Raw genomic sequence first — 288,358 nt, 5'->3', positions numbered from 1 at the left:
TTATTTATTACTGGGGAACTGGAAGTGTGCTTCTTATCTTAATGTTAACTGGAGCTGTAGATGCTCCGAACCTTAAAAATAAGATCATTTCTTTTGATGCCTGAAGTGGCTATGAGGATTTTGGCCTTAGTGTCTATCTTTGAGTCGTACATTGAGTTACCGGCAGAAATGAAAAAACACCCACAACAAACTAACCAAAAAAAAAAACCGCACACCCCAGGCTCACCCTCAGCTCTGTGTTTTAGCTGCAAAACTTTCTTTACCCCTCAGCTTTGCATTGCAGGACTGTTTTCGTATACCTACTGAAAATACATGCAGAACTGTACGAGTAAGTACGTCCCGTTTCAAGAGCTCTGGGGGGTATGTTAGGAACTGAATTGTCCTAACACATCTTAATGACTTTAGAGCACAGCTTTGTATTTTCCTGTCATTGTCGCAAACTGACAGGCTCCACTCCTGGGAGGAAGGTGGAAGCCAAAGCAATGTCTGCCAGCTGGTTCACAAAGATGCTGCAGTGTCAGCTCATTAGGGAGCCAAAGGGCCAGATGGTGAGAGAGATCAGACCTTTGAGTAGATTCCCATTCTCATCGCTGCAACCGCCTGCAGCTGTAGTTGGCGCAAGCCAGTGCATTTTTCTCCATCTTTCTGCGTGCAATTACTCAGCCCGTTACTACTACTAGGACGCAAAAATGAATGACGAACTTCAAAGATTTATTAAATGAAATCTCAGTGTTTCTCCTTAGCATTGCTGAATCCAGCAACCTCCTGTATTGATCCCACTCAAACAATACTTCAGCTTGTTGTTCATAACGCTATTCTGTTTTCTCTTCTCTATTTCCTTTCCAAAGCAGCTGTATTCAGCCCTGCTTCTAATGAGCTTGGTATTCACCTGCTTTGCATTGAAGTAGACAATAAAACTTTGCTCTGGATGAGAGGGTAAGGAAAGATGCAATTACAGCTTTGTCCTATGTGAAACTCAAATTTTATCCCTTCCCCCCACCAATAATCTGCATACTCACCATAACAGCAGATGTGAATCACATCATCGGCCAACTCCGCCAAGAGTAGAACTCCAAAAAGCAGTAATAATAGGGAAAAATGGGGACATCAAATAGTTTAAATTGCCACCGACATACACGGAAAAGCTTCACCTTTTCCTCATGATAATCTTTCCCCGCTGCTGAGAACAACCCACATGAAATATTTTCACTTCTGACATTTCTTCTCCTGACACTGTTAGGTATCTGTAAGTGCACTATTTGCTGCATAAGCGTTATTATAATGTCCCTTTTTGAGGACTAATGGCAGCCTGGAGGATTACATAGACCCATTGCAACAGGACCAGAAGGCACTTCGCTTGCATTGGGCTCAGATGACTTCTGTCACAGGCAACCACTTCACATATTGCCTTTTGTAAATTTGCTTAACTCCTCCTTAGCAACAAATAGCCATTTTGACCTTCACTTCTCACATTTGGAACTATAGCTTCTCTCTCTGACAGTTAGAAACCTTCTGCAATTTTCAGCCTACACATATTTACCCGCATGATATGCTTATTTGCTATGATGTAGTCTTTGTTCCTTACCTTATATAGTTCTTTTCTCTCCATGGTGTATATCCATTTGCAGTAGTTACAGAAGCAATGATACCTCCCTTAGACTTCTGCAAACTCAGCTTTCCTTTACTTTGATTATCACCCTATAATCCAGACTGATTTTTTTTTCTTGCTTTCTTTCTTCTTAAGAAACGAATAGTACAGGGAAATTATTAATTCCATATTTAATAGGGGTAGTAGTCCCCAATCTTCAATGGAGATACTTCACATGTGATATGTCTTAGGGTCGTATTTGATTTTTGTCAGGCTAGATCAAATTGCTGACTTACAGTTACATTAAGAAAGTCAGGTATCTTTCCTTGTTAATGAGGAATTAAAAAAAATCTTCATTAAAATTTCATATTTTATCTTATATATAAGCTGTGAAATTTTATCCCATCAACATTCTTTTTCACATATTTCTCCTACAGTATATTCTGGTACTCCCATATAGCTAATATAAGAATATAATTACATACGGTATACAACATCCAAAAAAACCCCAACAACAAAACCCCAAACAAAAGAACAGAAAGGGAAGTTAAAACTGAGGCCTTTCTTCAAACAACTACACTGGTAGCACAACCTGTAGCTGGTTCCTTAGCTGTCGGTCTTATACTCATCCCTTCCCCTTCCAGCTGAATTAAGAATTTTCAAAATGGAATTATGGAATTATATCAAATATTGTACTCTCAAAAAAGCCTTATACCACTTTCTTGGTTGAAAAATCAAAAACTATCAGTGAGTTCTGGTATAAACTTTCTTGGATACATGGGCAGTGCAACAGTTAGAACATTTCCAATTTCTGACTTCTCAGATTGACACAGTAATCAGAAACCAGTTACTTTAATTCTTAATCTTTCAGTCTACCCATTAAGTTTCATTGCATGGCCTGGACTTCAGTTCAGATGAGAAACTGGTTAAAAATTTCTCTCATGTTTTGGCAAAACAGCATAGAAAAATCTTTCTTTATATTTTTTCTTTTACTGGTTGTTCATTACCTGCTAAAGCTGTCACACAGACTTTTGTTTTCAGAGATTTCTTAATTCCAAAATGACAACAAAAAGGTTAAAAGACACACCAGAGCTTTGCTGCTTGTTTTCTGTACTTAGGATGTGACATTTCTCCATCTAATATTGTATACTCTAGTTTTTATCCAGCACACACAGGTGTTCCATTATGTTTAGCATAAATTAAATCAGGTTTACTCAAGAGAAATGCAAAAGAGCTAACATTAGAGGGCTGTTTTATATTCAGAGAAGAATGAAGTCATTTGAAAAAACAACATTAGTTCCTAGAACTGTATTAAAAACATTTGCGTTCACCTGTTTCCAGAAGACGAAGTCCAGTGAAATATACTTTTCAATGCCTTTGAAATACAGAAATCAATTTCGAAAGATCACAGAGAGAAATAAGGAGCCCCCTGACTTACAGAGAGGCAAAGATTTTAAAACAAAAGGATTTTTACATGCTGATGCAAGATATCTGGGAAGAGCATAAGGGCAAACCAAAAGTTAGGAAGATGTTATTGGAAAAGAGAAGCTGGGAACACTTGGTAGACTCTGCGGCACATGAAGCCTGTCCCAGAGTCCTTTGCCTGTCACTGCCAAGATAACAGAAATGCAACTTTGAAATTTAATATTTCTATTTGAATATAAATGGCAAAAAACATGCAATTTTTTTCTGACCTTTCAGAGTTAAGGACGTAGCTTTAGTTCACAAATCCACTGTTCCAAAACACGTCAATTCTGCATGACAATGAGTGTGATCTGGTTGTTTGAAATACAGCATTCCAAAGAATTCCAATACATCATATAACAGGAAACTTCTAACAATAGTAAAACCTTGACTATTTACGTGCCCATACATTCCTGTCACCTCAGAATGGTACGTAAAAATAAGAAACCAAAAGGAATCTAATCTGAAAAGCAGTATTGTTAAAAATACAGGCCTGGATTTTCATATCTTTATACAGGCCTCCCTACTTGTAAAGTCAAGGAATTTCCATCTATTGGCATTAATAAGCAGTTATGTAAATTCATGAGGGATTATCTAAATGATGAACATTTAGGAAATGATTTCTCATTTCTTAAATCAATATATGTGAAAATAATCCCATTATTAAAAAAAAAGAAACTGAAACCCCATTCTTTTCACAAAACTGGAATACATGTAATTTCGAAAGATGTTCCTTTAAATGAAGTCTTTCTGATTATAATCTGAAAACCAACTAAAATGAAGTGATTGATCATCTATTAGAGAAGGAATCTAATTTTTGGCTATTTTGGCCAATTTTATTAACATACAGAATTGCCCAACATTCATCAGAAATCGAGCCATCCATGGCAATACAGATCTCTTTTCTTTCAAGAAAATTCCTGTGAACAAATCTCAAAGAAGGCTATCACATCTAAAAGCTGCTAGGTGACTGGTTTGGGTTTAGATGTTAGCTAGGGACCAGTTCATAATGTTAAATAACAGTTTAAAACCCTTTTTTTTTTCGTCTTCACAATGCATGTGGACACGAGGTTCTTCTGTCATGAGAATAATTTCTTACTAATGCTCAAACACAAATTTACCCCCAGGCTACTCAGCTCACTTGCACTAGGTAAAACTTCAAGTATTAGAACACCGGAGCCTAATGTCATGGAAATAATTATGCTGTCAGAAACCCAAGTATAGTAGAGATTTCCCTCCAGAGTTAAATACCTGTTAAGAGTTTAAATAATTCTATTACTTTAAAAGTTGCCAAGGATCAAAGAAATGAATAGAAAAATTTAACCTTACATGAGTGAATCCAAAAGACTTATTTTAGTGTTTTAGGAGGTGTGCTTTGACTGAAGAGTTAAGGTAAAAATCAAGAAGCTGAATCTTTCTCACACAGTTCGCAGGTGTTTAGGAATAAGTTTTGTCAGGGTCTAAAAAATGAAAACTTTCATAGCAAAAATACGCTAGAGCTTGCAGCATGGTGCAATAAGCCAGTCGGACGGGTAGCAGGGCAGGTCCTTTAATATGCAAAAAATTTCATGCCTGAAAAGTCTGTTTTTGTCAAAGAAAACAGGCCTGAACACAAAGTGCTAAGGTACTAAACTAACAACGATCTTCCAGGTGGCAGGAGCCTGTAAGCACAAACTGAAATTGCTCCCACGGAAAGTGTGAACCAACTGCCTCTGGTGGTCCTGGAGTTCCCAGAGGCACCAAAGTCCAGAGAAGTGCATTTCTCAGGCAATCACCATATTTTTCTTCGATAGCTAGATCTACCCTACATAAAGTTGTGAATATCCCCTAATAACTCTTTGGCACTGCTACCAAATGTGTCTACTTTGGTGGCACCCATTTGCTATTTTGACAGATTAGCTACGGGTACATGGTGGCAGGACCATAACCTTCCTGGCTTCTTCCCCCTCAAGGTCAGCAATATCCTTTCCCTCCAAAATTCAAAGTCTCTAAGAAGTAGAAAGTGAGATGTGCTATAAATGTTTTCATTTCCCCTGTTATTTCTTTATTCCTACCCTGCAAAATACGTTTCGAACCGATGTAAGTGCATTTGAATCCTTAAAATTCAAAAAATACGTATCTCAGAAATTTTGTCTATACAAATTTTATGCAGAGAAATATTAAATATAGTCATCTATCAGTTCGGTTCTCATAAATAAATGACTTTTCTCAGTGGGGAAGAGGAGAGAATTGTCACTGGATCAGTGTCAATATACCCATAAAACCTTTTCTTGTCTCCCCTTCCTTGGTGGAACAAAACTTTCCTGGGCAAGGGAAGATCACTGCACTGACTTTTTTTCTCTCAAGCATCACTAGTAAGAATACCCGGGAGAGGGAAATCATGTCATCTGTAACTTTGTATTCAAACCACCTGAATTAAAAATTCTACTTGAACAGTACTGTTGCTAGTTAGAAATAAGCAGGCTAAACAGACAGTTAATGTAATGTACTATAAGCTAATGAAAGGGGGTGGGGGGAGAGGGGGGAGAGAAAGGCAATAAAAGAAGGGAAATAAAATTTGGCTGTATTTACCAGATGGTCAAATAATTAATCTATCAATCAACTTATTTAATTACCTAGTTACAAATTTACAGTGCGCTGGAAGTACAGCACCTTAGAAATTAAGACCATATATCCAAGAATAAAGTCTTATTCAAATCCATTCATACTAAACCATGCTTCTACAGAACTATGCAAAATCAAAATCATTATTCCGGTGTCTGTGTTCTTTTGTTATCCTGTATTTTCAGCTGTATTACCAATTTTACGTTATTCTCCTATAGGCCCTGGTCCAAAACTCTTTGAAGTGAGAAAATCTTGAGAGGTCTACAGCTGCCATTTTTCCCCCTCAACATCTCCAACAGAACTGTTTCCATTAGCTAAGCAACAACAGAACTTATGTTTTGCCCAGGGATGTAAACATGTTTTTAAAAAGCTAAGATATGTACATAGGGAGATGAAAAAAGCACAACAAGAAAGAGTGCAAAACTGTGAAGGCAGAAGGGCCAGCTGAAGTTACAGAACAAGCAAAACCAAAGACAAAACCAAAAATGCAAACAAATGGAACGGAGCCAACAACAAACATTGTCCCTCCTGAACTAAGAGGGAAAAAAGCACGCATCGAAGAACAAGGCCCGGGACGACGTGCTTGGGCAACTGAAACAAAAGTCACCATTCTTGGAGTGAGAAAAGAACTTTAAAGTACTTAGGCCACGCTGCTTTTGGTTTTTTCTGTATCTCAAGGTTTGTTAAAAATGAAAGTCGTTTTGTGGGTACTTAGCAGTTTTTACGAGGTTTGCTTATTTTTTAGAAACTTTGCTACCAACTTGTATGCATATGGAATGAAGGGGAGGGGGAGGGAGAGGCAAGGAAGTCAGCTGAACCTTTCCAAGCAATTAGTTATGTATCAGATAAGTTGTTTTCTACAGCTGCACAACTGAACCTCTTTTTTGATTTGGGATTCAAATTGACTCATAAATATTGAAATTATAAGCTTAAGGAAACGGTACCATTTGATGCATGGCCTGTTTCTAGGAATTAGTCTGATGGAGAAATCACAGCTAAAGTGTTACCATTTCAGTACGGCAGTACTGCTATTCTACTAACACTTGGCTGACCCTTTTAATAAAAGGCCCGTGTAGCGATTATGGTGCTGCTGTGCACTATTGCCTTCATCCTACTACTTACTATACAGTTCCCAGCAGTTCATTAAGATGGATTTTCATTTGGAAGTGCTTTCCTCACTGTTAACTGTTGCAGTGCTGAAGCACCTAACACCAGTCTGTTTCACAGACCTGTAGCGCTTGTTTCTATACCGGTTTCTAGTATTTTAGGGTTTTTACCATCCTGGATATGAATCTAGCTGTTTAATTCAGTCTTCCTCCTACCGGGCACGTTTTTTTGTTGTTTTGTTGTTTTTTTTTTTAACCTCTGCAGCTACTTGGATACCCCTTTTCTGTACATCATCATTAATATTCCTCTTTCTGAGAGCACAGGGCACAGTGATTATAGCTTTAGAATGAAACCAAACCGTTTCAGCAGCCGCAATTCACATCCAAAGCACTGCAGAGACAAGTGAGTTACAGATGGGCCATCCACAACAGACTCTGTCCAGCCCCAGACTGAAAGTTCTGGTGTTTTGACTCTTCGTATCTATGACAGTAACAATAAAAATAATCAAAATTATTATTCTATTTCCTGACAACTTGTGAAAATTCAAAATTTGGTTTCATTTTGTTTTGGAAAAAATCCCATTAAATAATTTTAATAAACTCAAAACTGAATGTAATTTTTTTCCATTAAAGCAAGCTGGAATGCAGGGTTGATTAGCCTTCTTTAGGACTCTGCAATCTAAAGGTCAAAGCTCCATCTTATTCCTAGGATTGCTTTCCATGATACATAAAAAAGAGCAAGGACTTGAATTCCCATCTGTCATTTAAATCCCAATCCAGTTGTCATGCTGTCAAATCTCTTCATACCCTTACTAATTCCTACCAAGAACTCTATTAACCAGTAATATCACTGTGAAAATTCAGATAGAAACATTCTAACCTGTTTGCTGCTTTTTTTTTTTTTTTTTCTAACAAGCTAGCATTCCTCATACTTCTGCTGGGCCCCTTTGCCAACCAGATTCACAGTTTTGTGGCATTCATATGTATTTCCTAAACATCTTATTCGATGTGAATGATTCGCATGTTTTTAAGCTACCAAGCTACTTCATAGCCAGTGTTCATATCACCGTTACCTGTTGTAAAGCCCTTCAACAACGTTTTGTTGAGCCTCTGGCGTTCTGTAGCCGCGGTCTATCCCCTGCACCAAATTGAAGTGTGGATCAGGCTATAATACAGGGGTAGCTCTGCTTTTTAATGACCTGCTTCTAACAACTCTTGATTTCTTACTTCCATTTCAGATCACTTCTGCCTCTTCACCCTGAGAATGAAGGACTCTGGTAAGGTTTTTTCTGAAGACCTTTCTGGCACTGTTTCTATTAGTTGTTTTAATATCTGGGTGGTTTATTTCAGCATACCGAATTTTTTGCCCACAGTATGCAAGTCTAAATGTCAGTGTGTCCTTCTAACGGACCAAGTTTCACAGCCATCAAGGTTTTAAAACTCCCACCGCTCTTGAACATCCAGTTCTCAGGCACATTCATTCTTCTCACTGATCTTCGCGTATTCTTTGCTCTGTGCTGTCACCCAGCCTCAGTGAAGCCTGCTTATAGAGATGTGTCACAAATTATAACATAATTGAGAGTAGAATCTGTTTAACACCACTGTTTCCCCAACTGATCTCTTTATTCTGAACTGACTGATTTTTCTCCCTATCTTAAAAGTTTCACTGTATCTTTGACTCCCTCTTTTGATCAAATCTGCTCCTTAGCAAGTGTTTTATTTCACCGCTGTTGATAGCTGATACCAACAATGCATTGCAGCAGATGTGGGGGCTTGTTAAAATACATGCTTTACAATGTACCTGAAAAAATAACCTTTAGTATATTACAACTTGTAGTAAATATGACTACTACAAGAATTGTAACTAACATAAAACTAATTCAGTACATTCTTTCCTACCCAGAGAATATTGAACACCAACATCCTGTTAATCAACTGCTAAAAATATTACTTTAATGACTTCTAAGATGGTGTCTGTGCTGGAAACAGTATCTCAGCTGTCATATGCGATCATAAAAGTCAGTTGCATTAAGGTATATCATTAAATGTAGGCTTGTTCCCTGCAGTACTTTTTTGGGAGTTTGTTGGGTGTCTAATAATTACTGGGACAGTTTAGACTACCAAGAGTCTGATTATAGCACTGAGGGGTAACCAGCCAAACACTCTAGCTTAAATTCCTCCCCATGTTGAAATCACTTCCAGCAGCAGCCTATTTTCCTCAGTAATCTGTCATGTAAATCTAAGATAGGCGTAGCCCCATATTGGCTGAATACTCATGAGGCTCAGACCTCCTAGTATTAGGAGGTTGGGTCACATCACAAACCAATGAGGAATGAATATGATTTACCTTGATACGAACTATGTTAAAAGCATTACAGTCTTCAGCAATTATTTTCAGTTTCAACCGTGCTGTTATTTTCTCTAATAACTTCTGATTCATTTCTGAAAACCGCATTAGACAAGCATAGAGGAGAGAATTTGCAAAGACAAGCAAGAAAAAAGGGCATGTCTACGAACTATCTTCACACTGCAGGGCGATATTTTTATATTTTGTGTTCTGGAAGTCTGAACATTTTAGAAATCAACATGCAGTCAGTCAGGCGTGCATAAAAGTCACAAACTAAAATGAACCAGCTGGACATAGGACTTAGACATGGGGGTATAAACAACTGAATGAAGACACAACTCTACAGTCAAATATAGCCCTCTTACTCAGCTCAGAACAAATTCTTAGTTACTGACTATAGTAAATGCTGCTAAAAGATTTCCCAGAGATCTCAGGGACGAGAAGATACTTTAATCCAAAGTAGTTCATATTTGCTATGGGTCAAAAATAGAGGAGAATTCTAAAGTAAGCTGGGTTCAGAACAACCGAGCAATACCGTTAAGGTTGAGCCAAAATAAAACGCCTCTTGAAATAAGATGTGAAAATGAATTGAGATACAACTGCCGCACAGGCACAGTTAATATAATTGAAATTAACAAAAAGTAAATAGGAAGAAAAAACAAAAAAGTGCCCAGTGTGAAAAATAGGTTGCATTTGAGAACACAAGAATGAATACATATTAAACCCCTATTTTTTAAACTTCCGAGGCTGAGGGCCTAGACATCAGATCAATTCAAACCAGTCTTAGCACTTCTAAGAAAACATGATCTGGTTTCAGTAAAATTTTCATGTTATGTCTTACCTTTAGATTCACAGTTTTCTACTTGACGTTGTCTTACTATTATAAGAAATGAAGCTTAAATATGTTCTGATTACAGCTTCAGTCTAACAACTGACATGCTGTTTTTACCAAAGAACGGTTCTGATACTGAAAGAAAACATAAACAAAAAATAAAAAGGGGTATTTGATCTTCTCTAAAGTATTTTTGTGTGGTAAAGCTAGCACCTTTGAAAATAAAGGATTGTAGAGCTGAGATCATGAGTTACCTTTTCACTAGTGGACCATGTGAAATACTTCACAAAAATGAGAGTGGATATGCACTCTGAAAATGTGGATATGTCTCTGAAAGACAGGAGGAAATGATCCAAAGCTAAGCAGAACATTTCTCCCTAGAAATTATTCAGGCTGGACCTATACAAGTTAGTTTATTCAGAGTTTAAAGACCAGGTAGGCTCCGCAAATTTTTTCTTTTGTTTCAACAGCTTTTTTTCCTGTATCCAAGAAAATCTTTGCAAACGTAAATTTGTTGCAGCCTCTGCAATATAGAAAATCCTTAAGCAATTTCATGCAGACTTCAGAAGAAGGAGAAAGCACTGTCTATTGTGGTTATTGTTATAGAAAAAAAAGAGACATATTTAATATGTACTCATCATCCTCAGGCAAAAGGGTAATATAATAAAATGGCTTCTGCTAAAGTCTTCTGGTTGCCGGAGAAATGCCTGAAGCTTAAGGAAAAGAAGCAGGCTCCTGAAATGACCCTCCAAAACCCTCCCCAAAAGGTTACCATCCATTTTCAGATGTTGGCAGAAAGTTGGTAATTGGACTTTATTTTCCTGGCCAAAGTGCCAGCTGACTCATGTCTATCCTGTTCAAGTCTCAAAGCTGTGGAGTAGATATACACACTGCCTGTGGCAAATTTCTCCATGGTTGGAGCACGTTCGCATCTGGGCAACAACATACGTGAATCCCTCTATCACATTTACCTATCAAATATCTGTGATCATACCACCATGCCTTTATTAGGTTTTATAACTCTTTAGAGGTTTGATAAAATTGGTTGAGGAAGGGAAAGGAACAGGGAAGAGTGGGATGATAAGGAAAGTTTCCTCTGTCTCAAGGCACTGTGTCCCACCTAACTCCAGGCCACCATATCAGCTCACATACTCTACAGCCAACTTGCCTTCCCGTTTCACCTCCCTTTCTATCCCTACCAATACTTATAGTCACATTAAGACATCGTCCTTGCAAGTGTTGACCAAAGCAGAGTCTACTTTTCTGAACAAGTATTTTAATTCCATAAGGACACATGCAAATGAAACGTATCATATATCAACATATAATAGTGTGATACCACTCACAGTGAATTCAGAGCTTTGGGCCAGGGAAGAGTATGCAAAGCCATGAGACTTGGTGAAATGTCATCTGCATGGGCTACACGGACCAGAAAAGCCAGATATAGCTCAAGCCGTGTTTATACTGTAAGCAGTGGTGAAAGCACATGCTTTAGCATTTAGTCCATGCCGAGATTTCCCTTGGCAAGTGACCTACTTAATTCACCCTGGAACGCACACTACTAGCGTGAATTCACTATAGGTGATCAGGAGCCACAGTGTCCACCAAGAGACACACCAGCACAAACTTCCCAGTATTGATATTTTTGCTTGACATTCATCTCCTTGGAACCGGTATGGATTTCCAAGCCAAGCCAGACAGATGTTAGGAATATGGGTGAAGGAGTTTCTATCTAGTTGCTACAATGCTCCCACTTTCTCACAATAGGTGGAAAGAGAACTGGCGTACAGAACATTTGCTGCCTCAGGTTAGAAAGAATATGAAATAGTTCAGCAACTATTTTGAAAGGTAGGCTGGAAAGGATTAGGGCTTTACAAAAGGCTGTTAATTCTAAAATATCTGAATGCTTTAATGTGAATCTGAGTGCTTTCAAGCCTGCACGCCTGCATCATAAACTTTTGAAAATGGTTCATAACAGCAATAATACCTGAGAGATTTACCGTTACTGCAGTTCCTCCTTGCTTTAGAAGAATGTTCTCTACTATTAATCTTGCCTCAGGCTATTAAATAATAAACCAATAACTACCAGAAAATTCCTTGGGAACTGTTGCTTCATTTTTAAACCAGGACATGGTTAAAAGAAAAAAACAAAACAAAACAAAACAAAACAAAACAGTAGAATTTTCAGAAATTACTTCACATAAAAAAAATAAACAAAAGCTGATTTCTTTCCAATGCAAATTTTATGCTTGCAACTCAATCCGTGTGCTACAAAGGAGAAATAACCTAAAACCTAATGGGCCATATCAAAGTGAGGTTTGCAGTCTGAGGAAAAGAAATTTCAGCTGGAAGCAGCTTTCTAAATAAGCCAGGGATGACAGTGTGGCCGAAGCACCCAGCGGGCAGCCTGCAAATGGAGGCCCACAGTTGCTGAGTTTTAGCTAAGTACCACCTTACAGAGTCTCTTTCCCATTTTTCCCTTCAGCTGCTCTTTTACTTTCCTTGCCAGGAATTCTCTCACTGTGCATTTCACTAAGAGATGACATATGGGACTCAGCTACCCCCCGGGTAAGTAGAGGGGGGGGCCAGACGAGGCGCTGCGGTGTGCTCTGCTAGGCAGCCGCCCAGGTACAGGCGTCCGCTGCTCCTCTGCCTGTCTGCCCTTGCAAATTTCTCGGCTCTCCTGAGCAACCTCAATCACAGCAAATGTCTCTGCTTAGACCTCTGAACCCTGCCCGGGGTGTCTGACCCCCAGGTCCTCAGTGAGGCAAGAGACCCCAAAAGTGAATCAGCCAGCCAGGTAGCGGAAGAGCAGGCTGAACTGTAGTGACACCGGGTCACGAAAAACAACAGGGCTGCTTCGAGGTGACCGTTCCCAATATTACAGGTGATCTCAGGAACACTCCTGAAATGGCTGTTTGTCCATTCCAAGCTCAGCACAAGTGTGTGCGTAGTTCTAAATTTCCTTTAACCACTCCAAATCAAATATTCTTAAACGTAAAAAACATACAGAGACCTGCTAGATCACTCAAAATACAATCTCAGAGCTGAGGGTATGAGCACTTTGATATAAAGAGAAGCCTGTTGTAGATAATAGCCTCAAGTGCAACTTTGCAAATTAGGTAAGCTCTTGAAGTTTAAGATACAAATTAGGCACCGACTCTGAGTAAATGGAAGCCAGCTAAAGGTAAATAAAGTTGGCTGGCCATAAGTAACACAGGACCATTTTCTTTTAAAAGCTGCAAATGAAAAGAAGAAAGATGAAAGATAAGGTTTTCCACAGTGCTGCATCACGGCCCGGCTCTCTGCTCTGTTGAATTCTGCAAGTCTTACTGTTTACTTGGTGTACACAGTGTGCTGAGAACTATTAAGTTTTCAGAGATCACAGATTTGTTTCAAACTAAATGTAATATGAAGCAAAATAGTCATGATTTCTAATTGTATTACTACATTAGAATTGTTCAGTAACAAAATAAACAATTCTTTGACTTCCTTCTCATTAAGATCATAGCTTAAACCACACAGCATAAAGTGGTGCCAGTATAATAATCTGGACTTTATTGTGGATAACTACATTAAATGATCCACAATAGAATTATAAGGATTAAGCACCTACTGATGTTGCATTCTACCACACGTTCTTAATGTCCATGTGTATTTATAAACCCACTCTAAGGTAGGAAAAATGAAGTTACTAGAATCTTTTCAGTGTACATACAAAAATACCTTTGATCTCCTGCTCATCCTTAACCTGGTGAAAGTGCTCCTGAAAATACTGTAGCTAAGAAATATTGCCCCTGCACAAAAACTGCCCGGAAATAGCTTATTAGACAAATAACCATGTTCACCTGAGCTGTTTACCCAAGAATACTCACCCATGTAAGAAATTGTTCTAATGTGTTCCATAGTTTATGAATGAGCTCTCTCAATATAGCACTGCATTACGTAATTACAGCTTTTGCCGTAAAATGCAGGAAATTACATTCATGGTTAATTGCATAATTCATGAACTCAGGCAAAGCGTGAGCTTGGTAAATACGTAAAACTTTTCAATCAATTCAAGTAGAATGAAGGAGGAAAACACATTATTGCTGAAGCTTTATATAGCAAATAAATGTTGAGTGAAGGAATGCATTTTGTTTTACATTCTCGTTTAATATTATGGAGGAAAAAGTCATGAGCACTATAAAAACAAGCTGGATTTATCTTGATATTTCTGTTTTGTTTGTTTTTTTTTCTTATGGTGGGTATAGAAAGATTCAAAGATTTGAACTAGTTATTCAATCTAGTGTTGATTATCTTGACTTACAAAGCACCTAACTGAAAAAGTTGATAGCACTGTACACTTATTTACATTTTATTACTTTTGATAGAAGCAAAGGGTGAAACAGAAAGAGATAACTATCTCTGAGGTACAAATATCTTTGAAAGTTCAGAATTGAATATTAAATGGCATATACAAGTCTGAGCCTCTAAATTGCTTTTTGCAACAATCCCCATTTCTGTTAAATTTAAAGCCAGCTTACGCATAAACACAGAAAAAACTCTATTTGAAAGGTCATTAATACATTGCTAAAATTAATTTTTATCTTTTGAATTGAGACCTGTTTTAGCAATCTACTAATGATCTTTCCGATCTTGGGTACTCCGGCACTATGGTATAAGCTTATGGCTATTACTATAGGGCTTACTGGTACTCTTTGACCATGCTTAAAATTTTTATTATATATGGTGTTTGCTTTTTTAACTTTCCAGAGGGGAACTGAATAACATTATCATTCTTCAGAGCAAGGTTTTCAATCCAAGCAAATGGAAAATTTTCAGACAAAGAAAATGTTCTATTTTTATTTACATTTTGTGCACATTTTTGCTGTCCTTTCTCTTTCACATCTGGATTTGTCAGGAATGCATTAGTAGGCAGTCAAAATAGAGCATGACCGTGACTATTGTAAGGGGCTGATAACCTAGTGCCAGAGCTCAGCCACCATACTACACATATGAATGTCTGGAAATAACAGAACCTCTGCAGGTCAGCTGGGGAAGAGCTTTGGGGAGAGAGCTAGTGCTCATCCATCCCTCCATAATCACCTCCAGTACCTGTTCTGGGCTTATAGACCTTGGCTGTTTTGATATGTCTTTATCTAGTCATATAAAATACGGCTAGACATCCAGACCTCAAGAGCAGCGTACTGACCTCTTTGAAACAGAAATATTCTTGCTTCAGATGAAGTTGGACACGCTCTAGGAATAACCTAAGAACCAAAGAAGCTGCCCCTCAGGTATGATATCTACTTCAACCCTTTATTTCTATAAAAGTTGCTGATGCCTATTACCTTGAAATAACAGACCACAGACTGAGGTGATTAAACACGGAGTCAAGAGCTTACCTTGAAAACGGATCCTATAATCTCTGCAGAAAATCATGATCTAAAAAAGAAAACGTATGAAAGCTAAATGTTGTCAAGTTGCTAGTAGGCTGCAACTTTCTCTTAGATGTGTTGAGCAAATGTGTTGTTTGGGGCATTGTTTTATAAACATTGCCACTAATGAGCATAGCTGGGTTTTGCAGCAGATTGTTCTATGTCAATGCATTACACACATAAGCATCCTACATGGAGCCACTGGTAGGGTACAGTTTTTACAGCTGAGAAGAATTTGCCTTCTCTTGCTGCAGCAAGGCTAAGGAATTTACACAGAAAAACATTGACAGCTATGAATTAATATGTCATAGTTAATAGCTACTTGCAGTACTTTTACACAGAATCTGAAATGTTTACAAATTAGGAATCAAGAGTCAAAGACGTGGGTTTTCCAAACCCACACAATTATTTGTCCTGTGCTTGAAATTTAAAACACAATTCAAGCTCCGCAGAAGAACATAGGAGATTGTAGTAATCCACTGCTGAGCCACACAATAAAAGTGAATTACCAGTCATGTTATCTGTGACAGAGCTGCCACATAAAGAACACAGTAGTGTTTATTACTGCTAATGGTTCCAAGAATGTGTTCTAAGAATAGTTCAATATTCTGTAGCAGATGTAAAGACTTCAGTATCAACAAATTAGTCAAACAATTTCTTACCTTACAGTTTCCTAGTCTAGCAATATCAAATTCTGATTGCTGTCAGTATACCACAGCAAACAAGAGAATTGTTGGTTTTACCAGCTGTTCCGGTCAACTTTCAGGTTTTTAATTGCTTTGTAACCCTTAGCAGATCTCTCTCAGGAGCTGAAATCTGAGCACTTCATAAATACTGTAGCAGAATATCTAGCACAATAAAATATAAATGCAAAATACTGAAAATACTAAACCAAGAACAAATTTTGCTGTACAAATTACTATTCAGCAATATGTAAGCAGAAAAAAAATGTCATAGTGTGTTACTACTTCATTAAGTGGGCAAAGAATGCCTGCATTCTGTGAAAGAACAAACTTCACTAAAAATATATTGATGTCACTCTTCCAGTATAGCAGAAAACATTGTGTTTTCTGTGTCCAGCAAATGGCAAAAATACATTATGGTTACTGCCGATCTTACAATTAGGAATCCAATTTTTTTAGAATTGTCTTTAACCATTTGTTTCAGTAGATAAGAATTCCAATTAAAGCCCAAAATTTCCACTTGTAGGAACTATCCTTCTACAAAAAGACTTCACTACATTGCTTCTGGGTTGTTTTTTTTCTTAATGGACATAAAAAAAATAAAATCAAATTAAAGTTCCAATAAAATATAACAAGATTTTAAAGTCTGTCACGAGAGTAAATTTTTTAAACGCTAAAATGTAATCAACACAATTTTTCAACAATGAAACTAGTTACTGTGAAAAAAGAGACTAGTAGTTTTCAGCAACATTACAGCATCCATTAATAAAATGACGCACATCAAAAGCATTTGGAAAACTGGGTAGAAAAGAAAAAAAATTAATATCCAAATAAGTACCCATATAAAATTATCTCAAATGTGTACTGACTGGTTCAACATGTTACAGAAACTGGGCTTTTCCTTCCATTCAGTTTGAACCCAAGGTTCTGTCACACAATATCTTTGTCTGGACAAGAGAAAAAAAGCAATTTATCCTACCTGGAGAAAAAAAAAAGTCTCACAGGGGAAGCTGGGAAGGACAGTTTTCTGCTTCTTGAAATTTGTTTACCTGGATTTCCAGTGCTCAGGTTTGAAGTGATTTTTCTAGTTGATCTTTCACCACTGGAGGGCTTGTTTTGTTCTTTTCCTAATAGTAGTTCCAGTAGCTGCTCTTTGTGTGAAGTTGTACACAGCTTGGGTTACAACATGTTTGCTATTTTCTTATATATCCTTATTATTTACTGAAATGACCACCAGTTCAGTGCCACTGAAGATGTAAATGAAAACTGCCCTACTTCCTGCCTAAAGATTTTCCAGTCTAAAATCGTTAATGCAGTCCCAATACAGAATTATTCTGTAAATAATGCAGCAGTCTAACAGCGACCTCCAACCGTTCAATGAGCCTTAGGTATTCTACAGAAAATGTAATTAATTATAGGCAAGCTCATCAGAAGTTTAGAGTTGACATTGGCCTTCCTGCATAAATGTATTCTTCCACAGAGAAAGGATTAAGAGCCTTGGGCTTCACTGATTTGTAACAACATAGAATAGAATAAGGCACGATAGAAACAAGGTATTGGAAATATCATTTAAGGTAAATGGAAGAGATGAGATGTTCGGAGGTGAGAGAGGAAACAGTAGTAGCTAAGATGAAGACAACAAAAACTGACAGAGGTGTTGCCAGTAAAGTGAAGAACAATTTTTTAATAATTGTGCTTAGAGAGAAAGGGCTTACAGGACACTAAATGAAGGAGGACTGAATGAAGTCAACAGCTGGCCCTGACTTTAGATTAAAGGATGCAGAATATTTGTTGCATTAAATATGTAGTCTAAAATGTAGTCTATGGGTTGATATTGTTTTCAATGTTCCATTGTGTTATCAAAATTAATAATTCTTTAAAAAACTTTTTTTATTTTAGCATTCTCTCTTATTCATATAGCATGGTATAAACCCAACTAAAATCTGTATTCCAAAGCTCAAGGGAGTTGCACTGCATATATCCTTAACCCGCCTCACATAAAAACAGAAATGTAAATAATCTGAATACAATCTACAGACAAATGAACATCTGAAGCTAAAGTATTGAAAGAAATCAACAGTTTGGAAAACAGAACTGTGTCACTTACCAGGACATCAAATGGTAACCTTTCAAATGAAATGCAAATAAATGGTTATTTCAGATGCATTTTATATAAATGAAGCAAAGACTAAAGTTCACAGTGTTAATTGTTCAAATCCTGGAAACAGTTATGAAGCCAAAGTTCATCATATAAATGACAAGTCCTGCAATTTTTCTTTAAAAAGACATAATGAGTTTACATCTGGATGTTCCTCCAGGAATAGAAAACTCATCCTGTTTCGAAGTCTGGTATCTTATGTCTGATGAATCTACAATTAGTTCCTCCAAAAGTTAACCTTTCAGTGGAAATTTGTACTATGCTCTACTTTGTCTCTTTATATCGAACAGCTAGCCCACAAATTTTAAAACTGTATCTATTTTTGTAGTGAAAAAATTGTTATTCTCTGTGAAAATTCTTAACCATTTAGTTAGCTGGAAATTAAACCTTTTTTTTTTTGTACATGACCTATTAGACAACTCAGGATTCATCAGAATTTAAGCTTTTTTATTATTAAAAGACAGTAGAAACAAACAACGAAGACAATATCCATGTGCAGAAATAAACCTAAACAACATTCAAAGTTTTTAAATGAAGGGGTTATATGAAAAAACATGCAGAAGATACAACTGAGACACCCTGCTTACATACACATACAAGGTAGTTGAATAGTCTTAAAAATTCTGGGCCACAGTATATCTGGTAGGGTTATTTTGAGACCCATCATGACATTCTGGTCAGCGATTCTTTACCTTTCAGTGGCATTTATATGTGTTTATCAACCAACAGAAATTTTATCATTTATGAAAGAAAATTCTTATATTGACAAATGATCCATTCTCATTCCAAACCCAATAAAGATTCTTGGTAGAATCCTTGTACAGCAGATTTGAGAAATAACTTTTTTCTTTTTTACAATTTATATTTCCGCACAGCACTAAAAATATACCAAGGCTTTCTCCAACTCAAAGCAACAGGCCAACATGGAGCTGGCTGCTAAAGTACTTTTGAAACCCTGAATCAAGCTTTTGGGAAAAACATGCAAGTGAGAGATTGTAAAGGGCAAAGCATCTTGAAACAGAATAATGAAAATAAAATTCCTTCTTCCCACAGCAAACATCCACAATGCAAGTTGTTGCTCTATGTTATAATTACAGAAACTATGAAAATCAGAATTCAGGCTAAGCTATTGCCACTATTTCTGTGGAAATAGGACAATACACAAGTGTTTATTCTCAACTGATGTTTATTTTGGGGCAAAAATTCTATAATATGGAATGATCGTGACTTTTTTCTTTGCAAGGTGAAAATTATGACCATTGCCGTCTTTTGCCGTCTTTTCATTGTATTCTACCATCTGAAATTCTACATTTCCCAAACCACACTGTATATGCTAAACCATTAAAGAAATTGGCTTATTACTGTAGTAGTGGACATCAGCATGCTTAGACTCATGCCAGTGACACTGCTGTTTCCATAGTAACTAATGTACTTCAGATGGAATCGAGCAAAGGAAAACTGCAAAAGAAGAGACTGAAAAATAGTTAGAGTAAATCCACTTTCTACTGTATGATATGTTTCTGCAAACTGTTCATTTTGTCCCTGGCTCAGCATAAAGCTGCTTGCCTTACCTGTTTAATTGCCTTGTGAGAAAACTTGCTCTGGAGTGGAAAGCTGCTGCAATATGGTCCTGTCTCTTTTCTGCAACAGCGGCGCAACCAAAGTTTTGTAGTTAGTGTCCTCATGGCTTCACTTCCATACCTATATTTTGAGATAAGAAGGAATTCACTACTCTCTTGCAAACTGTTTCACTGCAGTCCATTACACAAGTTTGCCTGGGTACTCTGGCTCTCCAGGAGTGAGAAAGGGAAAAGGAAGGAAAAGGAAGGGGGAAGGAAAATGAGCATTGTAACACACCCGTTTATTTTACTGCTGAGGACTGCAAAGAGAATCTGCAACAGGGATCACGCAGAGTAGCCTGCTGAGAGTGCGTCGTAGTTTAGAAACATCCTGCATTGCCAATAGCTGGCCAATCCTGAGCAGAGATCTCTCTGGGGCAATTCAGAGCAGATGGAAAAAAATGCCAGACTGAGCATCTGGGCAAACCTAGCACCGGGCTTCTGGATTCCTATCTGGGGTCCAAAAACCAAGGCTCCTAAAACTCTTATTTGATTTAGTCCTACACTGCCAACAGCATCTAAAGCTAAATGGTTCCAGGCAGATGTAGTGCACAGCTGGTAGAAGGTAGGTAGGAGTCTACTGACAGGAGCTTAAGCACTGACACAGGATCTGAATATTAAACTCAGACAGCAGCGTCATGGAGATTATACAACTAACAGAAATGACTGAACAGTGGAAGAAAACCTGCAGAGATCCAGTTAAAAGCCATGTCCTGTTTCTAAATTTACGTTCAAAGTAGGTCTTAATTAGAGCTCATCTTAATGACTTGCATTGAGATGAACATCTTTTTAACATCAGAACTACATCCTTTAGAAGCTTTACCACAACAGTTTCTAAACCTTGCGGTAGGGGTGTCACAAAAACTGAGGACAGACCAGCGTTTATGGACTTTGACATTTTACCCAGTGATTTTAGAGGCTTGTGGTGAGGGCAAGATTATTTAAAGGTGATTAAGACAATGTAATAAGGAATGAAAAAAAAAATCCTAGAAGAGTTGGGAAAAGAAAAAAAAGAAATTAGCTTAATTCACATTTGAGAAAAACTTTTGGAATCTTATATTTGGAACAGATTCATCCATGCTTAATTTTTAATCCGGAGAACTTTGATTAAATTTCATACATGTTAAATGAGGGCTAGAAGGGGAGCTAGCAAATACAGATGTTACAGAGGAGCTGTACAGAATGTACTCCCTCTTAAGTAATTTCCATAAGTCATGTCAACTTTCCTTAGCTGAAGTAAACACTGTGAATGTTTCCAGTACTACTATCAGAGTAATAATATATTTTCTTCCCACACTCCAAGAAGCTCGGACAACAGAGCACAGTAGACTTAGATATTCTTTCTTGCCTTTTAGTGATATCCATTCAAAAGGAAAAGGAAACGCTGTGTTTACTGAGTTGAAAGTGAACGTAAGTTACAGTGCAGATTTAAGGGAAAAGGTAATAAATTAGAAACTTTTAGATTTGATACACAATGTTACTTACTGTCCTGAATCTTCCTGCTAGCCTTCCAGTGAAGACATGATATCTTTGACACAAATAATGCTACCACAATGACATTCTGTTTGCTGTCAATTTATGGTTTCTCTTTATCTACAAGGTGAATGAAGTTGGCTGAAAAATTTAATTCTATAAATACCACAAAAAGCACAACAGTACTTGCATACAAATAATAAATACTAATGTTTAAGGACATATATCCTTAATCTGCTTGTCCTGTGTGGTGAACACACCCGTGTATTTCAAGGTGCTTCAGAGATCCTCATCTGGCTATATGTCATTGAACTTCCTTAGCTAGTAGGCCACTTCATTCAGTGTGTTCAGTAAAGAATGATTACAAAAGAATTTCAGAAGTGTCCACTTTCTTCAATGATGTGATGAAACACATATGCATGGATAACCATATGGTTTCATATGCTGATCAGAGACTGTTAATGTCATACACATTACATACAACGACAGTGACTCTTTCAAGACTGATCAGAAATAGCTTAACAAATAACCTTTCTGCAGTTTTTACAGCACATTAACCACATCTTGAAGTAGCTACTTGACGTCCAGAAAGACGCACATAAGAAGCCTACCTTGCCTGATGATTGTGACAGGGCTTTTTTGAAAGAAAATGGTGTTAAATGCAAGCATGAGAGCTTGTCAAAAAATGAGCAAAGAATGAGCACTGGTACTGTTCATTAAATTCCAGTCTGCTATCAAGCAATAATGAGCACAGATCTACTAAGTTATTTTTATTTTATTTATCTAGAACCAGATGAGGTAATCAAATACTGTGCATTGAAGATGATTTCCTAAAGCAAAAGAATCTTTTGGGAAATGGATATCAAGTGAAATGTAAGATAGTCAACAGATATAGCTCATTTCCACGTGCAGTGAGTTTTACAAAAATGTATTGTAGAATTCTGACGTGCATATTTCTCTGGCCATAAGATTATCATGGCTTATGTCAATATCACTAAAATCAGGATTTGGCTTCTGTCACATGTATTTTTGAGAAACCTATTCACGGTTAAATCTAAGTGTCAGGGTACCAGAGTACCACTGTTAAGAGGCACAGTACTAAATCTTAAATAGTTTTCCTACAAAACTCTTTTCTTAGTGGTTTTATTTGTTAATTTTCTCGGTTTGGATAACCATCCCTCCAAAATGTTGTCTTTCTGAAAAATATATAACTATAGAAATTAACTTGCCATACAGAGAGAGAGAAATGTGAACTACATTTTCTTAAGTTCTTTCTGAGTGTATAATTAAACTGGTCCTTGATATAACTATTTCATATCTTTAATGTCAATAATGGAAACCTGCTTCATAGAGTAAAATTGGAAATGAAAGACTGGCTGTTCGTGATGAAAATGTTACTCTTATTCAACAGCTTGATAACTCACACATACTCTTCCTTGTTCTCATCAGCAAGGAGAGGTGGGGAAAGTGAAGCTCAGGGGCCGTGGCTGCAGTGACCACGAGATGGTGGAGTTTAAGATCCTTAGGGCAGCGATGAGGGTGCACAGCAAGCTCACTACCCTGGACTTCAGGAGAGAAGACTTTGGCCTTTTCAAGGATCTGTTTGGAAGAGTACCATGGGATAAAGCCCTGGATGGAAGAAGTGCCCAAGAAAGCTGGTTAATATTCAAGCTCAGGAGCGATGCATCCCAACAAAGAGGAAATCAGGTAAAAACACCAGAAGGCCTGCATGGATGAACAAGGAGCTCTTGGCAAACTCAAACACAAAAAAGAAGCTTATAGAGGATCAAAGCAAGGACAGGTAGCTTGGGAGGAATACAAAGAAATTGTCTGAGCAGCCGGGGATCAGGTTAGGAAAGGACATGATCCAGTTTGTAAGGAATCAGTGGGAATCTTTTTACTCTGATTTATCAGCTATAATAGAAGCTGAAAGAAGTCACTTGGCTCCTAGAAGATTTACCAGGTTATAGTAAATTCTGGCTCAAATTAAAATAATGCTGTCGCTGCTTTCTAACACCATAGCTTTCATGCTAGGTAGATCTTGGTCACAGGGATCTTGTCTTTTGTCTGAGCTTTCTAAAACTCAGGAGGAATGAATTCTCTTGACTGCTTGGTATTTTTTTTTTCTAATTTGAGGGGAAAGAAGAAAGAGAGAAAGGGAGAAAGGGAGTAAAGGGAGAAAGGGAGAAAGGGAGGGAGGGAGGAAGGAAGGAAGGAAGGAAGGAAGGAAGGAAGGAAGGAAGGAAGGAAGGAAGGAAGGAAGGAAGGAAGGAAGGAAGGAAGGAAGGAAGGAAGGAAGGAAGGAAGGAAGGAAGGAAGGAAGGAAGGAAGGAAAGAAATACTCTGTTGAAAAATGCATGCCTAGCTTCACTACAAAGCCAGATACTTTAGAATGAAATACTAAGTACAACTCTAGCCTTATTTTCTGCATAACATAATATAGCATTTATGTCCAATTTGAAATCAAGATGTACTGGTATTTAAGGCTATTATATCTGGATTTAGCTGGTTGTGTAATCTACTCCTGAAAGAGTTTTCACCTCCATTGTTACTTGAATAATTTGTTTTAGCACTACATGGAACTCAGAACTTGCTGCATTCAGCACAATTACTGCCTACATACGGCACATTGCTGAGCTATTCATCTGAAAAAGGGCATTTAAATATGTTCATTTTTCCCCTACTGTATTTCAACTATAATTATATGATCCACTAGCTTTTACAGTTTGTCTGTTTTACAGTAAGATGCAATGGTCTGGCACAAATACTGAAATAAAGGTTCATCATTTATTTTCTGTGTTAGGAACTGCATTTTCATTGTTCACGTACTTAACTACACAATGTCAGAATTCAATGTCTTTATGATATTTCAGTCAAAATAACGATGAGTACTTTAAGAAACGGAATGGGTGGTGGTTTTTCAACTTACCCATGTGCAAGACGAGTAATAGAAAAATGTGCAAAGCAATGTTTCAAGTAATAGGAATGTAGATAGAAACAAATATTGATGTGAATGTAAAATTGCAGTTTATTATTTGATCACTGGGGAAAGGTTGAAACATAGCGTTAGTTAATGGTTGTTACCATGCTATTTGTTAGTGGTTTTAGATGGCAATTTATGCCAAATATTAGTTAAGCTGTACCATAAATGATCATTATTAATACATGTTTAACATTATAGTAAGAACACTGGATTGCCATTACTCCTAAATGTACCTGGACTCTTTTTTAGAATGCAGCTTGTTTAACGTCTGAGTCCTGGTCCTGTATACTTGCCAATAGCAGTGGAGACAGCCTTAGGACCCAAAAGTCAATCAGAAAGTTAGAGAAGCCTGGAAAAGAAGGATTTTAAATAGTATCAATATTAAATAGTATCAGTATTAAGTGTGTGGAACAGCTTAGGTGAATAATAAGTAATTGTGCATCTTTGATCACCGCACTCAGATTTGCCTTCTAGAGAAAATCAGAAAAACCAGAGCACAGTTGGAGCAGTAGGAGGAATCTGATAAAAGAAGTGCAAATAACTTCCCTTCCTTTTGCACAGAGCAGCAAATTTTATTTAAAAACAAATTAACTCTTCAACAGCCCTTTCTTCCTCAAAACATTTCTTCCTTTTCTGTTTTTCGTTATTTAATGGCTGGTTTCACTGCTATTGACTGAAATCAAGTCTTTGCTCCAGAGATGAGACGTGATTAAATGCTCAGGAAAAATGCCAGAATAATATAGTCTCTAACAGATCTTTGAAACTGTTTCCAGAGAAGTTTTGTGTCACAGATACATTACTTTTATAAGACTCTGGTATGCATTTTTATCTGAAAACTGATACAGAAATGATGTGTTAAGACAGACATATAATTTCTGTCTTAATAATAGAAAATTGGTATCCAAAATAATTATGGTAATGATTTCTCACTAAGAATCTCCCTATTTCTAGACTGAAATAGTCCATCATGGTTACAGATTATTTCCAGAATGATCACGGGTTGGAACTGCAGTTCTCTGGTGATATTATTTACCAAGTTTCCCACTGAAATAGAGAGATTAAACCTTCTGAAAATCCTACGTCCCTTATTTCAGCAAACAAATAGTTTATACTCATTAATTAGGACTCACAATAATAACAATATTTTCAATTGGCCTTCCTAATAGAATTTGAGTTGGTCATGAATTAACTGCGGTGCTGAGTTGGTGTGAACAACAAATACTTTCACCCCAGCTAATCAATTTTAAAATTATCTGCCCACAAAACTCTTCATTTACTGAATAGTAACTGTGTTTAGGATGTGCATTCAGTTGTAAGCCACGGTCATAAGTCCATAATAGAGCTGAAAACGTATAAGGCTAAAGGAGCTCACTAGCCAAGGATAAACAGGAAGAACTGACATTGAAATGAGAAAATTAGAGCTGGCCAGATGGTCAAAGTTGGTAAATTATAGGCTTTATAATAATATTAATTGGGAAGTCAGTTATTTTCTGTGGATAAGCTTAATCTTATATTCTGTGACTCTGGACATCTCCCAAGAAGTCATGGCATATGTAAAAAAAGAAAATTTCTCCATCCATTAAAACTCATGTAACCATTGTCCTGCATATCAATGAGAATGTAGAGGAGAAGCCAATGGCACTCTTGCTCTCTGTAACTAACGTAACATGACTGGCTAGCCAAATGTGTAGTATTTCTGTTTTCTATGAATAACAAAAAAATATGCTCTATTAATATTACTCGTGCTTAAAACTCACAACTATTTGGCCAGTTTTTCAAACAGATAGTTCCACCTACATTTCTACCTCCTCAATTCAATTCCATAAATAAGAATGAGCAAGAAATTTTTTTATTCCTCTAGGAAAAAAAATTACAGCTTTTCATTTGCAAGATTCTCTTCATTCAATTAAAAAATAGCAATGTGTAGCACAATTTAGCAGTAACCTTTAAAGTTTTACACAGGTAAACAAACATCCTTTTAACAGATTCTACATATCTTAGCTTTAAAAGTATGGGTAAGCACATGAATGAAGTTTAAGAGTAGTTAAATGTCTACCTGAGCTAAAGATAAAAGAGAACAGAGAGAAATACCTTTGTAAAGCTGTTCCTATGATTCTTCATATCCTAGGTATGAAAGAAGTTTTCAAAACTATCTGAAAGGAAAAGAAAAAAATTAAGAAAATAGATTGCTTGAAAAGACTATTTAGCTGGGCAAAATGGTAACGGCTCACATATTATAATATAAGAGAACAGCAAGATGCTCTAATTTTCATTTCACCTTCCTCGGATAGAAGACATTTGTTTCTTTCCTAACAGAATAGTGCCCAATAAATAAAACTCATCTTCGATGTAAAGCTGAGAACCGGTCCCTTCTAACCAATATCACAGGAGAGCTGGACTGAAGATCAGATACAGATGCAGTGGTCAAGTGAGATTATCAGAGAAAAGCTTGTCCTCTACTGATAGGTCATGCTGCTTTAGTCCACATAATTGCCTTTCTGGATGACAGTAAGTACTCTAGCATTATTATGCCTGCATTTCAAAAAGTTGTATTTCCTTGGAAAGAATTGTTCTAGGTTGCTTAATGTAAAGATTTACCATTATAATATAAGACAATCCATCGATGCAAATATTTGCAATGATATTCTCAGTAGCCTTTAATTAGCACCAATGGGGAATTGCCATTTCATAAACGTTTCAGCTTTTCTGTCAAAATGATGACAACTACGGCTGAATTTGTTAGGAGGGGAAAAGTATTTCCGAGACAGGCACCACAGTTATCTTTCCATATGCAGAACTGGCACAAAGGGGCAGAGGATTTCAGCATCCTAAAGCGTACTTTGGGTGGCCTGCTTTCTGCAGCAATGTCTCTACAGCCAAGCCAAAGAGAATGACTGTACCACCACATCAACTGAGGAGGCAACATCACTCTGACATGGAAACGAGAAACTAGTCTGAGCCCTACATTGATGAATCTGAGGATAGGGACTCCTAACCCAATTTTTCTGTGTTTTTTAATTACTATAAATCTTAGCTGGAGAGTGGGGAAAGAAGTAACCCAAGGAAAACATAGGAAACGAGTGGTGATTCTCTTTCTTTTGCTCTCTTTCTTCTCTTTGAGCATTGTTTGTGTTTTCTGGGGTAGAGAGAGGAGGAGAGGATACAATGGAGGACCTTTCGTTGTATTTCCTTTACCTGATGCAGAATGAGTTACCTTCTAGATCCAGTTTTCCCAGAAGGCAATTTTAGTGTGGGGAAGCTCTTAACTGCAGAAATGTTAGCCAAAAGGTAAAGAGATTGGGGCATACCTTGTTCCACTTATTCAAGGCTGACAGACAGTCCTTTGGAAATGTTATCTGTTATCATCAACTTCAGAACATGTTATCATCAGCTTCAGAGCAAGCATGAAGAATATGTATTTTCCCCCTCAGCATCTGCACTACTGAGTTCACTTTAGTGCAACAGAAAATCCAGTTTTCAGGATATTTGGGGAGATATTCCAAAATGCCTGAAGTGTTAAAAATTAAAACTGGTGCAGAAAATATCCACTCTGGCATGTTAGTCACTTTTGACCAGTACCCACAGGCAAATGCTAATGAACAAAACTGTCAGAGCTACTGGTTTCTGCTCACACACCCTAAAGAACAGTCCTCTTTACAATACACAGCAGACACCTTCGTTTGCAAACACTGAAATTGGACAATTCAACTTTGTTGCTCAGATGGAACATAGTTGTATTTTTATGTAGGTACCAGAGAGAGTCCTACTTTTTCCACGCAGCAATGGTATCAAGGAAGGAATCTATAATATATTACTATCTCTTCATCCTTAGGTTTTCTAAGGCAAGAAAGGCTCTGTGTTGACCATTCTTTGTTGTCCCACCCACTGTAGTCTACTGACGTTTATAGTCTCTGCCATAATTTTTGTACAGATGTCGTGGGTCAGTGATAGTCTTTGTCTTGACATCAAAAACTCTCTGAGGAAGAGAATGCTTATATTTAATTTAATGATGACTGGGAATTTTGGTTGTTGCTGTAAGAGAAACCACAAGCAATAACAGACAGCACCAATAAACAAAGGGCTGATTCCACATTCAGACAAATGAACATGATAAGTGACCCAAAAATAGACTAACATAAAACTGGTCTGAGTATATACGTTGTGTTACAAAGGAATCTGCAGTTATTTTCTGAGAAGACTTTTATGGTTTTTCCTACCATTTGTGCTCTTGCACCGCTCTTGTTCTTTACTCTGTGGCAACCCAGTGCTGCCTCAACCATGAAATTCTTTCCAGAGATGAACAGATAACAGTCCTTCTAGCCATAATAATTCATGCCAGTTAATGATTTATTTTTTTCACCTCCTAAATTTCAAGGAAATTCTTTCAGAGGCACGCTCAAAGCACACTCAAATGTATTTTATACCTTTCCTTTCTCTTTGCACAAACCTACAGAAATGGGTACCCTCATACACAGTACAACTCCTCTCTGAGGGCTTGCAGGCCAAAGCCACCTGCCACGCTATGAAGATGACAGAAAATCGGCATCATGCACTGTTGGACAGGATACAACATTTCATTCCTTGCCCCAGAGCCCAGTTTCATCCATGCTGTGCTACTACATCCAAATACTATCATTGTGCCGGCTAATCATGAAAGTGTTCCTGATGCAATGAACAACTGAAAAACACTCAGATTTGCCTCTACCACCTAAAATATAAAATTAGATTTGCATTTCAAAGCTCAGGGTTCAAATCAGTCAGAAAAAAAGAACGTATTACTCCCCATTCGCAAATTGTTAAAGATCATTGTCCTAGAACAATACCAGATTTTAACTAAATTTGATCTTGTAGCTAATAAAAAAGCATTGAAAGTCTTTTTACATATATTTAAAACTCCAGGTAAATGGCTGTTTTCTAAAAGGTGGATGGGGTGGGAACAGAAAACATGTAACATACCCTGGGAACTTCCCAGTTTGAAATTATAACGTCTCAAAATAAGCATGTAGGAGACACTTCACCTAAATTAACGCTCTGTGTACTCTTTACAAGTATTAACAAAGAATGGAAGAGTATCCTAGGACAACAATCACCATGGTAAAACATAGACAAATTATAAACTGAACCACTGCTGATTGTGAAACTGAGGTTAGCTGTACTGAGGTATGATATAATGTTCAATTTATCACAGAAAAGGCTTTCAGGAGACCAACAGTGGCAGCGCATTCCTTATATATCATGATACCTACTATAAGGTATCTCAAAATACTCTGCTGTGCAAAAAAATGAATTACATTAACATAAGTCAGTGATAGATGTCGCAAAATGCAACCACACATAGTTAATATCATGCAGCCCAAGACATTACACCCAATTTCACGAGAATGTATTGACAATAACCCGGAAGTTATCTCCCTGTGGCGTAGTACAATTGTCCCTGGACAATAACCAGAAACAGAAGGAACTGAAGTTTATGATTATGACAAGACATCAATGTTCCTAAAAGTACAGAGCACTTCCTAGCAGAGCTTTCTGAAACACAGGTACGTTCTGAATAAATACAGTTTGGGTTTCTAAATGAATTGTTGGGGCATATGTAATATGAACCATGTGTAAAGTGCACTGTTCAGTGAATCACAGTATTCAGTACAGTGAGGAGTTAGTATATTTATTACTGCCCCCTGCTAGGTGGCATGCTAGATGTTTTCATACATGTTTCCTGTAGGCATGGCAGATAAAACCTTTTTTTTAACGTATAAATGTAAAAGCATGCTATCAAAGAAGTCATGGATGACAGCTGTCTGCTCAGCTAAAGCTATTCCTTCTCTTCAGCATTCCCTGTCCTCATGCTCCTGATGGCTCAGTGCTCAATAGGATGGTAGTTTGGGCATCATGTCCCTAGAGGCCCAGTCCTCAATGTGACACACTGCAACGTAAGTTCATACCGAACACAAGATTCTGGAAGATACTTCAAGGAGTAGGTGCCCAAGGAAGGCCTAAAGTTACTCTCTTAAATTAGACATTTTCCCCCTCAAAATCATATTTAAACTATATTTTAGTGGGCAGAGCTGAAATTTCACAACACCACTGAAAATGAAGCCATACATATGTGGTACCCTAAACACGGCAAACAAAATTTACCATTTCAATCAACACCAACTACTCTGCAAAACCTGCTTAGGGATTACCAAAATATAGATGAACTAAAGCAGAAGGAAACAGAAGAGGACGCCTGATACAAGACACAGGCCTGTAAAAGACAGAGGAATTACTCTCTTTCTTTGCATAAAATCTAATCCCGAACTTTCTAATATCTGCCGATCTAGTATTCATGAGCACTGAGTAGGTTCTTTACTCCGTCATCAACGTTTAGCTCTTGGTTTCTACTTTCTGAGTATGCCATAGTCATTGTAGCCTAGTCATTTCTGCATAATGGCGTGGGGGCAGTGACAGAACGAATATAGGCGTTCCACTTTGGAAGCTGAATGCGAGTGGGTAGATTTGGGGTTCAGTGCTCTATCAATACTATTTGAGATATTCGTGTTGCAATGGCTACCCAGAATGCCATCAGCTTCTGAAAAAACTGCTGTTACTAAACTGCAGACCCTGTGTTGAAAAGCTGCTCATGGCTCTGTTTTCCTGAATACCTGGCAGGTTATCAGGCAGAACTAAACCCACTTCATTCTGCACCTGAACTTGAGAGGTATCAGCCACTGGTTTCCTCACCCAGATTTATTACTATTCTAAAATGCAGGGAGAAGAAGGAAATCTGAATCCTATGTAACTACTAACTTTGTTTTGGATTATTTAATGAAGATAACGTTCTAACCTGCTGACACCTCCTTCTCAGGAAAGGACTTTGACAGAGATACCTAAAGACAGATAAACAGTTTTTTGCTTAAAATATTTAGCAGTCATAGCATCGTGTATACAAGTATGTCACACACAGAAATGTCCAGAGGACTCTTCAGTTGTTTAGTAATCTTTTAGAAAAAAGATTGAATTCTGCTCTGCTTACATGTGTATAATTCCTGAAAGCTCATCAAATGCCCTTAGTGTAATTTGACAATATTAGTCTTTCAAGGCCCTTTTTAAATAATATAGGTATTTCTGAATATAAATAGCTGATTGCAACTCATTTTAAAATAAGAGAATATAGAATCATAGAGCCACTTGGTTTGGAAAAGACCTTTAAGATCATGGAGTCCAACCATAAACCTAACCCTGCCAAGTCAACCAAACTCATTCCTGGAGTAACTTGGGGCAGAATACTTAGATACTTGGCATACAAGTATCTAAAGGGTGGGTTGAAGAAGGATGGAGCCAGGCTCTTTTCAATGGTTCCAAGTGACAGGACGAGGGGCAATGGGCACAAGTTAGAACACAGGAAGTTCCGTTCAAATACACGGAAACAGTTCTTTACGGTGAGGGTGACAGAGCACTGGCACAGGCTGCCCAGGGAGGTTGTGGAGTCCCCTTCCCTGGAGATTTTCAAGACCCGCCTGGATGCAGTCCTGAGTAATGTGCTCTGGGCAATCCTGCTTTAGCAGGAGAGTTGGACTAGATGATCTCTAGAGGTCCCTTCCAACTCTGATAATTCTGTGATTCTGTGATTCTGTGAATGCGTCCCTAGAGACATTTGCACGCTTGTCCGAAGTCTGAAGGCAGAAGGAGAGTTCAACATAAAAACAAAGCTATAAGACAACCATACAAACATAAGCATATGATCTACACCAATAGCACACCAACATCAAACCGCATCTGGAAATCCAAGGATCAATAATTCGTATTCCATACACAACCTTATATGAGCCTCAATCTAGTTAATACCCCGAAAGGCATCTGATAACCTCTGGGTACACACAGACTGCCTCTGTAAGCTCTTCGCATATACAGTGAAAATCTTAACTGAGAGCTGAAATAATTGCAGTTTTTCTAATAAAAAACTTCAGTACGCTCATTGTCTGAAGAGTTTAAAGGTTTGTGTTATCCGAGATTGGGTAAGATTTTGGTGAGAAATGGGAAAGAAAAAGGGAAATAAGGAGGACCAGCTAAGGTGAGATTCTGACTCTTTTAGCTGTACATGGAACATTAATGATTGCATAGCTTTTTTATACATAAAAATAGTCAAAAAATTAAAGCTATTTGGAATAGGAGCATCTTAGTCATATTTTAGTATGATTTACCTTGAAAGTATGCCTTTAAATGTCTCTGAATAATTCTAGGTGGGGATAGGGTCTCGGAGTTTCACACAAAAACAAATTTTCTTGTGAAGGAACTGGACAATGAATTAAATATTAGAATATTTCCATTAGCTGGATTTTGTATGCTTTCTTATCTCTGTGCTAAGGATGAGAAATTTCAAGCACAGACTAATGAGACACTGAATTTCAGGTAGCAAATTGCAAATAGTGGCAGAATCACAACTGAGGGATTTTTCGCTTCAAGCACTTATTTGACCTCATTGTCCCTCTCAAGTGCATTTACCTGTAAAATGGTAATTTGAAGCAGAGGAGGTAGAAATGGTTTATAATGGATTTCCTAAATGTCCTACATAGCAAAGCCTCGTTTGACTCATTAAAGTACGGCTATATACTCTCATTCCATTCAATAAAATGTTTCTCCTATGTATCCCATGAGTGGAAGTTGTACCTAAACCAAAACACCTCTTCTAAGATGTGGGTGGAGAACTTTATAAAACATCAGATCTCTGAAGGATTCTAACTGGCTTTAAAAACAGCAAAGCAGAGACATTAAAAAAGTAATTTTAGCGGAAGATGACAGAAAAGGAAACATGTGAATTGAGACATTGTTATTTACTTAAGCTAAAAAAATAAATCAAAGATCCCCTAAGTCTAATCATCCTCAGTGTTTAATTAGAAAACACTTACGGTACAAATAATAAAAGAAATAGTGGGATGGCACAAACCAGAAAAAACCTATGCTAAATGTTTTGTTCTAAGATTCAAATTTTTACTTTCTATAAAAAACCATAGTGTCCAGAGTATAAATTATTGTCATTGCTCTCTTGCTGTTATCTACCAGCCTGTTGTTGAAGATTACATCCCTACACTTGAGTACTTGTGGATTTGCTCAGGCAAAATCAGCTGGGTTAGTCTTCACAATTTAAATAAGTGTTTTATACTAATCCAGATTATTTTCCCTCAAATGGTTAAGGAAATGCTTATAAACACTCTTCTGCATATCAATATGTGGAGACCGTCAATTTAACAGATGGGCAGAAAGGAACAAGATCCCACCCATTACCTAAAATAAATGGATTTGCTACAGTGCAAATAGTGTCTTCATACAGGTGCTAGCCTACCAACCTCTATTATCAGGACAGTACCCTATCTTAGTCCCATATCTAAGTGAGAATTTTCATCGTTTCATTGGGTTATTTATTTGGTTTATAAAATTTTGATAAGAATGTTCAAAAATCCGGAACCAGCGCTAGAAAATGGAATAATGGAATTCAAACAAAATAAAAGGCAAAAGCAGAAAAAATAAGACCTTGCATTACCTCATCTCTTTCAGTAGGTCTTTAAATATATCTAAAGCTAAGTACTTTGGAAAAGAAAGCACAAATCAGAAGGCAGTTTCCCTCAAAGCCAGAACATTGTTAAACAAATTGTTAAAACAACATATTTGATGATACAGTAACACAGAATGCTTTTGACATCCATTAATTACATTATCTTAATTAAAATGAAGTATCATTAATTGTCAGCGTGCCACCGTTGCACAGAGGGAAAGAAGAAGGGAGAAAATTCTGTAGAAAATTTTATCAGGGAACCTTACAGAAAGGCTGTGCTCCCTCTGTAAGTAGCTATATTCTTCTGCCAATGTTACCAGACCAGACAGACTCGCTGCAAAGCTGATTGGTATAGGAAACCTGCACCCTTTTCACCTGCTGTGAATGGCAAAGTATACTCACATGCTGACCTAGTTGTAGCCAAGCATGTGGTGACATGTATGCTCTGAACCTTTACCACAATAGCACGTTCATTTTTTTAACACAGGAGCTAATAAAAATGCTGTGATCTCTTCTGATTTTTTTTTTTTTTTCAGTGTACCAACTTCATTGAAATGTACTGTGGGTAGAGCCTCAGGCAGTTAACCCTCACTCAGAGTTTGTTCCCATCCAGATACTGTCTCACTCTGCCAGTAAATTTAGCCGATGTCATCCATAATAAACATCATAGTGATTTCACAGTCATGTTGAACCAGCAAAGGTGGGACAGTTGTCCAGAAGTGCTTTCAGGGACAGTATTTCTTAACCTTTTTTATTCCAAAGTCCAGTTGACTTCCCTGAAAAAATCCACAACCCATACCCTGACATTAGTGTAAACCTAAAGCATTGTCATGATGATTTCCACTATTTTAACCAAATAAAGTTTAGGCTAAATTTGAAATAATTGCTTGATAATGTTCCTTTTGCTAGTGTGGGAGTAGATGTGTATATTGTGATGTTCCTTTCATGCACCTTCTGATGTCTGCGGGATCAGCAGCACTTCACTGATCTGGGGCACCTTTCTCTCACTTGGCAACTCTGTCTAGATTGCGTAAGCTGCTGACATACCAGTAATAACCACGGCACGTTAATAGGAGCTGTAGTTCTTCAGAATTGGATCTGAAGAGCAAGAGAAATGGTGCTAATGATCATTTCAGCTATGCACACTTGGGGTCTGGTTGGTGTCATGGATTGAATGCTCGTTAGCTTTCAGACTGGGCTGGGTTTGCCCTACAAGCACTTCAAGTGTGTTTTCCTCTGAAAGGAGTCAAATCTGTGCAGTCCACTACCTCTGTAACAGCAAAGCATGGATTGTGGGGAGCATGGATAGTCAGGAGACTAGCTTTAAGAACACAACCCTAATCTAAGCACAACTGCTACAGCAGGTACAATTAAGTGACTCTTTATCATCGATACAAAGGCAATTCATCTAGCAAAAGAGTAATCTAAGTCCTAAAACTGTGCTGCAGCCAGTACTGTCCTACCAGATGACTAACGTGGGCAGAATGGGAAAGCCATAGAAAATACCGACTAAAACAACAGTATCAATAAATCTAAGTAAAAGCTTCCACGGCAAAGATCAAATGTTCATTGTAGCTTCACATGAATATATGTCTTTTCAATGAGAAGTCAAACTGTTATGCAGACTAACAATTTCAACATCAAAAATGCCCATATTTCAGTTGGAAAAATTGCTATAAATTTTTTTCACTAGCTGTAGGAATTATAAACAAAAAAAAAACCAAAACCAGCTTTCTAGATGTCAAGGAAGGGACTCATGAGTCTATATTTCTTAACCCTGTTCCTGGATTTTCTAGTAGACAGCTGCATAAGCTTATATAGCCTACCTTTGTACTGCAGTTAATACATCAGGAAAACATAGATTACATTATCCTTTCCATTGATTAATATTCTAGGTTAATTTAAAAGCACCTATATCCTTGAAAGAAAATTATCAAATCTTAAACTCCTTATTCACTCTGGCAGTCCGGTAAGAGTTTAACCTTAGCGAAATTAAATGAAAATGAAGAACCTGGTATTTTTGCCTTAAGTTATCAAACATTATCAGTTTTGCATGCAGGCAGCTCTCAGAACTTTATGAAACTTGAAAGACAGAAAAAAAAAACAAAACCCAAACCACGTTCAGGATGATTAAGCAGTGATCAGACCGTAGTACCAGGCAAGGTGATGTTCCAGGAAACCCAGAGATAAATGAAGCGGGAACAGTTATTTCCTCTCCTATTGCTGCAGTCATGAGGAAGCTTCTCTGGTGTGTTGAGGACAAGGTGTTTTCTGCTTAATTTCTGTTAGGGATGATGTACAGATCTCTGAGAAGCAATGATCTGGTTTAAATACACACCACTCAGTACCCAAGTAACTGCTGGAGAAGATACTTCTTGTTAACAACCTGGATATCAGTTTTCCAACAAGAAAAGCTGTCAGGACAGGATTCTTCATCATCTAAATGTATTAACAACTCACTAAATGAAAGAGAACAGCGTCTTTATTAACAAGATAATATATGTGGAGTAAATCAATATGTCTGAGAAAACAGCTTTGGTTAAAAGCATTTTTAACATAATTCTTTAAAGTATCAGGTGTAAGTAAACTATAGACTCATTCTCTCACTTAAACACAGGGATTTTTCCCTCTTGGGGACTATATTTTCATTTTTGGAATAGTCTCTCTAACTGTTTTGGCATCATTGAAAGAGGTTTATAAAGGGAAAAATACTTTTTTCCCTCTCAAAATACAGTGAAGAAGCATACATGAGTGATTGCTATACTTTTCTAAGTCGAAATCCTTTTTATTGTACAATAAGGCAGTGAAACAAGGCAAAGACCTTGAGGAAGAAGCTCACTCAAATCCATACTTCAGTTAGCATCAATATTAAATAGGGCTTAATGTGCAGCTGTTTCTTTCAGCTTTAATTTAATTTTATTTTGGTTAGAACAGACACTCCACAGTTGTAACCCCAAAATGCCATCTTTAATTATTCTCCATTCATATTTTTTCCATTGTGGATGCCCATTTTCAACTCAGCACCTTTGCATTTTCAGAGTAGCCGTGGCACCCCCAAATTCCCCTCCCTTTTCTCTGTCTCTTTTCTCCAGTCCCAGAATTTAGGGCAGCTTTGGAATGAGCTGACATGCAAAAGAGTAATTATTTTTCAGACACAGTCTGCACGAGGAATTAAGACATCAGTTGAAGCCTGGAAATCTAGCACTAGCCTAACCATCAATTTGTGCCCGTGCACTTGACCCAGCTGTAGCGCGTGAAGATTAGACATGATCTCCATTAGTGGTTTAGTTGTGCTGATTGACAGCCAGGTCTTTTCTGCTTCAGTTGGTGTTTGGGTACTCACAGATAGAGAACAATTGCTTTGACATTCTTATTAATTGATTTAACGTTAGTTAAAATGTTAGTTTGTCAAAAATAAAAGAAATGAAGAAAAAAAGGCAGAAGAGGCAGAAAAGTCTCCTGCGTATTGTAAAACCTTTTGTGTGTCATTCAAAGTGACATATGTAGGTGTTGGGTTTGTTTTTTTTTTTACTTTTTCTAATTACTCTGTTCTTTCCTGAGTGACTGTATGTTTAAACCGCCTTCAAAGAATTAAACCCTTTATTTTACTGCTCTTAAGTCTTTCTGGCTCGTGGTGGCTGTTGACAATTGCCTTGCTTGAGACATTAGCCCCAAGACATCTTATAACAAGATACTCAGTGATGCCACAGATAGCAAGAGGAGCACTTACTGAAGTTGATTAATGATTGATGGAGTCATACTTAACTATTCTAACAGAAGGAAGGTGCAAATAGCTCTGCTGAAAAAGTGTGCTTCATTTCAACAGCCTCCAACCTTACACAAAAACACAGTATCATACATAATTATTATATTGTGTGAGCTGTTATTAGGATGGTGCATTCAGACTGCTTGTGCTAAGCCCCAGTGAAGAATTCTAATCAGACAGACAAATCAGTCTTATTCAGGAGCTTCTTTTCTTCAACAAAAGAAACCCCAGCAAGACCTCTTCATGCTAAGCACAGACTGCTGTAGATTCCTAAGTACTGAACATTATAAAACAAAGGGAATTGTCAAATGAAAAGAGAAGCAAATCTTAGTCCTGTCTTCCAAAAAAGTGCATTTAATTGATGTCAGTGGGTGAGGGTTTTATCCTAGATATTTTACCACTGAGCAGGTGGACAAAATGTCATAGCCGTGTGACAGCAAAGACCTTCTTCATAGTAATAAGTACTAACTAAAAGGCATACAGACTGCTTGAAAAAGAAACCAAACTCTTCAGCCAAGAAATAATTAATTATACATCCTTTAGCCAGCTATCTAATTTGGTTGGTATTCAGCAGAGGTAAATAACATTTTCTTGTGTGGAAAGAGCAACTAAAGAGAAGTTCAGGTAGCACAGGCCTTGTGGTAATACTCAAAAGGTTGAACTTCACCCTTTCAGTCTGACAGCTGAGGAAGAGAGTCACAAATTACTTTGAGTTTGCTACTTTAGGTATCAGCCAATATATCTTTATAGTACTTTGCTGGAAACTTTAAGACCTTACGCATCTTCTTGCAGTGCGGAGTTAACTACTTGTGAAAATATTTCTCTGGGTTTTCCTGGCTTTCTTTTTTTTTTCTTTTTTCTTTTTCTTTTTGATACTTCTGTGGCTTATTATCCTTTTGCTGACTTCCTCATATATAAAATTGCAGATTTTGCAGTTTTCTTGCTCTTTCTCATGTGTTAGCATTATCTAAAACTGATTGGGTATTAAAAGAGTTTTGTTTGCATTGTTTCCTCTGTTTTAATTTTTGAAATCAGACCTGCAGATGCAGCATTATGTTGCTTCACTACCAAAGGCATATATTTGCCTTTTAGTTGATATTTTAAGAGCTTCATAAGAAAAAAAAAAAAAAAAGAAAAGAAGTTTCACATTATCTATTCAGCTACCACACAGATACAGGGAAGCATTAACACATGGCTGCAGCACTTTATATATAGTAAAATAAAAAAATACAGCATTGCTGTTGTACAACACTTGCTAACAAGCTTTTTTTCAAGTTTTTGATGTTTATGCTGTAGAGTAAAGGAAGAGACCATAGTAATGAAAATGAAAGTGCTTACCCTGCACAGAAAGAAGCAATGTCCTGGACATACCTAATGCATTTTCAGGTATTTCCTTAGCAATAATAGCTAGAGGAAACACAATTATATAAAAGGTTCAATACATATTTGTCAGAAAGTCAGCATTCAGCAAATCTGATTCCAAGGAAATCCTGTATCTGCAGTCAGAGTAAAAGATATGTAGTTTCCTACCAGGGAAATTCTTAATCGTATATATGGCATAACATAAATACGATAACAGTTCAGAGCAGTTTCCCGAGAAGACTGAAAAAAAAGCCCCATGCGTTAATAAATTTATGGCATTGGTACTGTAGTGTAATCACCAGTGACTGTTCAGCCTAGGTCAGGACTTCTAATGACCTTGTGGTATGACATTAGGCAGCAGAGACTGCGTTTTGTTAGTTGGGAAACTGAAGAGCAGAAGAGGCATGGTTTGCCTCCTACACAAAGAAAAATGCACTCCCTATTAATTATGAACTGAATGAGTGACATTTTATTCCTTACTACAGAGTAACTTCTCCAAACTCTTAATCTGCAGAAAATTAATACCTGAGAACACTGTGTATTTTTATGTATGCATATAAAACACAAGATGCCATAGTGATGAAGAGGACATAAAAGACTAGGAATATAAATTTGCTCTATGTCCTGCATGTCCTAATAGTAAGCAGTCCTCATATTTTTCAAGACACAGCAAGCTGTATTTGTTGATCACTGTGTGGTTAATGGACACCTTCCAGTGAGATTTTTATCAGATTCTACCTAATTGATGAAATCTGGACAGTTTCAGCCTAAACTAACCAAAAGATTCCTAATTAAATGTACCACCCAAGAAGACTGATATCACCTAGTAATTGGTTAACACCCGAGGCCTTGGAAAAGACCTTGAAGGGCACTGTGAGCAGAAAAGAAAATAAAAAAAAGCCTAACCTAACTTCTAGTTCATGGGCTGACTGGGACTTAGGGACAGCTTCTCTTCTAAGAAACTCTTTACTATTTCCATGACTTTCTTTCACGAAGCGTCTTGTTTTCCCTTGTCACCCCAAGGTTAAAACTAAAGTGTGATAAACAGCATGTCGCAGGAGCTAAAACCAACGGCAGAGCAGAATGTCAAGTCAGTTATTTCATCTAACTGAGAGTATTAAAGTTTCCTGCTTAGGGGAAAAGGCTTTATTTCAGCGGGAGGGTCACGACTAGTGAGCATACCAGACAGTGCAGTGATGGCATATGGAGCATTTTAGTTCTGGGTCATTGGGTTCAAATCTGACCTAGCTTTTAGTAGGCAGTAGTAATTACCATCTGTTGACTATTAGTGGCTATATGAATTGGTCCTCTGTCTGAATCCTAGTGAAATTATTCCCTTGCACAGATAGACAGTATTCCAGACTTTGTTAGGTATCCCTCCACCTTTTTGTCCCCCACAGGATGGCCACCTCTGAAGAAATCATCCTCTTTTCCACAGAATTGAGCCCTACAGGAAGAATGCAGGCTTGTTAGGGAGGATATGTCCACTGGTGCTTATCGTGTGGTACCTGATGTGCAGATAAAGGGAAACATTCTTGCTCCGGGGCTGCCGGTCTGGCCACCTTTTATAAAGTCAGAAATTTTAAAGCTAGGGAGTAGCATTAAAATCATCTCATCAAACATCCTGCGTTTCATATGCCATACAACACGATAATCAAATAAGCTCTATGCTCTTCAATACTGTTTTGAGCTATAGCACTCCAATGTTGTGCTCTTCTACTCATTGATCCAAGTTAGTATGGATAGAACAGTACTTTCCTAAGTAAGTTGATAAATAAAATAGTGTTACCATTGAAAACCTGCACCTTATTTTGAGTCTGAATTTCTTCAACTGCCGCTTTGAAATAGGTGGTTTGCTATCAAGAGGCAAATATCACCAGAGATGTCTTATTCAGGTAAGTAGTGCATGCCATGACCAACTCCACTGAATTTTTAGCTCCTAAAGGCAAGTGTCTTTCAAATTTCAAAGCATTCTTGGATGCTTTGGAAAGTGTTTTAATGAAACAAAGAAAATTTTCAACTTCCGTTCTGGAGACAGCTGGGGTTTATATTGCTATCATCAGAGAAAATATCATCTCCTTACTTTATGTCTCCTGCCTTTCTTTTTAGGGCTGTTACGTAAGTATTTTAGTTACATCAGTGCACTAGAAATTCATTTCACGTAATCTTTAAAGCCTGCAAGATACTGTAATTCGTGTTGCAAGGGCATGTTATAGTCTTAATTCCTAGATACATTGATTTGCATTTGGCCTCTTTAACGTTCATCAAATCAGGTCCCTGTATGAAGAAATCCAAATATATTGACTTTTTTTCACCATTTCTTTGTCACCTGAAATCTTACTGGGATTACGGCTTTTCAAAACTTTCTTCCACTCCAATGAGTAAATATGCATCCATAACAGTATTCTTTGGGACAAAAAATATAGTAGTCTTATGTTTATTATTCTTTATGTTTTACTTTTAGCATTTCAGTACCTTATATCACAGTTATTTTCTGAGATGTATTGTTTAATCAGCTTTTCATCCATTTAACGTGAGTCTCTGTGGTTCTATCACAATATCTTCTGGGGTTATAAGAGATACCATTAAAAAGTCTAATTCTTCTATGTACAGATAATTGTGGCACAGCCAAATGGAGTCCTCAATTTACATCATGTTTCTGAGACTCTCCTATACTGAATTTTTTGTCAGGAGACAAAAGTGATTATCAGGACAATTGACACCCACCACTTGATATAAGGAACCTGAACAATTCTTGCTTTTACCCATAGTAGTAGAACTGTATGGAAAGATCCTGTTGCAAGGAGAAGGAAGGCTCACCTTCTGCCAGCAGGTTTGAGTCAGGTTCAGCAGTGGACACAGCCTGCTTTTCAACCCTCGTGTAGCAAAAGCCTGGAAGGTCCAGAGTACACTTAACGGCTGCTGCTCCTGAGGACAATAAACTGCTGTTTGCATGCCCACTGTGTGAGGGGGGGGGGGGGGGGGAGACATCCCAGAAAGCAGACACAGCCCTACAGTTGATGAGACCAGTGCCACGTATGATCCTTGATGGTTCTGTTCTACAAGTCAGTGTTCACGTGCTAGGCTCTTCTTTTGCTCCCTATCCTTCTAGAAAAAATACACCTACTTATTTAAAAATACTTATTTCAAAAATAACAGGCATGAGAATTATCCCACAAGGTTTTAGCAAAAAAAGGTCTACAAATTTATTTTCCGAAAGAAGCGTTTCTCGTTCCTCTTATTTCTCCATCTCTACAACTGGCAACTAAACAATAGCAACCGTTCTTATCATCTTCCTTAGTGTTTTAATTCTTTCCATTCAAGATAGTTATGAGCTACCTACAGGATACCTCAGACTCTCTTTTAGAATTCCTATTACTCACACTCCAGAAATACCCAATAACAGCCCAAAATCTTTCTATGTGGCCCAAAATCAGACTATTCCACTGTGAATGGCTCTCAACAGAATCTGTAGCTTATGGAGGCCCTGTTGGTGTAAGGTCTCCTCCAGCACCAGGGGAGTGGAGGGTAAGCGTCCAGGAACTGAGGTGACCAGAGCTATCAGCCCTCCAGAGCAGAGACCTCAGGCCCATAGAGATCTTCAGCTACCAATTCCAGGTCCTGCTGGCTCCCCTGGCCCGTCCTACAGATGCCTACAGAAACAAGAAGTATTTCTGTGTCTGTTCCAGAACCACCGTATCACTAAAGGTAGGGCAGCTTGTGCTGGCCTGTCCTCTCCTTCGAGGTATTTCATACCTTGCCGACCCTTCGCCTCGCAAGTCTCTGGGAATCTCTGACCTAGTGCACCACCCAGAAGAAAAGTCCATCCGGTATACACTTTTCTTCACCCACTCCCCTCCAGTCGCTCATCATGAAAGAGCATAACCATAGCTTGACATAAAAGCTTCCTTCCTCTTCCCTAGATTAAGGTCTATTTTTCCACATTCTTCTGGTACCACAGGCAGGTGAGAGCCCTAAGATTATCACAAGCATTTTCCTCCTCTTTATGTCCCTTTTGAAGCCCTTGATGATCTCTGAATCAAGGTAATTTGTGCCAGGGCTTCCAGTCATCAACAGGACTTTTACCACACTATTCAGACTCCTCTCAGCCCTGTCTGTGATGTATGTTTTTATTGCTTCAAGAAAACACTATGCAGACTTTATGTCCTTTTGCCCTCTGCTGAATGTCTTGTCTGCTGTTCTTAATGTCAGGAAGGCTGAATTCATGAAAGAAAAAAAAAAAAAAAGAAAAGAAGTCCCATGTCCTATGAATGCTGTTGCTGAGTGTTCCCCAAAAATGCTGATGTACTCTTCTAACGGATACCTTTTAACTATCAAATACCTTCACACATATTAAATTACCTCTGTACTTGCTTTCATGTTAGTTTGGAGAAAAAGTTGCTTTGAAGTGTTTTAAAAGGCATGCTTTCACTTGTTCCAGTATTAAATATGCGAAGCTTTACCTTTAAAGGATGAGGACAGCTTTCTGCAAACTGTCTGGGGGCTTTGAGGGTATTTGTGTTTATGGCAATTGTTCCTGTCAATGCATAATGACAGCTAAGTATTTTCTACAGTGACTTTCACAACCGGAATCAATCAGGTAGCAGCATGAATACACAGCAGTACATACTCAGCCATAAATTGATTTACAGGGTCATTACTTTTCTCACTAAGTTAAGGGAGCAGCTCCTGTTAGTGACACCAGGAGATGCTTGACATTCAACCGCTCATAAAATAATAAGACACAGAAACAAGACTGAATCTTTCAAACTGATCCTAGCAGCTATTGGGAAATTACATTTAAACCTAAGCTAATACAACAATTCAAGATTCCAGGGTGACCTTGATAAAATAGCACAAATAGTCTATCTGGAGCCTGTATTACAGAACTAACCTGTCAATGGCCTGGAATTACCATGGAATTACTTCATATTTATGCATATGTGAAAAAAAATCTTTAGCAATAAAAAAGCAATTTCTTACGGCAAACTTTCTTACTGTGCATAGCTTATATAAAAAAGCAAATTCCATTAAAATTTGCAGCCAGTTTTATAATACCGAGACTTTGTTTAATTCCTGTTTTAATTGTTGATAATTTTCAGGACAGACTTCCTTCTGATAAATATAAATAAAACTATCAATGCTATACCAACCCTGTGCTCTAAGACTTCTTTTAAGCCAAAATGTTTAAGTGATCTTTCACCGTTCAACAATGTTCGTGCTGCTTAATACCTGTCATCACCGCCCTCAGACTGCTGGTTTTCCATGTTCTACCACCAAGTCTACGTTCTGTACTTCAACTTGAAAGGTGAGTCTGTCTCCTGAGCATCAAAGGCTGACACTTCAGAGCTTTTGTGTTACTGCATGTGCTCCTCCTGACACAGCTGAATAAAGAGATTGCACTCAGAGCTCACCCGAATCAGCTTTAATATTGCAACTGTAACAGCAAATTTTTTCTCTTTTGCTAGCCCAGCCCCAGTATCTCCTCCCATTTTGCCATTCCTTACACTCCATTCAGGACTCGCCACTGTTATCAGAGCGATGTACTGGAAATTGTAGGGCTACATCAATGTGGCACGTTCTCTCTTGCTGGTTTAACTTTTTGCTCAGAAATTTCTCATGGTAAACAGGTAACTGGCATCATGTAGTCTGAATGCTCAGCTACCATTCCTGGCAATGCAAGGCTATTTCAAAAATCTATTTTTGAAAAAAAAAAAAAAAAAAATTAATCCTTTCCTTCTTCGGGAGTGAGTTGATTTAGGACTTGAATGAATTTTCCAAACAGATTGTCAATTAAGGTGCAAACCACAAACACTTAGTAAGACAAGGGGTCCTTCAGTTGGCATCTTTCTCACCACTGACACAGCACAAGTATGGGGAAAAACAGCAAGACAGTATAGTCTCACCAGTATTTACCTTCTCTAGTTTTCTGGATAAGTCCAGGTGCTTTATTAAAATCCTCATGGTAGTTTCTGTAGAAAAGAAGTACAAAAGGTTGCACAATTGATTTTGGTTTTTTAGATTTTCCTCTAAAATTTCAAGTTTAAAGCAGGACCACATATCAAACTCTATGTTTAGTTCAATTCCGTCTCAATAGAGAAAATAACTTGACTGAAGGAGTTGAAGGCTCCATCTGTTTACAGGTTTCATCCATAGCTCCTTTCATGCCGGAACCTTTTTTGCCATATTCTGTCTTCAGCTCCAACTCTCCTTGCTCTTTAGTCTGTGTTTAGATAACACCTTTATAGCTTGTGTTTTCTTTTCAAGAATAGGCACCTCCTCTACCTCAGTCACATTTACTGAAAGATCACAGAATCACAGAATTTTCAGAGTTGGAAGGGACCTCTAGAGATCATCTAGTCCAACTCCCCTGCCAAAGCAGGATTGCCCAGAGCACATTACTCAGGACTGCATCCAGGCGGGTCTTGAAAATCTCCAGAGAAGGGGACTCCACAACCTCCCTGGGCAGCCTGTGCCAGTGCTCTGTCACCCTCACCGTAAAGAAGTTTTTCTGTGTGTTTGAACGGAACTTCCTGTGTACTAACTTGTGCCCATTATCCCTCGTCCTGTCACTGGGAACCATTGAAAAGAGCCTGGCTCCATCCTCCTTCAACCCACCCTTTAGATACTTGTACGCCATAATAAGGTCTCCCCTCAGCCTTCTCTTCTCCAGGCTAAAGAGTCCCAGCTCTCTCAGCCTTTCCTCATAAGGCAGATGCTCCAAGCCCTTAATCATCTTAGTTGCCCTTCGCTGGACTCGCTCCAGCAGTTCCCTGTCCCTCTTGAACTGGGGAGCCCAAAACTGGACACAGTATTCCAGTTGTGGCCTCACCAGTGCAGAGTAGAGGGGGAGAATGACCTCCCTTGACCTACTGGCCACACTCTTCCCTATGCAGCCCAGGATTCCATTGGCCTTTTTGGCGACAAGGGCACATTGCTGGGCCATGGATAATTTACTGTCTACAAGATATTTTGATAATTCTGTAGGCATCAAAATCACTAAGATTTAGCTGTGTGAACTGTGAAATGAGAGTCTGTATGAGGTTGTACTGTGTATTAGAGTAGCATGGTGGTAGAAAGGTTAATGCAAAAAGCTAGAAAAACAGATTTTAAGTCCTGCTTTTGTTATTATTTTCCTGAATATACAAATGACTTTTTGTGCCTGTTTCTCTCTACTGGTAAAACAGGGGCAAAATATTTTCCAGGTTTATAAAGCCTTTGGGAGTTTTATGAAAGGCACTGTGGAAAGTAATTAAAGACTATCTAAGCGTCTCAGTTAATAGAGAGAAAACAAGAGCTGCCAGAATAAAGAAACATTATTATTTTCTTATTACCACTTATATTGTCTTTATGAATAAAATCCTTTGTCAAGAACCAACTCACTAATGTGTTAGATGCTGTGCAAACACAAACTAGAAAAACAGCTTCTGGCACAAAGATTCTGCAAGCTACCTATGAGACAAGAGACAACATGTGAATACTGACAGTGAAAAAGAATAGACGTTTCAAAAAACTGAACTTTCAGTTTCCCGCTTAGACATAGAAATGATTCCTGGATGAGACGGAAATGGAATTCTACTCATCGGGATTAACAACAATGGTTCTTTTATATCAGTAACACATTTTGTTCAGGGTTTTCTGTGAGTAACATAGCAGAGGGGAATTTTAAGGAAGATAATGAAGCAGCTTTGTGGCTATTTACGACACAATTCTCCAGTGTAGAAGAGGCATCATAGGTCAAGGCATAAGGGTAACTTTTGAAAACTTAACAAGTGGGCAGTGAAGGCTGTTGCCACAATATGGTTGACACTGATGAAAGAGAAGCCTCTTGTTTGCACTGAATGCTTCTGCTACAAGGAAAATATTATTTTCTTTGGGACTCTATTTTATGTCACAAAACAGAAGTTCCTGCTTGAGAAAATCTATCTCCCTGCTGTGTGTCATTCCTATTTCCACAAATAAACAAGAACATTTCTTAACCCAGCTAAATGCTCCTGCTACAAGATTACGTGTTCATAACAGCGTGTACTGCGTTACCAATTCACAAAAAAAATATGCCCATCTTCAATGTGAGTCATTTGTAGAGAACAGAATCGTTTTTCAGTTTAAAGCATACAGCCCAAGATTTTACTGTTTTCAGATTTTTAGTTCCCCATTTCTGCTACCTATTAAGGAAAATGCTGGCTCTCTTCTGTGAGACTCCTCCTTCTTCCACCCCATGCACAAGCTTAACAAACAGTATATTTCTACCGAGAATGCAGTTTAATGGGCAAAATGTACACAGTTCCACTTTTGAGCTCCCCCACGTGGACTGGACTGTGCTTAGACAATATTGCCGTTATCAATTAGCACTTTGACAATTAGCCAAGCACAAGACCTGGGCCTCCTACAGCAGGTGATGCAGAACTTTCAATTACATCTTTCTATTTCCCACAGCTCAGCCCTGAATTAATAATACATTTAGGGAACTCTGGTGGCAGGCTGATGGAAATGAAGATACAGATTAGCTGTAGTAACAAAAGCAGAAGAGAAAACTTTAGGCAAACAGTGAAAAAGCCTTATATATAGCCGTATATCCTGTGAGACAACATTAATGTATAGGTAGCCTTCATCAAACTAGAATACACTGGATCTTATTTACACATTTGCCTCACAAAGTCTCATAGCTACACTTTCAGAGCTTTCATGTAGCTCGTGAATTCCTGCGTGATTAGGTGTTGGTATGTACTCAAAGTAGGCACCATTTTTTCTAAATTTAGCACACAGCTGTTTCTCTGAGACCTCTGCCACAACCTCATTCTCTGCTACCATGGTAGAGTCAGCTTCGATCCCTGCGCCTTCAAGGCCTTGTGAACCTTCAAGATTTTTGCAGCTTCACCTGTAGGACATGAACGATTACCCAGAAGAGGGGCACTACTGAATTGTAGCTTTTAGATATTGGCCAGTTTGTGCACTAGGTGGGGAATTCACACAACACCCTTTCTTCCTACAGATAAGAGACTGCAGGTGTCCCGCGGCAAACTCTGCACAGGAATGGTCGATCTTACCGGGACACATTTGAGTTCACTCTTCTTCTTGTGGGATCTCTCCTGACGCTGCTGGCAGCCATTGCACAGTGTCTGCAACTGAGGACAGCAGAACTGCTGGATGGAGAAGCAGCAAGATCAGGAAAATATAATCAGAAATTGTGTCACAATGTTCTTGTTAAAAGGTCATTTAAAAGCAGTTTTTAAAGGCAAGAAGCACATTTAAGAAGGGTCAGGTGTGTGTTGTGAAGGACATGCCTTCCTAAAGGTACTTGAAGAGACTAACAGGTACAGGAGGAGAAAAAGAAAATAAACCCAAATAATTTATTGTTCTGGAGAGGGGGTGGGAAAAGAACAACTCAGATATTTTGGCTGTATTGCCCTCTCCATAATGCAAAATATCTAGGTTTGCTGGGCTTTTATGATAGTGACAGATGTAAACGTGATAGTACATTTCCTATCATCTGTAAGCTTGGTATCTACCACTGATAGACTGACTGGTCTAAATTTTCAGCTTCAAGAACCATTTTATTCATACTAAGATGTTTATTCCTCTACCGCAGTTGCTGTTAAGGAGCTGGAGAAGAGAGGAACGGGCCAAAAGTAGGGACATGTCTTTTGTGTATGTCTTAAATTTATATGTCTTGCATAGGCATTTGCAGTGGCATTTTTTTTTCCAAAATAGATAATATGAGGTTTTGATTATGCTCTGGGGTAAGACTGAAGCAATGTGGTCTATCTGAACCTCCTTATATAAATCTGGAGCTGGCCACCATTCCCGCAACTCTTACATCTATTTGTGAAGCGTGGATGTTTCTTCCATCCTCATCTTGTTTTCTTTGTCTATATAATCTCTATGACATTGGGGAAAGAGAGCGTCTTTAGTGATCCTTCAGTGACGCATTTTCGTATTAACAGTTGTGCATCTTGGCATCACTGAAATACAGCTGATTACTAGTGAATTCATACCTCTCTTCTTACACGGTCTCACCTCTTTCACAAGATACAGGTTTCATTCAGGTAACCGCAATTAGTTATATCAAGTAACCTCCTATCTTTGTCCTGTAATGTAAACCCTAGAGCAGCAGATGGCGTATGTGAAATGGAAACAAGGGGTAACTCCGTTAAAAAAAAAGAACGAACTAATTCTCCCTTTGCTTTTCGTTCTCTGCTCTCTCCACAGCTCCCTACTTCAGCTGCAAGACAGAAATGTGCTACCTTGTCGTTTCAAGTTTTCATACACTAGGCATGTGTTCTGTAACGTAACACCCATTTCTGCTCCTCAGTCTTCTGCCACAGGCATCAGTTCGTAAAAAAATCCTGCATGAAAAATGTGAAACATAACGAAAAAAAGTAAAAAGTGATCACTAAAGCTAAATCTGGGCACTGACATGTTTCTGGGTCCCATTTTCCTTTTCTTCTAAGGCAATTTTAGATCACCAGCCAAACCTGACTAAAAGCTGTAGACTTCTTTCCTGCCATGTATTGTTACTATTTCCCTCTCTAGGCAGATGGATCCTGCTAGAGGCAATAAGTATCTGTTACCCAGATAACAAAAACAAGCCAACAAAACATAAATCATTAAGTGCTAAAGAAGCTGCTCAAAAAATAAGAAACAGCAACAGATGTTGCTGTACTTCTCCCATTTCTAAATGCTTTCTGGTAGACGGATAGTTTAGGCAAACAGCTTTTCCCTCCAGAACAGATAGGAATTGTCCATGGGGAAAAAAAAAATAAAAAAAATCAGTCTCTTGCAGAGCTGGTAAAGTCTCATAAAGCTACTCCAAAAATATTATGCATTCAGGAAGAGACCTTTATCCTTCCAAGCACATCTATTCAGCCCTCAGCAATGTGACAAGTGGTTCTTGATTCTTGTCTCTTGTAGCTAATCCTGGCAAGTATTTATTTAACACGAAACTGAAGTTAAACTTCATGACTGCTAAGGAGTAGCTGAATTAAGTGCACTTCAGGACCTGGGGCATCCCTCCTTCTCAATCCGCCAGAGCTAAGCTCTGTGTGCTCTCAGACTCCGGAGGTTTCTCCCCTCCCAGCCCGATCGATGCAGCTGCTGCTCTTCGCCTCTGCAGGTCTGGCCAGCAGCAAGACGCAGACACACGCGCACACTCGATACGAACATTGCCCCTCACGCAGACTGACACAGGCAGAGCGGTACCTTTTCCAGCATCCACATAAACCCCAATCTTACCCAAATGCGAGCACAGACAGCCAAGGCTTGTTCCTCTTCTCTGGCTGATCAGGTTTGGAGTTCACTCGTGAAAACAGACACGCTCCTCCTCGCTCTCTACATTGACAAGCCTGCCACTTTTTTCACAGGTAGCACGGGCTTTAATTCCCTCTAATATCCATGCCTAAACCCTGGGCCCCTCACCAAGCTCAGAGCTTGGGTCTCTCCAGGTGCAGGTTGCCTCCTACTCGCCAACCAGTCCAAGTTGAAGCTCCCTACTGAATGATACGTACATACACACACACACAGAGGACTGACGTTCACTTGGAAAACACACACATGCCCAGTCTAATGGCACCTGTGGCCCTTTTTCCAGTTGCTGGCACTCGGACCACTTACACATTTCTTACACGTGCAATGCACACACAAAGTATAAAGAGGGAGAAAATATTTAATAATAGGACTCAATAGTAAGAAGAAAAGCCGGCAGTGATTAGGTGCCGGGCTCAGCCTGATGAGCATACTGACCGTCGGCTTGCTTGCAAGCGACTGGCCTCTTATTCCCCCTTCTCTCTATTTCTCCGTGTTTGTTCTTCCCCCACCAACCTTAATCCCTCTCTAGGTCACATCAGCCTTAATCAGTACTACTGACAAGGTTATACCTAGGTGCCATCAGCCTCGCAAGATTGCACTCTCCAAAATGTCCCCAGTGCTCCTCTAACATTGTGTGTGAAGTGTGGTAATCTCTCACACCGCTTCCACTTAAATAGTTGTGAAATCCTGTCCTTCCTCGAGGTGTTACGTGTAACTTTGTGAGCCTCTTGCTCTGTTATTTATGTTCAACAGTTTCTCATGCTGTGTCCAGCAGTTTCTTGTGGTCTGCTCAGCTAGCCAAACCCCATGCCAGGGCCTGCACACCTTAGCAATGACTACTTGGCAAAGTACTTGCCTAGGTGCATAGATTTAACTACATGCCTAAGTTTCACTGGGTTCCTCAGTGGCTACTTTCCATTTACAAAAGAAAAATCCAATGGGATATGTGCATTAACCTTTAGAGAAACATTGCAAGATGATTGCAATTAATCATAACTCCACAACAAACTCCTATGTTCCTGTTATCTCTCGCCATGTAGGGATACCACTCTTTTATCAGTGTTATGAAGAACATCTTTTCTATAATGTTTATGCACCTCTGATACAATGCAGACACAGCCTTAAAGTAAATTTTAATGACTACTGTACTCTCATACCTGAAAACGCTCAATCTAAGATCCCAGTAAGAAGACATCTACTTCTCATAGAAGTTCAAATGTACTTGAAGGCATAAATATATCTATATTATAGATATATTTATGTTTGCATGTATTTAGTTTAACCAGCATCTGTTCATAGCAGACATCATTCTTCCCAACAGTTTCCTAAGAGCTATTTTAAACATTATGTAAAAGCAATCCTGTACTACTTTAAAAGTATACTGTACGCTGACAGGAAGATTCTATCTACTCCTATAGAGGAATTTCAGTTAGGGTTTTGGCAACTTATGTCTTCTATTTTACATTTTGTCAGGCAGAGGGCTTTGTACGACAATCTGGAAATAATTTCACTATAACGTGCAATACATTTACTTCCCTTCATCAGCAATATTAAGCAGCATATTCTGTTTATTTTTGCCATCGTCTTCGATCTGTTTTAAATATGGCCAAGATTACTGAATTCCTTCAATTGCTTGTTGCATGAGCCATCTGGTATCTGGGCATAAGGAAAGAATAAACATACACAGGGACATACGCAGCATACAGCAGCACGCGCAACTTCCAGTGACAGCCAACTTTCTTCCCCTCAGTGGAAATGGGGCAAGACAGGACTTAATTAAGCAGGACATCTAGTTTGTATGAGATTTGGGGTGAAAACACACCTTCAAATCTGCACAACTTTACCCCATTTGCAAGATTGGTATAGATTTAGCAGTCTATAAAAACCAAATTATGGAGGGAGAAAATCAAATGTCTGAACACAGAGGCAAAGCCACCTACCAAAAAGGTTTCCTTTCTTACAGAAGAATATTGGAGCTACAACCCTACTGCGATTAATTATGGGTTTTAATACTGCTGGAGTAGCCTGGATCGAAATCTCCTACACGCCAACCGAGCTAGGAAATTTGTGAGTCATTTTAAGAATCCTCCTCCTTCTGTAAACACTGCATATGGTGGAGAGGAAATAAGTGACCTAGTCAAGGGAAAGTTTGCCCTCTGGCTCTGGCCTGTGCACTCAGCTGGCTGAGTAACAGACTGTCTGCGTGGAAGGGTTTGCCTTTTTTAAGTGGTTCAGACGTGCAGCTCAGAATCCACATAAGGAGGAAGCGGAGTTTAATTCTTTGCAGCCTGTTGTTGTTCAGGATAATTGCTATGATGGCATAACACCTGTGGGAGAAGTGTCTTTTTCTCACTAGGAATGTAGTTATTCTGCTGTACGTTGCACATAAAGACGGAAAATGCTCTTAGAAGACCATATCATGAAACCTTAACAGTAAAAGTCATTCCAATTTAAGGAAAGTCAAGCATAATTAAGCATAATCCCTTCTATAATTTTGATCAATATACTTCTTATAATAATAATAAGTGGGCTTTTTTAGCTGAAGAGCCTGCTTTGCCTTCTGATAGTGTTCAGGGATATTACAAATTCACTTATCCAACAGGTGGAAAAGACAGTGTCTTTGCATTTTCCTGCATGGTTTTGACTCTAAGGAAAGATCAAAGTCAAAAATGTCTCTGCTGTTGTTTAGCTGAAAGCAAGGCAAGTCTCTCTGAACATTTACACAAACAAATAAATGTTTCTGGCATTAATTTCTCCTATGTACAAACTTCTCTATAAATACTACAAACTGCTTTCTTTTCTTTCAAATGCACCAATTAAGTGAGCATGAAATAATTTAGTGGGATTTTGTCCTCTTTTTAAGTATTAAGTTCGGATATCTACTTAACGTTGGTACTGAAGATCGCTTTTCTCCACATGCAAACTGCTGAATTGTGAAGGGAAAGGAATTTCAAGGGAAAAGCCTAGTGCTCGTTAATAATACAGTTCATGAGTGAATGCTAATGAAGCAGCAGATGCAAAGGCTTCAGATAAATTTGAGCCAGACAGAAAAAATGATCAGAGGTCCTCATGTAAGGCATGTATACAAAGACAATGACAATTTTTGTGTGCAGGATCTCAAGCACATAAGAAATCTAAAAAGCAATTTGTGGCTATCTTTGCTGCAAGTGGGATATGAACAACTTGTTCTCCCTGATTTTCTGTCAGCGTAGAGTATAAACAGAAAGGGCAGGTTACTACCTATTTCAGACCTTGTTGAAAAAACTGACATCTTACTTTCATTAAATCCTTTCTCTCCCACACATAGGTAATGCATACACAAAGATACTCAGCTGTCTCTAAGTATAGGCAAGGTGGGCTGTTTTCTGGAATTGTACCCTGAGAGGTGAGAGAGTGGCTTTGCTATATACACTGCCAGTGCCAGAAATTTTGAGATAGCAAAGGCTGTGTGATGTGGCTGCACTTGTAGCTCCAAAATTCAGCCTGCAACCCCTTTTCATAGCTGGATCCAGCTCGTCCTATCTTATCTCACTTGGCATGGCAAAATTTGTTGATGTCTACCTGTTGATAAGTACGGAGACAGTTCAGCACACACACCCAAAACTGATGTACCGTTTGAACTACTTATCTAACATGCTGGAAAGAAAGAAGGAAAGAAGGAAGGAAAGAAGGAAAGAAGGAAGGAAAGAAGGAAGGAAAGAAAGAAGGAAGGAAAGAAAGAAAGAAAGAAAGAAAAAGAAAGAAGGAAAGAAAGAAAGAAGGAAAGAAAGAAAGAAGGAAAGAAAGAAAGAAGGAAAGAAAGAAAGAAGGAAAGAAAGAAAGAAGGAAAGAAAGAAAGAAGGAAAGAAAGAAAGAAGGAAAGAAAGAAAGAAGGAAAGAAAGAAAGAAGGAAAGAAAGAAAGAAGGAAAGAGAGAGAGGAGGCTGTTTGTATTGGGTTTAAACACTCAGGAGTGGTGGGTGATGGAGGCTGCATGAGCAGATAAATAAAGAACACCTGGAAAGAGCAAGAATTAAAAATCAAAAAGATACACCACTGACTAGAGGAGAAACAACCAGAAGGCAGATGGAAACAGGATCATTTCAGAGGCAAAAAAATCTATTTGAACTTCTGAGGGATGCACAGTTTGCCACGGTGTCAAGAGTATGTGGAAAAGGGGAAAAGCTAGACTAGAGAAGCAGGTAAGCCTCAGCAAATATGTTTGTTTCAGTCATAACTCTGGCGTGCACTTCCAGTTGAGAAGAACCCAAAGAGGGCGCACAGTAGGCAAAGGCAGATCTGTTTATGTCCTTGAAATTTTCTCTTTCTCAGAACAAATCTTCAACTTTAAGACAAATCAATCTTATCAATTACGGTGTATTATATAAATCTAATATTATGTCTTAGATAGTGGAAGCAACATTCACCCAGGATTGACATCTAGCAGGTTTTTACACCTTCAGGTAGAAGTTTAGTCAAAGAAAAAGCCAGGTATGAGTGTTCATCTGCTTGTGTATTAGTAGTTTCCATCAATATAATGGCTTTGCATTTCTTTTGGCTTATCTCTGTGCATGTAAAAAACAGAGACAAAGCTGAGCTTCTACTTTTCATCAGCCAACGTGACAATTGCTGTATTACTTCTCAGTATCATTCACTGCTACGAATCATCTTTTGGAGACTAAAAAGCATTTGCACTGAAATTGTTTGAAGAGCATTCACATCCACAGTGATTAGGATGTCTTTGGCTCTGAAGAGAAGAAATGTTTTCCATTCTCCATACAGAAGCGATGGCTTAGGCACAAACCAAAACAAAAGAATACTTTCAGGCAGCACTGTGCTATTAAAATGCTCTGCTGGTTACATCTTTTCATACACAACAGACTTTTAGAGCATGAGGTCGTATTGCAGTAAAATACGGCCACTGTATTTTAAGAGGAGGTATAACATTGACATCTAGCGGAATAAAATTGGATAGCAGGGCCCAGCAATGTCTTTGGTAGCCGATTTTCACTTCAAATACTGAGGCAAAAGTCAGGGCCAGCAAGTTTCTGCAAACTAAACTTACTAAATGATCTTTGATGCTATATTTTTTACAGATTGACATTAATTTCTTATGTCTTAGTCAGACAAACCAAGATAAACATTTATGACATGGGAAAGGAATAAACAGTAAAGGAGGAAATGCAACTTCTGTTTGCTTCTGACGTACTCATAAAAGAAAGAGAGATCCACCATGCTATCCTGGCAGGCATTTGCATATTACCAGTTGGGTCACTGATTTCAGGGGCCTCTTAGACCTCTTATGCAAAGGAAATGGAGGAAGTTAAATGGAAAGCTGTGTAGATGAAGGAGGGAATCAATACATTGTGCCATTCAAAGAAGATAAGAAAAATGAAAGCATCATAATGTAATCTAACATTAGTGTGGGAAAAAAACCCACACTAAAATAAATGGCAAATCTAATGACATGAGATAAAAAAAAAAAGAAGAAATAAATATGGAAGACAAAATTAAATAAATTTTGTTAATACCAAATGTTTCATACCAAAAACATCACCTTAAAATATTAAATATTCACACTTTTCATTTGTCATGACTCACTTAATGCTGCTTAAAAGGGCTGGGGGGAAAGTTAGGTGTATATCTCTGTTCCAGGCCTGGAAGAGATTTCAGAAGGATTTGCCACCGAGCACAGCAAAACCTAAAACTGTGCTGCTGAACCTGAATAGGAAACATTTGCCGAGATGTATTTAGCCATTCTGCTAGAGTGAGGAAAGCAGAGAATAACAACGCTTTATATTAACTGCTCTGAAGACGGCAGGGAAAGGGGAAGAATGGAGCTGACTTTGTTGGGACATTGTAATCCTAGTGGAGCAGAGGATTAAACGTTTTGATAACATTTTTTTAGTTCCTATTGACTAAAGAGCTAAAAAAAAAAAAACAACACAGTACTAAAATATTACCTGCACAAAGTAAAATTTCCACTGAATTTTCTGACAAAAACGATGCATTTTTTATCTTGGCAGCAGTGACAAGACACTTCAGTTTTACTTGAGATGAACCATGGGTGAAGTTGTAAAATAGATCTTGTTCTGTTACCCAGAGTAAATACTATAGCTACCTTTTCTCATTTGTGATTTTGCAGTGTCTTAGTCACTTCACATTTTGGGCACTTTGTCAGGGAAGGCCAGTCCTACCCAAAGTGCCTTACTCATGCTTGGAGAGATTTGCATTTGCTTGCAGTCTCCCTGGTGGTCTTCAACTGTTAGTTCTGATTGCTGAGGATCCTTTTGGATCCTTATGGCTCAAGAAAGGAGGAGACAGCCTATCTATTTAGAAAAAGAATGTTAAAACTGCTCAGTTTCTTTCAAGGAATTCCCAGATGGAAAATATGAATACCTGCTGCGTTGCATATGTGCGGTAAATCCAAAGCCTTCAGGATACGCTGCATGAGTGAACGCGCTGTGCAGTGTGTGCACAGTAAACCCCCAACGTTTTCCAGAATTATGGTACTTGCTCTCTGTGCACGTGTGCTATGGAAATTTCCAGGCTTTCCAGACTCACAGTTGATCTGTCAGACCTACTGTACAGTAACTCCAACAGCGTTGAATGATGGCCAGGAATCCTGGGGAAGCGTACCTAGCCTTGATTTCTGTTATATTATTCAGTTCTGGGGTCAAATTCTTCAAACCTGGTAAGCAAGACAGGAGAGTCTGATTTACCTCTTATTTGCCACTGTCTTTTTGACCACCTTATAACTTAAAGCAAAGCAGCCCATAAGACCTGTATGTCAACCACAAGGACTTTCTAAGGAGCAAAGGAGACAGGCTTCCTCCTCCTGAGCTAGTCACAAGTGAGGATTCAGCTGTCTACTTCCGGAGATCAACCTATGCCAGGGAAATGCAGCAAAACCAGAAGAGCCCAAGGGACAAAGACAAAATTATTCAGCAACATCAGGAGCTTTCTAGCGGAAAAATATTAGAAATGCTTAATTTAGAGAGGAAATTAATAAGGGGAGATCAGAGAAGTATATAGATAATACAAGCAAAGAGGAATCAAGTACTTCAATCCATCATCTCAGACTATAAAAGAGCTGCTACAAATACAAGCACAGATTAACAAGAGCAGCCTTGAAAAATCCCAGCTAAATACAATCAAGCAGATATTTTGACCGAAAGGATCACATTACACACTGACAAGTTTGCCACTCGAATTATTAAAATCCTGTGTCACGAGCCAAACCAAAACCAGATCTCACGTTTTCAATGAGGCAAGAAGTAGTAAATCACAGGGCAGTTACAAGAAGCCCGCGACACGCGTTCACTCCCGCAGACAGGATGGCAGGTCCTGCCCACACATGGTTGCCAGCTGGGCAGGAACCTCTCGCCCCAGCCAGAACTTTCCCCCCTCAGAAGAAATTTTAAATTAAACCCCGAGTGTCCTCTCCCTGAATTCACCACCGCGGCTGCCTTTCCCTGCTCGTGACTCATTAAAGCCGCGCTCAGCAGGAAGTGAGAAACCTTGCATGGGCCCCTCAATTTTTACTGTGTCTGAAGCTTTCACTTTTCTGCTTTTATAATTGATTGTTTAAAGCTTTCACTTTTGAGTCCTGCTGTGCCTGAAATTCTTACGATTTTTAAAAGGTAGACTGTCCCATCAAGTATGGTGTTTGTTAATGGTTAAGGCTACATACGTGACTGCCTTAAAAACAGAAAAAGCTGCTCTTCTCATCATCCTTTTCCCGTCTCTAATGTGGTCCTACAATGCAGCCACAATCTCTTTATTCCACTTCCACAATCTTAGTACATACAGTTTGATTTTTCAGCCAACGGTGCAACATTTCTCTGCCTGGCACAAATCTATTCTCTGCATCTTCCTCATCTCCTGCTGCAGTTACAGCCTCCTCAAGTCCTGTCACCGATTCATATTGGTCTCAGGGGAAAGTAACTATATGCAGGCTCCTCCTCCATCCTTCCTGGTATTGCCAGTGTCTCCCATGGACTGCTCACCTTCTAATTCAAATGAAACATTCTCCTCAAATCCCTGAAGGTCTGAAGAACCGCTTTTTCAACTACACTTATAGATATTCCTGTTTTCTTTATTTCTTGTACTCCTCTCATCCTCACATACTCTTTAAAGTTACCCTCCATCGCCGAATAGTCTTCATCTGGTTAGATACCCACTGACCTTCCTCCTCCCATCCAGTCTTTTCTTATAAAACGCACTTGTTTCGCTCTGTCTGCACAGGTTTGTGGCAAACGTGCTCCCCAAGGCTTCCTGCGCCCAGAAACCACACTGGGCCTCACGGAGCATCTCTGCACTGGCAATGGAAAAAATGGTGGCACGATCGAGGGATTTAAGGACACTTGATCAAAATTTTTGCCACATTTCTAAGCCAATCGAGAAAGTAAGGCTTTGGGGGAATTTTGCTTCCCTGAGGCATTACATGTTTTTCAAAGTAGTCCAGTTTTGCCCATGGTTCTCCTGCATAACGCTGGGCAATCGGTACCGCACTTTATGTGTGTTATTCATGGGCAATGTGAAAGGTTGTTTGCATATGAAGTGGCAGTGTACTTTCTCTGGCTGACCTGGAGCTGGAGCTGTTTTTGCAAGGGAAAAATATTACTTGAAAGTGGAGGGGCAACTGTGTTTTATGGTTCATGCTCCATGTTTGATCTTGGCCTACAGTTACCAGCTGGGACTTAAAACACCGTATGAAGTCTCAGAGAGATTGTTTGGCTTCCCTATCCTCGCAGAGGGTTACATGTCTTCAGATGCTTCAGACGCCTGGTTCTTCCATCTGCAGTCTGTTTCTGAAACAGAGTTTCATTTTTTCATGGCTGTTTTACAGACCATTAACTTAGAATAAGGAATTGTCTCTAAATTCAACCAAGCTGTCATTTAAAAATGTTTAGCGGTGTAGTCTCACCACTATGATCTCTAATAAAGCCTTTTAAAGGTTTTTCAGTACACGAAGTTCAGCCGAGCCCTTTGATTTGCAGCACAGGAGTACATAGAATATGCAGCTTACCATATTCACCTTCTTGTCCAGCCTCTCACGCAGAATATAGAAGTCGCAGGCACGTTAGATTTAAATTTTATACTACCCAATGGAACAGGGAACATAGGAGTTTGCAGTAAACCCAGCCGGTACGTTTAAATGATAAAACTGAACTCTGTATGAACAGCTTGGACCTAAAACCAGTAGCTAAGCCTGCATTCATAGCATCACTGCAGCATAACTAGTAAGTCCAGAGTATCTGGTTTTCTCGTCACCGATTTTCTAATGCTTCCAGTGCTAAGAAATGTCTTCCGCACATCTGCGTCGGCACGACTTTAGAGGTACAGTCTCACCAAATTCAAGGTAATAACATACAGAAACTTAGTGATTTCTGTGGCTACAATGAAGCAACTCACTTTAGGTAAAGGATAGTTAACAACAGCAATCTGAGAGTATGGAAGTCAATTTACTTTGCTCAGAAGTAGGTTAAATTAGCTCTCTTTGCCATACCTAGCCACTAGCCTTCATTTTTCACAGTGTCATTTTAGATTTTAATTTTTATAGGTTTTTTAACCAGAAAGCCTTGTGGGAGATGTTTAATTTGGGAATGTATTCCAGATACCTTACACTCAGGTGCTCTTGGAAGTTTGAAAACTGTGACGTCTCTTCCAGTACAAAAGCTGTAGAAATAAAATTCACCTTCTGCAGAAGTGTTCACACTTACCAAGTCTAGCGAGTGGTAATCTGCATTAGCTGTTTGCAGAGTGAGCTGAGGTGACTGTGCAGAATTCGTGCTTTCATGGCCATCCCTATGACACTTCACGGGCCAGTGGAAGACTTTTGCTCGTATAAGGCAATCCCATTCTGTCACATAAAAAAAAATAATAAATCTGCTGCTTTTTCACAGACAGCAGAACACTGAAAAGACATGAGGAGATGGGGAAAGACATGAAGAGTAACACAATTTTTCATGAACAATTTTGCACAGCTTTTCACATCTGACTACTCCTTGACATTGTACTGCGTGTACAAAGCACCAACCCCTGCTGTGAAATACGTCAACGTGCAATCATGAAAAATTTAAGAACAGAGTTTAAAGGTTGGTTTAAAACCGCAGCACAAGTTTGCCTGAAAAATGCATTGAAGGTGTACCTGCACCACATCAGTAACAAACCACGTACACTCCTGGTTTTAAACTACATTCATTTGTGACTTTACACTGACAGTAGGGCTATAACTCTAAACTTTCTGCTCCAGCAACTAAAGTTTCTGTGATCAGAAACCTAACAGTAGTTACAAGTAATAAAGATTATATGACACACAGCTGAGCAGCCTTATTCAACAGAGGTACCAAAACCACAGTCATGATTTTACTATTTTAGATTTATGCTGATTTCCCTTAGATAGCAAACCATTTTGGAAGCTTTCTTAAATTATTTTTCTCTCTTTATGGTTCAGTTGTTGCATTTGAAGTGATATCAAATAATGGGGGGTTTTAAAGATTTTTTTTTTAAAAAAAGTAATGTTTCTAAATGACTGTTAAAAAACCCATGGGCATTTATCTTAGGGCTATTTTAAATGATATGTTCATGGTTGCAGCATTCAGGAGTTATCATGTGTATACCGCAAGCCTGAAAATAATGAAGGTGGGGAAGAATAAAAGAAGATGATAGAACAATCTGAATAATGCCTCTGGTAACCAATAATTCTGACACGTGTGGTTCTGTGTTCTGTTGGCATCTAACCATAAGAAACTGCAGTACATTTCATTTATTTAGTCGAAGCAGATGGATGCAGTACTGTTGAGCATCATCTACAACAAGTAATTGTATCGCCATCCCACTGACGTACAGTCTGCATCACTATTATTTTTTTTGGCATGCATGTATTTTACAAAAAAATGCCCCAAAGATGCCACAGTGGCATATTAAGAGCTACTACAGGGAAAGATCAGGCATTCCCACCTGTTCTGCCTTTTATGGTTGTTCTCAATCTCGCAAAGCCTTTGGGCTGCCTTCCCGAAGCCTCGCAGAATAAACAAATGTTTCAGTGTGGCAAAGCTGAGAACATGCTTGGGTGCCTCAGTAATTTGCTCTGCTCCATTTGTTTTTAAATCAAATCAGGAAGGTCACTCTCAACACGAAAAATGTGAGCAAACTGTTACTTCCCAAACACACAATGAGCAACAAACCCCCAAAAGAATCAAAATTTGTGTCAGTTTCTAATATATTATTTAATTCAGTAGTCACAGAAGTAACACTTGTAAAGGGTGTCTTTTTGTTTCATTAACTTCTCTGTGTTTACTGGCTCTTATTGTAAAATAAAGTAACCCTAGTCATGAGATAAATGCACATCTCTCAAACCCATGAATTTGTTCTGAGCTGGAAACATAGAATGAAATTTTTGCTCCACTGAAGCCAAAGAAAAAGGGGGCAGTTTTTTTAAACACAGGCAGGAATTCAGCCCCAGGTCCTACGTGGCACCACAAGTCACGGGTGTTGCGAAGGGCTGAAACGGAGGGTCTCGACTGCACCCAGTGCAGGCTGCTAAAACCATGAACTGACCTGACGGCCTCTTCCCTTCTTTGGAAAATAAAGTACCTCTTTCAGTTTTTCCTGCTTCTCATCACAACCACCTATGCCTGCTCCTCTGGCCGGGAAGAACAGGAGGAGAGCGTAATTGCTGCCCCCGCCTATTTAGACCTGCTGAAGGACTGCTGGTTACCTTTAATCACTAACAGAAGTGTGATTCTTCAAGACAAGAGTGTGACACACACACCCACCCCTCAGTTTCTTACTTCCCTTCTGCAGCTAAATTTTGTTTCCTGTCAAAGGAGAATGCCTTAAGGCAGATCTGCCCAAAAGAAAGTCACCCTTACAAAAGCCCTTCCAAATACGAAAATGATGAAATGGAAAAAAGTAGATCACGAAGAAACCTGTTAAATCTTTTCAGAGAACAACTGAACAGTAAATAAGTGTTGTGGTGCTGTACAGGGGAAACAAAATAGTCATACACATGGTGTGAACACTTTATGTTCTTTGCACTGAATAGGAAGGGGTCTGTAATCATGATAATTACAGCCTTTAACAAAAAGCATATGCAAGTGGAGGAGGGAAAGTGGCAATCCAGTATTGTTAAATCAAATGTGAAGTCTAATGGTTTCTAACTTCCCATTGCACTTTCCTGCAGCAATCTTAATAGCATTCCTCTGATATATGCACTTGTACATATGTATGTTTTATACATACAGAAAGCATCTATAAATGTGTAGAACTACCTGGACACTTTTAAAAAGTGAGTTAAAATTTTTAATTACCTTTCTATCTCAAAAGTCAGGTTCGGATCACGTCTCAGATAGTTAGTCAACCATACAGCCAACCTTCAATAACATTATTAAGTTATTAATACAAGAGCTTCTTTATTATTTGTCCAATTACAGAATTTTCTGATGAATATACATTATCACTCCTGTCTTTTCAGCTGAGATCTGGAAGTATATGGAGGAATCTTTTAACAGGCTTGTATATGATTTACATATTATGTGCATGCATATGCTTGGATGAAGACTTATGGCATAAAATGTACATTCAAAAAAACCCCCAGTTTACAGTGATGTGAGCTGTTGCTCTACACAGAGCTGTCAAATGGCTATTAAATAATTTTTTAAAATGATCTGATGGCATTCCTTTTTAACTCTGCCATATATTATTTGTCACGGCAATACACATAACAAACAGAGATGCCTCCTTTATACCAAATAAAGAACCATAAAGAAATCAGTTTCATTCTATTTTTAAGAAAAAGAAAATATTCCAATTACTTTGTGGATACTGTTATTTTTTGACCACAGTTTAAATTAAAATTATATCATCCTAAATTACTACAACACTCATTTTGGGGTGCAAGTCTGTATCACTGGTATCAGTTTCACTAGAGCATAGCTCAGACCATACACAGCTCAAATAAAAGCTTTGCCTTAAGTGTCGACCAAAAGAGTCTTCATAGAGCTGTGACTGATAGATGAACTGTTTACAAAAGATGAAAGTGCTAACAAGGTCAGGAGAACGTTACAAGACACACAATCCTGTCAAAAGTAAGTGATTGAGACAAATTTATTAAGCACGGGATGGTGCATGGCCAACGATCGATAAGGGAGGAATGTGAACATGCAGATCAGGGGACAGGTCATGCGCAACACTCGAGGAGGGCAGCGGCGCAGGTGGAGTCTCCTGCGCAGGTTTAGGTCAGCATACACCCTTCTGATCCCAGAAGAAAGAAATCATGTAACTCTATCGACCAAAAGAGCACTGCTTTCTGCCAGGCGTGGGTACACTAGCACCTTGGCAGAACAACCACCCGAGGACCAGCCTTACGATAATACACCTTGCCAAGCCTTAGTCAAACTTGTGGTCATTCCATATAAGCGAAGAGCAAGACTGAAGGCTTTGGGCTAAAGACACGCTAACACTCAGGTCTTGTCAGACCACACAGCACTGAAGAAAAAAATACTACCAACAACGGACAGCAGCAGCTATTACAAAGCTTAAAAATAAACAAGCTATAAAACAAAAGAAATAAAAGATAGCCTTTTTAATGCATGTGTTTTCCATATAAAAGACATAAAAAATTAACTTAGAGCAAATCTTATAAAATTCCAAGTTTGCTGTCATGTATTAAAAAACATCTGTGTGCGACAACGCATTGTTACTGCTCTCAGGGAAGCAGAGCCACTCAGCTGGAGGAAGTCACTGACTAATTGTCTTAAAGCAGAATTTGTTGAAGTGTTAAACTAGCTTTTGTCTCCAGTAGTTCCTTCTGCTATCTGGTTATTTCAGTTCAGTAACTTGTTTGTTCAAAGTTGAAAAACTAACTGGGAGGTGAAAAAAAAGAGCAAGGCTTTTTTCTTCATATAATCTGTAGGGAAAAAAAAAATGTGGTAGCTGGTAAAGTCTCCTCCTTCTGAAACACTGGGTATGTACTAACCAGAAACAACCATCTCAGTTCATTAATTACAGATATCACTGCATTTTAGATACATTTTAAATTCTTCTCAAATATCAGGCATGTTTAAGGTAGATTTAAATGACTAATAAAAACAATATCTAACTTGAGAGAACTTTCTTTTAAATTCTGTCCAAATGTAGTCTCAAGTGAGATACCAAAATTAAGCTTTAAATAAATCACATTATTTACTTTCTAATAACTAAAAGACACAAAGGCAAAGCAAGATTGAAGTCACGACTGAAATAGTTGATGTATATCAATTCATTTCAGTAGAGATACTCACTGCTTTATTTCTAATCCATCAATGTCAGATTTTAAAAGTCAAAAAAACCCTAGCGAAATATATAAGAAGCCTTTTTTTTTCTTTAATCAGAGATACCGTTTTTATCTTTTCCTCAACATCCCTCCTATCCCTTCCATGCCTGCAGCAGCCGATCACAGTATTTAGTAATTCTTAATCCAGCCAACACTGTTAGCTCGTCTACCCGCCATCTAGTGTAAAACTCATGGAGCCACTGGCCTGGCTACTGGCTCCCCTTTCCTGAAATGCCCTCCGTCCCCACAGAAAACAATTAGACGTGAACAGCAGGACATCCAGGCCATTTGGAGCTCATCCAGTACAGCTTCACGTGGAGGAGGAGGAAGTCACTATATTCATTTTAATGCTGGCTACTTCAGAGGTGGCAACAAAATACTTATTATCTGAAAGCTGTCAGCATACATAATGAAGAGGAATAGGAAGCTGCAGCTCTGTGTGTGTTTTTTAAACTGTAGTCATTGCTAGGGAAGTAATAAATCCCTAAGTTATTTAAGCAGTGCATGCAGCTTAAGGCTGAAGTGATTATTTATGTATTTGTAATAGCATTACACACAGGATTATGAGTTAAGTGGTTAACAGACGGAGGGACAGAAATTTCCAAGTCCTTTTGTTAAAAATACCCAGGTTATTCCTTCTTCACTAACCAAAGAGGCATTTGTAAAACCAAAATGACTACCTCAGGCCAAGTTTTATAAACGTGCACTTCAATCTATTACCCTGTTTACAAAATACATGAGATAAATATTAGGAGACTGCAGTTATCTGAGGACTGCCTGCAAATGCGTTCTCACAGTTATGTTTATTCAGCACCTTGAGTTAAATCTTTTCCACAGATTCAATAGCAAAATTCATACTGCTTCCATTGAGAACAAGAGGGAGACCAGTATTACTACCATGGAGGGCCTAAATCCCACCTAAGATTTCCATTTAAATACAGTGCATTTATCTATTCTAGAATTAATCATTTACAGAAAGGTTTTCCTCTAACATCATGGATGATCTCTGGGAGTGACTCACAAATCACAAATTTGTGTCTACAGAACTAATAGTAAAGTCGCTTTATTAAAGTCTAGTTTAGACTTAACACACAAAATCCACACCACCACAAAACAATTTATGCAAGATTGGTGACCTCTCTTAACAACTGCATTTTATAAAACAATAAAAGTCTACCAGCAAAAAAAAAAAAAAAAAAAGGGTAAAAGTAAGTGTTTGGAAGATGTAAATATTATTTCTTGGAATGTAACTGTAAGTCAATAGTGAGTCTTTCTTCATCTATTTGGCTCATACAGCCTATGGTATTGAGATGCTGGCATACAATCCACTAAGTATGAATCCCTTCCTGAATTCCACTATTTTTGCACCCCAGTACAATTCTTCCTTAAACACAGAACAGAGTTGTGAAAAATCATTCCAAATTAAAGTTCAGAATAGACAGATAAGGTGAGGCCACACTGGTTAAAAAAAGTTGTATGTGCTAGGTGGTGTAACCCTTCTGCAATGATCTGGGCCAACACTTCACTACACTAGATCCGGAAGCCTGCAAGAAAAAGTTCAGTTTAGTACTCAGTTACTTGGAAAGTTTTTGAGCATCCTTCCCCTTTCTTGGAGAGAAGAGACAATCGAACAAAATTGATAGAAAGCAAAAAATAGAAACCCTTCCAGAATTAAAGTTTTAGTTACCTGTTCGTAGAAGGCATATTTTTGTTGACATTTCTTTGTCTTCTTCATGTAAATAGTATGGATGAAAAACTAACAGATAACCTCTCAAAAATAAGTGTGCTAAGGAAAAAGCAAACAAACGAGTTTTGAGATACACGCTTTTAAAAAGTGTGTAGCTGAGCGAGTATTGATGTATTTCTGCACTAATAGCCTCTTTCTTGAGACTATTTATTTTATATATATATATATATATATATGCTCAGGTGAAATTCTAACAGCAAGAGACAAATAAGGGCAGAAGGCGCAGTGGTGTGCAATTTGCTGGATGAGCTATTAACCCATACATGGAAAGTCCAGATTAGCAGTCCCAGTCATTGCAGCTGCCACTTTGCAAGGATGTCTTGTTTTGCTGGTTGACTTTACAATAGCATTGTGATGGGCAAGAAAATATGCCTGCAGTCACAGTAAGAGTGTCAGTCACAAGGTTCAGCCGCTGCTCAGGTATCTAACTGCAATATTGCAGGCCTAACAGAAAAATAGCCCGTTGTCAGGAAGAAAATCAAGGGCGTCAGAGCAACAAACCAAGGCCTACTGTCCTCCTGAAGCTTTCTCTCTCCCAGCCAGTTTGCTTTCTACCTCGTAGGCATGAGAAATGCAAATCATTAGTGGATATGATGGAGTCTGGGTCCTGACTGATGGCCACTTCTAGCTATAAAAGAGCAGCAAGCCTTGTGGCCTTCTGAACATGAATAAGGAGCACATTAGATGGTGGCATTGCTCTTTTGGTGGCTGTTGACCAACCTGATTTGTAGCCATGCTGTGTTTATGGCCATATTCTGTGAAGATGACCTAGCCGAAAATCTTTTGCTCAGCGGTTCTGAATTTCTTTGCCATACGTAGGTAACCAGAACATTTTCCTTAGATAGGCTTCCCAAAAACAATTTCCATGGAGATTGGAACGTGGTAATTTCATATATGGAGTCTGCTGATCAGCACACGTGAACTCATTTTACTTAGTTGCCTTCACTAATTCCTTGGGTATGGTCCACATGCAACAAATTTTTATTACTGTTTTAAGAACAGGTTTTCAAGGCACATATGGCATTTACATACAGAGGATGTCTCTTGTGCCTTGCATCAAAAAGCCACAAAATATGAGCCTCTCTACTAAATATATGCTCACTGACTTGAATCATCATGGGGAACACAATAAACGTTGTCTGATTGCCAAAGCACTGCATGTACGTTGCAGCCCCAGGAAGATGGGCTCCTGTGAAAGGGCTGATGCACAGTACTGCTGTCACAAAACAGAAGGAAAGACAGCCACTTCCAGAAACGTTGCCTCTTAAAGGTTGGTTTCATGAAGCAGGAGAGAAGATGAGAATGAAAAAGCTAAAGCAGAAATTTGGGGATTTCAGGATGACCTACCTTATTTGCAGGTCCCTGAACTAATCTGAGGAAGGATGCAGGAACTTACGGACACAAGTACAGCAGGCTGGCCACCTATTTTGAAGCATTGTACTGGAATTAGGGCTCATTAGATTACACTGCCCAGATGTTGCTGGTTGTGTTTTGGATTCCCTGGTCAAGAAGCACACAGTGATATTGCCTGTCATTATGTTGCAGAATGTGAAGGTGATATGAACACTTGTATTCACTTTGAGGGGCGGCACGTCAAAAGAGCAATTCTTGTTAGCAGAGTGCACTGGTAGGGAGAAGATTTGCATAGTCTGTCATTACAGAAGTTACTTGAGTGCTTTGTAAAAGCAAACAGTGAGTTTTTATACTCTGAGCACAGCCTACAGCTGAAACAAGAGCAACAGCTATTGGTGTATTAATATTTGCTCTTTATAACAGGTCTGCAATTGCGGTCATCAACCCATCCAGAGGAAAATAATCCTAATTAGACCTTAATAATCCTGTTTACCAATCTGATCAGTAAAAGATCTCTCTTCCTCATTTTCACCTTGCCTAGTAGTAAGGCCAAAAAACAAAAGCAGTTTCTGAAATGGATTTCCCTTTAATGAGTAGTAGTGTGGGATGCTTTGAGGCATTAAAGGAGGGAAGATACTAGAAAGAGTTGGAGAGTGCTTCACTAGGATGGCAGGAGCACTTTGCATAAGGACACAGTAACAGAGCAGGAAAGTTTATCTGCGCTGAAATTCTTGATTCTTTCAGAATGAGGAACACTCATGAACAGCTTAATCCTTGCTTTAAATAACTCTTTTCTTCCTGGCAAGACTTTTCCCCTCTCTCTCCCCACCTCCAAACAGAACATCTAGGCAGAACACTAGTTGTATTTGTTCATCTCATACTCCAGGAGAAAATCATCAACTGTCTTCCCACCCTGCCCCTGTATGAACATGAGTCAAGATTGCTGCTTTGTGTGTAGGTGTAAACAGATGTTTAGCTCAGTAACTGGTGTCCTTGAGTCTTGTAACTGATTTGCCTCTTCCTGTGGGGATGTGATCCACGATAGCCTCTCTCTCTTTCTTTCATATTCATCCAAATACATCAGAGCAGAAGCAGCCCCACAGGCTACCGACAAAAAGAGTTGGGGACCTCCTTCCTGCAGTCATTAGAGCCCAAAGGACAAGGGGAAAACGACATTAAAATGAGGGTTAATCCATTTGAGGTCTCACCATCTTCCTCACCAGAGGAAAAGGGAGTAATTTCTCCCAAGCAGGAATGTGGGGACAAAAATTCCTCTTTCCATACTGGGCACCAACCCCACAATGTATTCCTAAAGAAAAAAGGCTGTATTTTCACACTGGACTAACAATACCTGGAAAGCAGCAGACAATTCACTCCACCTACTACTTTACATGATAGAAAAATCACAATTCACTAGTACAAATTCATTATCCCGGCACGTTAAAGCAAATATAGGTAAGATACAATCATAAATCCCTCTAGATATTAAAATTCCTTACCTTGGAGCATCATGCTCAGGTCAGAGGCCTGGACCACAGAAGCAATGTTGGCTTTTACTTTCTTTTGGTAAAAGGTTTTGACTGAAGTTGATAATTCGCTACATGGGTTAAGCTGCACAGCTACTACCCCAGGTGGAAGATAAATACAATCTCCCTCAAACAGTTTTCTCTTGTGAGAAACAACCCTTTGGGTCCTTACCATACGGCCATTCAAATCCTTCCGTCACTGGGACATGACTTTCTCCTCCTTATTTCCAAATATGTTGCTATAAGTGTTGATTTAGAGAAAGGGTAGGGGTTTGTACCTTCTACTGCCTTCCCTGACATGTTGCTGAGACTAAAGAATAGATATAGTATAGGAATATATGATTTGTATATGTGCCAGGTGCAGAAAGGCAGCAAGAAACTGAAGCAATGCCCAGTAGCCAAATCACATCAAGTCTTGCTTCATTTTGCACTTTGTGTGGTCCCACAACAGTAACACAGAAAGAGAAGGGAAGCTCAAGGCTGCATCAACCCCATCCACTTATTGCATCCAACATGATATAAGCTCCACTCACTTCTCAGAAAAATAATTACAGCAAGGTAGCCAGTAGACAAAGGCGACATTTGAACAACTACGTCCAACCCGTTGCAACTATGTAATGACAACTTCTCACTTCCTCATTAATGATGGAGGACTTCAAACAATCCTACCCTGCTAACCCTTATTCTTCCGCATCCCAAAAGCCTCAAGACCACTTCAGCATACTGTCCACATGTAGTCAATAACACTCCTTTAAAAGCTTATTTAAGGAATTGAAGAGGGATGGGATACAGGAGAGGAACAGCTCCTTTAAACAAAAGAAAGATTATTGTCTCGGTTAAGAATATCTTTTACTTCGTGTCTACTAATGTATTTATAAGTGCTTCCTTTCAAATGACTTGCCATCTTTTTTCCTTTAGGACTTAAAGGTTATGCTAGATTTCAGAGATGTCTTATATTGGCTTTGATCTAGGTGTTAAAAATAAGTAGATAAATGGTGCTAAAGTCCTTTAATTCCGGAAGGATGTTGGGTGATAAACTGCAAGGGTCAAATTCTGACCTGCACAACCCCAGAGGAGAACTTCATTACTTCAGCTATACAGAGAACTAAAAAGACCTGATTTCTTAGTGGTCCCAAGAGACACGATGATTGACAGGCAGATAAATAAGGAACTAGAGTTCTAAGAAATATGGACTATCTTTGAATTTAGAGGAAATGAGAAAAACAGAAGGGCTTTTTGCAGTCCAAGTGAAGTGCAAGCTTAAGAATAAAAGGAATAATAGTAATAAATCTTCAGATTAAATAAATATTCAAGATAGGATAAAAGTAAATTACTAAATCACAACATGCTCCAAATTCAGATTAGAAAATACTTCAGATAAAAATATGTCATCTTTGAAAACTGTATTTAAATAAATTTGGAGAAAAGGTAGATTGACTGCCAGTAGAAGAAATATTTCATTTTTGCTTCTGTTGACACTAATGGATAAACAGTGTTTGGGGGAATTGAAGAAGTGAACTGATAGGCTTAAACACTGAAAATCAAAGGAAATATTCCTGAAAATTTGCTCACTCGGAAATAAAATGAAAAAAAACCCTACCCCTCCAAAAACACATGAATACTTGTTTATTCATTTAGATTTTTCTGCGTACATACGAGCATAATTCTTTTTTCTTCTGACAGCAGCTTGAAAGACAATGTGGAGTGGTAAGAAAGTGCATAAAGCAGTTTCAAGTTAGCTATTTCTCAAAGTAAATTCCAAAGGAAAGCTACTGTTGATTTCTTTTATAGTAGATATGGCAAATATGGAAATCCAATGGAAAGTATTGTTGCATTTCTTAGTGCCATAGATTTCCCAACGATCACATTGTCCCATTTGTATGCATGTCTGTCTATTTTTAGGCAAGATTTGTCCTACGGAGGAATGGCAAAAAGTTCAAAATTCCACATGATCCACATGATGATTGGGTTAATTGCATCACATAAAGAAGTAAAAGGTAATAATATTTCAGCATAAAATGCTGTATCTTTGTTATTTACATATTTGTGGCACACAGTAAGAAGTTATTTAAAATAATCATGACTTTACTTATGAGAACAATTCTTTTTCAGTTTTAATTAATGTCTTAATATTATCTCTTTTTTTGATTTTTTGTCACATTACAGGTATTTTGGATAGGGTTGTAGGACGAAAAACAGACCTTGGAAAAACAAAGGTTGACTGTGGATATGGCTATTAGGCCCTGCTATGGTATACAGTAAAAATCCCATGCTCATTAATAGCAATCATCAGTTATATAAATCAGACTAGAACTTAACCATGCTGATCACGTGCTCCCAAATGAATGACACATGGTCCTGGCACAGACCATGAGAAGAGTGCAGTAGTCTGTAGACTTCATAAAATAAGGTAGAAAGAACTAAATCCATCTGTACAGGAAGAAAAATGTGATGATAAAGTTTGTTTTAAATCTGGCAGGCTTTGCCATTCACCCACCCGTCTGAGCCAAAAGCAGTTACAGAAAGGTGATATACAATGACAGCCTCATCAGAAACAATGGGAAAAGAACAGAATTCCTGTCATTTAAAGAAACCTCAATGAAACGCTATTCCCGCTATAAATGGCACTGCAGTCTTTGTGAAGTGCCCAGCCACAACCACCATTTCCATCTCCAGTTTCCCTGGAACGCTCCCTTGGTGCAGAATTTCATAATTATTCCTCATAACCTGACTTTGTCAGTCCTCTGGCACTGGAGCTATTCCTTCCAGACTCTGGCAACAGCCAGGCTCTTCGACAGAGACAGAGGTACGCAGCATTTGAAGATGATGTACTCTGCTGTCTTTCTGGTCATGATTTAACTGTTCTGGTTCCTTGGTTGCATGTAGATCTAGTCAAAACAATAAAACATCTTCATACTTTTCTCAGCCTCAGTTATCCTACCATTCACGTGTTCTTTACAACTCAAAAGTGCCATATTATGAAACTATAGGTCCTTTATCTTCTCTTTCATTCTGGAATTGCTACAGTTCTCTCACTCCTGTAATAATTTTCTGTTTCTAGGTTTGGTATGATTCTCTTTTTCTTACAGAAACCCTGTGAAAGATCCTCTTTTTTAATCCTGTTCTTTATTTCCTTTTTGCTTCTTTCTAGTCACTCTCTGGAAATCGAATACTCTGCACATCAAGATATACAGTTTGATTCAGCAGTTTGCCCAGAAGAATGTTTGTCTCAGTAGAGATCCCCTTTGGCCCAAGCATGCTCTATTTAAGTGGGTAATGTTCAATATATACCCATTTTCTATCACTAGTCTGGAGGTAGGAACTCCAGACCAAAGAGCATGAAGGCAGAACTCAGTAGAGAAAGTGGACAATCTCCATGTTCAAAATACAGCCTATGTTGGCAGAAACATGAAAGAGTTCTCAGAATTAAACTGAAGTAAACAACCGACGAAGTACAAAGTTACCCCAGAAAAATTTATTTCTTAAAAAAAAGATAATACTGAGCTAGGCACAAACGAATATTGAAAGTGTACATCTAATTATATTCATATAGCTTTAGTCAGCTTAAATTACCCATTAAATTCCACAGGGGACAGATTGGCATGTTTATAACATGTTGTACTTGTTGAATGAGTTTAAAATAATATTTTTTTTTATATCTATTAACTTTAAGTGGATTTAAAATAGCAGTTAATATCACTTAATTTTAGCTTTAAAATAAAATGTTTCCTCATAAGAAATTTTCTCCTTCTTGCTAATATCAACTATTAGAAAAAGTCAAGCTAGGCAGTCAGGTCTTGTGCTATGATCCAAAGCCAAAGAAGTCTGAGTTCTTGAACTGAAAAGCCTAGTAAAAATTGTCCTCCCCCATCTTCAAGAAAAACAACAATCTCAGTTAATACTGACCCTCAAGGCAGGGCACGATGAAAGTGAGGAAGAAAACATTGAAAGTACATTGAGATAGATCATACAATGGCATTCTAGCATCTTCATATTATCTATCTGAGACTTTGTTCTACAAACAAGCTTGTGGGATTGCCCATTTGCAACCCATACTACTGTGTTTGCAAAGGCAGGGCCGTGCTAGAGAAAGAAATATTAGCTGGTGAGGTACCCTTGAACTGAAATATATTTCAGACCTGTATGAACAGAATGGAAATTTCTACATGTTAATGAAACATGAGAAGTCAGCTGACCAGCGTAAAACTCATTCATATTCAGTCAATCCAACATAACCTCTTCAAAGCACTCACAATTTATTTCAGTGTCCATCAGGGAATAATCAAAAGAAACAATGTCGATACCCATGCCATGCTACTCACTAAAATTCACCAGAAATGACTATAAACAAAGTCTCTCCATTCCTGATGTCTACTTAAGAGCAGTTAATTACAACTGTCTAGAAAAGATATTTTGCTCAAAACAAATTTCCAGCGGGAAAGATGAAACCAAGTTTTAAAAGCGTCACGATAAATAATTTTCTGGGAAGGGGTCTAATTCAGTCAAGAAATATGACAAAATACAAAGCAAGCAAGGTAACTGTAGCTCTCTTTCAGAACCCTACTATTCATGCCAGGGATCCGTTTCATTATGCAGTTCTGATGTTATTTTACCATAAATTTTGCTATGAACTCATGTCTGATTTCCAGTGTATTTCTTACAAATTTGAATAAATGAAGTAGGAAACTGAACAACACATTTCTGAAGTATTCCTCAGGTGACTTGTATCAGAACAAAATTTTTAATGAAGTGCCGTAACAGGCAACTATAGCCCTCCTTTTTGGAGAGAGATCAAGCACTGAGGATGTTGGCAATAGCGTACATTTTTCGTTTGAACACTATTTCCAGAGACTATTTTTTCTCTTGAAACAATCCATCTCACTTAGGATGCAAACAGCTGTTCTTCATTCAACAGCTTCACCCAGATGAAGGGATTTAAAAGGACACATTTGGGATATTTTCTGCAATCTTATAGACATTAAGATCACGAGCAAAAGTAAAAATAAAAAATAAAGGTTTCCTCTTGTCTGCAGAAGCAATAACACCACCATATTTAATCACGACCTTTCCATTTTTCTGTTCTCCCTCAGCAGTTCTGCTCCACAGTTTGAATTCTTATGTAGACATTTTCAGACTCAGGAATTCCTTATGAAGACACATGGTGAAAATTCCAAATAATTTTTAGCAGTGGAAGGTTAGAGACATAAAACTTGTTTTTTTCCAACTTGCTTTTGCAAGGCCATTTGTTTTCAGATTTTAGATTAAAATAGTGAATAAGTGGCTTCCCACAGTCAATGGAATATACGCTGTGCTCAGGAAAAGGAAGAGAAGCAATTTCACATGTATAATCTTACTTCTGCCAGGTCTTTTTGTTACCAGTTGATTTTGGTTCTGTAATCCCCAGTATAACGTAAACCAATTTAATCCAACTTAAATTTCTAAATATTTTCTTTATTGTTCTCAGTGATACCCACCAAATACACCAACCAATCTAAGTTCCTTGGGTAAAAACCAACGCACAGAGAAATTGCCAACTGTCTTTTCAGGGGGAGAACTAATCACGTTTCCTGTCTAATAGTCTGTTCAGGAAGGCCGAGGACACCCTAGGGCCAAGGACCTTCCCATACAAGGCGGGGAAGAGAAGGTGCCTGGATGGCTTAATGCACGGTGCACATCTAAGGCCCTTTGCCTTCCAGCCTGGCCCTAGGAGGTTCAGGCTCCCAGAGGGTGTTGCAGCTGCCTGCCATGGTACATCTGGCCCATCCTCCTTTTGTTCCCATCCCTACAGCCTGTAGCCACCACGGGCACAGCGTGGACCGCAGCACCCACCAGGCAGAGCACAGACCTGTGTTCTCACACTGCTATTCTTATTATATTATTTTTACTTGGAGTTTCTTTAGGGGTATAAACTCATGGTATGGACAAGTATAGCCTGGGTTTTTTTACAGATAAACAGACCTAAAAAGTACTCTGTAGTATTTCAAAGGAATATTCTCTTTTCTTTTCCTGGTGACTTGAGGAAATGGACACCTATAACACTAATCGGTACACATTATGTATTTGTTTTCTTGTGAATTCTGAACAGCTGTAATATGGATGAATTCCAGAGTAAAATCAGCGTATGGACAAGTTATTGACTGACCATTGAATCTCTGAATTGCCATTTTGTGATAAATCTACAAGCAAGAAGTAGGAAGTCCTTGTATCTTCCCTGATGTATATTCTAACTATATTTGCAAATATATATTCAGCATTCTGCACTTACCATGCCATTCATTTTGCTAATAATGTTTGTACTTCTGTCACTAATGACATGATTCCAAGTCTTTCTTGATATTGGTTTGACAGACCTATGAATGAGAGGCTACTGAGTTTGCCTTTCCAAAATTATTTAAAGCACAAATAATGCCCATCCTAAAATAAAACAAAATCAAAGTCTCTCAGTCTGGGTTTTATTCATAACGCTCTTCTTATTAGAATAAATATTTTCACTAGGTTCCCTGAAATGCTCCTCTAGGTATTACTGCACACCAGAAACTATCTTATCTGAAAATTGCCTCAGAGACCTGGCATTTAACATCACTCCCCGCCCCCTAGGATCTAGCATTCCTTCAGTTCTACTTGCAATTCCCATACACGTTCTTCGTTTAAATTAAAGATAACCCTAAAAACAAGTATTGAAAGTTTCCTTCACTTCCCAACAGCACTATATCTCAATAAAGGCTTGCAGCTTGCAACCACTTTGTTTAATGACTGATACCATGTATGCCTTGAAGTCTTTGCCATCTGTTTTACTAAATTGAAGTTAGCACCCGAGCTGTCCTCAAAGGTGAAATATTTGTTGTTTAGAAAAGTTTGCGATGTCTAAGTGCAAGATTCTACAGACAGCAAAATTAGCAAAATGTAAATTTAATGGCGCAGTAAAAATACAAAAAAAAAATTGTTAAAACATCAACAATTTTTAAATATTTTTTAAGATAAAAGTGCTGTGGAAAATTTTGTGTTCAAGTGAAGAATAGCAAATTCTTGATGGACATTTTGAATTGTGACTAGATAAAAGTATTCGATACCTTATGGCATTTAATTTATAACATTCAACTCAAAGATTTCATCACGTTGAACTACATTTTCACAGGCAAATGTGAGGAGGATAAAAGTATTGTAAGACATTCTCCACAAAGCTTCATTGTGCCTATATGTAAACATAACACAAACATGCCGTTAGCAATAGAGAATTTATGAGCCAGATTTTCTGCAAACAATACTAAGAGTTGCCCCTCCCTGCCTGCCTCCCTCATCATTAACAGACATTATGGTAGGTTACCACACACTAAGCTCATTTAGTACTTACTAAATTTCCCAGTTGTTAAGATCCTCCTTTATAGCATAAAAATTAAAATCCTTTTCACAATAAAACTGAAGAGCCCATCTTTAAACAGTTGTAAACTCAGTAAAAAACACTAAAATATTATTATGCTCCAAGTCAAACTGACCAAGAAAATTCAGGATTTGTCTTTTCTAAAATGCACATTAAAAAATATTGTGTCAATGATGCAGCAATCCCAAGGAAGATTCACATTGAAAAGTCAAAATTTATTTACTACTGTGATTATCTAGAAATATTCCAAAGATGTTTTATTCAGTGTCTTCCCAATATCACTGCCTTTGCTGACATCATAACAACGAGAAGTAACTAATTACATCAATGGCTAATATTGTCACCTCCATATGGGCTTCTTACACAGCATAGCCAAGCTTAAGGATTTTACTGATGAAAATTGTGTCGTGATCATCCAAAGAGAGGGCAAGAATATAAAAAAGGCAAGCATATTAATATCCCAAGATGTCTCAAAGAAATCAGCATGTAATTCTTCAGAACACCAGCTTAGTAAAGGCATCTCAACAACTGGCAGCACCACCTGTATTTTAATATTCTACTTTAGAATTTCGACTAGAAATATCCAGCTTGTAGATGTAGATCATTATTGTTTTCTAGCTATAGTACTAGAAGTGCTTTTGTCTTCACTAGCTTCAGTTCTTTCAATTACCAAAGTGTATCTTTATTACTATTAAATTCATTGATCAGGTAGCAAATGTTTTGCACAGATTTGAGCATGGAGTTTTGTAATTGAAAGACACCTTTAGGTATTGCTCCTGCTCCATTAGGCAACGTTCTATACAATATAGCTCCTGATATTTGAGAGATGGGGCTATCATCCCTGGGAGACTATTCCTTCTCTAACACTGAAAAGGTCTCCTGTCACTCAACTTAAATATTTTATTGTTCAGATTAATTCTTTTACTCCTACATATATTCGTGTAATGTGCTCTAAACAATTTCACTCTCCTTTGTAGGAATCATGCTGTGTGAGAGCCAAAATGTCCCTCATCCTATCACTACATGCCCTTGTAAAAAGTCCCTCTGCAGCTTTCTTGTAGGCTCCCCTTCGGATACTGGGGAGCTGCTATAAGGTCTCCCCGGAGTCTCTCTTCTCCAGGCTGAACTCTCTCTTCATATGAGAGGTGCTACAGCCCTCTGATTATCTTCGTGACCCTCCTCTGGACCCCCACTAACGTGTCCGTGTCCTTCTTACATTGAGGGCTCCAGAGCTGAACACAATACTCCAGCCGGGGTCTCACTAGAGCAGAGTAGAAGGTCAGAATCACATCCCTTGACCTGCTGGCCATGCTTCTTTTGATGCAGCCCAGGATATGGTTGGCTTTCTGGGCTGCGAGTGCACGTTGCCGGCTCATATTGAGTTTCTCATCAACCAACACCCCCATGTCCATCTCCTCAGAGCTGTTCTCAATCCATTCCCCACCCAGCCTGTATTTGTGCATGGGATTGCCCCAGCCCACATGCAGGACCTTGCACTTGACCTTGTTGAACTTCATGAGGTTTGCACAGGCTGGTCAAGCATGATTTTCCCTCAGTGAATCCATGTTAACCACTCCAAATAACCTTCTTTTCCTCTACAGGCTTAGAGATGACAACCAGAATGAGCTGTTCCATCACCTTTCCATGGATGGAGGTGAGGCTGACTGGCCTTTAGTTTCCCAGGTACTCCTTGCCCTTTATGAAGACTCGTGTGACATTGGCTTTCCTCCGGTCCTCAGGCACCTCTCCTGTTCTTGACCTTTCAAAGATGATGGAGAGTGGCTTTGCAATAACATCTGCCAGCTCCCTCAGCACTCGTGTGCATCCCATCAGGGCCCATGGATTTGTGTGTGTTGAGTTTGCCTAAATGATCTCTAACCCCATCCTCCTTGATCAAGGGAGAGTCTTCTTTCCTCCAGACTCTCTTTCTTACCTCCAGGGTCTGGGATTCCTGAGGGCCAGCCTTAGCAGTAAGGACTGTAGCAAAAGTTGCATTCAGTAACTTTGCCTTCTCTGCATCCTCTCTCACCCGGGTACTTACCACATTCAGCAGCGGGCCCACATTTTCCCTAGTTTTCCTTTTGCTACTGATGTACTTGAAGAAGCCCTTCTTATTGTTCTTGACATCCCTTGCCAGGTTTAATTCCAAGTGGGTCTTAGCCTTTCTCTTGCATCCCTGCATACTCTGACAACGTTCCTATATTCTTCCCAAGTGACCAGTCCCTTTTTCCACATTCTGTAAACTTTCTTCTTCCATTTGAATATTCGCAGAAGCTCCTTGCTCCCCCATGCAGATCTCCTGCCTCCTTTGCTTGATTTCTTGCTGCCTGGGACGCACAGATCTTGAGTTTGGAGGAAGCGGTGCTTGAATATGAACCAGATCTCTTGCACCCCCCTTCCTTCTAGAGCCTTTAACCCATAGGATTCCTCCAAGTAGATGTTCGAAGAGGCCAAAGTCAGCTCTCCTGAATTCCAGGGTTGTAATTCTACTTCTTGCCCTGCTTCTTCCAAGCAGGATCCTGAAATCCACCGTCTCATGGTCACTGCAGCCAAGGCTACCCCCAATATTCACATCCCCAATGCGTCCTTCTTTGTTTGTCAGCACAAGCTCCAGCGGCAACTTCCCTTCATTTTATTTCATTGTGTGGCCACTTACCTGACATGTGTCTAGAAAGCACCAATTCTAGCATTACCGTGGAGGGAGAGAAAGGTCATCAAGCATGCTCTAAAAGACTTTATATTCCTAATGGTTATTAGTATTACTCATATTTCAGAAGCTGCTACTGCATAGTAAACACTTTCTAACATATGTAAGTCAATGAACCTTTCCAGGAATCCCACCAACACAGGAAGAATTACTACATTGGAAGGTCATTGAAGGAAAAAAAAAACAAAACCAACCTTACTTTTATACATATATATGTCATATCACTTAATCTTGGATTAGGATGGGATTTGGTAGGTTACAAGTAAAAAACATGACAGAAAACAATTGCAGAAGTGGGATCAAAACAGAGACACCCAAACCTTGCTAATGTTTCCTCTTACTGATAACCCAATATATTTTTTGCAACTGCTACAGCTTGCTTACTTTGTGAACTTAGAATAATAAACCAGTGGAAATGAGAACATTTGCTAACAAGGAATAGCTTGCAAAATGCATTTTCCTTTGTTCTTTTTGTTATAATCTGACTTCATTCACCCCAATTCCATGAAACAATTTTATTAAGAAGCTGCCTGTTATTTATATTAGTTGATGAGATCATGAGGAATAACATAAAACATTGCCCCAAATATTGAGCTTAGAGCTGTAAAACTTGAGAGTGCTAGAGAGGAAAAAACCCAACCTGTAAAAGCTATAGACCAGTGTTACTCCCTCTCACAAACAGGTAGTTACTCAAGATATGCATCATTAGGAACCAAAAGCAAGTCATTCCTTAGGTTGTCTTCAGTTCTCTGCTTGAAAAATTCACTAACCAATGTAATTAATCATTTAACTCTTCCTTCAGGTAAGTGAAAGCAATACGGCATAAAGCATTTTTAATGAATATGAAGGATGCATTGAAAAATTAATATATCAGCAACAGTGCTGACTTTGGAGACTACATCTTTTTTTTTTTTTAATGTCAGGTAGTCGCATCTGCAATATCCCTTTTCTAGGCATTTTGTTTGTTCTTGCTCCTCTTTCTTTTTTTGACTGATCAATTTATAATTGAATCATAACAACCAATGATAAAATCAAAATAAGAGCAAGTCCTTAGATAAGTTTGTACCAATCTGTATGATCACATACGTTACTGCGATAAAATCTCTCTCTTCCTTTTTCTCATTTGAACCCAATTTAAGACCTGAATCACAGAAAAAATCACCTCTGTAACCACCTGGTTATTGGTATGGTTTATTTTAAGAATGAATACTTTCTTAAAATTTCATACACATGTCAGGTCCCTAAACTCCAAGTTCTGTAAATTTTGGCAGAGCAGAAACATTTAATTATAAAAGAAAGTTCCAGTGTGCCTGAGCAGCGCCCACGCTTCATGGTGGTGCAGCATATAGCTGTAGCCTAGTTAGTGCAGCACACAACCTGTGAGGTCAACAACAATTTCCTCCATTATAAAAAATTAGGTGTGCCACTTGCACCTCTGGCAACACAGCAAAATTGCAAAACTGATTCCCCAGGTGGATAAAGCTTCCACCCAATTAATCTAATTTTTCACAGTGGTTTAAAAGGAATCTGTTTTAAATGAAAAAAGTAATGCTGCAATACTATGTTAAGGATCTGATCTGGCTCTCACCCATATTTAGGTCCACTCGCTGTTTCATGAGTCTCAGAGCAAGGCAAGATTACTCAAATAAGTTGCAGATTATAACAAAGGGCCAGCAAAGAACAGAATATCTGCTGTGTATACACCTACCTTGCTTTGTTCACTTCAGCTAGACTTTCACAGCTATTGTGTCGGTCAGCCGTTTTAATTGACTTTCACTGATTATTTTTATTCTTTTTGTTTTCCTTTTTTTTTTTTTTAAATTGGGTCTACTACAGGCTTAAATTCTTCAAGAGCCAGTCAGCCACACAGATCCAGCATATTCCATCAGCTTAACACTTTATGCTGAATGTAACAACATTAAAGAATAATATTCAGCACACGTCAGAAGATATTTATGTAGATGCAAAGAAAACACTACAGGAAAATTCATTTGAATCCAGCAGCTTACCCACAGTCAAGAATGTTTGTATCAAATAGGATGCGGAATAAGGAAGTATCATCTTCACCTTGCTGGAAGTGTTGCCAGTAGATGCATTGTAACTAGCTCTCAAAGGCGGATCTCCAGCCCATTGGATTTTGTGTCTTGCTTTTTTGACAACTCAGTAGACAAGATCTTCAATCAATGTTGTGAACAAATTTCCCCATTTCAAAGATTTTTTGGGATAACCCACATTGCTATTCACAAATTCATCAGCATAAATGATTTTTTCAGTGTTTTCATATTGTTAGGCTATTTATAAGGCATAATTTCATTAAATGAGGAGTGCACCGAATATGTGATTTTCATTACATCAGGGAAAAGCACCTAGGACCTGGAAATAACTACATTTTTAATAGCACCTGAAAGCAGCATGAGGGATTGACTAGGATCGTGGCCAATGCAAAGATATGATCCATATGGTCTATTTATCATCAAGATAATAATTAAAAATACCTTCTTCATTTTCACCACTCTTAAGCATATGGGATCTACAAAGGAATAAGCAATTAGAGAAATAAAATTAAACTTTGTATTCAAAGTTATGGCAACTCTCTTCTGACTTCTACATATGCCACATGAAATAATCCAGATATACTGTGATCAAAAGTGATACTTTGATATGACTGCAAAGAAGCACCTTCCACAGGGTTTTGGAAATACACTATACGGTGGTTTTGCCCTCAGCTTGCCCAGTCTAAACTTCTTCCCCAACTACTCTGGTTGCACTATTTAACATAGGACAGTAGGATTTATACACAGTGGCCTGTATGAATCAACAACAATAAAAAAAACATTAAAACAAAAAATCTTGACTCAACCTTCTGGTTGAGGGGAATAAAAAAGCCAACTTTATGGAAAAGGAAGACTTAAAATATTTTGTTTAGCAAACAGAAGGGAAATAATATTAAGAGGAGACTGGAACAGAAAAGTGGAAAAAAAGATAAGATGAAAATTTGCTCCTGCTCCCAGCCTCAGACTTTCCCAACTCCTTTTTGACTACCCGTGCCAGGGAGACACTACTGCTATTAGCTTTTCCTCTCAGAATTCAAGCTCTGGCATTCCGCCTGGCTGATAAAGTATGTATGAAGGTTAAGAATACTTTTTCTTTCCTTTTAACTATAGTAATATTTCTGCCTGAATTTTGTGGTAAAAGACCTTGGAGAAAATCTTTGCAGTTAACTTCTTGTGCAAACACCCTGAAAAAGGAACCAAAAGGACAGCGGAGCAGCATTATAAAAATACAGAAATTGTGCAGGTTTCGAACGTCACACATATAAGCTGTCTGGAAAGGAAAACGGTAGTCTATGAGCAGCCATAGTACTGTTGAAACAACCAAAGACACCTATACAGACGTTTGGGTTTTATTTTTATAAAAAAAGATCAGATTTATTAGTGCCAACGTATGTTCATAGTAAGGTAACAGAAACTAAGCTAATCTGAGTAGCAACTTACATCAAAGGATATCAAAATAATATTTCTGTTAAGTGAAACATAATACTTCGTTTAAACTTGATTCTTGCCAACTAGAAGTCCTTGTTATCTGTCTATGAAGCCTTTAAAGAAAAGTTGCTACAGTCAAACAGGGTCCTGACAGAACTTGGCACATAAAGAAACAATTCAGTTTTCACCCACACAATACCTCTCACTCCCCTGGAGCACTCATTCATACAATACTTACATAATGCATATACATTATGACTAAAGCCATGTATGGCCTAAAGCACATAGAATATCTCAGTTCTAAACGTAACATATCTCTACATCGAAAGCAGGTCACTGTATTTACAGCAGATGATCTTGCTCTGCAGATGGGGCTTTCACTTGAAGATCCCTTTGTTAGCGTACGCTAAGATGTCCAAGTCGTCGAATCACTTATCAAATTAGAGGTGTATCTACAGGAAGATCTGTCTGACTGTGTGCGAGGATTCTAAGGCAATAGGAGTAGTTGTTCCACAGGACTAGCACTGCCGTTGCAACCCGCTCTCCCTTGGAGCAGTAAAGCCTTCCTTCTCCAGATGCAGCCAGGCGTAGTGAGACATTCATGATCTGCAAGCTGTTGGCTCAAAAGTCTAAAACTTCTCGGTTTGTTTTTGTTTTTAATGTTCATGGAATAGCACCATAGGAATTAACTCTTGATAATAAACAAATCCTGGGTCTGTTGTTTTGATTTGCTTTTTTTGCCATCACAGATACTCTTACTCCCAGGAAAGAAAAAAACTCTTTGGGATACTACTGCAGCTTCATTTCGGATTAGCTAAACCAGACATTAGCTAATTCACAAAGAGGTCCGAAGAAATAAAGCTTAGTAGTGGTTCCAAATGTACTGCTAAAAACAAATTCAGTAGGAGGAGTTTCCAATGATCGTTGACTATTTCTGTTTCTCATGGATACAGATTTTGATTGGGGACGGGTTTTCATCTCAGTCGGTTTCTATGTTCAGTGCAAAATAAGAGCACATCATCAGAGATAGCTTACTTAGCCAGTAAAACAAACATTTTCAGATGCTTACACTGTTTAAATTCAGTCAACTAGTGATTGGTCAACTAGTGAGGACCGATGTAACAGTTCAGACTTTTCAGTCATTAGTAAAACAAAATACTCTAAAGATCAGTTATGTTTCAGAAGGAGGATTTTCCAGTTTCAAAACACTGATAACCTGATATGACAGACGAATTTGTAAAAAATACAGAACAATGCAGGAAGACCTTCCCACTTCATATCTTCTTTCAAGTCCTTGTACACAACGTATGCAGGATACAAAGTCAAAGCGACTAGATATAAGGACAGTATTTTGAGAGTGTGACCTGAAAGAGGTTTTTTTTCCTCCTGGACACCATACAATCATCAGAAGGAAGAACAGTCTGCAGGGTCACTTCCCCTGAATGTAACTGATTGAATCTGCACACATCTATGACAAATGTCAAACCATGAACAAAAGCTTTTATATTCTCCCTGCATGCAAAGTCCTTTCACAAGCTTTGCAGAGACAGTCAAGTATGGATCCCGCACATCATCATCTTGTCTATTCCACTGCGAAAGGTGATTTTTTTTTTAAATTTTATTTCAGTCTCTGGTCTTACAAGTCGTCATTTCAACTGAACTCATATAAAACATTTGTGCTAATAACTTTAGTTTAAAAAAAAAGACATGCCTTCCTTCCCTTCCACTGTGTGTTCTTTCTTTCTCACTCTCCTTCTCTGGCATAGAGGTTCTTGTGTTATTTTTTGGTGCGCACACTATCTGGGTATTTTATACTTCTGTATCGTATATGAAATCCTTTCTTGTTGATCGTATCATCAGTGTGAAAGTGAAGTAAAAGAGCTTCCCCTGCTGAATAAATTTCTTCTGGTGGCTAAAATAAATGAATAAACAAACAAATTAGCTGTCCATTCTGCGCATTTATACCCTTCATTCACTTTTCTTTTTTTCTTACGGTATTTCTCTTTTATATTCAATTTGTACTGAGTATCTCTACAATCTTTTCTTATGAGACAAAGAGAACAAAGCTTCTTGTTCTTTTGTCCTTCCCAGATGTCTTCTGTAGTTCTTCTGGAGTCATGTAAGTTACTAGGCAGGACTATACACAATATTCTAAATTTGGATAAACAAATGATTCCACTACCTATTTTTCATCTTATTCCTCATAGCCCTTATGACAGCCTGTCTTATTACTGAAGCACATTGATCAGAAGAACCAGCTGAACTACCAAGTCCTTTTTCTGAAGTTGAGAAGGTGGTAATGTATACTAACAGTGCCCTTTTCCCACTTCAGCTTGGATTACTTTGCTTTCAATAGCTTTTCTATTTAATTCCGTCTCTCCTATGTGCTTGTTTGGAATGGCCTCTGAAGAGATTAATCCATATCTTACCAGAACCAGACCAAACCAACAACAAAAAACCCCAACCACCCTACCTACCGCCACCCCTCGACCCCTCCCTGCCCCCCAAAAAAAAGAAAAAAAAAAAAATCTGGGTGAGGTTGGGCCATTCTCCAGTTCACTGCCTTCCTACTTGTAGGAAATAGGGCAACTTATAAAGAAAAGTATTGTTTTGCGTAAATGAGTAGATGCTGGGCTCAGTTGCAGCATTTCCCTTAGAATATACTGCCTACAGTTCAGTGGTAACACCTTTCCTGCATCTGTAAGTGTTCATAAAATGCCCAAATGGGATTTAAGCCAGCTTACAGGTAACTTGTCCGAATGGCTAAGATGTTTGATCCACCACTGTGGCTGAAGCCAAAAAGTGTCACATGGTTAATTAAGAGCTCCTACTATCTCGTGTAGAACCTTTCAAACCCTTTATCTAGGCCAAGAGTGTATGTACGAAAGTGTGCTTGCATTTGCACACATATAAACAATTGACGAGGACTTGTGGAATCATTGCACCAGCTTTCTCAAGGCGGGCAGCCAACAGAACAATGCAAGTCTAAAAGGAGAAATAGGATACATCCTTTTCAGGATGTCACCTGGCCAATGTCCAGTTAAAATGTGTCAGAGATGCGTTTGGGGTGATGGGGCTTTCTTAAGGCCCATATTAATGACAGAGTTTAGGAGCATTTTTTCCTAAAATCAGACTTAAGTAGTAGATCAGCATATTATAAATGCTTCTCAAGCTCCCCTACCCTTGCAAAACGTGTCTTCTTCATTCAAATGGGAAGAATTTTGATGTGGTAATATTCAACACCAGTGCTGTAAGGGAAAATACTGTTAACTTTTTTTGAGGTGCTGTTAAACATTCCACTGTCTGCTACCTAAATCTTAACATAAGATTACAACACTTTCATCAAAAACTGGAGAAGAATATTTATTGTTGAAAATATGTCAAGGGAACGATTCTACTACAAGAATTCAAATTTATATTAAAAAAAAAAATCTAGCTCAGATAATCTAGTATCTGCATTATAAGGTGTAGTAACCGAACCTCATCCCTTCTTGTCCCTTCCCTTCCTCTGCCCTGTCTTTCTTTTTCTTTTTGTTGTGGAAATAAAAATAAAAACTTTAGTACTTGGTTACTTACCCCAGATCCACAAAATCGACCAAGTCTCACAGCTGTCTTATCATGACCATCAAAGAGCTCCACGTAATCGTAACCACAATCTGCCTCTTCTTCAACCTCAAAAGTCTGAAACATTAACTCGACTCGATAGCCGCGCTCTGCCACCAGGAGCCAGTCGCAGTCCGCCTGAACCGGATAGTTGTTATCGCCAAACTGAGCATGTGAGTACAGATCTTTGGGCTTGGTTTCAGCTTTCAGCCGACCGCCACACTCTAAAAAGAGGGGAAAAAAAAAAAAAAAAAGATGAAGAAGCTTATTCAGTGCAAATTAGCATTTTCTTTTTATAGATACACAGCCTTATTCAGGCTGAGTGCATTTTTATGCCGCAAGCAGGTCAATCAAACAAGGTGTAGAGTGAAGTACTACCCACTATGAATACAAATCCATCGTTCTGAATTTTCTCTATATAATAAACTCTGTTTTATAAACTACAGAAATTTGAGCATATTTCATAATTTTCAAGTGAAAGACCAAAAGGCAGGGAACACCAAAGTTGTAAGGAATGTGGTTTGAGAGGTAGGACATTCTTCAGGTAGTCACTTGAGAGAGGTGCCTGTGGCCATCAAGGCAAGTGCTGTAAGTGGGGCATCCACATTGCAGCGGTGACAGCCTTTCCACATGGGTTAACAACACTTTGCAAGTGGCACGGAAGGATCCGCTCTCGCATACATGTAGTCAGCGATCACATGCAAAAGTCTCGTGTTTCATCAGAGTGTCAGCTTTAACCATCATGCAGTGCCTTGAGAGCCAGCTCAATACTAAACACCACTGCCAAGCTCACTAGCTTGTTTGCTGCATAGTTCATGGACGGGAACAGGTCTTTCTCTGCAAAAGATCGCGGCCAGGAGAAAGCCGTTACTACCAGAGAAAGTCTTGTACCTGAAAGCCTGCTCTTGAAGCAAGTCCTGAGCTGAAGATCCTTGCCCTATGCCAAAGCAGGATTTTCAGTATAAGCCTCTATTTGTACACAGCAGTAAAATGTATTTGTTGCTTTAAAGCTTGTTTATAACTGCTCAAAAAGTTCGTAATTTAAATATAAATTAACTTTACTGTATAGTCCAATAAGCTGCTTATTAGCCAGTTTGCTGAAGGAGAACAGAAGTTGCTGAAAGTGAGCTGAACAAAAAAAAAAAAAACATGCCAAAACCCAACAAACCAGCAGCTAGTACTTTATCTTTTCTAAATATTTTCAGCAGCTATAATGAAAACTAATATTCTATCCTAAATAGCCAGTGAATTCAGCTTCTCCAGTAACTTAAACATATAGGTGTTATGCATTTGTCAATTAAAAGTTCTATGACAATGCAACTAACAACAGACGGAAAATTGTACTTAAAAGAAAAAATGCATTGTTTATTATGTTTCCAAGAAATGGGTGGAGGCTTTTTTCTTTACAGCTACAAAGATTTCAATGAAAACAGCATAATTTCGTTCTGGTTCCTCATCAAGAACGATCCATCCCTTACAGCACCCATAAAAACACCAAGTGCAAATGAGCTTGAACCAAAAACTCACGAGTCTAGACTCAATTTTTACAAACAAATGAACAGATAGTTCTACCTGCATTTTAATCAAATGTAGCTATTATAAATTGATCATTTTATAACAACCTGAAACAAATTGCAAGATTCAATCATTTCTAAGCTTTGGTGAACTGATAGTTTGAATTTGACTTCAGTGGACTCTGCCCACACTAAACATGACCAATTGCAATGTCATACTGTGAGGAGTCACATTTCAGCTGGGAATTAATGACTGTAACGAGCAAATCCTTATTTTTTAAAAAGCGGTGTTTATTTTTAATAAGAAAATGAAGGAATCAAAGGAGGAAATAAAAATTGTGTAAGTAGACTAATCCATTATGCATGATCTATTGTTCAATCTGAAATTTCAATTTTTTTTGCTTTCAAAGAACAGATAAGAGCACATGATAAAGAAAATTTGTCAAATGAGGTAGTTCAAACAGATATTTCTCATTGATATTTTAATTTACTGATTTTCCCCCCTTTTTTCCCCCTTTCTTGATTTCAATTACTACTTTTTTTTTTTTGACTAGACTGTTGCCAACAGTAAGAACATCTCCCTGCTGCAGGCACAGAACAGCTGCTAAGGAGGAAACATTTAATGGACTGTCTGCATTGTTTCCCGCTGCTTGCTAGAGTGGACAGGAGTTCAAAGGAAAGTTGTAGCCATACTAGCAACGGCAGAAAATGACAATTCCCTTTCCTCTGCCCTTCTCCCATGGTTTATAGCCTTATACGTTAGGGTAAGGTATTGATTTTAGAAATTACAAGTTCAAATTTTCAATTCCTTAAGGACTCAGCTGTAGTTTCAAAAGCCCTACATCCAGCCTGCAGGATGCAGCGCTGCATTAGGACGTGTGGGACGGGCTGTGATGGGTCTGCACAGAAGAGAGCAGCGCCGCGCAGCAGCGACTGCTTAGCCTTGGTACCAGACCGAACCGAGCTGCACCAACCATCGCGCTTCCACTGTGCTGGGTCTGCCCTGCGGTAGGTACGATGTACACATCTGACAGTAAAGAAATAGGTCTGACTTGTAAAATGCTGTTGATGTGACAGCTTTAGGTGAAAGATTTTTTTTCTAGACTGGGTAAGGAATAAAAAAATCCTTTCTTGTTTCCTGACCTCTCCAGGGGCTTTGAGGCTTCTTACGAACTTCTTACAAAAGAGCAACTCAAGCAGCAGTCTCCTGACTGCTTAACAGGCTGGACAGATGAGAAAAGTTGTGACCCACACTATCTGAACTAGTGAAACAAGATAATAAATTTGAATCAGCATTGCCATAATGAATTATTATAGTCATTTTGGAAGCGACACAGGATCCTAAACTGAGCGACACCTGAGATGCCCAGACCAGAGGTGCCCAGACCACCAGAAGACATCTGGAAATTTCCCAGACATTGTCTTGGTTTTTTTTCTTTTACTGCTCTTAAGAAAAAGGTTACCTATAGTTACATGGTTTTATTCCAGGCTTTCTTAAGTCCAATCATTGTGTCAATTCACTTTCACTTACACTGGAAGATTTTTACTTCCCAAGCTAAAACAAATAAATATGCACTCATACCAATATGGGATATACAATTCCTTTTAAATTGTACCATGAGTCAGAGCTACTTTTTTGCTTGCTACCTGAACCCTCTCCTTGCAAGTGTCATTACTCTGGAACATCTTCATGATGTACATTATGGATGTTGCTACTTCATTACTTGCTGCTAAGCAAGATTTGGGGGTAGGAGAGGAGATTAAGAAATGGAGGTTGACATTGATGTTAGAGACAACCTCCCAGGGTTGACAAATAGGAACAGGACGTACAGCAGACCTGCAACCTCCTGCAGCAGTGGCTGGAGGCCAGGCACCATAAATGAGGCCATCCAGAAGGGAACCAGATGCCTGTCTTAGGGCAGCAAAATCACTCTCTGACCAATGATGCTTAATGTTCTGTCACAAGCATTTCTGTAAGTTCTTTCTGAATGGGTTATGCCTTTTCTGAGAGGGAAAATATAACAGAATCTCTGTGTTGCACTTTAAACCCAGCATTTTATAAGTTTTGCTACACCTGGAGAAGTCTTTCTAGCCAATCTCTATTTTTTTTTAAACTATTTATTGCCCCTCCTGCTTCAATTTTATCCTGTTTTTCAAAATATTCAATAGAAATTTGGTATTTGGATAGTATTTCAAGCCAAAAAGTGTCACAGAAGGGAAATCAACATCATCGTCAGGATCAACTAGAATAAGAGGCCATTAAATCGTGAAGATGTCAGGAATACAGCAGTACAGACACCTTTGGGCATAGGACCCAGTTACTCTTTCCCTGCTGTTATAGCACACAGGTCCTTCCGCTGAGTGAGGTCTGCCCAGAGGTCAGAAATGAAGGGAAAAGGTTCCTCGTCTCTCCCCGTCTGTCTGCACAGCTCTGCGGGACTGAGCACAACCTTGCCTACTTCCATTGCATACTGCCAATTATTATTTGCTAGAAAAAAATAAAATAAGGAAGTACAGTCCACTGTCTATACATCTGTGAGATATCTATTCATTCACATGTGTGTCCAAAGCACAGAGGCAAAATTCCCACGGAGCATCCGAGTTTGGCTCAACACCGCGGGACAAGGCTGCAAAGGTCCAAGTTGTCTCGCACTCAAACGGTACCCCCAAAGCACGTGCCGCTGACGCGCTGTTCAACTGAGTGAGCAGTTTGTGCGACAGCAGTTGACAGAAAGAAACGTCCTCTCTTAGGGAGGCAAACTTTCTAATTTTTAAAACATTCTTAAAAAATGGGCAGATTCTATTCTTCAGATTTTCTCAGAAAAGCACCGTTACACACGCTAAGAAAGTTTTTACAGTTAAGGCACATAAAACTCAGCAGATATATATATTTATATATATTTATCTCTCCGTATGAGGTAAATTCCAACAAGGCATAACATAACTAGCACTCTCTTAAAATTAGGCAGTATACATTTGAACTTCTTTCACATAGTGGCTGCTCCAGTTCTGCAAACTGAAAATGAGAAGAATAAATGAGACAGTAGTTTTACCACACTGTTTCTAACAAGAATTCTGACCTTTAAGTATTTAGCCTGAGGTAATTTAAAAATGAGTAATTATTACCATTTCTACCTAATTTTCCATGTAAGGCAAGGGGTTACTGCAGTAGGGAAGGCAAACAATGGCATGTTTGTAAAAGAGGACTTTCCACAAGAAAAATAAATTGAATTACAGGTAGCTAAAGCTTTCACTCTCCAGGCTGAGATCATGAAGAGTGAATAGTTCATAAACTGTTGCCTACTGCCTTTCTCTGAAAGGGAAATTAAATTAATAAAGTTTTAGAATTACTCTTAACAAAGTAGAAAGAAAAAAAAAGAGAAAATGCTAATATTGCTATATGAGGAATTTTTAGCTGAGCACTATGCATCAACTTCATGAATTCTCTGGGTAATATCAAAGGATATTAACAGTGACTAATCACCTTGATTATGATCTTCTATTAATAACTGTTACCTGTCAGTAAACCTTATCTACTAGCACAGGCATTTATAAATATTTTCTGCATTAATGTTTATTGCCAAATACTGGATGAATAAGAACGAACTTTGGAAAGTAAAGACAGACATTATGGCTGAAGAAGAAAAGCAAAAAAACCCAAACCCCCTCATCTTACAGTAGGCACTGGAAGTTCAGAGATTCAGCGCTAGGGGCCACTGTAAGCCAAGCAACGTTGGAAAAATAATGTACACACTATGAAAATGTCCCAATTGCAAAACACTGTTTTCAATTTCAGTGATTTCTGCCAAAAAAAAAAAAAAAAAAAAAAGGTAAATACGAAGGAGATTATATTCTTAAGGTGCTAAGAAAGTCTTCAATATTTTTTTTTCTTATTCTTCTTTGGCTCGTCTTTCCTTCTTAGCTCTACAGGAAAGTAATAGCTGTTTATACAAAACTCAGACTTTTGTTTAAGTTAGAACCGAAAAGTAATGGAGGTACATCACATGCCCCAGTGAAGTATTGCTATTACAAATGCAATGAAAAGCTATTGAATCTTTTACAAACTAATGGCATGAATCCTAAGAAATGTCTCTTTGATTGTCTGTGCCAATATCTTCTTTTTATCTGATTTTATTTCAAAATATTTTAATCGCTTACTTATGAGAGAGAGAGAGAGAAGGATAAAGAAATGTCTAAAATATTAGAGAATACTTTCTGCAATCTCAGACTTTTCCTACTGTTCTTAAGGTTTCATTAGATTTAGTTGTAACATTGTCTTATCTGTTAACTCGTCCCATTCCTATAAAAGAAATGCCTGAATATCTTCCACTAAAGAACAACGGGGAAACTACTAGTAAAGCACATCCTGATTTTCTGACCTGTAGAGTGTGTTGCTTGGAAGCCTTTTCTTTGAACCGATGCATCAGAAATAAAGCGGAGAAACATTTTGTTTCCAGTAGCAATAAGAGGATCTGGTATCTTATTGCCACATAAGCGTCCCAGAATTGGTGATTTTTCACTTTCACCATCAAACACTTCCAAATGGTCATAAGCACATTCTTGATGTTGTTCTATCTCAAATTCATTGAAGGCCTGGAGGGGAAAAAAGGCAAAATGACACAATGTAGTACTGTGTTTACTGTACTTATGTGGTACATATGAACTGTTAGTACATCGCAGAATACAAAGCAGATGTAGTTGACAGATTTAACATTACTGCCCCTACGTAGCTTTGAATAACATACTGATTTTGAGAAAGTGGAGTAACAGTTAAGACAGTGAATTTTAAGACAGCATCATCTTTCATATAGAAAGAGATTGGAAAGGGATTTTATAGGCAACTAATATCCATAAGAGAATATTAAATCTAGAATACGGTGGCCTTTCTGTTGAATTTGCACTGTTCGTAGCATTCCAAATTTTTATTCAGAACAGAAATAAGACAGAAATTATTGGTTCCTCAGATAGTCGAGGATTGATTGAAACACCTGCCAAACATAATGCACCAGCCCCCCTTTTTTTTTTTTTAAACCTACCTCACACTGCAACTGGAGCCTTTGAAAATGACCTTTCCCCATGAATGGTTATGCGTGAAAGTTATATTTTCTAATCTATTATCTAGAGACATTTTTATTATTATTACAATATTTCAGGCTTCACCTTTCACGCTAAGATCACATTTTTGCTAGTAAAATCATTGTGAAAAATAACAAAATCATGTTATTTATTAAAAAAACTTCAGCATACTTTTGCTGTCCTCAGCTCTCCCAAGAAAATTCAAATTGCTGCCATAGTTTGAACACAAACTGGGGCTCACAAACTTTATTTCATTTTAAATCTGTGATGTTTCTTCTACATTTCAAAACATTTGTCTTAGTTTCTGAGCTCTAGGGATTCTCAGTCTCAGTGCTAGTGGCAGCTTGTAAGAACAAATTGGGGTCTATTAAAAATCGTAATCTTCAAGTCCTTTGGAGCAGAGCCTGGCCAACTTACTCTTAAAAACTTTTGGAATTTAGATTTCTCAAACTCAGAGTGTCCAACCAAAGGCATTTCCGAAAGGTGTATGCCATACCCTACAGAAAATATTAAAATACATACAACTGATATATACTTTTCAAATATGGAGGAGTGTGTTCCAAGACTGGAGTGGTACCAACAAATTTATTTCATGGGAATATGTAAGAGATTTCAGATAAGACTTTTTGACCAGGGCTAAATTTCAACAAGAAATCTAAAGCTTAATATCCAGTAATGTCCTCTCATGTAAACACTGAGAAGGCAATATATAGATGCATCTTTGTGAATTTTCCGAAATAAACTACAATTTAAGGTGAAATTCAAAATCTGTTTTGTTCAACAAAGTAGCATAAAAACACTAAGTATAAATGCTCCCATAAGTGGTGATATAGCTGACCATTCATGAAAAAAAAAAAAAAAAGGATTAAGAAGCAATAATTTAAATGAATAAAACTGAGCAAGTATCACAACTATGCATTCTATCTGGTATACCAAAGCAAATCTGACCTACTGAATCCCTTATGGAATCCAGCCCGTATGAAATGTGATGGCAATTTATATTAACAGCTGACCTAAAGGAAATATAAAGAGCTAACACAAAGCCTTTTGCTCAAAAAACTGGAATATTCAGAATAACGCTTTTCTGAAAAGTGAAGAGTTGCATGATGCAGTGGATGTAGGTTCATTTCACAGGACAGTTTGGGGGTTTATACGAAGGGATTGAAACTGCAGAAGCAGTGAAAACAGCTGTACAGCAGTCTCTCCTTCTGCTCTTAAATTATATTCAGCCATCTTACTTTTATGATGCCAAGTACGTGTTGTCATTTATACCCAAATAAAATCTGATGGATTAAAAAAAAAGAAAATGCAGAAAGCTGAGAGACTAACTGTAAGGGAGTTAGTTAAATATAGAATTGAGTCAAGCCAACTTGGAATCAACAGGAGCAAGAGATGTGATCCAAGAGCAGCCTGCAGGACCACATTTTCTTTTAGAGGAAAATTTTATCAGTTCTGTTCACTTCTCATCAGTACAAAAAGATCACTCTCTAGGAAGCACTTCTCACCATGAACTGTAAGACACGCCTATTATTTTTAATATTTGACTTATGACTGGGATTCCTAAGCCTGCAGGGGGACAGTACATGTTATATTTGGTCGCACAAAGAAGAACAGAAAAAAAGTCCTAAATCTGTCGTGAGTCTATCAATTGATTCTAGCAATGACAAAGAGAACCAAAGGAATTTCCTTTTTAAAGGAAAATAGAACTTAATATTAAGTCTTTTAAAAGCTCAAAATGCCTGATATTTCAAAACACCCAGAAATGATCTCCATTTTTTTAACAAAGCAGCCAGTTCCCAGCAGTGAACTGAGAGAAGGCTTGAAAGAGAAGAACTGACACAAACTTTCCTTGAAGTTGAACATAACCGAATAGTTGCTGCCAACAGAGTTCACAGATGATTTAATAAAGTTGGTAGTATAATTAAATCACACTCCATCCTGGGACAAATACTTTTGAATACCTACCGCGCCATGACTACAGTCCCCATTTTGATTGTCTCATTGGTGGGAATGGTATTCAGAAACGTTACATATAGCTTCTGAACACCCAGCCCTGTCTATCTATAGCACTCAGTTGAGTAGATATGTTGGTGGCACTTATGGATAGCTGCCTGAATGGGACACTTAAGTCTGTCTCTTATAAACATCCGGCTGATTAGCTTATGAAAATCGCTCTCTCTTCTACATACATTTTCAAAGCCGTCTTTATCTACACATTTCATTTAAAAATTCTGAAGTGCTTATCCATTTTTTCATAATCTTCTTAATTACACCAAATGCTTAACTTCAGCCTTGTCAGGAAGAGAATTTCCAATGATTATCAGAGTGAGAGCAATCACAACAAAAGATTAGTTTCTGTACATACACCCCTCCCACAAAATGAAGCACAGCCTCACAATTCATGTGGTCTGTCACCACGAAGAAATCAATTCTTTCCTTGTTAAATTTGACTAAGTAAACCGTGGGGAGTAACCTTAAATGTGGTATGAAAATCTGGGAAGCGAAGTTACTGAACAAAATTGGTTCTGTTTTACCTCAAACCAGGACAAAGTCCAAGAAAAAATATTTGCCCATAGTGGAAGTATGGTATTAATTTTATTGATGTGGCATCTTGCCCTACTAGACAGATTTTAAAGATATTATACCCATAGAATTTAGTAGATTGAGCCTACTGGCTCGCACAGAAAAGTGGATTTCATACTCTGAGCCATGGAGGTATTTTTGAAAATTCTATCTAGTAAAATTCCGTCTGATTTTTCCAATTTCATTGGCAAAAGCCAATTTAAAAACCTTTTATTTTATAACAGACCACGTGATATTTCACTGAAAAAACCTGAATGCTGGAATTATGCCTGCTGAGGTTAAAAGTACTGAACAAGCCTTTACAGTAGCATGCCCACACCTGGCTGGCTTTGGTTTATTCAGCCAGGATGAAGGCGGCTTGCTCAGAAGTGGTAGCAGGAAGGCCGCCTGAATCAAAAATCTGTTTTTCACACTCTGAACGGCCAGAGCACGCACACCGCTGATTTTCTGCAAGCCCCGCACCTCCCAGAACAATGTAACCATTTTACTTCTGGCGATCAGCACCAGTAACAGGAGTTACAGTTTCGGCTAAGGTCAGAAGTTATGAGATATCAATAGCCCTTTCACCCCGGCATCAATATTGGCTATTGCTTCTACCTCTCTGAAGCAGACACATCTCTCAAGTTTATTTGCTCCAAAACTCTTGTTAAATCAATTTATCAGATTTTAAAATACGTAAGGCCAGCTTTGGTTGTGGCTGTCCCCTGAGTACGCTGGCTGAAGGAACGCTGGGGCTGATCTCACAGCAGAAAAGCCCCCCGGGCAGGTCCGTGCCTTCAGCTTCCTACAGAGTCTAGGTAACCTCAGTAGATCTGCAAAGCTCCCTAAGCTCTGCTAGCCTCTCTTCCACCACCGGCACCGTCCTCAGCCAGCTGGACACAAAGGTCACTTAACTCTACTTAGGCTGCTCTTCTACTTATGTTAAGATTTGGATCCACTTCTAATGAGAAGTCCAGATTCTTGGGGTTTGCCTCTTCTTTTCCTCCTTGAAAATTGCAGAAGAGAAATGCAAAAGGTGTGTGGAGAGCATTGTGCATAATTTCCGATTTTTCTTATTCTATATATTGGAGTTTGTGTACATGGCTTCTGCCATTATTTGTCAAAAAATTGCGTAAATTTTATAACTTGCAACAATGACTTAGTGAAGTCTGACAGGAGGAAAGTGTTCCTCCTGCCCTTTGCTGTCCAGAGTATTTACAATCACCACAAACTTAAATTCACAGCTCGGTGATACTGAGTAGCCCCAGTTGGCCAGGAAAAGACAGGAATCAGCAGGTTTTTAAAACAGTTTACCTCTGGGCTGCAAACTGATAGTAAAGTTTAGTAACAGTTTCGTATCATTGTGTAGTCATTTGAGAAGCAAGTTTGGTGAAACAATACAGAAAAAGGAAGGGTAGGCAGAAACTCACCAATTTGACCCTCTGTCCAGGGGTGGCACTGATTTCCCATGTGCACTCCTTTCTGCTGGGATACTTGTCAGGCCAGTTGGGACTCGTGATGATGCCATTGGGACTGTGGATCTTCTGTTCACACTCAGCTGTGCCAACAATGATAGCATCAGTTAGTCTGGGGGTCTGCATTCAAAGGTAGCCAGAAAAGTAGTCGTTTTTTTTTGTCAGGGGAACCACTGAATGGAAAGGATTTCTAGGAAGGCAGCTTAGCACGCTCCTCAGAGTGCACAATCATGTTCTTCCCCTTTGGCAAACACTTTATGGCAATTAACCCAGCATGCTTGTTTATTGATCGTTGTGAAACATACACTGTTGTTTGCAATGGGTGGCTTTTTTTTTAGGAAAAAAAAAATATTATAAAGGAATATACGTAAGATAAATATCAAAATTTAATTGAATATTTTGCTATTCCCCCCATTCTACATACAAATAGATATGAAAATCCATATGAGAAATCTTACTACTCCAACTTCAAATGATATTTCTCAATTTATTTTTCCTCTCTTCTTGCTAATTTTCATACTGCAGCTACAGAGCAATCATTTTGATTTCTAAACCACAGTTTCTAGGGACATATATACAAATAGAGAACAGCTAAGACTAAACTGTGAGTATGTACAAAGAACAGCTTTGTCATTCACATTGTAACTGAATCACTAGAAGTGCAACTTATTCTCTGTAAATAAATACAAAGAACTAAAACTTAAAGGCAAGAAAAATTAGTTTAATTTTGCCATTAGTTTTTTAACAATCTCAAATTGCTTTATAAATATCGGAATTATTCAACAAGAATCTTTTAGAGCAGGCAAGTATCATTCCAACACCAGTGAAAATGCAAGTGATTCACAAAGGGCATATCTTTACTCGCAAATTAAATCCATGCTAGAGCAAACCCTTGAAAAGTTACAGTAGCTCCCACGATACTGCGCACTTGAGGTTCATTTGCAGATAATCTAAATTCCAGTTAAGCCCCAAAGCCTACTGTTTTCTTGGAGGTAGCCACGCCTTGAGACAGCAAACAGGAAGAAAGATGCATATGGACTTGACAAGAATTTAGATTGTCTGAATATGTCCCCTAAAATAAACCCCAGAAAGGGCACATACAGTTTCAACCTGACTGCGAGGAGACTAACTGCTACTGCTAGGAACAAATGACAACCTTACCAGGCTTCTCTCCAGAAACTCTATCCCTGTGTTTAGTACAGTATTAGATAAATACTCTATCGCAGCTTTAAATGTTCTCCACTTCACAGCACTATTAAAAGTAGCGCTTCCTGCCAACGTTTCCAGGTTTTCCAAGCTGCATTCCTGTGGACCTCAAACCCAGCCACGCACAACTGCTGGGGATGGAGGGGACAGGAAAGGGGGGTGGGGGAGTGTTTAAGCCCAAATTACCAAGTTTTTTTTCTTTCCTTGCTTCCCTTTGGAAGGGGAGCTGCAGAGAGCTTTCTGCAAGACAGTTGTATAATCAGCCACTCAAATACCTTACTACTTACCCTCCTTGCAGTCATGTTTGTTTTCGTGTAGCACAAATCCATTTCGGCACTGGCAAACATAGCTTCCTACCGTGTTGATGCACTCGTGCTGGCAGCCACCGTTGTCCTTCGAACACTCGTCCTTGTCTAAGAAATACACAGCAAGGTCGGGTGAGCAACACGGCTAGCTGTAGTCCTCATTACCAAATAGAAAAAGGTTTAGCACAGTGTTTGAGCCCAGAAAAGGATAAGCTAAGACACAGTCACTCTTCTCAGTGGGGCAGTTTCGCGGTACCTTCGTTCTAGCCACTCGCTGCTCAGCCTGCAACCTTGCACCATGGCACAAATAGTCTGTCTCATCTTTCTGGGAGATGAGGGGGAGTTCCTAGGGCAGAGGAACGCTAGTAAAACAAAGAAGCTAAATCAAAGGAGATAAGACAGTTACCAGCGTTTACTCTCTCAAGTGGTCTAGCTGGTAAAAATTTCATAAATACCTCGTCCAAAGCTTTACTTCAGTAAACAATGGTAGTGTGATTTATGGACAACACAAAGTATTCCAACTTTATGCAAATTCCACAATTTAATGGTGGTACGTTGCAAGGAACGTGTAGGCCAAACAAGGTTTCAAGCTCTGCACATTAAACATGTTAGAAAAGAAGGATTTAACATAAACTTTTTCAATAAGTTGATTTTTTTCCCCCAGCAGAGTGACCATGTGCTTTACTTTTAACGAATCTGGACATTACAGAACATCACAAAAAGAAAAACATTTCATTGGAAAACATACAAAAGAAACTGGCATTAGTTATTTCAAGGAGATCTACAATACAGCATGCAGTTCTGTTTATTAACATATAATCCTTCAAAAGAGCTTTTAGTGTGTTAGAAGTAAAGCAGAGAGTAGGGAAGGAAATTTGACCTGCATTAAACAGCTACAAATTCATTGCATGGAAAAAAGCCAAACTAGATTAACAGGCTGTCATTCTAGCAAGAGGCCTCAGCTGCCACCCTTCTATGTCAATTCGGCTGTTGTCGTTTTAGGTGAAGCTGGTCCAGTTAAGAGGCAGGCTGCTCCTGACATATACATATATATACACATATGTGTATATAACTATGCGCATCTATATACCTATATATGTATGGACACATATATATAAATCCTGAGACATAAAAATATACACCCATATAAATATATATATATATATATATGAACACGCGCACATTAAAAAAGTGTATCTTACAAAATGTGTCATTTCAACATGCAAAAGAGAGGAGGAAGACGAGCAAAGAAATTGTGCTCATTCCAGTTGTTGCAGGGCTGGAATGCAGAGCATTCACCCCCTCCAGCCTCATGTGCCTTGGAAAGCAGCAGTGAGTGTTATCTCCAAACAAGGTAACATGCGATGTTTCAGACTTTTGTAGGCACAGTAAGATTACAAGCCACTGTGGATAATTTCGGTCTCTTTTCGTTGTCTTCCTTATGCTTTTTTTCCCTGCCTTTACTGATGCTTAAATTCAGTAACACAACAAAGGAAGTCTGCACTGTAATTGCATACACATCAACTTTATCTACCAAAATGTATGCAACACTTGACTCGTTGACTTCCAGGTCTTTCTATAAAAATCAGCTTCTACTTATAATACATGATAACAATGTACATGTATAGATAAATTCTGCAAGTCAGCACCAAGCATCCACTGCATTTTGTCCTTAGGTTTCCAATTTGTTTGCACTGAAAGTTTTTGGAAGCTTTCTGCAGATATGAACAGATTTGAAGGTTAAGAAACAGTCGAAAACATAGGTAGCTCCCAGAATCATACATCCAAAGACTAGCTGTCGTTTTGATGATGAAAGAAGCATAAAAGCTCCACAATACACTGTTTATGCACCTTGTCCCAAAATGCAAGTCCCAAACTGAGGTAGTAAGTCTATTTAATTTCAAAATAAATCTATAATCTTTCATCTTTGCAAAAGCAAGCACTCTCATAAACTAATTCCTTGTTGCAAGTGAAGAATAGTAACAAGCAAATCAAAAATTAAATAAAGTATGAACAAAACTCTTCAATACTTGCCCTCCTAAGTATTAGTTTGTAGTTTTCTACCAAAATAACAAAACAAATGGAAGGCAAGCTCAAAATGCATTCAAGTTAGGCTTTCAAATACAGAGCAGGTACACAAATTCTAAATAAAAGCCCTGTCCATTTTCATCTTCCACCAAACTGTGTGAAAATACTGAAAAGTATTTTAACATTAAATATGCTTATATTCTGTAAAGTAATCTCTTAAGACACAAGTACATAAGTAAACAGTCCCATGTTGGACCTCCTCAGAGATAAAACAATGGGCACAAGGTAGAAAGGAGCAGCTTTAGAACATTTTTGAACCACAATAATCACTTGTACGTGGTTAATCATGGATGCAACTGTTGAACGAGCCTTCCTCACACTTCCTAATTCAGAGCAGACTTTCTGTCAAATTGATTACCCAGTTTCAAAATTCATGAAAAAACAATTAGTCTGTATTAGTTATAGGAACAAATGTTTTGCCGTGTAAAAACAAAGCCATTTGTTATGCTGACAGATGGAAATGAGTCTCCCCGCTTCGAATGGATACTTTCTTTCTTTTCTCATTTCAGTACTCAGAACAGGGAAAGATCCATTCTCAACAAAATGTTAGACTGAATCATTCAGAGGACAAACGGTCGTACCTCTGAGACCCTCAGAGGCCACCAGTCTGTGAATAATACGTACTCGGCCTGAAGGGACCTGTATCAAGTCCTTGCAAGATTCAAAAACAAAAATTTTCTCTTTGCAGGCAGCTTTCTTGTCTGTGGAAAAAAATGTACCAGGATGGCACCAGAGATGAGTTTCTGCTCCACAACAAATTTGCTCAAGGCTAGAAACATTCTAGCTTTCTCTTTTTAACTGCTCAATGAATCATCACCCAAGAAAAAATGTCCCAAACCACCTCATTTCTATATTACATCAAACACTCTGTATGTTTTAAATGATCATGCAAAGAATCATATTTATTTAAAACACTGAAATAACTCTAAAACTTACGATAAATGGAAGCAGTTTAGTGACGAATTAAGCATACCACTACACAAAGACTGATTTAAAGAAGCAATTAGACTATCTTCTTGGAAACATCACAGAAAAAAATATGTATGTATTATTGTTATCTTTTTCCCTCCCTAGAGTAAATTCCTGGAGTTATTTTACACTCCTCTCGTCTTATGGGCCCAACAGACTGCAATAGGTCTTCTGACAAGAGCAGAAGAGAGAGAGAGGAGGGACAGAAGAAAGAGAGAGGGAGAAAGAATAAAAACCTAATTACTGGGAGCTTTTCATTTAGAAGCCTAATATCCAATTCCAAAAAGTTTTAAGAAAAGTTTTTAAAAATTAATGTATCATTACTCCCTAGTGTCTTCTCTTCATTCAAGAAACTCAGTTATAAATGTACAAGAGTGTCTCTGGAGATTAGCTGCGATGGCTCCCAACCGAGCTTTCTTCAGAACTGTCCTATCAAATGTAAATTTTACAGAATGTTGAAAAAAAGTTTTTCTCACTTTCCAGTAGCACCTGTCTGGCTGTTAACACCATTTTGCAGCCAAAAATGTAGTTACATGTTGTCTTATATCAACATAAATACCTTCCTAATGCAGGTCATCTGTTGCCCTATGTCACTGTTTGCTTTCACAGTTTATCACAGCGGGTTCCAACTACCCAAAAACTGCTTTCTGTCGTCTGAGCTGGAGCTGGGCCATGCCTTCTCAACTGTAGCTGTGGCTGCACAATTCACCACCATAAAAGTTGCAAGAAAAGTTCTTTATCTGCGCTTTGTGGAACACGTTACGGTTTCTAATCTTCAAACTAATCTGACTCACCCACCTGTCTCGCGGACCATTGCACGTGTCCTTTACTGGTGAATCGACTGCAAGATACAGTGTTTTACTCATTACTGATATTTTTCATTATATATGTCTTTACAGCTAAATGCTTACAAATACTTCTATTGTGATTTAATTAATAAAACTGTTAAATGCCTCCCAGCAAGTATCCTAGACATTAGCACTAAGTATTTCTCCACAGATGTAATTCTCAAAGTGGTGTATTCTGAAGACAAGTATATAAATAGGCAAAAACCCCACTTCATCAGCTGAACTGTGATCAGCTATCAACTCCCAAAGGCGAAATACTTGAAGTTTTAAGTTTGTTCTTCATTGGCAGATCAATAGCATATTATGCCCATACTAAGGAATTCAGGGGTAAGCAAGTTATAATGTTTTCTGACAGCCATGCGAGTTTTGTCTGATGAATTATTGAGATGACAACTTCTGTTTAGATACTTAAAGTTCAGAAGTTTGATTTGTCACAAGCGTTACAAAGTTTCTGTTTTAATCGGGAAATACTGTAAAAAGAGAAAATCCAGCTAAGACAGAAGAGTAGAATCTGCCAGAAATTATAACAAACTGGAAGAGAATTGAGAAAGAATACAAATAAAATACGAAATATCTGAACTCGTATGTAAATGAGAGAAGAGATTATGAAAGAAATGCATTATGAAGCAATCACTAAATTTATACACTTACAGACTCAAAGACTACTTATATCAAACTTTCTTTCTTTGAAGGGGATTATATATATACTGTATCCAGGACACATCACACATTTCTATTCATTAAAAAACACATTAGTCCAGATTTATCCCTGGTTAATTAATTTTAGTGATCAATGATATCATTTAAAACTTGTATTTTTTAAATTACCAGGAAAAAACTGTTTTCACCTGGGGGAAGAAGGGGAAGAACATTTCATTCAGAAGTGAAAAAGACAAGGGAAATAATGGTTCCGAAGGATTATGAGCTCATGCTTTGAACTCCATGAATATAGTCTAGTCTCCCCAACATAGACCATTGGCCTGATTTCTTCCTAGAACCCACTCATAATATTAATAGATCATGTAAACAATCACTAAAATAAATAAATAAATAAATACGTGAAAATGAACTATCACTTTAAAGAAAACCAAAATTTTACTATAAATGTATATATGCTCAGCAAGCCGACAAAATACAACTTCTGAACAACAAACCTTACACAAATTATGAAGCTATTATTGCCAATCTTATCTGGCATATTTGTATAGATCCTGAAAACATGTAACAAACTTCATTTGCATTTTTAGGACTGGAACACGTCAATAATTTTTCTTGTAAAAAGTCAAAATATGTGACAATTCCTGCTGGCTCCACTAGGCCTATATGAAATGACTAGCTGTGTAACTGTTCCTAGGAAGAAGCCCTGTTGTGTTCATATACATATTTACTACAAATAATGAGTAAACCTTGAAAGCTTCTTGCTAATGTAAAAGACCAATTTTAAAGTAAAAACTGCTACTATATGTAAAGATGGATCTGAAAGACTATGAACAGAGAAATGTGATAACGAGAAGAAAAATAATATGTTTTAGGGAAGGTAAAATGGTTGTTAACTTCCTTGTATGAGATGAAACACTTATTTTATCTTTCATAATTGCTTAAGAAAAACATCAAAGTAGTCATAATGAGAAAACATTGAATGTCTAAACTGTTTGTCTTGACAGGTGTTTTCCTCGCTTTCCAAACTACGTCACTTACACAATATACCAATTCTTATTACTTGCTCATAGTTAAGTTATCAAAGATAACCAATACCATTTTCATTTCAGCTTTGATAAAATATTTTAACAAAGAAACGCTAATAACAGTGCCTGGTAATACATTTTACTACAGGCTAAACATAATCCGATTCAGATTTTTAACTGCTATCAAAAAACTTGGGGCAGAATTCAAATCCCAAATGCTTCTGGATGACTTCCAGTTTGGGGAGGTGGGCAGACGGGACTGTTTTGTTGTGGTGTTTTACACAACGTAACACACCTACGTGCATGTGTGTGTGTAAACACACAAGGAAATCACTAGGCAACATTCCACTACTAACACCAGGTGGTATCCTGCAACAGCTGAACTATTATAATCTAACCTCAATGGATAATTGCAGAGACCACTGTTGTGCAAATATCTCCTCACATCTTCAGCTTCACTCACGTCTAACGTTTTTCAATTATACATGTTCTCAGATAATATAAAATTCCATCGCTCTGACCTGCCTCAGTGAAATTACACTCATAACAATCGACACGCACTTTTGCAAGAGCAAGGTCTTAAACTCTTCTTCTGCAAAACATTAAGAAGTGCAAAGTTTGGCAAGAAAGTACCCATAATGTTAAACAAATATCGTAGCACAAAGTGGTAATTTCATAACTAATGTGTTATATTAAGAGACCTGAGTGAAAAAAACCACAAGTGTGCATGGTATGTAATTCATATCACGTTACAACTGGGATTTGAAAAAACAGCAACAAAACTTGGGATAAAAGAAATCCAATAGAAATTTAAAAACACTTAGTAAATTAGCTTTTTCCCTCTGTATCTCACAAAGTTCATTTGCCTCTGCTGTTGTTTAAAAATATATATATACACATGCATTCCATATATTTTCACTATACACAGCCATTACAGTTCAGAACAGTATTTTAGGACAGGAGAGGGGTTTGTGCTTGTATAAATAAAACAAAGTCAATGCTACCAGAAAAATGATAAGGCAAAAGGCCACTCGTTCTCATACCAAAATACAGCATTGGCTCCACCTAGTCAGTGTGTGCTCAGAGACACTCACAGATACGCAGGAGTGATTTTCTATACCTGAGAAGAAGTGTGCCTTGAAGCCTTTTTTTGACACCGTGTTGTCAGATCTGAACTCAACTCGCATGTTGTTGTACTGAGAGGTGATAACTTCAGGCACTTCTGTACCACAGAATTTACCATGTAGTTTAGAATCAGAGGAAAGGCCACTACGAATCTCCACATAATCATATTTGCAAACCTGAGAAAAGAAAGAAAAGAATTTTTTTGGCTAATCAAGAGAAAGGCATGAAGTTTATTTACACATGCAAGAACTCTGATTGGTATATGCTGCTTAATAATAGGATAATAATACCTTTTTTTAACTTTTCCCTGACTCTGAAAACATTTGTAAATGCTTACAAATGTTTACTGATTTTGTGGAAGAATACTTTAAGGTTGCTAAAGCATAGCTACACTATGCATTACATTCAAAACTATATTTTGATCGATACTAATCTGTGTTTGGTAGCTAAACTTCAAGATGCTTAGTAACGTTTCCATTTAATCTAAAAAGTAAAAATTCCAGTTACGTTGGACTAAAATCTAGAAATATTCACCCTGAAAATTACACCTATCTTTGTGCTATAAATCACAAACCCAGAACCTACAAAACTTCTACTGCTTGCACTTCATAGATTGTTAAAAATATATTAATTTTCACTAGGAAACTTACAAGATAGGTTTTTACCATAATGTATTTAAGACATATTCTTTTATTTACACATGTATAAATTTGCATAATTAAAACTATAGATCTTTAACAGTAGCGTAGCTATAATTTGGAGGGCTGATGCACGTAATTTTCAATAAAAGGTTAAAAATAAAATAAAGTAAAATAATTTAACAAAACAGCCTTATGCAAGGCCTACTACTCATGATAATACTTTCAACTCATAATCCCTTTGTCAACCTAAAGCCTTCCACCCAAAAACTTCTAAGCTTCTTAGGCTCAACTATCAATCATTTAATCAAAAATGTCCCAGTTGTCTGCAATTAATAGCTTAAGAGAAACCAGTGGCCAGGAGGATTCATACAGAGCTTAGATTGTCCTTTAAATCCAAGTTGTATTTGAAAAATCGGAATTTCTAGTCAGAAAAGAAATGTCGGGGGAGCTGGAGGAGAAATATAACAAAAGGATATTTTGGCCTTTTTTGCTCTCTTTCTGCATGAAATATTAAGTGATTGTCAACATTTCCAATTTTTTTGAATATAATACATTTAGGTTGTAGATTAAATTTTCGTTGTTACTGGAACAATTTTCATATGTTGCGGAGTTGGAAAGTGACTAATTCACTTGAAACTACTTTTATGCAATATAAAGACCAGAAAGGTGTATAAAACTTGAGTTGCTGTATAAAGAACAGAAAGATGTATAAAACTTGAGTTGCTGCCACATGCTCATTTATATTAATTGTAAGATAAATTCAAGGTAACGCGTGTGATTTTCAAATATAGCTCACAATTTTAATAAACAGCAATTTCAGCAATACATCAGTGGGGGGTTTTGAAGGTTTCGTAACTTTAGATTAGAAATGAAATGTAACTTCAGATAGGTCTAACTTCCTTCATAGTACACTATATTTCAAAAATATTTACAAGTTACACATAAAACTAAAATTGTAAGTGTAAAATATTAAAATTGTAATATTGGAAAAGACATGTTAAATCTTGTCTTAAATGGAGTTTCTATTAAAAAAAATAGAGCATTTGCTAAATATATACAATTTATGTCTGCACTCAGACAATATATTAGAATGTTCCAGGTATTATATAAGTTTCTTCTGATTTTCACAGGTATCATTCTTAGTACTACAATTTAATAATATAAAGCTGAAGCTGATTTAGTAGCACAGGAGAGAATCAAACCAAAGTTCTAAATGTTGAAAACCATTATGTATATATTTTTCATATCTGCTGAAGTTATACGTCTTGCGTGACCTTAGAAAACCGATTTAACTTCATTATAGCTCAGGTGTCTTCCTTGCAAATCTGGCTTAAGTACCAAGAAAGTACAGGAAAAATGTTTTATGATTTGTTCAAATGGTAATTCAATTTTAATTTTGGCGGATTTGTAAGATTTTGTTCTACATTTTACAGGTCTTCTAATGATGATAACAGAACGCGAATGTAACATATTATAAATCATTAAAAGTAAGGTGGAATTTCATGGACTTTAGAACCCACCTCAAATTATTAACTAAAAAAAAAAACCAAAAACCAAAGCACCTCACATTGTCACCTCTTCAAATAATTTTGAGATATTTTGGAGGAGCCATGGCTGAGTTGTTTCTTAGTTATAAATTAAACTTCAGATCTCATGCCCACAACACATCCTCACATCAAATAAGTTGCGACAAATTTGTTTAGTCAGAAATAATGTCATGGGTTTTGAGTTCTTAACACCACATGAAGAATATCCAGATAAAATTGATGGCGACAGCACATTATGGCTAGAGCCTAGCAAGGGAACTCAATGGTATGACAGAGTGGTGCCTAGGAAACAGAACAGAGGCTGTAAAGTTGACGTTGAAACTCATGTCTTGGCGATTCGCACCCAAAAAACTGCTGCGACCTCCACCATTTTGTTTAGAGCTACAGGGACCAGCCCTTGCCACCTGGAGAGCTCTGCCCAACCCCCTTCTTCCCCACCTGGGGGTGAGATTCCCCATGCCTCCAGGGGCCGCCCAGCTCAAACATTGCTGCTGTTCTGTTGTGCATTATTTCTGGTATTGCTCCTTTTAAAATATTCCCCCCTCAGATACTTGCAAATGATTTAAATGCTCCCTCGCTCCGTCACTAACCAGAGCTCATGTGTATTCTTTGTAGTCATAGTCTGTAAAGATGATTTGGTTTCTCCAGATTTTCTTCTCTTGAATTCTTTCCAATATGCCTCAGCCATTTGCTCTGTTTTACTTTGTTGATAAAAAAAAGTCAGCTGAGACTCAGCAGAGAACATTTCTTTTAAATTTCATGTAATACATATACATTGAGACGATATGTAAAAGAGCTATTCTCTCCATATTTGTTTTGAAAGAACCCAGAAACAGTCTCAAAACGAAAACAAGAATATCTATGGTTATTGTCAGCACATGAACAGTCAGCAAGGGCTTTCTAAGACAATATCTATTTTTGAATGCTCATGAAACTGTTTAGTGTGAGACAGATTGCGCAGCTTTTTGTTCACGGTTACTTACTTCATTCCCTTCTAACTCAAAAAACTCAAACTTCATTGAAATTCGGTATTGCGTCGGGGCAACCACCTGCCACACACAGTTTTTGTTTGGAGGATACTCTTTGGGCCACCCCGGTGTGGTTATAGTCCCATTTAGCTTTGTCAGGAGTCCTCCGCAAGCGGCTGTAAAATTAAAAGGGAGAGCATCGTTTCTTGACTGAAACCGTGTTTTACTATAAACAGAAGCACCCTGAGAAGATTCAGTCCTCTCATTACTTATACTGCTGTAATGCCCAGACAGATTAATCAGAATCTCGTTTTATCATGCTTGGTGCAAACAAAGAGAAAGAGACAGCCCCTATCTTGAACAGCTTGCAGGTTTGCGGACAGAGATAAGTTTCAGGACTACACAAGGCGTTATCATATTCATTCTTTTCCCTTCCCTCCAGAGACTCTGGTTATTCTCTGACAGCCTTTCCCATGCAAGTCCTCTGACCTCACCGCCCTCCCCAGGACCTTGACCACTCCTCTTCTGACAGACGGACTACTTAAGATGCGCTTTGCATTTCTCCAGCTTCTGTCCTTCCTTATTGATCCAGAATCAGCCCTACCTGTCTCAGCTCATATAGCTGTATACGCCTCCCCTAACCTACTAGATAGGGTCACTACTTTGGGATAGCAGTCACGTACTCTTCAGTCACAATTCTTTTTGTTAAAGTATGGATGTTCAAGTAATAGAGAAAATACCTATTATTTCCAAATGCATGCTGAATAGTCACCTCCATACAACAGAACAATACTGTACTATGTTTGTGAATGCAGTTCAGATAGCAAAGGATAAACACATTAATCTTTTCCATCTGTGGAATTTTTTTTATTTTATTTTTTTTAAAAAGGAAAGTAATGAGATTTTCAGGGGTTCTCTATCACACTCTGCTCCATTGATACCATTCCAGCACTGTGACAGCACTGGAAATCATCCACAAATCTCTTTATAACGAGCTGGTCGGGAGAAGCTCCACCTTCTTCCAACTGCTTTGTGCTAACACTGAATGCTTGAAAAACTGGCTATTCCTGTCTAGCTGATGGGCTCAAACACTACATCTACTTCACCTAACATGCCTGGGAGAACTCTCCAGTTTCTGTGTCGGGGCACACTTGGCCAACCCAGACACGGATCAGTCTTCCTCCTGGCACCTGGCTTTCCATGAAAAGGACTTCTTGGTATACCCATAAAGGTAATCTGACTGGAGAGGGGTGCAAAGACCCTGTGTCACATCACTGTGTGTCAAATAAAGTTTAGAGACCACAGTCAGATGACACAAGTTGTACCCCTAAATGATCCAGTCCGGGTCAGGGTGAGAACTGAGCACCAGTTTTCAGTTTCTGCTTTTCAGCATCACTCCATTTTTCCTTGAGGCAGTGATGGGAAACGCGGAAATACTGAAAAAAAACCCCAACTCTTAAAGCCTTGTAATCTGCTGCCAGCAGGGGAGACTTGGATTAGACCAGCATGAAGCAATTTTCTGTGCATGTCAACACTGCAGTGAAGCACTGGGCAGAGTTTCTGAGTTAGAGGCTTCTACTCTGGCATCATGTGTGAATTAATACAGCCGGGTCACCCCTTAAATTCCGAAACTATAAATAGGGTATAATGCTCACTGTGACTACACAGTGATTTTAATTCAGCAGTCGCAAGCAGCATCTGCATACAGTGAGTGCTACCTTGCATGGAACAAACGCATTTACACTTTTAGGGATAGCTCAGGGATTTTACTCCACGCTGCGCTGCACTGCGCCACTTCAAACTTCAAACTTATCTGTTTGAGTGCCAGGCAGGTATTCCTTCTCTACGTTTCAGAGGAAGAAGGAAGAGTTTTCTGAAAGACCAGTAATCTTCCCTAATATTCTGACTCAGATCAGCAGGCAGACTAAACGAAATTCCTTACATAAATTTGGGCTGATGATCAAAGGCCCAGAGATCAAACTTGTCTTCGTGGCCTCCATTAAGTTAACCTTACTTTCTGCATACTGCCTAATATGCGGACATCTTAATACAATAGGCTTTTTTTTTCTCCAATGTGCTCACTATTAAAGTTGAGGGGGGAGAAATCCCCAACCAAAAAAACCAACTGGCTTGATGAGAGCTGCAGTCTAACAAACATGACTGTAGTCTAAGGCAATCACTACCTTACACACACGCACACACATCCCCCAAATGAACAGAAAAACCCAACTCGACAGAACCAAAAGCAAAAGAAGAAAAAGTGCAAGGAAACTAAACAAAACTACCCCAAATTGTGACAAATCATGAATTAAAGCCAGGGAACTGGAAAAAAGAGAGAGACCACTGAACCACATCTGCAGAAAACGATAAAACCAAACACTCCAATTTTAAAACTCCATTCACTACTGAAAAAAAAACCAGATGAAATAAGGTAAGAATACTTTGTGCTATCCCTGAATTTATTGGTGTTTATGAATAAAAAAATCAAACAATAATTGGTGTGTAATGATCAAGAGCTTTTGCTTCTTTCCTTCGATACGAAATATGTATAGAATGCAAAAGCTTATCTCAGTCCAATCTTATCTTTATACAGACTTCCATTTATCAGGTGTTTATTTCTCCAAATGATTACTTGAACAGGCTTTGCTCACCCTGAAATGTAGAATTTGTTTCCAGCAAGAAAAGTCCACAACCTGATGGGGAGTGGGGAGGATTTCTCTGAGTTTTGAGCTACAATAAAGGATCCCGCTCTTCAAACCAGCCACCTTCCCAGTCACACCCCAGTCAGAGGTGGTCAGAGGGATCATTAAATATTCTGATACTCGGACAACAGCACATTGCTCTGCCGATAATTTTCGCCTTATGCATGGTGGGAGACTTGGCTTTAATGAGTTTGAATATTATAATAAGTGGTTTGGGAAGGTACGAAGTTCTGCTTTGCATCGGCCCCAACTGACTAACAGCAAAACCTGTGAAGCTAAATCAGTGACAGACAGCGGGTGAAGATGACTGCCACGGACAGACATCACTGCGGCACCACAACTTAAAAGGGAGCACTGGTTTTCCAGACTGGGTCCCACAGATCTCGCGCTGCTCGGACAGAGCGTACGAAAGGTGTGGCATTTCACTCAAGCGATGGCACTCTGCGAGCTTTAAGAGCCCATAACACAGCAACGCACTGTACCTTCACAGCTCTTTTTGTCAGGACCGAGTTCATAGCCAGGATCACAGGCGCACTGGTAACTGCCCAGAGTGTTTACACAGCGCTGCTCACAGCCACCATTGTCAGGTTTGGCACATTCATCTTCCTCTGCCAAGACAGGGAAGAATGCAAAAACATGTTAAATAATTACCTTCCTCAGCTGTAATTGCTGGATCGATACTAACCCAGAAAGCCATACGCATGCCATTATAAGGTGCACTACATAACACGCCACGGTTGCTGACTAGAGCGTTTTCAAATACTAAGAAGTCCTGCAATGGAGAAAATAAAAATTTGTCCTTTGTGGGGTTTGGGTGGGTTTTTTTACAACAATACCTACTGACAGCTGCAGACCTAATTTATAAGCACTTTGTGGGCAACATACAATAATTCAGGCAGCTGTAATCTAAAGGTTGTATAAAGTATTGAAAGTAAGATTGAAAATCCACAGCAGGGTCACTTGAAGGGCACTTTATCTCCCACAGAATCAATTTGTGCATTATCCTGAATTCATACTCAAAAACAGATTAACAGAATCCTCAAATCCCAGGTTTTCATTCTACTGATATTAAAGGGAACAAGATGCATTAGGGATGGGGGAGGGAAAGGAATAATGTATTATCTCTACTAGCTCTGAAGTATACCCATGAGATTCATTGTTAAAATATTCCTCAGACGTTGAAATACTGTTTCCTTACACCAGGACGAATAATTTCTTCAGAATAAAACAGAGCTCCCACGCTCATGTCTACAGCCTTCAAGGTTATAATTCTCTAGAGTAAAAACTAACAGTTAGTGGAGAAAAAAGCCCCAGCTTGTGGCTTTTCAAAAGAGCAAAAAGGTCCTCCTGGTGCTGTGACCTGTATTTTGGGTGTCACCATGGCCACACTACTGATGGTGGCTTTCACTGTGCCACGGGCAGCACAGGGTAGGAATTACAGACTCCCCGTGCACCAACTGCTGCAGGTATAGCTGCAATTGTATTGCGCACACACACCCACAAAACTGGAGGAAGACTGGGAGGCCATTGGTCACTATATGATTTCTCGGTTGTATTTTTTTTTCTTGCTCACAGCAAGTAATAAATTGATAAAGATGCCTAACGCAGCGACAAGATTAGAAAAAAGACCAACACATTTAGACCAAAAAAAAAAAGAAATAACAAAAAAGACCACGTTGTCTCTATTGTGATTATACTATTTACATTTATATTTGATAAAGCAATATGACCAACCCCCCCCCATTTTTACAAGGTAAGGTATGTTTCAAAGCTGTTTCAAAACTTAGCTGATTATTTGACCTGAAGAGAGTAGGAAGTCGCACTGGATATGTTCCTTAATTCTTCAAATATATTTTACAAGGAGATAGAAATACCTCAACTCTTCTGATTAGATAAAATTTCATGCCCAGTTAAAAAATATACTGGAGACAGTACAGAACTGATTTTAGAGAAATTAGGTTGAAAATTTTTTTTCATATCCTATCATATGTTTTTCTAGTACAAAATCAAGTGATAAGCAGTTCACAGCTCCCAAAATATTCTTTAACATTTACCTTTAAAAAAGTTAGCTGCAAACCCTGCTTTATTAACGGTTCCATCGGAAACGAACTTCATCCACAGGGTATTAGAGGTAGATCTAATGTCTTCTGGCTTGTCATAGCCACAAAAGTGACCAATTAAAGGACTGTTTTCATTTGTTCCATCTCGAATTTCCAAGTAGTCATATGCACAGTTATCATGTCTTTCAATCTGTAAAAAATCATTTTTAAAGTGACCTCTTTGAACTTGACCATAAATATCAAATATCAATCAGCTAATAAACAGGACAGAAATTTTTCAAAGTTAAGGTTAGGTTTTTCTGTTTAGGATTCAAACACTGGGAAGATGAGGAAAAGAACAAGCATCACTGGACTTTTTTTAACTATACTTGTTTTCTACAAGAAGAAATAATTTCGAGATTGTTACACAGGATACAAAAGTCTAACTGGAAAAAAAAGTAGCTAAAAAGACACTCTCACCTCTAAGCTTTCCAACGTTCTGTCATATTGCTACTCTGAGTTCAAGTTAAGTCCTCTTTTCTCATGTACACTCAAGTATAAAGATGAATGGTTCAACAACTAACCAGGTCAGAAATATTAATTGGTTTTGAAATATTAAAAAGCTGAATTTTTATTAAGATGCGTAAGATTTTTAGACTTTATCAAACTGTGCTATTTCAGGTGATGATCAATATTTTATTTTCTTCCTTTATCTTCGACACAGTGCAAAATTTTGCATTTGTCACTACCCACTGATGTTGCAGGGTAAGTGTAAAAAATTACAGTGCATTAAGAGTTTGGGGCATCTGTAGAATTACATCCAAACACACCTCCAAAATTATCAGCTTTTAAGTAGCCAATAGAACAGATGACAAAAGCTATCATCATTATGTGTCTGGTTTCTGCTGCACGATTCCTTATTTCAGGTGTCATCTTTTGACTTTCCAAGTCAATGGAGTGAATCTTTGCCATATTGATGGAGAAACCTACTGAAACCAGAATAACTAAAAATGTGCCTCATTTAAACCTCCTGCCAGATATCATGCAAACATAGACTAGCGTATGAGTGGACACGTGTGCGTTTCTACCTGGGTAGCAAGTCTTGTGCTCTTTACATAATAGTATTTGCAGAGTCAGTCAGAGTGGAAATTGCCCCCCAAAAGAAAGCAGTAGCAGCCCGAACATGATCCTATGCAGCGCCTAGAAAATTTTTTATGCCGATCTTTATTGAGAGTATCTTTCACAACAGAATTAAGAAACCCTCTTGATCTGGGTCATTTTTTTTGCAGGATTACTTCACGTTACTCAAGTAATATAGCATCTTAGCTAGAAAAGAATTAACAAAATCCAAGCATTCAAAAATAAATCCTCTAAGAAAACTATTGTTCAACTAAGTGGCTGAATCTTAAGGTAGGTTAAGGGGGGGGAGTGGGGAGACCACAGTCAGGGAAAAGGGGTTGGAGAAACCTCAAATGTAATTCAGCACATCCAAATTCTGTTAAAATGACAAAGAAGTCAAAACCACACCAAAGCCAGAAAAATCCGCATCTTATCTCCAGACAGAGTTTTTCTTGCATGTAAGCTGCAGAGTTAGTACAAGTGGCTGCTGATACTCTGCTCTGATTATGCATCATGACCAACACTAAGCTCAGTAACCACCACAGAGTAAGGAGCTTTCATTTAGCACATTAGGATTTCTGCTTTTTTTATGTAAGAGGGAAAACTGGGGGAAGGAGCCGTTTGATTTTATTTCATTTTAATGGCATCAAAATATGGCACGCACTTACACACAAAATTTGCCTGTCTTCTTTCCAAGTTTCCAATTCTTCAAGCATTTAAATACGTAATTTTCTCCCACTCAGTTATCTGGCACAATCCATATTGCCATTTACTCTGATTTCTTAGCTGTTTGCTCAGGAACTTCTTTGGGCCAGAGTTTGGGAAATGAGTAAGAAAAGTCAAGAAGACCTGGGATGCAACCACCCATTGCTGACTTCAACAGCAATTGTATGTTTGCAAATAATGCAGTCAGGCCTGTGTCTACCTGAGCACTGATAAGTTTTTGACACAGTAATACCGATTCCAAATTTGTATTAATCTAAAAAATAAATTTTAAACACATGACATCATATTCCATTTTGAAACAAAGTCTGCCTTGTTATCTCAGTAAAAATTATATTGCACTCTGATGCAGAAAGAAGTGACCTGGTCCAAAGCCCACTAATATCAATGAAGGAATTGTGTATTTTCCTCACACGTCTGTGGTCATTTCACTACTTAAGACTTTTAATTAACACCCGTCTTTCTCCATGTTTCCATGTTCTATGGGGTAATATGGAAAATCTGATTTTTCACAGGCCAGTTGCAACTCGGTTACACATACCAAATTCCCAATGAGGTGAATTGTTAGTTTCTTTTCTGAGAATCACTCTATTTTTGGCAGAAGACAGGAGCTAAAAATACATTTTGTGTAGCAGTAAGTTGCTAAACTTCCTAAGACTATAAAAATCAACCAACTTAGAAAGTGCTATTGATTTTCAATAAAATAACTTGAAAAGCGGCCATTCTACCATATTCATTTATTTTTAGTACACTACAAGTGATGCCATTATTATTATTATCAATATTATTATATTAAGGGATTAAACCATTACACCTATATATAAACTAAAGGATAAGTATTGTGGCTTTGAGAAATGACAACTGATGTTAAGGCACTTGGTAATCAACGAAAAAGAACTAGTATAAAATGTTCTTTGCTTATCCGTACCTCAGGTTTTAAGATGTCATGGTACTGTCATCTGGGACCACTGCCACACAGATCTATTACACTTGCAATAGTCTCTTATTCTTCCCACTACAAGGGCAGAAAATCTCCTCAAGTTAATAAAAGGACTCCCAGGGAGTTTAGTTGTAACTGGACTGGTCCTGTAAATCTTATTTACTGGAGCATTAAAACTTCACAAGGTTGATATTACTCGTGGATGAGAATACACAAAATGTGTAAAAAACATGCAAATGCAGAAAAGCATAAATAAGTTTTGCAGAAAATTGCATTGCTTATAGAAGAATGAAAGATACCATTGGCTCCTGAAGACCTTAGAGGAAACCCAGAATTTGGATGGCGTTAGAGAACTAAGCTGAGAAAATGCCAGAAATATTCCTAAGACAGGAGCACAAGAAACCACTAAGAAATCTGGTGAAATGGAAAGCCAGATATGTTCTCAACATGCATTCTCAAAAGGAAAGAAAATTCCTTGTACATAGTTTCAGTTTTGAAAAAAACAATTACTTTAGTCTAAAACATATCTGGTTAAAAATTCCAGGCTACCTTTGTTTTGTAGTTTTGTACTACAAACTACTACTTTGTTCTGTACCCAACAGAAAAAAAAATGTATATAGCACCAAAAAAAAAAAAAAAAGAGGGTTTGAAGAGCAAATCCAGGAGCAATCACATTTCAGGAGAAGTCTTCCAATTACTTTTTGTCATTGTTAATTTATTTGTTGATAAGAGTCAAATTCCAGTACAGGTAAGCATATCTGATTCAAGTCATAGACTTTAGTCATAAAAGGTATAAAAGGTGGGATATATGCCTAGTGGAATCAGAAGATGAGATAAACTTTATTCCTTGACTTATGTAAAAATAATTTAAATGAGCACTATCTTCACAAAGATTAACGCGGCTACTCAAATGAGGAAGATTAAAATGGCTCAGCTCTACACACCCTCAGGATTGCCTTACCTGGTGAAACTGTGTGCAAACAAAAGTTCTTTAAAAAAAAATACTCAAGGACCGCTAATTTTCAAAGAACAGTGTAATAAAGGTGACTATAACAGTGAAGCAAAAAGATGAAGTTACTAGTCCCAACATCTCTGCTGTCATCTAGATACTGGAAAGTGTAGCTGCCCATCAGGCAGCCAAATAAGAAAGGGTAATCCCACACTCAGTGGAAAACGAGTTGCCCACAGCAGGCAAAACAAGATGACTCACTGATACAGTTTGAAGTGCTCAGCTTCCCTAGTGCTTTCATTTCAGAGTGAAGGTTATTTATACAGTTAATTTTTTCTAGCATTACATATGGATAATGAGAATTCCTCTTACTTAACTGTACCTTTCAAAGGACAGAGAAGTAATTTTCTCACAAACATGCTGCAATAACTCTTTGGCCTGACATTTACTTTTTTTGATCTCAGCTGGCACGAAGAACTGTGATGTTTAAACAACTTTTTTGTTTTACTGGGCAGTGCACCAAGGATTCGGTCCAGAGAGGGACTTAGGAGCAAAAAACAGAACACCTACGTTCAGGCGCTTGGACCTGAAACGGAAATCAGACCCAGTGGTGAATGTCTAGGCAAGGCACTTCAGAGCAGTTTCCAAAGCAACTTTCTCCCTCAGCGGGGAGCCCCGTGGACGAGCCAGTAAGAAACACCATGAAGACAGATATAACAGAAGTCTTGTGCCTTTCTGGGGCACCTCATTTGGCGTTCGAGGGCATCTTGCCACTCTGGAATCACAGCTCAGACTCTCCCTGGAAAAGTATGTGCTTTTTAAGTCCCTCCTGTTGGATTTATTTTTTTTCTTTCAAAACACCTCTAGCAGAGGCACTAACTTGAGACTACCACTCAACTATACTTCTGCTCAATTTCCTCTTTCTTCTTATGAGGTGTCAGTCCACATGTTTCACCTCTAGAGAGTGCCATAATACTAAATAGTCTGGGCGAAAAACTGGACGTTTCTTCTTACAGCCTTAACCACTAGTCTACTAAATTGTGTTCTCATTTGCTGGTCCTTTGCTTCTAATTATTTTCTATACGGTGAGGCAGGAATATGCCATCTCCACACTTGCGAATACACCGTAATTTGGTGATTAGAAAAAGGTCCTGAAAGATAAGAAGAGATGGAAGTTTGATGCTCCCAGAAGTGATATTGAACTGAGGTCAGTTCAAGCGATTATGCATTGTGCGTGTAGACCTACGCTGAGCACCTGCACAGAGATCAAATACTGTGGCAAGTCTCATGTGAAGAGGCATAGTGCCATGTCTCTTGGGATCACACTAAAAAATACTGAGCACCAACGGCAGACTAGAAAAGCTCCATATCTAGTAAGTAAATTATATAAAGTTACTGAAATCACTGTGCATTTTCAACGGTGCTTAAAAAGAGACTGACTATGTTACGCAATCTTGAGCCAGGCCATGCAGAGTCTGAATGGCATCTGGAAAACTCTTAGGGCAGGGAGAGCTGATCTTGTCTGCAATAGACCCAACATTAATTCAGGATATTAAAAAGGGCAAACAAAATAGATTTTGTGAAATTATTACGATTTCCATTGTTTATGTTCATAATTGCGGATAAAGTCCCAAACCCTTGTTATCTTATGCTTACACCTTTATGTCATAGCAAAAAAGTGCCATACCCCTGAAGTCTGTCTGTAAAACTAAAATCACAGGTTGGAAATTATGCCTATATTTATGATACCTGTGTTTATATCTATGCACACCATAAAGCCAGAAAGTTTAAATTTTTAAAAAAAGTGTTCTTCCTGTAATTACTGCTGAGGCATATTCAAATAAAAGAAGTGAACTCAAAGTATGTTACTAAATTTATCTACAAACTTCAAGCCAGTGTATAGCGTATGTATAAAAAAGACCTATGAAATATTATTTTTCTTTGTTATACAACAGTTTACCACTGGTTAGCAAGGTTATACACAGAGAGATGTACACTAAAGACACGCAAGTATGATTCACTGTGGCTTTTTTCTTCCCTCTCTAAATATAGGTTTGCAAACTGAATTTAAGTAGGCTTTCTTTTTTTTTCTTTCTTCTCAAAACAGAAGCCAGAAAATACAGTGGTTTCTATCCAAATAGACATTCCTTTTTAACAATAAGATTTAGCAAAGATAAAAACTGTCTATTATTTAACAGAATATTAAAACAGCCTTGCTGAACTGGATTATGTACTTGCTAAGCTGTGACTATTGTCAGTACTTTAAACATTCCAATTCAAATAGCATAGAAAACATGAAGAACCTTTAATCTTGAAAAATTGTGCAGAAAGGAAGGTTTCACGGAGAGTAGAATTGGATTCTGGAGCTTATTCTTCATAAATAATTCTTAAATTCATTCACAGGTTTAATAAGGTTTCCCTGAAATGTCACTGTCACTTAGCCACTAGATGCTTTTCTGAGATCAGTTAAAAGGCTTTACCTCAAATGCTTGAAAGGTTAATCCTACATTGTAGTTTTCTGACACTGTTATTTTCCACACACATTCCTTCATTGGTCTGTAGTCATCAGGATAATTGGGAGACTGGATCTGGCCTTCGTTTTTGTGGATTTCACCTCCACATATAGCTGATAAAAGCATAAAATTCTTATTGTCAATAATGATGTTCTCTGTTCCCCATGCCCAAACTGACATTTTATGCTCTGCTTTTTAAAACTAATGATAAGATTATTCTGGAGAAGACTTAAAGAGTCTACCAAGGACAAATTTTTGAAAACACAAACATTTAAACCACTATATGTATTTCAGCTAGCAAATACAATTCAGCATTTGTAATAGCTCTAACCAGGTCTATAGTGTTCAGGAAGACTTTAGAAACACGGATAATCTGGATCTATACATTCTACAGGTTATATTTAAAAGGTCAAAATAATTAGATTTTACTTTTTGATCACCTTTGAAATATTCTTCATTAATATTGAGTAACCTTCACAAAGAGACAAATAAGACGGAAATCTCATTTTATAATGATCTATGCATTTTGACCTACAGTTTCTCACTTCAAGCGTACACTGAATTCGAAGAAACAGCTAATATAAACAAAAAATATTTTCATGAAAGCAAATGCACTTTTCAGGGTCCATACTGATAACCATGTACAGATCTGTGAATATCAACTAAATCATACAGTTTACTACCACAGATTCAATATTTAAGAAAACAGGCTCTATTTTAAACAGGTGAACATTGACTTGCTAATAAACTTAGTGTGTGGGAGTGTCTCTGTTAAGTAATCCCAAAGCATATGGAAAACTTAAGTCAGATTTTTCTGAAGAATAAACAGAAAGTATTCAAAGAAAGCTTTCCACACACTAAGCACAAGAACATGCACATTTAGTTAATTAAACGACTGGTAAAAAATGCTTATGAATATTAGATATTAGGAAGAAATTCTAGACTGTGAGGGTGGTGAGGCACTGGAACAGGTTGCCCAGGGAAGCTGTGGAGGCCCCGTCCCTGGGAGTGTCCACGGCCAGGCTGGATGGGGCTTTGAGCAACCTGGTCTAGTGGGAAGTGTCCCTGTCCATGGCAGGGGGGTTGGGACTAGATGATCTTTCAGGTCCCTTCCAACCTAAACCAGACTATGATTCTATGATTAGCAGTGGTGTCAGTGGAAAAGAGGTCATCTGAAATCTGATCACAGGAAGAGTTTCAAAATCTAGTAAGTTAATACCTACTGTCTCTTTTAGTAATAAAATATTGATTTCATATTAGGTTATTTCTGACACTTTTCTTTTTTTTTTTATAGCCAAAGGTATCCATTTAATATTTTTCCTCCATAATCAAGTCATTTTTAATGCTGTAAGAGGCTTACCTTCATAAATTGCTGCAAAACCTTTCCCAACCCAGTTGCTGCTGCTACGGAACTCAATCCACATTCTGCTGTCAGAGGATGCGAGGACTTCTGGCAGTTTGTCACCACAAAACCTGCCTAAAAACATGCAACCAGTAACTGCATTTTCTGCCGTCTCTGAAGCCAAACGCTGCAAACATTTATACAAGTGTTTAACATATAAACAGAAGGAGCATAATCAACTCAGTGGAACTATTCACACGCTTATGGTTAAGCACATGGGTTTCTGCAGATCAGGACCTAGTACACAAAGATTTTATTATAAAGCTTTCAGTACTTCTTTTCATTGCGGTCAGACTCACCAGTCTAAGTACAAAACCTTAGAGGAATTAAGTGGAAAAATTATTGTTATAGACTGTTTCTATAAACACAAACCTGGGTGTTTTGGAAGGGGAAACTGAATACAAATCATAAGAGAGGAACGTAACCTAGGTCACAGTAATACCGGTCATTGTGCCTAAGAACCAAAGAGATTTAAAAACTAACATCCAAATGACCCTAGACTATATTATCCTCTTAAATTCAGCCTAGGTAGGTGAAATTTCTGTTTGCCTAGGTGACAGAGAAGGGAACAGGAGAAAAGAGTAATTACTGTCTGGTCTTAATTCTTTCTTGTTTCTTTTCTTTTTATGCCAAGAAAACAGGCACTACTTTTAAAAAGCTGCCCTCCCTATCTGCTTCCTTTTCTTTCTTTTTTAAATTGTGGCTGTTAGGACACTAACAAATAGTTTTAGTCTTCATTCTAAAAACAACAACAAAATTGACCCCAAGAAATTGGAGACGTTCATGTTTCCTATGGTGTGAAATCCCTAGCTTCAATCCTGGAAGATCACAGGATATCAAACCGAGCCTCTGGATTAGGCAGTGGCATTACAGGGTGTGAAATCTCCCCACCAGCCCTCCGAATTAAGAAAAGCATGGCTGCAGCTTCCTGCATATTAGTTGCGATTCTAAGACTTAATTCATTATCGCTTTGCATGTCTTTTCTCGGCAAGAGCAGGGAAGGACATGTGAAGAAGAAATAGAAGTAACCTTCTATTCATAATTTTAAAATTACAGGAACAGAGCTGATAAATACAACTCTACAGTGGGCATGTGCTCATCACATGCTCTATGGATTTCCCATCGCATGCCCTACAGATTTGTCTGGATACTATTTCCCCGTTTCTGTGAACGAAACTGGCATCTTCATATTCTAATACCCACATGCAAAGCAAAAAGTTGCACATTTTGTAGTTTTCATCTTTCCACACACCAAGCTGGGTAACAGCTAGCTGCAATCAAAAGAAGGCTTGAAGTCAGATTAACGACTTATTTGAGACCATTTAGAGTTTTTTTTCCCATCCCTAAGTTTAGAATCATTCTAGACACCTAAAAACCAAGAGGTCTGTTGTGAGTTCAACAGCACACAAGGCCACTGAACTAAGTGAGTGTGAGAACTACGGACAGTGCAGCATTCGACAGTTGCATACCAAGCAGAGGTGATTTTCTCCAGTAGCCATCTCTTACTTCAATATAGTCATACCAACAGAGACTGCTCTTGTAAAGGTCCATGGTGGTGAAGTTTAAAACAATCTGCAATCAGAGGAGAATACCTAATTAAATCATGTGTGGTTGATACTAGAAAACGATCACAACAACATTCTGCAGAACAGAAGCCAGAGTGGTTGCCTGTAACAGGATTCCAACTGCTTAGACACTTAATTAACCTTTCCTCAATTATTTCTTATAGTAAGCAGAAGTTGTTCGGGAACATTAAAAGTTTTCTATTTAATCTTACACATCTGTGCAAATTCAAGACAGACTATTCACATTTAATTGCTTACAGGCAGCTTTTCACAGAAAATTGAGAATGCTAAGGTAAAATAATGTGCTAATATAATTTTAAGTATGTTGTTTTGATAATTCTCCTGCCAATTCCTCTTCCATTCTGACTATAATCAGCACTGACAGCTGTAAAAAAAAAGTAATTGTGGTTTTATTTTGGTTTGCATTTCCTTCTACTATTGTTTCGACAAGATAATTTACTTTCAGAAAAGTTAAATATTGACAATGGTGGACAGTAATGCTGAAAGTAATATCACTAAAACAAATGTTACACAATCCCTTAATGACTCTTTATAAAACTATAATAAAGCTTTTTATACAGAAATCTGCGTTCCATGCTTTTCTGGAACTTTTGAACTTCGACTCCCAATTTTGCTGAGCACATCTGTAAATAGGGATATTTCCAACACATAATATCAGGACTACCCTAGACTATTATATTATCCCATTTTGGTTTAGAAATACTAATCATAAGCTGTCATAAACTTATACTTTTAACACAGGAGTAGGATTCATCCTGGATCACGGGTTAACACAATAGCTACAGTTTGGAGCCTGACTGACTGGGACAGTCAGTTGCATCATGTCCTGCAATTTCAGGACCAAACAAGAAGATTAAGAATCCTTCATATTTTTTATTATAAAATCATTTCCAATTCATAACCTTTCATTGGATTTAGGTGTATTTGGAAAAAGAATTCATATTCTTCCAAATCAGCTCCTCAGTGTAGATTAATAAATATTCCAACCTAACTAAAAATCTTTATGCACATATGAGCATAGAAATGGTTTCATTTTTAGCTTTGATCCTAGGAATTCACAATCGAAACCTCCTATTATATAGCAAACATGAACTGCTGCACAGTAGCAAATACCTCACACTGCAAAAATATATCTCCATGGCAGCCTATGAAGCAGCTGTGAGTGTCAGTTGAAAGGAGAGGAATTTACCCTTAGTCCAGCTGCAAGAAGGCAATATAACACCATAGCTGGAACAATGGGCCCAGACAGTCAGACGGGATGGTTTACTTCCATCTCCTCTGAAGGCACCATGTGTCTCTAACCACAACAGAGTACAATATTAAACCAAAAAGGCAGAAATTATTCAGCCTGTTTAATTTTAAGATGATAAAAAAACTACTTTAAGAAGATAAAAACTAATTTAAAGATAATACAACGCTCGGTGGTTTGAGTGCGGAGGTGGTAGAGAGTCACGGTAAGGCTCTCATCCAAAGAATGCAAAATGCACATAATCTTTCATAGCAAAACACTATGTGACTTCACATGAGGCTAGCAGGAGTTTTGCTTTCACTTATGTTCCACAAAAAATAACTAAGTACATCCATATGAGCAATTACATTCTCAAAAATCTTTTTTGTTTTCAGCGGAGAGTGAGAAAATTTTTGACTTAATCTCAAAAGCTGTATCTTCCCCTATCGCCTCGTTCTGATACTACTGACTGGGCAGAAGACCAGGCTCTCAGGTCACAGGCTTCTATTCAGCTTTTGCCTTCACTACCATGATGGCATGGGAAACAGAAAACATCTGTAAGGCTACACATAAAGCCCAACAGCCAGAAGTCCTGTACAGTGAGGGGCATTATGCTGGCAGCCACAGCCTTGTGGGATGAAGGTATGGGACACGAAGCCTGCCAAGGACCATCAGGACAGCACTGAATAAATGAATACCTGTTCTGATGGTTGGGTATGGCCAAACATTTATACCCACAAGCTGCTACCACATCCACAAAACCTGCAAAAGGGTTGCTTAAACAGCAGTCTGCCTCTAGCAGTGTGTTCTCCGTAGGAACACCCTGCAAGCAGCTTTGGTACATTTTTAGTGTAGCAGATGCAACAAATATAGCCTGCCCTCTCCCTTTTGGCCCCTTCCTTCTGTCATTTTAGAGCCACAAAGGAAGGCAATAATTTAGTCTCCAATCTATATGCAAAGAACATCTGCTTCCATGTTAGTTTGATACTTCAGAAATATATTTAGATAATATTAACTCATGTCAAGGCTGCCATTGGCACTCTGAATCATCTGACCTATAACAATGAATAGTCATCAAATTATATTGTAGGTTTCTTTCCTGAGCTTAGAAAATGGACAAATGTGAAATCAGACACAATATCCGTGCAGTCCCTTCTCTTTGTTGCAACAGAAATTACAGTAGAAATGAATATAGTTAAGGAAAACATGTTTCTTATACTGAAAAGCTTGCAGTAATAGTATATATTCTAGTATATTGAACTATTTTTCAATATAGATACCCTTTCCCCGGACTTTGAAAAACAAAACAAATTAAGTCCTAATGAAACAAAACAGTTTAAATTAATGTCTTGTATTATGTAGGTAGGGTATGTGTTCATAAGGACGGAATTTAAGAAGATAATGAAATGCTCACCCAGTTAATCATTCATTGAATTAGAACAATAAAGAGTTTTTATATAGAAAATACATCAAATCAGTACTTTTAAAGCTAGAGCAAGTAGGGAATTGGGGGGAGAGGAGTGTTGCTTGTGTCTTTTGGGAGGAGTTTTTTTTTGGTGAAGCCAGTAAACAAATCATCCAAACAGCTCACTGTTGAACTCCAAGGATTTGAGCTTCCAACTTTGAGACATTCAAGATTTGATTCCAGATCTGCTATATCTCTGTAAGTTCTGTGAGCCAGACTTTAAGACTCCTTTCCCATTTCAGATGTGGCTAGTCAGGTTAAGCAGAACAAATTTCAACAGCAGAGGGACAACTGGAAAGATTCAGGTAAGTGCAGCACGTGCTTTGGACACACCCTCAGCAGAGCAAGCACTACAATCCAGTTTTCTACCTAACAACCTCTGTCTTCAACCCAACTATTAAGTTACATCTCTCCTCAGATGGCTCTCACTTTCCCCTTGCCAGTTTTTCATCAGGGCCTTGGTGGAGAATTTGGTTTTTGTTTTGTTTTGTTTTGTTTTCAATTTTGCAAAATAAAAAGAATGTTTTTCTTTCCAGTGTTACTGCGAAAATCGACAGAAATCCTTCAATGATTAAGGGCTTGGAGCATCTCCCTTATGAGGAAAGGCTGAGAGAGCTGGAACTCTTTAGCCTGGAGAAGAGATGGCTGAGGGGAGACCTTATTAATGCTTACAAGTACCTAAATGGTGGGTTGAAGGAGGATGGAGCCAGGCTCTTTCCAATGGTTCCAAGTGACAGGACGAGGGGCAATGGGCACAAGTTAGAACATAGGAAGTTCCATTCAAATACACGGAAACAGTTCTTTACGGTGAGGGTGACAGAGCACTGGCACAGGCTGCCCAGGGAGGTGGTGGAGTCCCCTTCTCTGGAGATTTTCAAGACCCGCCTGGATGCAGTCCTGAGTAACGTGCTCTAGTCAATCCTGCTTTGGCAGGGGAGTTGTACTAGATGATCTCTAGAGGTCCCTTCCAACTCTAAAACTCCGTGATTCCATGATTCAATGCCATGCCACTCAGTTTCCAGACTATTGCACTGTTTACCCAAAAATGGTATGCATCAAAGCATTAGTTGATCTTCTCAGCTGGCATTCACTAGGTTACTGTGGTTGTGTCCATCCACATACTTTCATGCTTCTTTTAGTCTAACTGCAGCATCCCTGTTTCAACTTCCCTGTCTTATTTCCTGGACACAGACTTACTGTGCCATTCCTTCCTGGAAAGGAAACCTCACAACTCCCGTCTTTGCTTTTGCCTACTGCTACATCTCTCAAACTTCTTCTAGCTTATTTGCACCCTTTCCCAGATGTCTAACCCACGGGGCATTTTGCCTTTGCTATTCAGGCTCTCCTTCAGGGACATGTACTGAAGAAATAAATGCACAAATATTATCACAATTCCAAAACCACCTACTTAACATCTTATTCTCCATGAGAAACATGCAGATCTGGCTAAAAGTACAATCATTCACATGCTTTCCTCTGCTTCAGTTTTCTGTTACATTTCCAAGCACTATTTGAATCTGCCTCTGAGGATGGCAGAGAGGTCCTGTTCATTCAGACAGCAATTCTGTCTGTCCTTTGCAGACTGTTTCTTCTTCAGCCTTCAAATAAAGAGGCCTCACCAACTACAAAATTTTTGTTCTTCCCCTCATCTCAATCACTTTGCAGTTCAGATTCCTTCTAAACTCTTACCTTTCATTTTTTTCCCAAGTTTCTCAGACCATAGGTAGGTATCTCTGTTTGTATCTAGCCCTACTACTTGAAAACCCTACTGCCCTCAACAGTCTCCTCCTCCTTTTCCACCCATACCCACCTCACCCCAGCTGTGCAGGCAGAGGGGTTCACAAGGGGGAGCCTTTTTCTCTACCCAGATGAGATGGGTTAGGCTGGGTTAGGGAAGGTCAGGCTACCTTCCACAGCTGCCTAAGCTAACCCAGCTGGCTCTGTTGGAAGCAAGTTATGGAAGCCACATCCTATACCTCCTCCACTGGCTCAGCTGTGTGGAGCCTGGAGGTCTCTAACCAGTCTAGCCACAAGTTTTCCATTTTCCATGACACAGCTGAAACATCAGGTTTCTCCAATTTCTGTTTGGAAATCTGTGTTTTTGCAAACCTTAGTTGCCAGGATAGAGTTGGGAAGAGAATGGTTTTACTTAAGTGTGATCATGTCATTGTCTCAAAGTGCTGCTATCTAAATGGAAACCACTAAAATTTAATAAGCCTCCTCAATGCCCCCCTCCTCTGAAACTATATGAAATAACCTTTACAGCCTTTTCTCACTCTGACATGCCAAGCTATTTGATGATGCAGCACTTCCTTAACATTGACCAGAATTCATTAGCTGTACATAGGCAGAACCCCCAATCTGTCACAGTATGATTTCTGGTCAGGAACGAAACAAGTATAAATAAATTGAAGATTCTTATTTGCAATTCTGCAAAGTATTAAACAGAGGTACAGACAAGGCAGAGCTTGTTCAAGGGGACAGGATGGCTGAAAGTCTTCACAGGAAAAACAATCAATGGGTATTTGTCAGCACAGTTACGGAATTATTGATTACACAGTAGATTCAATTGTGCTACTGCAGACAGAATATATCATACCTCCTACTGCCTGGGATAAGAAAACACAAAATACATAGCAAACACCAAGTAGTACTAAGCTTTCTGCAGATGGTATTTTCCCCCGTATCCTATTTTATCATTCATGTGAAATATTAAGGAAAATTGGAAAGTAATGTAACTTATTCAAAAAGGCAGATAAAAAAACAAACAAACAAACAAAAAACAACACTTGCACAGTTGCAACTCCCTATGCCAACAAAATTTCTACACACCAGAAGGCAGGATTCGACCTGGCAGAGGGCATAACAGTATTACAAACACCATCCGCCCCCGGAGATTTTTCTGTGTATAGATATACTGCATACAACTGTTTACCACATAGTCTTAAATCTTGAGAGAAATTAAAAGGTAACTGCCTTGTTTTAGTAATAGGGACACATACATGTTAGGTTGGGCTGGCAATTTATGCTGCCTGACAATAAAAGGAATACTGCAGCTAGTGCATGCCACTGCAATCCCGTCCTTCATTGAATTTCCTGCCGTCAAAGATCGGAAGTGTCTGTACTTGCAGAAAGCACTACTGATAGAATAGAAGTCCTTTAAACTATGCTAAAACAGCGCAATGTTAAATCTCAATAAATAAGAGACGAGAGTTAGACAATCTGGACTGATGCTTTTTCAGTTTATTTTTAGGTGACTAAAGTGCTCACTGACATTTCAGAACAAGATGTGATGTACTTATACATACTCTAACCTCCACACAACATTCCTGAGATCTATCAGGGTCAAAGCAGCAAACAAAGAAACAAAAATTTAAATATAAGTTTATTTTCCCCTCATAATATGAATATGTTATCATCATTTACTGAGAACATTCGGGATCAAGCATAATGTGTGTCCAAGGTACTGTGATATATGCATTAGTTAAGATTTAGACCACATTTCTGCTATTCATATCCAAGTACTTGCTGCAAATAGGGACCTTTATCTCAAAACCGACAGTAACCTATGGGAATAGCCCTGACAAAACAGACTTTTTGACATTAGCACAACTATAATTTACTTTGTTCTTGCTGAACTATATGGAGACTACGAGAGCTGGAGGCCAGAACAGCGCTCTACAGACACAACTTGTCATGTCAAATTTGAATTAGAAAATTCTTTCCAGTCTTTTTCTCCATTTGAAGCAGGGGTAAGATGGGAAGGGAGTTGGTCTTCTTACATTGCTCACTTCAAGACAGGGGCTTTCCCCCATTAAGCTTTTGTCCAGCATAATACAGCTACAGTGGTGGTTACAACCTCAAGACATAATGGTATCACAAATACATTACAACTACACTAACCTCCACAGATAGGCTTACACAAAGTCAGAGTATGTTATGAATACTTAAGCACGATCACTTTCTAACTCATATACTGACATTTTTTTCAAAAGCCAATAATAATTTTAGATGAACTAGAATTTTTTAATTTTTTAACTGAGGAATAGAAAAGAAACCTAAACCATTTTTGTTATTATCACCGCAGTGTCTAAGAAGCGCAACAAATAGTGGCGACATAAAATTACCTATCTAGATTGATTTGCATCTTTTGCACAAACCTTCTCCTATTCATCTGTTTTCATTTGTTTTTCCCTGCCAACCTGCAGAGCCACCCACGCCCTCCCAGCACAGAGCGTGTTTATTTTTTATCCTGTCTCTGGCTCTTGCCCAGAGGAGGGCGAACGCTTTCCAAACGACTCTGCTTTCATCCCCCACAGTGGCAAATGCTCTTATAGCTCCTCGGGATCTATTAGCACATCAAGAACTTACGTTCTTGGTGTCTACCAGGACCCTGACCTGAAAGAAACATGGAATAAAGTAATCCAATCAGGAGAAAACTGTGTCCAATGGGGGGTGGGGGGAGAATACCACTGACAAAATAAACTGAAATAATTGAGTTTTCCTCTTTGGACTCTCCAGTACCGAGTCTGGGTCTAAGGTTCTATATTTCAGCCTTTAGGCTGTATTTGCTTAATATTGGCCACTGCTTGTTGTAAAGAAACTTCCATCCTTTTTTTTTTCCTGCACATTTTGTCCCAGCTGAAACTTCCCATTACTCCCTCTATCCTTATTTATTTTGAGACAGGCTAATATTTGAGCCAATAATTTAAAACAAGATTCAGCTAGCACATTTTGAAAGCGTGCACAAGAAGAACAGGATTTGCTTTCCCTAGGATGGCACGCTTCTCTCCCCAAACTGCTCTCATTGAGCCAATTCCTCCCCGCCCCAGCCTTTTTCCTCTAAAATTGATGCTCAGAAAGCAAAGCTGTATGCACTAGAACCGATACCAGGGAACACCTACAATGACACTTTCTTCACCCCACGTTATTAGCGTTTCATTGTAGAAACACCTCATTCAACATACTAAGACCTTTCTTAGGCCGAGCCCAGCTGTCAGGCCCACACAGCTCAGCCAGCTCGCCCGGGCCCGTGCTGGAGAAGAGACCATGCAGGAGCCTGAATTACCTCTTCCACCTTTACACTGAACCACCAACTGAATTGGAAGCCAGTTTTGAAGGGATTTCACGATGAAAACATATAGCAGATTGACACCGTGCCTTCATTCGCCATGGACAGCCACCAAATAGATGATGTGGTTCTAATGCCACAGACCAAAGTCAAGTCAATAGCACGTAGTCAGATCATGGTCCCATTTTTATGGCATACCATTGTTTTCAATTATTATGAAAGCTTTAAACTTAAATGAAAAGCTAAAGAAATGCAATGTTTTATTTTGAAAACAGTATCTGTGTTTTGCCAAGGAAATTTTAAAGTACCTTCTCCCCTGGGGTCACAGAGATTCTCCATATGCAGTGTGTGTAGGAAGGATAACCATTTGGAAATCCTGGAGAAGAAAAGTTGCCTGTAGATTCCTGCAGTGTTTCTCCACAGGCTGAAAGAAACAAAATAGAGTAAAAATATAAAATTGAATGCACCTAACAAGGAAAAATGCATTTTTCCAATATCTATTCACAGTACTTTTAACTCACTGCAGATGCAGAATGTAAAACAGACTAGTTATTTTATGATTTATTCAAAACGATGATTTTAAGCCAGTCTGACATTCGTTCCATTTTACACAGGATGTTTTTATTCCATGAACTGTTTCACTTGTGTGCTGTCTGCTGACATAACCAAAATTACAGCAGTCTTAAAAATGTCATTGCTGTCAATCAAGTGCAAAATTATACATATTATTTTTTTCACCAAAGTACAGTTGTTAGCCACACCCTTAGACACATCCTTTAAGAACTAAAACAAAACTAAAACAAAAGCTGGCAAGGCATGATTGGCACCACATTGGAATTTCATGAGTGGTTTCATTTAATTCAGTACTTTGCCCACATGAGAGTCACTTCCAGCCCAAACTATTCTATGCTTCTATGAGAGACTGATCTGACCTAAACGCACTCATTTATATTGGTGTAGAAAACCAAATCATATATTCAACAAAATCTCTTGTAACAGTGATTTGTAGACATGTGACTAATAGAGCAAAGCAAATGGAAAGTCCTAAAATACCAAAGGCTTTTATATTCTTTATTATTGAAGCTTTTAGCACCCATATCTCACCTGTCAATCACGCTACTAGCTGCTGGTGGACTGGTTAATAATTCTTCACACTAAAATACAGCATTGGAAGCTCCTGCCATTCTCCAACACTAAAACTGATTTGGGTAGGGCGTCACACCTCAGTCAGTCATCTGTTTTGACCTTATTCAAGTTGTTTCACCCACCAATTTTGCAGGTGTGATACGGGAGATGTGAATTTGAGAATATTATCCCATGACTGACAGCGTAATCAGATCTGCAGTGCTTTCAAATTACAGTGCTACCACTGCCAGCAGGTGAACTACTGTATCATCAAAATCTCAATGAATTATAAATGATCCGGAAAATCTTTAAATAAAAGGGGATAAAGGAAGAGATTGTTTATGACAAGGACAGACAACACAGCTGTACAGGCTGTCTTGTTAAAATGCGTCTAAGATGCAATCTGACAACTACACTGTAATATCAGGCATAAGCTACATTCAAGGCATCAAATATACTCTCTGACACTGAAATGGTTACTGTGATGAGGAGAGAAAAGAAAGATTGGTGCGGTCCCCAAAAAATGTAATGGCTAAAGTCACTGTCACTGTGTCTTTTGGGAATGAAACAGAAACAAAAAAAATCTTTTACTCCCCTCATTTAAAAAATATGGTTTTAATTTTAAAAAATTGCAGACAGCCACAGCAAATGACACATACAAAAAGGGTATTCTGTGCTAAATAATTATTTCTGTACAAAGCCTTTTCAGTGAAAAGGCTATATCCATAGTTAATCGCAGAATGGTTACAGTTGGAAGGGACCTCTGGAGATCATCCAGTCCAATGCCCCCGCCAGAGCAGGTTCACCCACAGCAGGTTGCACAGGATGGCGTCCAGGCAGGTTTTGAATGTCTCCAGAGAAGGAGACTCCACAACCTCTCTGGGCAGCCTGTTCCAATGCTCTGTCACCCTCAAAGTTAACCACAATTTATTTTTAACACAGCAATGAATGCAAACTTAAATAAACTGCAGAGTACTGTACTGGGTTCCCCCAGCATTAGTGAACTGTATCATAGCTCACAACGCATACTTAAGAGAAGGCCAAGAGTAAAGTCATAGTCTTGTACCAGAGTAGAGGAAAGCAGAGCCCAAAGAGGAGATACCCTGCGCAGCAGGTGCATGCACAACTCGGGAGATCCGTGAGCCCTCTCTTGTTCTTCCCCCCATGCATGGCTTTGTTGAGACTACACTGCATCAGCGTACTCTCACAAGGCACACAACCATATTTGAAGCTTTAGCATATCTTCTGTTTGCTCTAGCTATAACTATTTCACCAACACTACAGTTACTATGGAAGTGTTGAGAAGATGACACCATGAGAGATGGGGAATGCTGTTTGTCCCATCTTTTCTGCTCACATTGCATTTTTTTCAACTAACTGTAACTTTGACTCGCAAATATTGATTATGAAGTCATGCAATGCACACACCCACAGGTAGATTATATACTTATACAAAGCAATTCCTTCCAGTGAACTCTGCGGCAGTGTTTAATTACATGGCCTGTGTATAACACCTCTCTGGGCTGGCCTACGCACACGGTCAAGTTCCATTAAGGATCATAGTGAAATCGGCAAATGACAAAGCCCAGATCCTCCAAGACATTTAGGGATCCAATGCTCATTCCGTTGTCCCTAGCACTAGCAAATACACACTGCCGTATACGGTCAATTTAAGCTTACCCTTTTCCAAAGAAACTAAAGATCTTTAATACTTTTTACTTAGACCCAAGTCTGTACATCTGTACATATACGACCTATATAGCTGCCACAGAGTCCCAAAAATATCTGGTGCTGATAATGTTCTTGTTAAATCAAAACCTCAAATCAGTTTAGTACAACTCGGTGTCTTACTGTTGACTCGATTCCCCACTATAGTTATAGGGAAACGGTCTTAATCTGAAAACCTTAATCCTTCTTATGTAGTGAATAAAGGCTGACTTTTGAACTTGAACACTCCTTTTTAATCTAATACAGATGGGAGCAAGTTAAGCCTCAGGAACAGCGATGACAGCACAAAAATGAGCCAGGCTAGGTATCCTTCACCTGCTCTCTTCCACACATGCTGCCACAGACCCTGGCAATTTGTAAATTTGCTGAACTTCTTCCATCCACTGTCTCTTCCTCTGAACAGCCTTCTCCTGCCAGTCTGAGCCTCCTTTCCCATCCGTTATCCAACCCCACTCTACCCACTTATTTCTTGTCCTCTTTTTCTGCCTAACAGCATCCTTCTCCATCATCTCCCTTTCCTATTCTCTTGCTCCTATAAAACTACACATACATTTTAAATCAACTACTATTTCTATACAGAACTATAAAGGTAGACCTGTGTTGAAATTTTAGTAGGTACACCAGAAAAAAACATATTCTATTACTCTGTTAGACAGTCTGAAAACCACTGTAATACATCCAGCCGTGAAGTTCAAAATCTGTTCTCAAATGCCAAGACACTCCCAAAACAGGATTGGCAGAGGAAGGACCCTCAACTTAGTTGCTTACTTTCTCCTTATTCTGTTGTGTAACAATGTAACTCGGTATTAAAACGTAACAGATCCCTATCAGCAATTAAGTTTTCCTTTGACAAAAATCCTAAGAAAAAGTTAAAAACAAACCGGGATTACTGTTGCTAGGCTGTTCAGTCCTGGCACTTACTCAGCTGATGAAAGACAGGTTATCAAATCTCATGCCTTGGCTTCACCAAGCTCAAAACTGTCTCTTGGTCACTAAGCCCTTTCCTGAAGAATGACCCTGAATATCCCGACTGGCTAAAACAACCTGGGAGGCTCAGCTGCCTCACCGTTGTGAGGATCAGCTGGATTCTCCAGCAGCCCTGAGCTCAGCTTCACGTTCACAGGCCCCAGAAAACGCACCAAGCTTCTTGGACCAGAAACTCTTAGCAGGAATAACGAGAACTCCAAACAAAACATGGACAATACCACAAACTCCTTTATCAAAGAAGTGTGTATCTCTGGAAAACACTGATTTAAGGCACTGTTTTCTGTATTTTCATTGCATTACATTTAAGGCCACACAAACAAACACATGAAACAATGCAGATGTTATTAATGTTTGAAATATGCACTGCTGTTTTATCATAAGCAGACATCACGATTAACATCTTTTGTCTGAAACAGGAAATACAGCAAACCTCCAAAAACAACAGTGTCAGGGATTTTATTGCCATATTCTACGATGATCACATGATTCTTTTCATAAAACCAGAAGTTTAATGTCTGAATTTTCAGTCTCACTATTAGCTGAAAAAATTTATTAGATCACAGGGACCGTGCAACTTTCAGAGAGTTGCTATCTTTATTGGATGTTTAAACTTGTGTTATTCACTTATGCAGCTTATATGAAAAATATTAACTGAAAAAAATAGCGTGTTAAATAGTATGCTATTTAAAATTTGTAGCAAAACTTTCTGCCTTTTTCTCTCTCTTAAAACTTACTTTCTTTTACGGACTGGCTCATCTAAGTAAGGCTAGAAAACCAACGTCTTTTATCCCAAGTTTGCTGAAGCAAAGCGCCAGCAAAGGAGCATGATCCTACAACCACCATTCATTTTTATTATTCCTCCGAAGTGCGTTCACCAGTGCCACAAAAGATAACTTACTTCTACAGTGCACACTACTACTGAACAGCCATGGTTTTACAACACCGTGAAACTAACTTTCTACAAGACTTTCAAGACATTGAAAGAAGCAATAACTTTTCATTACACATTTTCATGAATTATATGAAAAGGACATTTTCTCGAACATCAGCTCAAAAAGCACATTGCGCCTTTTTCAGTGAACTGAAAGTACACGTTAGAGTATTGTATACACACTTAGCAGCCTAGGTTGTAATTTTCTAAATTTTTCTTTCTTTCTTTCTTAAGTCAATGTGATGATAAAATACTAGCTACTTTCACAGTGGTTTTGATTCTATAGTCTATTTCTGTTTCCAAAATTTGTCTTTTATCAAAATATATACGTATTCTCTGTGTTTATGAAATTGGTGCTCTTTGTATACTCTTATTAGAAATAATGCTGCCAAGAAGAATGCTATTATTCAAGCACTTGCTGTACCCAAAGGAAAGAACAAAAATTATTCCACAAGGAACAGTTGTTAAAGAAAATATGTTAAAGTGGTTTCTCTTCTGGTAGACCCAGAAACACTGTGCATGTTCTCAGTATATAGAAGATTATGATTCAATGTACTTACAGCACAAAGGAAAAGCATATTTCAGCTGTACAGTGTACATCAACTGCACATCAGATCCCCCAGTTCTTCAGTAGATCCCACTGCTGCTGATACAAATCTGAAGCAGCTCCATCACTTCAGTCCCGATCCCTCTTTTTAGTCCTTCTGTACTGATCAGGTTGTAAAAAGTAGCCACATATCTGACTTAAAACAGTTACTGAGACTTCATTAATTCCCACAAGGAGACCAGGAGGGCTGTAAAACCTATGTGGCCCAGAGCTGGTATGTCTAGCCTCCCACAAGCACCTTGCTGGCAAATTCTGGCCGAGAGATGTCACTTCTGAACTGCTTCAGTTTACACCAAAATTGGTCTCAGCTATAACTAGAGCAAGGCAAGTAAAACCTTTTGCTTTGAGATTTCCACCAATTTGCCAGCACTTAGAGACCAACCACAGGATTGACTCCGGGTTACCCCAGACTTGCTCCTCATGTCTCTGGGACAAACAGCAACTCTACCCCAACGCTATTTCAAGATAAAACATTAACATTCATTGAAACTATAGGATGCTAGCATTAGGTAGAAGATATTCAAATACTAAATCTGTTACAACTGTATAAAGTTTGTAATAACATCTAACCGATTCATCCATAAAAGAGTTTACAACTTAGTTGTCCTGACCCGTTTTGTCAAATTTTCAAAAAATGTAAAGTTCAGAGCTGATTGCAATAATTTAATTTGCTCCATCTGCACTCTTATTGAATTCAAATAAAAAACAGACTCCAGTCACTATGCAAACCAGAAGTGATATTAACCATCATCTTTTTTTTCTAGTCATTGAACAGATAAGGAAAATAAAGACTGAAATGTCATGACATTAAGTGTTGTTTCATACAGTTTATCTGTCCTTAAGTGCTTTGCATTCCAGAGACCTTACCTATAAGGTTTCTTTTATGGTTCAATTCTTGAGCTGCCTACGTCAGTTGCCAAGATGGAAACAGACTACTGTGCAGCTGACTCAAAAAATTTATCATTCCTCTTGAACAACATGTCAAACAGTTGCTAGCATGTGGGTTTTGTTTGTTTGTGGTGCAATACCTGGACATCTATACAGCTTTCTTGCCTGTGCAATATCTCCTTTACTTAGACGAGTACGCTGGCCAATGGCAGGTCGTATACCATTATCATCACGGGAGGGGAGAATGGTATCCAGAAACATGCCCCTAAAAAAAATAAAAATAAAAATAGACCCCAAAAAACCCTATCAGGATTCTGTCATAGAACTGTCTGAGTTTTATGGATGTATAATACTGTTTTGTAACTCTAGAATTTACATTTGGCATAATTAAGAGCGTAAAACGCAGAACTTTAAATACAGAAAACATGTCAAAAATTCCTCAGGTTGGCAAACTTTCTGCAAAGTTATCAAAAAATAATCTTCTTTCAGTACATCAATTAACATATCAGCTTTTATATTTCTATTAGACAACAGGAGGGAAATCTATTAATCTGCTATTTAGACTAGACAGGAAAAAAGCACTGCTGTTAAGCTCTTGCTATACTGAAAAAGTTAATTATAAAAATTATATAAAAATACATAAATCAGGCCCTATCACAAAATTCTTAATCACGAAGTTCCTATTTCTAATAACATTTTTAAGGAAAGGCTGACTTACATGTGTAAGAATGTCAGGCACACTTGCCAATCATTCTTCTTTCAGGTGTTATAACATATCTAACTCTACTTTAGCCGCTGCTGCTTTGGAAACATAAATACTTACTTGCCAGCCTCTGCTTGCTTTACAATAAAATACATCAACTTACCATATGTGATTTTAATAACATTTATCCTAAACGACTAGATGTCACAGAGAGCACACTTGCTCCAAATGTGCAGTTTTATTCAAAATTTCCCAAATTTTAAATACGATCCAAAATACTTTGGTAGTCTCAAATTTTAAAAGAGGAAGGTACAAAATGAAGTTCTATTATTATGTTATAGAATTTGAAAATCCCTCAAATCCCATAGAATGGAAGTTAACAGATTTATATGTCTCTGTATTCTCTTGTTCTTAAAATTTTTTTATACTCTCTTGTATACTTGTAGGGCTTTTATTGAAAAGTAAAACTGGTATTTTCAGGCATAATGTAGGTCCAAAAATGAATGAAGAGTAAGGATCTTTGCAGTTAGGAATACCGTTTATAAATACAGATTGTTTTTCAAGTTATAATAAATGAACCATTTTGAGGATTGCTCTCCCAGTGAGATTTCTTGTGGCATCAATATAGAAATTTTGTTAAGAAAAAAAAAAAAAAGAAAATAATCTTCTCAGGCTGTTACCCTAATCTAAACAGTGAAATAAACTCCTTATGGCATTATGCAATTTCTAGAAATAAGGCACATTATTCTCACAAAAAATTGTTTGTATCTAATAAATTATGATTATATTTTCCACTGATTTTTAGTACAACCTGAAACTGATGCTACTCATATTTTGAAAAATGTGAAAACAATGCTCTCTTCAATGCCTTAGCATCACGTTAATAAGGGAACAACCTATAGCAGTTTTAACACAGCATGAACAACATCATTGTGTGTCACTAGAACTTTATAATGTTTTGATTTCTACTTCTTATCTGTGTGAGTAAAGTCTAATAACAAGCAGCTGGCAGTATGTCACATTGAGCACGACTCATGTTTTCAAGATAAATCAGTGCAAATCACTACATGACCTCAAGGGTTTGCTGGTTGTTTTTAAACACTACGCAGTAACAACTTCTTGTACCTTAGGGCAGGGCATGCCTACTCATGGCACTATCATTTTTTTGCCAGCTTGGAAAGGGTGAGATCAGGGCCCACAAATCACATTATCTTGATGTTGTCATTGCCCTAGGACTTTAGGGGGTTCCAGCTTGTTAAATTACTCTATTTTATATAGGTTCTTATAATCTCCTCCTTAAGGTAATGTATGTATCTGTAACTGCATTAAGCAACGTGACTAATATCTGCCTCATGTGACTCATTCCCATGCTTTTCCAGGGGTGAATTATGTGCGTGCTGAATACATCTTTGGTAGCATTTTTTTTTTTTTAAATAACATCAGTTATATTGAGGAGAACAAGCTTAAGAAATTTGCAAAGGCTGGTAAGGTTTCTGATGGTCTTCGGTTTATTTCAGAGTCTCAGACTGTCTAGTATTTTTGCCTTAAAATGCACAAATTGAACAAAAAAAAAAAAGCTAATCACATAACTTTTCAAACTAGCATTTTTGTTGGCGTTTTTTTTTTGAGGTTTCTTTTAATTCACATTACTCTGGCACTTCGAGAGAGTAACTAGCTGAACTGCAAATTGGTAGGACGTATAACAGGAGACCGGGTGAAAGACTCCTCCTTCACTTATTCTCCAGAGTAGGGCTAGTCTATGGGAACAGGTCGTTGTACAGCTCCTCACATCCACGCAGAGTTTCAGAGTGAGCCCCACGTGAGTTACTATGGAGTTGGGAATGGATCAGCCTGCAACAGGCCAGAGCAAAACCAGCAGAACTCTTTATTATATGGTTTTGATGACAGTAACAATCTGTGCAAACAATAGAGAAGATATTGCAGTCTCTGTTATAAATGGTTGACTGCAGTCCTTAGCAAAGGCTGTGGCTTGTGTGGTAGATGTCCTAATACCATAATGTGTTCTACTCACATAATCCATAGTTACTCAGACATTATGCATCAAAGGAGATTTCTCTTTAGGAGAACAGATCATGTTACACATAAAGTTCCTAACCATTTCACTCATTTGTTTTTTCTAAATTCAAAATTTTGTGGAGACAAAAAGAAAGTATTATATGAAATGATGTTTCCAGATAATCTTGTCTTAAAATCTAAAGAACTGAAGCAAGATCAAAAGGCTGCTTTGAAACTGAACAGAACTGAAATGTGTTTAAAAGTATAATTAAATTATTCTGACTCAAAATAAACAAGCTGTGCTTTGACTGCTATAAGAATAATATATTGCAAGGGATATATTAAGTGATTTCGGAATACTTAAAAAAGCATAATTCTTAGCATTCACAGAGAGGAATAGAATTAAAAGTCAAAAGGTATAACCTGAGACTCCAACCTTGAGAAGGTGTTCCTGGCATAGTGCATAATACTGTCAAAGTCGTATGGTTCCCCAAGGGAGTTCACCTCTCCAGGCTCCATCTTCAAGAAGTTGTATTCCTGACCTATGAATGATTGATAATTAGAGTTTCTTTAATATCTTCTTTTGTGAAGATAAAAACCAAAAAGGAAAAGAAAAACAACAGAGATCCTAACCTAATCAGTCACTGACATTCATAAATCAGCCATTTGGGAGTAACTGTGATTTTAATAACCAAGGGGGCAAACATGTCTTCTGAAACACACAGCAAATTCCTATATTTGGCATTTAGAAAGACTGTTCTCATTCACCTAACCCACATAAAGGCCCCACAGAGTATGCTGTGCTTCATGTAGAATCCATAAATTTTCTGGTTTGGTTCTTAATTCCAGAAAGAAATTGTTTTGACAGCAAAGACCCCAGAAGAACCCCCCTTATTGTAGACTCATTAGATGGGATACTAAAGAGGCTTTTGCTTCAGCAAAGGCTACTCTCTAAGCCCCCATGTAATACAAACACTACAAAGTCACATTTTTCAAGAGCCAACTGTTGCAACTTAATGAAAGCGGAAGAGGAACAAAAGAATTATACTTAGTTCATAATTCCAGACCAGTTCTTTGTCCTAATCAGTGTATTAAGAGATGCAAAGCACCCCTTACTCCAATCCATATTCCCATTGGTGTCTTGCAACAAAATTGCAGTGGCATTAACATTATTAACCAACATAATTTGCATAATTGAAAAAAAAAAACAAAACACCACCAAATGTCTTGGCAGTCATGACTACCTGATGCCATTTAGCATTCCTCAAGCTCATGCCACACCACAAGAAGTGGTTTCAGCCAGAAACTAGAGACAACTGAAAGGAGAGAATAGGAAGCTGAGGATGGCACTCAGACTGATCTTCCGCATCGCATAAAAAGCATAGGGGAAGAGCACATCTATATAAGTCAATGACACAGAGAGAACAGAAGGAAGTCTTGGATGCATGTGCCCTTTCAGGACTTCAGAGACTTGTGGAAGTGTTTATCAGCTGCCAGTCATCTTCCAAGTCCTAGTTGAGGCAGTAAATCTTTGCCACATCTCAAATCTATTTTGGTTTAAAACATTTTTTATAGGAACACACAAATATTCCAAGCTATCATTGGACAACTTCTGATTTCACCCCTTCTTGAGCAGAGAATTCACATAAGTCAAAATCAGTGTTTCGTATTTATGAGCATTGCAAATGAAACATGCTTAGTTGCCTCCCATATCTTGCCCAGGCAAGATATGTTGTAGGCACAACAGCTAGACTGACAAAGAGATGACAGTCACAGTTTAAAGTTCTCAGGTTCCTCAGATGCTTTCTCTCAATAATGCCAAGGCCACTGGCTAAAGTTGCAAGTTCTGTAGGGAAAGAGTAATTTAGAAACTGTGGGAACAGTGCCCATCTTTGTCCCAGATTCAAAGTCCTCAGCTAACCTTCAAGGACTAAACATCTTCGGCAACTAAAAAGCTATTGACATGTTTCTACTTATCATTCAGTAAAGACTACAAAAGAAAAGCCCTTTCTCAAGCACAGAAATATGACTTTTAAAGGGCTTCAAGAGCAATGGCTTCCTTCAAAGTTTTTGAGCAAGATTTGGGCAAAGCGTTTGACGCTGTCCCACACGATATCCTGGTCTCTAAATTGAAGAGACATGGATTCAACAAATGGACCACTCAGTGGATAAAGAACTGGCTGGACGGTCTCACTCCAAGAGTTGCAATCAATGGCTCAATGTCCAAGTGGAGAGCAGTGACGAGTGGCATTCGTCAGGGGTCAGTACTGAGACCTGTACTGTTCAACATCTTTGTAGGCGACATGGACAGTGGGGTCGAGTGCACCCTCAGCAAGTTTGCCGATGATACCAAGTTCTTTAGCGAGGTAGACACGCTGGAGGGGAGGGATGCCATCCAGAGGGACCTGGACAGGCTGGAGAAGTGGGACCAAGACAACCTCATGCAGTTCAACAAGGCCAAGTGCAAGGCCCTACATCTGGGTCGGGGCAATCCCAAGCACAAATACAGGCTCGGCAGGGAATGGCTGGAGAGCAGCCCTGAGGAGAAGGACCTGGGGGTGCTGATTGACGAGAAGCTCAACATGAGCCAGCAATGTGCAATCGCAGCCCAGAAGGCCAACTGTATCCTGGGATGCATCAAAAGAAGTGTGGCCAGCAGGTCAAAGGAGGTGATTCTGCCCCTCTACTCCACTCTCATGACACCCCACCTGGAGTACTGCATCCAGCTCTGGAGCCCCCAACAGAAGAAGGACATGGACCTGCTGGAGCGTGTCCAGAGGAGAGCCACAAGGATGATCCAGGGGCCAGAGCACCTCCTCTATGAGGAGAGGCTGAAAGAGTTGGGGCTGTTCAGCCTGGAGAAGAGAAGGCTCCGGGGAGATCTTAAAGCAGCCTTCCAGTACCTAAAGGGGGCCTACAGGAGAGCTGGGGAAGGACTTTTTACTAGGGCATGTAGTGATAGGATGAGGGGGAATGGCATTAAACTGGAAGAGGGCAGGTTCAGATTGAATATTAGGAAGAACGTTTTCGCTGTGAGGGTGGTAAGGCACGGGAACAGGTTGCCCAGAGAGGTTGTTGAGGCTCCATCCCTGGAGGTGTTCAAGGCCAGGCTGGACATGGTCTTGGGCAACCTGGTCTAGTGGGAGGTGTCCCTGCCTATGGCAGGGGAGTTGGAACTCAATGATCTTCAAGGTCCTTTCCAACCTAAACCATTCTATGATTCGATGATTACTATTTGTCTCCTTCTAACCAGAACTATTTAATGGCTTTCTATTCGGCCAGATCTTTAGGAAAGATTGTATTTTAGTTGCAGTATTTCATTTGTGAATCAGCTGGAGATCAGCCTAACTAAGAGGAATAGCAGGCAGAAATGCTCATTTCTACTATTAAGCATTCAGTTTTAAGAGAGTTGAGCAAATGAATGAAAAGTCAAAAATAAACAGACTTCCCCCCCAAAAAAATACTTATCAGCATATCTCACCAGGCTGGATGTTTTCTCTAATGATGGTGACATGGTCATCACGGTCTGGTCGTGTATGTTCATGCCAAAAACCTATCACATGACCCAACTCATGGACAACTATACCAAATTTATCACAGTTCTTGCCAATAGATATAGCCTGGGGACCATTTCCCCTTCGACCCACGTACGAACAGCACCTGTAATTAAAACATAAACACAGATGAAAGTTTTGGTGCATATCCCTACAAATCATACAGGAAATTCAGTTAAAATATGAGAAAATATTATATTAAAAAATTAGCAGAATAATGCACTATGCAATTTCTGAAGTCTCACAAAACTTAGCTCTAGTGCAAGAACAACCTATTATTCAGGATACATAACAAAGAACACCTGTATGTTTTGGGTTTTTTTAATTCACGAACACCTGTATGTTTTGGGTTTTTTTAATTCACGGTCTTCTTAAAAGATGCTAGCTGTGGTCAAGAGAATTGTCACTTGTGGCCTTGTATCTCATCATCAATGACACAGGAACTTCTTTTCACCCAAAGAATCGATAAAAATAAAGTTGACTGCAAGTACCATCTCTACCCATGCATACCGCTGCTTCCTTGCCCATGCACACTCAAGAGGCACGCAGGGGGAAGCAGAAAGAATAAGTCAAGTCAAGGTTTCGTCTGTGCCATACTTCCGCTGTATGTCTTGGCAGCACTCACCAGACTCTTGGTCACTCAAGTTCTAAGTTTGCTTTATTTTGATCTGAAAAGTCACCCTACTACATTAGTTCCATCTATAAAGGGTACAGAAATGATGAAAGTGAATCTTTTAAAGGACTATTTCACTTAGCGTGAAGTTGAAAATACAGAAGGAAAATATCCTGAATGAGATGCAGAATCCCGTGATGCCACTGTGGAATCTCTCCTCATTTTTTGTATCTCTGGCTATGGGTGATATACAATACCATTTGCAACAACAGTACATTAGGAGGTTGAACGGTCTGGATATGTGCAAACCATTTTTTTTTCTCCCACTCCTGTTTTCTTGTAATAGGAACCTTAGTCCCAGAAAGTCATATTTTCACAAGAAAAAAAAACCAACACAAACAACCCCCCCCAAAAAAACACTTTGCAACTGCTCTCATTTTTCATTCCTGTTCCACTGCACTTCCATGATTCCAATGTAAACTTACAGAACAGAGATGCCCTTTTCAGCATTTATCTGAGATGTCTGCTTTTTGGTTAGCAAAAAAAGTCTGCTGACTATGTCAGCAAAAGGAAAGAAAGGAGAGTAAAGCAAATCCTACCAAAATGGAAGACAATTTAGGTTTCATAAGCTGATTCTCTGTCACCTCTGAAGATCTTAAATATTTCAAGCCAGCATTATATTCCCTAACAAAAGCCTCATTTCCCATCTCTGCTCTGTATATTCTGCAGTCTGTCAGGTGGAATGGAATTGTACTGAGCAGATCACCGCCACCCTCTCCCTCCTCCCCCCTTTTTTACAAAACCTGTTTCCTGATGCAACGTTTACATAGCAGAATATATTTGGTCCTTGAGGAGGCCGATGCTAGTGTGGAGAATGATCCTATCCTTCGTATGCCTCTGTGGGCAATAAGGAGTACCTATAGGAGCAATACTGATAGCAGATTAAATTCTACAGAAAACATTTGTTTCTCCTTCAGGTTTCGTGGTGGCAAAGAGACATTTCACTTTTGTTAGTTGGCCAGTCAGTCAGTCTCGGCTGGTCATCTTCATTGATTTTTGTTAGTGTCTAATACCACTACAAATTTAAAACATGAATATTAGAGAAGTACAGCCAGTACCTGTTCTCGGTAAGCATATGCTGGTTTTGCACTGGTTAAAAATCAAAGATAAAAATACCAAAAAATGATAGTAATATCCTAAAATTATAAAGGCCACACAATTTACTTTATAGAGGAAAACATTATTACTACAGCCTAGGAGGGTTGTATAAAGAATTTTGAAACTATCTTGAAAATACTGTTGGGAAAAGTTACTGTTCACATCCTAATCATTCCTTGCCATCTCAACTGCTTCTCAAGTATTCCTACCCCCAAAAAAAGTTAACTCTTTTCTTCCTGCTTTAGATAGTTCCAAGGATAGGTATGAATCACCTTTTTAGGTTAAAGCACTGAATTAGGCTCAGTGCTCCAGCTAGACTTGTGCAATATCACATTTAATTAATTTCTTAAGGAGTCTTTTCTCTTAACAGCTCTCTTCAAGGCAGGCAAATAAAAACAATGGCAACTTAGACTCCCCGCTATAATTCTGTGCCATTGTCAATGTTGCAGGTTTATGTGCTACTGTTCCATGCCACAGTAAAAGAAAATAAAGAACACCTGTGTATTGCGCTGTGTATTTCCCTCACTCTATATAAACTGTATTAACACAAAATTACTATTTAGAGTATTTATGATATAGAAATATTATTATAAACATGGATATAAATAATAGTAATGGAAGAACTACCTTAAGGTGTGCCATAAATACAGCATAGGTGATAAAAAAAGGAGCAACAGATAGCAAAAATAAGATTAAAATAAAAATTTAGACTAGTTACACCCTTTTATCTCATGATTCCAGAGTGGATTTCACCTTTGCACTTGACACTCTGACATGGTTTTGCTTAACATATTTTTCAGACTGCATGTTTGCAGAATAAATATTATGGCTACAGGTGAATACGTAAACATAATTAAAGCATTACAGATATTTTCAGTATCATTTTTACCCAGGTTTTTATCATTCATTAGTCACTCAACTATTTGTATATGTTTCTATTGTGCAATAAGGAAATTACTGCAGTTCATACCCTCTCTTATTCACTCATGCTCACCCTGGGGAAAAAAGTGTTTGGATCCTTATGAAAGTTTTGGGTTTTTTGTTGTTTTGTTGTGTTTTGTTTTTTTTTTTAAAAAACATCCTACACAGTGTTATTTACTGTCCCACCCAATTAGACTGGGAATGCTGGAGTACACACTTTGTACTCTGAGCCAAAAGGCAGTAGAATTTGCAAGCAACTCTTCATTCTCAGCAAAGTTCATTCATTTAAAAAACCATTAAAGACCTTCTATCCTCAGTACAGAATTCCCAATTCACTGCCATAGGCAGTTGTGTTATGTACACCAAACAAATTTGTCAAGCACAATTCCCAGGTCTCAGACTTCAAATCTTCCAGAAAACATTGCTCTTTATCTTTGAACACTTTGAAGTAAGGACTAAGGTGTGGCATTTGCCTTGGCAGTCGACAGGAAGCCATGGTAGAAAACACAAGAATCAATCAGACGAAGTAATCAACACTGTGTGAAATCATGTCACCGTTTCCGTATTAGGTGGTTAATGAGCTAGGGCTTCCTACCTATGTTAACATCATTATGGCGATTGTGCTATACTGACCTTCACTTGTGCAAACAGGTAAAATGCACTGACAATGCCTGACGGTTGTTTTAAAAATAGAAAAGCATGAAATGCATGCAACCTATGAAAATTCACATTACAGACTACCAAATATAGACAAAGTTCCACTGATTCTTGCACAATTTGGGTTGGAAGTGACCTCTGGAGGTCTCGAGGTCTCCACTTCATCTTTCTGCTCAAAGCAGGGTCAGATATGAAGTCAGACCAAGGTTGCTCAGGTCTTTATCCAGTCAGGTCTTGAAAACCTCCAAGGATGGAGACAACACAGCACAGCCCCTCTGAACAACCTGCTCCAAAGCTTGGCTGTCCACACTGTGAAAAACTTATTCCTTATATCCAGTCTGATTCTCTCTTTCTTCAGCTTATGCCTTTTGCCTTGCATTCACCCACCAAGCACCACCATGAAGAGCCTGGCTCCCTCTTCTTGTTACCCTCCCCTTAGGAACTGGGGGCTGATGCTGGGTCCCCCTGAAGCCACCTCTTCTCCAATCAAGCAAACCCTGGAGCCTCAGCATCTCCTCACAGGGCAAGTGCTCCAGCTCCCAAGCATCTTGCCACAAGGCTTAAGTCCGTCCAGGTTATTATTACCTTTCTTGTACTGGGGGCCCACAGCTGGATGTAGAGTCTATCTGTAACCCAGCAAGTGGCGAGTAGAGAGGGATGACCTGTTCCCTTGAGCCACCAGCCGCACTTCTGTTGACACAGGCCCAAACGCTGTTGGCTGCCTTAGTTGCCAGGGCCCATGGCCAGCTCACTGTCCCATGGCCTTCTCCACAGAGCTGCTCCCAAACCCAGCAGTGCCCGACCTATCTTGCTCTTCCTTTGCAGGTGCAGGGCTTTGCATTTGCCCTTGTTGACCTTCATAAAGTTCCTGCTGGTCAGTTTCTGCAGCCTGCCCAAGTCCCTTTGGGTGGCAGCTCTACCATTGAGCCTATCATCTGATCCCCCTCAACTTGGTGTCATCTGCAAACTTCATGAGAGCATGCACCGTCACCTCTTTGTGGGTCATTCACAAAGATCGTAAAAGGGACAGGTCCCAGTATAGGCCCCTGCGATACTGCACTTTCAGTCATAGCCTGAGTCCAAGCTATTAACCACAACCCTCCAGGCCCAACCCCACAACCAATTTTAACCTATCCAGTTTTGCATTCATCTATACTCCTGCAAAATATACCCTGGAGACTCAACACATTTAAACACATTTATTTAGATCCTGGAATTTAATTGGTAATTCAAAGCCTTTATGATCTGAATATAACACACGACGGCAGTGCAAGAGATTGATGAGAATAAAGGTAGGATAACCACACGTAATTATGAAAAAGGCAGAACAAATCCTTCATTTTAAAACAGTTTAAACACTTCTGCTGAGTGTTCATGTTTACCACAGTGTGGAAACTCTATAGAGAAAAATTGCAATGTAGAACTAAAGAACATTAATCAATATTTATAGCGTAAAGCAAATAAACAGTTTATTAAGACTGTAGGTTGTAGAATACTCAATACAATTTTAATAGTTTTAACATGCTTATGCTATTGACTTCATGTACATTACATGCTTCAACTAGCAGAACCGTATTTGGTGGATTAAAAATTTCATAGATTTTCAATATAATTTTTGCATGGCGACACTCTGGAGACAAATAGAGATAAAGTGACAAAGTAATAACTAATTATTCCAAATAGTACCTTCTACAATGTCTCCAGCTCTGCTTTGATTGACACTATTCACAAGGGCAAAAGAATAAAGCAAGAATTTAACTACTTTTCCTGTCCTTTTTACTTCATTTGGACCAAAAGAGGGTTTAGCTTTTTAAGCGTGTGCACTATAACTTGAAAAAGGTGAGGCAATAGCTGTGCAATAATAGCAGAACACCAAAATGGCTAGTGTAACAGGTTAAGTTATTAATACAATTTGGTTTTATAAGAAAATAAGGTAAATACCTAACTAACAAATTAAACAATTAACAATACCAAAAGTTGTTTGTTTCTCAAAAACAGAGGTGCTTAAGATCACATCTGAAAGTTTTTAGTGGTATTTCATAATCAGAGATTTTTAGGTGTTTTCAAAAATCATTTGAGATTTTACTATCACAATCTTCAAAAAACATGAGAAGTTGGGCATTATCAAATGTGGCACAGTGAATTTAGGTACCTCATCTGACACACTTGAAAGATGTTTTCTTTTTAGAAGAAAAAAATTAAATGCTTTTTGTTTTTACATAGTATTCCTCTAGGCTGTCTAACACTGAACACCTGAAACCCACCACACTGAGAATTACTTTTTAAACTCTGGCCTGCTCCTAAAAACAAGCAGCCAGATGAGTATGGATATTCCCTTACCCTGGTTACTTGACAGATTTCAAGTACTTCCCAGAAAGTATAAGCAAATTTATGGAGTGTTTCTTTACAGGCCAAAGAAAATCAGAACTAACACCCAAGTCTTAAAATAGCAGCAGCAGTGCACACTCATAGAGGGTCATTAGGATTTGCTAGGTTGAGCGTCACGTCAAGCACACCAGATTCCTCCAATTAAGCTACAAGGTTCTCATCACTTCAACAATTGCACTGAGTCAAAGGGTAAGGAAAACTAAAACAGATAAATAAATCTATGAAGGAAATTAATTTGCAATAGCGTGGGTTTGACCCCAGGTGTGTTTGGCAAAAGGCCAAGACCTCTCTGTTGCTGTATGAGCACTTGTCGTGCCCCTTAAAATGGAGTCAGCTGGCAGCCCTTAAAGCTCCTCATCTCTTTAATCTTTATTGCACCAGAAAGCAGTTGGAGACAGTAACTATTTATGAATCTCTAATTCCATTTAATCGGTCTAGCTGATCAATGACGGTAAGCAAAGAGAAACAAATGACATAGAGAAAGTGAAATGACTGGAATAATACACTCGCTCTTTTAAGTAATTCAGCTACTGTCAAAAATGCTCTTGAATTTATATGAAGGAAGACACAAGCAAGTGGGGTGAATGTTGCGCTTTTTATAAAAGCTGCACTCTTCAGAACGTGGTAACATAAAAATCCTCATAGACCACAACGCCAGCTTGCCGAGGCACTGACTGTAGGCAGTTGTGGATTAAAAACTGCAGAACTTCATAAGCATACAAGGACTGCATATCACCACAAAGCAAGAGAAAGCAGTTTGCAAAATTCATGAACAAAATCTCACTCAAGAGACAGAGGCTTTTTTTCTTGATGAAAAAACGCCTCTTTCAATCACAAACATAACTCATTCTGTACAAAGGACATACGGGCTATGACCTGGCTTGATGAATTTGCTTATTGTCAGGGAGCAATATACTTGTAGCTACCAAATGTTCTGATTCACTGTCCTAAGAGGAGCTGCTGCAATGGCCGAAGTGGCTACTGATTCTTCACCTGCTCAGTGGAGACGACCATCCCAATATTACAAAGAAGAGCCAACTGAGTACACTCCTCAGTTAACAGCTGCCTACCCCGGTGTGTTAACATAAATCCCCCCTCATTCAGTTTATGTCAACACACTGTGTTTTAGACGATGGCAGCTGGTCACCTGCACCTTGCTCACACCCACCCATCCTGCAGGCCACACCACAAGCGGCAGAGAAGCTGTGTCAACTGCTGTGAGCAGGAAAAATGCCAGCTGCTAGACTTAATGACTACCTGAAAGCATGAGTCAGCTCTAATGCAACAGATTATTTAGTACAACTCTGAATTTCTTCTCATTCCGTAAAAGTGATTGAGCACCTTTCGTAACATGTAATCCTTCTTAAAGCTAAAGAATGCTGCAAAAGTGTACCTCGGGCAATGAATTTTCCTGTTTCACCAACTTTAAGAACTTGCCTGTAATGTCTATTTAATATACTAGCAAGTTCAAAAAACGTTAAAACATTCAGAAGCTGTTCAGTCTTCAATGTTTGGAGAAGCACATGAAAGAGACCTGATTTTCCTGTATCTCAGACAGCTTTGTCAAAAACCCATACAAGAGGATACAGCAGTAGATTGTAATAAGTCATCTGAAGTTTGTCATAAAAAGTACTTAAGTCTTCTGGTGGAGCGCAAAAATTGCCACAAAGTCAGATCAAAGGCATGCTGAGATGCCAGAACAACATGACTAATTGTTCTTTTTTTTGTCTCGCTATATAAAAAGAAGCTTGATCTTGTACTCAGTAATATTTATTAAGAGCATGTGACTAGAGGCCATTCCAGTTTGCTGACCCCTTTTTTGGCTTTGCATACAGGGAAGTATACTGCCTGTGTCTTCGGGCTCTTCCTATCTGGTAGGAAGAAACATACCGATAGAGAAGCAGTAGTGAACAAAGTGTTTTGAACCTGTTTACAGATTAGAGTTTTACTTTCTCTAATCAACTGGCTGCATAAATATTTGCTGTAATAGATATTAATGCCAATGTACATGGCTCTGGTAGAAGAATCATAAACACTTGTATCTTAACACTATATATTTATTCTCACATCTGCAGCTGATGGATACAAATAACTGTCAGTAATTACAAAATTTCAAACTACTACATGCTTCAGCTGTACGAAGAAACAATATTTCAATAATTAACTGTTCCCAAAATCAGGTTAAATAAACAAGATGTCATGACAAATAACTATAGTTTAAGACTGCAGCAGATGAAATTATTCTGACGGGAAGGAGGGATCCAGTTGTAAAGCTTTGACATTTTTCCACACAAGCTACCCACAAGCAAGCTAGAGAACCCTGATATCAAGGGGGGTACAAAGCTGCTTGGAGTATTACATGAAGTGAAAATAGAGAAGATGCTCTTTAAACTTGCAGTCTGCGAAAAGACTGCTAATTACCATGATGAGAAGCCTGGAATTGTTAGCAACTATAGCAGATTAGAGAAGACCTCTGAAAAGGGAAATACAGCATCATTTGGTTTCCCGAGATGTGCAAAACGTGGCACATGCTGGAACCAGTGATAGGGCATCAGTGCTGTGGAAAGAACCTTGGCTCTAATTCGGAGTCACATCCCAACCAACCATGAGTCGAATGTGGCAGCTGTTGAGACCCAGGAAGGCATCATGCTTAGGTACTTGACTGGAAGGAGAGACTACAAGATACACGAATTAGCTCTAGCACCAGCTCAGCAGAAGTAATGATTCATCTGGACAAACGCCCTAGTTTTGGGTCCCCAATTTCAAGAAAGATGTGGACTAGTTGAAAAGAATCCAAAAAGAATAACAATGTGATCAAAGGCCTAGAAAACACGACTTACCAGAAAAGATTAAATGAATTAGGCATTTTCTAGCCTAGAAGAAAATGGAACTGAGGGTGGACATAATAATGGTCTCAAAGCATATAATAGATTCCTTCAAAAAAGAAAGAGGAATAATTTATTTTCTATGGCCATGGTGAGGAAGAAAAAAAGTTAATGTACTTTAATTGCAGCAAGAAATATCTGTTTTAGCTATGACCAATAATATTGCCCCTGACGTCCTACATTTCTTGTATTTAGGATACTGAAGCAATACATTCCCTATCGGGCTGTGAAGTATTCATTTTTGCAGGATTTTAGAAACAAGTTAGACAAGCACATAGCTGCAATGACTCAGGTATAGCTCCTTCTGTCTTAAGATTACATTAGACATCTTTCTGAGATCCCTTGCAGTCCTATGGGGCTACAATAATCAAAACTTCTCTCTTGTTCATTGCTGATATATAAACTCTCAATTTTAGGAAGGTCATGTATCTCTGATAACCAGCTGCTATACATCAAATATGCTCTTTTCATCACTGCCCTTCTGGGATGAGCTTCCCACGAACTGCTACAAGAAGTAATGTGTTACACTTCGGCAAAATTTCCTCAATGTTTACAAAGGCTCAATAACACTTCACTTGCCAGTGCGCTAATGCTGGCATCTGAGGCGTTTGTAGACAGTGCCACCTGAACTTCCGCCTATATGACGTACCCACTTTCTGTTTCATTACATGTGTTATGTTTTGACTGAGTGCTCTTTGGGGCAGGGTTTATCGTTTAGTTTTTTATATGAACAGTGCTAAGTACAATAAAGTCTCCCTCATCTGTGAACGTTAGCTGCCATGGTACTGCAAACAATAATGACACAATGTGCTAACAAACCAACACAGCAGGGTGCTATGGGAAAGAACCAAGATTGATTTCAATGTGACTGGTCATGTAGCAGAAAGTGTTTGCAGATGGTTTGGTGTCACTTTTGTCTGGGCTCTTTCCATGGAAAATCCTGCATCAGCGCTGTATGCCGGTGGTTAGTGCACAGTGGTTCCTATTCACCCAGAGAAGATACTTTCTTATTTATCTGGCTCTTCCTGAAATTGTTTATGGATTCAGGACCCCCCAAAAAAGTCATTTTAAACTTGTTACAGCCTTTGTAAATTATTTGTAGTTTGTGAAGTACCCACCAATAAAACAACATTAACGGTAAAGAACAATGGTGAATTGAAGATAGATACTGAGTATATTCCCAGTTTCTGGTTCAAATTGGTTATAATACAGCCTTCACCCTAAAGTGACTTGCTCTCATGAAGCATCAACCAGCCTAACAAACAGTGCTTTGCCTGGAGAGATTTTTTGTCTTTTGGCTTTGGGCACTTTGAAGTTGTAGAACTTACTTTTCACGAAACCAAGATCTCTGCAGATATCCCCATACTCCTCTTCCTAAAGCACCTAAGGCCACTTATATCTTTCACATTCTTCTGATTAAATCCACATTGCTTTCTAGCTCTGTGAGTGCAGGGAAGCATCACGGTTATTCTCTGCTTCCCATTTCTCTTCCAGCTGTATGTCGGTATCCCTGAATCCTATCTTACAGGTTGCATCATTAACTAAAATAATGGCCAGGCTGGGTCATAAGAAAAGTCCGTTTCATTTGGCATTGTTTCTAACAGGGGTCTAGAGCAGACCTACAGGAGCACAGGAACACAACAGACAAGTTCGCAGGGGCACCTGTAGAATAAACTCCCCGACTACAAGGGTCTGTGGCTCAGAGACTTGCCAAGGGAAACATGATGCCTTTCTTAAAGTAGCCTAGGAGTGGCTTATATTCCCTCGTCCCATGCCTTAAGAAGAATGTCAGGGGTAATTTAAACAAATAAGTCTACGTGTAATTTTATGGGCTATAATTGAGTACATTCCGGATCATTCCTACAATGCAAGGAGGTCCCAAAACTTCTTTGCACAACCCTACCCCCTAAAAATTCAAAAGAAGGCATGCAAAACGTTCAATGATCAGGAAGTCGGCAAGACAGAGCTGTTCACTGTGGAGCCTACAACCCAGACGGAAGGTGACTATCAGAAGTACAGTATTTCCACAGGCAGTGAGCACTCTTCTTGGGAAATGGACACAGTGCACTCAGGAAGTTCAATGATCACTATCTAAAATTAAGAATTCTGAGCAGAATAAATAACAAACATAGATGAATGAGGCATTTGTGAGAAGAAATATCTGAAGACGGAACACGGTGATTAATGGAAAGCTGCACTAATAAGTAATAAAACTTGTTTTGTTCACTTTTACGTGTCAGTGACCTGGAAGATGGAATTTGCAAAATGGTCGTGAATTTGGTGGCTAAACAGAACTGGACAAGGACCGTCTAACAATAGAAGAGTTAAAATTAACAACAATTGAGCTGGAAAAGGAATATGGGATAGATGTCCATACATAATTCAGCAGTAAACATGTGACAAACAAGAATCCTGAAATACCTTAGAACAATACATATAAACGTTAAAAGCGTGACAGAAAGCCAAATATAAAAGTCTCACATCTGCGCATATATAGCAAGATCATTTTATCTAGAAATAGACAAAAGAGGCATAACTTCAAAAAGTTACTATACAGACTGCTTTCAAGGAACCTAAAGCCAAGCAGAACACATGTATCATTTAAATGCAGTAACCATCTACTCATTTTCCTGTGAAGTATATACTCGCTTATAACTGCAAAGCTGGCAAACACGGCCAAACGTTGAAAGCACAAGTATCCATTACTCTACGTACACACTTACCCACACGGTCTGTATGTAAATACAATATAACTTTCTTCATCGCTTCGTTCAATAAACGTAACGCACGTGTACTTTTCCCAGTGTCGCATAGCCTGTTTGAACATGGCGCGCTGGGTGCCTGGAAGAATAATTGTATGAGATGAAATAAGAGACTTTTTTAACTGTTTCTTGTTCCTTAAAATTAGATTTCAATACTAGGAATATAGGCCTGGAAGGAGTCACTGGATCACGAAGTCCTGTGTCCCGGCAGACCCATGTACTGCCAGACTCCAATTAAAGGGATACGCAGACCATCAGCTCATCATAACACGTCTGCCTGCAAGGGGACCAATACTGCCTGATATACTCTAGCAAACATAAAACCTGCAATAAAAAGCGCACCTATGTTACACCAGAGGAAGACAGCAGAAGAAATACAGTGTTGCTTGTGTATCTGCATTAGCATAATATTTGCTAGGCAATTCCCCAGATGACCAAAAAAAAGAAAAGAAAGAAAAAGAAAAAAAAAAAAAAAAGAGGAACCCTGGATCCTAACTATGTAGCCGGAAGAAAAATAAAAATAAATTAAAAAAAATCCTACAGCCTTCAAATCTGGAGACCAATTTAACCTAAGCCATGTTAGCAGGCGTACCTGTCAAGGCATTTGATTTTAATAATGCTGTCTTGAACAGGGACCGTTCTCCACTTGTTTGCGTCAAAATCTTTCAGAAATCAAATGATCCACCAAAAGGGAGAAATTCTTCATTTGGTACAAGACTATATATAAATACCTAGATACTTGTTTTAAGAATGAGAAACACATTCAGAAATAATCAAAACTATACCCTAGACGCAGCAGCAGCCAGGCCAGTTCTCACCACGGAACACAAAGCCAACTAGTATACAGTACTCCAGATAATATAAGCAATGTAATTTCATTGCCTGACAAAAGACAAAGCTCGTTAACTTAGAGGCAGTGTCTGAGAATATAGCTGTATTGCTCCTGAGCTGGAAATCCACAAAGAACGGTACTATTTGGCATGAAATTGCTAGCAGAAGTACATCCACCTTGCAGAATTTTGCAAAGATGCAGGTTACAGCATAGGATAATTTAAAAAAAAAAAAATACTTTTTTAAACTTAAAGACAACAAACCCTCAAAGTTCATAAAAATAGCAAGTTCAAATCATGTCAGGATCCTAAAAATTAAAGGTTATTTTATCCCGTCTTGCCCTTTTCTTTTATCTTTAAGCAATGTTTGCCAAGCTTTAGAATTTATCTTTCATTATGAAACAGGTAAAATGTTTAACATGATATGCTTTCATCGAGTTTACTACCATTATTTCAGAAGATGGTAATCCTAAAGCAAAGGTCACATTCGGTATAGTACTATGTAAACACCCAAACTAAAAGTTTGGCTGTAGCTGTCAGTTTGAAAGGAACGACTCTGGTTTCTCCATACACGTATACATACAACATGTGAGCATTTGCGTGCTTCTTTTGGTTCCCTGTATTATCATGCACAATAAATAAGATGTTATTACATATCTTTTCCCATCCATCTTTGCTTTTCTCCCTCCTTTTTTGTTTTAAATTACCTCTTACATCCACATTAATATTGATCCATTTACATTTTCCAGGGATAATATATGTTTTAAACTTTTTCTACAGTTTTCTACTAAGAGTTCTATGTATTTTGAAGTCAGTCTTTCTTCTTGTCATATATAATGTCTGTGTGTACCCATCTGAAAACCAAACTGAGGAATTAAAAAATACGTTTGAGTCGGTCTGTTGATTGAAATCAGTTTAGCAGAATACGTCACACCAGTTAAATAAGTTATAGTCTTGTGCTAAATATCCTGCATTTTTTTAGAAACAGATTTTGCGACATTCTGTTACTTAGGCTCTTGAAAACAAACATGTAACAAGAAATATCAGGCAAAGAAAAAGAGCCTTTCCTTCCTAAAACAGTTACACATTTTTATTGTGTAGCTTGCTTTTGGGAACAATTTTTTTGAAGTATGGCTAATATTTTCAGAGCAGATGTACTTCAGGCCTGATCCAACCGAAACCCTTCTATAGACTTCTATAGTATGACTTGACTTTAAAAAAAAAAAAAAAGGCAATTAAAAAATTTCATATTCCTTTTCCCCATCCAAAGCACAAAGCTTACCAGTGAAATTTCCACCTATTACATATGGAATGACACCCCCTGGCCATATTCTTTCTGTTCGTGATGTAGCAGCTCTGGGAAATCGGTTTTTCTCATTTTTCCCTGAGAATTTTACAGTAGTTCTTCCTTTAGATGTATTATTTTGCTCAAAGCCTGTAATGATAATTAAAACACTGAATGAGATCACACACCCAAAAAAGAGAACAATTATTTTCCAGCAGGTCAAATTCAGATTATTTCTTTATGCCCTTTAAAAGTAGGGCATTGCTGTTATGTAACAGTCTATCATCACTTAGTTTTCTGAGAAATGCTTGAAATCAAAAGTCTAAATCTACATTTTTCAAACATATCTAGAGTAACAATTTGCACATATATTTATCAGCTTGAAGGCACATTGCATAATTTCATCTAAAATGCTCTCATTTAATAATTGTAATAATAATAATAATAAAAAAAAAAATCACACTCCCTGCGTACTTTTTTTTTTTAAATAAATAGGGATTTTTCCAGCAAAGAAGGAAAGACTTTGGACAGTCCCAAAGTAATCAAGGCTTTCGCTGCACCTTTCATTTTTATTGCAAGATCTGGAAAAAGCAAGTGCATGACCATCCTTAAAGCACTGGACAGAAAGAAGTCCTTAAAGTATTAGATTGGCTTTTATTATCAGAAATTACAAGGGAAAAATAGAAAAATTATTTGCAAAGCTGTAAACACATGGAAAAAGACAGAAAGGGTCATTTCTCCGATCTCCTCCACCTGTAGTTATTACCAGAAGATACATTTTCAGATTAAAATGTGACTTTCATTTTGATAGTAACCTTACAACACTTCAGGATGCAAATATACATTTTTTTATAAAAGAACCCTATGGATAAGTATTACTTATGGCTGGAATTTCTTTACAAGACCAAAAAATGTCTACTGTTTTCATGGTTTCACCATTCATTCCATTACAGGCAAATCTTTGCCAAATCAGCTGAAACTTACTGTGGCAACAGAAGAGGAAAATAGTTAGAAAAGGACTTGCACACCACGACAGGTGCTTCCCCTGAAGCGATTTTAAGTTGGTGTGCACATCAGGGCAGCCGATTAAAACAGATCACTTGAAAGGCGGTCAACAAATCCTACTCAGCCTCTCATTAAAGAGTACACCTTCCCTCTCCCAGTATCCCAGGTGATACTAGGGCTGCCGCAGAGCTACTGGCTATGTCTGAATCAGGGAGGATTTCAGGGCAGGATCATGGTAGGGTATCTTGGCATAGCCCCAGGGCTGGGAGAGCAGCAGAAGGAAAAACAAAAAAAAAAAAAAAAAAAAAAGGAAGAAGCTACAGCACAAGGCATGGAGAAAGCTCTTGATGCACGGGAAGAGTAATCTGCCTTTGTAAAAAACGACACGTAACTTAAAGTATATCCAGAATGATATAGAAAATTTCAGGGTTTAAAAAAACCACTCGGGTAAAGCACATAACTTATCCTTGTAATTAAATAAGTGTGTAAGTTAGAATTACACAACAGTCTACAACACAGGTAGAAACTTAAGAGAAAAACTATTGTTATACTTAATATGCAGTCATTACTGAATGGTATCGTATATTAATACAGATGTTTTACCATTCACAATTCTATCAACCTTCTTTTGAAATACCAGTAAGAAATTTATGCCAAATTGCATGCAAAAGATGACAAGCATTTATGCAACACGAAAACTGTAATTCTCTTACAGAGAATGAAGATTATATACCAGAGCACTTCTACAAAGGCAGTTTCCGTGTTCTGGTTAATACTACAAGATATGCAGTGATGCATTTAGACATAATGTGGTGTGAATACAATGGAGTTTCACATATTTTCCTTTTTGAGGTTGAGGTTTCATGACAGTAAAGTGACATGCCCTTGCATCAAATATGGTGAGCAAACTCAACCAGTATTAACGGGGATTCCACTTATATAGCCTGCTGAATTCCACCACGTTCATACTTACAAGAGTATGATTAGTATAAAAACGTGTTTGCTCAGTGTAATGCACCATAAAAGCTTCAAACACAGTATGAATCGTCAGAATGCCCTAACTGGATCCAGGGGAAAAAAAGCCACCAAAAACCCACCAAAGAAACAAACAAAAAACCCTAGCAGCTACGCAGCATAGCCTACCTGTACTGAAAAGACATTGTACTGATATCAGTTGAACTGAGAACTGAACACAGCCATACTAAAAAGCTACGGAATTTTTCATGTGAGATTTAAAACTACATATTCTAGCTTCCAGATTTGATGCTGGAAACAGACCTCTAAGAAAATGCAACAAAGCGCTAATCTCTTCATTACTATTCTTGTACTACTTATTTTATAGCTTGTTTATGCTAATAGTAATACAGAAAGGCTTTAAAGCGTTAAAGTACGATCATTATTAATGTTCATGATACATTATCACATCAGGCAACCTGCTAATTTAAACAGTGAAAATACCAGAGCCAAATCTTCTTATCCTGTCTATAAGCTGATAGAGGGCACCTCGTTTTTTTGACGTCCCATGCTCTCCAAAGCCACCTTTAAAAAGAAAAGAAACAACAACAACAAAAAAGGAATGTTACAAAAGTTGAACACATTGAATCTTACACCTACAGCTACTATATATAGCCTGGAGAGATTAGAAAATACCCTATAAAACCCACAATGTGTCTTAAAGGAAATTTAACATTCGTCAATGACTCGCATACAAATTCTTCAAGTATTCTTGACAATGAAATAAAAACACATTTTTAGCTAAAAAATTTTCTAATATGCATTCCAGAATGTAAGCCAACATGGCTTTGTAACTCAGACAAGTCATGACAATTACATCATCTAATTATTATTTGGAGCTTTTTTTCTTCCTGGTGACCTTGACATCCCCAGACCCATACTGATTGACAGCTAAAAGCCTTACTCTCACAGAAATTTCCTGAATGCGTGCCATGATCTTCTCATTTCAAGGGAGGGGAAAGAGGGAAAGCAAACACACAAAGTTTCATAAAAAAAAAAAAAAAAAAAAAAACAAACAACAAAACTGATACAAACTTAACGAGGCTGATTTTACCATGAAAGATTTGGTTTCCTTTGTCAGCATGCAAATAGATGTCCAATGCATTCTAAAGGCTTTGAAACATCACATGCCGGTGCATATGGCAGTAAGACCTCACAGGCATATATGTCTGTGTCATTTCAGTAATCAATGAGCAAGAAAAATTAAGCTAATAAGTAATTGATTTTAACATTTACCGTGCCATTTACAGAAATGCAACACATTACAAAATGTGTACATTTGATGCATCTGCCACATACTCTTTTCACCTGTAATCCTTTTGTGGCTGCAAGTGCCTTTGCAACCAACCAGTAAACCAGAAGAAAGAACACTGATAATACTGCACGAGTCAATAAATCATTCAGAATTGTTCAGAAAGTTTTGTGATCTTCGTGAGTTTGTAATAGGTTGTATTTTAAAATTGTCATAGGACAAGAGAGCTTTCAAACTACTTTTACAACAGCAAAAAGTAAAAAGATAGAAATAAAACGACCACTGAAACCTCCCTACCACCACTAAAAAGACCTTGCCATAAAAACTTTCAATATATATGAGGAAAATATATTTATTAAACAACAACTCAAAATCATATTACAGATGAGAAAGTTCCATATAAGGAAAGTGAGTTTGTGTGGCTGCTCAGTGAATAACAATGTGCCTAATTATTTGGATTGCACTGTCACATAGTTGCTAGCTCCCTTGAGAAAAATTTTCCAAATTTTTTAAAACATTTTAGATAGATGAGGTAATAGTTCAACACATTCCTTTCCAACACTATAATATGGACTACAGAGAATATAACAATTCCATTCCTTGTATTGATTATCATTAATGTGATTTTCTCTCATGTTAACATTCATCTTATAAAAAAGGCATAAAGCTAAAGATTCCAAACAAATATTAAAAATACCGTAAAAGCATTAACTGTCACAGACATAACAGAAGAAACAAAGAATCTGTTATTTATTAAAGAAACTATTATACTATAATTATTTCTAGAAAAACATTTTAAACTATCATTTCTGTGTTAACACAGCCTACGTATTCCATTTCAGTGAAAAACTAAAGAAGAAAAAGTATCTCACATAGCTGATCTGTCCTATATCAATAATATATAGCCTTGCCAAGCCACAGCCTAAAAATGTTTAAAAAAAATAATTATATTCGATGCATCTTCTCATACTTCAGGCAGGAAGAGGAGGATACTTTCAGCAGTTTGGACTCATACATAAAAATTTTATCAGCTTTACTGTTGTTTCTGTTTACGATGATTATGCGCGTTGCTTGGACAAAATGACAAATAAAATGACAGAGTCACACTCTGAGAAGGCTCACGGATTAAGTATCTGACCCTGCAAATCAGGCAGATAATCCTCACCGAAAGGAGTAGTCACATAATGTGAGTCAGAGCCTGTGAGCCCCAGGATTTTTAATTAGGAGTTGCAACGAAAAATGTGACTCTGCAACTCCATCTTGCCAGTGTACACCCAAGTATCTGACCTTTCTACCTGATATCACCTTCAGCTTGCGAAGGTCAACACCACGAAGTTCTCAGAAATCAAGCTTCTAATTAATTGTCATTGTGTCTGCAACTAAGGTAAAATATGAATTTGATTTCTATTTTACAGACATTTCAGTTCCTTTTCCTGTTGCTACCTAATATCAACTCATTAGTTGTTGGCAATTTACTCTTTTGGAAATTAGAGGGGGAAAAAAGCACATTAGGCTGTGCAGTTTGCAAAAACGGGCTAAATTCCTAGTTTATGCATCGAAATGCTGTAAATTTAGAAAAATAATTACATATGTAAAGTGTAAATTTGAGTTCTGCAACCCTGTTTTTAGAAAAAAATCAAGAATGTTGAGGGTTCACTGAGAACCATTACAAAATCATTAACTTCTGCGGTTTGTTCTCCAAAGTCCAGTCCCACTGACCGTTGCAGGTGCCTTGATTCCTCTTGTGTAATAAAGGTAGAAAAATTTGACCCAAACGCATTAGTAATCCTCAATAAGATGACTCAATGTCCTGAATAGGGTACTGTCCACAGGAAAAGATAATGCACAATTCCAAGACAGGTAAGGAAAGAAAATTAAATAATAGAATAGTAAATATTATTAAAAAACAGTTTAGAAAGGTATATTCTTTCTGTGGCAATTGACAGAAAAAAAAAATAGTTGTGCAGTTCAAAATTAAAAATAGAAAAGCAAGAAGAAAATGGAAAGTCAGCCGGCCAAAGAAATCACTCGACTGCATCCACTTAAAGGGGAAATGACCGACCTTTCTCTCTACGTTTTGTCAGCAAAACCAGCGCCTGAAATACCTTCAAAGCCAATTAAAACTATTTGTCTGGGGAAAAGGGGGGCAGGGAAACCACTGACTCTATTAACATTTTAAAATCCAGTCTTGATCTAGACATGATCAAAGGCGTTCCCGCCTTGAAAGAACAAGTGGCTATAAAAGGGGATAAAATAATTTTTCAAGTTGTTATAGAAATAGTCTAATCATGACACTTAACTAGGAAGCGTAAAAATATTTCAAATATATCAATATTGAAATCTCAAATTGCAAATTCTTTCTTTGATCTGAAAAACTCCTTTCTGATCATTACTCCAAGTGATCTTTACTTCCACATACCAGGAACCATCAAGTTAATAGCAGCTCAGTTCAGGAGCATATAGAACATGCTTAACTGAAAATAAATTTCAATTACGCATATATACTTTTTCTAATAGCATTTTTTCCCACACTTTTCCTAAGTATCTCGGCTTTCTTCGTACCACAACCCAGAAGTTTACAAATTGCTGTTAGGAATTTACAAATCAAAGCCTGAAAGCATAGATAGTTTTAGACATTAGACAGACATCCATTCAGAATGGATTATGTTTTCTCTCACACACTGATATATTTATTTACGCATAAATAATATCTCTTTATCTATCTGTCTGAATATCCAACTGCCTGTGTTAATCAGATTGCAGCTTCTGGCACTACTGCACTATATGTTAACAACAGCAAGCGAACATATTAAAATTTGACAGATTAATGGTTACTTTTTAGACAAGGCACATTCTAGCAAGGATGGCATCTTCTTGTGTTGCTTCTAGATCTGGGTACAGATCTGGATGGAATTGAAAACAGAGCAAAAGGAGGGGCTGTAATCCAAGACGCCCAGTCTCGCCTCCAGGATTTCACTTGTATTCTCCATAGGGCATTTGGGCTCTGCTATCAGGAACTTTTAGCGATGAAATCAAAGCTTTGTACAACTTCCTTTCCCACATGACCACCTGCAGAGTGGACTTACGGTTCCTACTGGCTTTTGCTCTTCAGTTCAAAAAGATATTTTCAATCAGAAATCCCGGAATAAAATTAATGTTTTAGCTTTTTCTCTTTCTTTTCCAAACCCAAAGTTATACTCATTGTTTAATAACCTTTTAAAATGTAAACTAATATTACTCAGAACATTAGAGTGACTTTCTACATTTAAAGCAGAGATTGCCTTCTATGCAGAAGTAAATAACAGGAAAAATAAGTTAAAAGCAAGCTTGAAATATCATACCTGTGTTATGGCCAAGTCTTTCGTTGGAGTGCTGCGTAAGGTCAATCGTCCTGTCAATTTGAAAGATTTTTAAGTCTTCATCATCTAAGGCAATATCTCCCCAAAAGACAGCTTTAAATAAAAAAGAGCTCAATTTAATTAAAGAATTTATTTAGACATTAAAACCAATCTGAAGACTATAATGCCATGTTACACCCCTTGGGAAAATACAAGACAAATATATACATATATCACATACATTTGCTTCCTGATCTATATTTTTACACAAAGAAAGAAAACTACCTAGAAAAAGATAATAAAACAAATAATTTGTTAAAACAAATAAAACAAAACAAATAAAACAAAACAAATAATTTGTTTCGGTATTCTCCTAAACTCTAAGTCTTTTTAATGTCTTTACACATTGCCTAAATGCAATCATTTAAAGATAATGTCAATCTATTAAGAAATTTACAGCATGTGTTGTTTTCTGTAAGTAAATACAACAAAGAATAGAAGACACTGAAACATGTTAACATTTGAAATATGAAGTCAAAAAGATACAGCACTGAAAAAATAGTCTTTACATGTCCTAACATCTTCCTGACAATGAGAATTATTTGAAGTATTTTTTATGATCCAATCAATTTCTATATTACATTATTCTTGCCTCAGAGAATTAACATGTTTGTTTTCTGCTAAACTAAGTGAAAAAAAAAAAAAACAACACTTTATTTTTTATTTTCCTCTTGGTTTATTTGTATGCTTTCCTTTTATAGTTCATCTCACTATTAAGATTCTTTCAAATAACTTTGCTTTTCAAAGCTCCGGTCTCCTCCTCCTTTTTAATCTTTCTTTTGTCTTTTTGGTGGGTTTCTTCTCTCTTTTCCTGTTCTCTTTCAAGGCTATCAGGTTTTTTCTGTTCAACTTTTGCATAGCTAACTTATCTTCCCTGATCTGCCATCACAACTCAATGAACCAAGATATGGGCCCACTTGCAAAAATTTGGGATCTGTAACCTCAGTCTTTCATCTCTGCCTATTTTTGCTGAGATTTTAACCTGAAATTTCCCTGCCAACTCAAACTTATCATTAAAGCTGAACTCAACGGGCCATATCCTCAACTGCTGTGAATGAAGCCAACAGTGCATATGCCAATTAACATGAGCTGAAGTGGTTGTTTATTATCTTTATCCAAATTCTTTCCTTTTCCCTTTCTTCACTGCCTCTCTCAATAGCTCTATTATTTGTCCCCTCAGAGTCACAAAACCCCTGGGTTCAATCTTGGTGTCATCTTCAACTCTTTCCCTTCTTTCCCCCATCCAGGAAGACATCACTAACTCTGCTTGGTTGTTTGTTATACGGTTCCACAGCAAATTGCTTTCTTCGCTTCCATACAACCAAAACCTAGCCCAAAATCCAGCTGCTACCGTATCGTTCTCTCTGGTCTACTTCCATTCAAACTGATCCTAAACGTTATTGTTAACTAGGATTCTTTTTCTCTGTCTGTTCTTTATATCGTGTTGTAGAGATCATTCATCAGATAATATTCTCAATAGTTTCATGTTGCTGCAAACGTCACTTTTTTCTTATTTATTGATGCTCACATTCATTACTATTTAATCAAATCCATATAAAAAACAAACTTTACTTAAGCAAAAAGATATGTATTTCTAAAGAACTCCCGGATATAACATTACTTCCTCCTATCTCCACCATTTTTCTTGAACGCATACAACTAGGATAAATCACATTGAAAATGCCTTTGGTCTGCCTTGTAAAATACCTTAAAAAAAACCAAACAGATCAACTATGCAGATTTCCAAAATGAAAATGAAACTTTTCAGTTAAAAACATAACCAACACCTTATGTCTTGCCTAAATATAGATATTTCCATGTATATAATTTTTACACAAGATAATGTTTCTTAGAAACAACAAGAATTTGAGACCATTTCTGAAACTGTTTGGTCACTTCTAACATGTTTTTGAACACTCTCCTTCCAGTGGTCACTATTTCCTTATGTCCACATTGGACACACTGGGAACATCTTTACTCTGGCTAGCCTGCTCTCTGGTTTTTACCACCAGGTCAAAAGACAGAGCTAGTGGCATCTCTAGATGGGTTTTTTCCCTTAAACTTGTAGAAAAAAGATCTCAAATTGTCAGGGTTTTGAACAGTGAGGGGAGAAAATCAGTAGTCTCCATCTGACTCGAGTTAAATATTAATTATTATTATTATTATAAACACCTTCTAGACTTTTCTCTTTGATGTCATTCATAACAGGAGTCACTGTATAAGCACATGAAAGATTGGAAACTTTAATAAAGAGAACATAAAACAGTAAGAGGAAGAAACTAGTATCAGTTCTTTCTACAAAGACACGATGTGCCCCAGCAGCGGTCACAGAGGTTGTCCATGCCAGGCTCAACGAAGTGCTAAAGCTTAACAGCAAGCCCATTTTGCTTTCCTGGTAATATTGAGAGTTAACAAAAGGAAGGTTCTGAATTAACAATACATGACACAAAAAATAACTCACTGACAGAAAGGCATTAGCAGAAATCACTTTGGTTTCACTCCATAATACCGATGTATAAATATGAAATCCCAAGGCAAATCGAACTTCAGAAAAATAATAAAGTAGAAAAAAAAAATGGTGGAAAAATATCCTCCCTAGTCTTGATGATGCATATTTGTCACTTTGCTGTGCTAACATTCACTTTTCCATGAAAATACAAATAGCAAAGACTAAACCCTGTGAATTTGCCTGATGTAAATGCATTGAATTTGTGTGCACATATCTAAAATATACCTCACTGTTCAGGCAAGGTATAGTAATTTTGTCTGTTGGGTTAGAAAGGAAAACAAAGCTATGCTATTTTTGTTCAACATCTGGACTGCTAGCTATCTTTTGATTAGCAACCAAGCACAAGGTTAAGTTTAACGATAATATAACCATGGTAATGTAACAATAAGTGCTGATGCAAGTTTGACGTAATTGTAAACAAGTAATCTGCGTGACCAATAGGAGGTAGGTTCTCTAATGTATGAGCTAAATATAAGTTAACACTGAAGAAAGAAATATATACGATTGTTTAAAAGTATAATGGAAAGTTTGGAGCTTTCTTCGGGCCACTATTTTTTGTGATGCAAGGAAATTCTGTTTCACAGAAAAAGTCAAACATGTAAAAGACAAACATGATGAAAGGCAGAATGATAGAACATGACAGAATTAACTCATTTGACTTTAGTAACAATTTAATAATTGCCACTTTACTTTTTCTGAACTAAACCAGTGATTTTCTGAATTAATTTCAGTGCAACTGGGAAGATATATACCTAGCAGAAGGAACAACAGTTCACTGCATGCTACTGAATCTCAATATAGTCCAAAGAATCAGCAACTTAGACCAAAAAATGGAGCTGATAACTGCTTTAAAAAAAAAAAAAAAGACACCTTTTTTCCAATAAAAGGTCTGCACTGAATATAGATTCTGCCCTTCAAAGCCTGAAGCACAACTCCACCTGAATTATCCAAAAAAAAAATTAAAAAAAAAAAAAACAGGTATCTCCCACAACTGTTAGAAGTATCCTTTAATTTTTTGGAATGCCTCTGTAAGTGTCAAACTACTTTGTAACTAGAGAACACCGTATTTTTATCTCCTGCCTTAAAATTTTTATGGCCTGAAACTATCTGAAGAAGTCACTCTGTACACTTCATCCTGTCACACACCAATCTCAACCCTACAGAAAGCAAGCAGAGGACTGTTTGGGTATGCAAGGCATGATGTTAAAGACTTTGCTAAGAGCATGTCAGGATTAAGAGCTTTATTAGCTCCCTCTAAGGAACTTCTGACAGAATTGACCTGTTCAGCTCTGCACCGCCCTCAGTTTTCACAGCTATTTGGTTCATAAGTTTAATTCATAAAATTAACAAGAATCCAATAACCAATTAACTTAGGATGAAAAAAAAAAAAAGATTAAACAAAAGGATGGAAGAACTTTCAAAATGATCCAAACAGAACTTTAACATAACTCTACTTATTTCAGGTTGCTTCTTATTATCTCTTATCCTATCTATCTATTCTGTCATCATGAAAACTTGATGTTTACAGGCAGCTTTTTCATTTAATTTGAAAATGCAAAATTGACAATAAGCTTAGGAAAATTTTGTTGAAAATCTGAGACCTCGTTTATTATAGGGGGAAGGTATTTCAGCTATCTTTTATTATATGTAGGTTCTTAATAAAAAAGAAAATGGATGGTTTTGTCCAATGCTTGATAAATAGACTTGATAAACACGCTGTTATATTGAATTTCATGCAGCTTTGTTTTTAGGGGGGGGGTGTTATGTTTTATATGGCCACTACTTTATGCATTTACACAAATTCAACAGAGACAACACGTGCATCAATTTTAGAAAGATGGACACAAACATTACACAGTAAAAGTATATTTTCCTGTAACAGTGGAGAAGGATTTATATGGAGCTGTTAAAACAGAAAATACTCTTCACCAGCAGATGCAGTTCTGCTTTCAGACACTCAAAGCCCTCAGCCAAACATCACCTTCAAAAAGGTTCTTATTTTGATAAAAGACAAAACATTGCCATGTAAAGCAGCTAAGTTTGCTACATGTAAACAGTCAGCTCACAAGCATGAAAACAAACAGGAAAATAAGTAGGATGTAAGAGACATCTGCCATCCAAAGAAACACACCTTAATATTACCACACAAGTAATATGATTGAAAAGGAAAAATAAGGTGAGCTATAAAATACAGATCAAGCACAGGAACAACAGCTACATTCTACTACTTGTAAAAGGAACTACTATTTTATCATAAATAATTAAGATTCATCTGCAAAGCTCTCTTTGCTAATCTACTCTCTTCCAACAAGACCATCACCGCATCAAATATCCAGTATTCTAAAGGAATAAAATATGCTACTAAGGATAGAAATAAATAAATAAATAAATAAATGTTTTTAAAAAAAAAGAGAGGAGAACTATTTTAAGTATATGGATGTACACACATGGTATGAATCAATTAGCATAAGGACAAAAAAGGCTTTCACGACTTTATAGATGATGGTCGGAAGCCCATGGAAAAAGAAAGAAATCATGGTTAAATCCATGGCGCTGCGATATGCGGTAGGATGGATCATTCTGAGATTTGAAATATCAATTAGAGTGTAAGTCTGCAAAATATATACAGGGGTAGAATCCTTATAACTGCCAACAACAAAATTATCTGCATCAAACCCCCTTCACAATTTCTCCTACGATTATTAATTGTTGAAACTCAAATCAAAACCAGCCCTTTTCTAATAAAATCTACCCCTGACAGTATTCCTGGTGATATTAGTAACAAAGTACAAAATGGGGTTAAGCAACGGTTGCTCGCGTTTGGCCCTAGAGCGGCAGCGGCGCAGCAGAGGACACCCAGCTGCACCCGGGCATGAGGCAGGAGCCCCCGGCTACCACGGACAGCTCTGAGAGCCCCACGCCGCCGGGGCCCGCTCCCGGCCCGGCACCACGCTCCTGACGGCATTTGTTCCGATGACCACGCAGGCCAGAAAGATGTCCACCTCGGGCACAGCTTTCCCACGTTTGGAAAGCTTGCGGAAATAAGACCAACGAAATTCTTTGACTTGCTCAAACTGAGATGTAAATCGTCATCAGCCACACAGGTATTCTCTTGTTCTACGAGCAGACGCGGAGCTGTGACAGGGAGATGAATCCTGTACTGAGAAGGTACCACTGAAAGGATTAAGGCAATAGTAGAAGGCATTTTAAAAGCAAAGCCTCAGGGTTTGGTGTGCTACTGGGAGTGGAAAGCACAGTAAGTTTGCGCTTCGTGCCCTCCATAGAAGTTGCCAAGAAGGGACAGCAAAAATATTAGAGTTAACTGCAAGGCAAAATTGAAACTTGAAGAGCTCCTTTAATGTCCTTCAATGGGAGGTGGGACACCCAGCACTTTTCCAAATCCGACCACTAATTCATGCAGCAAGAAGTGCCAAAAAGTGTGTTGGCCCAGGTCCAGGGTAGATATTCATCTAAACCCACATGTGCAGCGGTTCCACTTAGCAGCCTCTTCTATAGCTGAGTCATTGAGTACTTCCCTGTAACAACACAGCTACATGCACTATAGTCTATCTTAGTGAGTCATTTTGTTCCATACAATCCATTCACAGCTTACATAACTGCCTCCAACTCTAAGTAGAAAAAGTTTGAGCTAAATAAGTAAAAACAATTTCACCTCATTACTGGGAAGACAACATATGCTACTATAATTAACCTGATTTTGTATTCCCACTGTCTTCAAATCAGCTCAGCCTTTCTAAGACTTTCAGGTGCAACACACTTTTCTTAGAAATCATTAAAATAAGAACCAGACAGGGCAAATAAATAGCAAAATAAATAGTTCTCACACGCAACCACAAGCATAAGATTGCATGTCATACCCTGAACTCTTTCTGTCATTATTTGTCATGAGTGCTACCTTCAGCCATAACAGTGTGATAAATTTCCATGTTACCATATACAGTTCACAGAACTTTCAAAAGAACTTTATGAATTGAAGTTAATTTAATCAAGTGTTTGATAATTATCCAAATCAGTTTGATCTTTTATTGAACAAAAATACGACAGAAAAAAGTTAAATAAAACTTTAGGGCAGCCAGGGATCGGGTTAGACAACCTAAAGCCTAGATAGAACTAAATCTGGCCAGGGACATTAAGACAAACAAAAAATCCTTCTTTAAATATGTCAGCGAGAAAAGAAAGACTAGGGAAAATGTGGGCCATCTCCAGAAGAAAACGCAAGAACTGGTTACCTGGACAGAGACAGAGCTGAGGTACTCAATGACTTTTTTGCCTCAGTCTTCACTGGCAAGGACTGCAGCCACACTGCCCATGACGCAGAACACAAACATGAGGATTGGGAAAATGGAGAACCGCCCACTGTAGGTGAAGATCAAGTGTGAGACCACGTGAGGAACCTGAAGGTGCACAAGTCCATGGGACCTGATGAGATACATCCACGGGTCCTAAGGGAACTGGCAGATCAAGTCGCTAAGCCACTAGCCATCATATTTGAGAAGTCATGGCAGCCTGGTGAGGTTCCTGCTGACTGGAAAAGGGGAAACATAACCCCTATTTTCAACAAGGGAAATAAGGAAGACCCAGCGAACTACAGGCCAGTCAGTATCACCTCTGTGCCTGGCAAGATCGTGGAGCAGATCCTCCTGGAAACTCTGCTGAGGCACATAGAAAACAAGGAGGTGATTGGCGACAGCCAGCATGGCTTCACCAAGGGCAAGTCATGCCTGACAAATTTGGTGGCCTTCTACAAAGAGGTTACAGTGGCAGTGGACAAGTGAAGACCAACTGATGTCATCTACCTGGACTTGTGCAAAGCGTTTGACACTGTCCCACACGATATCCTGGTCTCTAAATTGAAGAGACATGGATTCGACAAATGGGCCACTCAGTGGATAAAGAACTGGCTGGACGGTCACACTCCAAGAGTTGCGATCAATGGCTCAATGTCCAAGTGGAGAACAGTGATGAGGGGCGTTCCTCAGGGGTCGGTACTGGGGCCTGTACTGTTCAACACCTTTGTCGGCAACATGGACAGTGGGGTCGAGTGCACCCTCAGCAAGTTTGCCAATGATACCAAGTTCTTTGGCAAGGTAGACACGCTGGAGGGGAGGGATGCCATCCAGAGGGACCTGGACAGGCTGGAGAAGTGGGACCAAGACAACCTCATGCAGTTCAACAAGGCCAAGTGCAAGGTCCTACATCTGGGTCAGGGCAATCCCAAGCACAAATACAGGCTCGGCGGGGAATGGCTGGAGAGCAGCCCTGAGGAGAAGGACCTGGGTGTACTGATTGACAAGAAGCTCAACATGAGCCAGCAATGTGCAATCGCAGCCCAGAAGGCCAACTGTATCCTGGGCTGCATCAAAAGAAGTGTGGCCAGCAGGTCAAAGGAGGTGATTCTGCCCCTCTACTCCACTCTCGGGAGACCCCACCTGGAGTACTGCATCCAGCTCTGGAGTCCCCAACAGAAGAAGGACATGGACCTGCTGGAGCATGTCCAGAGGAGAGCCACAAGGATGATCCAGGGGCCAGAGCCCCTCCTCTATGAGGAGAGGCTGAAAGAGTTGGGGCTGTTCAGCCTGGAGAAGAGAAGGCTCCGGGGAGATCTTATTGCGGCCTTCCAGTACCTAACGGGGGCCTACAGGAGAGCTGGGGAAGGACTTTTTACTAGGGCATGTAGTGATAGGACGAGGGGGAATGGCTTTAAACTGGAAGAGGGCAGGTTCAGATTAAACATTAGGAAGAAGTTTTTTTCACTGTGAGGGTGGTAAGGCACTGGAACAGGTTGCCCAGAGAGGTTGTTGAGGCTCCATCCCTGGAGGTGTTCAAGGCCAGGCTGGACGTGGCCTTGGGCAACCTGGTCTAGTGGGAGGTGTCCCTGCCTATGGCAGGGGGGTTGGAACTCGATGATCTTCAAGGTCCTTTCGAACCTAAACCATTCTATGATTCTAAAACTTTAAGAACATTAAATAGAAGACCAAGGTAGCCGATTTTCACAGACACACCAAAACAATAAATTAGCTACTTCGTTAATTTCAGCATGTGGCATTTTCAAATTTGCGCATGACTGAGCAAGCATTAGTGAAACCTCTTGATTTACTTGAAAAAGCTCACATAGACACACCTGAAAAGGGATAGAAAACATCTGACTGGCTCCTTCCATGTTCGTACTTACTGTGAAAGTAAATGATGTAAAATAGCAAGTTCATCAATACTCATACCAATTCTATTTTTCAAGACTCTTGCTTCAAACTCCTAACCAGAAAGCCCCCATTTTCCCTAAAGAATGTACCATTGCTGCTTCTTTCGGAAAAGAAAATAATGATGGTGGAATTCTTCGAACATCTCCAGACTGTATACCAGTTAGAAATACATTCCTCCATTCTTTTAAATGTGGCATCTCTTGGCAGTCAAACAGCTCACACAGGCATACCTAAAGCTGTCCTGAATTCAGCTAGCTTGCATACGGCAATAATGTAGCCTTAGAAGCACAAATTTTAATGCCATTTACTCAAATCTTCAGTGACACAGTTTCCCTGTTGACATGATCACTACCTGCAAATCATACTTGTCTCATATTACCCACTCTTAGAAACTTCCCCCGTGTTCTCCACACAGTGTTTTTAGCTTCCTTCCTTCCTTTCACCATGCGTTCACTTTTATAGGTAGGGTGCTGGCAAGGCAACATCCCTGTTGGGGCCAAGTTACACTTGTGGAGCCGCATCTGTGGTATGTAGCATTTCACTGCAGTTCCTTCACACTGTTCTCCAAACTCTGCAGGAAATTATTACCAAACCGACCCAAGTAGGGCAGAAAAGCAACCAGGTATGACCTGACTGTGGACACAAAAAACAGCCGTAGAACCAAAGCAGGAGAAGAGAAATAATTTCTGGAGACGCATCCCCATCCTTTAGAGCCAGCTGGTTCCAGACATCCCTCCCAGGCACACAGCAATCAGATCGTAGCACAGATGGGCTACGGGTTAAGTGGCGTGCAGCACTGGGGCATGTTCCAAGTCTTTCAAGGCAGAAAACATCTCCAGTGCAAGGCAATCCTCTCAAGGAAAATTGAGTATTTGTGAAAGCCTTTATCAGGGTAAAATCTTCACGTACCAAAAGAGGCATTTATAGAGCTTGATCTTTGTGAAAGGGGATACTAATGTGCTAGAGATGTTTCTCCATGATACAGCATAAATCTTGATTTACAGATGTCCTACATGTAGATGTACTACAGATGTAGTGACTTTTTCAATTCCACTTTTTTCTGTTTCCTTTTTTGAGGGACAGTTTTCGTATCCCTTTAAAATAAGTATGAAACAAACAAACAAAAAATCTTCAAGAAAGCAAAGAATACTTTGACAGAAGTTGCAATCTTAGGTAAAAGGATAAGCTTTACTCCTAAACTTCCTGAATGGTATTTTGAGGACCATCTCTTTAACAATGCAACAACTCCTCTGTGAAAGGTTTGGTTCTTGGTTAAACTCTTCAACCTGGCAAGTTTCCTGACTTTCAGTAACTATTTTCTTTTTTTTTATACAAGATCATCATCAACACCACGAATATTTTGTTACTGGTAAAATCTATTCCTCATGTGATGGGTTAACCGCTGAACTGAATGCAGAGGACACTGCTGAGCAAACAGCAAAGGTGTCTGCACGCTATGCTGGCAAAGGAATTAGCTACTGTAAGAACTTTCTTCATCACTGATCACTGCATCAGGCCAGATATCAGCAAAACAATCCTACAGAGAAATACTCTGAAAGAGATCCATTTACCCATCCTGCTATTAACCTTTAGTATTATTATTTTCTACTGTTTCTAGTTTTTAGACTGCAGAAAGAGGCAAAAAAATAAATAAAAAAAAAAAATAAATTGAAGCACAAGCCTTTCTTAAGAGCAGCTATAAACCACTTTGAAAGGAAAGCCGCACCGAGAAACCAAGTGGCTCTCAGAAAGACCAATGATTGCCAAAAATATAGGGCAATCACAGCTAATTTTTCTTACCACAACAAAGGCTGACCTGCTTTATATGAAACCACATGCAAGAGTACCATCGTTTCTTGGGTCTGTCACTCCTCCTGCCCTCAGGATAACAGAGGCAATGAGGGAAATATTTCTCCCTCCTCCTGGGAAGGGTGCGTATCACCACTAGCAGAAGCCACTGCCCCAGTATTGCCGACCTTTCATTTAGTGATAAGACACTGTGGTTTCTGGCATAAGGAAAGAGGGTTTTTTTGCTGTCCCCAGTCACTTGCAAATGCTGATTACTTCTGCTGTAGCTAGTTTTATTAAGGAAGCTAGAAAAATACACCAGGGGGAAATTCGGGTCTGTAATATCACAACAGTCATAATTACCCCAGTTAGACCTGTATGACCACTATGATGCTATAAGATTCATCTTCATTTCACTTTGAAACTCCATTATCCTGTGAATAGCCTTAGGGTCAAGATCTACAAAGTTAATTACGTGACTAAGCTTTCTCACAGCGGAAAGAACAGGCTCCATGAGGCAAAATTATCACTCTTAAAATGAAATCTTTTTTAAAAATATATCAAATACATACACGTATAAAACTAGAAAGAACAAATCTAATTGTTTTAAAAGTAAGGATAGAAATCAAGAAGATAATTGAAATAATTCTATTCCTTAAAGAATGAAAAAATTGATAACTTATTTTTAAAGTTGCAAATGGAAGAATGAAGAAAACCCCTCGTCGGAAAGAAAGTTGTCAGTCTGAGCATGCCACCTACATGAAACAGCTGTTGGGGCTGAGACAGACACAGCAGCTGCTACAATGCCTCCCCAAAGATGCAAGCCTTACACATTTTCATTTGAATACCATGAAAACAGAACGCCACCACCAAATCAAGTGAATTACCAAGCTGACTGATAATGCATGGCACAAGCCAAAGGATTAAATAAACTATTTTATTCTTTGCCATTACACCCATGTGAATAAACTCCACCTACCTGGTACAGAATTTTGTATAACACAGCTGATGTTTTACAACTTTCCCCCCCTCCCCGTCACACAGCCGAAACTTGAGGTCAAGATAGCTTCTCTAGGTTCACAAAATAAACTACATTTTATAAGTGAAGTACCATACCTTTCATAACTTTATCCACATGATTAAGAACATATTTTTGCTCAGAGCAGACTTATATATTTTTTTAAATTAAAATAATACTTTCAGCATCAACCGTGTACCACTTACGCACAGTACTAGCTCTTTGTCCCAGAAACTTAATTCAGCCAGTTCAGCATGGTTATTAAAGGAGGAATCGTATTCTAGTTTTACTTGGCAGTTTTGAAATATTATCTTCTTTCTAACCAGAAGGTAAAAAAGGAGCTAGAAAATGACATGTATAGATTTTCCCACATGCATGCATTTGGGGCCAGGGGAAGTGTTATTGTGTAGTACTCCCCGTTCAAAACACAAATCAATTCCTAGTTTGATGACTTTGATGCATCAATCTTGAAGCCTCAGAAGAGAAGGAAGGTAACAGCACCGTCTGAAGACTGGAAACTGCAGCAGAGTTATCAAACAAACCATCAGACACTGGAAATGAAGTTCATTTTGTTTCCTGGAGTTTTTCAGCTCTTGTGGTATTCAGCCCAATGCATATTAGCGTAACTTGGGAAGAGCAAATGGGGCTTCGATGTCACTAGTAAAGCTCACTTAAACAAAAATTCCAGTGACCCAGTGAAGACAGTGGCACTTTACAGGCTAGGTAGCTACAAATGGAAAACTTTCAAAGAGCTTGGAGTTGAGCATCCGCACCCTGATCAGTCAACAAGCATGGAAAATTTCACCACATGACTGTTATACAGAAAAGGTACCAGAGGAACAAACCAACGTTAAGTGGAAGTTGTGAGATGCCCATTTTTGAGCAAAGACCGCCAGGACTACAAATCCGGTCCATGCTTCCTTGCCCATCTTTAAGAAAAGGCATGCAGGTTCAAGCAACAGAGGTTGAATGAAGCAAGGAAATGAAATTAAATGAAGCACAATGGAAGAGAGCTACAAAGTGCAGAAACAGAGGTGAAAGAATGTGACTACTAGGAAGACTGTTAGCATGCAAAAAGCAAACAGTATTTAATTTTAGCTATCTACAATTAATTTTGGTTGGTTGGTTGGTTGGTTTTGGTTTTGGTTTTTTGAGAGAGAAAATTGTTAGTGAGGTGGAAGTGTCGGAAAAATCAAGATAATTTTGGATTTTGTCTAAATGTTTGTATCTCAGAGGACAGAGGTAGAATTCTCTATATGATTTTCCACTTTCCACACCTTAAAACAAAAAAGTTAAGTTCCAACCCAGTCCTTGGAATTGAGATATTAATGAATAGAAAGGATTTCAGAGAATAAAATCCTATTCATCCTATTTGAGGAGGAAGAACAAAAACAACAAAACAGTCAAAATTCAGCTAAATAGACTACTGAGGGTGTGGGGCAAAACAGTTTTGGTCACAACTTCAATTTAATATCCGTGCCTTTCAGTGACAAAGTTACGGGGTCAAAAGTTACTGCTCGTGATAAGCTGAAGGAATAGATTTATATACGCTACAGGAGAAGGTGTATTTAAGATGAGTGGTTCCCAGGTCTTGAGCCCCTGGAAGCAGGTTTTCCTGGGGTTTTGCCGCTTCTGAAGACACTCAGGCAAAGTCAGATATGAACGGTGCCCTGGGAGAGGTCTGGTGCACGGACCGGAGCGACTGAGCTCGGCACAAGGGTGGCCGGAGCCAGCAGAGCACAAGCACTGCACAGCAGCTTTGAGGGGGGAGCAGCAGTAGCTGGCTGGGGATTTGGAGGGCAACGGAGAAAAAGGCTAATTTACAAAAAAAAAAAAAACATCAGGAATTACTGTTTAGCTAAGATATCTTACTTTGGAAATTCCAGTCTCCACGAAATTTCACAACCATAACGTCCTTCCCTCTGGTGTTAGGTTGGACTCAGGTTGATACATTGTAATTAACTCAGTAATAAATGGGATAACTCCGTTAGTAATTTTGTTATACTATAAGGGGCCACGTATTTATACAGTAACACTTCCATTAAAACTTGGCATTAGAATATAATAAACACGTCACATTAATGTTATAGTGTAGCAGCACTGATCTATGTGGAAATCCTCTCCTTCTGTACCTTTTCCTCATCTTTGGGAAATGAAAATATGCATTTCTTTTTCTCACAGGCATAAAATTCCAAGTAGGCTAAAGTAGTACCTCTAAAACAGAAAATCCCTGAATAATCATTAAATGCAACCAAAGATTTATACAGAAAGCCAAATGGCACAGACAGGAAAGTGCATATCTGAGGGATTATCTGGCATTCAGGATCAAGGTCCTCATCATACCACATGAAATGAATGTTGCTCCATTTGCACCATTTTAAATTTAAACATGGAGAATTATTAAACTGTATATAAATAAACCCTTATTCAGGCTTCAGAAGTGATTTCGATTATCAGCTGCAGCTTCCTGTTTCAGTCGTTTTTGTCATGAACTTCACTTAAGTCACTCCATCTCAGTTTTTAGCACATCATTCTGTGACCTGGCTCTGTGGAAAAGACAAGGAAAGGGACTAAACAGCTCTTAATGCTGCTTTTTTTGGCAGTGATCCTGTGCTTAATACAACAAGGTCTGGGTCTTGGACCAACGTAATTCTATATTCTTGTCCACATATTCAGCAGATGTCTTCTACCATATTTTTTTGTTACCAGAGTACAAATTCTAGTCCATACAGCTAAATGTTGAAGCACAATTGTTTTACTTTCTATCATTCAATTCACGTCATGGTTTAAAATAGAAATGATGAGTCCCATTCGTCACAACTATTTTGCTTGCTTTTTACTGAATACTGATTTTTTTTTTTTCAGCATTTGTAATTTAAAGGGCTGGATTTTTTTTTTCCCATGGAGACTCTGCACAGCTGCCGATTATTTTTTTGGACACAGCAAGTAAAACAGAAACTGAAAAAATATCCTCAGAGTTAGTGAGGCGACAGTAAGTGGAAAATCATTGATGTTACCTAATGCCTAATATCAAGTTATTAGTTAGAATTTAATGCTCCATAAATCTGACTCTTATCTAGCTTAATATTCTGAGCAATTTTAGCCATGATAGCACTTGAGACAGAATTTATGCAATCATTCTAATACTTTGCTTCTTGATAGATATAATGGAACCTCGTCTCAGTTTTGCATTTGTCCCCTCTTGAAAAACTCTTCTGCTACAGAGACCCTGTGCTGCGTAGCTGCTGGAAGCTTTTTTAAATCCGTGTTTTTTAATGGTAAAGAGCATTAGCCTTTTGTGAGCACTCTGCTGCAAGCCAGCGGAATCTCCACCCCATTCTGAAGAGAATTATACAAGTCGCATGCAGTCCAAACTTACTCACTTCCTAGGTTTTGGCACTGTTGGTAACTCACGTATCATCAACGGAACTTAAGCGGGGGAGGTAGGGGAGAGTGATTTAAAAAAAGAAAAAAAAAAAAAAAAACACACAAAGAAACAACCACACAAAATAAAAAACACAACTTCAACTTTTTCCTGTCCCTACAGTTTCTTTGCAAGACTGCCTTTCTCCCCAAACTTGGGAGGCTGCAACCACTGTTGCCGCCCCCAAGCTGCCACAAAATTGACTAGGTTAAATTGTGTACAATTACAGTGGTATTTTACATAAGGACTTAAGAGTTTGCTGCTTGTCAGCAACTGATTATCAGACTAATGTACTAAAAGCAAATAAAGGAAAAAGCAATCCAACAACAAGAAACACCTATGGATTTTATTACAGACAATCTTGTGGTGTAAAATGGTAGCTATGTAAAAGTTCAAGAATTTCACAAATCTTCAAAGAAAGCAAATAGTTATGCCTTGGTTAAGCTTCCCAAACCCAGAAAATCAGCCTCACGCCGATCCTCATTTTATACGGCATTTTAGTTTGTATGTCAAACAGAAACACTAAAGGGCCAATCCAAATAACAGAGCCTGACTTTTTCTCCGCGTCTGTTATTCTTCTTTCCTTGCCTGCATTAAGCCACTGCAGCTCCTTCTGTACTGCTTACCACCAGATTTCTTAAACGGCTTTATAATAGCAGCCCATATGTTAGCAGGAACGGCGTCGTGTGGTCCATTTGCCATCCCACTCGCAGACACCGCTTCTCCCGTTGCAACTGCAACGCTCTTACTTACAGCTGTTGTTTGCATGAATACGGAGGACAGAGATACTAAGCATTCGATGGTTTTAATGTCTTCGGGTTTTAATTAATGACGACGTTACCGCCTAAATTAGTCTCTGAGTATTTTTAGATGTCTTTTAATGTAATTCAGCAGCTGGAACAAAGGATGTGAGCCAAGCACGATGTTTCTAGCCAGCTCACCCTGGGCTGGCATGGTCTGCTGGCCACGAGGGGTGTGTCTTTTGACAGCAACACAGTGATGGCCTCAAATAACCTCTTAATATATCTCTGGAAATAGGAATTACACAAGACACTGCAAATACTAAGCTTCCTTCAAGTTCAGAGAAATTACAAATATTTGATACAGCTAACATTCAGAACAAATATGCCAAATTAAATATTACCCTTCTCAGAGGACTGCTATTTAGCCTGCGGCATTTAGGGTTTAATATTTCAAAATTCCTTGACTATTAAGATTTTAGGAAACAGAAAATTTTAATAGGCTCCTTAACTTCTAGATGGTCTATATTCTTTCACGCTTTCAAAACAAGCTATTCAGAAATAGACATGAATACACAGAAAACCACAGGAAAAGCAGCTGACCAAGTAAAACTTGGGCGCTCAGAAAACATGTTGCTGTATCACTTACTCCCTGAGTAGATCATATGTATTATTACTGTCATTATAAAACATTCTCTCTGGTGCGATGTCCAAATGTTAAATGAAAAATCCTGTATTACCAAAAGGCTTACTCCTGTAAATATTTGAGAGACTTCTGCTCTACATATGGGAGAGAAAAAAAAAAACAAAACCCAAAACATACAAAACATACACTTTATTATACCCGCCATCTCTTATCATATAAATCCTAGTCTGCAAGTCATAATGCTAAATATCCACATTTCTCACATAAAAATTGCAGCAGTACACATACTCGTTTTAAGTATTTCCCTGAGTTAACACAAGAGTAATTGAAAACAGAATTCCTAGTAAAGGACAAAACAGAAAGGTTTGCTTTTCCGGTGCTCTGCAGCGGTGCTGTTTAAGCCAGCCAACTCATTGGTCTTTGGATAGGAGAGTGCTCAAATAATACAGTGTATTCTGGGACAGATAAGATTTCAAATGAATGACCCTGGGCCACTCCCAAGGTTTGGAAAGGAATACCAGTCACCTAAACTTTAAATTTTCTGTTCACAACTAAAATATCCACAGACTGATATTTTATAGAAATTTATCCGTTTGAAGGTCTTCTAGGAAGGACTATAAGACAATATTTCAGATTGTGGATTGGTAGCATCAATACTGCTTCAAGTATTAGAGAGCTGTAATATTACACTCCTATTGTGAAAGTCATTGCCTTTCAGCTCCAAGTTATTCCTCAAGAACGCGACTCCCAAAAAGAAAAGAATTTTATCATAACTTTGCTGTTTCTGGTATAAATACACCCAAGTGGAGAATTCATTCAAATGCCTTATAAAAATTCATCTCTAAAAGTGTCAATTAGAAGCACCTTCACAGATGTGAAAATCACTGACATTTGCGGTTTATAAATTAATCTTGCGCTTGTGTAGTTCTCAAAGTACATTTATTTCTATACCTTAAGAGGAAAAAAGCCCAAAGATATCCAGCTTTTCAATACAATCAGTAGAAACAGATAAGCAGATTATTTCAGAAATTTCATACTCATTTTCAACTGCAGAACTGACATTAATCTTAGAACTGACAAATATCTAAAAAGGTAGATGGCAGAATAGAGACAGAAAACTGTCATGTAATCTACAAGACAGTGAGAAAGAAAAACAAAAAGAAAATCCTGCACTATAGGACTTAAGATTTTTATTTTTTTTTTTTTTGTGGCAGACAAAAGGAAGAAACCTAGCTCTAAATTGTGAATATACCAGAAAATTGTCTTTGTGGCATCCCAAAAACTCTTTTAATTTTGATGAATGTCTTAGAAATCCATGAATGCACCAGGGACACTTCAGAGAGCAGTAAATGACCTAAGCCAAAGTTTGAGAACAGAAGACATCTTCATGTGCTAAAATGACTTCATTTGTTTTCATAAAACATGGGAGGAACATCTGGCAGGACAGGAAAGGATGCTGGAGCTTTTTAAGGCATCAGAGCTGAAGTTAGCAGGAAGGATTTGGGGGTTGGTTTTTTTTGTTTTGTTTTGGGTTTGTTGGTTTTTTTTTTGATTGCTTATTTGGCTTTGGCAAAGGGGTACATCACATTTCTGGGACTTAGAGAAAATGGGGTAGAACCTTCAAATCCTAAACTAGATGGAATGGATTGCAAGGTTCCTTCAAATCTTGAGAAAGCATAGTAGATTAAAGACCTGTGGAGTGTAGGTTTTAAGATTAAAACAAAACCCTGCAAAACAAGCAGCAGTATTATACCACCTGCAACAACTCCATCCATTTGAGGAAAACACCAAAAAACTTCTGAGCCGCTAAAACCAATACTTATATTCCCAGTCCTATGCCCAAATGACTGGGCTGATCCAATTTATTTGTGGCAATTTGCAGTGCCTCAAAGGTTATTTATTGGATTTGCACTAAGACAAATTATCTTGATAAAGCGAGACAAACATCTCGGGGAAATAACGTACTCAGCCAACTCCACAGGAGTACTTTTAGTACTAACAAAAATCCTGAAAAGCAAAATGCAGCTGCCGTTGCTCTCATTCCACAAGCTGTACTGAACAAAGAGTAGTGCTAACTACTGGTTAATTAATGGCGATAACTAGCCCACGCTCTGTCTCCCAGGCCCGAGCACAGGGCTGCATACGCTTTGGCACAGCATCTCACATGCCACCCGTCAGAAAGCTGCCCCAGGGGATTTTCTGGGTGGTGACACCCTACGAAGAGCGCCCCTAACCCCTAGTCTCAGCGAAGCTTCATGCGCAAGCATGAAAACACTAATATGCTGGACTGTTGTCACTAGATCAACAAATATGTTTTCATCAAGTACAGAATCGAATGTTATTAGTTCCGGCATGGGAGTACAAAAATAACCTTTCTTCCTAACAATTCCATAGTTTTCCAGTTGGTAAATGGATTTTTCCTGCTCTCCGTGTTTCAAAAATAGAACGAAAACTAAAGTCACTGGTTTTGGTTAATTTATCTTATTGGGTTTTCCTTTTATTTAACTCCCAAAACATAAATACCGAGTGGGTGAAATCAGAAATCATAAAACATGACAACATAACTTATGAACTAATATACCTGTTATTTTTTCCATGTTAGTTTCCAACTTCTCTGTCCAACGGTATCCAAATTAGAAGTATGATCATATATCTAATGAAAATTTTCATGGAATACCCAGAAATTCATTGTTTTAACAACACAGCATTTAGTAATGCAGTAAAAATATTTCACTCTGCAGTTTTGTTAACATAGAAATATATAACCGGTCAGAACCCTGCTGGCACCATCAACTTTATCATATGCAACTTCACATAATTTATCAAGAATCATTTTAAAAACAGCGTGTTCCCTTCACTAGTCCTACTGAAAACTTTTTCTGTGACACTTCCAATTTGAAGCTGACCTTGCTTACTTGGCTTTAGACTTTTATTTTTTGAAAAATCTGTTAACACCACCACTCAATTTACATAAACCAATACCACAAATGCAAATGTAGAGGCCACTGTAAGAGTTTAAAATATATCGAGTCAGAGAGTACAATTTTCTGACAGCATTCCTACAGTGCAATAAAATTCTGTGAGAGCATTTAACTGATAACATACTTCGAGTTACCAAATAATAATAATGTTAAATCAAAATGATTGAAGCCCTACTGCTTGAGCCCTACAGCAAGATACAGACAGCTATAGCTTAAAATTACTAGCTAAGTAATGAAGATAAGTGGATTCTTAAAGAAAGGCACAATGACAGCAGGAGTTAACTTATCAGACAAACTTTACACTGAGAGATAAAAAGAATTGCTTTAAGACTTTCAAATCTGTAGGTTAATATAAGATTGATAAACTGACTGGAAACAATTATCTCCATATTACAAGCATTAGTCAAAATCAGTTGCATTAAATTGATTAAAATGACCTTTTGACAAAAGAAGGCATAAGTACAATGAATTATCATTCTGCTGCATCTTTTTGCTTGCAAGAATTACATCTTAGCTTAAAGCTATACAACTACTATTCAACTAGAAAAATATACAGAAACGTTTATGAAAAAACAGCAAATGGCAGAGGGTTACTGTAAATGTACGGAGTGAGAAATACAGGTCACATATGCAGAGTGACCTGGACTTCTTGTTAAACTGAATCCACAACAGCCCAAAACAACATCAAACTCCGGTGGATGTTAAGAAGTTCATGGGTTTAGAACATGTGTGTGCACACGTGCGCGTACCTATGAAGAACGTAGGACACATTACGGGAAGCCAGAAAGTATCCTAGAAAACAGATGCCCCGAAAGGACTTTGGGCGTGCATGATATGCAACTTCAAAACCAATGGTTTGGTCCAACAGCAGCCAAGAAGCAGTGCATGACTTTTGACTTGACTGGCAAGTGAGAGGCAGTTCTTGGCTACCTCGTCAGACTGTGCGTACCTCTGGCCACCTCATCAGAGAAGCATTAGGCACACGGGTCAGACAGAGCCTGCTTGGTTTCTTATCAAGCTGGCAAGCCATGGAAAACCACGTGGGAGGGAGCTGGGGAAAAGCCCAGGGTACACTGGGGATGCAGCTGGATAGAAACAATAGAAACTGCTAATGACCCACTTACAGACTGGACATGGAATGTGCAAGATAGAGAATAACCTGGTAAACACGATATTCAGTGCACTATCATGGCTCAAAAAATTGTAACTTATTTTAATGGAGGGATGATGTATAAGCACAGTAAGTATTTCACCTGGTAAACAAACTTAAGAGGCCATTGGCAGAACAGTCAGTTCAGCTTTGAGATACTTTGAACTACGTGATTCTCAACAGAATGCCGACAGACTGGAACAGGTTCAGAAAGCATTCATGCAAATGATTTTTCATGAGCATAGCGAGAGCCCTGAGGAACTCCGTATATATAACTTAAGAGAAACAATGTTAAATGATTCAATCATCAGTAAAATATTGTCATGAGAAAAAGTTTATTCACCGTGTGACTATTCTTAGTCCAGCTGACAAAAGACAAAGCAAATGGAGAGTAATTGATAACAGAAAAATTCAAACTGGACATAACACACCATTATGGAATAATGCACAACTGAGCTGGGAAGACGTTTACAAAACACCATCGATCATAAGTTAAATACTTCTGATTATCTTTTTTCTTTGAATTACTTTTTTTGAAAGGAAGTTCTCTGCCAATTCACTGGGTTTTTTCAGTCAGAAAAAAAGGTACAGCTACTGATCTATCCTGCATTATTACTGGTTTTATTAATTTACGTATTAACAACTTGATTCCTAAAGTTCACTAAAAATGGAACTGTATTCTGTATTTCTAGGAAAAAAGAAAAGGTGCCAGTAGGCCCTGCGCCATCTTGAGACGACAGAAAGAAAGGACATGAAGTAGGCGGTTAGAAGGAAGGATAAGTGCTTGATGTGACAATCACAAAAGGGAATTGCTAATTGAAAATACTCCCTTTATGGCCTACTTAACTCTAGTCCAAACCACTGTGTTTGAAACAAACTAATCCCCAGATATGAAGGGAAGAGAAACAACTGTCATTGCTCTACAGACCCCACAGAAGAGCAAAGCCTCTCCTTACAGGCAGTACAAGGGAGCCAGGATCTGGAAAAGAGACCATGAGAACAGAAAATAACTCTTATAGCAGTTTATCAGAAGTAGCAGCCAGCAAAAGTTAAGTATGTTCTTGATCAAAGAAAATAGTAGCATTATTATGCTCTGGAAGAGCAAATCATCTCAATTTCAAGAAAGCTGGAGATAAAACACGTACCTATCATGGGCAATTAGAATAACAGACTGCTTTAATAATCTTCATCTCTGAAGACAACGTGGAATCTCTCTCATCTCTTTCGGAGCATAAATTTGACCGAATCAAGAGATTTTTTTTCCAATATTAAGCTCAAATATACACCTTCCTGTGCTTTCAGAAAACCTGCTCTTTACTGTCCATAGCATTTACGCCAAACTCTGGTAAAACTTTCTATGATGGTTAACAAACGTAGCAAATGAATCCCAGAGGTCACAAAAGACAGTTTCATAGGATGATTTAATCAGCACACACCGACTGACAGAACATTTTCATTCTCACCGCTTAGTGAGAGGTCAGGATAAACACAACAAGCAGACAGACCACGTTTCGCTGATCTGGCTTCTGTTGGCTGTCCTTGGTGCCTGACATTTTGCAGAAGAACTTAGCTTCACCCAAAAACTTGTCATGGTATTTCTGGCAATCAGCTAGTCCGCGAGCACGCTGCGGCTGACAACAAAAGCTGTCGTCACAAGATGTGGCCACTCCACTTCTGACCAGGTTTGGTATCAGCTGGAATGACTTTTTCCTGTTAAGATCAGCATACTTCCCACCACTTTCTACTTTGGACCTTCAGAGTACCCCCCAAAACCTGTATAAATCCTGAATTAAAAAGACAGGGTAAGTTCTTAGCACCTGGTTTCAGCTGGTTCAGATGCCTTGACAGAAATATGCATTATTTTTCTGAATGGCACAGGAAATGACAGTAAAGATTCACAGTAATCTCATGATCCTTGAGTTTAGAGTAATCACAAAAGAGAGACACATAACAAGAATTGACTTGCGGTAAAGTTATCTGAAAAGCAAAAGTCTCTTGGCTATACATGATGGACACACAAATGAACAGTTTTGATCTGCTCACTTGTATTTTTCCTGTCAACCTATTTGATCTGGTAAAGTCATCTGTCAGTGAAGCAAAAGCAGCTTTCAAGAATGGCATCTTTGGTATTTTCCACTGGGGCAGAACTAAACTTTTGAAGGAATTCTGTATTATGATAATCAATGAGGTGAAATTTAACATGGAGCACTGTACAAATGGTATTAATAACGCACCACTGAAGAAGGTATTTACCGAAAATGCAACTCCCAGAAGCACCCTCATCTTCAGCAGAGAAATACTACAACAAAGCAAAAATCCCATGTCAGCACTCAGCAGGGAAAAGAGAAAGCACATGACTGAGTCTTCTGTCCGATTTGTTTGGAAGACAATGTAGCTTGCGTTTGGGACGAGGAAAAAAGAAAAGGAAAGAAAACAAAACCCGTAACAGAAATTGTGTAAGATAAATGATTAATTTCCTACCAGTAAGAATCAGAGTACACTGGTATACACATATAGCGTACAGCCACGTACATACCTTTTCCAGCACTTGCATCTAACACTTCTTGCTTCTATAACAGTCAATAGTACACTGTTATTGAATGTATATACATTATGCTGTTGGATACTATGGCTTTGAAACCCTTTAGCATAATGTAAAGGCAGTGTGCTTTTCCGAGAAAACTATTTTTTTCCTTAAGAGCACACGGAATTTGTTCCCTGCTATGCAAGCAGTATAAAATGCTCTTTCCGTTAGTTTTGAAACAAGAATATATATTATAGAACAAGATTTTACTTGCAGTGAAACGCCTGAAAAAGCAAAACTCTGTTGGAGATGTATAGTAAAATACTATTCAGAAGCAGCAAGGAGGTGGTTTCATGGTGCATTTCACGCCATAGTTTTAATCTGTCAGCAGATCACCCTATCAGACACTTACAAGAAACATATACTGCAACCAGTTAAATGGCAATAATTTTTGGCATTTCATATACTGACTTCTGTTCCATTTCTATTATTTCTGTCCTCTCTTTTTAATTAAAGCAGAAAGGGGCAGATTACATCTGAAAAATCAACACCTGCAGGTAAAATATGAAAGCTAAATTTAGGTACGTTACGCAAATACAACTGGAAAAAACCTAGTCTACACTGAAATGTGCTTTAGGTATTAGAATAATTTTTTTAAATCTTCTAGATCCTGACATTTATTATGCATCTTTTCCCATTTTTTCCAAGCACCAGACAGTGTACAAGCATGAAAAATGGTATTTTCAGTTTTTCCCAATGAAAGTGTTTTCAACGGTACCTATGTCTAGAATAAATGTAATTATTTTTCTCCTGCATACTTGCATATTTCTGCATACAGTTTCAATAAAAATAACTCTTAGTAGGAAGCATGAATGAAGAAGTGTGTGTGACATTTACAGCGAAGTGGCAGGATGCAGACTACCAGGAAAAGATAACTAAAGTCAATGGTGAGTGCTTGCAAAACGTAAGCCAGTTTGGCAGAATCTGATACCGTACTGCAGTCGGGAAACTAGATAACAAAAGGTTGGCAATGTGCATTCTGCTCTTTAATAGAAAAGATGATATCAGATAAGCTAACAGCCAAATAGTCACATCGCGTCTTTCCTCACAATAACATGGACAGGAATACCTGCCAGTACTAAAATTTAATGGTATTTTGTTTGGAAGAAAAACTAATCTGAATTGTATGCTAAGATGACCTTTCATTTAGATAAAATTTAATTTAAAAACTACTCCTTCTGAAAAAAAAAAAGAGCATAACTCATTAAGGCAATTTTCTGTAAAATGGTAAGTATCTAGCCATTGTTAGATGTTTCATCGCTATAAAATGTAAGACTATCCCACTAGTACAACTTTCTGAATAAGGTCTGCCAACAGACCTTAACTAATGAATTCAAGAAACAGATATAACAGTATGGCTATTTTGCAAATACAACCATGTTCACGGTAATGTTTAGGTTTCCTTTTACCTTTTACATGAACTCTGGTTTAAGTTTGCAGTGCACATTCGAAACAAACCCTTTGGAGGAGCTGAAGCCTGCACACTGGCGTAGGCTCTCCTCTTCAGGCTCTCCCATATTTCACATAAGTCGATACCTTGAAAGAAAGGTAAGTTTTCCCACAAAATAAAGTACTGCACTGTGCTTCTTATTTGGGGCTTTGTATTTTGATGTATTATGATTAGGAAAAAAAAAAAAAAAAAAAAAAGATTTTTCTACACTAGTTACATGAGAACAAGCATAAAAAGAATCTAAATTCAGAAACAGCAGGTATACAGCCACTTTAAATCTTTTCTGTTATAGAACTATTTTTAAAGACAAAATAATTTGCTGCATCATTAAGCATTGTGGCATAAAATACACTTCCACTACTTATTGTTACAAAACATAAAACCTATTTTAAAGCAATTTCCTAGCTTTTGCTTTAAACAGCGAAAAGTTAGTTTCTGATATGGACAGCAACAAGGACCATACATCCATCATCAGGGTTTGTAACCTGAAATTGTAGCACAGACTCCTGTCAGATGAGATGCAGGACATTAACTGGCAATAGAGGAAAGCTTTTATCCCAGAGAGGGAAACGGCCCCTGGAGTTAAGCACTAACTCCAGCGGCGGTCAGGGGAGCCCTGGCCCAATTTATCCGTCTCTTTTCTCCCACCCTGGAGGTGGGATCTGTGCCACATATTTGTGCCCCCAAAGGAGGGAGAAGGGTTGCTGAGCCTATGGTTTTATGGACTAAGCCTGGCCAGGCTGTCTGCCTCTCCAAGTTTCCCAGGAATTGTGAGAACTTTTTCTCCCAAGAGGTATTCTGAGAGGCTGTGGGGATGTAGTTAAGGACAGGAGGTAGGACTTCGCTAACTCGCTTCCTTCCAACTCGCAATGCTCCATCTGCTCTGTCAGCTCCCAGCATAAAGTGATCTAATGCTTCGGTGGCAGCCTGGGACTACCTCCCTGGAACAGCCGTGGTCAGGCATTAATTTGGCGGGTTAACACCATTTTCCTGAGAAAAATAAGCAAGTGAAGGGAAATGGTGTGTCTGAACTGTTTAAACTCAACTAAATCTGAACAAAATTGGATGGGATTAAGAAAAGGTGTTTTTATAGTCCTAGGGCCCTTTCTCTTCCAGATATCAAAGATCTGCACTGTAATAGCTTTTCTCTATCCCATACTCCCCTAAAAGTCAAAAGAATCTTAAAATACCCAACGCAATATACAGTCTAGAAACAAGTGTAGTAATCCACTCCAATTATAAAATTATAGATAGTGCACTTGCAGGAATTTGCATTTGAAGACTTTGAGCCTCATTCTTTAAGTCTACGATAAGGCACAGAGGGCAAAATGGACAAATTCTGTAACAAAGAGAAGGGCACTTAACAGTGCAAGGGAAACCTCTTCAGCAGCAAAGCCCAATTTTATTCTGAAACCAGCAGCTGAAATCCAGTTTAGAACCTGTTGTGATCAATGGACATTACTATTTTACTATGAGGAAGCCTATCCAAAGTGTGTTTGAGAAGCAGGTTTGCGTGGCAGGTTCATCAGAGCCTTCATCACAACATGACTGCAACAGCCTCGAATTGCCACGTACGGCACTTCACGCTGTGCCTAACACCTATAATAAAAAAACAAACAAACAGCAAAAGTACAGTCATAAAATGGTTTGTGTCCATATATTTTGTGTATGTAGCCTGGAAAAATAGTGTAATTTACATTTTATCAATGAGAAATCTTGTACAAAATTGCTGAGGAAATGAGGTGGGTTCATTCATACTTATTTGATTGATAGCAGCAAAAACTTTGTAAACAATTTGCCATTTACTTGAGCTACAAATTACAATGTAAACATAATTTCTACCTTGGGCTTGCTCTCTTCTAAATGCTAACTGTAAAGTACAGTTGGTGATTTACAGAGTGTTTGTAGATTCACACGGAGTTTACAGATTTGTCTTTGTTGCCCAGAGTGATTCTTCCAAGTAAGTGGATGGATGAACAGACAGCCAGATAGGCATGTGGCTATGAATGCCCAGAGAAGAGCGAAAGAAATACCATGCAAATCCAAATTAGGACTGTAATTGGCATGCAGTCCTTCCTCAACTGCCATTATGTCCTCACACTTGTTTTGCGCAAGCTCAGTTTTGTTTTTCCATACAATTTTAATTTTATGCCTCATTTCTGTTCTTCCATCCATTCTTTATTCTGGACCTCTGGAAGTGAACACTAGGTTTCTTTAATGATTTGAAAATATATAAACACCTACATATTTGATTAGCTATCAAAATAAACATCTTAAATCCAAAACAAATTTTAAATAAAAGAAAACAGTAGTTTCTAGCTGTTACACAAAAATGGCATGAAGCGTTGATCAAAAACTAACTTCCAGGAAGCATATAATGACAATATGGAAAAGTAAAGTTCACAGGAAAAAAAAAAAATGTCAAAGTTATCTAAGGTTCCCATACACATTGAGGAAGCCTTTTTTGAAAACTTCTTCTATTGTCTATACATACAAAACCTGAGCACTCACCAACCAAAAAAGAATAATATACAGTTTTCCCTGTTACTTGCTTTCTATGGTTTAGGCAAGATGGATTCTGGAGCTACCATAGTGATTTATGTCTTCCGTCGCTTCCACTGCACTGAATACAAAGAGCACTCCCCACAGTCCCACCTCACCAACCACATCACCAAACACCTTACAGACCACAGGAGGTCGCCAACTGTTTCAAAGAGCTCTTTCCTTCCCATCTTTTTCAGGATTTCAGCATTACTTTTTTCAAGAGTCTTGGGTTTTCTCTTCTTTGGCATAAAATGTTGACTGTTGTTATGAAAAGGAGTTCTTGTTTTTCAGCCATCCTTTCTTTGGAAGGAAGAGTTTAGCTCTTGCCATAGCATGTTTACTTTTGCTAAGAGGATGAAGTTAGTGCCAGGTACCAGAAGAAATACATAATATGAAGGAGAATTATTGAGGAATAAATTTGTAATGTTTTCTTTAACAGCGTTACCTGTTTCTAAAAAGGAATATATTTATTTTTCAGAAGTGATTGTGGCTGTGGAGTACATGAGCCAGGCCATCCCTCCACTGAGTTAAGAACATCTTTTAAAAGTCTCAGGGACTAATGCTAGAGATCTGATGACGTACTGAAAGGGGAGTAGAGAAAGAAAAGGAAACACCTTCAGGTACGCCTCAATAGTTATATTTGAAGATCTCTTCTCTGTTTATATGGATCCCAGTAACTGGGCAAACTTCAATGTACCTGTGCAGTTACGCAGTAGTTTATCTCAGCCATTGATGAAGGACTTGAGACTCAAAACGGGCATTTTACAGACCGGGAAATCTTTGGAAAAGGTGCTTCAATGCCATTTTTTTGTCTTAGAACCCATTTTTCAATGTGAACATATCAAGACCTACCAAACATAGGTTAGACGTTAGGAAAAACTTCTACACTGAAAGGGTTATCAAAGACTGGAACAGGCTGCCCGGGGAAGTGGTTGAATTGCCATCCTTGGATGTATTTAAAAGCCGTCTAGATATGGTGCTCAGGGACATGGTTTAGAAGTGGGCCTGACAGAGTTAGAAAACAGTTGGACTTGATGATCTTAAAGGTCTTTTCCAGCCGTAACGGTTCTATGAACATACAGAAGCAGGAAAAAGTGAAAGCCAGAAAAAATGCTCACTAATTAAAAGCTCGCAGTGGTGAAGAAACATGCAGTGCACAGAAATTGTGCCTCCAACAGGCTGTGCTTTACAAGAAGAATTTTTACTCAGAAAAATTGTATGTCTGCATAGAAAACTACTAAATCAAACACCAGCTATGTGAATTCCCATGGTAAACAGGCATTTGCACAGACAGTTTTAATGAAACAGAATACCCGATTACTTATTTTGGAAGTCTAGGTATTTCCTCTGAATTCAGGAGTACTCAGATTGCACCTCATTTGATCCAAGGCACCTATACTCACCCTGCCGGAAAGAATGAAGGGAAAAACAGGCACCTCAGGCCAAGGCCATACACCCCTGTCTAACACAGGTATCTAAAATAGGCAAATCTAGTGACTGATAAGGCCAGCCCTCTCTTTCAACTCATTATAGCAGGATGAGGGATGACCAGCTTAAACTAAACACCTGTCTTTCAGAACGCTAACCTTAAGGGAGACAAATGCTATCTTAAGTGTTTCTAATGCTTCAGCACATTTCCTTCCCGGTATTTTTCAGACGCAACACAGAAAACAGATACGCAACTCTGTTCCTTCTTTATTTCAGCATAATTATACTCTTCAGTAAAGGCAAAAGAGGCAGTGGCAATGTAACTGACCTTGCATGCCCCAGTTAAGTGTGGTGTGCGGGCAATTCAGAAAATACAACACTGTATGTACATGAGCAGGTGATTTAAAAAAAAAAGAAAAGAAAAAATATGCAAAAATAATGGTTTTGAGAAAAAAAAAAAAAGCACTGCATTAAGATCCTATTAAAGGATTTGGCATAATTTAAGATACAATAGTTACCTCTGTTTCCCTTGTTTAGACAGTGTTTCCAGGACTTGACATATTAACATAACAGTGAACTACAACTGAGGAGACAAATCAGTAACTTCACATGCTTTTCTTTCTTTTTTGTCTTTGGTTTGTTGTTTGTTTGGGGGTTTTTTTTGCATAATAAGTATGTGCCTTAATAATTACTGTTACTACTCAGTAACCTGAATACCTAAGGGTACTTGCCAAAATTATGTCATAATCTTTGTCAAAAATTGCACAGTCCCCCGAAATAACTTTTGTGAGTAATTAGTAATTTTGGCAGCAAAGTTCCACATTGGACATGGGACAGAATCTTCCCTGTAGTTTCTCAGACTAATTACCTAAGGAGTAAAAGACCAAACAATTACAAACTTGAAAAGAAAAAAAGATCTAAAAAAAGCACAATTAATGTCAGAATTAACTCAAATTGGGAATCAAGAGGTGGGCTTAAAACAAACCCTACACAGAACTTTGTTTAAAAGCAATTACAGAAAATGGAATAAAAGTAATTGAATTAGAATCATAGAATAGTTGGGGTTGGAAGGGACCTTTAAAGGTCATCTAGCCCAACCCCCCTGCAATAAGCAGGGATGTTTTCAACTAGATCAGGCTGCTCAGAGCCCCTTTCAGCCTGACCTTGAATGTTCCCAGGGGTGGGGCATCTACCACCTCTCTGGGCATTAATTAAGCCATACCTAAAGCTCTGTCCATGAGACAAGTTTGTCCTAAGGCCCTGTCACCAAAACTTTTATCAGTTACCCCCATAGGTTCAGATAAATTTTAAAAATGGCTCTCTCGTGTACATCCTGGTCTTACACTGCGAAATAAAGACAGCAAACAAATTTGAGCACAGGGCATGTGGTCATTTGTACTCCCTAGCTGTTAGTTCATTCCCTCGCTCTGTTTTGAACCGTTCCAGCTTGCTGTTTGCAAGACAAAATTTAAGCGCAGTCTTAAATGCAGTTCGCTCCAGGGACCGTTTCCCAACAAAACTGCAAGCGTTCAGATCCCACCAGCTCAGCTCCCGAGAGGCTCACCTGTCCTCTCCTGACACGCCACAGGGCAGGCAACGTATACCTACATATACCCTTCATCTCATGCTACAAAAACCATCACTTCAGTGGGCCGCAGCACAGCCCTTGCACTATGTAGATACTTTGAACCAATAAGAACACACACAACCGCAATCATCAATTTGTCCTATCTCAAAGTGTGAGCAGGGCTCAAGATTCATCGGTATTTCTTATTAATCTCAAAAGCATCATTTGACATCTCAGTACTAGTTTGTATTTCTGAAATATGGGCTATAAGTTTCAGAGAAAAACTGCACAGCCAACTTAACATTTAGAAAAATGTTTTAAGGTCCTTGGAAGGAAAGAGAGATCTCATGTAAATTATGGTATCGCACAAAGTCTTAATTGGCAAAACTTCAATGACTTCAATTTAGAGAATAACTTTACCTACCCACTAAACTACTGATTTGCCTAAATACAAGGAAGAATCATTCACTCCCCCATTAATGGAAGACAGATTTTCAAATGGCACGCTCTTGTAGGTGAGAATCATTTAGTATACCTGGATACTATCTCCAGAACTGCAGTACTTCAAAGCAGAGCATGAAACACTGCCATATCAGGGTTTTTGGCTCCAGAAGGGTATTCTGAAATTAAGTGTAAAGGCCAGAAGCTAAAATGCTTAATCCTCTTATAATTTAATAATCCATTTTATTAAGAACAATGAGGGTATCACTACATTTTTTTCTTAACCGTATCAAGTAGAAAAAGCCTAGTGCTTGACAAATAAAACCCAAGTTCATTAAAACTACATTTTCTACTACAAGAAGGAAAAGAAAACCCCTTTAAACGTTGCCTTAAGGCAATAGACTTAGAAACATTTACTTAATCAGCACTCTTAGACAAACTTACTTAAGAGTATTTCTCCATTACCATCTACTGTGAGAATCCTTAACTCAACAGTATTGTAAATCCCTGAAAAGAAACAGTCAAGATGAAAGGCAAATAGACTAATGCATAATTGACAAAAGGACTAATGTTTAAAGAACCGGTAACACCAAAATCAGGACAGCTAGGTATCATCTCTAGCACCTTAAAGAAACAAAGCATCCTTGCTGCTCCAGGAACGAGAGAATTAAAAGACATAAAAAACAACGGCCAAAACCAACCAAACAAAAACCCCCAAACAAACAAACAAACAAACACCCCCCAACAAAAACCACCCCAAAAATCAAATAAAACCAAACAGACCAGAAAACCACCACTCCAAGGAATTTACAAAGCGAGATGCATCTAGATTGTAGCTAGTCAAAACTGAGAAAGCACAAGATGCGGTCGTGAAGCTCAGCATAAAAAGGATCACACACACACACACCCCCCTTCAATATTAGCAAAATTGACACCAAGTTCCCTCTCTGCGCAGAAAGGCAGGCATTCAGGGGCAAGCCACAAAATCCCATGCCAATCAGGTACACTGGGGAAGGGATGGCCCAGGCCCTCCGTGGTTTATTTCCCCTTGGATAGGAGTGATTAAGTCCCATTAGCGTCAATGGGAGGAAGGCATGCATAGCGAGGGGCGCAGGCTCCCTCGCAATTAACGCACAACGCGGTGATGGGGACAGCAGCTGCGTGAGAGAAAAGAGCTGGGGAGGAAGAAAAAAAAAAAAAAAAAAACCATATATCAGAGAGAAATGGCAGTTTCGAGCACAAGGAAAGCTCTCCGTGTCTTGGGGATTTAATCATGCATTTTAAAGGGGAATAGAAAGGAGCAGAGGGGAAAAGATGGGCTCTAACCCAAACAGTATCATGAGCGATAAACAAAAGGGACTGGAAATCAGAAACTCTTCCATAGTGGGCAAAAAGCTCCGTGAGTTTCCATCATTTCAAACTCAGTGTTGATAAGGGTCAAGAGGAAAATCCGTACTTTTAGGAATGTTTGCTGTAATCTGTTCTTTGAAAAATGACAGCTATGGAATGATTCAAGTAACTGCTGTGAAAAATCATCTGTTCTGCAAAAGGCAACTGGCAACTTCTCCGCCAGCTGGTATTTAAGAGACTATTTTATGTGAAGAAAAACAAAACATAATTACAGAAAATACATTCATCCAAATTCACCAAAAGGTAAAATACATTTATTTTCTTGACTATAAATTATTAATATTTCTCCTCTTAGATGCACAAAAACGCCAGTATCACAGCTGATCAGCAATTTCTAAATCTGAAAAAAATATTCTTAGAAATCACGTGTGCAGATTATCAGTGCCAAAATCCATCATGTGGATCCAAGAGAAAAAATTTATCCACTAGCCTGTTCACCAGTAATCCTTTCAAGTTTATCCCTCAGTGAATACCTAATCAGAGTAGCATACAGGAAGAGACACAGAAAGGGCCAAATTCTTCTGAGGCAGATCCTCAGTGAAATTTGAAAGATAAGTACATACAATTTTACAACCATTTGTAGATTCATATTTTAACTCAGTAGTTGCCTTCCAAACCACGTAAGAATAGCAATTCTGTTTACGTTGTTCTAAGTATTGCAACCTACATTTTATATTCACTGTGTAAATACATCTAACCTGGGGAGTTATTTACAGCACATAACACCTGACATTGCAAATCACTGCTTAGTCTCAGGTTAAAAAAGAGCAAACAAACAAAACAGGATTACAAGGATGAAATTTGCACATATTAAAATAATTTCACTGTATTTTTATCCTCTAAATATGCAGAAAAAGTGATCTCTATATACACCTACAAAGCACAAATTAGACACCTACAAAGCACAAATTAAGAATTTGGTCACATAAATATTTATTTTACAATTCCACTAGCTGCAGAAGTTTGTTCCACAAGCTGTTAATCAGAGGTTCTGAAACAAAGATAACTTCAAGCTTGATCTCAGAAGCATAACAGAGAGAGGGATGCGTAATCTCTATTTGAACCAAACACTGCACATCCAACTAATGTATTGAGATAAATTCTGATCCTGCAAATATTTAGTTACAAGAACATCCGATGGAACTGGCCAAGGATGTCAACAGAAGCTCTACTTATTGACTTATGCTAAGTGCCCACAAGACAGAACTCTGCTTATCTTTATTGATAATGTGCTTAGAAAGTCAGGGGAACTGGACCATGCCTACACCACTTCTGCTCAACAGCACTCGCCAGACCCACCTTAGCTACTCAGATGATTTGACCACAGCTGCAGAGCAAGTGGGAGAATAGTTCAAGTCACAAGTGCAAGCTATTATCTTTCTGGTTTAGTAAACATACAAAAATTAACTTCTTTATAGCAACAGGAATTTTTGAAACCTCTTATCTCACCAGGCCCTTATTCAAGCAAAAGACTTGTTTTGTCAGCTAAACTGGACCAAATAACATTTGACAAACAAGAGTCTTCACTGTAAAAATTAAGTGGCTTACTGAGAGCACCCACGTAATTTAAAGAATTAGACTTGTTTTTATTATCTACAGAATAACAGATTTAACTTAAAGCACATGCTTGCAGTTTTTATGAAGTGAGATACTTTCATAATTAAAAAAAAAAAAAAAAAACACAGATCACTTTGGCTGCTTTTTGCAATCTTTCTCTGAATTTGTCTAATCAATTCAGCCTCATTAGCATTTCACACACTCTACCTTATTCGGGTTTCCTGTTATTCCAAACACAGAAACACCACTGATAGAAATCAGACACCTAGACAGAAGCTCAGATCAGTGTTTAGTAAGCATGCTTTCAAAATATCCCCATTCTGAGAAGCACTCTTTATAAAGCAGACTTTAATTCCATCTAAAACAAACTAATTTAAATTTCAGTAGACCTACTATCTGTGTTAGCCTGTTCCCTACTCTGCCAAATCGGGTCACCTCAATGGCAGCATTCAGTCAGTCTTTCTCTTGGCTTATCCTCTAAAAACTATTTGTGCTAAATGGTAGGTAGGTATATTCTCAAATATTTTAAAGCTCACCCAAGAGCCGTGTCTCACAAATCACACCAATGGATTTTCAGTATGCATTTTACTGTTCGTATCTTCTAAAACGGAAAAAATTCATACAGCTAAATGCTTGTAGTAAATTAGGTATTAAGACATGCAATTACTCATACATACTTGGTAAGAGCTACTTTTTAATTCAACTGGGTAGACAAAAATGAATGTATTTCTCCATAAACACTACTTCAGAAAAACCTATCAGAAAACATTCTACCTATCAGGTCACTGCGATTGCACTACATTGACCTACTGTTTCACAGGAGTGCAGAGCAATAAACTTCCAAACCAAACAGGCTAAAATAAAATTTGATTACATACTTCTTCATGTCTCAGCTGAAGCTACTAAGTGGTAACCAGTTTATTATCAACATTCCTATTAACATTTAAGACGCTTTGTCTTCCCATCATCCTACACAGAGCCCCGCAGAACATAAATGCGCAAAGATTGATTCAGCATTTGGCACCACTGACAGGTGAGGGGGAGATGGGCGAGCAACCTTTTTTTTTTCTCCATGCCAAATCTATTCTTAGTTGTATTATCAGGGTAAAACTAACAACCCTATCTTAATCTATAATTTTCTACTGTGTCAACAATAAAGCATTAAGGAGAAGAAACTTCACAGAAGAACCTTCAATTGTATCCGAAAGGGTTGTTTTAGCAACTGATTTGACTAATTAATGCTGTTTACCCACCAAGTTTGCTGGCGCTTTTTGCTTTGAGAATGGTTTATGTTGATCTAACTTCAGAACATTAGCATAAGGTGTGCTTAAACTGAAGCAAGAATGTCTAAAGAAGGCAATGCCTCGTTTAACTAAACTGATATCTAAACCTACTTAATTTAATCACTACACTTTTCTTGTGTACACGAGGCCTTTGCGTTACCACAGCCTCTTGAAAAGGTGTAGGCTTCAAGGATACTGAGAGAAGAATGCCTAATGGATCACGCACCCAAAAGGAACTGCAGTTTAGGTACACAAGGCTTTGTTTGACTATTCCCCCCTAAGGGGCTTGCCCTATACTAACAGCTGTTAGGACAGTTAAATTTGCATGACAAGGAGGAAGAGATTTTTAACCATCCTGCGTGTAGGATGAGAAGAAATTGATACCCATTTTGCCACCACAATAAACTACAACATTATAACTTAGGCAAGCTACGGCTGGATAGACTAATATTTTTTCCAAAATCTATGCAGGCACCGCATGAACACCCACACAGATGGAAAAAAATAAAGGCGTTACTCAGCCAAAAAATTTACACTCAGCAAAAGGGATTTCATTTGCCACAGTCTATGCCTAAGCAAAACGAACAAAAGAGTATCTTTGTGAAAGCAAATTTCACGTACAAGCAATCTGCATAACGAGCTTTTCTCCAGTAGCACTTGCCTTTCTCCGCCTAATCAAAGCTTATGCGGATGACGGCGCGCACGCTCCTGTCATAACGCCTTGGGAGAAAACCATAATTCAGTGAGGCTGTGCCCCACCTCACTTCCTCCACTGACAGGTGCCTGAGGATCCTTGTGCCGAGGGCATGCAGCTGTGCCTTCCCCTCTCCTCCGGGGAGAGTTAACGCTATCCTCGCCAGCCACTGGACAACCCGTATGGCTTGTAAAGGACTCTATACACCTCCTTCCTGTGTAATTTGCCCCTTGGGAGGTCTCTAGTTTCTTCGCTTTTTGAATCTCACAGCGTTTGCTTCCAGGCAGCCCTATACCCTCCTTTCCAATCCCTTGTATAGCTTCTTCAGATTTTTATACTTGCATACAATATGAGAAATGGCTTCATTAATCTATGGGTTTCTCCCTCACTATTCTATTCCCTTACTTTTAGTTTCACTTCCAGATTGATAAATGGCAAAGTGAGATTTTTCTCTCCTTTTTTCCTATTTTATACCTCCCATCCCTGCGTCTGTTCTCTCTCTGATTTTTCTCCCCTGCCTTTGGTTTTTCCCCTCTCACCTCACCTTCCTCGCCTGGTAATCAATAACAACCATCTCAATTCCCTGACATCAGAGGGGAGCCTCCTTTCTTCACCCAGGAAACAAGACACTGATTTAGGTGTAAGGAGACGCTTAAAATACAGTTGAGCACCTGCACAAGTTAGACATGGGCACAAATCCCAATTCTTTTTGCAATACCAGATCACACCAATAATTAACAAAGTACATTCCTGCCTTACGTGCCTCTTCTCTTTCGGTTTCCAACAGAGATTTCTCAGAGGCAAGACACAATTTCCTCTAGTATACATCAGTACTTTACTTGGCTCTACATGAAAACTGAACATTTAAAAAAACCTAGGCAAAACCCTCACATTTTTCTTCTAAAGCATTAATACACGACATATGTAGTGTTTTCTGTGTGTCATGGCTGCCTCATTTGTCTTTGTTTCTAAAAGTGACCTGCATCAGAAGAAAGGAAGATGTAACAACCAGAAAATGAAGCTACCTGGGACACTTGGACAACATCTACCTAAATTACAGATTACACAGACTCATCTATAGGTACGTGTAAATTGCATACAGATCTGTAAATTAAAGCGTGGAAGAGTTCCAAAGTGATAGAGGGCATACTAGCAAACCGTTGGAAAATTTCCTGCTGTGAAATCAGTCCATCCCAACCAGCACTGTGCCTGAGCAGCTCCCAGGATGGATAGGGCAGTTGAAAGAACCCTTAGCCCACAGCCAAGAGCAGACAGCTCGGATACAGTCACAATTGTTGGAAAGAGCCAAAATTTACTAGCACAGGCACTGGCTACTCCACAACAGCCGGCCTCAGTATTCAGGGACGTTTTTATGCCAAAGAGATTTCCAAAGGATCTGACATAATTTTCCCCAAGTCTTCCTATTTTGCCATCTTACCCTACATCAACCCAACCCTGGCGGCTGTGTCACTGGCAGAGCTCAGAGATACCATGCTATCGATACCTTCCTGGTGTGGCTGGGAAATCTTCTCCTTGCTATCTGCAGACTACCCCTTACAGCTGAGACAACCAACAAACTTCTGCAAGAAGATGAAAAGGTAGTAGAAGTTTCGTTACCCCCTGTGTGATTTGATTTATAAAGCACACATGCAAAATACAGTCCTTTTGCTAGAGGGAAAAATCCCAGCTCGCTTTTGGCTCTCTCTGAACTCCACACCCGCCGCTGGTGTCAGCCGTGGTCGTGGGCGTTCAGTTTGATCCAGGGTTTGGCGTCGACCTTCTACAGCTCTTCAGTACTAGGGTATTTGGATAAAGTATTTTCCATCGTATTATTATTGCTCTGACATACTCACTTAGCTTTTTACATAAGCAAACTCTCATTTACTTTAATTTACTGCCAGAGTAAAGAACTCGAGAGTTTGGACTATTATTTATTTATTTGACCTGATCTCTTGCCATACATGGGCAAGGCACTCTACAGATAAGCACATCATGCCCTAAACAGGCCAAGGGGCTAGGCAGGAACAGACTTTCTTGCTTTCACACTTGATTTCACACATGTGGCACGTTGTTTTCTTTTGTGACAATATTCTGTGTCTGCATGTAGTTAGACGGGGGTTTTTTGTTGCGCAAAGCTGGTTCTCGAGCAGAGTTCAGAGCTGAGGTAGACTGGGAGTGGGGGTTCTGAGAAACGAGGAGGAGGACAAGGAAGCTTTGAGCCACTCAGGAAGTAATTTCAGGAATATTCGATAAATATCACAGTTATGGAAGGACTAAAAGAAACTAAGAAATCCAAACCCTGCTCTGTAACGTGCAGAACATATCTTTCTAAAAAGACAAACATATAAAAGCAGAAAACCACAGCATTTGTACGTGAGCTCCATTTACTTCGTGAAACCAACTGAAAAGCTATTATTAACATCAATTTTACAGAAACATATTATTTTCTTATGAGAGACTTGTTGGTCTTTTCCTTTATTTTTTTCCAGCCAATACACCTGCCCATAAGACCAACCTAACTTGTGACATAGCTCTGCCCTGTATCAGAGACCTGAGTATCTGTGTGAACATCAGGGTATATGCCGTATTTTCGGATGGCAGTGAAAGCGAAGATTTTTAGAATAAAGTATACATCAATAGTGACATCGTTCATAGAAGCTTGGTTTCCCACCTAGAACCAATGCTGGAATACTGCTGCAAGAACTGCAAAAATCCTTTGCGCTCATAGGGCCAGAGCTCCCAAGGCAGCTCCTAACACTGAAAGAAATTTGTTGCGTGCACCAGAACTTCCATTTTTGTCAATTGCAACATATCAGCATATGCACTGAGTCACCGCAGATAATCTCCCAGGCCAGGCATCCATCCATATGAATACAGAATTCGACTGGGCAAAATTTGCAAGAGATCTTTTTTTTTTCAGATAGAGTGCAAGATACATTTGATTTGAGCCATCAGGTACTTTAGAAACAAAAACCATTTTAAAGATATCCTACTTTTATCCTTGTATCGGGGTGAATAAGGTAGAATAAATGGCTAGGATAAGACTATACACGAAGTACGTCACAGCAAAAAAGGAGCCATGGGAAGGCTGGTTTTCTCCCTTTGGGCCTTCAAATCTTATCCAAGCAAGCACCTTCTTAATCTTATTATTTTACCCGTTATAGTGGAGTTCTTGGACTCAAGGCAGACGTAACTGTGAAGTTATAAATAGCTGCTGTCCAGCCGCAAAGTTAGTTAAAAGCGCAACAAAAACCAACTCCGCTGATATACTTTGCCACCTGCCTAGCGAAGTCTTTTTGGCAGTATTATATATGTATGCCTATAATGATTCACACTGCAATCCAATGACACCCAGTGTATCACAAACACTGGTGTTGACCATCATAAATTTTTATACTGAGTAAGAACAAAACTATTTAGGACAACGATTCATTAGTTGTAAGTAAAACAAAAGAGTCAAAGGACAAATTTGGGCTGTATAGAAGCCAATAGCAAAATTTCTCCAAGTTTTTAAGCAAAGAGTAAAAGCGAAGTAGTAAACGGACCTCTGACCAGTGCTTCTGCTTCACCAAGCCATTTGTATAGTTTTACCACATTAAACTGTAACACAAACCAGTCAGTTTTTACTTGAGCGCCTTCCTCAAAAACTTCTTCCTTACTCAGAAACAGTTCTTGTCCCCAGAAACTCCCCAAATCTGTTATTTCCACACTTTCTCCAAAACCAAGAAAGGAAACAAATCTTTTTGTTTCACCTATTCTTCCCTGCCACCAGCATGGGAAAGCTGTCATCCTGTTGGCTTCCCTACCTGTCAGGGGTTCCTCATGGCAATGCAGATAACAGACCATCCACCAGCCTTTACTGGTCATGACACCAGCAGGCGGTGGTCTTTCAGGACTCCCTGGTGGCAGCAATGGTAAGCACCTGTCTGCAACATTCTGTTTATGGCATGACCAGTTATGTAGAAACTGGGTCGCTTCCGAATACAGAAGAAAACGCAGTAGGGGCATGCAATTGACTCTTGTGACAAAGGGTTCATCAGGTGTTGCCAAGATTAATTTAAACCCTCAGGGCTTAAGTCGGGGAACAAGTTTCCCCTCTGATAAAGGAAGAATTAGTTTTCTCCTTCTGTTTTTGGAAAATATGACAGAGGCAGCATGCCAGACAGCTTCCATATACCAGGTACCTTCTTTTACACTCTAAAAATGGAGAGAAGGAAGAAGGTATATTTAGGCAGCAAGATACAGAGAGAGAGAGAGAGAGAGAGAGAGAAGAGATTGCACTGGCTAAGATGCTCACGGTAGTAGCCAGCAGGTCTGCAAACCCCGTTGGGTGCTGATGCGGTGCCCCCACCTGCACTCCTGCTCAGTCTGCCAGGAGTTACAGGATGAGAATTTTCTTCCAGCAGCTGCCCCAGGCACACTGGGCACAGTTACCTGGGAGAGCAATAACCAGCTGCCTCCAACTCTCAGAGACGGTGGGAAACACTAAAAGCTGGCTCAGGCAGATTCGGGGGGTTAGGAATGAAAGATGAATCAGTGCAATACTTCTCCCTGGATTTTGTCTGCTGTGATCGCATCACTATGCCTGGAAACACCCTGAATAGCTGATTTGCTAATACCTGTTAGTACTCTTTATGTTTTTCTAAAGCGTAAAAGATTTTTTTTAGGCTCTCTAGACTTTCTCTCCAGTAGAGGCAATGGAATATTCCATAATAATGGTTCTAGTAATCAAAGGAAAACATTTTTGTGTTCATGGTTATTTTTGAAAATTAAAGGGAGATAAAATTAAAAAATAGAAATCTTCCACATATGAGTCTGCTGTAAATCTCTCCAGTTTACACAATAGATAGGAGAGAGAAAAAAGTACTAGCAGAATATAAGAAATGGTTGTTTGAAAGGAAAACAAGAGCTTGTGCAGATAGCATGCTTCATTAAACAGATAACGTAAAGATTTTCATTTTTCAGCATATTACATCACTTCTTTTGTTCAATAATCTTTTTCACTAGTAAAGTTATTGAAAAGCTTTTACATGATAAGCTGTCAGCATTCTATATGGCAAAAAAAATCCGCTAACTCAATAGGAGGCTGTCATAAATGTCAGTAGTAGGCAGGTACTGGAGTATTATTTTTTTTTTCTTTACAATTAAGTATATTCTCAGTATGTTAAAATGTACATTATAAGAGCATGTGAAAAAAAAAAAACCTATGAGAAAAGCAGTGAATTAATTCATTCATTATGCATCTATTCACTACCAAGTTCTTCCTTCTTCTGTTACTTCACCTTCTGAGCCTTCCGGTTAAGCTTTACATTTAGTCAGACAAGCTGTCTCCTACAGGTAACGAATATATGGTTTTCACTATGACATAATATCTTTCAACACACAAGCACTACACAACTACAATTACATTTTCACTAGCTAGATGATAAAGGAAACTTTGATAGTGCTTTCTGTAAAAAAATCCATTAAAAAGAGGTTAAAAAGAAGATGTGAAATTAAAAGCACATTTGAAAGTGAAATACATAAGTAAGCAGACAGTCACGTATATGTGTGATTTTTTTTTTCTATATAATGCAATGTGCTGGTTAGCAGCTTAATCAGCTGAAACCAAATGATTATTCAGCATCAATAACCCCTATTATGAGTTGTGAATATTTTTTTTTTTTAAATTAGAAGTGCTTAAGTAACAGGACAAGTATGAAATTACTGAAGAGAAATTAACAATTTTTTTAATAAATCTAATTTCACATGTGTTCATAAGCGCTTCATAAGCTTTGTTCTGTAACTAAAAGGACTTTAATTTGAAAAGTTCATCAGATAAAAAAAAAAATTCCCTTAGCCCTTGTGACACATTTAATTTTACAGATCTGCTGGTTTGGGGTTTTTTTTAAGTAATGTATACAGCTCTAGGTTAAATCATTGGACACCTGTGAGGAAGGAAGAACAAAGGAACACTCAAAGCCGCAGGGAATAGCCATATTCTCCATTTCAGCAGTGAGATAAACTACTGGAAGATTCTGACCAAGATGCAGAATAGCACCTGCATCCAACCCCATACCCTCAGAAAATCAGTGAGTTTTTCACTTACTTGCAATTATTGGTGCTGAATTGGGGCCTAACGAAGAAACTGCAGAATAAAAGAGCAGATGGAAACCCCAGAAGAGCAGATGAAGAACTGCCAAGAGTGACTGAGGTGAAACAGAGCCAAATATTTTTATCAACTCCTAAAACAAGACATTCTTGGTAGTGAGATCAGAAGCTGAGCAATCACACCAAATTATGCTTCAACCTGGGATGAAAATTTTAATTGTGTTCTTCTAGCCAGTATAAACAATAAAAGAAAAGAAAAGCATAATAGGAACTTTCTAAATATATCCAACAAAACCAGAAACAACCTTATAACTTACAAGCTCTGGAAGGGAAGTCCATTTGCAAAAAAAAAAAAACAATAAAAAAAAATAAAAATACTTGATATAAAGGGGAGATGCTACACAGCAATTTTGTTTCACGGAGATAAGCGTGGCTTGTAAGATGAAAGTTACTTATCTCTTATGGTTTTATGGAGTGTTTGTTGTGCTGATGGAAGGCAAAGGTCAGGCCTACACTAAAGCAACTTCAGCTGATTATTCAGAAGTCAGGGTTCAAGTTTTTATTGCCGGGGTTTCTATTAACAACCTGCCTCTTGGGCAAACTGAAAGGTGATGTCCTGTTGCAGACTACTGGTGCACAACAGTCTGGCTCCACGAGGTGCACTCCTGGGAAAGGTGTCTGTGATGGGATGAGAGGACAATAAAAGCTTTCAGGGACTGTTCGGGAATGAGCATGCCCGATCAAAAAAACGGCTCTCTCCAAATTTCCATTCACCAAATGTAAAAATAAGAGACTGAGTTCTGGCACTTTATCCCTAGGAGAGAAGGGGACAGAAACCCTGGGATTCGTTAAGGACCTCTGCTGAGTATTTTTACAGGCAGATCTAAAAAGGCTCTATACACAAAGCGTTTTTTCATTTAAAAAAAAAAAAAGAAAAAAAAAAAAACACAACAACAAAAACTAAACCTACATATTGTCCTGAGTGGGAAGAAGGAGGACCAGTGTGGAAGAAGACAAGATATGCATCTTTGAAAGTGAGGAACTGTAACACTCCCTTTTGAACCTAAAAAAACTATCTGGAAAAGCAATCAAACCTTCACAAGAGACCTGTATGTTTTAGAATACGGCGTTTGTACCAAAACCTGCCGCTGACATGCAAAAAGAACGACCAGCCGCGTAGGGAACATTTAACTGGGCTATAATGAATTTTAGCTTCTTCAGGAATTACCTGACAACTGCACGGCAAAGGCGTCCCTTCTTTTCCCCCCCTCCCGCCCAGCGCCTCTCCCTCCTCCAGCTGGTCCCAACGCGCTGCTCAGTCCTCGCTGCTCTTCCCATGCCCAAGCGTCGAGAGGCTGAACGAGAGGAATTGTCTTCCCACGGCGCTAAGCGCTCGGAGCCCCCCACAAGCCCCAGCTTTAACCTGCTTTCTTCCCAGTCCATCTTAACCACCGTTTGTCGGGGAATCCGAGTCCCCAGAGAGCGAGTACTCGCACTGGCCGCTGGCAGCAGGCAGCGCAAGCATTTTGCTTGCTGCCGACGAAAGCTAAGAACCGTGCAGCCAGATCCGAAAGTAAGACCCTAGATGACAGATAGGACACAGAAACAACCAGCTGCTTCATTGCTTTACGTTGCACAACACCAAGCAACTGGAAATGGGTTTTAGCCGTAAACAGAAGGCCCAACTGGAGAGGATGACTTTTGGGCAGCCCGAAGTGAATATTTAACACTGGAGTGCACGCAAGGGTTCGCTGAAAGTGACCTCGATAACGTGCTTGTCTGCCACTTTAAAGCAGAAGCAAAGATTGTATATAGTGAGGGCAATACTTCATATATAGTTAAAGAGGCTGCCTTTGTAATGCGTACATAAGTAGTGTGCTTTGGAAAAAAAGGCAAAACAAAAACGAATACACACACCAAGCGCCTTCAAAATCTGAACTAGTGATTACAATTTGGGGACAGACAATTTGGCACAGACACATTCCTACTGATAAATAAAAATGTGGTTTTGAAGGCAGCAGTACACTGCACTTCACTGGAGAATTTGCTTTCGTTCTCCCACAAAAATAGTCCACCACTGCATTAGCTCAATACTACCCTTTTTTTTTATTACTAGATGAACATGTTTTATGTTTGGATGAGATATGGCTGACAGCTCATTTTTCCCTTGCAGTCAACTCAATCTCATCCAAACTTTTAACGTAAGAGAGTTCCAAGACAGATTTGCCAGTGGATGTTAAGTCAGTTCCCACTGACTTAACTGAGGACAAAACTCAGCCCTTAAGCAACAGACAAAATGTTAACTGGTACAGCCACTGAGTGCAGAGAGTTTATTTTCTCTCTGCGAGAAACAGGCGTGAAGCAGTATATTTAGGAGACAAAGCAACTTATTTAATGTTCTCGTTGCTTTTATCAACATTTTCACTATGTACTTGCAGTTCACTTCAGTATGGTTTGTTTTGCCCTAAAACGAGCTCCTCCACCACAAACATATTTCTGCAAGTACAGTAACTGGATCAAAATAAAGACATACTTGGTTTCCAGGAAAAATACGCATACCACATAGAAGAGTAAGCTTTTAAAGCAAGTCATCTTCAAACACAAAAGTGTTCCCCAAGCAGATTTTACAACTCTTATTTTAATATTAACCTGTTCTGTAAACCAGTGAAGTGGCTGGCAAATGCCTCTGCAAGATTTTATCTAGAACAAATAATGACAGCAATTTCCCATTTTTCAATTATATTACCAAATTCCATAAAATCTTCACAATTAAAACTCAAGTTCGTGCACTTATTCAGGTTACAGTTTATCTATCCAACTGTCTCCGTGTCAACATACACTCCAGCTAAATGTCCCAACATCCTCGGTTTTAATTGACCTTAATGGAGCTCACTGAAAAAGAGTGAGGTCTCACTTTGTAACCTTGTATGATCATTTCAATAGCATACATGAAGCGGATATTTTACATCTGAAACTTGCAAGTGTTTTAGTACAATGAGTATCCTAAGTCTAAGCCGATGACCTAAAAAAATGCCAAACTGCCACAGCTACCCATACGCATAAGAACTAAAATGCAATGTCATTTATATAAGCAACAACTGGAATAATAATTTCAGAGTTACCCAGTTTCTTACTACTCTCTTAACTTCTCTGTTGGACAGAAACTTGACAACTCCCGTCAGGGCAAACTTCAACAATCTCCCCCAGGCAGTCCTCCTTAGGAATATTTTTATCTCCATTACACTTCTACAAGCTTGTGATGCACTGACAAACTTTCCTCACAGACGTGTCACTGGATGCATCAATAAATATCACAGTTTATTACTAGCTATAGTCCAAAAAATCAAAACCAATCAATCCATAGGCCAGTCTACGTACAGCTGCACTACTCCCTCTCACAAACTCGCAGTACTGTGTGTCTACTAAATACCTATTTCTTCCTACATGAATGTAAGAAAATTGACATAAAGATCCTCAGTGCAAGCTTTACTTCACAAAGAATTAGCAACTTCTCTGAAAAGAACCACAAACTCAGCAAAGCAAAACCCTCTAAGGTGAACTATAGATGTGCTATAATATCGTAAGATAAATATGACACATGGAATACAGAAATTAAACAGCTAAATAATATGATGACGTGCAACGTTAGTAAAACATAATAGGCCAGAGATCGCTTACCTGGCTGAAAGCTAAACATCCAATAATGGACCCAAATCCTTGCTTCAAAAGTCAAGATGAAAATAATGTAACTAGTCGAGACATTTTTGCCCTGCTTGTTCATGCAATAGCAGAATTTGTTGGTTTGCATTTTTCTTCCAGAAAAAAACATCTGCATCTAACTGCAGGAATTCATTTAGATCACAAGTGGTGAGAACAGCCTCTCTCACGTAAAAATATAACTATGGGGCAGCGAGGGGGGGCGGTGTACATGACACGACCCTACAACATGGAAGCAAAGTAGTCCTTGCTACAAAAAAACATTACCAAGCTTAAAATTCTCTATCAGTTAGCATTTAAGTTAAAAATTGACTACACAACAAATTATTAGAACCACTGACAATATATTATGCTTGTTAACCAAACCTAGCCCTTTGGGTAAAACCAGGGGCAGATTTCAATTGAAGACAACAGATTTTGCCTAGCCTTATAATGAAGCTGATTTTGACTCTTCCCGTAACAGCTAGTTTGCTTCTGCATAAGTACTCGGACTTTGGACGCTTGTGCTGTGTATACTTCAAAGTAATATTTTGTGTGCTATCCAATCAGTAGATTTATATTTGGCATAAATATATTTCCATGTCTATTACCAAAAGACTAATTTTCTTATTCTTCTCTGAGCAGCAGTCTTAACTAAATCAAATACTAGCTTTTAATATTATTTTGTTGTAATTGATTATAAAATATATCAACATTGAACTGAACTTGAATTTTTTATGTTTAATTACTGATCAAATTTACTATCTGACGATACAAGTATCCTTAAAATTCAGTTTGTGTGTACCTCATTCTCACACACCCTTTTAAAACCATATACATACAGTTGTGTTATATGCAGACATATATTCACACTGCCCTCTGTGCCAGTTAGTGTTCCCTCTCTCTGGAGGCCCAAAAAAGTGATTTTTTTTTTTTTTTTCTCATTTATTATGTGGAACCATATGAGACATTTTTAAAATAACCAGAAATTCTTAACTGCAGACACTGACAATGCAGGCACATTAACAGAACACATCAACATTTATCCAATATGTTCGTTAAAAATCTTACATTTTTTGCCCTATGCACAAAGGATGAGGAACAGTTGTTGGCATCTCACCAGTGTCCCCTGGGAACAGCAGGTAGGCACAGGAGCCTCTTCTCCCTCTTCCTCTGACTCAGGAGGAAATATGGAAAAGGATTTCTGGGAGAGAACTGACCCTTAGGGGCAACAGAAAGGGCAAAGCAGCATTGCTGGGAAGGGGAGAGGGGGAGCAATGGGTATAAATGAGACTCCCCGACTTTCAGCTTTCAATATCCTAGAATGGTTTAGGTTGGAAGGGACCTTGAAGATCATGTAGTTCCAACCCCCCTGCCATGGGCAGGGACACCTCCCACTAGACCAGGTCACTCATAGCCCCATCCAGCCTGGCCTTGAACACCTCCGGGGATGGGGCATCCACAACTTCTCTGGGCAACCTGTTCCAGTGCCTCACCACCCTCACAGTGAAAAATTTCTTCCTAATATCTAATCTAAATCTCCCCTCTTCCACTTTGAAGCCATTTCCCCCTCATCCTATCACTACATGCCCTTATAAAAAGTCAGGATCTTAATATCCAAAAACTGCCATAAAAAACGGCAATCTCCACTTTCCTCCTGTAGCCAACTCTCAGAAAATGCCATCCGCTCTGTCTCCCCTAGTGCCAAGTCTCAAACAACACGGGGAGCACTGCTTCTCAGCCAAGGGGAGCTCCTGTCAGAGAGCACTTAGCTGCCTTTACAAAGGCGACTGAAGACAGACCAAAGGACCGGTTGACAAGATGGGCATGACCCAACGGTCCTGCTTCCCTCAAAGCAATCAGCGACCTCGACATCGGGCCTGCACAGCACGACTGCATCCACGCAGGCTGGAAAGCTGACAGCTCTTTCAGTGGGAGAAATGCTGGTTCACATCACCATCAAATCACATCATGGTACTCCATGAAAAGTCACACCAATTAAGTTTACATTCAAATTCTGGAAAGTCTGAATGAGGGATACACAGTATAAACTGTGAGAGAAACTACCGGGGAAAAAACAACAACAACAAAAAAACAACACAAGCTATGAAGTCTTTTCTGTACTTTTTTCCATGTATCCCCAAAATTTCCAGCTGGACAGCTGCTGAAGAATGAGTCCTTTGAAAGATGACACATACAGAGGGCTAACTATGGTGAGTGTTTGCTGTCTCCAGTGAATCAAGAACATTTTTCCTCCTGGATACATACAGCAAAACAAGCCAAAAATTATTAAACACTGTCCCAGTATCTCTTCTATTATAGAGACAGGCTTTTGGGAAATGGTGTACATTTCGCCAAGTTTCCTTTGAGTCAGCTGTGAGTTTCTTACGTGCCAAATGTAGTTAAAATAGAAGTATAGAAGCTGACAGTAACAACTGAACCAAAAGTTTGGTGCTGTGGCTTTAATTTAAATCAGAGCTAAGAAAGGATTCTGAACATTTTGGGGTTTAATACGTATGTTAGAGAAAAGGTACCAAAGACAACAGATAAAAAAAAGACAAAAATTATTGAAAAATCTTCTTCTGTACATAGAAGAGGACAGATGCATCATATACAGAAATAACACTTAATAGGATGTCTGCAACTCACGTTTCATTCTTTCTTAAGAGGCATACAAAAAGTTTTATTACACTATTTTTATACGTTACACTACAACCAATGTTTAGAACGTCAGTACTTATATAAATGGTAAAACTTTTGGGAAAAAAAAAACCAAAAAAAAAAAACAAAACAAAAAAAAAACCACAGAAAATTAGTTGTTGAACTGAATGGATACGTAAAAGTATTTTTATTTCAAACACGTCTTTGGTACTTTTTGTAAGGCACACTATACTATTTTTATTGTAGTAAAATTATAACTTCCTTCAGTTCTTTAGCATCCCTTAACTCTCATGTAAGTTTACATTAACAAACGTCAACGCGTCTACCACTCTCCATCATGAAAAAAACCCAACCTCAAAATGTACAAGAGGACATCTAAAGCGTTATGGCATCGGCAGGAAGGTTGGGTCTGCCTTGCCACCACAAGCTTTCTAAAATGTGCTCAGCTGACCCCTGGAAACTGCAGCAAGTGCCCTCCAGACTCAGGGGGGAGCTGCAGGATTTATTCCCGAGCGCGGTGTGGCATGCAGCCAGAGGAGTCATTTAGAGGAGTTTTTGGCCAAGCAGGAAAGTGTTCCATTTCTTCTGCCATTCATTGAGACCCACGAGGAAACTGAGACAGGAAGTCAGGCTTCCAGATAATAGGAGTGTTCCTAATGATGTCCTTTGGCTCGCAGCGCGGAACAGTTCCTCTATGCTCGCCCTCGCTACAACATCTTCTCTCTATATAATTTCCCCCACTGCAGGGGGGGAACAGCAACAAAAGCATTTTAACCGAGTTTTCCTTTGCACGCAATGCAAAGGGCCCAGGTAAATCACACGGATTATCTGCTTCTGTACGGTGTATGAACAGCAACTAATTGTTTCTTCAAAACAGTTATTTACACTTGAAATAGCGTAATGCCACTTCAGAAAGATTCCTCCGTTGCAATGCCTACGTATATATCTCTCTCTTAAAACTTCACAGAACACCAAAAAGCTAACTACACTGCAATTATCTGGTTACATCTTGCCTCCATTGTAAAGGACTGTTGAAAAAAACACGCCTCCAGTAAGTCTCAGCAAAGTGGCCCTAAATATAATTTTTTCTCAAGTTCAATTTCTGACCTCTTTAAGGTGAGTGTCCCCATGGCATTCATGTCATTAAAAGTAACAAGAGACCCTGAAAGGGACTGCAGTCTGGGTGAAGAATTCAGCCTTGTAACTTGCACGACATAAACATTTAGTATTCCTGCATAAACGTGCCAGGAAATACAAATCAGATAAAAAATGAAGACATTACTTTATGATAAAGGCTAAAAAAAAAAAAAAAAGCCAAAAACTACAAGCTTCATTGGTTGCTGTGGGTCCTTGCCCTGGGCATAATTCCCTACTGCACAGTCCACACCGTGGCCCACCTAACACAATCCAGGGGCGGTACCGCATCCTTAATGCGGGCTCTTCCACATCCCACCCACGGGATCTGCTGTATCCCATGGCAGGATACGAGGCAGTGTTACTGTAGCTACAACAGCCCAAAGAGATGAAACTCAAGTTCGCAAGGAAAGTAGCTATCTTTTCTTAGAGCAACTTTACAGACAGAAAAAGTCGAACAAACTTCCAGACACGCAATCCTGGCATTTTACCAGGTGGAAGAGCCAGCGAACAATCCACAGCAGTGTGCAGAAGCAAAACCAGAAGCTCTGTGCGAGACCAACTCATCCATATTTAACTGAATGGCATGCTGGAACAAAATACCACTAGGAATTTTGATATGTGTATCATTGTTTTAATTAAGTTAACTACCTTAGCAGCAGCTGAATAAAGAGAGTAGTTTGATCTGCAGTCAAAATGCACTCACAGAAGTTTCTGCTGGAAATCGCCCGCCTACAGCTGCAGAGGGCTCAGCACGTGGGAATTCACCTCGCATTCGCCCGTCAGTTTTCACCTGGTTCCCTGGCTTCCCCTGGCAAATAAACCATGTGGGACTGTGCGACGTCGATTTATTCCCTATGACTTCTCTAAGCACCTATCCAACCTTAAACAGATACCTGTGACTCTTCAGACAACAAAGAGGAAGGAAAACAAAAGCAAAACCAAAACCGACTATGAAGAGGGAAGGGAGGAACGGTGCAGTGCCTGTTTGGCAGTGTCCTGGCAAGACAGAAGTCCCTGCAGCTCCACCAGTGCAGGAGCAAGTCTCGTGCGTGCTCCTTCCCAGAGGACAGCCAGCTGTAGCAAGCGTTTATCGTGACACCAGAACAGCCATAAAGAACTAAAAGGAATCAGAACTGATTAGCACATAAGAATGGGGATGTTAACTCGGTTCTTTAGCACCTGCAAGTGGATTCCAAATCTTATCTAGCTCTTTGCTGATTCCCGTGATACATCATCTGCTTGTCAGAAGGAGGGGACAGGAGAATTTCTCCACTGACAAGACCTGCGACATCTTAGCTCATTGAAGCCAAGCCAGAGTATGTGAGCAGAAACCAAGGGTCAAATAATTTTTCTTCTTCTATAAAATTATGTAGTTAGAACTATTACTATTCATGTTAATTTTTGTTGATTTTTTTTCCTTGGGGCCATTCTTTAGTTTGAGCTTGTTCATCATTAGGGAAGACAAACAAAAGGTTTACTTTTATATTCAAGTCTTTCTAGAATGACTAGGTCAATGAATCAGCAAAAATACATTATATGTGATGGAATGCTGTACCATACTCCAAATAAATCTAACAGACACTTTTTTAAAATCTAAAAAAAATAGCCAAGAAAAATTAATTTTGCCTAAGTTGAAAAATTTATCATGACTTTAGCTAGGTCTACACATTGTTGACTTAAATCACCATAGAATAGCTTGCATTTCACTCTACCATTTTAGTTTTAGCCCTATCAAGATCTGCACATCTCCATAAACACAGTTACCGATCAAGGAAGCATCTCTGTATTTGGCTCTCTTCCGTAACGCAAAAGGGAGCCTACGGTATAAGTTCTCTTTAGCCAAGTTTCACTTCTGTAGACACACCGACTGTGATCCATCAGTGCTACAATTCCTGCTTAATTCAGCTTCTTCCAATGTAAAGGTATTATGAATGAAAACATTCAAAAGACCTGAACTGGGTTTCTATATTTTCACCTGTACTTCATGTGTGAAAGGGTTTCATCCTTAAGAATGCTGACAAAGGACTGAAAAACAAAAACAAAAAAAACACCAAAAAAAAAAAAAGAAGGAAAGCCCTCTCCGACACTCTCTGCTCTCCACCCCACCTTCAAGTCAGGGATCAAAGGTTCTACAAACTGTAAAAAGAGAATCTTTACATGATGGGAAAAGATTTTTCTCCTTCCGTCCTCCCCCTGCCAACTAACTCCAGAAAACTCCGTAACTAAAGCCAAGTAGAGGACTTCCTTCAAACAAGAATCCTCAGTCAAATCTAGACTCATTTATCACCTGCCGTTCTAACTCAGGCCATGATTAAAGTTCAACACACTGAAAAAACAACATCAGAAAGACAACAGAAGTTTGTGAAACTCTAAAGTAACAAACTGTGTGGTTAAACGCAAGATCTGCACTGAGTTAGACTATGTCATAAGGATATTTAGGTCTATGTTACAATCTAGAGTTTTTGCAATCCGTCCAAGCTACACGTAGCTTTAAAAACAAAAAACAAACAAAAAAAAAAACCAAAAAACAAAACACACTAGCTGCTCTGTTTTTATTTTACTATTTAACTAATTCTTCAACTTATTAAATACGTCAGGATAGTAGTACACCTGTTCCTCCTAGTTTTCCAAGATCTCTTTAGCTTCTAGCAGCCTCTGGGATAGGAAACGTTTTAATTTGGGGATATTGTAAATTACTGAAGAGACTTTCAGTGCTTGTCAAACTTCAGCTAATGGTACATGATTTTTCTGATATTATTACAAACTACATTGACACCAGTTTCACATGCCTGCTGTATTTTGTAACGAATGGCTTATTATCTTTGACTTTACATTTCTTGAAATTACATAGATAAGGAACTGTACACGCAACTGCAACCATCATGTTCGTCAGCATCTTTAGCCATTCATCAGATTGAACAATTAATAAAGTATTTAGCTATGACAAGAAGAAACCTATCTCTAAAGGCTGAGAAATTATTGCAGTAATCTAAATCCAGTCTTATCCTGGGGCTTCTTTTGAGGGGGAAAAAAAAAAATAATAAAAAAAAAAAAATCAGATGCTCTTGCAAGATTGCTGGATTTTTTTCACACCCCAGTCCAGCAAGAAAGAACCTGCAATCACAAGGTCACTGAATGTAAGATTTCACGATAGTCTTGTGTTAGTGATGACAACTACAGAAACTGGGGCAAAAATCCAACTGCCTTCATTAATGTGCCTGCAAAGCATGTGAGCACATGAATACAAGCAAGCCATAGCCCAAGTACATAAGACTAAATTAGTCAGCTCTGCACTTTATTACTTATTCACCTATAAATATTATCTCTAAAGTAACTGGAAACATTCCCACTGAGTTCAATAGCCTCTAGATCAGGTTTAACACACAGATTGACGTGGCGTTTCCCAGTGGGGGGAAAAAAAAAAAAAAAAAAAAAAGAAAGAAAAAAGGCACCCACACGACCTTTACACACAACTTTAAAGATCCTGTAGAGAAACTTCTACAGGCATCTGTGCTTCAGTGGCACCTTAGGTAATCAGGTGAGCATGTGCACACGTGTTTAAAGATAAGCATGTACAAAAGTGCTCCACTGGACCCATAATGAGAATCTATACACATTAGGTAAATGCAGTTTTCTTCTTGTATACATTCTTTCTCATCAAATACAGTTGGTCAATGCATTTACAGTCACACTGAGCTCTGAAATCCATTCACTTCCCAAAAGAGCTAAATTGGATTTATCTTTTAGGTGTGCTACGAGACATGAGTTTTTGAAATAGCATGTAGGGAGGGCCAAGGAACAAAGGAACTGCAAGACTGGATGAGATCCAAGGTCCTGTCTCTGACAGCAGTCACCACCAGCTGCTTCACAGAAAAAAAAAAAAAAAAACCAAGAATCTGCAGTAGGTAGACAAGGATAATCTCGCCACACGTTAGGGTTCATCCTGGTTTCCAGCTACTAAAGACTGGCTTGAACTCTGAAGCCTGAGGTATAATATCCTCTTGAAAATGTTGTCATTATTAATTCTCAGTGCTCCACATACCCCTGCTATCTATGTAAATGTCATATCATGTATCCGAATACTGCCTCAGTGGAATCCTTTAGCAGACTTCAATCTAAAAAAAGTTGTATAAAAACCCCACGTATCTCCTTGTCTCAGTTCTGAATTTAGCACTTCAGATTTTACCAGACTAATAGGAATAGAAACAAAACTCCTTTTTTATCTTCTTGTATAATTTCTTAAATTGTACGTGTTTATCACGTCCCTTCTCTTTCCTTTTCTGTTTTCTAACTTGAACATCTGCTTACCCTGTTTTCATTAATTTTTCCAATAATCGAACCTTTGTGTAATAAAACACTTATCTGCATGAATCTGGTTCCTTACCTATTTATAGGCTTGAATTTATTTTTTTTTCCCTACGGCTTTGTTGTTGGTTTGTGGGGATTTTTTTTAATAATTTCTTTTCCAGGCATGAAAGATTAATCTATATTAGTTTTCAGAATGTGATGCCATTACAGCATATCAGTAACAACAGAGTGAGGATTCCAGAATTTAGTCCTGAACCAATCGTCTTGAATAGCTGCATAGTTAGAGATAGACTGAGCAGTTTATATGATGACAAAAGGAAGGACTGATCGGAGATCCTGGTACTAACATGAAGATCACAAAAAGCTGGGTAACGTACCATCATCGTGACACTGGCAGTTTTGCAGGGAAACACGCTATGTTCTTAGTCAGAAAGGGGCTAAGTGGATTTCCTGAACACAAAATACCTCATTTATCAATTTGCCTATATGCATATACAGCTTTACAAGGGATGAAATAAACAATTATAAGTATGGAAACAGTTGTCAAGTGGTGAAGCTTAACCCACCTGCAAATAAAAAGAGCACAATCGTAAGAGTAATGTTGAGTAAGGGGAAAAAAGCGAGTACAAGCAAAAATGAAGATGTATGCAAATTTGTTATAAATATAAGGACATTTTACCAGATGGAGAAATTGGGCAGTTCATCGTCATGTTCTCACACCCGCAGAGTTGTTCTAAAACTACTCTTCGTGAAAGCAAATATAATTGGCTGTGCAAGTAAACTGTTTAAATAAATCTTGATATTATATAAGAACCATCTGAAATTATTTTCTTTACTTCTCTGAGTACATCATCTGGAAACAGAGAAGCTCTGCCTCTTGGCCACTCTTTCTAGAATCACTATGCCCTATTCAAAATTCTTTCTACTTTATTGGGGAAGCGGAAAAATGTTGAAGGTCTCGAGTGAAACAATGCCCACAACAGCAAGCATGGACCTAACTAGCACCTATTAAAATGTCAGACACCAATAAAATGGATTCATTTTTGTTTAATAACAATTAGAGTTATTATTGGGAATATGTTTAACTGCTGCTACCAGCATAAGAGTAACGTAACCCATCTGCACAGCTCTTTAGATATACCCCTCTCAGCTGATGTCCACGGCCCCTCACTTCTTCCAAGAGCTGGTATTTGAACTCCACCACACCGTTTACAATATTTAAGGAGCACAATGGGGCTGGTGAGATACTGGCACCTTTCAAATGCAGCAATGCATTTCTGTTATTCGATTTTTGTAGGAAAAGGGATGAAGTTCATCAGGACAGCAAGACAGATAACTTCTAAATTCAGATTTAAATGCACTGAAAATAAGTTTTAAAATAAACACTTTCATTTCCATTTTTGTGTCCTGATATTGTTGATGAGATAGAATTCTAATACTTACTATTCTTTCATATAATATTAAAAATTTGATATTTTGTCAATGACGTATGAGAACACCAATCTAGAAACCTCTGAAAGTTTGAATCCTGACAAGATGTGCCATTAGACTGACAGTGACAGTCCCAACACAGCTGAACTTATTTTGCTGGGTGTCACCAACTTTTAAAGCAGGATTTATGACTATTTTAAAATTAAAACTCCCGTGTAATTTACACAAAATTCAAGCAAAATTCTCATTTTAAGTGTTTCACATAACAGAAATTGTTGCTAAGAACATTCATATGCTTTACATTACTAAAAGGATACTTCAGACCGGGCATATTGTTCTGCAATATAATTTATAACTGTCAATCAATCCCTAGTCAATTATTGATAGACTTTGTCTCAATAAAGTATATATAGCAAAGAAACTGGTTAAATACACACTGCATATCCCATTAGGCATCATATTTCACACACCTCAAGAAAAGAAATTAGGAGTTATTTTAGAACACAATTGATTTTTTGGTGTACAATCTCTGGTTTTAAATATTGAAGGGAAAACCCACAAACCTACATTTTGGCGCATTATCACTCCGTAAGAGCTATCTGACTATGCTCAAATATTCTCAAACATTTGACGCTCACAGATTTACAGTCACTCAAAATTTGCACTTGCAGACCATTATTCAGGCAAAAATCCCAATAAAAGTCATCCGAGAGCACCCGTATGAGTAAGAACTGCCCCCGAGGCACTCTGCAAGAGCAGCCACTCACACGGGTTGCGCACCTCTTCGGGGTCGCACCCAGACACTCTACATATGTCCACGGCACAGCCTCCACCTTCACACGCCCCAGCTCAACCTGTTCTGGTGCATTACTATTTATACAAGTTTTACACTTCAAGTACTTCTAGTACTCTTATTTCTATTGTTCAGCGAGGACAGTCTTCACATCAGATCTTCATATTTAGGCACATGAGTCCAACCGAGACAGAAGGTCCGTGTATGCGTTGCGTATAAATATTTATAGCTGGATATTTCAGGGTCTGACGCGCGGTGTTTAACAGATCACTGGCAGCCCACTAAGCACCCCAGTGCGAGGCCTCTGAGAACATGCTGGTCATGCACAGCCCACCCGGCCTTCTCCTCCTCCTCGGTTCCAGCTGTGGGCACAGGTGCCCGGTTTCTTCGCTACAGAACTGTCAAAGCACTAGAGGACAATCTCACAGAAAGCCTGATGACGAGACGGAAATTATATTTGGAGGGAACAACTGCTAATTGTAAGCAAGAGAAGAATACGTCAAGGGAAAAAACCAAGAGAAGAGGAACTAGGTGACACAGGGCAAAGCTGAAAAGCAAGTAGAAAGTGCATTCAGTGGAGAAGGGGAATCCGGAAACAAGGAAACTTGTCATAGGAACAATGAAAGGGGTGACGGGGAAAGAAGTAGAAAATGAGCACCAGACACGAAGAATGAAGATGCATTAAAACACATTAACAGATTAGCCATTAGCTTCCTCTTAGCCAAGAAAAATATCCTGACAAGAGAGAATTAAAAATACCCAAAGATTTCTCTCGTCACACTTGCAGTTGCTATAGCTCTGAAGGGATGTAGTAGGGAGGTGGACAGAAGTTGTCTGTGGTCAGGAATGGAAAGAACGGGCTGCATTCAATAATGACTGGAACAAGTAGGTTAGAAAAATCTTAAGGAGGCTGAGAAAAGTCTGAAAAACACTACGAAATTCTGCCCATCCTACTGAATGCTTTAAAAGCCCAAAGCTTAGTTTTCCTCTGGAATACTTTTAGAATCATCTTTTCTATCTTTCCTTCTGATATATTTAAAAAAAAAAAAATAATAATGAAGAGAGAGAATGTAGTATAACCATAACATTTTTCATGAGTCTAAACCTAGACCATAAAAACCTATTTAAGTTTCAGGATAAACACACATTGTCTAAACAACGAATAGAAATTTCTACCCTTGTTTAGTTTATTCACTGTTATAAAATTCAGAGTTCTGTAATGCATCCAGGAAGAAGAAAAAAAAAAAAAAAAAAAAAGTCTGTTTTCCTCCGCAAGGTCCCCTGCGCCTGTAAAAACCAGAAGTTGACTCTTCCATTTTACAGCTCTTCTGTCAATACCATGCACCACAGACATGACCATTTCTCTCCAAAAAGAAGTGAATGGAATTATGTCATAAGCCTATCAACCCTGTTTTCCAGAGGGGCAATAAGAATGACATAAGGCAGACATCCAGGTGTGGTGAATGTTTCCGAGCTTGCCTGGGGGACCTGATTCCAAGCTCCATTAGATTTGTCAATTAGGCTTGTTTTGCAGTGATGTAATACTGCTCCTTGCAGGTCACTCATTCGACACACCGGAAATATATTCAAAAACAGATCCCTACAGAAAGCAGTCTGGACATGAAACTGAGCCTTTGGTATGGAAGGATATTGACAAAGTTAGAACATCAAATATATTCATTTCATAAAGTTTTCCCAGAGTTTCACTACTGAATTAATCTTTTCAATGAAGCCAAGGAGCAAAGGAACTTTACGTTCACAAAAATTTCCTTCAAAGTTGTTGAGATACCACATTAAAGGGCATCACAGATAAAACTAATGATGGAGACTCCCGAAAAAGAAATATGACTTAAAAGCTAAGTTTCCCAGTAGCCTGATTTACCCTATAAGTTTATCCACAGCAGGATGGAGGCCATTTGGGACCGACTATTCAGCAAAGCTTGTTTCTGTTTCAGCTGCCTACACTATGCATTTACTACATGAAGAGTCACAGTTCTGTCAATCTGGCAAGTGGTATTAGCAGTACCACCTCTATATTGCGCACTTTGTACTAATGGATCTTTTAGAGTTTACTGCCTGACTGAAATATAAAGGTGAAAGGTTTCAACTACCCAAACCGCGCAACAGATTCAAAATGTATTATCATACATGTTTTAAGAATTTTCATGTTACCAGACGGCACAACTAGCATGCTTACAGCTGAAAACAAATGTCCCAGAATACAAGACACAAACTAAAAAAAAAAAAGCAACCTAGCGGTATAGAAGGCTGCTGCCACAACACCAATAGACAAAAGTCACATTGCAGTTACAGATGACACCGTATAATAATTATACTTAACATTTACCATAAAATTTTCGTGTTCAGATACTTTACAAATAAAATGCATAATTCAGTTTCACATCTGAGTGAGGTGGGAAATAACAACATCCCTGTTAGGGACAGTCCAAACTTTTTTTTATTATTCTTTATAAAGGTGCAAAGAAACCAAGTGAGTTCCTTAGATTCTCACAGGAGAAACAGACACAACGAGGAGCGCCTTTCTTACTTTTCTCTTATTCTCAAGCAGGCACACATACATACAGAATTTTTCTTAGTCAAACAACAGCAAGCTAACTGACCTCCAAACAAAACTTGTTGCCTAATCTTAGTTCACAGTATTTGAATTGGAAGATCACACCAGAGTAACTCTCTCTTTCTCTTCTGTGTTGTTTTTTTTTTTTTTGTGTGTGTGTGTGTTTATTTTGTTTTAAGGGGGGGGGGGGGGGGGGGGGAGAAGCCTTCAAAAAACCTTTAATGTCAACTAAGTACACACTATGAACAAGTATTACAGAACGGCAAATTCTTTTCCTGCCCATCTCACTCTGTATGGTTCTCAACAGCTACCCTTAATACATTAAGAAGATAGCAATAATAGAAAAAAAAAAAAAAAAAAAAAAAAAAACCACACCAAACACTTTGGGAACCCACAGATAAATATAGATGCGTGCTGCCATCTGAAAAGCTTGACAGTATCCACTTAAATCTAAGCATTTTAATTTTTGGAGTAATACCTTATTTATAGAAATGCTGATCTATGTTCTTAGATTCCTTAAAGCCTGACATTGCGATGAGTATGGCATTCCCAGTTTCACATCTTCTGGCAAATTAGATCTTGAAGATGAACTAAGAATGCCTTACACTTGAACTTCGCAATGGTAAACAGCGAGAGTAATATCCTGCAGAGAGACACGAGGAAATATCCGAGACATCAGAAGCACAGAAACTGTGTTACATCACATCCCGCTGTTACAGCACGCCAGGATACTTGTTGTAAGGAGAAGTAGCATGACCCAAAATTCATACGTAGGTTAAAGGTCTGCAGACAAACACACAGGAAACCACACAGCTCATCAAGTTCATCTGCACAATGTCAAGAGCTCCCTTACCACTGCTCGTCTACTCAACACCATCACAACATTTCCCCGGGCTCTTCTCTTCCCTGGAGCCCTTGCTCCAGGGCTCACGAGGTGCTGGCTTCACTGCTGAGACTGAACTTTGGGGCTGCTGCATAAAACAGCTGCTGGTTTAGATGCAATCGGAAATATCAGTTCCAGAAACACCACCTAACCCTACTGTGCAGCTGTCAGACTCCTGTTATCAGTAGATTTTTCTCAAAGCTGGAAACTTGGTCAGAAACTGTACTTTTCAGCCTCTATAGCATCCTGCACTGCGATACTTCTGGGAATTTTAAGTTCAAGCAACAGGGTGATCCTAAGCATGCTCATTAAAACGACCTCTTCCTTATGAAAATCTTAATATACACACAGAATACCCATAAATAACCCCACAGAATACCTATAAACAATGTCCCAGAGGTTGTTTGCGTTCTGGTTCTGGCAAATTTCTCCAGCTCTTCCACAAAAGGGAAAAACGGGGGAAAAGGAACCTACCAAAAGAAGACCAATTCAACAGAGTTAGGACTACCACTGTAAGGAGTTACCTATATAGAATTATAACTGTACCTAACTATGGATCTGGGGCCTCGTGTACTGTGCTTTCCATCACAAGATCACAAATGTTTTCTCATGTGGTCTACAGAATAAAAACTAAGCAGCAAGCACTATGCACTGGAGAAAAGCAGAATGCAAATAACTTTTAAAATACAGGTGAATCCATCCTGCATCAGCCTCTTGGGGCGATCTTAGTATTGGCTGGTTTCAAAGCATTTTATTTGCTTAGAAATTATGGTAGGGCCAAATTATTCTAAGTCGTCCCTAAAATCTTCATGGAACTCATTGGAGTTTTTAAAGTATGTCAGTAGGTAAAACCCTAGACTGACTTTGGGTATTCCCCCGTTTGGTCAAGTCGCAGAAATTCACGGTATCTGGGGCCCAGCTGTTACCAGCCTGCACAGTTAGAAAAAGAGCACTTTTACAGCCTCAGTTGTAGGCCCTTGAGATGCAGTAAAAACAGGTGTTAATTATATCTAAGATACAAAGTTTACATACACTGAACACAATCTCAGCACGGATTATCTTGTTTTATCCCGTTATCTCATGCACAGAGCGACCATACAAATTCGAGCGTGAACAATTCACACCGCTGAGCGTGAAGCCCAGCTTTGTCCTTCTTTGGGGCCTCGCTGTGGAAGAAGCCACCCTAATGGCAGGTATCAGTAAAATTACTCCTGGGAGTCCAAAACCCGCCCCAGACGGTAAGACTGACCTAGCGAGAACATGCGTTTGGGTTATGCTGCTAAAAGAGGCTGAGCACCCGCTATCCCCATCACCTTTGATCAAGTATCAGTACTTCACAGGCTAAGACTAATGTAGTCTTTAAGGAAAGTTTGGCAGGAAAAGTATTTGGGAAATACTGTCAGAGGATCGGTTTCACTGATACATATAGAACTTTCTGATTTTTGTTAAAAACAATTGGTACGTAGATCAAACCCAGTGTGCAGCGGTGACGTACATTTTCATTTCTGAAGAACTATACACTAAAGGAAAATAATGACTGGGCTGTTTACTGACTAAAAAAACTCAAAGCGATTGCTTTTAAGACTAATGGGAACTACACGCAACTTACTCTTCACGCATCTACCTGTTTCTCGTCACAGTAGCATCTAAGCACCTTGTGAAGAAGCAGCAGCAAAAGCTTCCATAAAATATTTAAATGGGCCAAACTTTAGAAGCACATGTTTCTTTATCCAAACAAAACAAAATGATAGCAGAGAAGTGTCAACGCTGATCACATTGCACAGCCTCTCAGTGTTGTCTTTCTCTCCTGTATAACCTTAAAACACTTACTGTCGTGAATCATAATTTCTAATTGCTCCCACTATGAAATAAGTACCCAAAAAATCCCACAGCAAACCAAATAAATACACGTATTTCTTATTATATAAGATTATGCATATGAATCTTCCTAAACAATGACAGACCAGAAGAAAAGAGCTCAAGTTAACTATGACCACTCACTTACATACATTTATTTGTTGAGTGCTAACTCGGAAAAAATAATATTTTGTTTCCAGTTGCTTCTGCTCTTTTTGAACTTGAGTGCTCCTCAGCTGTAAGCAAGTAAGACCTAACAATTCACACTTAGGAACAAAATATTTTTGTGATTAGAAAAACACAGTGTCTGCATATTTGGCATATATGTTCACCACATTCTCCTCAATAAATTAAACAAAACCACACAGACATAGTGAACACAACCTTTGGCTGAACTAGTTTTCAGAATATAAAATAACTAATTAATGCAAAGGAGGCTGCTGGAAAATTTGAGCACTTATTTAACAATAGAGCTGTCGGGAATGGACCACCACTGTTGTTCATAACACATTTTGGGGGGAAACAACATCATCGAGATACACTCGTCTACTGAAACACCAGTGAACCCGGGTGCGGAGGTCAGTGAGAAGGTCGGTGATAACTTCAACGGATGAGGAGGTGGTATTAAGCCCTAAATCGGTAAGATAAACGTTCTAGAAGAGTACTCAGCTGCTCCGCAAGGTGAGAAGCGGCGATAACACAACTCTTCCTACACAGTTAAGAAAGGGGTCGGTCCGGCACGGAGCGAGCAGCAGGGGAGGGGGCACGGCAGCGGCCCCACCGAACCGCCCCACGTACTAGTTTGGGTTCGTGAGATGCTCACGCGTGGACTCGCAGGGCTGAAAACCCCGCCGTCGGGCGGCCCCCCCCCCCCGCGCCTCGCCCTCCCCTCCCCTCCCGGCTCGGGGCTGCGCATTTAACCACACACATATGCACAGGGCAGCCGGTGCCCAGGGCCCGCCCCGCGGACCGGGGGCGACAGGTTGAGGCGGAGGAAGAGGCGAGGGGCGGCCCCCGGTTCCCGCCGCGGGGGCGGGCAGGGACCCGGGAGGAGCCGCCACCCTCCGGCGCCGCCTGCGGGACCCGACCCGACCCGACCCGACCCGGCCGGGCTTCTCCGGACTCCCCCGGCTTGTGCTGCGCGGTACGGTCCCGCCTCGAAACCTTTGAGCCGCGCCGAAATGCCCTCTGCAACTTCCACGTCCCCGGCGGCGTCGTGCCGGCCGCGGAGCCCTCCGGACCGACGCCGCCGGGGACGCGGGAGCGGGAGGCGGCCGGTCCAGCCCTGCCCCGCCGCCGCCGCGCCCCTCTCCCGCCTCAGCCGGGGAGCGCTAGGGAACGGGGATGTCCCAGAAAAGCAGGTTCCCGGGTACCTTCCCCAGGTGAGGGGAAGCTCCGGCTCCGCTTGTCGCCGCTGCCCCGGGAGGGAGCAGGTGAGCCCGGGACTCCCCCCTCTCCCGCCACCCCCTCCCCACGCACACCGCCGCGAGTAAAGCCCAGACAAAGTCACCATCTGGGGAGGGGGTGGGGAGCTGTATTAGACGTGGAAGTCACTTACCGGCTTTGCAAGGGTCCTTATAATCTATCGCCTCAGCTTTATCCTCTTCAGTGAAATCGTAAGTGTAGTCATAATCGAGGCCAGCGCAGGAGGAAGGCTTCCCACAGACAGTCCACCCGGCCAGCCATAGTGCCATCCTCCAGCAAAGCATCTTCATCCTCCCTCGGGCAGAGAGGTGGCGGGCAGGGTGCAGATGAATTAGGCAGCCGGTTCAGCTGTCCACGCCGGCTTGGGAAAGGAGGATACGGGATGGAGGAACCACAGGGTTTGGGGGGACTGGGGTTGGGTTTGTTTGGGGTTTTTTTCCCCCTTCTCCACCTGGAGGCTCCTCCGGGAGAAGGTGCTCCTTAGGTAGCCCCGGTCAGACGGGTGCAATACGGAGTGAGGAGCATCGAGCGCCGCTGCCCCTCCTGCCCCCAGCCCGCCACCTCGCCGGGGAGAAGTCGCTGTGTGTGTGGGTGGGCGCAGGGGGTGGACTCAGGCCGGGAGATCCTGTCTGTCAGGGCGTCCCCTCGCCTCTGTCAAACCCCAGACAAACTTCCCGCGGAGGAGGAGGAGGAGGAGGAGGAGGCGGCGGCGGCCGCTGCCCGCGTCCCGCTCCGCGCCCGGTCCCGCTGCTGCTGCCAGAAGATGGATCCGGGCTGCACATCAGCAAACTACCACGGGGAGGGGGGGAAAGAGAAAGAAAGAAAGAAGGAAGGAAGGAAGGAAGGAAAGAAAAGGGAGCGGGGGGTGGGGGTGCACTAGAGCAAACCGCGGAGCCCCAGTGATGGGAGGCAGCAGCTATGCCGGAGGGAGCAGAGAAAAGTGTCAGAGCTTCCCCCCCCCCTCCGCACAAACACTTACTCTACGCTCTGTTTCTGGTCTGTCGTGTGTCCCCCCCGCCCCCCCCTCAGTCCCCCTTTAACTTACGAAAACCTTACAGGCAACTAACACACAGTCGTCAGCATCCTGCTTACTTATTCATACAGTCAGGGTCAGGATCCGGGCTGCTTCTGATCTGCTCCCTTGATAGTCTTATGGAAACACACGCACATTCACTATATGCCTCTATCTCCATATAGCTTTCTCTCTAGATAAGCAGTGCATGGCATTTAAACAACAACAAAAGAATCGCAATCAGATAAAACAATGCACAGATCGACACCCGGCAGCCAAAAAAGCTCGAGAGAATGGGTGATGAGGGGGACGATGAGAGGAATTAACTGCAATTTAGGAGACGGGAAAATAAATCAGTGGCTGTGTATTTCTCCCTCTGCCGCGGCTGCTTTGCAGCGATAGCCCCATGAGCTGACGGGTGGGGGTTAAGGAGCGAGGGGGAGGGGGAAAGAGAAAAGTTTAAGCGTCCATAGTTTGTTTAAAACAGAGGAAGGCAATATAAAAGGTCCATCGGTCTCCAGAAGTTCAGCCAAGCAGCTGGGAACCGGTTCCAAAATGAAAGTAAGAACAAACAATCAAACCGAAAAAAAAAAAAATAACAATAATAATAATCAAGGCAAACAAAAAGTAAAATTGCAGCAGGCAGCAGCGCCGAGATCTTGCGGTCGGGCTTTCCCGTTCTCACGTGGATCTCCAGGAAAGTGGTGGAGGTTTCTTTCCCAAGCGAAGTTTCCGCGGGCGCCGCCGCTCCGCTCCGCGCTGTCCCGCTCGGCCGCCTCAGCGCCGGGGCGCCCCGAGCCGCTGCCGCCTGCGCGGGGACGGGTTTTGTTTTAAAGCCCGAGAAGGGATCAGCGCGCAAAGCCTCATTTCAGCCGATCAACCTGGAGGAGGAGGGGGGGGGGGGCGGGGGGGGGAGGAGGAGGAGGAGGAGGGAGGAGGGGTGGAGATACGCGCTGCTGGAATAAAATAAGATCAAGCGGAAAAATATGTATATATATGTATATCTAGGTAGCTAAAGATCTCCCTGCCTGCCTGCCTGCCTCTTCCCCTCCCCCGAGACGGGCAGCTCCGATCCTGCAGAAACGCCTGAAACTGTTTCAGACCAAGGTGAGACTTTTCCGTAGCAAACTCTACTCCTCCTCCTTTTACGAGTTTCCATGGAAAAGGGCGGGGGGGGGGGGGGGGGGTGGGCGAGGGGTGGGGAGCGGGGAGTTCCTCCCGCTCCCGTTTCGCCGGGGTGTCACATTTAACACGGACTTTTGAAAGGGCTGCCGCGAAGAAGTGCCTGCGCCTTTCTCTCACGCCCCAGCCCGCACAGGCTGCCTCTCCCCGCAGCACTTCCCCGGTCGCCTTCCCCCCTCCTTCCCTGTCGCAGGGGTGGAAATCCGGAGATAGTCCCTTCCCCCCCCCCCCCCGGGCTGTGCCAGGAGCGCAGGCGGCAGCGGACGGCGGCGCGGCGCGCCCCTCACCGCCGCCTCGGAGCGCAGCGCCCCCCACCCGCCCTGCGCGCCCCTTCCTTCCCTCCGCGGCCGCGGCCCGACCGCGCCGCCCCAGGTACCGCCGCGGAGGTACCGCGCCGGCGCGGTGTAAAGGCAGTTACGCAAACTCCGGGTAGGCACAGCTTGCTATCGCCGCTATCGCGGTGTGTGCGGGGGGGTGGGGGGTGGGGGGGAAGGCACAGCTCGCTATCGCCGCTATCGAGGCCGAGCTGCTCCCCAAAACGTTGGGGCTGGGGGGGAGGAGAGGCAAGGCGAGACAAAAGCTCTGCTGCCTGCCCCAGGTCGCCCCGTCTGCCCCTGCCCTCCCGCGAATGAAGGGTGAGTGTTGCTATAGATAGGTAGTCTCAGCAGTTCATGCCGTTTAAAACTGGAAAGGTCGGTTAAGACAAAGCTAATAACAGCTTAATAACAGAGCATATTAAGGAGTCGAGCGCCCAGTAACGTCAGTGTCTTTGAAGCGTCCCTGCGTTGTGCTTCCTTACGTTTTTGGCATGTGGGTTGTTGCCCACATTACTCCCAACTCGATCTTGTTGCTCCAACGTTGAAAGCCAAGGAAGGAGGAGCTGCAACTGTAAAGGCTGCAGCCTTCAAGTAAGGAATCGCTGTGCCCTGTCCCAGCAGTTGAATTTGCCGTGTGTCACAAGGCCTGCAAAAAGCGCCTCGCACCAGATCACAGAAAAGCCTGAGAAACTTGTGGCCTTTTCCTTTCCCCTCTTCCTCGAGGCAATTTCTGGGACCGGCCACCCCAGACATTTGGGACCGACTCCAAGGAAGTTATTAGCGACCCTTCCCTGTCAACTCATCGGAGCAGTGTCGGGGCCGATGGCTACCTTTGCTTGCACAGCATCATGGTTTGGTGGGCTGTGTTTTGCTAAAGCAGCCAGTTTGATCCAATCAGAAATTTAGTTTCTGTTATATATGCCCACAAATGAGATAGTTTATCTCACAGTGTCATTAATTACGTGTTTATCTCACAGTGTCGTTAATTACGTGCTTATTTCACATACTGGACCTCCCTAACCTGGTTTTGTTATTCTGCTCGGTCTTGTTTCATACGTGCACACCTTTAAAAAGTTAATTTTTTTCCTGCGCCTATGTACCTCAACCCCCACAAAGAAGCAGCCTCTGTCTAACGAGGACGCGTTTGTCAATAAAGCTTTAGAAACACTGACTTTGCTGATTGCTTTACAGTCCCAGAAGAGGAACGTACAACGTGCGATCCTTAACACGCCAGTCTCCCCAGCGAGGAGATTATATCAGAGTGTCTCTCCAGCGGGAGATTAACTCTCCCAGCAAGGTAGGCACTGACGTCACCCTCAGCCTCCAGCCGGCAATCTGCCCCCGACCCCAGCATCACCAGCACCAGCAGAGCAGCACCGACCGCTCGCAGCCCGGAGGACAGCTGGCCTTGCCGAGCCCTGACTAAGACAGGAAACCAACTCAGAAATGCTACATGGGAATCACGCAGAAATCTGGGCACACAAGTGCTGTAACAAATAAATGTGCATATAAGTCAGGGGAAAAGCTGTTTTCTGCTGGTAATCCAGAGCAGCTACATGGTAGAATTACTGTTTAAAATAAGGGCTGCAGCTCTGCAGAAACTAGTCTACGTTGCTTAAGTATTAATATTCCCATCAGTCACATTAGTAAAAAAAACCTTTCCTCATATTAAGAGAATTTTTTTCCTAGTAACCAAGCCGGTTGACATTTAAAAGAAAAAAATCACAAACTTTTTCCCTAAGTAACCTGTTAAATATTCAATCTAGCTTCTTTCATGATGCAAAATTTTGAAACATTTTAAGTACAAAATATTTTTTTCTTATCACACATTCATGTCTACCATTCCAAAAAGCTCACAACTCTGATAATCCATCTGACAACACAGTCAATCAAAAATCCATCCTACAGCCGTTTCCAAAGAAACGAAGACATAGCCAGGAAGACAGAATGCTTAAGCTGGAAGAGAACCAACCAAAGGAACACAACAACAGCAACAACAAAACTCCAAGCATTTTCCCTTTTCCCTTAAATTTCCTGGTTTGGGGGTATATTACAGGGACACAGATAATGGTAAATGCAGTTATGTTAAAAGTGGTGGTGGTATTTTTATATATATCTTTTTTTTTTTTTAATCCGGGAAGCTGGAGGCTTTTCTGCTCTTCCTACACAGAAAAAAAAAAAAGAACTTTAAAAAAAAGGACAAGTCTGTAAGAAAGACAGACACAATCACAGAACTAAAAAAACACATCTGAAACATCGTTGCTCACACCTCCTCCTCATTCTTCGGCTATCTGTCTCCTGCTTAGGCCTCCATCTCGTGTGGAGTTTTAGGTGGGTGGACACAATGGGCTTATTCACAAACATCAAGCTCAGCACATGCCTAAGGCTTTGAAGGCTGAAGACCATGGCCGGTCAGCTCCTTGGGACTGGGACTGGTGGGATTTTTCAGGAGGCTCACACACAGAGTGAAGTTCAGTGGGAGCTGGTTACCTTCCTGCTTTGGTCTCCCGATAAACCCATTCCTTGTCTCTGACGTACCTAGGGCACTTCTGAAGCAGCTGAAACGATGCTTAAGTCGTTCCCAATTCCCCAAATTGCTGTTCTGTAGGGATATACTGAAGCTGAGAGTGCATTGTAGCAAATAGACCATCTACAGTAACAAACAGACATACGCACAATCATAAATATACACTGAGTAAACTATATAAACTTTTGAAGTTAAAAATCAAGCACTCGTGATCTTAACAGCAGTGAGCTCACCTGCGAAACCTTATTTCTCCATTCTCTCCCACATCTACTCATGTATTATGAAAGTTGTTCATTGCACGCTCACATACAATTTTTTTTCTACAGATCTCTCTGGTAATTAACAAGAAGCCCTTCAATGTTATGTTTTCTGTTTTATTTTTGAAAGTATGCCCCATGCTTTATTCATTACACGCTTACTCAGATCCTACTCTGCATACAGAGTTATTAATTTCCTCATGGGCTTTTTATGGCGCTTGCTGCTACAGTATTCCTGTGCTTCAAAAATATTAATTAGTTTAGTTTCATAATGCACCCCTCAGATGAGCGGATCTTGTGATGGGCTATGAATAGTACACCCGGGAAACAGCTCCAGGTGGCCTGGTTTGATATGTTGTAGACCTGGTCAGGACTTACTTGGCGCTACAGAAAACCTTATTTCTTCAAGGCCTGGTTCCCCCTGGTTTCAGTTGCAGTAATTTTACTCACCGAGTATCCAGAACTACTTCTAATCAAACCCTGGAGTTTTCAGGCATCTGAAAATGAGAAGCAAGAAGTGTAATTTAAGGGCCTCGAACAGCTTTATCAAGGAACTCTGTGGCAGAGGCAAGGGCTAAGACTCAAATTTCAAGCCGTTCAGCTCTCTGAAGACTTTAGACACCATTTCTCTTCCCATAATTCCTTTTCTTCATTACTTCCTTCAGTTTCTAGAATAAGCATGACCAGACTCCTGCCAGCAAGAGCCCCGTCATTAATGACACCCACATAATTCATCCACCTCTTTGAATCTTTTGCTCTTCCACGCAGTACCTGTTAGCACGAGTAGGTAACCCCGTGTTTGGCCCAGCATTTGAAAAGATGCGTCTCTCTTCACCACTGGATTCCACAGTTATTACTGGCAGAAGAGGGACAGCGAATCTTGGGATCCCTTCCAAGCTCTGGGAGAGGGTGTTTTTTAACAGCACACTCCCATCTGCTTGCTTCCCATGTCCGTATTTCGCCTTATCTTGGCTCGTTATTTCTAACCTGTCTTCATTCTCTCTTCAGTCTTGGCCGTTCATCCCAATTTTGTTTTTCTTATCTAGTTAATGTTCGTGTTTGATTCTCATCCCAGTTCCAGCTGTCCTAGTTGCACTTTTCTTTAATCTTTTTTTTTTTTTTTTTTCTGGGACTCCTCACTCTCAGATTCCTCTTCGGCTGTGCAGGGTTGGTTTTTGTTGTTTTGTTTTCACTCCCATTATCTAGTTGATCCTTTTCTTAGGCCTTCTCACCTGATTTGACTTCTAGCTATGTTGACATTCACCCTCCCGGTCCGTTCTTTGCTCCAGGTATGCACCACAAGGTTGGTCTTGCTCCTTGACCTTATTTCCTGGTTACGGAGTTATCCTAGCTGCAGCCCTTACACCTTGCTGTTCAGGCAGTTTTGCTTGTCTGCAACCCTCCATCTACCTCTTTACTTTCACCCCGTTCCTTCTCAGGTCCGGTCCCCTTTTGCAAACAATTCCATCGTCCCAAAATACGTCCAGCATTCCCATTGCTGATTTCTCCTAATCGCATCCCTCGTTCTTTCTCAGGAGCTTTGTTCCAACTTTAGCATGCTGCGAGATCAGTTCTTCTTGTCCACGCAAGTCAGACAGCCTTCCCCTTCTCATCCCACAGAGGTGCATTAAGGATGTGAAATCATCACTTCTCCATTAAGTTCCAGATCCAAGCAAGGCACGGCTCAAAATGATCATGTAAAATGCCACGGCAGGTGAGACACTCGAGTAAGAGAGCTGCTAAAACCACATGTATTCAAGGCTGATTGCGGTGATGCTTAAGTCCACAGTAATGTTAAAGGAAAATAAAAAGGATACATCCCTTGGCAAAAGGTCTGATGCTCTCCTCCTTTCTGTTCTGCTCAAGATTTAACTACGTTTCCTACAGGCTGAGCATAGTGAAGCCCTTCCAAAAATACTGCTGTGATTTTTAATTAGGAGTGAACCCATATATTTGCAAGTTTGATTTGCAAACACCTGGATAATTCGAGCTAATAGTTCAAAATAAGTGTTGAAGAACAAAAAAAATAAAACTGAAACTCAGCTTGCAGCCTGCTGCAAATGTCATACCAAATCTTTACAATTAAGCAAAGGTATGTAAGCACCTTAAACAACATCTATCAGCAGACAGCGTCAGGAAATTTTAATATTAGATACCCAACCAGACTCTGTTTATAACATCATGGTATTTTGCCCTCTCCATTTTTAACACTCTAAAAACTGCAGAAGAGCATAAAACTACATCGAGAACACACACTGATGTTAAAACAAGTAATCAAGCAACAACAACAAAAGCAGTGGTGGACCACTTAAATTAGAAACTGTTCTGTGTTTGCTCAGCATCCCTGATCCTCATCAAGTAATAAATCAATTTGCAGTAGCTGTGGACAGCTATTTAAACACAGGGCCAGAAGAGCTTAATTGTTAAAGCAATGTTCAAAGCTAGAAGGTATAAGGGGTTAGTATAGGAGGTCATATTAAATATTCACTTGTCTGAAACCAGCTGCATTCCAAGTATTAGGAGGCATCCTGCCCTCCTCTTAATTAAAAAACAAAGTCTATGAGCTTTGAGCTTAGCAGAGCTTAGCTTGCAGTTCTTCAGAAGATAGATAGAGACTGCCAGATGAAAAACTGACATCTAAATGTTTGACAGCTTGATTTTGTTTGGTTTACTTTATTGTCTAGCATGCAAAAAAAAAAAACAAAAAACCAACCAGCTAAAAGCTGTTTGTTTTGAAGTTAGTAGTTTATTTTTACAAGTTGGTAAAGCATTGAGGATTCAATTCTCAACTTCGCATGAGGCTGCTCCTTGTCAAAGTCGACAGCAAACTTGCGTTTGACTTGCAGTCATCGTTCCAGACATTGGTAGCTGGTGAATATAGTTTCTCTGGCAATTATGCAATAATGTAATTTTAATAAACTGTAACAATATAATTTTAATAAACTGTAACAATGTAATTTTAATACACTATAATCTGTTCACCCTTCACCTATGAGTAAATGCAGTTAGACTGAGAAGTGACATTTGTTATTAGACTGACTAGGCGTACAGGGTTAATCTTACCCCCCAGTATTCAGCATACTGTCACATAGCTGGGAGTCAGTGGCCAGTTTTTGACAGAAAAAGAGCCCCTGATGAGCCTGATCTTGAGTGACTGCTGAGCATTTTGATCTTCCATTCATTCCTAGAAGATGAAGCAGCTCAGCACTTTGCAGAACAGGATTCGCTGTTTTGAGCCATGTGCCACTCAGATGAAAATCCTCTGGTTTAGTTTACATCGTAATTTATCACTTATGATAACCTCTCTGGCACTTGCATGTAACACTGAGACTGGAGGTAAGGAATCAAAGCAAACAGAGGAACCCTGCCCTTACTGGGTTTTCTGCGTAGGCACAGTATATTCTTCTAACTCCGGATCACTGCGAATAAATAAGGCCAACTCCCAGGAGGAAGAATGGCAAGTGTCTTGCAGAAAGCAGCAAGAAACTATGATACAAACACTATCAATGAGAGCAATATTGTCCTGTAGTTACTAGCCTTGTTTTATTTGTGGTAATATTTACATAAGTTGTCTAGACAGCAGAGAACTTCTACCCCTTTCAACATTGTCTAACGTCTGTTTCATTAATACAGGTAGTATCATAGCTACTGAATTTTGCAGTGCAGCTATCAAAAAAAAAAAAACAACCCTCATATACCTAAACTGGCTTAGCTAGTACCGTTTTCTAATACCCAGTGGCATAAGATCATAAATGTCTATGGCAAAATTCATTTAATTGCATTCACATTATCCGTCTCTGTCCAAAATTATTTGTACTGTCCTTATTATCAATTCTTCTTTATCAAAATAGAACATTTTCCTACACTATGCAGCATAAACTTCTTTTAAAAGAAACACTGATGCCCCATGCAGCAGTAATTAATAACTTCTGTCTGGGGGATTCAGGGATTATATTGTGTTTTAAAGATGGATGCTCTTTCACTTACCAAGGTGATAGTTTTGTGCAAACACTAATCAATATTTGCTGTAAATAATACATATTTTACAGTAATTGCACATATATGCAGAATATACCTATGCATTACAATTTCAGCTCAACTTGCAGCCATTTCAGCAGAGTTTTCCTTCAGGACAGTTAGAGCACTACGTCCTTGCAATTCATTTTTTGCCCCCTCCCCTCAAAGCTATACAATTTGCAATACTAGAGGTGTCTCTAGTCCGTCATCTGGGACAGTTGTTGGCAATTGTGTGCACCTATATGCGTATACACACACTCGTTCACAACATAATGGACCCAAACTGAAGTCTGAGATCAAAACACTTCCAAAATCAACCCAGAACATGGAACCACCATTTACATAAAATTTTCATCCTTCCAAGAAAAGGGTGAAAGACGTCCCAGGCACCATTTGTACAGGCATGGTTGTGTTGCATATAATACAGAGTCCAGTCTCACTGCAAAAGCGGTATAGATTTACTTTCTGCACGCACTGCAGATCCAAAGAGTCAGATTTACTATACACACTCCAAGCACCAAGGTTGGGGTTTCCCATGTGCTGGCAGGAGTGCCCTTTTCAGATTCGGCACCAAAGCCTTTACTTTATTGAGTACAGGCTTAAAACATCGCACATACGAACAAGTCAGAATCTTCAAGTACGGAGCATAAGAATCAAGGTGTATGTTCATACTTGTGTTTATTAGTATGTAGAACTGCCACAACAGGTAAGATTTTTTTTTTTTTTAAGTATGTGTGTGCATGTGCAGTTAAAAATTGCACTTACCATATAAAAACTCCACTTAGTTCCCAGCAACTAAAAAAACCCTAACTCAGTCTGCCATAACCCAATTTGTATCTGTGTGGATCCTCTTTTTCAGCAAGTGACGTGGTCGTAGGGCAGACATTGTAGATAAATGCAACGAGACATATTATCAAAATGATTGTACTAGAAAAATTTGTAACATAAACCCTGAAATTTTGCACAAAATGTTAACAGTGAAAACAGTCAGAAATCACCCCGGTTTAAGAGTTAACTTTAGTGAAGTGATAGCTCATGACTTCTAAATGATTCGAATAGTCTTCAATTTGTGAAAGGCTCTTCTACTACTACTCCCTTCCTAAGCCTGTTTTCTTCTCTCTGCATACATACATAAACATGCTGAAAGCCATTACTTGGTCACTCAGCTCTCTTTAGAAATCGATACTGTCCGTGCAGTTTTATTCTTATCTTTCTAAGAAATCATTTCAATTGGTGTCATGTCAAACTATTTATTGAATACAATTTTTAATATTTGCATATTTCAGTCAACTCAGAGTAAGGCTGCTTGATGTATTTGTAATGAGTTCCCCACTCCTGTCCAGATTCCATTTACTTTAATGAGCAGATCAGTTTGCCAATTGTCTCCATTGGTAAATTTGGATCTTTTGTTGTTATCGCTTGTTACATTCCTTCCTCTAACTTCCATCCTCACTGTCACCACAGTAACAGAATATTTGTTTGTTTGGGAAATAAAGACATAGGAACATGCCTGAGGTTTGGTTTAAAAAGCAGTGGCAAGCTGGATGAGCAAGCTCTCTTCTGAAACCCAACCTGTGATTATATTTTAGTATCAAAACTTTCACAAGGAATATTGTTGATGTAGCCTACATTTTTAAGGTACTCCTTCAGATAGTGTAGCCATAATTAAGTTAATCAGGTAGTTTGCTGGCGAAGTGCTGAAACGCCAGGAGCAGCTCAAGGACTTCACCGTGGAAGAAGAGTCTGGTACTTACAAATAGAATTTATTGTTCATTTTCAACAGTGAGCATTTAATGAGCATAACACAGAAAACATATTAACTGGAGGCTGAGCCTCCAGTTAATATCCAGATTAAGCTCTGCAGCAAAAATAATGTCACCTGTACCAGCATTAGGCCTTTCTTACGGATTACCCGACCACATGTATTTACTAATAATTAGATGGCCGTCTTCTTCCCAGCCTCAAGCCTCTCGTCCTGGACAAACCTCGTTTTTAGCAAGCCAGCAGAGCCGGCAGGAGAGAGAGGGCAGCCCGCGGCCCCGCCACGGGGCCATTTGCCTCTTCTCCCAAGGGTCACCCCCCGCCCGCAAGCGGTGGCACCGAAGGCAACCGGCTCGCAGGGAGGAGGTCTGCCATCCTCGCCCTGGCGAGCAGGTTGCGATTTTCTGGCATCCTGCGACCCCTAGTGAGAGCCCGGGGCGGCCGGGCCACGGCCACCACCACCGCCTCCGCCTCCTCCTCCCCGGGTCCCGGTCCCGGTCCCGCTCCCCGCGGGGTCGGGGCGCCCCGGGGCTGCCATCGCCGCCAGGCTCTCCCAAGGCACGGACTGTTTCCAGGTCACGGGCAAAACAGACCTCTAGGGATTTCCGTTTCCCCCATTAACCGACTGAAACGCCGCAAGGAAAACATGCTACCGCCTTGCCTTTGGGTCGCTCTGGAACAATGCGCCGATTGTATGGCAGCTGCACAAAAAGCTGCTGTTTGGGCAAACTCTCATGGCGAGGGAGGGAGAGGTGAGAGGCAGCATCTGTCTTCTACATACTACCAAAAAAGAAAAAAAAAAAAAAAAAGGAAACAAATAAAATTGCCAGCTACGCTTCAGTGAGCTTTTCTACCTAACTACATGCGTGTAAGGCCTAACCCTTTGCAAATAACGCCAATCAATATGGAAACAATATTTGTTTGCCTGCTGGTGTTAGGAGAACATCGGTGAGAAGTTAATCTCGCAGCCTCCGAAGCTGCAAGCTAAGCTTTTGGCCGTTGTCACCGTGCGCAGATCCCGCAGAACAATGGAGTTTCAAACAATGATTCTGTTTCTAAACACATACGAGAATTAAAAGCTGAAAATGTAAACATGCAATTATTGAGGAGGAAAGGGCTTTTCTCAACTTGGTTTAGTTCCCTCAACTAAGATCAACTTGGTATTCATAGACACGCACCGGAATGTGTGTTTGTATATACACATAACATTTTATATAAAACTGTTTTATGCACTTAGACACAGTGTACATACACTTTTAGGGCCACAGTTATAGTATGAAAGGGACCAGTCTGCTGTTTTCATTCCTACGATTTTATTAATAAAACAAACAATTCTACCTAAAGCTAAAAATAAACATGCCAGAACTTTAATATTGTGATTGTCCAATAGAAAATAAAATACACATTAACTAACACAAATAGTTCAGTTTTTCAATGGAAAGATCTTGAGAGCCTGACTGGTAAAGACCTATTATCTATCAAACGACACGATTCCAGGATATGAAGCGTACCCAGTTTTCAAAGACACATATTAATATCTTGTAGTATATTCATTTCCAAAGAAGCAGTAAGAGCCTAGAATAAGGGCTTTTTATTCAGCCTTTTACATCAAAATAATTATGACTTGCCTTTAACAAATAGTATTGCCTTCTGATTTGTAGCTCTCTGTGGTAAAAAAACAAACCAACCAACCCTAAACTCAAAGGCAAGCTTTCTGGTTATTCAATCTTCCTAGTTTCCATTTGCTTACAAGTTGAGCTGGGTCCAAGCCATACTTAGAATCAAAACTAAAAATTTCAAACATCTTCAGCAGTTCGGATCTGAAAATCTACTTTGAACTTTCTCAAGCAATTTTCTTTGGGAATTGAAATTCTCCTAGGTGTTTGAAGTTCTCCCAAACACTTGCACAATGGGAGCGTGAATAACATGAATGTCGGACAAGCCCACAATTGCCATCTCCCGTTTTTTCCAAAGCTTCTTTTAAATGGCTTAAGTGCCTCCTACGCCTTGGTCACTTTTCTAAATCACCGTTGTAAGCAAGGTACTGTCAAGCCTATAAATTGCCTCTGAGAAAATGACTAGCGCAGAGAATTCAGTGTTGGTTATACCTCTTCTATGTATTTAAAAGTCTTATGTATCATATGCTTTGAAGGAAAGGAGGAGTCCACCTTTCTGCACCAGTGTGGTGGTGATCACAGCTTGCGTAACCCATAATATTGGTGAACAAATACTCAATAAAAGTCTCTTCTATGTAATCTCTCCTCAATACGTTAGGCTAATTTTTCTTTAACTTTGCTCCACATATGGGCACTCTGTTGCACACAAGTTTTTATAGGCCCGCTTGGCTTAGCACAGGAGTTTCAAACCCCGGTAATAATAATATGATCCTGTTGTATCACAGTGAGGGAGGGAAGGGGAAACAGCCCATCAGAGGCGGTGAAGCTGGTCCTGTGCACCAATGTATGTCATGTTGATGGCTTGGTTCATGGCTATTGGGTCCTCCATAGCGATATGAATCAATTTGTCAAAGAAATATTTTTATGCAATTGGAATTGTACGTTCCTGAAAGTAAATTACATAATTTTTAAAGCATATGGTTTATGTTCAAAGTTTTATCTGATTTACCAAGGATTGATTTAAGCAGAAGATTAAGATTTATTTTTTCTTAGCAGTTATAAGAGCTTTAAATCATTTGTTCTTTTACCATATAATTCTGAAAATTCTCACAGAAAATGAAAATTCTAAGTTGATATTTACATACATTCTCTGTAGGTGTCAGCATTGCTTTATATTGTTGTAGAGAACTGTATTTTTTTCTTCTCAAAGAAAGAAGAAACACAGACTTGTCATTTTCCAAATGAAAGATAATTTTTCTGCTCTAAGTTTGTCTTTTACTACCCATTTCAGACTAAGAGATTTAATACTACATCGTGTAGGTGCAAGTAAAGTAAGTGTTCAAAAAAAGCCTACTTTGTTTTCCTGTGCACCTGTTTTCAGTTCTAAAACATTTTTATTCCATTCCAGTTACTTTCTGTATAAATATCACCCTTATTGATGTAAACACAAGGTTCATGTAACATTTGCAAATATTTCTCAAACATCACAAGGAGCAACAACTCAGTGACGCTAAGTAAACTGTCAGTCTACCTTCTTTCCCACAGACCGTAGAGGAACACTGAACCAGAAGAAGTTCTTCACATTTTCTAGGTAGAGTCCTCAAAGAGCGACCATAAGGCAAATATTTCATAATACTTTCATTCATAAACTTACCACACAAAATAAAAGTATGCCACTGAGATCTGTTGATGAATTATCCATGCAGAAGGGAACTGTACTATCATACTAGAAGTGAATGACCTTGGGAGCCAAAGTAATGGTAATTGGATGAAAATCAATTGTATAGAGTGCAAGGTCACAAACAAAGGGTAACAACAAGAATTCTTTCTGGGATCTCGGGCATAAAGAGCGATCGAAGACAGATATGGATTAAGTAGTGAGACAAAATGATTATCAAGCTCCTATACCCATGAAAAAGAAATACAATCCAAGCATCTACGAGGCAAGATATTTCCGGTAAAAAGAAAGAGCAACATTGATGACATTATTCCAAGCCCAAGTACGTATGAACATTATTTGAAAGAGCACATATAATCCTGACCGTTCTTTTGATAAAGGGAATGGAGAACCTCTCTTCCAGCAGGCTATTAAGAGAGCACTTCAAAATCACGTGAAGGGATACTTTAGCTTCTTATAAAAGTAGTGGGAAACAAGTTAACTACCTAACAAAATCAGCATCAGCACAAGGGGAAAATGGCTACAAAATGCTCAAGAATGACATTAAAATTGGGAGTGACGTTCTGACACAGCCACCCAGGAGGAATAGCGAAGAGGAAATCCCATCTTATTTTCAAAGGGAGTTAAAAAGAGAGTTAAAAACCTGTCTGGTTTAAGAGCATTCTCGAGTCCACATCCCAGGGAGGTCCCAGTAGCTCAAGTTTTCATTTGCATTACAGGTTTAAATGAAGGTCTGTCTTTGGTGCTATACCATTATCTATTGATAAAGTCAAGTGCTACTTACAGCCATTGATTGTGGGCAGTTTTGGTTGGTCTATTTGTAAGTGAGATGGACCAGATGAGAGATTTCTCATGAAAGATGAGTAGCCTCAGAGTCTATTTAGACTAGAATGATCCTTCTTCACCACAGGCAACAAGCACCTTGATGACAGAGCCTTCTCAGTGTTGGCTGGCTCACAACCAACATTTTCAAGTTATTGCATATTAATTGAGATGTGGATTTCCCATTGGGCGTGTACATAAGTGCAAGTTTTACCTTCATATTTGCATAACACTCTTTAGAACGCATTGCTTCTGAAGATCTGTTTATGTATACATTTTTGTCTTCTCTCACCCCCTCCCACCCTCTCTAATAAATTTGTCTATAAACCAGAGGAGCTGCACTGACTTATTTTTAGGTCATCTCAAAAGTACTTAGAGGCTCCTATTAATGGCACAGGACAACGCTGAGTTTTCTATAACTCTGCGGCTGCAGAATCTTGTCTCTATCATAGATTCGCCCTTGGGCTGCAGAATAAACAAAGAGAGTATTTATAGCCTTTCTCATACAAAGAGATTTGATCATTCAAAAAGAAGGCAATGAATTGCACAGTGCTTTCTATATCCCCAGGCTTGCTGCTAATATTAGTGTTAAGGAAAAACTGATGTCACCTGATCTGTCACAGTCTCTGCTTTTGTACATCTCTGGGCAACACTGGGCCAAAAAGGTTAAGTATTATTTTTGCATTCATTTATTTGAACACAGTTCTATTGTCATGACAGATTTAGAAATACTGTCCTCCACCTGAATTACATCAGATTGCTATAGTTGATACAGGAAATAGGAAAAATCAAAGTAGCATTTCTCAGACTCTATCCAAAGGAACATTTAAGGAAACAGACGGCTCCAACCATTTGAAACGACCCATAGTTATTATTGTTACTAAATAAAAGAAGCTGGAGATGAGGTAGACGAGCCCTAAATTATACCTTCCCCCCCCCCCCCCCCCCCCCCCCCCGACTGTAATTCAGAAGGTTATATTGGAAGGTTCACAGTTGCGTGTACTATAAGGCATAAGCCCAACAGAATAAGCTCTATGACTTAACTGGCCTTCTCAAAGTCATCCTCTGTCCTCTTTGCTTTGGATGACTCTGATATAAGCTACGTCTTACAGTGTGGCACACAGCACGGCTGTGCTTTTGTGAGAGCACCCCTGGCTGGAAGCCTCACTTACTCAGCTGAATTGACTCCTCTGTGGCTCAGGGTACTTGTGCCGCAGTGGCAGCGATATTCCCCTTCCCGTCTGTGCTGAGTACACACACTTCCATGCTTACAATCACAGCCACATCCGGACCCTCCTCAACCCTGGAATAATCTCATAAAGCTCAGTTTTTATTATCCTGGACTAGGGTTGATTGCTGCGAATAAAAACTCAAATTAAAACATCTGATATGAGTTTATGATTTTACCGAGCTTCTATGATGAATAGCTAATTAAAAAGCAAGATAACCTTTTATGAGTCTAAAAAAAATATGTTGGAAGCCAGCAGAACTATCAGAGTGATCTCCCTTTTTGTTACCTCGCCCTTTACTGTTTTCTGTAAGAAACACCAAATCTAAAATTCAAACTCTCACTGAAAAAAAGATTTTAACGTTCAAATCCTTAAAACAAACTGCTAAAATGCAGAATAGTGATAGACTGGCTAAGTGCTCACACACAAAGAAACATTTTTAGACTACTAATGTACTGCCATTACATTTCATCATGTAATAGGTGAAGAGAAAATGGGATAATTTGCTAAGTGATCAACCACTTAGAAAATAAAAATAAAAATTTTGGAATTTCAGGTTGTTTTCTCGAGTGTGAAATAGCGCAGTCATGTTCAGTTACTTCAAAGCATGCTGACTAGAAACCCGTAATATCTTGGAAATTTTAGAATTTCCTTATGAGCAATGGCATAGAGACCCTGTTTGTATTACTGAATGTGATAGAGTTTGAGGAAGTCAGAGATAATAAAAAAAAAATTTGGAGGTCTTATGACACTATGATTTATAGATAAAATATTCACATTTTAGCAATAATTCATCTGAGCAGACTGGCCTGTGCAGTCCAGCTCCTGAGTACAGTGTGGCTCTTACTCTTCACTGATTAGGCCCTTCTGAAGTAAGACCCGGTCATGCAGGAACAGAGGCCAACTGGATTACTTCTACTTTGTTCTAGAATAAGGACAAATTAATTCTGGCCACATCACTCTAGCATTGGCTAAATAGATGCCTCAAAATAGGTGTTAAAATGGAAATGGAAAGAGAAACCACAGTGAGTTACGTGGAGAACAGACTAGATGCGAGTCAAGTATGTAAGAGCTGACTTTGGGCCCAGATTTTAAAAGAATACCTTACAACTGAAAATCAACTGGATCATTTCAAAAGATTGCAAAAGAAAATAAGACCTTCACAGACAGTTTGCAGCTACTATAGTAGGATATCCAGCTGAGTGTCAAAGATGAAACAGTCATCAAAAATTAAGAAATCTGTAATTAAGATGTTAGGTAGTTTGCACTAGTATTTTATATCAATATATACCAAAGGCTAACTTAATATTAGTCACTTTTTTTAGTTGACTGTTAAATAGAAAACTAGATGTTAGGTATGTGTATACAGTGTATACAGATACCTTTGTTATTAATACATCAAATAGCTATAGTAAGAGTGCAGAATATGAAGTATTGAAAGCACAAGACACGTTTATACAACTCCTTTGCAAAACATCTCTTAATTATGATTGCACACTACGTTTTGCCCAAAGTGCAAGAATGAACAGTGCTTGCCGAATTCAACATTTTTTTTTTATATTGGTCATAAAAAACGTGGACCCATTCCCTCAGATTTCTAGCAAAATTAGGTGTTCACAGTTAATGGATACCTGAGAAAAGTTTTTTGCTTTTTCTCCCCCAAAACAGTACCTCACAGGGTCTTTTTGGCAAAGACAATGACAGAAACTCATTCTCCAGGGCAACATACAGTTTCCTCAGCTACAAGACCATCCTTTCTTTTCTTGACATCCCAACTCATTCAAAACACATATCCCAACTTCCTCAACAACTGAGATGAGTCTTGCAAACAACAGACTCTTTCACTGTGTTGTGCTGATTCATTCCAAGCACTGTTCATCCTGCACACTGAATGAGGCAGGGTCCTGTGGGAAAACAAAGAATGAGATCATGTAATTAAAGACTATCTCATAATGTACATGGGGATTGAACTATAATGGCCTCAACAGTCTTAATTCTATTTCTTAACTCTTGAGTGATTAAGGCTGCAAGTTACTTTAAAATTGTTTTCTGAATATAACCATCAACAGTTCTGAACAAAGACATTTAAAAATAACCAAAAACCCCAAGCCAAAAAAACAGCCACATGGAACAACATCAACTACTACTATATGGTATGCAAGAAGAATTACCAGTAGAGCCAACTGGAGGGGAAAACAACAACACTGCTATTTTTATTTAACATTTTTCTATTCTCAATTTGCCTATCCATTAATGTTTAAATGTTTCCCAGAGATGTTTCAATTTTAATGAAATTCTGCCAGATTAAACTGTTTTCAAATCCTGCCTTCTGATTCCCACCAGCTCGCATACTCGCTCACTCCAGAAGGATGCTGATGAGTCCATCCACATTCCCCAGGCCAACAGCTTACCTGACAAACACAGAGATCCCGCAGACCCCGCTCCCGGCCTTGCCATTTCTCTGCCGAGTGCTCTGTCGAGTCAGACACAGAACGGTAATTTCATTCTAAAGGAAATTTAACTTGTGAGAGTTCTAACTTAGATGCGTTAAGCTTCTAACTCTCTCCAAGTGGACACCATTCCCCCCCCTCTCCCCCCCCCCCCTCCAAGCACAAGTCTCTGGTATGTGTACAACTTGTTTTCAAGCTGAAACCCTGAACCGGGTGTTCGTTATTAGTTGTCCCTTTCCAAGAGCTGGATCTTCTGCAAGCCCTGACAGCCATCCCACAGTAAGACTGATCTTTTTTGAAAAAACGTTCCTTGTCCCTGAAACTCTAGACCCTGAAAGCACTTTGTTTTGAAGCTCCAGGGAAACAGATTTGGGACTATCACGCCTCACGCTTTCTGTCTCCGCGTGCCAGGCCTGTTATGCTTAGTGCTGTCAGGGAACAGCACAGGCAGGGCTGCTCTACAAGTGGGGGCCAAGCCAGGAGCCCAGGGCAACCTCAGCAAAGGCCATGCCCACACTGGCTAGGGTACAGTCCCACAGCATGTGAACACCACGGGCAGAACAGGACACTGGAAAAAGAGTCCATCCAGGTGCTCCAGTAGAGAGCAGCTGGAGACAAGATGGAGGCAAGGCCACAGCACGAATGAGAAGGGTCCACCCAAGAGATAGGGCTGGCAACAGGCTACCTGCAACGCAAGTCCAAGGTCCAACAAGGGAGGCAGGGATGAGCAGAGAGACAGACAGACCCAGCATAGCTTAGAAAGGAACTAAAGGCTCAGGTCTGAACTTAAATGGAGCCCCAGGGCCCGTGGGCAGAGGGTGTGTGGATGGGGGTCCCAGGTGAGGCTGCTCAGGGCTGTTAATGCCTATTAGTGCGCTCAGGGCATGACAAGCGTTAGGGTTAGTGTTGGGGGTACAGTTAAGAAAAGCAGGGTCTGCACAGCCTCAGCACATTCAGTAGTTTGCAGTTTGCAACCTCCAGAGGAGGGTGTGAGCTTCTATGAATAATTCCCGTTTGTTCTTTTTTTCCCATATTCATTTGGGACTTTGTGGCTAATATTGCTTATTTAAAGGATTTACTCTTCCTCTCTTTCTTTAGTTGTATTTTGACTTATATTGGCTTCATTTGTTTGAAGCCATATCCTTCCTTTCTCTGTTCTTTTTGTTTGTCTCCTTTGTTCATATTTTATGTTTGTTGAAATGTAAACTTCTGGGGACTGCAATGTTGGACAAGTTCCTCAACTCTAGTTGAACTCATTAATGTTGGGAACAAGAGTCAACAGACCATAAAGGATGTAAAAACTTTTGTTCCTCACTCCTGCAGGTTTTTCCAACATATGTGCTTGGAACTCCATTTCCAAGAACCATTTCTAAGTCTAAGGATGCCTTGAGTCCTTTGAGAGCCTCTGAACTAGGAGGACCCAGAGAGCATTGAAGACCCCTCTTTTCCTTAGTTAGTGAGCTCTGTGTTGCACCATACAGGCACATCACGGGGGTTCAACAAATGTCTCTGATGTTGTTGGTGTGAAGATCGTACGCGGTTACAGTAATTTATTAAATTAAGAATAATGTCCAGCAGTATTGAAAATAATGTCTTGTTTAAATGTGCACATACAAGTCATATAAATACAAGCTGCTACTGTAGTTGAGGCACTCACAACTGAAGGTTTCAGTGAAGAAAGGTATGTCACTGCTCTCAATTTCTAAAGGATGTTTTTTTTATCCAGAGCCACAAAATACCTTGCAAACATGATCTAGTTAAAGCTTATCACAGTTTTGCGAAGCAAAATAGGAAGACTGTCATCAGCTTCTACACAGTTTATCTAGGGTGAAGCACAGGTGGTGACTAGCACAGCCGCACAACAAAACAATGTGGCACAAATGGTGAAAAACGGTGCCGTAACCACTTGAACCTTGGGGCATACTCGGGTGCTGTTTCATGAGTTTTGCCAGGACACCTTTCCTTGGAGTGCCATACAAGCTTTCACATCAGAAAACGTGGTTGTGTCTTGGATCACTTCTGACACAAAAGGTAGCAGGTCATATTCTCAGTTGTGGTTTGGCTCCTTTTTCCCTACTTGGGAACCAAAAATGTCTTTAAAGCAGTCAGAAAACTCTCAGTGTGAAAGACCATCACTGGGCCTATTGGTGCCATGTGACACTGCACTTCAGATGCACTGAGCATTCAGAGCAGTACAGATATATTGTGAGAATCAAACAAATACAGTTACACCAAAAATCTTCTGTGTTCCCCCGTTATAACAAGGAATTGCATCCAGAAACACAGTTGATCGACATCATCTTGGGGTAACGGTAGTACAGCACCGGGGTCCTCTGCTGACTGCACTGCCAACGTTGCTTGCTGTACTCTCCCAGGTGCGCACAGTCAGATGCGGACAGCCACGAGCTAGCTCCACGCACACTCTCACAAGGTTTTCCGGTCCCACAGTTCTTCAGAGATTCAGAAGCTGACCCTCTCAACCTCTCTATGAAGCGCATCCAAGCAGGATTTACAAGCTTAGACACGGTCCCCTGCTAACACCGTCTAAATGCTTTTCAGACCACAGAGTGAACAAAGTAGTGTTATGACTTATGTGACTGTACTTGGACAGCTATCCAAATACAGGAAAATCCAACCTTAATTAGGTTGTTAAAACAAGCTGTTAAAGATGCAAGGTTTGACTGCTTACATGAAATAAATTATGCTGGGTGTATAAGTATGCTCATCGTAGCATTTTTACATCTCTTCATTAACTCCAGGGGACTTTTTCCAAAATAGTAACATATTTTTGTATATTTTCACTAAAAGCCAAGATACATAGCAAAGCACTCTGGGCTTTCTAAGGGAGAAGATGACTAAAATTCATAAACATGCATTTAGTAATTCATTCAGCCAGTGCTAAAAGGAACCCTTTATATGGACTTTTCAAAAACATTCAGCGTGTGAGGTGAGTTCATTAACGTGGTTTAGCAGATTGGGAGCAACATCTCTTTTCATGCAAAGCTTTGGCCTAGAGCAAGAAGAACGATCAGCTTCATCACCACTGGTTTTGCTAAAAGATTTTTCTGATGTTACAAGATAGGACTAAAATCTCTAAAAAATAGGTGGTCCTCTTTCGGGTGCAGAGGCTGCTCTGGGGAGAATTTTCAAGTCATTGGACTGTAATTCTAATTAGAAAGCACTCATACAAACTCAAATGAAATACAATACCGAAACAGTTCAAAACTTTAGTTATGCATGAAGCACAGAAGATATTTTAATGATGAAGGTCCCTTCCAACCCAAATCATTCTGTGATTCTGTGATTCTACTCTCTTGACCTATCTTGAAACATAACAGATTTTAGATTATGGTCATGCTTGCTTATATATATTTTGACAATTATAATTATTATCCATCACTTCAACTCATTTTATACATTTAAATTCAAGAAACAATTTTCTTTAAAGAGATAATTGTTTTAATATTATAAACATTTGTTAAATGTGCACAAATTGTAAGCTTCTCCCCTCCCCCGAAGTTATTCAATACTTAGAAAATAGTTGTATGAATTTTGAAATGCATGTCTGGTACTTATACAGTGTGCATTTGAGTTATAGAAGGTCCTAGAAAGTATGAACAGAATATATCAAATTATTTTTCATATATATAAAAATGCAGTCTGCTAAATATAAATAGCAACAAACAATTAAATTTTGGCTGAAACATAGCCATTGTTTTATGTTCAGGTACTGAGTTTGAACTGCTCAGAGCGCTTCATCAAGTCAATAAAAGAGCAGAATTTAAAGAAATCTTCGCCACTTTTCATGACTGTAAGTGTTTTGATGCAAAATCCACGATAGAATAAAAAATAAAGAGTATTCTATTCCATTTTCCTTGATAAAAGACTAAAAAAAAGTGGTATCCTAGCAACTAGACATCAGAAGTTTTCAGGGCAAACACCTCGGCCCCTTCCCTTCACTGTCTCAAGTAATAAAAAGAGAATAACCAAATTCCAAACTTGCAACCAAATCCCAACATAAAACCTGAAAATACAACAGCTCAACAATGCATAGTAGATTTGAGCTCATTTTTTTCCTGGCAGAAGTATATGTTCAGACAACTTCCATAATACAGCTCTGCGATTGAAAGGACAAGACAGTGTGTTTTGCGCTTTTCTCCATTTAGGTCTCTAACTGTGAATATGTAAAACCTTACTGTATCGGGTTTCTTTTGATGGCTTTCCTTTCATATCTAACAAATATCTTTTTCTGGACTCCTTCCTTCGACGTAACGCAGGCTGCCACAAGCCCTGCTTGTGGTCCTCTCCTTGATGGGCTCCCCCCTAAAACAATACAAACTGTCATTAATACGTGAGGATACTTGAGAACACAGCTCTCCGGAGTATCTGGAGAAAGTGCCAGAAACGGGCCGCACGGCACTAACCAATAAACTACAAAGCCGTTTTACAAAGCCAGCTGTACAATAAAAATCCATTCATTTAATATCTGCTCTCTTCCATGCTGAATATTTCCACTTTCAAAGCACTTCCTGATCCCACCAAATGAAACACTATCTCTAGCTTTATCATATACTATTGATGCCTGTTTCTAGAAAACCATCAAAATCACTGTTAGTTCTGCACGAGCAATAAAGAGTTTCTTTTTTTTTTGGTCTAGTATGATATGCACATATACCACTATTATTTTGGGCACTTTCTGCCTTGGTTTTATTTTGTTGCCGTAAACCAGAGAACGATAAAGTGATTTGCATAAAGAGGCTGACACCAGGGTGTATTTCATCTGCGCAGTAACTGATAGTAGCCAGAGCTTGCGAGGAAAGCACGGATCGCAGATTTGAGCATGGATGGAGACCTAAATGTGCTGACTGTCCTTTCCTGCAAATGGCACGCTGAAATGTGTGCACTCTTTCCAGTAAATTCAAAACTCCTTATTGACCCATTGTATAAAACATAATCACACAAAGGAAGTTGACTATAAAATACCGGTGCCATCACATGAAAGGGCACATGGATTGAGGGGGAGAGCAGACTGAGGGAGAGAATTTGGGAGGGCAGAGGCCCAACTCTGCAAAACAAAACAGGCGAGTATTGATGTCAGGCAACATCTTGCAAGTGACCGTCAGCAGGAAGGAAGATTCATCTTCTAGTCCAAATATCACGGGGATTTGCCAGCCAAAGCCCTTCTGTTTGGCCTTCTGCTCCACATGCTGGGACTTGGGCAGAGGTTAGTCGGGGAGACAGCTAACCGGCGCGTCCGGAAACTGCTGTGGCTATATCTGGTAGCCGAAGGTTACCTGCAGCTCATGTGCTCGGTCAATCTGATTTGGATTAGGGTCCCACTCTCCCAAGAGGATATTCCAACCATCAGGTTATAAGGCAGCTCTCATACCTCTGCACAAAGCCGCTCCGCTGTGATTTAGAAAAGTACTACTTTTACAACAGGAGAAAGAGAAATAAACTACATAAATAAAAATAAATAACCTAGGCAAAATTGATAAAGAAAACTGAGAAGATCGAGAAAGTATGTGTATTTGGCAGTGACTAAAGCAAAAATAAAATGTTTAATAGTACAGATGGATGAAAAGGCTTATTCTGTACACTGCTGTTTTCTATCTGGGAAGAAGGATGAGATACTCCATCTTACAGGGAGAATGCACTTCTTCAGCGTGGACAAGTAACTACAGAGTATGTCAAAAAAACGTATGCTAACTAGAGTTAAATGTTTTTAAATTCCACACAGGACTCCCAGAAGAGTTCCTGAGAGGATTTCAACGGATTGTTTTTATTTTCTGACTGAGACTTTTTAATAACTTGAGTCAACGTCAGAAAACTGGAGCAGTACCAATATTCTTTTGCTGTTATTCAAAAGGTCATGCAAGATGAGTTAGGGAACAGAAGGACAAATGGCCTGACGTCAGTCCAGAGACACAGAACTGAAACAGATAAGATACTTGATTTTTATAAGGTACTATTCATACTATAACACAGCTATAGAATCAGTCCTTCCATCGGCCTGATGAGCCTCTTGCCAGGACATATCCATTTCAAAATGCCAGACAGACCCTGGCTTAAGGCATTTGCCTGGAAGATGAGAAAACTTTCTTCTTACCAGGCTGAGAGGGGAATGCAGACCCTCTTCATGCACCCCAAATAAGCATGCTGGCACTCGGACTTACAGGAGGACCACTTCCTTGAGCATGCCAAGCTAGCTTTCTTAAGTGTGCAGACAAAACAATTTGGATGTTTCCAAAATGTCATTATAACTGAGAATATTTGCCATATTGGATCCAATTTATGAGTTTGTTTGCATTTGTGAATAAGAAATGACAACGGCTATTTCAGAAAACCCAGCCCCAAAACTGATCACCAAAGATTCTTGCCATCACTACCTGCTTTCTTATTTAAAGTCATTTATAAGAAAATTTTAATATGAAAATTTTCAACTCCTTCCACACCCAAACCATGCAGTCAGTCTCCCCATCTCATCTTCAGGCATCTGTAGTATCGTTTAGTTACATCACGTCCTACTTCCACACTCATCAGCCATGAAAGAAAGTGTAAATAAATCCATCTATGAGCGTAGCTGCAAACGTGGACACGCAGGTACACTGCCCACACCACCACAGCTTCCCTCTGCTACCTTATCTTTTGCCTTCCTTAACTGTACAAATTAAAGCAACGTAAGTAGAGGTGCCTGGCAATCTAGATGAAGCCATTGTTTTTTTTCTTGAGTTATACAAATTAGATCACAGCTTTTCAATCTCATGTCACATTAATAATATATTGAAATGTACTAAAAATTAAATCATTACAATTCAAGTTGAGCCAGGAGAGGTTTAGATTGGATATTAGGAAAATAATCTTCACTGAAAGGGTTGTCAAGCATTGGAACAGGCTGCCCAGGGCAGTGGTGGAATCGCCATCCCTGGAGGTATTTAAGAGACGGGTAGATGTGGTGCTTAGGGACATGGTTTAGTGGTGGTTTTGGCAGTATTAGATTGATGGTTGGGCTTGATAATATTCCCTTCCAACCCAGACAATTCTGTGATTCTATGATTCTGTGATTCCATACTGCCAGAGTACATAACAGAAATGATACAGGCTGAAAACCTGGTTATTGAAAATTAATATTTAAGTCCATCATGTTACTTATCCTGCTAACTTCAATGAATCAATTCTTTATCCTGATATAAAGTAAAAGGCATGTTTTTAGAAAAAAATAGTACCAGTAGTACTAATATCTGTGTCATCTCAAAAGAAACTCTATTCAGCATTGACAGGTAGTTAATATTATAGATATGAAAGTATCCAAAGGTCCAGGTCCATAATGTTTGCATTGATTCTTTATATACAACTCTGTCACAAGTTTCAAATTTGGGCTTCAGCTTTTGAGCTGAACTAGGTGCTTAAATGAATTTTCAAAAGCCTCTAGGCCCTCAATTTGCCTTGAAATCAAAGACTTAGGGACGTATCTAAACTTTGAGTGTATTTGGCCCGTGATCACATTTTTTAATACACAAAGGCAAAATTTTTATAAGCACTTAAATAAGCTAGAATCATAAATCCCATGACTTTAAACCCAGATGAGAACCAAAACATTTAAGTTTTCTTGGCTTCTGGAAGCTCTTTCTATCCAAAGTCATTCCTGATTACAAGAACAGATCTTGCTGATGGACTAAAAAGTCATTGGTCCTTTATTTCAATTTATGCCTTTTAACGGTAAGGATCTGGACCTTTGGTTTTTTTATGTAAACAAAAACTTTGCGTAAATTTGTAAACCTGAATACCGTTACAATCACCGAACTATTATTCTTTATTTAAGACCAAACCCAACATAATATTTAAAAGTTACTTAATAGAAAACACACCTTAAAAAGTCATTCCAAGAGCTTTTTAATATCTTGTTAAAGTAATAAATTTTCAGCCACTCTGCACACATGTACCCTAGAAAATAGACATATTTTCTTAAGTGAAAATGTAGCATAATGAAACCAGATTAATAACTCTCTCTATATATACACAATGTGAGATTTTAGATCTCCCTTTATAGGTCTGTCTTTCTTCTGGGATGTTTTCTCATTGTCTCCTGAAAGAAAGTCTTTATAGTGCTAATTGGCAACAATGCCAAATAACTTCATTTTCCCTACAACTTACCTCATAACTGGAGCTGTCACTTCTCTTGGGGTGCAATTGCGCAGTCCATCCACCCAGAAGTGAAGCTGTACCTGCAGACCGCTGCTTCCAGTGACAACTATCCCAGTGGCAGCGGCTTAAGGTTAGTTCCTGGTCCCTGTAGGATGTTTGCCACTGGCACCTGGCAGCCTCCTTGGATCAAAGCATCACCCAATTAGAAGTACCTACAAGAAAAGAGAACTTTGAAACAGCCCAACACTTATTCCCTGTCTATCATTCCCTGTGGTTCACTATTCCCCAGAAGCTGGGGAAACACTCCAATTGCTTCACGTTGCACCCCCTGGGATCTACGTCCATGTCTCACATCTGTCCCTGTCAGCAAGAACAGCAGAAGCATAGTTCCTGCTTGCGTCCCTCTGTCCTCACTGTCTCCTTCCCACCCTCCAGAGACCCTGTTTAGCAGTGCAGAGCTCCTTTGATCTCCGTATTCCCAGCTTGAATGGAACAGCTGTGTAACTCTGGACTTGGAGGGCTTTGCAACTGCGTCTCCCCTTCCTCCAAGAACGCATCCACATTGCTTTCCTTCCTCTCTTCTGAAGGTGTCTTGTCAGAGAAGATCAACAGGCAAGATAGAAACACTTACTGGCTCGTATACCATTATCACTTCCCCCCGTAATCAATCCCATAGCCAAAAGTCATGAAACTCAAGAGACTGAGGGAGAACCAGTTATCGCAAATTCAGCTCACTTTATATTAACGAGGCTTTCTGACTATGTTAACTTTGGCTGAAAAAGAAGAATGTTGTTATAAAAAAGCCTCTAAAACATCCGGCCAGTGCCAAGCCCTTGCACCTGGGTGCAAAACCTGTATCACATACATGTATTTCATAAAGATATGCCTGTGCCCACCATGATGAAGGTAGAAATATAATAACAAAACAGGGTCTTTGGCATAGCTTTAACTGAACCCTACGTGACCCACTTGAAGAACTCAGCAGGTGGTAGCCCTACTAAATGACTGGCGCCTATGATCATCTGTTTAAAATATCTTTGGTAGGGAAAGATAAGAAAGAAAAGACTTGATGAGTATAGTGTCCTACATTTGTTTGTTATTTAGAAGAAAAGTACCAGGAGTAAAGAGCTCTTCTGCTGACCAACGGGTTGAAAATTTGTTTGCTACTTGGGGAAAAAGTTAAACAAGCAAGAAAAAAAATATTACAGAATATTGCAGTTGCTGTATATTAACAGTTTGCTCTTTCAGACATCAGAACATTATTATTTTTGTGTGAATGGAGCTTAATCATCTTGACACCATTAAGTTCTAGAAAGTAGTACATATGTAAAATTTGTGAACATGAATATGGTATAAACAGGATATTTGTACATTGCTTTTAAGCCCCAATAAAATAGAAGTGCACTTTTAATAAATATCATTCTCTCCTATAGTCATTTATTTCTTACAAGAATCACTAGTTTACAATTCACTGGGAAACCTCAGGAAAGCAGAGAAATTAACTGAAATCTCTTCTGATTAAAATAATATCATGTAAAAAATATTTTTTCTCCAAAGGAAAGATAAACAGTTTCCCAAATGAATTCCTCCCCTCCTACCAGCACCATGTACTAACTCCCATGGAGAATTAAACTCGGGACCTTCAGAACAGATGGCAAAGACCTTATCTGCTTTCCTATCACAGCATGGGGCAATATAGGTTTGCCTGATAATGCACTCACATTGAGAAAAAGGTTTCTCGACCCCTCTCACTATATCTAGATCCACCAAACAAATGCTTTTTAAATTTAATGTGCAAGTTTAACTTTGACTTTTGCAAACTAATTTATACAATGACCTATGCCATATATTAAACCTTAGATGTTAAAGAAACTGTTTTCATTTTAGCGCTCTGCCAGCTGTACATTTTGTCAAATCTCAGGCACATTTTATTCTCTGTCTTTAATTAAAAGACAGTTAATTTTCAGCATTTATTTTATATTATTTCAGGGTTCATTTTCTATCTATTTCACGTCTTCTTTCCACATTTGTTGTTAGATTATAAAATAGCTTTGGCATTGCTTTGGCCTGTGCTATAAAATGAGCTCATTGTGGATTAGCAGATGAGTACAGCTCAGTTCTGACACTGCACCAGTCCAACAGCTCCTTTTGCTCTATTAAATTGTCAGCTGCCCACCTACAAAATTCTTACAGCAAAAAACAATAAAATCTTTCCCGCGAACTATAAAAAATATGTAGCCATCAGAGCAAACCCAGCTGTTACCCTGAAGTAGAATCCTTTTCCTTTTCAATTAAGTGATCTTAAACCGGTTAATGCTTCAGTTCCTGAATGTTTCAGCTTTTATTTGAACGCAACAATCTTAAAAATTGACACTGTTTTGGATATTATTGGGTGTTTCAAGGTCCTATTAAAATTCCTTTTTAATTTTTAGAGGTTTTTAAAGACAGAATTAAGTTTAAGGTGATTTTTAAGCAAAAGGGAAAAAAATGTTGAAAATGTTTTGAAGCATTAGGGGGTGAGAATCACTGATGGTAGTAGCAATCTGATGGCTGTTGGGGTGCTGGATGATACGTGTTGTTGGGGTCCCTACAGTTCTTTCTAAATGGATATTTATTTAACACAGTCTTAGTTTTTCCTAGGATCCTTGTTAGAACTCACAGGGAACCGCAAAGACACACACTTTCTTTACAGGAAGAAGAAAGAGAAAGACAAAATATTTTTTTTTTTTTTTAAAAAGGAGGATCTCATTGAATTAAATTGAAATATTGACTCACTAATACTTCTAAAACCAGTATTTTTGCTGTTTGGATCACAGCAGCAACAGCAATAGGAGCTGGGGCTTATAAAGCTTGTTCTAATTAACTCACACATGTTCTTTCCCATAGTGGCACCTACAATGGGACCATTCAGCTGTTTACAAACGAATGAACAAAACTTGTAGGAGCATACACGAGTAGGTAAGAAGGATTGTAATGTATAATTTCCCCATATAATCATTGCCTGTGCATCAAAGTAACTCTGCCATTAGCTGGGAAGAGATTAAGGTCCTGTTTACCTACAGCAAAATTCTTGTTCCTCGCATGACCTAAATATCTGAGTCCCCTGCAGCTACCCCGACTCCACACCAAATCACATCTGCGTCTTCTTCCTATATTGCTGTTGTACTGATATATTCTTGCAGCCAGGGGCCCTGTCTTTATTACATATGATGGATTCCTCATGATTTTCTCATAGAGTCAGTGAGATTTCACACTTCATTAGAGGCTAACGCACACACTTACATAAGGAAAAAAAGTCTGAGCAAGTCATCTTAGTACCAAAACCCAAAGCTTGTCTCAGAAGAGGTTTGTGGAAGACCCCTTTATCCAAGCTTTCAATGCTCATGCATGCCTTAGAATCAGCAAAATAATTCTAGAGATGACTAATATGATTTCGTCCCTGGTGTTTTCTGCATTGCAGCACAGAGATGCCCCAAATAATTTTAAATTAAATACCTTGAAAATAGTAAGTAGTTTAGCAAAATATCTTAGCTAGCCATTGCAGCCTACCTCTAGACCACTATAGCATTTCCACATAACCTAAACACCTTGCTCAGACTGAGCAAAGGCACCTGAAAAACAGTTAGCAAAGCTGCTGAGAAAATGAGGCTTTCAGCCCATGTCTTCCATTGTTGCTTCTGGGCAAATGTTTTCTACTGTTCGGTGTCTGGGTGCAACCTGTGATTAGAGTGAAAAAAGAAGGGAGAGAAAGGTAAAACAGGAGATGGTGTCGTAAACAGCAGCCTGCTACATTGTTACATTTTCAAATATTTTTTAGAATGTCTGTGATCGTTTATAATGAATAATTTAACTTGGGAAAAAGAATTAGCATAGACTATTGCTACATGGTACATCTAGGGCAAGCAAAGATATTTTTAGTTAAGAGCATAATTTTTGTATCTTGCTATTTGTATGAATGTCCTCTTTGGTCTTGAATTAGTGTTTGGTCCACCCTAAATACTACAAGTACTTTCCTCTTTGTGAACCTTCTATTGTGTTGTTCCACAATAGAAAGGAAATGGGAGAAAAAAGAGAAAGAAGGGTGGCCACAAGGCTGACCACAATGAGAGCGGCCGTGCTTTCAGCTGGGGCGCTAACGCTTAGGGATGGAAAACATATCGGCAAGATATGTCCCCTTCTGTAATTTCAAAATGGCAATGCATGGAGGTATATCTTGTAGACCCATTAGGTGGAGCCATATTGAACTAAAAAGAAAATATTCCACAACTAGCAAATCCCTGCTTTCAAAGCATGCATGCATGTTTGGTCTGAGAACAGCCAGGCAGCTCTTTAAAATCCCGAACCAGTATTTTATACTATTTCTTCATTTTTAGCCCTGTATGCACAGATCTTGTTTGACATTTCCGAATCCCAATTCTGTCTTTTCCTTCTTCCAGCAGAGAAGAGCCTCAAGACATGCTTGCTTCTTCCTCCGAATATCATTTCCCCACTTGTCTTAAACATTAAGAAATTGTCTCTGATTATAGAGATTCTGTAATACAGAGAAAAAGGTCACGTTAGAAAGTGGGGCAGAATTGAAGGCAAGAGTGACTCTTCAGCTCTCTCACAACTACATATTTGTCCTCGTTGGCTTTTTCCTTACCATCAGAAATGTACCCAGCCAAGGAAACCGTCCACAAATAACATGTGCTCGTTGTAGGTAAATGAACCCTGCTTACCCTTTCCTTCTTTTCTAAATGCAGCAAAGGTTTCACCGGAAAACCTGTTCTGTAAATACACCTAGAAACATTCGGACAGGTCTGTAAGATAAAGTCTTGCCTAGCGAGGGGCCATGCTAGGGCCTGCAGAGGTACAGCCCAACGTTAGAGACCAGACTCAAACAGACAACAGCAGGAAATTGGCTTTTTACAACCCATTGTTATCCCCAGCAGCTTCTTAAAGGCAGAATAAGCAAACGAACGACTTTGGGATTAGATCTGGTCCTCTGGTGTAAGTACAATGATTTCGCTGACAACTGAAAGTTTGGGTTTTTTCTCAGAAACACGTTCAAGAATTATAAGGAAGAAAAAGAAAGTGCATTCAGCTCAAGCAACCAGTTTTAAGCAGTTGCATGGCTGACACCGTGCTATGCTCAAGGGAAAAATGGATTAGACAGAAGGATCTCCAGCACCCAGTGACCCGCCAGCTCTATCTGCAATAGAGGCTTTGGAGCATCAACACTGCTGTAAGAAGTGGAGACTATTATAACAAGAAATATGCCTTCCCTTTTACATATGGATATAGTAAAGAACAGCAACAAATGAAATTAAGGCTTACTTTTATTTTATAGTTTTAAAAAGTCATTATACAAGTACACAGAACTGGGAGATACTAGTACCCTGTGTGCAAAAGCATCTAGAATATAATTAAGCCTAATGTTACATTGCTGTACAAATTGCGATCCTGTGCTTACTACTGTATGAGTAAAAGGCTTATAGTAATTTTTAAAGGTACTCTGCATCAGGAACATTTCACTTTCTTATCTGCAGATTTTACACGTTTATCACCATTTGCATATTCAATTTGAGAACTTGACAATAAGAAGAAACTGCATTGAATCAGTAACATACCAAACATCCCTACATCATTTTGACTATTTCAAGTTCAATAAGTACATTTCTAGACTTTCCAGTGTTTATTAAAAGTACTTTTGCTTCAAATGGGATTCTCTTCCTTCCCTTTATCAACTTACACTACCAAAGTGTCACGAATTCAGTAAAATCAGCCCTTATTAGATACATACTATTAATCTAAGAGCCTCAGAATCTGCTCATCTATGAGGTATTTTTGGAAAATAAGTAGCTTCATCAGAGCCTGGGATAACTGTCATCCAGGAAGCTACTCCTTTTGTATGTCTGGTTTAGTTCCATTCATTTAATAGGGAATAAATAAAATGTATGAAGATAGCAGTGGCTGAATGGAACAAATGAAACCGTCTGCCTTTGTGATCAAATTATATTTTTAGAAATTGTGTCTTCAGCATTGTTTTCTGTAACCATAACAGACTTGGCTGAAAAAGGGAGAAGGATATAATTTTATCACCTGTGGGCACCACCAGTAGATAGCTCAGCCTAGTGAGAAAGCTTATTTTAAAGGCTCAGTTCCACAGAAATCAGAGATTAAGCAAATAGTTGATCTCTTTTCTCTGCCATATTTTGTTTTCATGTATAATAGTGTCCTTATTCCCTGAGTATCTGAGAATGTCTGGGGTTTTTAAGGTGTAGTAATCTTTTTTTTCTCATTCTAGTATCTTTTCCTGTCAAGTGAGGGTGAAATCTTAACTCCATTCAAGTTTTAATAGAGAACAGAATATCACCTGTCCACAGCAGAGATTGTATTTTGCAAAGTTATTCTCATGGGTAGCTCCAGCTCTGGGTATTAGAGAACTCCTATTAGATCAATCCCCCTAACCAAATGAATGCCTCTGTTAATTTTTTTCATTGTCCATAGTCCCCAGTAGTGAATAAGATTTTATTCTTTTTATTTCTGTAAAAAAGGATCACTTTTCCCTAGATGCTGCCATCTTAAAACATATGCGGCTTATGGGCTGCGTTATCACTTTGGAAAACATCTGGAGTATCTGATCACCACTTGTCTGCATTATTTGTAATAAAAAATTTCTTGAAATACTCAGATCTTGGGCCAAATCTAAGAGTTTATCAAAAGTAAGTGAAATTTACCTATATTTTTGCTATCATCTATGGTGTAAGCTTTAGTTTTTACTCGCCAAGAGCAATTTAGTGAAAATATTCTCCCCAAATCTGAACTACACTATATCTCTTTTCATAAAGACTCCAAAATATGACTTTATTTGGCTTGTTCTAGCATGCAACTGCTGGCCACCTTATGCCAGGGCTTCATTCTGTAGTACGGGCAACAAGAATGAATTGGATGACTCTCTTTTTGGCTTAATAGTGAAGCTCCCAAACTGAACATATTAAAAATGAATGTATTACCTTCTTCAGCTCTTGTCCACCTGAAAGGTATATGTGACTATCACGCCGTAGCTGGTGACTCATAGCAGGGTTTTTCCTCTCCTCTTAAAGCAAGGTAGTCTAACAGTCTTAATGCAGTAGCTTCTTTTCCAAGATCAGATTAAGAAGCAATAACCTACGAGACGGAGATTTTCTGTCCTTGTTACCAGTCAGTCTGTATAGCTGTGAAAGTTGTACACAAGTAAGCGTGCTTATCTGCACTTTGCAATAAGTTTACAGAGGTTAAAATTAAAAAATAAATTAAAACTAAGAGGTATGTCATCTTAACGACTGTTGGTTCGGTAGGCTGCCTCTTCAGAGGAGACACTAAACAGACAGAATCCCTTCAAAATGTATTATTCCCTTAAAGTGTTGTTTTCTGTGCATGCAGCATACTGTAGCCAAATGAAGCCCCTTCAGTGTTTATTGGATTAGCTATAATGATATGACTAGCAAAATGCAACTCATCATTATACATTAGCAGTTCACACCCAGTATTAGTTATCTCAAAAAGAGAAAGATGTGTCTGGAGTCTACGTGAAGGAAAACAAACATCTCTAATACAAGTTTTGGCAACAAATTTAATATGAAAATGCATTTTAAATTGCTTTTAAAATGATGCAAATGCCTGCTGACAAAGACACATATTGTGCAGAGAAGCACATATTCCATCTGCCTGGGCAACGTTGGGATCCTTTATGCTGAGTAAAGTGGAACGTCTGGTTCCAGCTCCTTTCTGTGGTCGGGCTGTGCACCAACTTTGATGAAAAAAAAGAACAGAGCAATTTTTTTTTTGTTTTATTTAAGAAAAATAAATGCAAAGATGGTCTGTGTGGTTCCCATCACACATCAATTTCCTGTGTAAAAGTTTCTTCTATTGTGAGAGGGAGCCACTAAGGAGCGAGTTCAAGACTGGTTTTGGCATTTACTGTGAGGACAGGGCTTTTTACAGCAGCACATGGGCAGGTAGACCTAGCGGCTAAGCGTGGGCCGGATTCCAGGTAACTCAAGAGTTAGGTGCTATGCTCCCAGAAAACTAAGGTGAAAAACTGGAGTGAGAAGGCAAAACAAGGGTCCTGTCAAGAGGTTAAGGCAGGAAGTCCATGTGCCCCAGGAGAGCAAGTCAAGAGCACAACCCCACGGCAGGCAAGGAGGGAATTCAGCCAGGAGTCACTGAGAAAGCGTACGCGGGCCTGCAGCAAAGCCAGCCTAGGTGGTCCGCTGGATAGAAATAACGCCCCCTAAGAGCGGGGCTACGGATGAAGGATCGAGAGCTTAGAACAAGGGGCTGAGCCCAAGGCATTTACAAGACAACCACTGCTGCCTGCCTGTTGATGCTGTGGCTTGAGGCAGGAGCTTTGGTTAATAGGTTTGTTGGCAGGCTCGATAACTATTAGCTTTTGCCCAGTTTTCTTCTTCTTCACCTGTATGTAGAGTTGTCACGAAGTGACTCTATTACAACAGCGTTACAGAAAGCATTCAGAAGTAGGAACTTGTTTCAGTGGTTGCAACTCACTGAAATTTTATATGCCGTAGTATCTAATGTCTACACGCACTATCACCAGGCCTCAGACTTAAGGGCTGATAATATCTGCTGGAAATGTCATTATAAACAAAAAAAAAGTCTCCTACAAGCAAAAAATGGGTTCATATAACATTGCCTTTGGAATTGCATAGACATACGACATATGAATTCAGCTAGTATAGACATATTTTCCTGTATTTATATATTGCAGCTTTTTGTATTATGTTTCTATGATTAAAATTTCTTTTGTAGCAATATTGTTTCCAGCTATCTTGCTGTCTACTAATCTAAAATAACTGTTATTTTTAAGCTAATTTTCAGTAACCTATAACGTTTCCAAAGGCTAGAACTTGAATATTTTATAACTGTTACATGATAGTGTCATGCACAGTTCACTGAAGAGATTTCATAGACGTCACAGCTGTAAAATTCATACCCCTCACTTATTAGTGGGTCAACATATTCTTTGACACCCTGCTGAGCTTGTCAGGCTACATGTTTATTTATAGGTCTTCCTTTTGTATCCAACTCATTCTCCTGTAGACTTGCAAAGCATACAGAAAAAGCTAGTATACCTTGCAGGATCACAATGAAAATAGCACAAAATAGAAACGGTTTTCTGTTTTCATCCAGGAAAGCTCAAATCAAAATATTCCATTTTTACTAATTCCATTGGATTCCCATGCAATCTATGCAGCTGCATGAAATCTATGTGAATTGCCTAAACCAGCAAAAGGCATTTAACCTCTATTTCTAATTTTGATTCTTCTAACCCTGAATTTCTGGACTGTAGTGCTATCTCTGTTTCAACGAGTCTTATATCTTACCACCATACAGTCCCGTGGCCCATAACAGCACAGTTTCATTTCTAGATTAATTGGAAAAAAAAAAAAATTACTGGGTCATAATAAAATTCCTCGTGAACTTTGTGGAATAGGTTTGCAAACCTTCCTCGCAGTCAGCTTCCACAAACTAAGCTCTCCCCTAAAACCCTTTGATATCATTGCAGTAGCACCAGCAGAATGAATTAATTGACTGGAAAGCCATTCAGAATTCATGATGCCCTCAGGACCAAACAATATTTAGACACATGTTTATAAGGGGGAAAGATAATATCCTCGATGCAGGGACAGAACTTTACTGTGCTTGTCATTATCACAGCAAATGTAATCATTAACTGTGCAAACATTTTTTTTTTCTGAATGTATGTGAAAAGACAGATACGTGTTGTGTAACTACAGGCTTTCCCCAATAGTCTCGTTTTCCGCTGGGAAAAGCTTTTCCATACACGTTTTTATCGAGTTTTATTAGCACTGTAATATTTAACAGTTAATTAATTACTCCTTTCTATAATGAAGTTAAGAAAAAGGTAATGTCAATATCAGAATTTGAAGCTAGCATAATTTTCAGGAGTTATCTTTCAGTTACTTAAACATGCTGCAAACTGAAAAGCACAATTTACTTCGAGATCTGAATTTTAAAAAACTGTTTCTTGTTATCTTTGAAATAGATTTATAATTTCAGCGCAAGTGTTCAATATATAATTTCTGTACTGTAGTGCACAGCAACGCTGTGAGGCCAATTGTAGATACACAAAGACTTTTTTTCCTTCTGTGAAGATGGGAAGGGGAATCCAAAATACAATGGAGAAAAGAGTTAGGAAAAAAGTCTGACTCGAAAGAAGAAAAACTTCTGTTTTTCAAAGGATATCCCTTATGCTGACAGTCTGCTGTAGTTTGATCTTGCTAGTGTCAAGTCAAGTGAACCAAGCTGGCCAAAGAAAACTCAGCTGATGCCGTATTTTAGCAGGTCATTGAGCTTTTGGGGGTGAAAAGGAGAGAGGTTGTGAAGCTAATCCAGATGAGATACCTAATCTCTTGTTTATGTTCCACTGTGATAAAGTCATTTCAGAGTAACAGTAATAACGCAAAGCAAGGAAGTTGAAAAAAGGGGAAGGACAGAAAAAAAAGGGGGGGGAGAATTATTTGATTGTCATTTTGTTTTAGCAGATAACAATACAAAGTTCAAAGGCTATGAATCTTAATAAAATGTTTCTAAAACAATGAACTTTTGATATCAATAGTGCATGTGTTGAAGGACATACTAAGTAGTGTTAAAAGGGTGTTCAAATAAGAATGTCCCGGGCCATAAGTACAGTAAGAAAAAATGGTAAGAATGTCAAAGGGAAACAGTTATTTTGCTCTTATCTTAATACAAGGTGTAAATCATTTTCTCCATGTCACTCTGATACTTTTAATTTTAACTTTTTTCAACTCAGTGTAAATTTTAAGGAGAGATTCAGAAAATTAATCTATGGCCAGTATATGACTGCAGCTGAAAGAATGCCATATTATGTCAGCTTCTGAAAAATTCAACAGCTGACTTTTTCTGAGAATAATAATTTCTGTGCATAACGTCCTTAGCCTTCCACAATGCTATGAAATTCCCAATTTTGTACATTGTGTCAAATATTTTCTACAAATTTTAAATTGCTCTGCTCTCATAAAAAGCATTTATGAAGAATCTTATGAACTTTTAATTTGTTAAGGAGACAAGAGCTACAGGCATTCCGCACCTCTGTAAACCAAGGCAGTTCTTCTGAATAATTACTACATTTTAATTTCTTTTTTAAAAAGAGGAAAAAAAAAAGACTAATTTATAGACAGGATTGCTTAAGTTATGATACCTAAATGTATTAACAGCCTCTTATGAAATGTAAGTTGATTATGAAAACTAAAGGTTTGCTAAAATTCCCATTTAATTTCATTTCTAGAAGCAGCTCAGCAGCCTGTACAAAGCATCTGGCAGATTGGAGAAAAACTGGGTGTTCAGTGTTCAGACAATGAGGTCCAAGAAGTCCCCAGAGCTCCTATTTGCCTGTTCTGCTGGCAGCACTCTGGTGAATCATTTAAAATATACATAGGAACTTGTCAACAGCAACAATTTCTATTTCTGAACAATTCTAACATTTCCGAAGATCATCTCCTAAGATCACAAACATCAGCAGTGTTAGGTGAAAAATCCCTCTCTAATGATTCTCCTTGCAGAGTTGAGGCTTCTACCTGAGACAAATGATAGCTTTGCTACATCGTACTTTTTAAAGGTTAGTTATGTTTTGGTTCTATAGTGTATTTGTCCCTAGAAGAACATTTGCATGGTCCGGTATCACAAATCAACAGCTGCAGCTGTAACACATCCAGTCCCTCAGTAGCATTTAGCAGTGTATACAGCCTTTTTTTGCAGAGTTTAAATGTGATTTACTTTTAATGTTGTTTTACTGCAGCCTTTCCCAGGCACAGTGAAATTTTACTTCAACGGTTTTTCTGTGTTTTTGCATACGTGGCAGATTCAGATCTAGAGGCATGAACCCTTCTACAACAGATATATTTTGTTGCTAGTTCTCCTGCTGGTAAAGAACATTTGCGTTCCAAGGGCTCCCTTGTTACTCTTCAGACATGGGTGAATACTGCAAACTAAGTACTCAGAGATATGTATAACACTACGAACGATGAATTCACCTCACTGGTATTTATGACCTTTTGTATTTATTTTCAGAAAACATGTGAGTATTTTTTTAGCCAAAACGCTTGCAGAAAACAAGAAGTCTCATGAGTACTTGTACAAAGGCTCACGCCTAGGAATGTTCATTAGGGCTTTCTCAAACCTCTGATTTCCCTTCTTCAGTCATCTGGTCAGCGACCACAAATATTAGGCAGCGAACAGTTAGCCGAAACAGTTCGACAGAAATCTTAAATCTTAGCTGAAGCGACCAGCTCAAACACATCCTTTGTTCAGTACTTCATGGCCTATAACCCATAACTGGTCCAGAGATTACTTTTTGTCTCCACAGAGAGTCAGCTAGTCACCCAGTACACTCTTATTTCACCTGCTACATCGCACTCGGACAAAACAGGGATACCAAAGTCCCTGTCCTATTATGTTGCACTTAAACAGTTGTGCAAGCGTGTTTCTGGGGAGGCAACAGGATGACTCCTAAGTGGCACTACACAGTGAAATGGAAAACCTGCCACTATAGCAAGTAATCTGTTTTCTTCTCTGTTGAAAGCTCCGAAATATGTCTTAATTAACAGACAACTCATAAAGGAAAAGCAGCTGCTATTATTGACAGTTTAAGCAAAATTTGCCCAGTGCATTTCTTAATGGAAACCCTTTAATCTTAGCAAAGATTTTAAAAATGACAAGATGACTGGAACTGGTTCAAGGGACTTGAATTAACCAGACAGTTTAAGTCATCCTTTTTACACTTTAAACTCACTATTCACACTTTTCAAAAGATGAATTTGACAACAGTTTTCCAATTCACTAACAAGTCCAGACATTCAGTGTATTTTCCTCAATATATCTGCATATGTCAAGATAGAATTACTAACAATTTCAATGAAATTAGATATTTGGGAGAAGACTGTAATTAAACTACAAAAGGAGAATAAAAGACCCCGTGTTTGAATACAGAGAATGCTCCAGCTCAAATTCATGAAAAGAAAGACATTCAGGACTGAAACTCCTTCCCCATCATGTAAGAGTAGCACAACACACATAGCTCCAAAATATATATACTGATCTGAGGTGCTACCAATGCTTAAGTGCTTAATTGCCATGTGCAATGGTTGTTAAATATAAAAATTCAAAGTACAAGGGTGTAATAGCAAAATAGAGCGCAAGATATCTTTGGATCAGTATCATTTTGGGTAATGAGGTTCAATTCATAAAATGCACTTGTGAATAATTTGTGCAGCTCAAGGTATGTTTTTGCATACAGATAGACCTATTCGTATGTAAATATCCTAGTAAGTATAGTCACCACGTGGAGAGATTTGTAATACTTTACTTTTGTTGCTCATTGATTTGTTTTATTATGCTATGGTCAATACATACAGAGTTGAAATTATTGGCAGATGTTAATAGTCTTAGAAAACTTCAATATGGATCTTTTCTGAAAGAGAGAACGCAATTATGAAATATGAACTTCTACTCTTTAATTTTTTTACTACTGTAAATTTAACAGCTAAGCATAGTAAAAAAACCAATAAGTTCCTAGCAGAGATTTCATATTCATGCCACGTTTAGTATTGTTTCAGCCCAACCTGACAGACATAGCCAAGTTACAATAAAAGTCATAACTTAGAAATTAGGCCAATTGGCGCTTAACACCAGTGGCATAGTTTGACACTGTCATATTTCTTGCATTTCATTGATTTCTAGGATGCTGAATTTGATTGACAGAGGAAATCTTTGTTGCTTTTAATAATGAAACTTAGCTCTTCCCCAGAAAAGTTCCTCACACTTAGATTTGAAACTGGATGACCAAGATTCAAAAGAAAATTTGTTTCACTGTCTAAAAGCTCTGAATTTCAGAGTAAAAGCCTTAAAATTTTATATTTATATTTATGGACTTTTAGCAGATCAAGCTATGTTTTTGGCACATAAAAAGAACAAGTAATAACAGGTACTTAACTGGCTATGTTTGGATAACATTCAAGCAGAACCAGTGACCAGCAGCATCCAATGAGTATCCATCTAACTGCGATGCAAGATCACAGCAGAAACTCGAAACCCAGTATGACTAAAATGAAAATGAACATTTATGCAGCCTTTGGAGGGTAAATCCTCAGTAATTCCAACCTGAATACCTTCCATTTCCTTCTGCTCACAGTTTCACAGACTGTAGTTATTTCAGTGGTGGTTATGGTACACCACTGTTCCCTACGCCGTGTGATCCTCCCTTCCAAATAATGCATGAAAAACAGAAGAAGAAGGAAACAGTACTGTGACAATCCAGTACTGGCAGTGGTTTCTTCAAAACAGGGCTTGTAAGACTCATTCTGTGGTCCAGACATTCCGCTATTACTAGGAAATATAAATCTCCTCCCTTTGAGGGGAGTGTATTACAAATTAGTTATCCTTCAACAGACAAAAGAAGACTTTGGACACTCCTTGCTCCAATTAAGTCAGAATCTTTTACTAAACAGATCTTTAAAACCAGACAAACTTTTACTTACTACACAACAAAAAAGATTATTTTTTAATTTTCATTTTTAAATAAGACACTGAGTTTAACATACATATACACACATAAGATGGACTTACCTCTCCCACCTCCTCTGTGTATATTAATTTTCTCTTTCCTCTGTACTGTTTTCCAACCCCTAACAGAAGAGCAGAAAAAATGAGTTTGTATTATTAATTTAGAAAAGAAGGAAAAAACCATCCAATTACAGTTCTGATCAGTCATGCTGATTTTAAGTGAGTGTACTGCTGTGGATTCCTGTGAATTAACACATACGTATGCCACTATAACCACTGAGGCAAGAAGACAGTTACTTGTTATATGTGATGTACTCCTTTTTGTCTGGTTTCCATTGAAATAAGCTTTACTAAAATTTACGAAAATTTTGTGAACTTTTTTGAGAGTCACACAGGTTATGTAGACTGAACAATTCAATCTCAGCTTCTCAGCAAGTGTCATACAAGTGAGAATTCATTTACTATTTCTGATCCGATACATACTTATAATAAACTTTTTCCCTCCTTGGTTTCCCCAGGAAGGTCCAAGATATTCAAATACTGTTACATAGGCATCTGAATACTATATGTGCTTTATATACGTCTCTGATTTTCTCCATTACTATTTTGAACAAGCTGAGAGTACCTAGATAGAACAAAAGATTAGAGATGGAAGCTATCATTCACCTCATATATTAGTAGAAAGCTGTAGAATGCATTAGTACGAAACTATAGGATTTTGTTGGGAACTTTACCATAGAATCACAGAATCACAGAATGGTTTGGGTTGGAAGGGACCTTAAAGATCATCTAGTTCCACCCTCCCTGCCATGGGCATTTAGAACACCAACTTAACATATCATTCTTCATCCACTGCGTACAGTTCAGTGTACTGTCACTCTGACAAGAACTGCCATCGTGACAGCCACTGTTTTACAGCAGGCAGCTTAGCCCAGACTTGCGTGGTATGTCTACAATACAGTGCAGTCGCAACGCCGGCCCAGCTTGGCCCTTTCCCTCCTTCCTCCGCTGGCTGCCAAATTTATCCTCGTCCACCACGGGCCAAAGCCCAGACTCATCTCTCCTCCCCTTGGGCAACAGCTTCTGCCTCTCTGCTCTCCATCCCAGCGTAAAGCGATGCCTTCCGGGTGCTGGGCTGCGAGCAGGCGGTCAGCTGTTGGGGCAGCCTTTGCTCCTCAAACCACCGTTCACTTCGCCTTCCAAGGAAAACCCGGCTGGCTTGATATGCGGTAGCATAGTGGTCTCACTCTGCTACCACAGCATTAATAGTGCGGGCACATGGAAATTTCCCAACACCTGTTTCTGTGAATGCTAAAGAAGCTGAAAATGAGTTGCACAGGAAGAGGTGGGAAACAAGAGTAACTTCAGTGAGGAAAAAAAATAAAATACCACTTCAAAGAAATCTGTGCCTTTCAAGCCCTGAAGAAAAGGTCACCAAGTCTTGCATATAGTTGCACAAAACCGAGAATTGCGCTGAGAGGTAGGTAGGATGCGTTCAGAGCCATGCATGTACACGCAATATAGGTCTAATCCATTCACTGTCAAAGCAAAAGCTGGATACCTTTAGCTAAGGGTCCTGAGTTCTATCTAACCGTACTTTAAACTGTGCAACCCGCTCAAGATTCGTATCGTGATCTTAGCAGAAACTCTCCATGGAACTATACGCTCTGAAGTCAGAATTGCCCATGTTATATTTTGATACATATCATATATAAAATATATAAACTATATTGATTTTTAAAACTTTTATGACTCTGATCTCCAGAGGCGTGTTATAGTACAAGTAGAAGTAGAATGAGCGATTCTAGAAATGTGTCCTGTACAGCATTCCTGCATAGGAGACCTTTCTCCTGCCTGATTTTCCGTTCAAAATTACAGCAAACGTCAATTCATATTGCATTAGTATACCATGACAGAACGCTGAAGACTATAATCACAGAAGGAGGTGACAGTAAAGAGTCATTTCAGTTCGTGATAGCTATTTTCAACCCTAGCACTGGCCAGTTATGGGAAAGAGGTGTGAGAGCGAGCTTGAATCACATTCCAAGGCACAGCACGTGTTCCTGTCCATTTTATTATTTAATAGGGAAAGTGTATTATAAGCAACAGAAAAATGTAAAATTTATTTAATCATCTTCACTGCCCACACTCCTTCCCAAGAAGAGAGCCAATAGCACAAAAAGCAAGAATTAAATGAACTGAATTTTACTTTTTTCTGTTCTAGTACAATAAAATATTGATTACATGATTTTTCAGGACTTTTAAGTGTGCTATTAATTTCTGAAAAGACACATTAGTACACTAAGAAATTTTAAAAAATATATAAGTGGAATTATTAATATCCTTCTGTACTAATGAATATCAGAAAATATTTTAGACAGCTAACAAAGTATACAATACAATCAAATAATTTATTTTTGGTCAACCTTATCCTTACCCCATCAGAACTTCCCTTGGCATGCAGAGTAGCTCCAATTAGCTACAGAGTATTTTCAAATGTGTTTCAGAAAAAAAAGGCAAAGCCTGCTAGAGCAATCAAAATAAAGTTCTTTCTGTCCTATTCTCAAGTACTTATTTGGCCTTGGAAATGTGAGGAACTTGGTGAAACTTTAATATTCTGCTGGAGGGATGAGACACGAGAGTATCCTACTCTTTCTTAAGTCACTGACCTTGCAAATTTCTGAGGACTGGATGACTTCTCTCGGAACTGTTATGGGAACAAAAATGAGCACCTGTGAGCACCAGGAGCCGAGGAGGGGTTCTGCAAGAGTGACCCCGTGTCTGGTTGTGTTGAAACCTTATGTCTATACAGACAGCAAACACTGAACATAAATAGGCAAAGAACAGCTTCTCCTACACGGCTGAAAGTCCTGACATGTTAGAAAAGAAGTTACAGAAAGTGAAGGTAGTCGGAGCAGCGCACAGTCTCCCGGGCACTTGGTGCCCCGGGGAGACTCCGACAGTAGAATCCTAAATTGTATACCACAATTTCCACAAAATCCCAGAAACAAGTGTGCCCTGCACCGTGTGACGCATCTTCCTTATATAAACAATAAATAAAATCAGCTCTAAATTGCCTAGAATTGTAAATTCTTTAATTAAGGGGTGGCTTTGGTCAAGTCCAGGCAGCTGACCCGCCCAGAGCTGCGAACAGATGGCTAATAACAGCCTAGGACATCCAACCCGTTCTGACGATTTGTCACATTTCCAAGCTGTGGTGACAAGTGGCCCCCTGACACCTGCTGCAGCTCCAACTTCAAATCTTGAATGTTATTGACAACCACAAGTAAGGTAATTTTTTTAATTTTTTTTTTTTTTCTCTTGGGTTTATAGCAAAGGGCTTTTCAGGTGGCTATTTAAAGCAATTTTTTTTTGGTCTAAATTAAGCATATGTATGCATGTGCTGGATGAGGAAGGGGGGAAAAACGCTGTGAATTATGAAGTTATATAACAATTTGGAAAATACTTCATATCCCAGACACTTTACAATGGGTTCCAAGAGAGACATGTTGGAGTTACAAATTAAAATGCTTTGGCATTTTTCCAGGCAATAATTTATCTTCCCTGGGTGAATCATTATATTTGCTTGGCTTAGATTACAGTGTAGGGTCATTAAAAAACATTCTGGTTCCACCACCAGATTGCAATAGTTTGCATTTATCACAGCTGGAACCACACACCACATTTAAAAAAATCAGTTCAATATTGGCTAAAAATTGATGATGAAGGAAATTTTTATGATCAGTTCTTTGCGACTGTATTAGAAAAAAAAAAGAAGTGTAGGCAACTTTTATGTTTGTTCAAACCTTATTAAAACAACAGCTTTATCTTCCCAAACCATAAGTGAAGCGTTTGCAGCGTCGGGGCTGACCCTGATCTTCTGTATATTCTCTGCTTAAAGGACATGAGCAGGAAATGGTCAGCTTAAGGACACAATGAAAGGAAACACAGCGGCAAAGGTTTCACTGATAACATGTGATTTGAAGTCAGTGAGCAGATTCAGTCAGTCATCCAGCTGTTCGGGCCAAAGTCTATATAGCACTCTGCTGACTCCTACAAGACTGTGTCACGAAAACATGTGGAAGACTGACGCTTGACATGGGCAAGGCAGGGAAAGCAGAGCGCTTTCGCACCATCAGATGCTGTGGCTCGGTTATTTCATGCCAGAATCAAGGAAAATTGTGCTGGTTTAGAAATATTTGTTTTTCTAAGAGTTAACTGGGCCAAATAGAAATAGGATGCTGATGTGAGGGTGTATTCATCTGTCAGTGCTTGAGTATCACTAGGTGTAATGGAGTTCAGGTCAGAGCCAGAACTGCAAAGTACTCCACACCCACAATTAAGGACCAATATTTTCTTTTTTTAGGAGACAATTTTTCAGAAGATATCAGCATTTTGGCTACTGAATGCTTACAGTGTGTTTAAAGGGATTTTTAAACTATAAAGCTAATGCAGGTTATAATAAGTAGTTCTTTTCTTTCCTCACACTCTCAGCAATAAACTTATACCAGTCAACAGTCAGAAAGAAATCTTTCATGAGTGTAACAAGGAAGGGAAAGATATTATAAGTCTTGGATGATATACTTTCATACTCACTTTGTAAGCATAGTTTAATCAACTTCTGTTCTGGGATTGCAGTAATTACAAGTCTTGTGCTTGGACAAGAACTGTCCCCTCTATATTTTTCAAGGTATGTTAAACTTGAAGGAAAACAGACTGACTTTCTTTAAAAAACCTTAAAAACTTAGCAATTTCTTAAATCTAGCTTAACTATGATTACAGGAGACAATCAATGCCAAGTTGATCAAGAGATTTAAAAATTCTGTAGGTATTGACAATTTATCAAATCAACATACAGGTTTCAAGGTCGGCACTATTGGCTGGATTTTTTTCAGTCTGGAATGGACTTGCTGGTCAAAATGAGAAAGCCTTGTCCAAAATAGTTAAAGAGCCTGACTGCTTGAAAACATTGTGGGTGACTCAGACTCCTGACTCGATCTACTGCCTGGCTCAAATTTTTCTGTTCCGTTACAGCTGTACCATCTTGTCCATTTCATATATATCAAAAATACCAATATTAAGAAAGATAGAAAAGAAAAACATTATATACTAGAGGAAAGAGACTTTCAGTATGGAATCCCCCCTAGACCAAGAAAAGTTTTCTACCCGACAAGTTATTAGTTATGCCAGAATGAATTAATACATATAGGAAATTCGAAAAGGTCATATGAATGTTCCATTGCAAAATTGTTGGATATTTTAAACCTCAAATAGCTTTGCAAATAGGATTCTTGTTTTCTGGCCAACCCTCCTCTCAAAACAAGCAGACTTGTAACTTGTTTTACATTCCGCTAGTCATTTAAAGGTTCTACTATGAGTGTTCAGAGTTGCCATAGCTTTTCCTGACCTGGGGAGTCTTCATGAAAAATGAGACTAATGCTACATGTCTTATGTGGGGTTTTCCAAGTACCAAAGATGATAAATAAATGTGCTATTTACTCACACAAGTTCGCTACCTACCTATCCAGGCAAGAAGCTTTAATATGCTGGCCAAAAGGAGATCACCACCTGTGATAATATTTTTATTTTTGTATCCTCAATATATCTAGACCGAGTGCGTGCATGGTCAAGAGAGAGGAGACTAGGCATTAGATGCATAAAATTAAAAGCTATATTAATAGCATATGCTATGTCATCACTGAATTAGATAAAACCAAATCCCGTCAAGAGACTGTTTTCTATTTAATTTTTTAAAAAAGAAAGGGATAAGTTTTCAAAGCTCAGGGAGAAGCACTTGCTGCAGGCAACGGCATTTGCCTTTGACATCATCCTCCCTCCATTTGAACCAAGCATTAAGCCAAGCATTGACCAAGAGTTCAGACAGAATCCAGACAAGTATTTACTAATAAGAACAAGAAAACACATGGTGTATTTCTCTGGTACAGCTTAAGACAGTCCGTTATCTCTGATTAATAAACTGCTGGTTATCAGCATACCATATGTAATATTGCAAATGTTCTGTCTTGACAACAGCAGGAATACCCACAGCTACCAGTGTATAAGATAGTTGGATCAGTGTTGTGAAAAGTACCCTCAGCTCCATGAAAACTCTGATCTTGAATTACACCCCTTTAATCACTTTATCAAAACAATGTGGTGAATATTTTATGTGGCCCAACTGTAGCCCTGTTAGTGATTTATCCAAAGTTCAGTCTTAGCTGGTATTGGTATTGCAGAAACAGAAGATCTTGAAGCAATTAAGAAGAACAGACTATGCATTATCAGTGGTTTGATATTTTTAATTACAATGTAAGAACAGTAAGGGATAATGGTGGACCTAACCTGCGTGTAGCTTCCTCAGTGAAGATGAGGATGGTGAATGGACAGCTTCCCCCCAGAGGAAGACCACAGGAAGTCTGAAGAAGGCTGACTTAGGATATTTAGAAAGAGAAATACTGGACAGATTCCATATTATGAGTGCTGTTCAACACATGCAAGACAAGGAGAACAAGTTTGGCACCATTCATTAAAGATCTTTTGCTCCTGGAGGTGGAAGATTAGGTGGATAACATGAGACAGCTGCATCCTTTACTGTAGGAGACTTTCACAATTCATTTAGGCTTTGCCTCAAGTGCCAAATTTTCGGCCCTGCTCTTGAATCCATCTGTCATCATTTCCTCCCATGAGCTTTCCATTCCTTTCACTTTGTGTCATCTGCCAGTATGCATCCTCATTTCTCCTAGTACAGCTTTTACAGTGCACCAAACTCCCTGTTACCAGGAGTCTTATATCCGAACACTTCTACAAAACAGTGACGTTCAAATGGAGTAAAGACTGGCATTCTCAACTTTTGGGTTGGTTTTTCTTTGTTTTTTTTTTTTTTTTTTTTTTGTCCTTTTAGATTGCAAATGCTTGAAGGAACTTCTTATTTGCTAGACATAACTTTCCAAGAAACAGCTTTGAAAGCCATGTTGTGATTACCACCCAACATGAGTAAGGGTGTTTACCTCATGAGTAGCATTATTGTGGAGCTTTTGATTATTGCCTTTGTGGGTGAAAACATGAGTAAGATATTCACACGTAGATCTAGGCAGGTAATTTTGACAAATGGTTCATTTGCCAAGAATATGTACTTTTGTTCATCCAAAATGTCTAACCAGTTTGTATCTAATCTATTGAAAAATTTCAGCTAGAAAAGCTTTGGGTTTATAGAAACTAGATTTCTGGAAGAGAAAGGAAGAGAAGCTAGCCCTCTGGATGTTGGGTAAGAGAAGCTAAAGTAAATGCTCTGGATGTGGGTGAAGGTCAGGATTCAGCATTCACCTCTGGGGTGGGAGGGATGTTGCTTCCACCTGTGCTAGTGATTGCAGTGGCTACAGGCGTTCTTGGTCTCTACAGAAAACAGCACTCTCGTTTGTCCAAGTAACTAGCCATCTAGTGAAGCACTTCAACAGGTGCCCTACCCACTATGGACACGTGTATATCCGAGTATTTATAGCTTTAAAGCAGATTTAAAGAGCTCATGCAGGAGGGACTGAGGAAAGCTCACGTCAGAGTGCCCGGCAGCATGGTAGTCAGCTGAAAGCAGATGCAAGCTATTACTCTGAATTCGGCATAAAGTGATGAAGGCAGCGAGCTGTCAGGGGTGAGTTTCTATTTTTTTTTCATGAACATTTATTCAGTGGACACATTTCATGCTGTTGATGTAGTATTCATATATGAGGTATACAGCTCTGTAAATGACAACAGTTCCTTGGCTTTTCTAACCATCTATAGCTCAGCATGTCATTTCTGTTGGGTTTCTCTTATCACTGGAACACTAGAAACAACTATGCCCTCCAAATGCTGAAACAGCAGAAGCAGATACTTCAGGTAGGATATGCCTTCCTGGGCGCATCTTTCTGAGTCCTTTTCCTCAGAGGACAGTTTGCCCACGGATCAGGGTTACAAATCTGGCCCTCTTTGCTTCTAGTTCCACGCAAAAGAATTCCGGCTCATTTCTACTACATCACCAGAAAGCTGGAGAAAAAATGTTACAGCCCTGCTTGTAATGTATAGGAACTTTGTAAAATACTATATAGAAAAGCAAAATGATTGCTCGCTGTTTCAAAGTTCCAATCTTCACCCCCCATCCACTCCAGCTATGCTCTGGCCCCTAACAAGGAGTTCAAGCCCCCCAAGCCAAGTCTTCAAGATATATTTTGAAAGGAGCACGGTTCAAATAAATATTTGGCCTAACCAATGGTTTTCTTCACAGGCAAGCCCACAGCTGCAATAGACTATCCCGACACTTGTATACAAACTCCCAGATTCAGGCAAGCAGTAGGTTGAGACAAGCTTCTCGTTTCCTACAGCTGTCCAGTACTGCTCACTTTAAGCCTTCTTCCTGGACCAAGCTGCCAGCACAAGCGTAATAGGGTAAGGTTAATTATGCCATATTCCACATCCTTCCTGGCTGCAGCTTAATTAACTCTCATTTCTTGAACTCTTTAATAAGAATTGTTTCTCGTGTACTCTGGGTATCTATTCCAAATAGCACGCTAAGGTTATTCTTGAGGAAGTATAGCAAGCAGGGGGGTTTGTTTGGTTTTGCATAGTTTACCACTGAACCCTTTTCAGTAGCCACAGAATCCGTGTGTTTTGCCAGCCTTAACTATGCAACTTGAAGTTTTAATTTTTCTTAGAAGTGCACCCTGGATTTGTTGTTTATGCAGCAGCTCAAACTCTTTCCAAAATAGTCCTTCTTTATACCACTTTGCTTGGTTCTCCCTGTCTCTGAGAAGCTCGTTTCCAGTGCCTTGATTTTTTTTTTTCTCTGTGAAACCCTTTGAAACACCTTGCTGCTCGAGTGACAGGGTAAGAAACTAAAAGATTTAAGAAGGGGTACATGGACAAATATGAGTCCCATTTTTTCAAGTAGTACCCACCAGAACTCTAATGGTTTATTAAGTGTACACAAATATGGGGTGTTTGCCTTATCCTCAATTCCCTTCCTTCTCTTATATGATTCTTTTCTTCGCAGAGGTGTTACTTTTTTAATTAATGGTTTCATAATTCTTTTTTCCCCGATAGTTTAATGTATGGGAAGCCTGAAGTCTGCTGTTCTGTTCTTGATTATCACCCTCTTCCCAGGAGGACATGATCAAAGGCTTTTCACCCACTGCATTTTTCTGCCACTCTAACACATATACCCTTTCTGTGAGCATCGAAGGCTTTATAGACTTCTAACCCAACCCTGGATGCTCTTATCCTTACCACCTTTATAGGTGCCTTCGGAGCTAATACCTAGTCATCAGTGGTTCACATACTCTTCTAGTGGGAATTTTTCTCCTTGTGTCCTGAATTTTAATTTATGTCTGTCTTTTTGAGGTTTTTCCAGCATTTCACTGTCATGTTATATGTTCTATTTTAAAGGAAAGGCTATCCTACATGCTTTTGGTTGGTAGTCAACTCATCTTTCACTGAAACTTCATCTACTTGCGGCTACAAAGCGTTCATCTAAGTTAGTGGTATTATTGTCTTTTTTGTTCATGATGAACATTACCCGGTTTACAAAATGCATTCAGTGCATTTCTTTTTCCAGATGTCGGACTTGCGTAACTTGTGTTGGTTGCCATGCTGAGCACAGTCTAGTCCCATATTGTCAGAGTAAGCTTAGTTCAGCTTTATGTTGTGAATCCCTTTGATAGCTGTACCTTTCTTCACATTAAGCATAGGCTCTGAATAGAATTTTTCTTTTCAATCCTTTCAAAATGTCTCTTTTACATTCCACTTTGCTTTTTTTACCCAGCGTACAGTATTCTATCTTCACAGCTCATTTTGTCTGCCTGAGTTAACAAAAAAAGTATTAAATAGACCAAAATTTTACAAAATAACATTACCTTAAATATTTTCTTTCTGCCTAGCATTCATTGCTTAAGCACACGGAGTCGAGCATTCTTTGAACTTGCCTCACTTGTCTTATACTTTGCCAAAGAGTTTCAACTATAACAAGACTTGCAATTTCTCCATTCTCCCATATGAGATATTTTCTTAATTTCTATGCTATTGGCAATATCTGGTTTTCTGTGACCACATCCTCAGAACTTCAGGTGCTTGCAAGAGAGGTTTTTCTGTACTTTGCAACTTGATCAGAATTGTTATGTTTTGTAGAATCCACGCAATAGGATTCCAGAGTTTATACAAATACTTTCTCCCTCATTGAAGAAACCCACCAAACCTGAAGTTCTTTTGGTTTTGAAGAAATACTTTAAAACATGAATACGCTCTGCACAAAACATGAAGACAAATTCAGAGAAACAAAACTGTAGTATCTCATTATTTTTAAACCAGTGTCTTGGTTTCTCAACGCTTAGAGTAAGCATGCTGCATCTCGTTGGCTGTCCCGCCAGCTACATGGAAAACTGAGATACCCATGATTTTTTCATCTCCATTGTGAAAGAGTGAGGACACGTCTCTGAGTGCAACTGCCACAGTCAGGTTTGGGCTTTGCAAAGGGGCCGCGTGTAGAGATGATACAGAAGCTTAAGCTCTGGCAGCTGCGTTCTACCTTCTAATTAAGAAGTGTATCACACAGAGAGACTATTAAACTGATGCTGCAGCAACCTGTAGCGACTGCCGGCAAGTTTATGGGTAGGATTTAAACTGTTGTTTTTAATATAGAGTGAGCCTCAAAGGTTTCGAATGTGATTACATGAGAGACCACCTATCTTGATGGTTGATTCTGTTGTATTAGTGGTCAGCAGAGGAATTCAAGTTAATAGCCTAGTCACATAGGCAGGACAGACTTGGCAGAAGGAGATCTGGTGGACAGCCTTGAACTCTGGAACTTATTCTTCAATTGTAAAATGGGGATAATAATGCTTCTCTGCCTCCCAGTAGGGTGCTTAGGCTAAATTCATTATTAGACATTTTCAGTAATGCTTCTGTTTATGTTTCCAAGGTAATGAATAGGGATGGGCTGGAAATCCCTTAACAATAAAACTTATAAAGCTTAAAGGGCAATGGGAGTTAAGGGGTCGCAACGCTTGTGGCAGGAGCTATAGTTATTGCAAACCTGGTAGATAATTCCCAGACCAATCAATTCTCATCAACACAGTAATAATGTTTCTCCGGTGCAGGCTCAGACACCTATGAAGACCGCCCAGAGATATTTCGTCTCGGCTTGTAGAGGACTTATTATAATATTGAGACTGAGGAAAAAAAACACTCTCTAAGCTGTGTGGTACACTGCAAAACCAGGCGATTATCATCAACTCCATCCTTGCAGCCAAAACTATTTTAGCAGGCCAGGACTGCATCCACGTCCAGGATGGTAGCAATGGGATTCCTTGCAAATCCCATCAGTCATTAAAAGGCAGCTCTCACACGTGGATTTCAAAGTTAAAGAAAGAGCTCACCAAAGACCCCTCCTCTTACAGTACTTTGCACAGGAGCCCCAAGCTTCACCCTGCAGATACATCCCTTTGCTGCCTAACAAGCTAACCAGAAACCTCTACTGGATCTGTGCAGGGTCAGCTCTAGGTCAGGCTGCATATGAGGCTTCACGCAGCTCAGAAGGCACTAATAAGGAATTTTCGTCTTTTTGTGCTACCAGTAAACGTAGAGTCCAAATACTGAATTTATGCTTCATCACACTGAAGCATCAAGCAAGCTCTCCTCTGCAAATGTATAGCCTAGTGCCCGTGAAAGGGTGGCAGGCTTGTGGAGTCAGCCTCAGCGAAGGCTTGGCTGTTTGCCGTGATGTCCTGCTGTTTGAACAAGAGGAGAAAGCAGAAGGAGTAAATACTGTACGATACGAAGTGTACTCAGCCTCCCTCTAGGACAAAACTTCTTGGTCTGCATTGCTGCATTTGTTTAATATATATTTCATTCCTTCAGCTTCAGCAGCTGCTCAAAAACCTGTGAAGAACAGCAGCTACAATATGCTATGTTCTGATGTATATGCCTCTGAGATTTAGGTGACATTTCTTCCTGGTAATACTCAAGGTTAGCTCAACAGTTCAAAGACTGAAGACAAAAACCTTTCCACATTTGAATGTCAGCAGAAAGCTACAGTAAGCAATGTTTGTTACATCTTCTACATTTTGCTTGACTCGCTGAATAAAGAAGCAGCTATTGGTCTTCGTCATACCTGGTATGTACACCCGTGCCTGCAGCATATTTTTCCCTGGTATCCAGTATATCCAGAACACAGAAGAGGTTAAGGAGCTAGAGAAGCGGTGTATCTTGCACTGAAAACCATGTTAGCAAAACTGTTAAATGAGCCTCCTGGCAGTGGGTGGACCAGGGGCTCCCTTAGTAGCACGTAACGCGTTTTGCATTGGCACACTATGTCAGGAAATCCCATTTCCTCGCTTCAGAGGACTGAAACACGGATTGCCAGCATACGAGATTAAATGGTTTCTCCTAAGGTCCCTCATTTTTTTGAACGAAGAACGGGTTATCTAAGGTGCTACCTGGAAAGGTCGTAAACCAGGACTGTCATCACCACTTACCCCCCCAGTTTTTTACAATAAACCCCACCACTGCTGGGTTTAAACAGCAGCAGTTCAGTTCAACTCAGTTATTAGAGGTGTTATGGATAGAAATAAATAGTGATTTTGTTCATGTTTTTATGTAGACTAAGTGTGGTCCCTAGGTTTCTGGCAAGTTGTCAGTGTAGCCATCTGTTTTACAAAGTTTATGCGTCTCTCTGGAAATAGACAGCCCAAAGCTAAAATGTACTAGAGGAGCATTTTTATTTTGAACCACCTGCTGTACATGAGGAACAGTCAGATTTAATAGGGCACAGGCTTTAAGCTCCCTGTAGGCCCCAAGTCAGCCCATTTAAGTATGCAAAATGAACTTAAATTAATTTCATTTACCTTTTCTCACAACTCAGCTTCTGTAACTTGCTTATAAACTTACTATATATACAAACACACACGCATACAAACATAGGAGCTACAGAGAAAGGCTGTAGGAGGGCCTGAAGTACAGAGCCAGGTCACGCCAAGGTTGTGTGATCTTCTACAAACTCCTGCTTCAAAGAGCTTATATATTCAAAAACAAATGGATCACCTTAAGTAGATAAACAAAGAAGCCTGGATGAAGACAGAAGGTATCCGATATGAAATTCTGATAGCAGACGCGCAGTTTGCAGGCTATCAGTAAGAACAGATGTCATTCTTATGAGGCATGGAGGGAGAGAAAGCAAACCAAACCATTACCAAGAATTCGAAGACAAGTGAAAGAAAGCTGGTCTTAAAAAGTATTTTTTGAAAATTCCTGTCTCTAGCTTTTTCTGCTACCCTGTCTTAATAGCATGTTCCGCCTCAAATACCTCCCTGATTTCAATATAGTTTCCTCAGTTTTAAAGTGACGGTACGCCACATCGGTTTGAATTCTATTACATGTTCCTACCATAAATACACTGGTATGGCAATTGAACCGTGTGCTACCATAGAAACATAAACAAAGCACCTAGTACTGATGGGCTGGGCCTTGGCGTCTTGAAGCAATTGGCCAAGGCATGGCTAGATGTAGGTTTTGTAGATTTGGGGGATCTTTTTGACTAACACAGCTGAAGCAGTTTGAGCCTGTCCTTTGCTTTTCCAAAATGTTTTTGGGTGGATTTGTAGTTGTTGTTACGACATTAGCTGCCGCTCATGTGGTTTGAATGTCAAGTAGCTGCTGTCAGCATGGAAGTAGGTGTGCTCAAGATCTCTAAAGCAAAAGGGAAACCCCACCTAATTTGTAATTGTTTCATTGTATTGCCAAAGCCTAAAAGATCAGCAGTGCAGTGCTGATGTTCTTAAACCTGTAGAGGCAGAAGTAAATTCATGGGAGTTTGTTTTAAAGGGAAATATTTCTGACAGTGTCTGAGGATTGGAGATGGCCTTGCACTAGGCTAGCAACCAAACTGATGCCAGCCAAAATGACAGTTTCATTGGCTAAAGTGTCAAAATTGAGAACTACAAGGAGTATAACTGGTTATAAAAATCTGCCTCATTTTAGTGAGATGTTTCTTTCAATGAATCAGCCTATAGGCACACACTATTGTACTGTTACCTTATTCTCTGCCACGCTCTTTATAACTGTGTTTCTCCCAGCGTCTTTTGAACCATACTTTGCACTCGTAAGTCCCATTCAGAAAGCATCGGTACACTTCCTAATTGATATTTTTCCACTTCTGCACAAGGTAGAGAGGGAAAATAGCCCTCCAGTGGATTTTGCTGGCCTGAGTCTGATGTGAAATACTGTGCTGTAGAACATAATAAAGGAAGCAGTACCTCATCCTTACTCATGAAGTGCTGTTAAATTAAGTATTGCAGTTTGGGGTCCTCCACCAGACCCATGAGTATTGTACCCTTCAGTACCTTCTGCGGAGAAAAACTGAAACACCACAAAGGGCATAAAAGATTAAAAGGAAAGCGCAATAGCACATATCAGAGCAACACCATGATGGGAGGCTTCACGCACAGACCAACGCTGCTGGCACAGACTGGCAACAGGTCTCAAGATTAAGCCATTGCAAAAACAACTGAGCAAAGTTGCAGAGGCGCTGCTCTTGCGACTAAGCAATATCCCATCACAAAGAGAGAAACCCACACTATATAACACATTGTGCTCATATCTGTGGCATGTGCTTCTCTCCAGCAGCATCCTCCCAGCATCCATTTTAATTAAGGTTAAAAGGTCATATATATAAGGACTTTTTTTTTTAATATATAAAATCAGCTCAGATTTCTTACTACATTTGAACATTTTGTAGTGTCTCGAGGGAGAAAATTATATGGAAGATCACTCCTTTGATTTAAGTTATACCTGTCTGAAGGAGTTACATTGCAGCTTTGCTTTGGCCATTAGCTAAAGGATGTAGGAGGGGCTCTGTTATGCCTCTCTGTCTCTGAGATCTGCAGCTGACTTGTAGGTCTGTTTCAAATCCAATTGGAATCAGGGGAAGACTTTCCAGTGGTTTTGGGTTTTGTTTTTGGTTTTTTTCTAGATCAAGTCCTGTGTGAGCTTGGGCTTCTGCTACAATAAGGAATTGAGATTCAAACTCCTTTTTCATGACCTTTTGCAAAATTTCTCCTTAAATGCTGTACATGTTGGTTTCTAAACCCATAAGGTAGAGGAAAAATGCTCAGTTTCATTGTAGAGATTTACAGACGGAAATTGCTAAGTATTAATAGCACCATATAATTCTTTTCTTCTGGAATCCATACTCAGCAACCTCCAGACTCTCTCAGCTGCCCATCTGAAGACGTGGTAAACAAGCCTCTGCCACAGAAATTTTCATTTGATTGTTTATTTTCAGATACAATCTTCTCTCCTTCCCAGTTTGAATTTCAGAAGTATCAAATCTCTGGCATAATGACAGCAATCAGGCATGCTGGTGCAATAAAGTTACGAGCTGTCAACAGTAATTCAGGCTGGGTGGCAATATCAGACCGTATAAAGCCAGATCTGTTATTGTTTTATTTTTAAAGTTGGATTTCAAATCATCACATCAGCATTAATTCAGTCTTGATTAGAGTTCTGCTTCTTCCTTCTTCACTGCCAGCTTCGTCGTTCTCCTGCTGATCTCGAATATTAGACTCCTACAATCTTGGAATTTGGGTCCCCTTTGCAATTGTAGACTTTGCAGGTCCTCGCTGCAGCCCTGTATAGGGGGTGTATTGTAAAACAGTGGGCAGCGGCTATTCATAACTTATTGAGTCAAGCTCCTGCCAAATACCACTTCTGAATATATGGTCAGCCTGTTAGTGGGTGGAAAATTACATTTCCCCCTGCTCTTGTTTGAAATATGCATTTATTTGACATTACTCTGCAGGCTACTATTCAGTCAAATATATCGGAACTGAAGAATTCTGCAAAAGCTTTGGCAAGTGCTGTAAGTTAATCAGAAAATCATCTGCTAAAATTGTTTTGCTAAAAAGGCAAAGCATTCCAAATCTTTTGTACTGATGCCACCTTGAAACCCACATCTGGAGAAGAAAACTTTTTTGCAAAGAAATGTTTTCTGCTGAGTAATAATCTCTGAAATAGTAAGAGCAAGAAATTCAAACTCTGTTTCCTGCATCATTGAAAACCTACATCTTTCTGGTGTGCTACTAACCCCTAGCAGCTTACTAGATATAGTTTTAAATCGTGCATCTAAAGGAGACTGAAAAATGGTTCAAAGTCTCAGATTTCTTAGCTAAGCATACACAACAGGGACTTTTCTAATCCTTTTATAAAAGGTTACAAAAGCAGATGGGCAAATGAGGAAATGGCCAGTCATCATTTGGAAGAGAAAAGATAATATGTTGTTTACTAACAGATGGAGAACAGGCCTAGCACTCCTATATAAGTTTTGGGTCCTGTGCTCATAGAAGTATCCTAAAATTAAAATGAATTGCTTGCTGCTATACTGGAAGCTAGAGAGCCTAAGCTTGAACAAACTCAGGCCCTCTCAACTAGGCAAATGGTGATAAATCCAAAGGCTTTACTTCCTTCAATTATTATTAAGGTAAAGGGTTTTTTTACAGATTAAAGTATGCATGCACTCACTCATTTCATTATAGGCGGTGTACTCTTAACGTCACATTTTCTGTTTCCTTTGCAGCAACCAAACACTAGCTGTCTGGATGAGAAGCTATACCTTTAGGATGCTTTCGCTATAGCAAGCAGGTTGCCGTATTGTGAAGTTTGTTTTACACAGGATGAAGAGTTAGAAACGAGGTGCTGACTGCAGTGGACTCCTTTAGTTGTCCAGATGATACCTGACCAGTCTGAAAGGACATGTTTGGTGCATTGGGAATATTTATGTGCTTTCATTCTCCTGCCATCACAGAGTGATCATGACTTATTTCAATATTAATATTATTTCCAGTACCATACATGCCATTCAGACTACCAGGGTAGTAGTGTGGAATCTACACGCTTTCTAATGAATATAAGTATGTAAATAGGATCCAAAGGGTAAATGCCCCAGTATGAAGAGTTTGACTGAAACGTAGCAGATTTCATCCATTCATAACTCCATTAAAGCAAATGCTTGGAGTACAAGTATGAAACCACGCGTTCTCTCACTGTACACATTTATGGCCCCTCTGTTTATATCAGCTGTTCTGTGTTTCTGTCCACTTTCTTTCAGCTACTGTACTATAATTCTCCAGGACTGTTCTGTACAGCTGGTTAGAGAAGGAAAGAAACAGAAAGTTGATTCACCATTGATATTTATAGGGCTTTTACTATTAGCACCGTTACAAACATGTCTTTCACAATCTACTGCTGTACCTCCTTATTTGTTGAAGCTTGCTAAACAAAAGGGAAAGAAGAGTGGAATAGCTCCATCTCCAGTTATGAACTATGATTCCTCTTTTTCGTGATTAGTGTGCGACCAGCCAGATGAGCAGAAGAACCGCAGCACTGCAGTTGAAAAACATCATTTCCAGCTTGGCCACGAAGTGACATTTTTATGAGCAGATGTGCAGTCTTGCTAAAGCAAATTAAATCATAAGCATAGTTTGAATATGTAAGTCATCTTCAAAGGCCTGTGTTAGTCACCCCGATTGTTTTATAGGCATTACAAGTAATGGCCATGGCACAGATCACAGCATATTTTCTACTGTAGGTCAACAGAAAATGATGCAGGCTAAAAAATTGGCATTCAAGTGATGACTGAACATTGTATGTATTGAATTACTCAAACACAGTGAGCTGAATTATACATGAGAGGAAAGTTATCCTTGAGATTCAACTAGAAACAAATAATATTGTGACTTATTCCATCAACAAGGCATAATCTCAAGAGGAAGTATCTGGTCTACTAAGCCACTTAGACAAATTTATAATTCCTTTTCCTGTAGTAAATCACCTTTGCTTCAAAAAAGAGGGAAGGTGAGACTGGCAGATACAACAATGGGGGTCTTGAAGTCATACCATCTTTTCTCGGAGATGATGTAAGCTTATAAACCAAAACAAAGGTCAAAATTACTGAATTATTGCTTGTCAGCAAGCCTACCCCAATTTATTTGCCAATATAAATATTCTGCAAGTTTTACAGAAATATAGATGTCACAAAACCCAGTTTTTACAGTGGTTCTTTCACGCAGTGTTATATTGCAGCCTTTTAAGCAGTGGCAACTGCTAATGCTACATATATAGTGCTTACTGAACTGTATTGCAAGGGGAGTTCCCTTTTGGCAGGCTTGCAGAAAGCATGTTAACCGAGCACATTTGGCATGGGTGTTTCTGTTGGCCTCTTTATTCAGAGTACAAGGGAGATCGGAACTGCAAGTTTGGGTGAAATCTGGAATTCAGTGAATTCAATGGTAAAATTCACATCGACTATAGTGGTGCTAGGATTTCTCTCTCCTAATGTCTTTCTCCACCTCAACACCAAGAACGTCCCCTTTTTGCGGACAGACCTGGCACAGATCCTTTTAGGAATTATCAATTAGAGGTATCAAGGGAAGTGTTGGATTCATATAATTAAAGACGTGACCACACAAGTCAGCACGCAAAAAACTGGGATGCAAAATCAGAGAGCATCTGCTACATGATATTATCATCCCCTATGCACATTTTTCACCATTAGCAAATGAAATGAAATAATTTACTCCTTGCTGAAATACTGTTCTATTATTGGCTAAGAGAGTGAAGATGGGCTATTACCATGAGCTGCCTGATTTTCTTTATACAGCGTGGTAGTTAGAGAATACATGCAGGTAATTACTATAGTATAGTTGATGTGTTGTAAATTTATATTCTTACTAAATTCTGACTTTTTCATTTGCTCAAAACTCCAGAATTCATACTGCATCGTAAGCAACTCCTCCTAGTCCTGTTTTTCAATGTATCCATATACATGTATTGATAAACCTTTTTTTTTAAAAAAATTATTTAACTTTAACTTGGAAATCTGATAATAACTGTATCCAGTCATATTCAAGTGGAGTTCTTGTTCACAAAAATAATTCAAATAATATGTTCAATGGTACTTTTCTGGTGAAAATGGAATACACTTACAAGACCAAGAAAACCCATTCCTCCCAGACAGCTAGCGGGATATGTCAAAAGGAATAACCTTAAAGAAGACGGAAACTGAGAAACAAGACAAAGGAAACAGGTACTAGAATATTTCATTTAGTGACTATATGACAAGTCCATCATAGATCATTATTTATAGGTCACTTTCCTGTCAGCTGTAGGATTTCTGGCCCTAATCATGAGAGTCAACACAGACTTCCGAATAAAAACTTCCAACGTGATAGAGATAATTCTGAGCCAGACAAAAGATACGTATGACCATGATTTGCTTCCTTTCTTACATTAAAAATGCCAAGATATTTCCCTAATAATTCCTTGTCACTTATAGTGCTGTTTTCTCCTGTCACAAAGAACGAGGAAAAGACATTTCTTTAGCAAGATCTCAAGCCTCACTGAAGCTGGAATTCAAGTCAGCAAAAAGTTTAAAGGAACTATATTTTTAAATATATCATTCTATTATAATGCCTTGTTTCTGCTCTATGCAAACTTGGAATATTATTTACCTCTCCTATCAGTTTTTGCTCTTCAGCACACACAGGTTTCATTTTCCCTCCTTCTATCTTCATTTGGAATTAAAACTGAAAAGATGCCTTTCTTTTGGTACTGGTTTTGTTTGATGTGAAGATACTTGAAAATATCAGACTGTCCTTGGGAACATGGCCCAGACAAACTGGCTCGTAGTTCTGTTCCAGTGTAAAGTTACACAAAGAGGGCTGGGGGTGTGGGCAGGTTGGGAGAGGACTTTTGTTCCAGTGTTTGGACTGAAAACTGTAAACAACCTAGGTCAGCCTGAAACAAACAAATAAACCCCTTTTTTTTTTTTTTTCCACCAGATGAGCAAAAAAATGATGTAAGATCCTAACTAAAGCAACCCAGAACCTGCCCCCTACACACACCAAAGGAGGCATTTTAAGTGTATTTTTAAAAACAAAAGAACAAGAAATTTGAAGATGAAAACCAGATGCCTGTAAAACAACCCAAGAAGGTGGCCCACCTCTCTCTACTGTAAATAAAAGGGAAGTTTTGCCACCTTTGCTGGTTGGTTATACTACATTCTCTTTTCAGCTTCGGACGACTTTTAAGTTTCCAATTTCCTGTGTCCGCAAGCAAAACTGCAGGACCACTAAAGAATGCCTCTGAAATATGGATTGCCCAAATATTCTGTTGCTCTCTGAGAACAGTAAAAATTCTTGTTTCGTTCCTTTTTCTGAGCTAGAGAAACTTGAAGAGAATTTGAGCAACCTTTCCTACATCCAGAGAGGGCCCTAATGACCATGGCACTATCTAAGGGGTAACAGACCTTTACTAGTACATCTTTTTTTGTATGTAAGTGCACATCGTAGTTGGACAGCAGAGGCTATGAAGAGAGAAAGTGGAAAAGTGCCGTTCAGTTCTTACAATTCAGACAGAGGATTCTGCTAGCAAACTTGCACTAGCATTTGTTCCTTTAAAAAAAAAATCAGTGGAGTAGGTTTTCTTTGCTCAGTTGCTCCTTGCAGTCTGGCTTTCTGTTTGGACTCGGGCCGTGCACCTTATGTTGCAATATATGTTTCTTCCTACTGACAGCACCTTAGGGCACTGAGGAAACTCATCTTCTGCCTATGCTCAGATGACTATTTTGCCTGACTCCTGAAGACAGTCACTCCCAAGACCCTTTAGTCACAAGTGGAAGATTTCAGTGGGCAATTTACAACTTTGATCGACAGTCAATTTTTTAAAAAAAAAAAAAATCTAAGTAATGCTTGAATACAGAGGTTTGTATCTTTGTTCTTTTAAAAGCACTTGAGAACAAGCAAGAAAATAAATTTAAACACTGAAATAAACCATACAGAAGTTTTTATACTAAGCTGTAGGGTAAAGATATTTTATGTTTATTATCTTCTATAAATACTGTAATCAGAATTCTGTAAAACAAAGCCAAATGGCAGTTTAAGAAAATGTACTGCTTCCATATGACAGGGTTATGCTGGTGCTAAACCCAGATGTTCTGCCGCAACATCAAACGACCCTACTAACTTCTCTGCTAACTCCCCTGTAAAGCCGCTCTTGTAAGTTGGATAATTTCTGAAAGGGTTTGTAGTATCCCCTTGCGTGAAAGTGCTAATTGTCAAATCAATAATAATTTACATCCATAGGCTTTAAAAAAAAATCCATGTGAAACCTTAAAAGTTACAGAAGTGTAAGAAATATTAGAAAAATATTAGCCAACTCCGTATGTTTTAACCAAGTCATAGGATAACATCAGAATAAAAGAAGTGATCCAACTTCTTGAACGGAGACAGTTTGCTAAGCTTAGCGCTCACCATCAGCATTGTTATAAAGCAACTAATACGTATATCTGGAAAATTGCTGGTAGACCCCTACCTCCTGGCTATTACACAATAACTAACTTTTGGCAGCAGCAAAACGGTGCAGTGTGAACTAATATCAGGCTATGTTTATGCTACCGATTTTTGCCAGCAGACCTGGGTTGCCCAGGGATGGGGAGAGCAGCGAACTTTAATTTAGCAGGTGCCTTTTAAAAGCTTTTATTCGGGCTCATTTGTGCTGGCTCAATTTTGCGCTCTTACTGGGGCAGTTTCTTTCACCGGCAGAATGTAGTTTAACTCTATGAAAACATAACTTTTCAAAATGCATTTACACTCACCAAAGTAGTTGTTGTA

General features: G+C 39.0%; 1 protein-coding gene and 1 long non-coding RNA gene across 3 annotated transcripts; both read right to left on the bottom strand.

Moving 5' to 3' along the window:
• Window positions 1-84,457: 84,457 nt before the first annotated feature.
• TLL1 (tolloid like 1) lies at window positions 84,458-225,390 on the bottom strand. Of its 2 annotated transcripts, XM_082482561.1 has the most exons (22): window positions 225,213-225,365; window positions 162,732-162,842; window positions 158,583-158,663; window positions 156,117-156,269; window positions 153,966-154,083; window positions 142,548-142,726; window positions 139,503-139,608; window positions 136,488-136,612; window positions 130,390-130,505; window positions 122,201-122,303; window positions 120,690-120,806; window positions 119,297-119,442; window positions 113,101-113,296; window positions 111,529-111,654; window positions 108,360-108,520; window positions 105,184-105,364; window positions 101,143-101,262; window positions 98,456-98,581; window positions 96,918-97,045; window positions 92,229-92,442; window positions 86,309-86,559; window positions 84,458-84,644 (listed from the first exon to the last, which is right to left on the bottom strand). In XM_082482561.1, the coding sequence occupies exons 1-22, from the start codon at window positions 225,361-225,363 to the stop codon at window positions 84,510-84,512; spliced, it is 3,144 nt and encodes a 1,047-aa protein (XP_082338687.1). In that variant the 5' UTR covers window positions 225,364-225,365; the 3' UTR covers window positions 84,458-84,509. The 2 variants fall into 2 exon arrangements, with proteins under 2 accessions (XP_082338687.1, XP_082338688.1); XM_082482562.1 differs by lacking the exon at window positions 101,143-101,262 and having other exon boundaries at window positions 225,213-225,390.
• Window positions 225,391-249,323: 23,933 nt separating this feature from the next.
• LOC309671049 lies at window positions 249,324-252,206 on the bottom strand. The gene is made up of 3 exons (XR_014269102.1): window positions 252,102-252,206; window positions 251,816-251,891; window positions 249,324-249,356 (listed from the first exon to the last, which is right to left on the bottom strand). It is a non-coding gene; the product is annotated as an uncharacterized lncRNA (long non-coding RNA).
• Between the last annotated feature and the right edge of the window lie 36,152 nt (window positions 252,207-288,358).

Source organism: Vanellus vanellus (assembly GCF_965231255.1).
Source record: "Vanellus vanellus genome assembly, chromosome: 4".
Lineage (NCBI taxonomy): Eukaryota > Metazoa > Chordata > Aves > Charadriiformes > Charadriidae > Vanellus > Vanellus vanellus.
The sequence above is the reverse complement of the archived record's forward strand: the minus strand, read 5'-3'. Positions and strand labels throughout refer to the sequence as shown.

Excerpts from the sequence above, each read along its gene's own strand:
- TLL1 (XM_082482561.1), bottom strand. The coding sequence starts at position 225,363 with ATGCTTTGCTGGAGGATGGCACTATGGCTGGCCGGGTGGACTGTCTGT. Across the intron at positions 162,843-225,212 it reads TAAGGACCCTTGCAAAGCCG|CTGTCTTTTGGGGAGATATT; the intron begins GTAAGTGACTTC and ends TTTTATTTAAAG. Across the intron at positions 122,304-130,389 it reads CTGTGACCCCAGGGGAGAAG|ATTGTTTTAAACTTCACCAC; the intron begins GTACTTTAAAAT and ends CTCTGATTGCAG.